Source organism: Myxocyprinus asiaticus, chromosome 38 (genome assembly GCF_019703515.2).
Source record: "Myxocyprinus asiaticus isolate MX2 ecotype Aquarium Trade chromosome 38, UBuf_Myxa_2, whole genome shotgun sequence".
NCBI lineage: Eukaryota > Metazoa > Chordata > Actinopteri > Cypriniformes > Catostomidae > Myxocyprinus > Myxocyprinus asiaticus.
In genome coordinates, this window is record NC_059381.1 from 35,288,384 (window position 1) to 35,502,994 (window position 214,611).

The window sequence follows — 214,611 nt, forward strand, 5'->3', positions numbered from 1 at the left end:
ACAAATATATAAATATCTTTAATGAAATTCTAAGACTGTGCAAATGAATAAGAAAGAATTCAATTACCAAATTAAGGTAAGGTACAGTAGATGCTATCTAAAGCAAACCCTTCTCTGCTGTGCTCAAAGTTTAGTGAGCCCTGTGATCACCATGAGGACATCGTGTTTACTTTCAGGTAAATCACACTCCCATTAGACATTATATTTACCCCTATTGTGTTCATTTTTATTAAAAATACACAACTCTTCGACAGCAAACAGCCATGGTCTGTCTTTGCTTACATGGGATGGATATTGGGGAGAAGAGTGAAATTGGCAAAAGGGAGATTCAAAGTCAGATCACCTGCACTGAGAGTCAACTGCTCCCTTACAAAAATCGAGAGTTCATGGCAAATTTGATGTAAACTTGCCGCAAACTCGCCACTGATTATATTCACATGCAAATGAGCTTTGAAGCAAACATGCAGCAAATTGTTAATTCTTGCCAAAGGTTTACCACTACCAATTAAGAGCTGCAAACTTCTGGTAAACATTTTCAGCAAATCCCAAGCTCATTTGCATGTGAACATAATGAGTGAACTTTAGATTTTTGGTAAGGGCTGTACTAATGTTGTCACGCCAGTTCTGAGAAATGTTTATGTCATATTTATATACTTTCTCTATGCTTTTCATTCAGCGATTATATAATAAGTAATACATATTTTAGTTTTGACAGGTGTCATCGGACTATTGGCGTGCATATATATTTACACTTACTGCAAATAATTATTTGGTTAAAAACTAATCCTATTGTTTACAAAAATGGTGGCAGAAAGCCGATAGCCTGTTGTGTTAGATTTGACAGATTAGACGATTAAACGAAAGTACAACACAAAACCATCATAAATACACAAATATTCTTGGCTATACAATTATTATAATGATATGAGTAAATAACATATCTGTAATAATGTTCACTTTATATGTTTGCTGCAAAGCAGTGGGTTGAAATTATTTTCTCAGTCCAGTCAGCTCTGTTGGTGGCTTGGAGTCACAGCCATCTACGAGAACCCTTGAAATAATTTTTCAACAACGGAATCAGAGAAAAGTTAACTGTTTTCAGACGGTTTTTGCCACCACTTCCGTGTGTGACGTAAGCAGTGACGTTGTCAAAGGATTAGTCTGTACTGAACCAGTGGTAGGGGGCCCTCTGCAGCCACTTATGTTGCTTATTAGGCAGGACTGGTGTCTTGGCAATTTTTGACTCCCCATGATGGTTATGGTTAAGGGTAGGTGTAGGTGTGGCCCTTAAGGAAAGGGACCAATGATTCCCTACAATGTTTAGGGGTGGACTTTAAGGATAGAGACCAATCAGGTAGCTGGGAGTAAAAACTTGGCGGGGAGTGTTTTGGCACAACACCGGCACTGCAGATCATAAATATTTCTGGGTTGTCTTGATTGCACAGCCCTCTTCAGGTCATGCCAGAGAATATCAGTTGGGTTAAGGTCAGGACTCTGAAGACACTATTTTTTTTTAAACACGTTTGTTTACTTGTGTGCTTTGTGTCATTGTCTTGTTGCATTACCCAACCTCTCTTAAGCTTGATGCCACAGACTGCTGCCCTGACAATCTCCTGTAAAATGTCTTTAAACACTTTTGAATTAATTGTTTTCTCAATTACTGCAAGGCGTCCAGGCCCTGAGGAAGTAAAGCAGTCCCAAACCATGATGCTCCCTCCACCATTCTTCACAGCTGGGATGAGGTTTTCCCAGAAATGTTGTGGAACATCCAGGTGGACTTGAGTACACTTGTGTTTTTTTTTGTTGGACAGCAGTGGTTTCCTTCGCTATGTCCTTCCATAAACACCATACTTGTTCAGTTTTTTTCTGATAGTGGACACATGAACAAATACTTTCACAGTTTGTAAAGTTTTCTGGAGATCTTTTACTCGCACCTCTTTTTGCATTGACCGTTGTTCTCTTGTGATCTTCGCAAGACAGCCACTCCTAGGCAGAGTAGCAACAGTCCTGAAATTTCTCCATTTGTAGACAATTGTCTTAATATTAAACAAGTGGCTGCTGGCAATGATGAAGACGATGAAATGAAGAACCCAAGTGCAATTTATTTACAAAAGTGAAATCCAATAAACCCTAACTATAAACATGAATGAAACATAAACATAAACATGAGCTCGACTTAAACTCGACTTAAACTCGACTTAAACTCGACTTAAACTCGACTTAAACTCGACTTAAACTGAAGACGTTACCAAACACAATACCTGACAAACAACAATGGAAAACATCAGGGCTTAAATACTTGGATATGGGAGAACATAAACCAATGAACAATCAGAACTCTAAACAAAATAATCAAACAATGAACCAATGAAAACAAGACACATGAACATGGAGGGAAAACAGTACATCACATGACCAGGAACACATGACATGAAACAGGAACTAAACTTTTCCAAAATAAAAGACATGAAAAACATGAATCAACAAAATACACATGACAACTATGGATTTAGAACACCCAGGTGTTTTTTCTAGCTTTGTGCATCTCTATAATGTGTCTTCTAAGGTCCTGTGAAAGTTTATGAGATCGAGGCATGGTTCCAACTTACAAATCTTTCTTGAGAAAAAAAAAAATTGTCAGTAAGCAGACTTTGTATAAACCACACATCCCATCTCATCTCCTTAATTGAAACACCTCACTACAATTAGCTTTTGGAGAAGTCCTTAAGAGGTTCACTTACTTTTTCCAGCCTGAACTGTGAATGATTATTCAATGTCTTCAGTAAAAATGTGAAACGAACAACTGTTTGTGTGATATTATTAGTTTAGTCAGATTGTGTTTGTCTATTTTGTGACTTAGATGAAGATCAGACCACATTTTATGAGTAGCCTAATCGGTGCAGAAATCCAGGAAATTCCAAAGGGTTGACAAACTTTTTCTTGCAACTGTAGTTACTATGAAATCACATAAAATCATATAAAAGACATTTCTGATCCTCAAACTGTCATTCTACCCTGTCATTTCGCATTTCCAGGGTGACCAAATATAATCTAAGTGGTAATGACCGTATTGGGGACAGAGATAGAAACAAGGATCTCCCTGATCTTAACACTTTTATAAATATATTATTTAAGGTTAAAAAGTTAAGCTGTAAAGTCTAAGGAGGGGGACAAGCCCAAAACAGAGAAACTGTGGCACATGTAACATTTTGAAAGAACGATACACTCTTCAGTTTTCACTATTGATCCTCCAATGTTGTTTGAATCTGAACTATGTACAAAATTATAAAGCAACAAAAAGACAGTACAAAAATAGATTTATGAAAGGTTATTTTCATATTTCATCTCGCAATGTTGTTCAGGGACTCGCTGACATCATTATTCTAATATCTCCCTCTAGCGGCGTGGGAAGGAACTGCTCTTTTTTCCCACATTCGCTCAGCAATCAGGAAACATGGCGACACGAGTCCTTCAGAGACTGGTCAGCGGCCTGACACAGCACGCCAGAAATGCGCTTCCACCGAACCAGCACCTGCGGTTCGCGATCAGGTCAGATGACATTTTGACAGAACAAACTGTCTCAATACATTATCATCACGTGTCCTACTGCTTGGCGCGAACTCATTTGTTTACCTTCACGACCAGTCACTGATTTACACGTTATTTGTAGCTAGCGGGCTAAGTACAGCTCTTAATTTTTAATTCGTGCTATATAAAGTACACCCCTTTGGCATTTTATTTCAATGTTTTCCCATTTAGAATAAATGGAGTTTGTCTTGATTGCATTTCTTTGTGTAGTCTCAGGGAAATTGCATAGACACATCTCACAGTGCAGCTTTAAAACTTTATGGAATTTTTTGCAGAAAGTTGCAGCAGTGTGAATGTCAATTTTTATTTGTATAGTACTTTTCACAACACACATAGTTTCAGAGCATCTTTACAGGAAATCATGGATTAAAAAAAAATGAAACTGTAATATCTTTAATGTCTTACAGTAATCATTGTGTAGTTTGATTAAATATGATTATTAAATGTGTATAAAAATAAATAATTCAATAATAATTGTATTTAGAACCCATGTGAGCAAGCCGAATGCGACTGTGGCCATATGATGTTGGTTAATGGAGAAAAATAACCTTGGGAGAAACCAGGCTCACTGTGGGGGCCAGTTACCCTCTGGCTAATCAGCATGAATATAATGCCAATAGCAGTTATTTATGTCCAGTGCAGGTCATGGTTTTAAAATTGTAAATTAAGCGTTAAGGTCCAGTGTTTTAAAAAGAAAAATAAAAGATTTTCATATGAACTTTAAGATGAATGACTAATGTCTTTGTAGTCCATCCTGGATCAGCTGCAGAAGTTTACATAGATTCATTGTCCTTTGTCAGTTGGCTGATTAAGGCTTTTGTTGGCAGTTAATTGGTAGTCTATGTATTCCATTTCAAGAGTGTAGTCCATCAATAGACAAAGGTGATGCAGACAGAGATCAATGAGGTGCATCGCAGTTCAACCGGCAGGTCATTTCGGTGAGGTTCGTTGAGGTCCATCCTAAGTCCAAGGTTCAGGCAGTGGCATATGAAGTATCCCATGTCTTACAGTTGGAGTTGGCATTAGTTCATCATCTGAAGTCAAAAAACTGAAGCGATGTCTGGCTAGCACTGGCTGTAGTTTGTCGTCATCTCTCAGCGACATATAGCAGTGGAGTCCGACACCAAGCAGGAACGGAGCTGGAGCTGGATCTGGATCTGGCAGGCTCTGGTAACCTCGGGATATGAATCCCGGAAACAAATAGAATAATATTAGCGTAGATGCCATAACATTTTATGCAAAGTTATAGATCATGATAGATGCTTCTGTTTCCGGCAGACCTAACTAAAGCAGCCAAGAGTTGATGGATAAATTAGCTGTATGCCTGGCTAAATAGATGAGTCTTTAATCTAGACTTAAACTGAGTGAGTGTGTCTGCATCCCGAACAGTGTTAGGGAGACTATTCCATAGCTTAGGAGCCAAGTATGAAAAGGATCTATCCCCTTTTGTGGATTTTTATATTCTTGGAATTAACAAGCCAGAATTTTGTGATTGTAATGAACATCACATATATAGCATTTAGAAGGTCACTTAAGTACTGTGGAGCTAGACCATTCAAAGCGTTGTGTGTGGTTAACAGAATTTTTAAATTAATATTAAATTTAACAGTCACAACACAAATTTAAATTAAACACCTTGGATTGTTGTGGTTATTTTCTATGAGTTTGCAAAAATATGCTGATCTGGCAGCTTTTAAAGGCTGTCTGTAGCTACAGACACTATCCTTCCATGCACCGCGAAATACCTCTAATTTTGTATTCTCCCACTTGCGCTCCATTTTCCGCGCTGCTATTTTGAGAGCATGAGTGTGATCATTGTACCATGGTGCAAGGCTTTATTCTTTCATTTTCTTTAATCGAAGGGGGGCGACACTGTCAAGAGTGCTAGAGATGACTGTATTTATTTTTTCTGTTATTTCATCAAGTTCTTCTAGACTTTTTGGCTTACTGAATATGTGAGACAATTCTGGAAGATTATTAGTGAAACTGTCTTTAGTGGTTGAAAGAATAGTTATACCTGAACGATAGCATGGTGTAGATTGAGTGACATTAGCTGATCGCAGCAAACAAGAGATGAGGTAATAATCTGAGATGTCATTGCTCTGTGGTAGAATTTCTATAGTATCAACATCAACTCCATATGACAGAATTAAATCTAGCATGTGATTATGGCGATGAGTTAGTCCTGTCACATTTTGTCTGACTTCAAGAGAGTTGAGAATATCGATAAATGCTAATCCCAATGTGTCATTTTCATTATCTATTTGAATGTTGAAGTCACCATCAATTAAATCTCTATCTACATTAACTACTAGATTAGATAGAACATTTGCAAATTCACCATGAAAACCAGAGTATGGCCCGGGTGATCTATATACTGTAGCAAGGGTAAAAGATGACAGAGATTTTTGTATTTATATCTAATGGTGTCATATTAAGCATTATTAGTTCAAAAGACTTAAACTTATATCCTGTCCTCTGAGTAACACCAAAAACGGCACTGTAAATTGTAGCAACACCTCCTCCTCGATCCTTCAGACGAGGCTCATTTTTATAACAATAACCTGAGACAGTAGATTAATTTATACTAATATATTAATCCAGTTTAAGCCAGGTTTCAGTCAAACAGAGCGCATCCAAACTATGATCTGTAATAATTTCATATACAATTAGTGCTTTGGTAGAAAGAGATCTAATGTTTAGTAGCCCTACCTTTATATGATGTTTATCTTACATTTTTTATTTATTTATTTTTTTTTTCAAGTTTGACCTTAATCAGATTTTTTTCTAAATGATTTGGTGAGAGTTTTGTGTTTGGTAGTTCGGGGAACAGACACAGACTCTATATGATATCTGGGTGATACAGTCCCTATGTTTTGTAGTTTATGTGACCTTTGTGATGTCTCAAGGCAGCTAGCAGATATTTGGATTAACCAGTTTGTCTGCTTCCTGACCTGTGCCCCAGTTAGTCAAATACTATCACTATTAAGACTATGAGCCCATTTACTAGAGAGGAGAGTGGCACCTTCCCTGGAGGGATGGAGTCCGTCTCTGTTTAGCAGGTCAGGTCTACCCCAAAAACTCTTCCAATTGTCTATAATCCTATGCTATTCTCCAGACACCACTCAGACATCCACCCATTCAGTAACACTAATCTACTATAAACCTCGTCACCACGACAAGTAGGGAGGGGCCCCAAGCATATTACAGTGTCTGACATCATTTTTGCAAGTTTACACACCTCTTTAACATTATCTCTAATGATCTCTGACTGGCAAAGCCATACATCATTAGTGCTGACATGCATAACAATTTTAGAAAATCTACGTTTAGCATTAGCCAGCACTTGTAAATTTGATCTAATGTCAGATGCCCGAGCCCCCGAAATGCATTTAAAAATGTTGTCTGGAGTCTCTATTTCCACATTCTTTAAAATAGAATCACCAATTATTAAGGCTCTTTCAATTTGATTATCAGTGGGGGCATCACTGAGCGGGGAGAATCGATTGGAAACCCTAACAGGAACAGGAGAGTGGTGTCGCTTTGCTGAGCGAGTATGCCGCCGAGATGTCACCCAATCGCCCTGCTGCGGGGTTTCTTCAGCCGGAACCAAAGTGTGTGTGTTGCTCGCTGTTCTACCCGCATCCGAAACAGGATCTACTGGCTTCTCTTTCTCACCTACCTCCACTAGTGTTCAGATCCGTGCCTCTAGCTCATTAACCTTCTCCGTCAGCCTGACTAATTCCATACATTTATCACATGTAAATCCCTCACTGCCGACGGAAGAAGCTGTAGTAAACATGAGGCATGTAGAACGGTTTGCTCATTAAATGTGATCAACTTGTGTCCACACTCAACAACGTCACCCCATTAAAACTGCAATATTTGGGGTCTAGGTAGCTCAGCGAGTAAAGACGCTGACTACAAACCCCTGGAGTCACGAGTTAGAATCCAGGGCGTGCTGAGTGACTCCAGCCAGGTCTCCTAAGCAACCAAATTGGCCCGGTTGCTAGGGAGGGTAGAGTCACATGGGGTAACCTCCTCGTGGTCGCTATAATGTGGTTCTCGCTCTCGGTGGGGTGTGTGGTGAGTTGTGCGTGGATGCCGCGGAGAATAGCGTGAAGCCTACACACGTTCTATGTCTCCGCGGTAACGCGCTCGACAAGCCATATGATAAGATGCTCTGATTGACGTCTCAGACGTGGAGGCAACTGAGATTTGTCCTCCGCCACCCGGATTGAAGCAAGTCACAATGCCACCAAGAGGACCTAGAGCGCATTGGGAATTGGGCATTCCAAATTAGGGAGAAAAAGGGGAGAAAAAAAAAACTATATATGAATAAATGATGCAGCTAAAATTGTGTGGGTGTGTTGGTATGGATGTCAGAGTGTGTTTTGTATGTGTGTATTGAGAAGTGTGTGTGTGTGTGTGTGTGTTAGGGGTGAAACGGTTCTTGGTAAAAAAAAAAACGAACCGTACAGTTCGCCACCCACGATTCGGGAAGCATTAGCACCGCGGTTCACCTGAAGTTTATTGATGCATCTGGAGCACAAGGTTTTGTGAAGAAAATAAAGTGTCAAATAGACACGCACAGTTACAACCTCTGCTAATGCACCTGAATGGATCTGTAGATGGATACGCTCCACCTGTGTTTCACGTGGGTCATCTTGATGACATCACTGTTCTGCAAGCATTGTGTGTTGTTCAAAATGGCAAGTGGCGAAAACGAGCCCCTGACTGAGAAGCCCCATGCGTTATTCAAGTCTCCTGTCTGGAAACATTTTCTTTTTGCAGTCAATTACAACAGCAATGGTCATAAAACCTTTACAAAACAGGCACTGTTTGCAGACATTGCTCGACACGAGTGCTGTATACTGGTAATACATTGACATATGGTCATTTACGGCGAAATCACTGGGGAAAGATAGCTCACGCCGTGCACACACACCCTTTCGTTTTTAAGCAAGCACTCAATGCTGATTCGGACAGGCATAAAACAGTAACTTAAGCGATTGAACTTAAGCGGTATTAAGTTAAAATGTTGATTTATTAATCAGAGAAAAGGGTGTTTTAGTTAAAGACCCAGTGAAAATTAACCTGGTTTTACTGTAGTAACATTGTAACAACCATGGCTGCTGTCACCATGGTTTTCTTTGCAGAAATCATGGTTTTGATACAATTAACCATGGTTTTACAACAGTAATACAGCAGTTTCCATATAGTAACCATGATTATACTATATATTGTAAACATGACAGTAGCCATGTTGATTTTGTGGTTACTATGTTTTTATAGTTAAACTATGGTTACTGTAAAACAACAATTTTTATTCAGGGCAAACCTGTTGAAGTGTTTGTTACCAAATAGAGTATTCTTACTTTGGATTTGGCAGTAATATTTTTTTTCCTTCTGTACATTGAAAATACTGAACCGTACCGAAACCATGACCCTAAAACCGTGATACAAATTGAACCGTGAGAAATTTGAACCGTTACACACTTAGTGTGTGTGTAAAAAACAACTGTGGCATTATTTAAACAAACTGGCAGTGAAATATATATATATAATATATAAGTCATTGAAAGTAGAAAATAATATTAATATATCATATTTTTATGGCAGTTTTTTGACGTGGACATTTTTGTCCTCTAAGGACCTCTGAGTAACTTTTTTAAATTGACGCACAAGGGTTAAGATGAATCACTTATGATGTATTATTCCTCTTGTAAGTTGCTTTGGATAAAATCATCTGCCAATTGAATAAATGTAATGTAAATATTATATCTTTGACAATTTTTAATTAAATAATAATAATAAAAACAGTATAAACAACAAACTATGTGCTTAAATTATATATATTATATATATATATATATATATATATATATATATATATATATATATATATATATATATATACTACAGTTTAATAGTAAAGAAAGTTTAAACCAACAGAGACTAATAGGGTAGCTTGTAGTGTATTATGCAGCGGTCGACCGATAGTGGATTTTGTCGATATCGATAACTAAGGTGGTGGAAAAGGCCGATTACCGATTATTCTCCTGATAGTAAAAAAAAAACAACAACAACAAAAAAAGTAGTCTTCCCTTACTATGACAGGTACAGATATAGAGGCTACAAGAGTCCAAAATTAGTAAAATTCCAGATGCAGTTTCTTTTTCAACCAAAATCCCAGTAATGACAAGAAAAAAATCAAGATTATAACATGGGACTTTTACCTATAAACAAGACCGAAACACACCAGGACTCTTATTTTGAAATGGCGAACACTAGGCTCCTTTACTATGATCTATATTTAAGTATTTACCACATAAAGCCTATTATAGCCTATACATTCACCAGGTTATGGTTTTTGTATGTGTGTGTGTGTGTATATGTGTGTGTGTATATATATATATATATATATATATATATATATATATATATATATATATATATATATATATATATAATTTAACCAGGTGAAGTTTAATGGGAAATAAGGTTTATTATTATTTACAAGATATGAAGTTGGAGACACGATATATGTGCTAATGGGGCACATTTCCATATAGTCTGTTTTTTTTTTTTTTTTTTTTTGCATTTCCACATTATTATCTAATCAAAATATGCATTGAAGTGAAGATAAAAATAAAGAATAACATTGTCAATGATAAAAGGTTTAGAGACAGCAAATCCCTACAAGGTGTCAGTTTTATTTCACCTCTAGAGGCCGCTGTTTTACTATAGAACCAAGCCGTTGTAACTGACAGAGGAACACAGAGGAATAATAATAATAATTAAAAAAAATATTGGCATAGATTTTTTCCAATAACCGATAGTTACAAAAAGCAACTATTGGTACTGATTCATTGGTTAAACCGATATATCAATCTACCTCTAGTATTACGTTTCACATGACTCTAGTTAAACTGACACACCAACACTGAAATAGAAAGGTGTATTGTTGGTTATATAGCTATTATGCTCTGGAATAATAGTTATGATGTGTTTAATTTATTGGACATTTATTGCTCTTTGTTTCATTAGGAGTGCATTTACAAACAAAAGTCGTGAAGACAGCTGGATCAAGTCTCTTTTTGTACGAAAAGTGGATCCCAGAAAAGACGCCCACTCTCACCTGCTTGCTAAGAAAGAAGACAACAACCTCTACAAAATTCAGTGTATGTTTTTGATCCCACATTCTTAAATCTTTTTAGATTTAGAGAGATTACATTGCTGAATTCGATTTTTTTTCTTGGAAATTCAGATTAAGGGGGATTATGTGTAGATTTTTTCCCTCAGCCAGAAGAATCACAGCCTGTTGCCATCTGAACGACCCATAACTTGCCTTTCTTTTACAGTTCACAATGTCAAGCCAGAGTGCCTTGATGATTATAACAAACTCTGGTAAGATTATGTTGAGATGACATAAAATAGTGTGTATTCGTGCATAGAGAAATTATTTATAAATTCAACCTTGAATGTAAACTGGTGTGTTTAATTAAATAACTAAATATTACGGCTGTCAATCCATTACAGTTTTTAATCAAATTATTTACATGACCTCCCAATTAAATAATAGAAATGATCGCATATTATTATTTGTTGAAGAGGCCTTCAAAGAAAGGTAATTCAATATAAACAATACATAATTCAAATAATTATAAATATTCAGTGCATTCAGAAAGTATTCAGACTCCTTATCTATTTTAAATCTACACTCCATACCCCATAATGACAAAGCAAAAACCTGATTTTTGATAACTTTGCAAATTTATTAAAAAAGAAAAAAAACTGAAATATCACATTGAGATAAGTATTCAGACCCTTTGCTATGACACTTGAAATGCAGCTCAGGTGCACCCCATTTCTCTGGATTATCTTTGAGATGTTTCTACACTTTGATTGGAGTCCACTTGTGGATAATTCAATTGATTGGACATGATTTGGAAAGGCATACATCTGTCTATGTAAGGTGTCACAGCTGAAAATGCATATCAGAGCAAAAACCAAGCCATGAGGTCAAAGGAACTGCCTGCAGACCTCAGAGACAGGATTGTGTTGAGACAGATCTGTGCAAGGCTACAAAAACATTTCGGCTGCATTGAAGGTTCCCAAGAGCACAGTGGCCTTGATAATGCTTAAATGGAAGAACTTTGGAACAACCAGGACTCTTCCTATAGATGGCCGCCCGGCCAAACTGAGCAATCGGGAGAGAAGGGCCTTGGTAAGAGAGGTGACCAAGAACCAAGTGGTCACTCTGTTTGAGCTCCAGAGATCATGTGTGGAGATAAATAGTATTGATTATAAAATATTATTATTTCATATTTTATGATTCTCTCTATTAAGCTCCCAAAGGAAAAGTTCTTCAATAATGTCAGATCCACCTTTTCACTCATAACAGTGTGAAAGCGCCCTCTGTCTGCTTGTATGAATGTAACACATCATTAAAAAGTGTTTCGCCGCTGTTCAAACGCTACTCAGACTGCATTATTGATAAATGTTTTCCATCTGAAAGGACTAAATTTAAATGAAACAAATTAATCTCTTCAGTAATCCAAATACTTTTTGAAAGTAACTGTATTCTGATTACTTCTAGTGGAATACAGTTACTTATATTTTGTATTTTATATACGTAACACTGCTACATGTATTCCGTTACTGCCCAACCCTGCGTATGGGTCAGGAGGCATGATTAATTGTTTTTATTTTTTTACACGCTGTTATATATTATTAATCACACTAAATTAAAACATTAAATGAACAGCCCTACCAAATATATTTTGTTAATGTTACAGAATAAAGATATAATTGTACAGATAAAATATTACAGAAATAACTAAATGTCATCATTTACCAACTAATATCATTCCAAAACTGGATGACTTTATTTCTTCCGTGGAACACAAAAGGAAATTTGAATGTCCAGGCTGCTCTTTTCCTACAAAATAGATTGGTGACTCCAACTTTCAAGCTCCAAAAAAGAAAAAAAAGCACCATAATTTGTTCATAATAATAGTTCATACATAGTTCAAGTCTTCCAAAGCCAATTTTTTTGCAGACCAATTCAAAACCATATAGGTTTTACTGTTGTATTTACTATTAGTATTAATTAATTAATTTCTATGCTGACTGTAGCATCTGCACATTTCTATCTAAAATTCTATTCATGATTAAAAAGCCTTATTGTTTTGTGTTGTTAATTGGGTCTAAAATGACATCTGTGTTTGCACATACAGTGAGGATGTACTGCCATCAATACATGCTGATCCTAACTACCCCTGTGAGCTAGTGGGTACCTGGAACACATGGTATGGAGAACAGGATCAGGCAGGTGAGGAGAGACCCTATACTCACCACTTATTCATGTTCTGTTATTTGATACACTGCGCCTGCCCGGATAATTCTAACATGGTGATGAATTATGAGCTCATTTAAATTAGGGATGGTTATCTAGGGTTTTTATAATTTTTTAGCAGTTTGAATTTACTTGAGATGCAACTCCATGTAAAGACTTTTGGCATGCTTACAATCTGAAAGTCAGCTCTAGCAGAACGCCAAAACCAGCGCTCTAGATTGCGAGGAAATCACTCGCATATGCGACAAAATTTCACACTATGCGACTAAAATATGTCTGTTATAAGCCTCTGGGTAGTTAATGTTCAGATTTTACTCGTCAGTGATTGAGTTGTGTGGCGATAAAGAACTTTAGCACAGCCATCTTTTTACTGAATAAACTGGTGATTAAGAAGCTGGATTCAGCCTCGTCTTTTACTGTGTGTTGTGTTTCATGTGTGCACACTCTGAAGGAAATTGTCCTTATTTGGCTGCAGTGGTGTCGTGATTGTGCTGTCATCATTGGTTTAATTGAGCCGTGATATGCCATAGTTACGTTTACATTGCATTTAACAACGTCAACTCTTATTTTGCTTAAACTTTTCCCGGACTGTTTTTACAAGCATGGCTACAGACCAGTAACACACCTGTTGGATGTCTGTTAAGAAGGTAAAAGTGTTGCAAAACTCGAGAGCTTGTAGATTTGAATTTGAGAACTTGTACAGTAAATATTTGTACATGTAAGTCGATACACATTATGCAAGTAAAAGTTTCCTTTTGGCTCGTTCCGTGTATTGGGTGTCCAAAGACGAGATCCACACACTCTATTTTCATTTCATGTCGGTGATCAAAAAGTAAAAAATAAACAAATTCTAATCACACACTGCACGGATGAGGGAAAACCCACCGTGCAACTTCTCACTCGTTAATGTGCGCTGTGCTAATTCAACTGCCGGTTCTCTTAAAGAGACAGTACCATTTTAGTGCCTGTTATACATATCAATGTAAACTCAATGTAATTTGTACAAGTGCACATAAACAAACATTTAACAAAATGTAGTAATGTAGTAAGTGTAATAAATGTGTAAATATAAATATTTAAAGGGCCAATCATACATTATGAAATATTTTAACTTCAACAAAAATCTTGAAGCTATGCAGGGCTTTTTACAAAACCTAATGTTTATACATGGTAATTTTGATTATAATTTAATCAAAAGGGGGCCTGGATAGCTCAGCGAGTAAACATGCTGACTACGCTGGAGTCGCGAATCCAGGGCGTGCTGAGTGACTCAGCCAGGTCTCCTAAGCAACCAAATTGGCCTGGTTGCAAGGGAGGTTAGAGTCACATGGGGTAACCTCCTCATGGACGCTATAATGCGGTCCGTTCTCGGTAGGGCGAGTGGCGAGTTGTGCGTGGATACCGCGGAGAATAGCGTGAAGCCTCCACACGCGCTATGTCTCCACGGTAACGCACTCAACAAGCCACGTGATAAGATGCGCGGATTGACGGTCTCAGATGCGGAGGCAACCCGGATTGAAGCGAGTCTACGCCACCACGAGGACTTAGAGCGCATTGGGAATTGGGCATTCCAAATTGCGGAGAAAAGGGTAGAGAAATTTCTTTTTACATTATTATTTCCATCCATCTTCTATAGCTGCTTGTCCTATGCAATGCAAATTTTTTAAACTGTGACAGAGCTTTCATGATTTCTATAAATGCAATTTTTTTGACATCTTGTAAATGTGAAATTTTTACTTTTTAAAAAAGCTTAAATGTGATTAAAATGTTAAAAAGCAAAATATGAAGTAAAATGTACAATCTCGCATACTATATTGCATAAATTAATTTATATGAATACTATTTATATGTGAAGATGCCCCCATCTCCATTTGCTTACATCATTTTCAGTTTTCAGTTGCATTACGTTTACCATGTCGTCCAAAATCTGCAGAGTAAAAACAAAGGTTTACTAGCCAAAGGCGATTCATTCTGCATAGAGGGTTGCAAAACACTCTCCAAGAAGTTTTGTCTCTAAATTCATCCCCAAAAAAGCAGACTTCAAATCATGTGCTGTGAGCAATGTTGCTATTATTGACCCTTCCCTAAACCCCACCTTGAAAGTGTGTTTTACCGATCCTGTCTTAGCAACGGTTGCCGCCCGCCATTTCTCATTTCTTCATTTTATCAATGAGATTGTTTGGGAGTAATGTGTGTGGAATTTTATCAAAGTTATCCAAAAACATTTTTGTAAATGTTGTTGCTGGGTCACTTGAAATAGTGTTTTTGTTTTATACTGTTTTAATCTTGTAATAAATCTTGAGAAGAGCATGCTATGGTTAAACTATGTGTCAGTCCAATCTTTTGCCTGGATTCTGATTCACAGTCTCCACAGTTTTCAATTACATTACTGTGAAATTTAACAATTTCTTTTACAAAAAATGTCAGATAAATATGTTTTACAATGTCACTCTTCATTCCAGCCCACGTAAGAATATTATCCATTCAGCTTATGAGAATATTTTGCAAAAAGTCTTTTGCCACAGTCGCCCATTCTTTCCTATTGGAAGTTCTGCAAAGCTAGTCAGAGGGAACAGGGGTAACCAAAGAGGACAGTGCTTAGCCAAGGGTCAATTATTCATGATTGTTTTTGTTTTTTTGTTTGAGGACTATGATTGTGAGGACTAGTTTTAATGTCTCTGTGTGTGTCTGTCCATTAGTACATCTTTGGAGATATCGAGGAGGATACCCAGCCCTGACTGATGTCATGAACAAACTCAAGAAGAATAAGGTGGGTTCATGAGTGTATCTGCACCAGCTGCATGATACGAATGGCTTAGACTCTAATAGGATGAGCTGAGGGAACTAGGGACTTAGGCTTGGAGTAAAGATCAGTTTGGATGGATGTCCTGTACCTAATAATCTTTGACAAAAATGCTTCGGGACATGGACACCTGTTTCACAATTTTGTGATGTGAGGGGTTATTGTTACAACCAGAAGAGGAGACAAGAATGTAGCAGCTTTCATGGCCTGATCATACCATCACAAGCGCAACAAGCTGTTTAGCATTCATTTTATGACACTCCGACATGCAAACAATGCAAAGGAGAATGGAATTCTAGAGCAAAACAGTGCCAGCACACTTTTTTAGCCGCCTTGGTTACAGAAGTATTTTTCCCATTCATTTCGTCCATAGGGTATTTAACAATTATTTTATAAAGACTTCTAAACCATGAACCAAACCAACCAGCTCTAAGATGAAATTACAAGACTGTTTTAAGCTTTTTAAGAGCCAATGAATTGCTCATCCTATGAAGCATTTCAAATGATGTAATGGAATTATAAATGACAAAGTACAAATATACAGGTACTATATGAAACTACAGTATTGACTTATAAGTATATTAGCAATACAGTTGAGCAAAATATTCAAATATATGCAAATATATAAGTAGTTTGAGAGTGTTTGATTACGTCATTCACTATGCTGAGCACTGCCGCAAATTCCTTTTCCATGGTAACAGCAACTTCTCTGATTGGTGGATCTCTCCTTAGGATTATGGGTAGTGTAGTTCTTCACCGGGAGGCGAAGTTGAAATCACACTGACTTGTGGCTTCTACAGAAATATATCATCGCTTAACAATCTCGGAGCTCATAATAGGTCTTAGGGTTGCTAAGGAATAATCAATCTTCGATTATTTACCATTATTTGCCAATAAATTAGTTGATCAAGAAAAATTTAATCGATCAAGAGTTTTTTTTTAATAATAATAATTTAACTAAAACCAAGCACATGCAGGCAGTTTTCTTAGCAGTTCATGGTAAATTCAATGATAGTGATAATGTATAGGCATGTCCTGATAATTTGTTTTTTTGAGTATGAGTACCAATACTTCTGATAGTCACCGATACCGAGTCCGATACCTGTTTGTTTGTTTTATTTTTTCTGAACTCCATATCAACAGTTTATACCATCAAAATGTTTAAATAAATGAATTCAGTAAAAATTTAATCTAATAAAAATATAACAATTAATTTTCAACATAATATTGTATTATTTTTCATCAAATGAAGTGCTTATATACAGAACCTCACAGCACAATCTAAAATACAGCATTGGAGGTATATTTTGTCAAATAAAGTGCTGCATAACAGAGCATCAACAATGTGAGATACTGCTTAAATATGATACAAGTACTATTGATTTATTATTATTATTATTAGTAGTAGTTGTAGTAGTAGTAATACAGTACAATAGTGATATATTTCTGTCATACTTTTTTCCTTTAAATGTAGGAGCTTTCATTTTCAAGTGTTTCTGTGTTATGACGTGGCTCAAAGTGATTTTTAAACGGCAAAAGGCTGCTATTTAATTAAATAAGTATGAAGTCTGTATGTGCCTCATGCTACAAAGTGAATTTACGCTCTGCTCGCTGTCATCTGCTACAAACAGAGAGCTCGATGCTCATTGCAGTGTTTCCCCTGTATGAACCAAGGAGAGCTTTTGTATGTGCGTATTGTATTTTTGGAGGTTCAAGCTGTACACCACTTACATTTTATTATTGTTATTAGGGTTGTCGATTAAACATATTAATTCAGTACGATTTATTATATAAAATATAACATGCTAAAAAATTAATGGAATTAATCCCTGGACTATAATAAGGAATATTCCTACTAGATGTAGACCGATATATCGGTTTTACTGATATCTTATCGGTTGCTTTTTGCAACTATCAGTTATCTGAAAAAATATATGTTGATCATTGCCACAAAAAAAAAAAAAAATTATTCTATGATCCTCTGTGGTCGGCGCTGGAGGATTCTACAGTTAGAATGGCTTGGTTCTACAGTATAATGCAGTAAATTTGCCATCATATCCATATTTTTATCCTCACTTCAATGCATATTTTGTTGTTTTGATTAGATAATGTTCTAAACTATATTAAAATGTCTCCAACTTCATATCTTGTGAATAATAATAATAATAAAATTCCTCATTAAACCTTATCTTGTGAAGTTATCGGTTTCGGAAAAATCTACTGGGCGACTAATAATTCCTAACATTGGAGCAACTCAAGCTTGAAGTACTACCTGTTTTCAGCTGGGGGCAGTAAGCGCAAATACAAGATATTTGACAGTGGGATTTCTGTCTGGGAATGATGGACATTGATGACTGCTGATGTGTCTGTTCAGGAGTTTTTGGAGTACAGAGATAAGCGTGGTAAGATGTTGCTGTCCCGTCGAAACCAACTACTGCTAGAATTCAGCTTCTGGAACGAGCCAGTGCCCAGAGAAGGGCCAAACATATACGAGCTGAGGTCCTATCAACTCAGGGTGTGTATTGACTCATGTTAAAGAGTATTCATTGAACAAAGACTGTGGAATGCCACGGGTTTATCATTTTGTTCCACGGCATGAGTAATATTATTGGATGTTAAAGGAATATTTCACCCAAAAATGATAATTCCCCTCATCTGTTTTTAGATATACTGTATGTACTATGGTATTAACTGTACAAAAATCTCTACCGGTTGACACATTTCTACTGAGCATATATACTGCTATATTGGCCAGAATTAGGGCTATTGGATTTTATTTGACTGATTGTAAAAAAATTTCCCCCTCCTTAGCCTGGAACCATGATCGAATGGGGAAATTACTGGTGAGACACATTTTTTATTTTAGTTTGAAATAAATTGAATGTTCCTTGTTTCATACTGTACTGACATGGTGGCATATTTTTAGGCTACACATATGAAGTGATGTTTTCATATCCTCTTACAGATTGTAGTTGCTGAATTATGAGAAAGCATGGTAACACAATTTCACGCTCTAAAATATATAAACCAAATATGGGAGAGTAAAGGCGATGAATATACAACCAAATTTGGTCTTTTATGCCTGGCTTAATTTGACTGCTGCATCAAACACTTCACATATCAAAGAATCTGCATGTCTCTTTTTAAATGTTGATTGGATACGTCTTGCATATTTTTACAATTGGAAATTTGATAAGATTGAATGAAAAAACAAATATATAGCATATCGTAATTTAGAAGTATGAATGAAACTGGCCTCTTCCACGCAAGAGTTGATATTCAGTATTAATGTACATGGAGAATTGAGAACGGGAATTCAAATTAGATCTAGAACTGGCAGAGAGCTGAAGTTTCACGTTGTGCTCGCAGGGCTCGAGCCATTGAGTTCCGCCAGCAGAACCAGGAAGCTGTAGGAGGATTCTTCTCTCAGATTGGAGACCTGTACATGGTGCATCACCTCTGGGGTGGGTAAACTTATGTGTACAGTGCTGTGAAAAAGTATTTTTCCCCATCCTGATTTCTTCAGTTTTTGTGTATATCTCAAACACAATCTAACATAAAACAAAGGCAATCTGAGTAAACACAAAATACAGTTTTTAAATGATAATGGTATTTATTGAAGCAAAAAAGTTATCCAATAAACCAGCTAGGCTTGTGTGAAAAAGTATTTGTATATTAAAAAAGTATATTAGTTACTAAATCCCCAAATCTATGAAACTGCATTCATAATTCAGCTGGACTAGACACACCCAGGCCTGATCACTGCCAGCCCTGTTCAATCAAATCAACACCTAAATAAAACTTTTTCAGCAGCATGAAGTTGGCTAAAAGGTTTCACCCAGAAGCACACTATGCCAAGGTTGAAAGAAATTCCAGAAATGATGAGGAAAAAGGTGATTGAACTACATCAGTCTGGGAAGGGTTACAAAGCTATTTCAAAGGCTCTGGGACTCCAAAGAGCCACAGTGAGAGCCATTATCTCCAAATAGAGAAAACCTGGTACAGTAGTGAACCTTCCCAGAAGTGGCCGACCTTCCAAAATTCTTCCAAGAGCACAGCGACGACTCATCCAGGAAGTCACAAAAAATCAAAGGACAACATCTAAGGAACTGCCTCTCTCTCAATAAAGGTCACTGTTCATGACTCCGTTATCAGAAAGACACTGGCCAAAAATACCATCCATGGAAGAGTGGTGAGGCAAAAACCACTGCTAACCCAGAAGAACATTAAGGCTCATCTGAATTTTTGCCAAAACACACCTTGATGATCCTCAAACCTTTTGGAAGAATGTTCTGTGGACTGATGAGTCTAAAGTGGAAGCATTTGGTTGCAGTTGTTGCTGCTAAAAGTGGCACAACTTGCTGTTAAGTTTAAGGGGGAAGCTAGTTTTTCACATGGGTGAAATAGCTGTTGGATAACATTTTTGCTTCAAAAAAAAAATTAAAAAAATAAAAGTATATATATATATATATATATATATATATATATATATATATATATATATATATATATATATATATATTTGAAAACTGTATTTTGTGTTTTCTCAGGAGGCCTTAATTTTGTTATCTCGTTTGAAGATCTAAAACAATTCAGTATGACAGATACACAAAAATAGAAGAAATCAAATACTTTTTCACATCACTGTATATGACTTGCATATGATTCCACTACACCTGTTATTTACATTTTTTTGGCATCAATTTTTGGGCTTTTTTGTGCTTTATCATGGAGCGACATTATGGAAGTAATGTATGTAGTCATGACATCAGAGACCCTTTCATGACAACATATGATCACAACGTTTTTGAATTAGAATTGCATTAGAAACAAAGAATATGTTGTAGCTAAGCAATATTTGTAAGGTTTCTACCTTACCTATGCTGTTTTACAAACATTGGACTTTCAAAAGACAGATTGCGATCAAACATAACACTCAAGTGATTAACTGTAGATGGCATAACAAAACATCCATCGAGAGAGAAATTCTATTATAGCATCTTATGTTTAGAGGTTTTTGGTCCAATAAATGATGCTTCTCTTTTGTCAGAATTTAGTAGAAGGAAATAACTAGCCATCTAGTCTTTGATATCATTGATACTAGGGCTGCATGATATCAAGGAGATATGCGATAAGTAGTGGGATAATGCGATGGCATAATCCTATGATGACAAAACATTGGAAAACTACCCATTCAAACGGAGCGGGGCGCAACGCTTTCCGACTTATAGCACAAAAAAAAAAAAAAACATGAATGAACATCAGAGGGTATGTTGAAAGCTACAATACAACTTACTAAAATGTGTCAACTTTCATGTAGTTGCCAAATCTGTAAATGTTGAAATGACATGAAGAAAATGAATCTGGAATATCTTGTGCTTTTCTCCTGCTTTGGGTCTGTGCCTATAAACTGCACACACACCAAGATCGCACGCGCATTCTATTTTTGACATTCTGCATCTCCATAAACGTTACTTTTTAAAGTGTTATCTCAAGCCCTTGCAAAATGTATATTTTGATAAATGTGATATATATCGTGCAGCCCTAATTGATACACTCTGCTAACTTGGACAATTGGAACATTTAATCAGGTTTTGAGGAAATATAAAACTAAGTATCTTCATAATAAGAGTGAAATCTAATTCCTTGGTTCTTGATAATTTCTGTATTTCCATCGAACTATTTTTATGCAAATGTAAAATTTGCACTTAAGATAACCTTATTGGGAACACTTGATATGTGCATAATCTCTCAAAATTCGCTTAAAAGTTTGTGCACTAGGCAGAGATGGATTTTCTAAGAGATTCACTTAAGGTGATGGAAGCAGTTTATTTGCAAAACGATGTCATGATTTGACTAATTGTCAAAATAGGTCCGAACTTGGCACACAATTCTTCGAACATAGCCCATGACATTCGTAAGTGTTTAACCCACTGCTGTTCGTTAAAGTAGGTACTCACAATCCACCAAAACAGTTTTGAGCTTGGGTGCTCTCAGCTTTTCCAGCCCTCGTTATATGGAATATTACACTCATTCTTTTTTTAGACAAATTCTTAGAAATGCACTTAAAAAATATTAAACATTTGATGGAAACCCATCTAATGTCTCCCAAGGGAAGCATATAAAAGGAGAAAAGCAGAGAACCTAATACTGAGCCTTGTGGTACTCCATACGTAACTTGTGCTTGATCTGACATTTCCTTGTTTACACAAACAAAGGGGTAGCGGTCAGATAAATAGGACCTAAACTATGCTAATGGCTGTCTGCAAATGCCAGCATTATTCTCAAGCCTAATTATTCTCCAAGAGAATGTCATGATCTATGCTGTCGAAGGCATCACTAAGAGAGATGCAGCCATGGTCACATGATAAAAGCAAGTCATTGGTAACTCTGAGGATTTAAATGGCAATTTGTCTCGCCTGACCACTTGTGATCAAATTACTTGAGATGGATATATACAGAACCATAATAAAAGAATGATTCTAACCATTTGGACTACTTCCTCCTCTCAGCATACAAAGACCTGCTGTCTAGAGAGGAAACCAGAAACGCAGCATGGCAGCATGATGGGTGGGATGAGGCTGTGTATTACACAGGTGAGTCTTACTTTTTAAAATGTGAAGTCTAAACGATTATGTGTATGAAGGCTAATAAAATCATGTTTTGTTTTCAGTTCCTCTGATTCAGCATATGGAGTCGAGAATAATGATTCCAATGAAGACCTCTCCTCTGAAGTAACCTGTCAGAAACCAGCTACACCTCTTAAACTGATAGTTCACACAAAAATTACAATTCTGTAATAATTTACTCACACTCATATTGTTCTAAACCGGTGAAAGGAGTCCCCATTCACTTTCATTATATGACAGAATGACCAGGATATTCTTAAGAAATTCACCTTTTTTATTCCACTGAATCATACGGGTTTGTAAAGAAATTAGGATGATTATGTTTTCAGAATTTTCTATTTTTGTGTGAACTATTCCTGAAACGTACATTTGGAGATCCAACGAACTGTCTGTCAGAGTTTGAACTACCATGGGATTCTGATCAATCTGAAATTTTCAATGGCTTATCCACACCCATTTCCATGTTTAGTTTTTTCCCCTGATAATGCACTTATTAATGATGTTTGGTTTAAACATTCAAACAAGTGGTTATTGCCCCTTTAGGATTAATAAAGTTGTATGAAATGAAGTAAACTGTCTAGAAATGAAAAGAGATAATGGTTTGTTTCCAGATAGTAAGAGAAACCCTGTGTTTTTTTTTTTTTCCCTTTTATACAAGATGATTTTTGTTTGCCATTTTCCATACAGTGTCAGCAAGGTTATACCATGACAAATCACTGCAGTTTTCTTTAAATTCTAATCAGTGCTAACATGGCAAGCTTTGTTGGTGAAGGACACAATGATTGAATGGTATATTGTTAATTTCACTTAAACATTAAGTCTTTCTGAACTGTTACTGAACTTCATTGTGAAACTTGATTGATTTACAATATTATTGAACATCCTCAGAAATGAGTGTGCGTGTGGTTTTTAAGGATGTTTTAAACTTGAGTAACAATCAACATATATTAATGACACATTTCATTTAGCTAAAAGCTTTGAATCGTACTTTACGGAGAATTTCAAACCTCGCTGAACTACTCACCAATACTGTGAGCTCTCAGTACTCAAGATATAAGTAGTTCCGAAGTGTGTTATGTAATTTAACACCTATTACTTTGCTAATTTAGTTGTAGTGAAATGTAATTCCTATTCCAACCTACTTTGATGTGTTTGTAAAACAGTTACATGCAAAAGTCTTAGTTTAGATTTCAGGTTCTGTATTTCTTTATTTTCACTCTTTTAATTAGGACAAATTAAGATTTGTGGTCTTAGCTTTAAAATTCTCATTTATATGACAGGAGTTGGTGTATATTAATAAACTATAATTCTCTGATATCATAATAGACACACAGATATGGTTTCTAGGACATTTCAATGTGGTTGCAGAGGTTTTCTGAGATGTTCTCAGCGCGCCGCTATGCAATTTCTAGGTGTTTTTTTAGGGAGATGGGGTGGTTACCAGGGTGTTGCTATGCGGTTGCTTAGGTGTTCTGGCTGATTGCAAGGTGGATGCTTATTGGCCCAAGTCGAATTATGAGGCCACCCCTCTTCAATGTCCCTGATAGTCTTTATGATATTCTGATGTCTAAATATGGCTCGGATCCCTTCTTTAATGCAAGTCGATGAGATTTTGCACCCATTTTATCATCAGCCAGTTGGTCAGTCAGATCTTTTAGAAAAGTACAGCCCCAATGCCTTAGCAAGCACCATAAATTATTACATTATTGTACACTTCTAACCATGGAATCACAATAATTATAATAATACTAAATAATAAAATATTTAAAGGTGCACTCGTTACTAAAAAGTTCCTCATTAAAAAGGTTCTACTCCTAAAGAAATGAATTGTAATTTTGAAACATGTATAAAATCATGACCACTCATGTGAGACGAAGTCCTTTATATAAGTATAATATAACAGATTCATAATAATAATATTAATTATAATATATTTTTATTAAAATAATATATTACAACGAATTCAAAATATACAGAGAAAAAAATCTAAAATTGTTTTTTTTTTTACACGCATTTCAAGGCGTGGCTGGCCAAAGACAGACGTTCTAACGAGCCAATCAATCAACTCTATTTAAAACGTCATGTGTCTTCCTACCAATCAATGCGCGCCAGGGGCGGGGCAGAGACAGCGCATGCTGGATGTTTCTGGAAACGGTGCGTATGGGAGCTTCTCTTCCGTTAACCGCGTGAAACCCTGCTCCTCGCTTCAGCAGAATGTCCGCGGTAAAAGCGCTCAACCCGAAAGCAGAGGTCGCCCGGGCTCATGCGGCCCTGGCTGTGAACATCAGTGCCGCCCGCGGACTTCAGGATGTGCTCAAAAGTAACCTGGGACCAAAAGGAACCATGAAAATGTGAGTTTGTCGTGAAGCGGCGCGTGACTCAGATGCGCTTTTGTTAGCGCACGCGCGTCACTCAGTGATTCAGCTCGAGCTAAGCTGCTAACCGGCTAAGAGCCCAAATAAACACGTGCTCCGACGGTTATGCACAATTTCTATGTTATTGCGGAAAAACAAAAACATGTTTTGTAGAGGTTGGAAAAGCCCTGTTAAAAGCACAGTGTGGGACTCAGACTGGTATTAATATAACCTACACATTGTCTACATGCTTGTCATGTAGTTATTTAGCTGTTAGCTCAACATGATACTTAATATAATAAAGAATACATATTCATCCATGTCACGTATGATTAGCATGAATGGAGCTGTTTGTCCATGATGTAATGGAAATGCATTTAATATCAGTTTGCAGTCACGCTTCGGTGTGTCTTGAAGTGTCCAGTTAGACCCACTCATTTTAATTAGGCAAGGCTTATGTGGCGTTTCTGTGGGTGGGCTGAATTTTTTTTAGTATTTGTACACAGCCCAGGCTCTGTAAATGGGACAAAAACAAAGTGGATCGGAACGATCCACACAACACTACTCCAGCCAATCAGCAATAGGGGGTGGTTCTTGCGTGTGCACAGGTTGGGGGGTGGGGGCACAGCGAGAGGGAAATTCATTAGAAAAGCAAAGGCAAATCTGGCTGATGCGAACTTTATAAACTCCAAGGAGGACAAATGGCTGAGAAACAGACCAAGAGAAAAAGGTCAGACAAATATAAACTAAAAAAGAAGGATTATGATAAGTCGAGGGCTAGGAGCCGCGTCAACATCCGCGAGGCTTTTCAGTGGTGGAAAGACCTCTGATAGGTAAAAGGAATGATTTTTCGTGTATGAATTTGGGGGGCGGAGCTTCCAGAGGAGCACTGAAGGGAGGGGTGTGTTTGTTTTTTGCAGTTGAGTTCGAATATCAACAGTGAGGAATCGCTGAGTGGACCTTTAAGTGACATGCAGTTCTTTTGTCTGTTCGTTTTAATCGTTTGGTGTGTCTCATATTGCTAAGTCAACTTAAGTATATAATGATGCTCTTTTTAATTGAGTGGATGTATAAAGTCAGTGCAGAACAGACAATGGCGATGTCATGCTTTGTTTAATACTTGTTTGGGTTTTATTAGATAAGATGGTTTGATCAAATTGTGTTATTTCCTTCCACAGGCTTGTGTCAGGTGCAGGAGACATCAAACTCACCAAAGATGGAAATGTTCTGCTGCATGAGATGGTAAGAGCTTTGCTTCCTTCTGGTGAGCACTTGAGGACCTGCGCAAACTCATTGTGGACATTTCAACGCATTATATATTTGTTTGGTTGCAAATATTGTAAATTAAATTACTAATTCACCTTATAGTAAAAAGTCGTCATTCAGTAATTATCATATCGTCCCAACCCTGTTTTTATATCCATAAAAGACAAAAGATGTTTTCAAGCTTCTGTTACTGAAGAAAAGTGTTTATACTTTCAAGGTCCAAAAACAAAAAAAAGCACAAAAAAATTAGTTTTATAACAATGTGTAATAAAAGCAGTCCATATTGACCCATGTTCAATATTCGACTTCTGAAGCCAGACAATAGCTTTGTGTGAGGAGTTGTCTTGTTGAAGAACGATGGGTGTGACGTCATTTAAAACAAAATCTGGCAAAAACTAAGGTGTTTTTGAGTTTGTTTCGTTGGTTCGTAACATCTCGCCAGCGCAAACTTTCAGGAAACTTTCCAGCTGCTAAGCATCTTCTTACTGCCATTGGTCCACGTCATGGGTAGGTGTGACCTGTAGATTCACCAACTTTGAGCCTGACAGCTAATTCCCATTCAGTCAGTACACATCAGTCAACATGAACAAACTGGCATGCGGAGTTAATTGTGCCTTGAATATAAAAGGTAAATATTATAAATTACACATTGTCTACTGCATATATATATATATATATATATATATATATATATATATATATATATATATATATATATATATATATATATATATATTACTTTTAATCATCATTGAGTGGTTAATACTTACCCAGCGGTGTGGCCAGGTTCTGAATGTTTGCAAACAGTATACCTTTGCTCAGCGGTTTCAAACTTCTTTTTTACCTCTGAATGAAGAACTTCTTATCTGTAAGTGTGCTGCTAATGCACTATGAACTAACAATGAACAATTGTATTTTTATTAACTAACATTATGATTAATAAATGCTGTAAAACTATATTGTTTATTGTTCGTTCATGATACCTAATGCATTAACTAATGTTAAAGAAATGAAACCTTTTTATTAAGTGTTACCAAAATTACATTAATTGTGAATTTCTAACATTTATTTGTATTGAACAGTTATTAATAGTTATGTTTTCAATATTAAAAGGTCATTGTGACATACTGGCAACTAAAAACCATGAGAGCATCACACACAGCAGAGATACTTTCAAAAATTAGAAAAATATATCCATTTGTGACATGGAGGGTGTGGCCGGCCTGTAAGGATGGATGCCTGGTACTGAATTACCCCAATCAGCCGGGAGAGAGAGAGAGAGAGAGAGAGAGAGAGAGAGAGAGAGAGAGATATGCATGCATGCATGCATGCAGCCGATGAACGTGTGCATTCTGCATTGGGCTGGGAAGGTCAACAGTGTGAGCAACACATGGAGCTGAGTGTGTGCTGAAAATTGAAACTGTGTCTAATTAAAGTCTTCCGTGAACTGTTCACCCGGCTCCCGCTTCCTACTCTGTTGTATGGCAGATTTATGCCTGAGTAAAGTGTTACCAAAAATTCTGTCATCATTACTTGCCTAAATGTTGTTCTAAACCTGTCTGACTTTCTGTCTTCCATGGAACTCGAAAGGAGATGTTAGGGAGAATGTTAGTTTCAGTCTCAATTCACTTTTAATTTATGAAGAAAAAAAAGATGCAGTGACAGTGAATAGTGACTGAGACAAACATTCTGCCAAAAATCTAATTTTGTGTTCCTCAGAAGAGGGAAATTCATACAGGTTTGAGGGTGAGTAATGATTTACCATTTTTCTACACTGTGTTCTTAATCCCTATTAAGTGTAAAAGATGACAGGCTTTTCTTTCTTTTTTTCTTTGTTGCATCTTTTGTTTTTGTCTCTGGACAAGTAACTTTTTACTAGTAACATGTGAATGACCAATTTACTTGTCTGAAGGACAAGCACATGACAATGCTTAATGTCGAGCCCTGTAACATAATCAGTGGACCTCAGGAAAGATAATAAAATGATAAAAATGATCATTTCATGACCCCTGTAATGTGTTGCTGCGTCAGGTGCGTTGACAGAGTGCTTGTGCTGTTTGATGTGCTTGAGAGATGTTTCTGTCAGTGCATAACTTACATTTTTTACTGTTTTCTGTTTAAAATGTTATAAATTCAAAATCAGGCATGTATTTCCATTTCACAAGTTAATAATTAATCACACTAATTTAACACGTTAAGTGGACAGCCCTAATTAGAATCCATTAGTTTTAGGTCTGTATGGGTTAAACACTCCTAGTTTGAGTGCTCTCAAACTTCAAGAATCTTTTTTACTTGACCTGTTTCAGCAAATCCAGCATCCTACCGCTTCATTGATTGCCAAGGTGGCCACAGCCCAGGATGATATCACAGGAGATGGCACGACATCAAATGTGCTCATCATCGGAGAGCTTCTCAAGCAGGCAGATCTCTATGTCTCTGAGGTTTGCACATACTTCCCATATTTACACATTTACTTGAACGTTTCGTGGTGCTTTTCTTGAGTCAGTAATCATGTTCCTTTGTAAACCTGTTCGTCCCCTGAAGGGTCTTCACCCCAGAGTAATCGCAGAGGGCTTCGAGGCTGCTAAGGACAAAGCTCTTGAGGTGCTGGAGGAGGTAAAGGTCACTAAGGAGATGGACCGAGAGACGCTCATCAATGTAGCTAGAACCTCACTCAGAACCAAGGTCCACAATGAGTTGGCTGATTTACTCACAGAGGTGAGAGATGCTGTGACTACGAGTACAGACTTTGAGTAGATTTAAGGCTTACTTTGTGCTTTCTTTATGAATATTAAAAATGACTTAATTTTACTTGAATTCTGCTCAAAGTCACTGCTGCCTTTGGTAAACTGTTAAAAATGTTATGAATTTTTGTTATTCTTAAATAGTTGGCACAGTATTACAAATTTTTTTTTTAAATTAATATTTATGGTTTAAATGATAAAGAAACCAACATAACAGTAATTAGTGCTGTCAGTCAATTAAAATATTAAATCACGATTAATTGCATGATTTTTCATAGTTAATCGTGAATAATCACAGATTTTGAAAGTGCTGAAATTTGACTATAGCCTGTATGCTTTTCCTGTCAAAATGCTTCTAGATCCTCCTTAGAAAAGAAAACAATATGTAACAATGTTGTGTTAACATTTTCCAAACAAAGCATTCTATTGTATAAAGACAGAAATTTACTAAAATAGCACCAATTCTAGTAACATTAAAAGTTGCACAATGTCTTAAGTGGGAGGTTGAGTAAATAAAAGACCTAGTTTGAGTTTTCATTGCAATGGGCATTAAACCTTTTAAACTCATCCTCCACAATATTAATAGTGGCATCCATTTTGCTACAGTAATTGTGAAGCTGCATTTGCATGATTTGCCACTTAACTCCAAATTAAAAAGTGCTTGTAGAAAACATCTCGGTTTGATTTTACTAGGGTTAATTAATAAATGAATACTTAATTTGAATTGTCCGGTATGTATTTAGGATACATATGTTCGTGATTTAAAATAGCCTTAGCAAGACTTTAGTCTGCCGTAGGGATGTAATGGTATGAAATGATCACGACACAATAACCTTCACAAAAAATAATGCAGTATTACGGTATCATGGTTAGTGGTCAGCCGATATATCGCAGAGGCCAATAAATCGGCTGATATTCTGACTTTAATTATCGCATTGGCCGATAAATTTTCTCATTTGGCTGATTTGTTTCTTGAGGGTGCTGAGAATCGGCTGCTTGCATGTGAAGCAACTGAGACATGTAAACGACCAGTAATGGTTCGTTGTGTTACTATAATAATAGACTGGTGTACAACAGTCTCATTTAAACGGTCCGCATATCAGAGCCTCGGCAGACACGTTTGAGCTCAATGTTAAGTGCTCACCTGTTTCATTCTCCCTCTCTCTCCTCAACAGTTCCCTGTAACTTTTAACTGTCTTGTCTAATGATAAAAAGGCAAATATCAATCAAACTTATATCATATACCCTCTGCAAATATGCAGATGTCTCATTTAAACAGATGTAATAAACCAACCTCACACAACTTCAGCAGATCCTTAATCCTGTGGAATGCTCATAAATCTTCCTCTGAAGCACGTATTGTAACAGTCTCTCCTCAACAGTTCCCTGTAACTTTTCTAATGATAAAAGGCAAATATAAATAAAACTTGTATTATATACAGTTTGCAAATATGCAGATATCTCGTTTACACAGATTCACAAACCTCAAGAAAATCCAGCGTTTTCTTCCCATTGAGCACTCATCTAATATATTCCTCTGAAGCGCGTTTTCCATCAGCCAGAATCAAAAACTTCAGGATCAAACTTTCCTCTCATTCACAAATCATGACGGTTCGTCTGTGATGATTCAAGTAGGTGATCCAGGCCATTTAAACTGTCAGGAGATTGAGGTTTCAGGCTGCATCCGAAACCAGGAAAATGCTGCCTCCGGAGGCTGTATACGGAGGTACGATGAAAATAAGGTGCTTTTCAAACTGTTCAGAGACCAGTTTCCTTAAGAGTACCATTCATTCAAAACAGCTGTCATTTAAGCTATTAACTGATTAGGCAGCAAGGTAGCAAGTCAGCTGTCTACGTTTTCAGATGCAGGCCAAGATAAAAGCGCTTCACGTGTGCTATAAGCCATTTAAAAAAACCATATCCGTCGACCACTAATCACGGTATTAAGGCGCAGTTCACGCGTGGGGCTTTAAAATGAAGTGAGTGTTGAGTGAAATGGATGTCACAAGTTAGAGATTTATTTGATCAAGTTTATATGATTCTGTGTAAATGTAGCTGATTCTCACTTAATTTAACTGATATTTACAATGGAAACTTTCATTCCTTTAGATTTTTTTTTTTTCTTTTTTCTAAAATCTAATTTAATACCGGGAATTATAAATCTCAACGGTTTACAAAGTCTCTTTGTAAAACCGTGGTATAACAAGAAACAATGACACAGTTACATCCCTAGTCTGCCATTTTCTTTTAATTTTCTTAAAAATTTTTTATTTTAAAAGTAATTTCCAGCACAGAATTCTATTAAACACAAAGAATTTGAGATGTGCTGGAAATGACAATGTGGTGGGAATTTTCGTGGCTTTCAGTAAAAAAAACAAAGCAGAAATAACAATCTCTTGTGATGCATTTAAATATGCTGTTGGACATTTGTCAAACACACAAAAAAAAATTAGTGAATGTGAAAAAAAAAATTGAATGAGACAACTTTTTAGAGTAACTTATATCTGATTTCTCTGAGGAAAATATGTATTGAATATGATTAATAATACTTATAATGGGCATCTTTTCCAAGTCTATACAGATTTTTATTTTTTAAGTGTAACACTTTTACATATTTTTTTTTCTTCAGGCTGTGGTGGATGCTGTTCTGACCATCAGGAAACCCAATGAGCCCATTGACCTGTACATGGTGGAGATCATGGAGATGAAACACAAAACTGACAGTGATACACAGTAAGACTTAACAACTCAAAAAATGAAAATTGTCCTAATATAGTCACCCTCATGATGTTTCAAACTGAATGACTTAATTTCTTCTGTGGAACACAAAAGGAGATGCTAGGCAGAAAGTTAAGGACTGATAGACTTGGTTACCATGTACTTTCATTGCATATTTTTTCCATACATTGAAAGGGAATGGTTAACATTCTGCCTAAAATCAAAAGAAATAGCCATATGTGTTTGGAGCAACAAGAGGGTGATTAAATGACTATTTTCATTTTTAGGTGAACCACCCATGCTGCCAAATGATAGCAGGAAAGAATGTGTTGTTTTTATTATGGCAATATATGTTTTAGCCTTGTTTGTGTTTCATGTTTAGACTGATCAGTGGTCTGGTGTTGGATCATGGTGCCAGACATCCCGACATGAAGAAGAGGGTAGAGGACGCGTTCATTCTCACCTGCAACGTCTCCCTTGAATATGAGAAAACGTATGCTTTAAAAGACGTTCTTTCAGATTTACAGTTTATTACTGGATATTTCTCCCCTCAAAACATCTATAAATAATGATCAATGTGTTATCATGCTAAACGTCTTTTCTCACAGAGAGGTAAACTCTGGGTTCTTCTACAAGAGTGCGAATGAGAGAGACAAGCTGGTGAATGCTGAGAGGAAGTTTATTGAAGATCGGGTGATGAAGATCATTGAGCTGAAGAACAAAGTTTGTGCAGATAACAAGAAGAGCTTTGTGGTCATCAATCAGAAGGTAATGGACATTTAATATTTTGGAATTTTTATTTATTTATTTGGAATCAAGTCTAATTTGTTTAATCCAAACCTAATTTATCAGATTTCCATGGAACTAAAGCACAGGTTTTCATTTTATTTTTAGGATTTATAGCCTTTATTTTTTTTTAATAGGACAGTTAAGGGAGACAGAAAATTAGGGGAGAGAGGGGGCGGGTTTGGAACGGGACATGACCTGGCTGTACTCAAACCTGGGTCTGCTTGAGGCAATGGCTCTTATATGCAATAAGCACTACCCACTGCACACAGTCTTTTAAGGTTGAAAAATGTTAGTGATCAATGAAAATCAGTCACACTGCCCTGTACGCACAGTGAACACCCATGGGTGCTTGTGTAGCTCTCATTGGCTGATTTAACTGTGCTATAGTAATGCGTGGTCTGTTACCTCTGTATTAGAAGAATTCTCTCCCTTCTACATGTATTCATCAGACCAGCACAGTCTCTATGCTCTAACCCTAAACTTACACTATCTGTCTGCTGCAGCACTGATTTAATCTGATTGATCTTTGAAAGGGTATTGATCCATTCTCTCTGGATGCTTTGGCCAAAGAGGGCATTGTGGCACTGCGCAGAGCAAAGAGGAGGAACATGGAGAGGTGAGGGATATTATCAATATCAGACATAAAAACATCTCTTCAACTGGCATGGCTGAATTCTGTTTTACTCTGTCTCTAGTAAATTCAGTCAGACACCATGCAAGATCAGCACCTGCTCTCAGTTCAGTTAATGATGGGATCAGTCCATTCCTATTGCTTATAATGAGAGTTGGCACATTGTAAAAAAAAAAAAAAAAGGCCATTGTGGCTGCTTAAAAGGGTCATATCAGAAAAATAAATGTTTGTGATCTTTTGAAATTAAAGTTCTTTTTACTATGAAAACAGTTACTTTCAGAACTCAAAACCTCCTCCCTTGTCCGGAAAGTTCATCATGAGAAACTAACGATTTTTTGGATCCTTCATGATTGTTGCTCGTCAGACTGAACAATATTATCCCAGTGAGTTCTTGGGCAAAAACCATGGCACACTGTGCGATATTACGTCAGACTGTACGATACACATAATTGTCAAGACTTTGGTTCCAATTGACAGCATTGACTGGGTGTTATATCTCATCTAGATGTCATAGGAGCGGTCACTGCACTACTGCAATGCAAAATTTCTGACACTGCCAGGCTGAGATTCATCGCTTCAGCTGTCTGTAAACTCAACGACAAGAACAATTATTTACAATCCCCAAAATTTGTCTCTGATGGAAGAATCATGGCCATAATCTACGGATGCTTTCACACTAGCACTTTTGGTGCGCACCTGTGTTCGAATGACGTCAAAGTTCGGTTCGTTTGGGTGGTGTGAATGTTGTTTTCCGAACTCGGGTGTGCACCCGCGAACCGACCAGTCAGAACAGGAGGAGAACTTTGTCAATAATTTATCCACAATTCATGTAAGCCAAACTTTATACCACTTAATGTAAAATTGTACAGGATTTGCCCTTAGGAAATTTTACCATTGTTCTTCCATGTTTGTAATATTAAGGCCATAACCACAGGTAAGACCATTGATGGCTCCTCATTACAGTGGATAGGTCAATGTAGATGGTCTTTCTAAAAAATAAACAATAGTGTTTATGAAAACTTACAGCCTAAACACATTTAGAAACTTTACAACTTTCACAGTTGTTATAAAAATAGTCTAATAGATTCACCCTGATTCATAATACCAGTAAGTGTTACTACAGTAAAAATGTGCTAAATTTTAGTAAGGGTGATTATGTGTAGACTGAAAAGTCTTGTAATTTATGTTGGTATATGCCACAATGTTGTTTCCCCTTACCGTTGTCAGTGCTGTTTATGTTGAGGCTGTCTAGCCATTTGAAATGTTTGACTTCCTTTGACGTGGTATGCAGTATGTAACATTTCTAATGGGTTTCATAAGTTTTGTGATCCGCGCCGCAATATCAAGGGAACCGTGGTTGAATCTAACATGTGATCAGCTCTGCACCATCCTATCTCCAGAGCATGCCTAATGATAAAGCATAGCTAATGAGGGATTTTCCGGTTGACATGCTCGCTCCAGAGATAGCTCGGATCAGTTCAGTTGCACGAGTGGGTCTGCGATGTCATGCCAAAACCAAGCTTTAATCTCACCAAGCAAAATACGCACCTGAGTTATATAAAATGTAATTTGCTTTGGCGGTCCAACATTCACAACATTTTCAGTGCAGGAAAAACATAACCTGCCAAAGTGGCTAGTAAAAGAGACCGAGTGACCCGGCACTGCCGATTTCTACCCGCATTTGACAGCAGGCCGGGTTTTTAAAAGCCCTGCTGCCCAGTCACGGTGAGGTAGGGAGGAACTAGGAAAGATTCAATTTTTCCTAAACACCAGAAGAACTTATAAGTGTGGTCTGTCAAACCTTATACTGTTTCTGGCCAGCTGAAGTTTATTTTTAACAAGATTCCTAACAATTTTAGTCTGATCTGAACAGTTTATGGCACTTTTCAGTGCACATGTTAGTGCAAGAAACCTTGACTAACATTTTACTCAGGGAAAAAAAAAACATTAAACTTTGACACCTTTTAAATGTGATTTTATTTTTAACTGAACCCTTTTTTAAATAGTTAAAATAGTCTCTCAATTCTGTCTGAACTCTTAATCTTCCAATTAGACTGACTCTGGCCTGCGGTGGTGTAGCCATGAACTCTGTGGACGACCTTACGCCTGAGTGTCTGGGACACGCTGGGCTCGTATATGAGCACACACTGGTGAGCACTGTGGTTTTATTTCCTACACAAGGAAATATATTCTGTAACGTCTGAGTATGATGCTCACTTATGTTTGCTAGGGAGAGGAGAAATACACGTTCGTTGAGAAGTGTGGAAACCCTCGTTCAGTGACGCTGCTGGTGAAAGGGCCCAACAAGCACACCCTCATGCAGATCAAAGACGCGGTTAGAGACGGACTCCGAGCAGTCAAAAATGCCATTGAAGATGGTAGGTGGAAAGAAGCCTCACCCACTTTTTTTGTTTTGTTTTTTTTGGCAAGATTTCAAGTAGCCTATAATTGAAGTGGGATCACTCCTTAATACTCCTTTTGGTAATGCCATCTACAGATCACAAGAGGGTGATATAGGCTCATGCTTGAATGCCTCTCATTGTCTCTTCTCTGTTTAGGTTCTGTTGTGGCCGGGGCTGGTGCGTTCGAGGTGGCTGTGGCTGATGCTCTGGTCAAACACAAGCCCAAAGTGAAAGGCCGATCCCAGCTGGGTGTGCAGGCATTTGCTGACGCCCTCCTTATCATCCCTAAGGTACTGGCAAAAACAAAACTAAAATCTCATCTTCAAAAATAATGTAGAATATAGAGCAACAAGGTTCTGACATGGAATTCCAGAATTGTGGTTTTAAACAAATTCTCTGTTTGTAAAGGTTTTGGCTCAGAATTCAGGCTACGACCCGCAAGAGACACTTGTGAAGCTGCAGAGTGAATACAAAGAGTCTGGACAGCTGGTGGGAGTGGACCTGAGCACAGGCATGTGCCCTTCCCACACATATACACACTCATATTGGCCTGACATTATAGAAAAAATGGAATGTTGAAAAGCCAAAAAATATCAAGAAATACTTCTATTAAATGTTGTCAAATGCAGTCAACCGCACAGTTCTGACAACACATTCTATATATTAATGCACTATGTTGCTTGGAAAACATTAAACAGTCCAAAAACCAGCAAATTAGGGATGTGTGCAACAACTAATTTCACTGACATTTAAAATTTGTAATCGACTAGTCTAAATGTAACACATTCGGAAAACAAAATATATGATCCATTTGAAATACTTGATTTATTATTCCAACAGCCAAATCCGATACTAAATGCCTTCTAAACAGAATTCACCAAGATGTACCCAACATATTCACAGTCAGCACATTGTTGAAAATAATTAACAGCTAAGCAAAGTCTACTGAAGAAAATTAAATGTGCTGAAAGCTGTGAATATTTTGGGATGAGCATCATGATCAGGATAGGATAGCTGTTTGGTTAAAGTTAATAAGTTACCATTTAAAGCTGGGATTGAAAAAATAGGCCTATGAGAAACCTAGAGACTTTTATGGAATGAAATGCCTACCTCTCTACCATGGAAGAGAACATAATGGTTAACTTGGATCATGTGAGTCTTCTAAGCCAATTATATAATGTCCCTGTCAATGACATCAGCGTGTTATGAGAGTAAATCACTGTTTGTGGATACAGTGTTTCCCACAGGATTTTGTGAGACTGGTGGGTGGACCTCAGATCCTCTGGGGCGGTCCGGTGGCATGGTCCACCGTAAGAAAATGTTGTACATTTTAAAGTTAAATGCGTCAATCTGGTGCACTTTGAGATCAAAATTAAGAGACTAGATCAGTGTGCTCTTCTAAACAATTTTGTGCTCTAGTAGTAATTTAATCATAAACACATTGGTTGTATAGATATGAATGGTGATGACATGGCAAAAAAGTCACACCCACAAAACATAAACGAGACGGAGTTTAACGCAGTTCACAAATGGTCAAAACACAACATTGACTAGAGCATACATTTGAGCCAGGGCTCCACTTTAAGCATTGTCATGTAAAGTAAATTGGTCATTCTCTTGTCCGGAGATAAAGTTACATGCTCAAGTAACATGTCAAAGTTTATGTTGTATCTTTTTCTAAAATTATGACCGATGCACAACCTAATAGTGAACCTATACAATCAACTCAATTCTCTGCGACAGAAATGTAAACTGCTCTGGGTAGGGGAGGAGACTATTGTCACATGATAATTATTTTATGTTACATATGGTAGTCAAATAAAGGAAAACCTCCACCATCATTTACAGCAGGGGTGATCATAGTTTATGGAATGAGATCTACTTTTTCATCATGTTATTGCAGCAACATCTACCATGTACAATAAAGGATACACATTATCACAATACCAAAATTTCAGTAGACTTACAGGGAGTGAGAGATGCTTTGCCGAAGCAACGGTGCAAAACTCAATGCTATAGATCTTTTTATGTAATTATGAGAAGTGTAAAAATATTTTCAGTTCATTATGAAACTGTGGAGGGACAAATTAGACTGGTGGGCCACTACAGTCTAGGTAATTAATGGGGAAACACTGTTGGATACCACACAAATGAATGCAGAGCCGTAAACTGACACCTACCTGTCCAAAAGCAATCCATGATAAAAATCCGATCAAAATTTTATCATAGTAAACTCCAAGCAAAGTTCATTCCAAAAGGATTGTTTAGTGTAAAATGTGTAAAGATTAGCAGGAAGGCAGCCAATTCATTAACTGCGGGGTTGTTTTCTCACAAATGCAGTTTCACTGTACTGAAGCATCCTTTCATTGACATCTATTCAAAAAGAAGTTAAATGCACCTGTGGCTGGAACAGAAGTTGCAGAGAGTCGGAAATAGATACTTTTTTCTTACCTCAAAAACACTATTACAATAAGGCATTACAACTTACCAGCCGGTAGAGCTTGGGTAAGCATCCCACCTTCCCGAACCACCACCACTGAAGTGTATATATTCCCATACTTTTCTCATCTTGCGAGAGGACATTTTTCTGCATGCCGCAAGTGAAAGGGGGAGACGTCCTGGTGTAAAATGAAACTTTATAAACATCTGCTGTAGATATGTGCTTTCTTAACTGTATTATTTATTATATTTAAAAAGTAACGTTAACATGACAGAAATTTGAGCATAGCCTAAGACAAAGCAAAATGTATTAAAATATTTTTAACCAACTAGTATTTCCACTGGCAACTATTTGCAGCAGTAACAGTTTAATCGACTAGTCTCGCACATCCATACAGCAAATTCACTACTTCACTGTTTACTCCAAATATTACTCCTAAACAGCAAAATAACAAACATAAAAAAATAATTTTCTGTGACCAATTTTTGTGGAGTTGGGAAGAGAGAATTGTTTATTTTTCAGAGCAAATTACTCTTATGAGCTGGTTCTTTTGAATCTACTGAGTGAAACACAGCGTGTCGAGTGTACAGCGATTCCTGAATGAATGACTCGTGCCAAATCTTTTGATTCTACACCACAAAACAACTAAGGACGTAAATCATCCTGTTCTTTTTAGTGAATAAAAAATATATGGAACTACGAGTCATTCGTTTCATCATGTCTGACTTGAACCAATAATTCAGAGTCATTTCTGGAAGGTTTTAGATATGATGGTGTGTAGTTAGATCCACATTGCGTTTTTGTTGTAATTAGTGGTATTTTACTATATATATATATATATATATGGATTGATAAACTGTCTTAAAATAAAGTCTGTAAAAATACCATTTGCAAGAATCTGTTCTGTTCAAATCTGCTATCTATTTTTTTATAATATCCAAAAATAATTGCATTTCTTATTTCCAATTTGAACTTATTTCAGAAGTACTAAAAGAATTGTTAATGAACCTTTAAGGAACTGGAATTGTTTAGAGGGATCAGATTTCTTTAATTCTTTGCAATCCCATCCCTATTTTTGAGGAATAATGTGAACAGATTGTTGAATTAGTGTTTTGATTCTATGAAATATTTTGGGAATGAATCAAGCTTCCAAACGATTGCTTTTTTGCCACTGACATTTGTGAAATGTATGTTCCTTTTTGTTTAATTTGCAGGTGAACCAATGGTAGCCGGCGAGGCCGGTGTATGGGATAACTACAGTGTGAAGAAGCAGCTCCTTCACTCATGGTGAGAGATTCAAGTAAATATCACTGCCAAAAAAGAACAGCATGGCTGAATTCTGTGTTACTCTGTCTATAGTAAATGCAGTCAGACACCATGCAACATCAGCACTCACTCTGCTTCTGAATAGTGATGATACTGTCTCATCAAACATGCAAGAGTGAGCACATTCAGTTAATTAAAATTCAGCACCTGGTTCAACAGGACATTTATATTTCTAGCGTCTAGAGTCAGTAGTAGTATACTACAGGTACTCGTACTATTTCTGGAGTATGTATACTATGCACTCTATGTAGGGGATACATTGAAGACATGCTACATTTGCCAGTATATAACCAGATATAATTTGTATTTTTATAATGGGTGTTATTTGTTTAATATTGAAAGTATGGGTCTGGGACAAGGCTAAAACAGTAAAATATGTACATGAAAGACGAGGCATGGTAAAAAGTTTCTAATTCAGTTTGAATGAACCCCTGGGACATGAAAAACCCATTGTATTTAAAAAGTATGCAAGTATTCCATTTCAAATAGTCTCAGTATTGGCTCAGGGTTCAACCTTCAACCAAGTAAAAAAAACCTCTTTTCCATCTGAACAGCACTGTAATTGCCAGTAACATTCTTCTGGTTGATGAGATCATGAGGGCTGGCATGTCTTCACTCAAAGGGTAAATGTAGTCCAGCATCAAGACACCCAACAGGATGAAGAGGGCTGAGAGCGAGCACCAGACGCTTGGATCTCTGCGATCAATGACATCCTGCCCGCCAGGACTCAGACTGCGAGCCTAAGCTATTGTCATCACCTGTGTCTGCTCATTCTACATGTTCAACTAATAATGTCCACTTGTTATGACCTAGGAAATGTCACTCCCCTCCAGTCAGTTGGTTTATATATGAGATTGTGTTAAAGCAGCACTGAATTGCAATACTTTTCATTTGTACCCATTAAAATGTTTTTGGTTCAGTTTTTTGTGTGAACTGCAAAAGAATCATTAAAAAAAACAGAATAAAGAACGCACAATGAACGCAAAAGGAAATACAAACTCAAGCAAGGTACAATACAGATTAAGATGTTTAAAAAAAAAAGAAAATGTAGAGGATAAAGGAATATTTGGGGTTCAACACAAGATCAATCGACAGCATTTGTGGTATCTTGTTGATTACCGAAAATACCCCCCCCCAAACATTTTTTTGATTCGGGTACAATGGTGCTAGAGGCACACCTTAAGGAAAAAGTAGCTTTTTTTTTCTGGTTTCAAAATGTATCAAGATTGAACAAAAATGATTTATTTGTATTGAATATTGATGGAGCAACGTAATCTGTGAAAATAAATAACAGATTTAGATTAAAATTCAGGAGGGCCTTTTGCCCCACCCTTGGGGTGAAAGGCCCCCTTGGGGTTTATAGTGATATTGTGTAAATATAGGGGCAATAGTTAAAATGCTAAATTTGTAAACAGGGCTGTGATATTTCATTGCACCTATTTGAGTGATATCTGACAAGTAAAGGGGACCTTTTGTTGTTTGGAATTTCATATATATACAGTTGTGCTCAAAAGTTTGCATACCCTTGGAGAATTGGTAATATATGTACCATTTTTAAAGAAAACATGAGTGAACAGGCAAAACACATTTCTTTTATTTCTTATGGGATTCATATTCAACTGTAGGTTATAACAGAATGGCACAATCATAAAACAAAACATGGCAACAAAGAAAAAAATGAAATGATCCCTGTTCAGAAGTCTTCATACCCTTAGTTCTTAATACTGTGTATTGTCCCCTTTAGCATCAATGACAGCGTGCAGTCTTTTGTAATAGTTGTCTATGAGGCCCCAAATTCTTGCAGGTGGTATAGCTGCCCATTCATCTTGACAAAATGCCTCCAGGTCATGCAAAGTTTTTGGTCGTCTTGCATGAACAATGTTTGAAATCTCCCCAGAGTGGCTCGATGATACTAAGGTCAGGAGACTGTGATGGCCACTCCAGAACCTTCACCTTTTTCTGCTGTAACCACTGGAGGGTCAACTTGGCCTTGTGCTTAGGGTCATTGTCGTGCTGGAAAGTCCAAGAGCGTCCCATGCGCAGCTTTCGTGCAGAAGAATGCAAATTGTCTGCCAGTATTTTCTGATAACATGCTGCATTCATCTTGCCATCAATTTTCACAAGATTCCCCGTGTCTTTAGAGCTGAAAAATTTGGGACGATATGGGTTGGACATGTTTTCTTTAGTGTTGGCTCAAGTAAGCAAGGGAGTAATATTGATTAATAAACATCTACAATTCAAATGTCTCAAGCAGATTAAAGATAAATTAGGAAGAGTGATTATTGTTTTAGCTGAAATTCAAGGGCAAAGGTTGATTTTGGCTAATATTTACGCACCTAACGCTGATGATCAGGGTTTTTTTTATAGATCTTGAAGGGATGTTGTAAACCGCTGGCACCCCTCATGATATAATACTGGGAGGAAACTTTAATCTTTTGATGGACTCAATCCTTGATCATAGTGAAGCAAAAGTGTGTAAGCCCCCTAGAGCAACACTGACGCTTCACAGGATGTGTAAAAATCCTGGTCTTACAGATATTTGGAGACTTTTGAACCTATCTGGTAGGGACTATACATTTTTTTCATCAGTCCATAAGATTTATTCTAGAATAGATTTTTTTTTTTAATATCCAAATCCCTCATTTCATCTGCTCAATTGGAAACATTTCAGTCTCAGATCACACCCTGGTGAGTTTAAAGGTGATGCCACATATGGAGAAAAATAAATCATATAGTTGGCGCCTTAATGTATCCCTTTTGCAAAATCCTGATTTCCAACAAATGTTAAAGACTGAAATCAGTGTTTATATGGAGACCAACTGGTCCTCAGTATCCTCTGTGGGCATGGATTGGGAGGCACTTAAGGCTGTTCTTAGGGGTCAGATCATACAGTATGCCTTATTCATCAAAAAATCCAAAGCACGAGATCTTGTGGAGTTGGAAGAGAATATTAAAAGTACAGAGGCAGAGCTGAAGCACCATATGTCATCTGATGGCCTCAGAGAATTGACTCGATTGAAATACAGATATAATACTATTTTGTCGCAGAAAGTGGAGTTTTGGCTATTCAGGGCAAGACAGTCATATTTTGAGTCAGGGGACAAAGCAGGAAAACTTTTGGCAAGATATATAAAACAGAGAGTGTCTCTTTCTATCATTCCCTCAGTGAAATCTGCTGGTGGTGAAATATTTAATTTGGCCATTGATATTAATAATGCTTTTAAAGAATTTAAAGAATAATACAGGCTAATCGATTAAGTAAAGTTATGACATCACTTATACTTATAGATCAGGTGGGGTTTATTCGGGGCCGCAACTCTTCTGATATCATTAGGCGTTTCATCAATATCATATGGTCAGTAGCGAATGATCAATCCCCGATCGCTGCCATTTCACTTGACGCAGAAAAGGCGTTTGATATGGTAGAATGGGATTATCTTTTTAAGATTCTGGAAATATACGGGCTCGGGAGTACATTTATTGGTTGGATTAAGTTACTTTATAGACACCCTGTAGCAGCGGTACAAACAAATGGATTAATTTCAGATTATTTTACTCTGGATAGGGGCACTCGGCAGGATTGCCCTCTTTCCCCATTATTGTTCTGTCTTGCCCTGGAACCATTAGCAGCCGCGATAAGAAAGGAGGATGATTTTCCAGGGGTGACAGCGGGAGGTGTGGCGCATAAGCTTCTGCTTTACACAGATGATATTTTATTATTTGTCTCTGAACCTACTAGATCTATGCCTTGCCTCCACAGAATTATAAATTCCTTTTCCAAGTTCTCAGGATACAGAGTTAATTGGTCTAAATCCGAAGCTTTGGCTCTGACAGCGTACTGCCCAGTAACGGCTTTCCAGCCGGGCGCCTTCCAGTTGCCCAAACAGGGCATTAAGTATTTGGGGATTTTATTCCCAGCAAATTTGTCTGACATATTTCATTAATTTTGACCCTTTAATAAAAAGTTTTTTTTAATTAATTAAATTTTTTTTAATGTTCTTTATTTATCACACATTATACATATACAGTGAAATTCTTCTTCTTCACATATCCCAGCTAGGCTGGGGTCAGAGTGCAGGGTCAGCCATGATACGGCACCCCTGGAGCAGATAGGGTCAAGGGCCTTGCTCAAGGGCCCAACAGTGGCATCTTGGTGGTGCTGGGGCTTGAACCCCTGACCTTCTGATCAGTGACCCAGAGCCTTAACTGCTGAGCCACTACCCCCCTTTTTGAGTGATGTGGACAGGTGGGCTTCATTACATTTATCGATGATTGGGAAGGTTAATGTTATTAAAATGAATTGTATTCCAAAATTCAACTACCTGCTTCAGTCTCTCCCTGTAGATGTCCCCCTCTCTTATTTCAAGCAATTTGATAGCATAGCGAAGTCCTTTATTTGGAATGGTAAGCACCCCAGATTAAATTTCAATAAGTTACATAGGCCAATTGACAATGGTGGGCTAGGCCTACCCAAGATTTTGTTTTATTATTATGCGTTCGGTCTTAGACATTTGGCTCATTGGTCGCTTCCACCTGAGAGAGCCCCTCCCTGGTTTTGTATTGAAAAGGAAGTTCTTGCCCCTATTTCACCACTGCAAAGCCTTTCGATCAAACTAGCCGGAGAGGTTAAGTTGCACCCCATTATTTTGCATTTGCACTCGATATTGACAAAAGTGTCCAGAGTGTTTAATTTGGATATTTATTTAAACGCAGCCTCGAGCATATGGCTGAACCCTAAACTATGTGTTAATAAGTCCCCTTTTTTGGTCAGATTGGATTGTGAGGGGGGTTAATGCACTTGGTGACCTATATGAGGGTGGAGTATTGAGACCTTTTGAAAATTTGGTTCAACATTTTGGCATTCCCAGATCTCAGTTTTATAAGTATTTACAGCTTCGCCACCTACTCTGCACTATTTTTTTTTGTGTGTACGTGTTTTGTGTGTGTGTGTGTGTGTGTGTGTGTGTGTGTGTGTGTTTTTTAAAATATTTATGGCCACTGGGGTGTGTTTGTGTCGGGTGGGGGTGTTCGGGGGGAGGGGTTTAATTATACATAATTTAATTTTCTGTGATGTTCATTTAATTTGTTGAATGGAATCAATAAAAATTGTTAATATATAAAAAAAAAAAAAAAAAAAAGAAGTGGAAAATTCAGGCATCTCTTGATACCAAGCCAAGGTCAGGTAGACCAAGAAGGAGGGTGTGAGCTCTAAAGACACGGGGAATCTTGTGAAAACTGATGGCAAGATGAATGCAGCATGCTATCAGAAAATACTGGCAGACAATTTGCATTCTTCTGCACGTCCCATGTGCAGCCTTCGCTCTTGGATTTTCCAGCATGACAATGACCCTAAGCACAAGGCCAAGTTGACCCTCCAGTGGTTACAGCAGAAAAAGGTGAAGGTTCTGGAGTGGCCATCACAGTCTCCTGACCTTAGTATCATCAAGCCACTCTGGGGAGATCTCAAACGTGTGGTTCATGCAAGACAACCAAAGACTTTACATGACCTGGAGGCATTTTGTCAAGATGAATGGGCATCTATACCACCTGCAAGAATTTGGGGCCTCATAGACAACTATTACAAAAGACTGCACGCTGTCATTGACGCTAAAGGGGACAATACACAGTATTAAGAACTAAGGGTATGCAGACTTTTGAACAGGGATCATTTCATTTTTTTCTTTGTTGCCATGTTTTGTTTTATGATTGTGCCATTCTGTTATAACCTACAGTTGAATATGAATCCCATAAGAAATTAAAGAAATGTGTTTTGCCTGCTCACTCATGTTTTCTTTAAAAATGGTGCATATATTACCAATTCTCCAAGGGTATGCAAACTTTAAAAGTTTGAAACTTCTGATTCATCAGTGAAAATTATTCCAAAGGAAAAAGAAAAAAAAGGTACTTAATGTAATGGCTTTTTCCACCTCGAAAATGACTGTCATTTTGTGATGACATCACCAAGCCCTCTTATTTTTCCAACTCTCCTCCAACCTCAAAGGGACCACTTTTTACTTTTTCTGATGGATACAATAATAAGTGCGTCACATTACAGAAGTAAAATGAGTTGCAAATGCTTTTTCATGAGATCAGGGTTCCACGGTCATAAAAAAACCTGGAAATATCAGGGAATATAGTTACAATAAACAGTCATTATACTTTTTTCTAGTTATTCTCATCTTTAAAATATTTTATTGGCTAGAAATCATTTTTACGATCTGTAAAACATCAGGAACATCATGGAAATGCATTGGTCGAAAGTTGAAATTCAATAGGCTTTCGACAGATTTTCGTGAAAGCAAAAACAACGTATGCAGGAAATGAAATGTTATAGTTGATGTTTATTACTGCATTAGTTCAAAACAACAGGTGCAATTTCAATATTGCTTTTTAAAGGTTTCTAGTGTTAGATTACACAAAATTCAGGCAATGTTTGTGCACTTTGAGAGTCCTGCTATGAACAACTGAAATTTATTCCATGCTTCATTCAATCATTACAACTTCTACACCTACCACTTCCATATCAATACAGTTCTACTTTCAGTAAAATCCATCTGAAAAGTACTTGTTTTTAAAAATAAGCCCAACATCAACCAAGTCTTTCCTTTCTAGAAATTAAAGCAGAAGTATATATCTTTTTCAGTATTAAAATACGTTCTTCTATTCCAGCTTAAAGGTGCACTCAGTAATTTTTTCCTCATTAAAAAAGTTTAACTCCTAAAGACATGAATTGTAATTTTACAATATATGTAGGAAATCATGAGCACTCACATTAAAATGAAGACTCCAGTCATATCAGTAACCTTATAAAAGCTGTTTTATTCTATATGGAGAGGGTCCACACATGGGGGCTGCCATGTTAGAATCACATGACCAGCTGAATACTACTCGCTTAATCTCAGTAACCGTCCTGTTATTTGACACTTTCACTCACTGATTAAAGTAATCATGGCTGACTGTGAAAACTACATTTCTACAATGACATCTGAAACTGAAAACTATTGATTTTAAAGCCTATTGTACAAAGGGACATCAGTTTGTTCCTGGGAGGCAGCATATGCCCTAACCCTGCCCTCACCCTAATCCTAATCATATGGAGCCTGTAAGGCTGAGTACCCTGCCAGGAACAAACTGAGGCATCTTTGTCCCATCGCAGATTTTACAGCCTCCAAGCTGCTAGGTGTCAGTGTATGTCCATGATGACACAAAGACAAAAGTTACTGAGTGCACCTTTAATATGCAGAGACAACTCTAAGTGAGCCATTCATAGGTTATTTTCTCAAAAACTGTAAATACTGTGTCTCTGTGGTGCTATATAAATTCCTGTTTGTTTTGAGCAACCCACTTAGATCCTACCCAACAACGTTACTCAACCAATGGCGTGAGTTGGGGGCAGGACTAACTGACTGTTTGAACAACTGCAGGCGAGGGGCATACTTGGAAAACTGTTTGAAAACACTGCTTATTTTTGCAATTTGTGGCGCTAGTGTTGCAGAAATTACATACTTCAGTTTTAAAGTCTTTCCCACATCAATTACAGTTGCTTTAAAATGATAATAATGCCATATTGCAAACATTTCAGTCATTAAGCATGAAATCAAGCTGCATTGTTTGGGAAACATTATTATTTAAAGGATGTGACGACCACTGCTGAGCTTGTGATTTTTCTTCTCCCCGGTGTTTGTGGGCTGGTGCTTCGTTTTGAGTTGATGAGCCCTGCCCATTAAGCCCGGATTCACCTGTGCGGAGGGCGGTGAGGGCTTTTAAAAAACCGGCTCTCCTCATTCCAGGAGGGTCTCTCCCCGATCCAGACTTACATTGCTTGGCTTTATTCTTGTTTTGTCATTCTTTCATTTCCTGTACATATAAGCTATTCATCCTCTTGAATCCCCTAAATTTGTATGGCACATTTTGATATGTACTAGAAAATAAATTTCTATGACTTTGGTTTTATAACACACAAATTACACTCGTTCAAATGTTATTAGATATCACACTAGCAAACGGTTCACTCCATAAACTCAACATTCATCATACAGCATAGTGAGAATGACGTTCTTACAACATTCTGGCGCAATATTTAAGATTTACTCAACATTCGATCTAAACAGCAGGTGACACTGAGATATCCAATTAGTTAAAAAGGCAAAGAGGATAGTTCACCCAAAAAATAGTCATGCAGTTTTGGAACAACATGAGGGTGAGTAAATGATTACAGAATTGTAATTTTTGGGTGAACTATTCCTTAAAGTCTTAAAAGCTAGAAAAACAAAACAATCCTGAAATAATTCAAACCAAAAGAAATCAACCACTGTTGCTCCAGCTATGCAGCAGAGCAAAGTTTTCACATTTTCATTCAACAGCCGCTGATCAGTAGATTCATTAGCAGTAAATGAATCCAGACTGTCCCTTTTTTCACACTTCTGATGGACCCAAACTGACCAGAACAAATTCTTCTGAGGGATCCAGATCTCTATTCCACAACATTTGGTTCCTCCAGACCCAGTTGGATCTAGCAGCACTGTGTAGTTTTGGCATGAGTCCTGTGCTTTAAGCTTCTAAAACAGTCTGACTTGTTTCTTCAGCTCATTTCGTTTCCACAGTGGCAACCGGTCAAAATCTGCCACAGTCATTCCAAAGACGTGATAGAACTCTTGTTGGGACAGATGTCTCTGCGTTCACACAAAAACACAGCCAATGAATTACTAGCAAATAAAAAGTTACCATAATCAAATCGTGCTGCTATATTAGAGCACAACCACTGAATTTTTGCTTAATTATTTTACAATGATCTTAAATCTACTGTGTCATTTCTGCCACTTGTGGCACCAAACAGAATTGCAAATATAGCTGCAAGCAGCAATTACAGGGCCAAGCACACCAAAGGCAAACATTTAGATTGAATATAGAATTCCGGTGATGATTTTAAGCAGAGTGATGAAAAAATAAATGAGTTTCATGACTTATAATGTAATACAAGTGCTTATAACTATTTACCAATAGGTGGCACTGTCACCAAATTGATATGGTATTGTCAGGGCTTGGTCACAATGCCACATATGAAGTTTCATGTCAATATGCCAAAGCCTTCATGAGATAGACTGGCACCTTGCCATATTATTATTCGTTTATTCATTACATGAGAATGGTAAGGTCTATCAAAAAGCTTTTCACAACTTTTTGTCATGAGTGTCAATAGAAGATACATGGCAAATTTTGAGCAAATTGGCTGTATGACCTAGGAGGAGTTTGAAAAAGTAGGTTTTAAAGGAAATTCCAAATGGCGGACAGTAAATATGGCCAACCATGACAAATTGGGTATCACTGGACTGCGTATGCCCCAAGGAATCTAAAGCAACTAGTCTCATAATTGTAGGCCAAACTATTCAGAAGTTAAAAGCAAAAAAATAAAAAATAAATTCTTGACCACTAGGTGGTGCTGTGCCAAAACGTCATGCTTGTGATGACATATACCAAGTTTCGTGTCAGAATGCTAAAGTGTTGCCATGATACAGCCTCATGTCCATTTTGGGATGTTCACTTTCGAATTCGTTGATGCGGTATACGAAAATGGTTTATTCTATCATCATGAATTCCATAATTTTTGTCATGAGTGTCTCTAGATGATACATGCAAAATTTTGAGTGAATCGGACATACGGTCTACGAAGAGTTAAAAAAAGCTTGATTTTCGGACAATTCAAAATGGTGGAAAATCTAGTGGGCAGAGCTTAAAAACCAATAAGAGGAAAAAAGAATTTTGTTTCTAGGACTTACGGTTCAAAAGTTATCGGCCGAAACGTATTTTACATTTTTAACGCTTGGTGGCGCTAGAGGGTTTGAGTTAGAGTCCCCAAATTTTGTGTGGGGGCTAATCATACACACCCCTATCAGTGTGCCAATTTCCACCATTTTCCTACATATGGTTCTATGGGCTGCTACAGATTTCAAGAATGGAAGCAGAATAAGAAAACTAACATATACGCCCCTTCAGTTTTTGGCCCCTAAAAATAATGTCTGTATCCGGAATAGCACTACAATACTACTAGAACTACTGTCGAGAGTAAATAGTGAGCCAAGAAAGAGTTGTTAAAATAACAACTCTTTCTTGGCTCACTATTTAAACAGACTTTGCTGAATTAAATATGCACATAATGAGGTAATTTGTCAAAAACATATACTACTTTTTGAAAAGTTTATTTGAAAAGTTGTTGCATAATGTCTGCTGCTTCATATACCATTTAAAAAACAGTAGACAGTATCATATGTAGAATATTTGAAGGAAGGACTACAAATACATGGGTTTAAATACATGTTGCATGTCACATCTGTCTTTCAGAGCACGCGCACAATGCCGAGGACAACTGAGGTTTGACTACCGTGAATACATGATGGACAAAGCCGAGCTACAATCGCATTATCTAGGTCTGTTAGTCTGTCTTTGCAAAAATCAGATTGGTACAATTTTAGTCAGAATAAAGCATTTACATGACATTTAAAAAAATAAAAAATAATAATTTATTAGACAAATTATCTGACTGAAATTGAACTTTTAAAGTGCATGTAAATATACTGAGTTTACATGCATTTTGTTGGGCTGGTTGGAAAGCTCAAACAAACAGAGCAATGTTCTGATAGAGCTACAGTGTTTACACTATTCAGGAGAACTAATATATGAATGGCTTGCTTTTTGTTGTATATACATATTAAACTTGGATAGGAAAATATATTTTCAAACAAAAAAATACATCACCATTTTTCATTTCATATCCTTTAATGAGCAATTTTATTACCAACAAAAATAAGTTATAGTATTTATATAGGAAAAAGATCATATCTAATAAATTAAAGCACTTTGCTCACCTCTAATCTTGCTCTGTCCACATCATGTGGGAGCTGACTGCGTCCTCTAACAGTTACTATCAGAGCCTTGTAGGGGTATATCTGCAATAAACATGAGAGTAGACTGATGGATTCATTACATATTTAAATATCATCAGATATACTGTAAAAATCAGGGGGACTTTAGGATAACAGTTAAGACAAATGTAGGACTAAATTTCACAGTTAACACCAATTCCCCTTTGAAAGGCTGTAACAAGGCTGAATCAATGTCAGAGAAACTGGGTCCTTGGATTTCAGCACAAATTTCTCTCTTAGAACAAGTCATTTGTAAAGATCCTCACCTTGTAGTCTGGAAAAACAAAGAAATAGAAATAAGAATTCACTTTCTTTATATCAATCCAGAGATGTCATATTTTCATACAGTAGCTCACAGAGAAACTCACCTCTGGAAGTCATGTTGACTGAATTGCTGCTGTCATAGTGAAAATAGTCTGCACTGTGGGGCTGAAAAGAAACAATATTAAAGGGATAGTTCACCCAAAAATGAAAATTCTCTCATCATTTACCAGACATTTACCATGCCATCCCAGATGTGTGTGACTTTCTTTCTTCTGTTGAACACAAACAAAGATTTGTAGAAGAATATCTCAGCTCTGTAGTTCCTCAAAATGCAAGTGAATGGGTATCAAAATGTTGAAGGTCCAAAAAGAAAAAAAGGCAGCATAAGTCTCCAGTGGTTAAATCTTCAGATCAATATTTAAGACAAAACAGATCAACATTTAAGTCCATTTTAAATATAAATTATCCTCCCTGCTCAGTAGGTGGCAATATGCAAGAAGAATGCAAATCGCCAAAAACAAAGGAAGAAGAATTTGAAAGTGAAAGTAGAGATTTACAGTAAAAAAGGACTTAAATATTGATGATGTTGTTTCTCACCCACACCTATCATATTGCTTCTGAAGACATGGATTTAACCACTGGAGTCTTATGGATTACTTTTAAGCTGCCTTGATGTCCTTTTGCACCTTCAAAGTTTTGTTACCCATTCACTTGCATTTTATGGACCTACTAAAAATCTTTGTGTTCAGCAGAAGAAAGAGAGTCATACACATCTGGATGGCATGGGAGTGAGTAAATGATAAGGGAATTTTCGTTTTTGGGTGAACTATCCCTTTGAAGCCTAAAAATGTTCCAGGTTAAATAAAGCATTCGGCATGCTATTGATTACCACAGAGAATAACTGTGTCCCTCAGTTTGTATGAACACTTGGAGGTCTATGGGGCAAGACATTACACTAGTATAAATGTTAAAATACATACTGCATACACACATTACGCACTTTAATGAGACTAGTGTGATAAAATTGCTCACTAACCTTGTCTGTACAGTTATATTAAATCTTTCAACTCCTGTCATGAGTATGTAAAGCCAGCAAACACTGTAACTTTCACACAATAGATGCATGGCTACCGAAAGATACTGTTTACAAGGGGAAAAGTCCTAACACAGGCATACAAAAAATAAAAATAAAATACAAGCTTCACATTTCTGCTTATAAACCCTGTGGTACACTTGCCCCATAGTCTTCCATTGTAAGTGCAACGCAACTTACTAAAATGGTTGCAAATGAGACAAAATAATAATAATAATAATAATAGTGACAAGAATTAAAAATGTTGTCTAGACAAAATCTAGACACTTTGTGTGCGTTCATATCCAGTTTCTTCAGATATCATCTTGTGAGTTATTAAATCTTTTGAACAAATGCCATCGTGTCCTCTGCGGGCCGCCAAAACAGCGCCGACCTGCCAAGGCATGGACTCTACAAGACCCCTGATGGTGTCCTGTGGTATCTGGCACCAAAACATTAGCAGCAGATCCTTCAAGTCCTGTAAGTTGCGAAGTGAAGCCGCAGTGGATCGGACCTGTTGGTCCAGCACATCCCACAGATGCTCAATCGGATTGAGATATGGGGAATTTGGAGGCCAGGGCAACACCTTGAACACTTCATCATGTTCCTCAAACCATTCCCGAACAATGTGTGCAGTGTGGCAGGGCGCATTATCCTGCTGAAAGAGGCCACTGCCATCAGAGCATACCATTGCCATGAAGGGGTGTACCTGGTCCACAACGATGTTTAGGTAGGTGATGCGTGTCAAACTGACATCCACATGAATGGCCGGACCCAGGGTTTCCCAGCAGAACATTGCCCAGAGCATCACACTCCCTCCACCGGCTTGTCATCTTCCCACAGTGCATCCTGGTGCCATCACTTAAATGGCGCATACGTACACGGCCATCCATGTGAAGTAAAAGAAAATGGGACTCATCGGACCAGGCGACCTTCTTCCACTGCTCCAAGGTCCAGTTCCAATGCTTGCATGTCCATTGTAGGTGCTTTCGATAATGGACAGGGGTCATCATGGGGACTCTGACCGGTCTGTGGCTACGTAGCCCCATACGCAGCAGGGTGCGATGCACTGTGTGTTTTGACACATTCCTTCCATAACCATCATTAAAAGTTTCTGTTACTTGTGCCACAGTACACCTTCTGTCGATTAAGACCAGACGGGATAGCCTTCGTTGCCCTTGTACGTCGATGAGCCTTGGGCGCCCAACAACCTGTCGCTGGTATGTGGTTTGTCCCTCCTCGGATTACTGTCGGTAGATACTCACCACTGCTGACCGGGAGCACCCCACAAGCCTTGTCGTTTCAGAGAAGATCTGACCCAGTTGTCTGGCCATAACAATTTGGCTCTTGTCAAAGTCGCTCAGGTCTTTACTCCTGCACATTTCTCCTGCATTCAACACGTTGACTACGAGAACAGATTATTTGCTTACCATCTAATCTACCCAGACCTTGACATGTGGCCTTGTTAGGAGATAATCAACGTTATTTGCTTCACCTGTGAGTTGGCTCATCTGTGTTTACGTATACATTATATAATATATGTGTATGTATTTATATAGCCTACATTATATTGTTAACACTATCAGCACATTATTCGGTTAACAGCTGTTTTTCTTTTCTTTAGCTTTTTCTATCTTGTTTTTATTCTTTTTATTTTTTGCCATGAGCATTTAAAGAATCTTTTTGATTCAACAAGCCCAGAGAAACAGTCCACAAATTTATCTGCAGGCCTGGCCTCCACCCACTCTTTCTATCTCAGATCTCTTACCCTGTTCAGGCAGTTTCTGCTGTACCCCGGCAACGATGCTGACTTAGAGATGAAGGAATCTGGGAGAGAACACACACACTCAAATGAGAACACTAAACACCCACTCCATCTGACCAAACACCTCAAGAGTGGGAAGATCTGAACACACAAACACACACATCACACCTTGGATTTACACAGGGCAAAGAGAAGAAACCATTCACCACACACATGGATAATGCCTTGGAAGATGGTGAAATGAGAGATAAAACAGTTTGGGTGAATGTTTATCCAAATATTGTATCAACTGCACACAATCAGTGATGCCTAAATCCTGCATGCACACTCACCATGCCAAAGCACTTTTTGAACAGTATTTTGGACCCTGAAAGCAGTAACTTTAAACGCAATTGAAATCAGGATTATGCACCAGAAATGAACTGAAAATGCCTTTTAAATTTCAGTTCAGTTCTAAATTTAAATTGAGGAAGCAAAAAGGACACTTAATTATTAAAGCAAAAGTAGAATCAAAATGAAATTCAAAGAAACTCATAACTACTGTAAGTGCAGTTTGTAATTTTTTTCAGTATGAATTACACATAAACATGTTATCATATACACATAAGAGGTGTTTCCAGAAGAATAACACAATATTAATAATCAGTTTAGGAATTTCCTCTAAATGTACAAATTTTTTATTATATTTAATAAATTAACATTAATTTGATTAGAATTATAGAATCAATGGACTATGGAAATTTCTGATACACATTTATAATGAGTACACTTGTGTGGTTGCATCTCAATATTTTACATGACATATTTTAATAGATTAATATTTTGATTTAAACTTTAAACAATATGGAGGATATTTTATGGTGCTGTATGTTGTGTTTTGTTGATGTTTTTCATTAAAATGACTCTCTATTCAATAAAACATGACAGTAAGTCTATGAGTCACTCACCGCTTTCAGCACTATACTGGGATCTGGGAGCTACAGGAAGAAACAGAGAGAAAGAGAGAGTAAATAAAGTTTGCTGAGACACATATAAGACCATAAAGCTCATCTATGATCTGAAGTGTGAAACAATAGACTGTGTCATTGATGTATGGCCAAAAAGCACAAACTCGTTCAGTGTTGTCAGACTGTCAGTTTCTTTTCAGACAGAGCAATGAGAGTATGTATAAAACATGCCTTCCTCTATCTCTCATGAATAAAACAGCACAGGCACTAAAACTGAGGGAAGCTGATGAAAGGAGAAAATGAAGAGGAGTTGTACATGTGTAAACACACAGGGCTTTATTCTGATTTATTTTATTCTATTCTGTGCTATTCTACTCTTCTGCACTTTGTTCTATTTTATTCTATTCTGTTACGCTATGTTCTATTTATTCTATTCTGCTCTATTCTAGTTCATTCTATTCTCCACTATTATTCTGTATTCTGCTCTTTTCTATTGTATTGTATTCTGTTCTATTTAATTCTATTCTGCTCCATTCTGTTCTATTTTATTCTATTTTGCTCTTTTCCAGTGTTTTCTATTCTCCGCTATCATTCCCAGAGGCATGAGGACCGCAGATGTGACCAGGGCAATAAATTGCAATGTCCGTACTGTGAGACGCCTAAGACAGCACTTCAGAGAGACAGGAACGACAGCTGATCGTCCTCGCAGTGGCAGACCACGTGTAACAACACCTGCACAGGATCAGTATTCTGTTCTCCTTTACTATGCTGTGTTCTCTATTCAATTGTATTCTAATCAGAATCAGAATGAGCTTTATTGCCAAGTATGCTTACACATACAAGGATTTTGTCTTGGTGACAGAAGCTTCCAGTGTACAACAAAACAAAAACAATACAAAATAAATAATAAAAAATAAAAAATAAAAATAATTATACACATACGTACAGACACACACATACATACATATATACACACATACACATGGGTAGTGCAAATCTAATACAATCTGTTATGTACAGTGCAAATGCTTTTTTGTTTTGTTTTTTTCTCAGAGGAATGAAATGGCAGAAGAGGTCGGATGTGTTGGATAAATATAAAAAAGACTAAACTGTGTATTGCACATAGTTATTGCTCAATGGCTCAATGAGATGGATAGCCTGAGGGAAAAACTGTTCCTGTGCCTGACGGTTCTGGTGCTCAGAGCTCTGAAGCGTCGGCCAGAAGGCAACAGTTCAGAAAGGTAGTGGGCAGGGTGAGTGGGGTCCAACGTGATTTTTCCAGCCTTTTTCCTCACTCTGCAGTGTATAGTTCTTGGGGGGGGGGGGGGGGGTGGAGGACAGGGGGCAACCAATAATCCTCTCAGCAGTCCGAACTGTCCTTTGTAGTCTTCTGATATCCGATTTCATAGCTACATCAAACCAGACAGTTATTGAAGTGCAGAGGACAGACTCAATGCCTGCTGAGTAGAACTGTATCAGCAGCGCCTGTGGCAGGTTGAATTTCCTCAGCTGGCGAAGGAAGTACAACCTCTGCTGGGCCTTTTTCACAATGGAGTCAATGTGGGTCTCCCACTTCAGATCCTGTGAGATGGTAGTGCCCAGGAACCTGAATGACTCCACTGCTGCCACAGTGCTGTTTAGAATGGTCAGGGGGGACAGTGTTGGGGTGTTTCTCCTAAAGTCCACAATGATCTCCACCGTTTTGAGCGTGTTCAGCTCAAGGTTGTTTTGACTGCACCAGACAGACAGCTGTTCAACCTCCCTTCTGTATGCAGACTCATCGTCATCTCGGATGAGGCCGATGAAAGTGGTGTCATCTGCAAACTTCAGGAGCTTGACAGAGAGGTCCTTGTAGATGCAGTCATTGGTGTAGAGGGAGAAGAGTAGTGGGGAGAGCACACATCCCTGGGGGGCACCAGTGCTGATTGTACAGGTGCTGGAAGTGAGTTTCTCCTGTCTCACAAGCTGCTGCCTGTCCGTCAGAAAGCTGGTAATCCACTGACAGATAGACGTGGAAACAGAGAGTTGGTGTAATTTATTCTGGAATATAGCTGGGATGATGGTGTTGAAAGCCGAACTGAAGTCCACAAACAGGGTCCTTGCATATGTCCCTGGTCTGTCAAGATGTTGCAGGATATGATGCAATCCCATGTTGACTGCATCATCCACAGACCTGTTTGCTCGATAAGCAAATTGAAGAGGATCTAGAAAGGGTCCAGTAATGTTCTTCAGGTGGGCCAACACCAGTCTCTCAAATGATTTCATGACCACAGACGTCAGGGCGACAGGTTTGTAGTCATTAATTCCTGTGATTTTTGGTTTCTTTGGGACAGGAATAATGATTGAGCGTTTGAAGCAGCATGGGACTTCACACTGCTCCAGTGATCTATTGAAGATCTGTGTGAAGATGGGGGCCAGCTGGTTAGCACAGGATCGAAGACACGCTGGTGAGACGCCATCTGGGCCTGAAGTCTTCCTTGTCTTTTGTTTCTGAAAGACGCGGCTCACATCATCTTCACAGATCTTAAGTGCAGGTTGAGTAGCAGGAGGGGGGAGGAGGGGGTTGCAGGAGGTGTTGGTGTTTGTGTGAAGTGAAGGTCAGAGTGGGTGTGGGGGGTGAAATTGGGCCTTTCAAATCTACAGTAGAACACATTCAGGTCGTCAGCCAGTTGTTGGTTCCCTACAGGGTTGGGGGTAGGAGTCCTGTAATTTGTGAGTTGTTTCATGCCACTCCACACTGATGCAGGGTCGTTAGCTGAAAACTTGTTTTTCAGCTTCTCAGAGTATCTTCTTTTAGCCACTCTGATTTTCTTGTTCAGTGTGTTCCTGACCTGATTGTACAAGACTTTATCTCCACCCCTGTGAGCATCCTCTTTGGCCTGATGAAGCTGCCTGTGCTCTGCTGTAAACCACGGTTTGTCATTGTTGAACTTTAAATAAGTCCTAGTAGGAATGCACATACCCTCACAGAAACTGATATATGATGTAACAGTATCTGTGAGCACATCCAGGTCTGTGGCTGCAGCCTCAAAAACACTCCAGTCCGTGCAATCGAAGCAGGCTTGTAGTTCCCGCTCTGCTTCATCTGCTCTATTCTATCTCTCCATTGTTGTATTTTATTATTTTCTGGTCTATTCTATTGTTTTCTAATCTTCTCTTCTCTATTTCATTCTATTCTGCTCCATTGTTGTATTTTAGTCTGTTTTGCCCTATTTTAGTGTATTCTACTCTCTACTATTATACTGTATTTTGCTCTATTCTAGTTTATTCTATCCTACACTTTTATACTGTATTCTGCTCTATTCTATTGTATTCTAATCTGCTATTTTCTATTCTGCTCTATTTTATGGTATTCTAACCTGTTTTTTTTTTCTATTTTTCTCTACTGTTCTATTCTATTCTACTTTATTCAGTTCTGATTTGATCTATTCTACTTTTCTTTTTTCTATTTCATTCTATTCTGTTCCACAGTTCTATTGTATTATTTCCTGCTCTATTGTAGTTTATTCTATCCTCCACTATAAGATTCAGTATTCTGCTCTTTTCTAATGTATTCTAATCTGATCTATTCCATTTTCTTCTACTGTTAATTTCTATTCTGTTCTATTTTATTCTATTCTGCTTCACTCTGTTCTTTTTTATTCTATTCTGCTCTATTCTATTTTTTTCTACAGTTCTATTCTAACCTGCTCTATTCTATACTTCTCTCTATTGTTTTATTTTATTATATTCTGCTCTATTCTATTGTATTAAAATCTTCTTTATTGAATTTTATTCTGCTCCGCTGTTCTATTTATTCTGTTCTTCTCTTTTCCAGTGTTTTCTATTCTCCAATATTATACTCTATTCTGCTCTATTCTATTGTATTCTAGTCTGCTCTGTTTTATCTGCTCTATTCTATTCTTATATACTCTGTTCTTTTTTTATTCTATTCTCCACATCTGTTCTATTTTATTTTATTCTTCTCTGTTCTAATTTATTATATTCTCCACTATTATATTCTGCTCTGTTGTACTCTAATCTGCTCTATTCTATTTCCCTCGAATATTCTATTACTTTCTGTTCTATTTTATTCCATTCTTCTCCACTCTGTTATACTATATTGTAATCTACTCCATTTTATTCTATTCTGGTCCATGGTTCTATTTGATTTTGTTCTTTTTTAATTTATTCTATCCTCCACAAATTTATTCTGGTCTGTTCTATTGTATTCTAATCTGCTCTATTAAGTTTTTTCTCTACAGTTCTATTCTGTTTTATTTTATTCTATTCTGATCTGCTCTATTCTACTTTTCTGTACGTTGTTCTATTTTATTCTATTCTTCTCAATTCTATTTGATTCTATTCTGCACCTCTATTCTATTTTTTTGATTCTGCTCTATTCTAATTTACTACATTCTGCTTTGTTATTTTGTTTTCTAATCTGCTCTATTCTATTTTTTCCTTTACTGTTCTACTTTATCTACTCTGTTCTACTTAATCTTTTCTGCTATATTCTATTCTTTCCTACCATTTTATTTCTATTCTATTCTACAGTAATTTAGTAATGGCACAGGTATAATCAAATCCTTTTATAATGTCAGCTGTTATAATAGAAATTCTTCTCCAAACCTCAAGAGCACAGATTTCAAACACATGAGCTGCCTGCAGAGGGTTTATTGGGGTTGAGCAGCTGATAAACTGCTCTGATCAGCACAGGTCAGCTGGTCAACTACAAGTTAGATGACATTCTCTCCCCTGCTGGCTTTCAGCAGACTTTCATTACGAAGCAAAGGTTGTGTGACTGTGTGTGTATAGGAAACTCCTCGTGAACTCTTTGGCAACTATGAGGCAACATTTGGAAACCATAATGACATACTTATGCTTCTCTATTCTTCAAATTATAATCCCATTGGTATTATCCATGTCCTATCAACAGTATGACAGTAAAATACAGCAACCACACACAACAAGCAGATTATTCACTTCAAGTAATAATTTCCAATGAGTCTTTCACATGCTTGTGATAAACAAGCATGTAATGAGCACATTCACACATGATGAGTAACAATCGGTCACAAAACAAAAGTTCTGTCTATGTGGGTGTTTCATGCCAGAATAGCCTGCAATATGGACCAGACTTTATGCAAATAGTCTGGCTACATGAGATGAAACAGTAAACATTGTAGACAGGGATACCCGTCCACCCCCTAAGAAGCTCAGCTTGAGCTGAGGGAACCTCACTGTAACTAATATAGTCACAGGAGGCAAACAGTGTTATTGTGAGACATCTTCATTACTTACCAGTGTCTCACACACACACACACACACCCTTTCGTAACAGTGTGGTGTTCTACAGCCCAGATACCCACAAACACACACAAATGTGAACACTGTCTCGTCACACACTTTTGTATCAAAATGGCACAGCATTGATGTCTTAAAATAAACAAGTAAGCACCTCTATGCAAACAAACTGCAGGATAACTAGTTCAAATAGTTTCTTTGATTTGCATTGCCCAATATGGCAACAACAATGATTCTCTTAAAGTCAACATGAAATGGTGCTCACAACCCATTTTTCTTTCATAATGTGATATCTGACAAAGGATGTTCAACGAGTAAGAAATGTAGGGGGGGACTTGATTTTATCGATCAGGAATTGATTAATGGTCTATTTATGACAGAGGGCTTGGTAATGTAAGCCAAAAGCTAAACTGTTTCAGAGGCAAAGAAAGTTATTACAGTCTGATGTACATGAATATTGTTTTTTCTTTACGAATAGTGTGAACTGATGAATCGTGCACAATTAGACCTATAACATGTCTTTTAGTCAAGAGGGTTAAATATGATTTTACATTAACTTTCAATGCTAAAGAGTACTTAAAGATGCTATTTCCTGTTTTTAACGATGCAACAAAAAATATGATTAAAAATTAATGAAGTACTAAAGCAATGCAAAAGAAAAAGCTCTTGGGAGTTGAATAGCTTAAAGGTATAGTTCACCCAAAAATGAAAATTCTCTCATCATTTACTCACCCTCATGCCATCCCAGATGTGTATGACTTTCTTTCTTCTGCTGAACACAAGTGAGGATTTTAGAAGAATATTTCAGCTCTGAAGGTCCTCACAATGCGAATGGTGACAAGAACTTTGAAGCTCCAAAAATCACATAAAAGCAGCATAAAAGTGATCCATACGACTCCAGTGGTTAAATCCATATCTTCAAAAGTGATATGATAGGTACGGGTGAGAAACAATCAATATTTAAGTCCTTTTTTATTATAAATCTCCACTGTTACTTTCAATTTCAAAATGTGAAGGAATGTGAAAGTGAAAGTGGATATTTATTATTTGTAGGGCTGTCAATGTGCTAACGTGTTAATTCAGTGCGATTAATTATATAAAAATAACACGTTAAAAAAATGTACGCAATTAATCATGTCCCCGGACTGTAATAAGGAATATTCCTACCATCAAAGCAGTTCAACCTTGAAGTACCACCTTTTTTCTCCAGGGGGCAGTAAGTAAAACTCCAGCTGTATTGGCAACGTGCAGCTTGCACAGAGAACAACACAGCACACTTACCAACAGCAGACAGCACAACATGAGGACGCATTCTTGCATTCAACACTTGATGGGGCGCAAATCCAAATGCAGGGATCTGAAGACGTGTTTTTCTACGTTTCAAACTATGTTTAACTTGACATAGCGACCTAAAAACAGTATGTTTATGATGCGATGCAACCAAAGTGAGACGCTCCAAAAGCATCCGTCTGATGCAGGTGTATGTGTGTGTGTGTGTGTGTGTAATTATTTAAATATAACTATTTATAATTATTTCATCATTATATATTAAATTATTGTTATTTGAGTGGCCTTCTCGGCAAATATTTATATATGCGATTAATTGCGATTAATTGGCACACCATGTAATTAATCTGATTAAATATTTTAATCGATTGACAGCCCTAATTATTTGTTTATACCAATATTCTTCTAAAAATCTTCATTTGTGTTCTGCAGAAGAAAGTCATACACATCTGGGATGGCATGAGGGTGAGTAAATGATGAGTGTAAACACTGAGAAGATGCAATACATAAATAAATAAATAAATAAACACTGGCCAGTTATGATGCGCTCCCATTTAAGTTATTTTTAGGTAAATAATATTATTTCTAATAGTCTTTGTCTTCTATGCACTGGTGAAATAATGAAATGAATTCATGTTAAATCCATATTCTGAGTTCAAATATTCATGATAAAACAAAAGCTACTGTATGTACTCACAGCCATTGACTGTGTTGCTGTAGCCCACGTTATGCAGTGTCTCTTTACTGCCATTATGAGAGTTGCGGGCACTGCCCCAGGGGTCGTTGTCATAGGAACCAGACCTGGCCTTCATCTCCTCCTTTAGGATCATCCTCCCAATCCCACCCTGGATCTGAGACAGGAAGAGAAGACAAACAGGAATATATGCATAAATGTTTGTAAAACATGACAAAAAAATAAAACACATATTGCAGTTATCCTCAGGGCTTATAGTACTTGATGCAAAATCAGAGCAATATTGTTATCTATCTGTTATCCATCCATCCATCCATCTATCTTTTTAGACAAAAAAGATTCTTCAAAGATGACAGAATGTCTTTGGGTGAACTATCCTTTTCTTTAGGCAATGTCACCATATAAATTGTCTTACTCTGTTAATGCTCTGATTCCATACATCTTCATCTCCACCTGAAGAAAATCTCCGTGCTCTTGTAACTATAAAACAGAAAAACTCATATAATACATAATTTGGAGTGAAACTGAGCATCACCTGGCGAGCCATAAAGATTAAACTCAAGCAGACAAAGCTGAGCTGTTAATCATTTTCTGAAATACCTTTTGGAGAGGCAGTGTACTGGTAATAGTCAGACTCAGGATTCTGATAGTGGTCTGGAGAATACGACGAGAAAGGAGAAGACAATATATCCTCACTCGTTTTGCTCTTTGTGGCTTCATTTTCATTGTTGTCTGTGGGGAAGAATGATACATTAGCTACTTAGAGCTGCAGGCCGCAGAATGGCTGGAGTTGGTGTGAGTCATTTTCTCGAGTGAAGGCCATTCTGAGAGAGACTTAAGTGTAAAAAAATGAGAGGGAGAGAACAAATGAGTTGAAATGAGGATAGAGAGACTGGGAAAGATACACGTGAGCATGAGGCAGAGACAGAACATCACTCACAATAACAAGAGGATAGACTGGAAAGAGCGAGAGAGAGTCTTTGATTTTGTAAACATATATAACTTACTATGTTAGTGTGTTGGTTAGGGTGAGTATGATAGTGTTCGCATGTTGACAAAGTGCATAAAAATTCATAAAAAGCACAAAAATCTACAGTTTATTGCTTCCAAATTAACTTGAATTTAATCTTTCCCACTGGTATCGCTTTGTTTTAAAAAATGGTGGGGACAAGGGCCTGGGTAGCTCAGCGTGTATTGACACTGACTACCACCCCTGGAGTCGCAAGTTCAAATCCAGGGTGTGCTGGGTGACTCCAGCCAGGTCTCCGAAGCAACCAAAATGGCCCGGTTGCTAGGGAGGGTAGAGTCACATGTGGTAACCTCCTCGTGATCATGATTAGTGGTTCTTGCATGGATCGCGGAGAGTAGCATGAGCCTCCACATGCGAAGTCTCCGCGGTGTCATGCACAACGAGCCACGTGACAAGATGCGCGGATTGACTGTCTCAGAAGCGGAGGTAACTGAAACTTGTCCTCCACCACCCGGATTGAGGCGAGTAACCGCAGTACCACGAGGACCTACTAAGTAGTGGGAATTGGGCATTCCAAATTGGGAGAAAAGGTGATAAAAATAATAATAATAATAATAAGTGGTGGGGACAATTTGGGGTTGGGGCTGGGGTGACATATCACGAAGTGGCGAAAATCATAGTGATTAATTAGGTTTTGCAGAACCGTCGCAAGTAAGGGTGGGGGGGTAGTTTTGGGTGAGGAATCTGTTGGAAAACAGTGACTATTTTTGCAATTCTGTTTCATGACTCATTAATTTTTTTGTTTTAGCATGATGGATGACAATTGAATAGGCAGTTCTTCTCTGTTGTCCAGGACACATTAGCATGCATTATGCTGCCTTCACGTGCTTTTTGGAATTATCAAGAGATACAGTAATTTTGATACCCGAGTTGGGAGGAGACAAAGTTTCAACATGGCAGAGGAGAGTACAGTTTCTGTAGTGAATGAAAAGTCTATTAATTTAGCTAAATGCTGCTACCTTGTTATCGCTTGCATTTTCAGTCACATACAGTGGAAAGAAAAAGTATATGAGCCCTTTGGAATTAGCTGGTTTTCTGCATTAATTGGTCATAAAATGTGATCTCATCTTCATCAAAGTCACAAGTATAGACAAACACAATGTAATTAAGATAACAACACAAACAGTTATAATCTTTCATGTCTTTATTGAACACATCCCATTAAACATTCACAGTGCTGTGGTAAAGTAAGTGAACCCTCGGATTTAATAACTGGTCGATGCTCCTTTGGCAGCAATAACCTCAACCAAGCGTTTCCGGTAGCTGCGGATTAGACCTGCACAACGTTCAGAAGTAATTTTGGACCAATCTTCCTTACAGAACTGCTTCAGCTCAGCCATATTCTTAGGATGTCTGGTGTGAATGGCTCTCTTGAGGTCATTCTACAGCATCTCTATAGGATTAAGGTCTGGGCTCTGACTGGACCACTCCAACAGGTGGATTTTCTTTTTTTGAAGCCATTCTGTAGTGGATTTACTTCGATGTTTAGGGTTATTGTCCTGCTGAATCACCCAACTTCTACTGAGCTTCAACTGGCGCACAGGCATCCTGACATTATCCTGTAGGATATCTTGATAAACTTGGGAATTCATTTGTCCCTCGATGATAGCAAGCAGTCCAGGCTCTAGCCTAGGGGTTCACATACTTTTTCCAACAGACACTGTGAATGTTTAATTGATGTATTCAATATGTACAAGAACAATACAATAATTTGCCCCGAAGCAGCAAAGCAGCCCCAAATCAAGATGCTCCCTCCACCGTACTTCACCGCTGGGATGTTTTCAAGTTGATATGCGGTGCCCTTTTTACTCCATATGTAGTGCTGCGTGTTCTTCCCAAAAAATTCAACCTTAGTTCCATCAGTCCACAAAACATTTTCCCAGTAGTGTTGTGGAGTGTCAAATGGTCTTTGGCAAACTTCAGGCACACAGCAATATTTTTGTTGGAAAGCAGCAGCTTCCTTTGTGGTGTCCTGTCATGGATGCCATGCCTGTTTAATGTTTTCTGTATAGTAGATTATTAGTTGTCACTCTAGAGTCTTTTTTACCTCATTAAACAATCTGCTGTGTGCCTTTGAGTCATCTTGGCTGGTCGGCCACTTCTAGGAAGAGTAGCCACAGTACTAAATCATCTCCATTTATAGACAATTTGTCTAACTGTGGACAGATGAATATCTAAGCCCTTCTAAATAACTTTGTAACCATTTCCAGCTTGATGCAAAGCAACAATTTTTGGTTGTAGGTCTTCTGAGATCTCTTTTTTTACGAGGCATGGTCCACATCAGAAGATGCTTCTTGTGAACAACAAACTCAAAATGTTTGAGTGCTTTTATACATCAAAGTAGCTCTAACCCACATTTTTTTTTTTTTTTTTTTTGTATTCCTGTAATTTATGTTTCATAATTCCTGTGACCTTGTTTTTTCTGTGATATTATCTACCTAGTATGTATCCCATTGTAAAGAGACCACGGGGTTAAGCAGGGTGGGAGAGGGAGGGAGGGTTGGGATATTTAATTGTCATGTGTATTCATGTTTACATTCTGGCTTGTTTATTCTTATTTAATAAAAATAAATAAATAAAAAAAGTAATAATTACGTTTCAAAAACCGTAATCAATTACTTTACTGATGTGTAAGCCTAGTAATTGTACTTAAAGGTAATTAAATTAATTGGAAGTCAGTAACTGTAATTTGATTGCAAGAATTCAAACTTTAATGTGTTACACTACTTTCTGACCTAAAAGTAATCAGATTACTTTAACTATTGACGTTGCAATCAGATTACACCCAATACTGCCTTAGTATCAGTAACCATTTGATGCATATTGTAATTTGTTTGTACAAATAGATGAGGAGTTATCAATTAGATAAATCAAATTCAATCAGAATGTCGCAATTTCTGACACAGTAGCTACATTTTATCACTTTTTTTCCAATTGCCTGAAGTTAAATTTGATCAACTTTGTTGAGTCGCTGGACGTGCCCACATCGTGTCACCAACAGCACTGTCACTCATGTTATCAGAAATCAATAACTCTCAATGAAAATAAACGACTTCCTGTTGCTTTTCATTGTCAATGTGAACACCACCTTTGATTTTTACACTACAAATGTGATGTGGTCACATGCGTTTCTGACTTCCTCAGAATGTAGTTTGAGTAATCAGATTTAAAAATGCATTGGACCCCTTTTGCATGGTTATATAGTTAGATAAGTTAAGAAAGGTGATGAAAGTGAGATACTTACAGTGAGGATGGATCACCAAGGAACAGAACAGCAGGACAGGAGAGGGGAGAAACAGATTAGAGATGAGCAGTGAGAGAGGGAACTTTACAAGGGATGGTTCACCCAAAAAATTAACATTCTGCCACTATTTACTCACCTTCATGGTGTCCCAAACCCATTTGACTTTCTCTCTTCCATTTAACACAAAAGTAGAAATTTTGAAGAATGTTATAAGTATCATAAAAGTAGTCCATAAGACTTGTGTGCTATATTTCAAGTCATGCAATAGCTTTATGTAAGCAATAGACTGAAATTCAATAGATCATCCCCTCCAGTTAGCTGTGATCTTGAGAATCGCAGCAATAGCTGAATCACATCAGTGAGTCAGAACTTGAAATCATGAAAACATCATTCGGACTGGTTTTGTGAACTGGATCAAACAATTCACTGAAAAGATCTGACTCAACAGAATGATTCGGTTACAAATCAGATATTGCTTTTCTCGTGAGCTCTCATGAATGTGAAGAGCTAGTGCGGATGTCAAGATTTTTAGTGATAAACTACTAAAATATTTTGCGTCCTTTTGAACCTTGAAAGCTCCAATGACTGCTCATTGTAATTGCATGGATAAAAATGACCCGTACATTCTTCAAAATGTCTGCTTTTGTGTAACACGGAAGAAATAAAGTCATACAGGTTTGGAATGACATGAGGGTGAGTAAATGATGAAAGAGTTTAAATCTACACTCAGTAAGCACTTTATTAGGAAAACCTTTACATCTTAGTCATGCGATTATCTAATCAGCCAATCGTGTGGCAGCAGTGCAATGCATAAAATCATTCAGATTTGGGTCAGGAGCTTCAGTTAATGTTCACATCAACCATCAGAATGGGGAAAACAATTTTATCTCAGTGATTTCAACTGTGACATGATTGTTGGTGCAGACAGAAACGCCTTGTTGATGAGAGAGGTCAACGGAGAATAGCCAAACTGGTTTAAGCTAACAGAAAGGCTAAGGTAACATCTCCGGTTACACATGTAACCTCGGTTCCCTGAGATGAAGGGAAGAGACATTGCTGTAAGTAGTATGGGGAAATTCTTTCCTCGACGACCTAGTTGAAGCCCTTGTACAATAACGCCAATCTTCTGATTGGCAATGGTGATTTGAACTCTGCCCCTTTAGGCACGCAGTCAGCCTATATAAGCGGGCACTCAATCACCATTACTTCAGATTTTTCTGACTGAGAGACAGAGGGCATTACTCTTTCCTCAATTCACTGAAGTAGTAGAGTGGCTAGCTTTTGCAATGTCTCATTCCCTTTATCTCAGGGAACCGAGGTTACATGTGTAACCATAGACATTCCCTTTCGATTCAGTTCACTCGACATTGCTGTAAGCAGTATGGGGAACAGAATCCCATCCCGCCTCACTACATGACATCACACCCCCAGGGGAAAACACTTATGAGGATATGTATAGTGAGTCACAGGCCTACAGGCCGATGACATTTAAAACATGCCTTAAGTGTATATACAGTATTTATATATATATATATATACATACATACTGTATATATGAGTAACCCATGTGGTAAATACCAGATGGGAATAAGTATAGTCTGGATACCTACGTATATGAGTATATAGGTACACACAGTGTAATTTTAACCTTTCCGCAACCATGGTTGGAGAACAGGTTTTATTTTGATGGGGAGTGCTTGTGACTTAGAGGGGAATTATAACACAGTTTAGATATAGTGGCTTTATAGAATATAACTGGTAGCCTACCCGTAACAGAGGGTTTGGCTTATCTGCTGAATAAATAAGCGCTCCAGAGAGAGAGGACTTATGAAGAGATGGATGCCATGTCTAGGTTGTAAAACCTGGCAAACATGTTTTGTGAAGACCATCCTGCTGCTAAGCATATGTCTTGTAAGGACACCCCGTTTGTCCATACCTCTAGTTGAATGCGCTTTGACCCCAATAGGGCAATTCGCGCCTTGTGATTTGTATGCGGGGGCGATGGCATCTACAATCCAGTGAGAGAAGTCGCGGAGTCGACTTAAGTGGCGATTTTATGTACACCACTACTGTTGTGTTGTCCGAATAAATCAGAGCGTGGTGATTCACAATGTCAGAATGAAAATCCCTCAAGACTAGAAAGACAGCCAGTAGTCCTAGGCAGTTGATGTGCCAGAGAAGAGGTCCCTCCTGTTGGAGGAGTGGTATTTCCCATGAAAATCCCTCAAGGCTAGAAAGACAGCCAGTAGTTATAGGCAGTTGATGTGCAATGCTCACCTCGCACCTGTTGCATCCTTTAGGTCTACTGATGCAAATCAGTCCTGTTGATGGATGTGCAATAGGATTTGTTTTCTGGGTTAACATTTTGAATGGGCACTGCGCAAGCGCACGATTCAAGTGTCTCAGATCTAAAATGGGCCGAAGCCTGCCACCTTTCTTTGGAGTAAGAAAATAGCAGCTTTAAGCCCCGCTGTGGGTGTTGATTGTGACTTTCTGGGTGGCCGGCATACGAACTGAATCGTATAGCCGTGTTCCATTGTTCTCAACACCAAATTTAACATGCCCGTGAGAGCTTGCCACACGTCTGAGCAGCGGGACAGAGGGCTCACTGTAGGGGACAGAACGCCACTTACCAGAGGGAAGTGGTTGGCTATGGTGTGTCTGGTGATAGACTGATACACCCATTAGGACTCGTGCACAGCGAGACAGCAGGCTTATTGTTTCACTCGTTACAGGACACAGAGCGCAACCTGCATTCGAACGGGAGAGCCCCCTCAGCGCTTCAAAATGTGTGGGGTGTAATAGACTGACACGACCGTGATGGCTCACCACGCATCTGCGCAGCGAGACAGCGGGCTCGCTACAGGAGACATAGCGCCGCTTATCACAGGAGAGCAGTTGATATAGTGTGTGTGTTAAATGTTTATGTGAACACCATACACAGAAACACATTTGTGTGCTATCCCGGCGACCTACGGTGGGGAATGTGCAGCGTGTAAATAAGTGCCTCTCGAACAGACACAATCGCACAAAAACAACATATGCGAGACCTCCCAGCAAACACCAGTGGGGAGGAGAGTGAACAGTGAACTTTTCTGCTCATGTGAGAATATAGCTTATGTGGACACAATCTCACAGAAACCACATATGCATAATCTCCCAGTGAACTCAAGCGGGGGAGGGAAAATGAACGGCGCGTAAATGTGTGTGTGTCTCGAGCAAGTGCAGCTGATGCAACAAGCGCTTTCTCTATTGAGTAATAACATTGCATATGTGAACACAAAACACACAGAACCACATTTGTCCATCATCCAGGCGTACTCGGCGGGGATGAGCAGCATGTGATGTGCATCTTGAGCCGAGAGCACATTTCTATTTCTTGTGAGAACATTCTATACTCGAACATAACACACAGAAACCGTTCGGGCCATGTTTCTTTGTGTGACTTCACTGATGGCTCGGCTTTCTTTGGCGGAGCCGAGGCAGCGGGGGTGGGGTTCTCTGCTCTGACCCAAAGTAGAGCGGTGAGTCATGGACTGAGTCACTGGTGACTTTTTTGTGACCCACAGCACCTTCCTGAGGCAACCACGAAATTTCGTGTCACATCCATGAAACCCCCAGATCATCACCAATCCCCTACCTGGTTGTCTAATGGTTAGACGGAGACCTGGAGAGGCCTTCAAGCCACAGTGTCTCGCACCCACTGTGAAATTTGGTGGAGGATCGGTGATAATCTTGGGGTGCTTCAGCAAGGCTGGAATCGGGCAGATTTGTCTTTGTGAAGGACGCATGAATCAAGCCACGTACAAGGTTATCCTGGAAGAAAACTGGCTTCCTTCTGCTGGGAGAAATGTTTCAGTACTTTATAGAATCATTTTTTTTTTCATTTTACTCAAACACATACCTATAACTAGTAAATCCAGAGAAACTGATAATTTTGCAGTGAAAGGACACAATGCCCCTGCCGGAACGCTGCAAGGATGGAGGTAAGTGCTCGCTAAGGCGCTGCGTAGTCAAAGCGACGAGCATCTGAAGCGAAGACCCATTCATCGAGAGAGTTTTTCAATGGCAATGTGGCAAAAACTTCACCGGAACACACAGGGGAGCAGTAATCCTTCTCGCTGCAGGCACAAGAACACAGGCAATGAGTCGTCCTGTTTGCGTCTCGCAGAGAAGAGTCGCCACTGAAAGTGTATCTTGACGGCGAAGCGGAGAAGATTTCCTAGACAAAGTCTAATGTTCTTAGTCATGAAGGAAGAAAAATCTGAAGTAATGGTGATTGAGTGCCCGCTTATATAGGCTGACTGCGTGACTAAAGGGGCAGAGCTCAAATCACCATTGCCAATCAGAAGATTGGTGTTATTGTACAAGGGTTTCAACTAGGTCATTGAGGAAAGTATTTCCCCATACTGTGCACAGCAATGTTGAGTGAACTGAATTAAAAGGGAACTCTGATAACCACTGTACAATTGTAGTGAGCAGAATAGCATCTCAGAATGCACAACACGTCGAATCTTGAGGTGGATGGGCTACAATAGCAGAAAATCACGTCAGGCAGTTTATTAGGACCATAGTGTTCCTAATAAAGTTCTTATTGAGTGTATGCATGAACTATTCATTTAAATGTGATTGTAAAAGAGCACAGTAAGGAAAAGCTGCTTTTAACAGGGCATTTTAACAGGTGAAGGCATATAAGTGGACTATTGTCTGCCATCAGAAGAGCTGTGTTAAATATGAGGTATTTAGCTCCTATGGCGTCATGGCATAAGGATCATCTGAGAACAGATCAGTTCGGAGCCCCTTAGAGGGCAGGTAGGGAATTTTTGCACTCCCTCACAATAAATGTACCATGGTTTTACTATAGTAATATTGCAGACTGTAGTAGCCATGTTTTGCTTTTTTTAGTAAAGCCATTGCTTTACTATAGTAGTATTGTAATAACCATGACTGTAGAAACCATGGTTAATCTTGTGGTTACTATGGTTTTATTACAAATACCATGGTTCATGGGTTCACGTGTTCATGTAATCTATGAATGAAGAGAAGGTAAACATATGTGGCTCGCTGTCCATAATGGAGGACTTGAGCTCGAGACTCGACCCGAGGTACTCCCGAGGACTTCCTTGTCTGATTTAGTGGTAACTAGCCATGAACATGGAATTGGGGTGACGGAGGGATGCCGGAAGAACTGTCACCGGATAGAGGTCAGCAGCGGTTTATATATGCTTACTCCAGTGTTGATTAGTTGGATTAAATGAACATACTTCTCCCAAACTTTTGTAAAGAACTCTTAATATAATGTCCATAATGGAGGGCTCGAGCTCGAGACCCCAAAACTGCAGAATATGTCGATTGCTACTCTGGATAATGATCGGGACAGCGAGCCGGGAATATGTTTTAAAGAGATACAGTGGATTGTGCCTACTGGTTTCTTATAAGAAAGTGACCCCGGTCAAAAGTATACGGAAGTATTTAATGATGGAGTGCTTGTAGTGGCCTTTAGTGCTGTGCTGCGCTTCGATAGATGTTTGAAGGTGGCAGATGTGTTTGTGAGTACACATGCTTACGGTATACCTCCAGATGTGGACAGTTCGAAACAGAGGGCTTGTGCTGCAATCCAAACGGGAGCTTGTGGTGCAAATGGGAGAGGGTTCTTGCTCACAGCATTCGAACGAGCAAGCCCAGCAAGCAATCGAACGGGGGACCCAACCTGCATTAGAATGGGAGAGCCCCCTCAGCGCTTCGAAAGTGAGAGCCCAAGATACAAATAAACGTTAGCTCACACAAACTTCGAACGGGAGAGCCCTCGCTGCGATTCGGATGGGAGACCCCACAGCTGGATCGTAAAAGCCCAGACATCACTCGAACGGGAAGCCCTTGGCCGAAGTCTGGAAGCTCACAGCATTTGAACAGGAGAGCAAGCACAGCGCTCGAATGACAGAATTGAAAGCTTTCTAGAGGCCCTGGAAATGAGCAGAACCTCAAGCTATGACAGACTGCTGAATTTACATTGCTAATATTTACTAATGAAGTGATTTATTTGTTCATGTATGACTAAACGCTTATGAACGTATGCATTTTATAGATCTGCGTACATGCATACCCATTAACGAACGTACAAGCAACATGCACATGAACGCCTATACGCACGTGCCCTTTCATTGGACGAGAGTGCAAGATTATTGGATAGGATGACAGAACTGGTGATTCCTTTAAGGGCGAATTAGTCAATTAGAATTTTGTGAGCTCTTCAGAAACAGTTCTGAAGAAAAGTGTAACTGTGGAAAGCGTCTGAAAACCAACATCCGAGAGATTTAATTTGCTGCTCGGGTAGAACTTTATGTGGCGGTGGTTGCTGCTCTGATGCGGAATGAATGACTGGAATAGCAGATCGACCATGATGCCAAATGGAGGATTGGGGAATAGCAATTGGAGATAGTACAGAAGAAAATGTAAGCATTGTAGAAGCAATGCCGATAGCACAGGTACATCGTCCAGACATTCATTTGATGTGTTTATATCTATTTACGCATTTCAATAAGTATGTCTCAGAAGTCAATAAGACATTCAGCAGATGTCCCTAAGATGTCCGTGATATAGAATGTTTACAAATCTGATCTTTAATATGTTTAACATATGCCAATTAGACTGATGCTTCCAGACGAAAAGGTCTATAACAAAAATCTTGGAGATGTATGTAGCCTATGCAATCTTGAGTGGCGGTTACTGGCGCATGGAAATGAGCTCTCGCAGGAGCTGTTGCGTTGGAGGAATCTGCGACACCTGGGCAGGGAGGTCACCCCCCCTTTCCCCCTACCACAGGGAAGGGAGAGGACCCCGTAATGCCCGTGCCTGACCACCCCGGGCAAGAATGGACCCGCTCTGCTCTTGGCAGGCAGGCCCGCCTCGCCCTGAACTTGACCTTAAGCCATGTCCAGACGCAAGTAATTAGAATGGGAGGGTTAACTGCGAAACGAATACGTTGAATCCTCAAGCAAGGTACCGCACAGCGTTCGACAGGAGAGCCTGTGCTTTTCGCATGAAAATAATTGATTCTGGATTTCGAACACAAGCTCACTCAGCGCTGTGAACGGGCTGAATCCTCAAGCACAAGAACACAGAGCGTTCAAATGGGAGAGCCCCTGTTTCACGTAAAAATGATTAATGCCGTATATTAAACAAGCCCACATTGTGATAAGAACGGGCAGAATCCTCGAGCACAGGACCGCACGGTGTATGACGCCGTATCAGAGCTCACTCTGCGATATGCACAGGCTGAATCGTCAAGCACAGTGTTCGACGGGAGAGCGTATACTACTGTATATTCGATATATGAAAATGATTGATGCTGAGAAGCCGGATTATGGTGATGGATTGATTTCACCTGTGTGAAACTTGCGTCCTGGTCTGCGGGAGAGAAAGTCATACAACGTTTATAATTTTACATTTGAGTAAAGTTTGCAGAAAGCGCTTGCTTCATGGTTATCAGAGCTACGTGGCAAGGTGATCGCAAATGCTGTGAGGAGGCGAGACACATTGCGGAATGAAGTTGAGATGCAGAGCAAGACATGTCACTTGAGGAGATGAACTCGGCTTGCGTCTGCTCGCACAGAAGCTGTATGCAGCTGTAGGTAGCTGTAGCCTAGTCAGATCGGATACTGCTAAGGCAGTGAGATCACGCTAAAAGGTCACTCTGGTTTGGAGAGATATTTGTAATTTAGAGTAGCGGTTGTTTGAAAGGAAGTTTGCTTGATGAGTGATTGGCCATGCATTCCGAATGGAATAAATCACCCTCCGAAGGGCATTTTGAAGGGAGAACAATCATGATAGCCATGTTGAAATAACTTTGAACAGAAATAAAAAAAAAGGCTTAAAAGGTGAGTTCCGAAAGCCCCACACCGTTTAGCCTCACAGTGGATTGAAAAGTCTTTGAAGGAAATAGGGCATAGGGATGATCGCTTCTGAATGGAACGCACCCTAAAATGGGCTGCGAGGTAATCAGGGCTGAGAGGAATTAAACGCCTGAGCGGAAGAACCGGTTTGAAACTGGAGTGTGTTGGCATAAGTTTTAAATCAATGATCCCTTGCCTCACATTAAAGCTGCGATAGAGCTCAAGTTACATAAAGCCGGAGCAGCGTCCAATTGCGGAGGCACTGCTCTGGGTGGAAGTTAAGATGAGAGGACCTGTATACAGCCATATTGAGCAGTACTATAAGGTAGAAAGCGAAGCAGTGGCCGCTTGCAGAGGCAGCTTTAACGCCGGGGTCTGCTTCTTTGAGGAAAGATTAGAAAGAAAGAAAGACATGGCAGAAACAACAGTTAAAGTGGCAGCCGCAGTTGCCACAAAAATAAGAAAATAGTGAGCTGCTGTGGCAGCTTTGTTAAAAACGTGAGCTTATCTGATGAGGGCAAATGCTTCATGCTTAGTATGTCATCTGTCGAATGGATCTGACATGGGTAAGTGGGCGGGGCCAAATGCTGGAAGAACTGTCGCCGGATAGAGGTAAGCGGCGGTTTATATACGCTTACTCCAGTGTTGATTGGTTGGATTCAATGAACACGCTCCCCCTGTACTTTTGTTAAAACTCCATTTAAAATATGGTTACTGTTTTAAAACCATAGTTAATTTTCATAAGGGTTAACCATGATTTAACTTTATTTATGATAGTTGAACTAGCTGAACTGGTATTTGTAGTATAACCATAGTAACCATAGTTTACGTTTTCCTGTATTATTACTATGGTTTTACTACAAATACCATAGTTCGAGTTGATCACTGCATAAGTAGCTGATGCTATGGGAACCTCCTCCCAAGAGTGATGATTTCTATTAGCAGATAGTAGTTTCACTGTGAACTCAAGATGCTTTGCTCTTGGCTTGCTTTTGTTGTAAAATCCGAAGCCGACTCCCTCTCCTCCCGCTTTACTCCTGCAGCTCCCGAAGGGTCCGCACAAAGGAGGCGCACAAGGACATGATATAGAGCTCAGAGTTTGAGGAGGATTTTTCGCAGGCTTGAGCTTTGCATCTCTCCTCCCTCTAAAGCAGCTTCGCCTGTCCAGTACAGCCATCGCCATCATGATAGGATTACGTTTGCCAGAGAATATGATGAGGGGGATGCTATATATTGCTGACATTTATCCCTGTCAGGCATCTAGCTGAGATTGATCGCGTTCATTGCGAGCATGACACTCGAAACGCTCTTGGCTTGCTTTCTGTGAAAGCTGACATCGGTCCCCTCTCCTTTCTATATTTATCGAGGAGCACAGAGTATTTGAGGATTATTTGTTGCCGGCTTGAACCTTGCATCTCTCCTCTTCTCTATCTCAAGCAGCTTTGCCTGTTCAGTGCGGTGTTGACGATTTGCGGCTCACTCCAGCATGATGCTATCGTTTTTTGTTTGGCAATGATGTCAGGATGAATAGTGTTCACAGTGTTGGAGTGCCTTTGAGTTTCTCCACCGGTGCAGTTATTTCCAGAGCTGCATGAGCAGCTTATTATGACTTGACGTTCTCCCTTTTCAGTGAGAGTTAAGGTCACTGGCGCTGCCGGCTCTGCGGTGCTTGTTAAATGGGCCACCAAGGTCTATGCCCAGGAAATCGCTAGGTCAATGTATCTGTGGAATGACACCTCTGGCTAAATTTGTCAGGTATTCATTTCTCGCTTTACCCACCGTTGTGAGCTAGGAACAAGAGCGAAACCTGTCCTTTGGAGCACAGGATGGTTTTGCCCTGTTTTTACTACTGTTGACGGCATCCCAAGAGAGAAGCCCTCTTGATTTCCCCTGCTGTTGCGAGTTGGGAACGAGTTTGTGGCATGACGCTGGTCACTTCATTGCCTGACTTGCTGTTGTTACTGACGTCCCACAAGATTGCCATGCAAGTATGTGAATAGGTAGCACGGCACAATGGTATACATTTTCCATAGTGTCAGCAAGTGGCGCAGCATGGAAGTGACCGACTTGAAAGGGAATGTTCTGGTTACAACTTTAACCTTGGCTCCCTGAAAGGAGGGAACAAGATGCAGAGTTCGCTGCACTACTGATTTCTCGCTGATCGAGAGATGCACTCTCTTCCCTTCAGTTGAAAAATCCTGATGAAATGGCACTGTGCTCCTCTTTATATGCCCACAGTGAAGCAAGCATCAGGGGTGGAGTGTCAAGTGCGATCTGCCAATAGACTGGGGTGTTTTATAGGGCTCCCAAGATCGTCACTCCTGGGAGTAGTTTCCCATAACTTCAGCTACTGACACAGCATCTCGTTCCCTCCTTTAAGAGAACCAAGGTTACAGTCGTAACCAGTACATTACTATGTATAACCATGGTAAATTTGTGGTTAATGTGGTTTTACTAAATATAGTTAAACTATGGTCACTGTAGTAAAACCATTGTTAATTAATTGCGAGGGAACCCAAAATAATTGCAAGGGAACGCAAAACTACTGAGATGGGATGCAAAACATATTGTGAGGGAACACAAAACTATTTCAGTAAAAAATAATCCTCCCTGTCCTCTAAGGGCATCCAAAGATCTGGGATGGATGACCAAAGTAAAAAGACATTTGTTTGCAAGTCACTATTTCCTACTCTAGTAGATTTAGGGTATTGTGCATCCACCACAACTCAATTTATATGATACAAAATAAACAAATGAAATAGATCACCTAGGCTGTTAGATTCCTATTATCCTAGAATTCATTACAAGAGTTCTTTTTGGAAAGGTTCAAAAGGGGAAAATAACAGCAAAACCGTGGAAACACACAACAACACACACAGATCATGCAGTATTCTCAAATTTGAGCACAACTAATTAGAAATGACCCTTTTATAGCAAGTAATAGCTCTGTTACAAAACCGAGTGAGTTGTCTAGACAGTATTTTAAATGCATCATACACACACTCCTGACATGAAAAACAAAACAAAACCACATACTACACAACAGCCAAAGATGTCGGCTTGACACTTATGTACATAAACCAACAGCAGCAATGTAGATGGAATGCAAGTATGTGTCTTATGTGAATGGCCCCTATAGGCAGCATTGCCTGTATCTTTCATGGAAAAACAAGAGATGGCGGAAAAAAAAGGTTGATTATAAATTCACTTAAAGGGGTCATGTCATGAGATGTCATGTCAACTCAAAACTTTCTCCCCAATGCCAAAAAAAAAAAAAAAAAGCATTTATTGAAACCAATCTGCAAAAATGCCTCATCTTCTACTTCCGTGATTCCCTACATCACATGGGGGCTCATTAATTCATGGCCACCTCTACAGCAAGACATCAAAACCTACTTTAACATTATTGCATCCTTCTCCCTGTCCACTGGTGTTCAGTCGAGAAGCTGAAGAGAAGAGAGTAAGGACAGATACAGTAGGCCTAGTGGCCTACTATTCCAGAACATAATTTATAAGGAGACTTACACAGGACACTTTCTTTTGCCCATCTGTACTATTTTGAATTATTTTTGTATATAAACATGCAATCGACAGACGTCTTTGACCGTTATCATTCGTCTCACTTCACTTTTAAAAGGCGCTGTGTCATGCTCTAACTTTTAAAAGGAGACCTCTAGTCTGTTTCATTCAGCTGAGCTGCGTCTTGTTATTTTGAGTATAAAAGCATCCTGGACACGTTCATACATCCGTCTGTGCTATTTGTAATTGGTGGTCTATGTAAACATGCACTAGATGGACGTCTTTGATAATTTTGATGCATTTCTGGCAATGTGTAATGTGTTTTAAAAGTGGAACAAGTTCAACTTCTAAAAATGTGACTGCCCAGTGCTGGTCCTCCTATATGCAAACTACGCAAGTTGCATAGGGCCCCCGATCTGCCAGAGGACCCCATGCTGTCAAAGATGTTTAAAGAAGCCCAGGTAATGCAGAACTTAGAAGTAGACATGGCATAATTTTGAAGCGAAGCTAACCATCCATCAGGAGCACTAAAAAAAAGAAAAACGCGCCAGGAATGTGAAACGAGAGAGCATGAAGATATGTAATCTTTATAAGGCAATTTCTTATTTTATCTTTACATTATCATTGCAAAGCTCTTACTCCAGGTGTCCAGCTTCTATATTACACTGCCACATCAAAAGTAATTTCTTAATTTGTGTCAGGAGTACACATCAAAGCATGCAAAATCAAAATGCAACATTTTTTTTTAGAATGTGATGAAGCACATACCTGTTAAATCATGCAAGCTCTGCTGAATGTCATGTCAATGCTTCAATAAACAATATCTATTAGAAATGTTATTCCAGTGTTTGCACATTTAGAGAAATATAGATGGATTTTCAAGCTAGGTGGTGCTAGAGCGTTATTTTGGTAAGCATTTAGCTGTCAATTAAAATATGATTCATTTCATTGTTCATTTGTCTTACTGCCATTTTAATATGTTTCTATCTGTATTTCAGCCTGTATTAATTTACACTTGCTCATTATGTTTGATATGTTTTATGTTTAAGTTCTTATAGTTTATAAAATGTCTGCTATGCAAGCTGATATCATTTCTTTGCACTGTGTTAGGCCATTTTAAATGTAAAATCATATTTTTATCTGGCCTCTGGAACAATTCTCAAGTTTATTAGTATGACCAGCAGCACCAGCACAGACCCCAGTAATGTACATCCAGCAAGTGCCCTGCCAACTGATCCTGCAGACTGGCCTTATGTTCCTTTTCTATTTATTTATAGAAATTTGGCACCTTAGATACCGTTGGCTTATTGTTAATATAATTACTGTATGTTGTTTTACTTAGAAAATTATAAGGGGTGGGTTGAAAACACTACTGGACCCGACCACAAAACCGTAAGTAACCAGTTTTATTCATAAATGTCTCATCTGATGATGACTGTTTAATATTTATGGTTTAGTGTGTGGTAGGGCTTAAACAGTTTGATACATTCAGATGCTTTTTGTTTTACTGACTTTGTCGCTATTGTTATTTTGTGTTGGATGTGCATTGTGCAAAACCTGAAATATAGTTTTTGTTGTTGTGGAGCGGATTCATTCTGTTCTCTGAATAAGTTTCAAACATATATGGCTGCATTCGAGGGGTTGTACAATGTTAGCCAATCATAACAGTGTGCCCTTTACATTAAAGGAGAAGAAAGACAAAAACTGAGCGTTTCAGTCTGAGGGCTAGAGGTAGGGTTCAAAATGATTTTTTTTGGTGCTAAAAAACTAAAATTAGAAATAAATGCATGACATGACCCCTTTAAAATATCTCAATCTAATTACAAAAGGTTTATTTCACCCAATATTTGTGTGTTCTATGTACAGTGGGGTTCAAAAGTCTGAATCAAAAGTTCAACTGAAAAATGTACATACATTTCAGAATTGCTTAGTATTTGCTATTTCCTCCTTTTGCTGTAATGACAGCATCAAACATCAAATGGAAATGGAACATGAGTTTACATTGAAAAAAACAAAAACAAAAAAACAGCAGCGTCCTAATTTAAGTCCTCCACATGTAGCTGCCTATGTAGGCAGTATGCAGAAGGGCAGCTCACTAGGCTTTGGAACAGAGATACTATCAAGACTTCAATTTAGCAAATAAGATTGTCTACTCCGTATTACCATTAGATATGATACTTTCACTGCCATGTTGAAACTTTATTGTATGCTAAACAAATGTTACTAAATACACAACATTTGCTTTCCAATCATTGTAGTACATTTACATTTGTTAAGTAATACTGAGTTAAATGAGTTGGATTAAACAAACAAACTGGGGATTGAGGTTTGGTGGACAGAAACTATTGACTATTTAAACATCTCAATCTGCCTCATCTCATTCTGAGTGAAGTACCATGTCTCTTATAGATGGGTGCTTTTCTGTAGATGTTGGACTCCCCAGAAGCTGAAGTTAGAGAGAGAAACAGAGAAAGAGTGATGTAATACAGAGACAAGGGAATAACAGAAGGAATGAAGTGAACCTGAGGGCAAAAAGAACAAAGGGTTACTACTACAAAACATATATGATTTGGTGTTGCAGTGTCTTCTTGTTCTTGATATAGAGCAAAAAATGGTATTAAGTAGGGGTTGCACCAAGGACTTGACTAGTTGATTAGTTCTGCGTTAGTTGATGTATTGAGTCTATTTGTGTTGACTAGTTGTGGATCAATTGACTTCAGTTGCACATGTTCTCTATGAAGACAGCAGAAGGTAAATTCCTCAGTCCACAAACTGAGCTCCAGTGTGTTTGTGTGCGAATATACTAGAACAATATGCAAAAATATCTTACATTTCACCCTCGGAGTGCTTTACGTTCACAACAGATAGATCTTACACTAAATATGGAAATAGTAGGTTGAAATTTTCTGAGCTAAACTCAGTCTGTGCTTACCGAAATTCGAAACACTGCCCCAAGTGGCCGATTCGGGAAGTGTTTTTCAACGCAAGGTCATGTGTGTTTCAGTTTCTGGGCGAAATGCCCACAGAGGGTTGCCAAAAGCGAGTTGTAAAGCGACTTGTTTTTAGCCGTAAATAATGTGATACAATGAAGAGGAATGGATATTTTATTAACTCTTCCCACAAACCCAAACCTAAACCTAACCGTCAGTTGAGTAAAAACTTAATCTTCGATGGAAAATGGAACCTCCGAATCGCTCTCATCACTGATTATGCAAATAGGACAAGGACAAGGTAAACACATCCGATCTGATGCAAAAATGTTTGATGAGAGATGGCGCTTGTCCATAACTCAGCGTAATGGGTCCAATGGAAGGATACTGTAACATCCGGAAGCAACATGCCAACTTCCCGTGTGATCTTGTTGTTCACAAAGCATGTTATGAGTGAACTGTGCTGCATGCGCTGTGAACATTTGAAATGTTCATTTAAAGTCTTCAAATAGAAACCCAAATTTTTGCCCTGAAACTAATGAACTGTAAGACATGACTGTTTTCTGGCTGTTCATTACAACACAAGCCTCATGAATTTGAAAACAGAAATGGAAATAGAGAGCAAGAGTGAAAGACAGCAAAGACCAGAGGCCTACAGAACACATCAACAATCAACAACAAATATATAAACAATTTTCTAATAATGTTCTATGTTGCAATAAAGCATTTACTGTACATTAAATTGCTTCAGTTGTTCGTAGATAAGCTGGTTTCACTGGAGCACACTACGAGAGTTTTTTCAATGAAACCCTCCTCCTCCCCAGCATCACCTGTCTAAATGTGCAGCAGCAACATGTCCTACATGCTCAACGCAGGATGTTTGTGTCTTTGTACTTGCTCTGTAGCAGCAGCGTAAGCAGATATCATCCGCCAAGACCAAACCAAAAGATTTGTTATATCCATTAAAGCACCTTACATTTATTTAAAGTTCCTGTTTCATTATTAAGTCATAAACATTGTATAATGTTTTACATATCAGAAGTTCATATACCTTCATATGAAAATATGAATGAAAATTTTATGACAATTCTTATTATTTGAACGCACTAATGATCTGTAATTTTTCCTTAATTTAGCTTCTCAAGCAAATGTATCTGGTTTAAATAATTTTTCAGTGTTTTTACCTGAAAACAAGACAAAAATACTTAAATACTAAAAATACTGTTGGTAAAAACCAACAGGGAGAGATTCCCTTACACAAAAGTACTGTGGCATTACCAATGTAAAGTGATGGTATCAGATTATCAGACTTTGATACATATCATGGTACTGAATGATTAAAAAAAAAAATGTATACAATGATATTGACCATGGTACTTTTTGTAAGTGTTTGACAAGGTGACATGCAACTCAGCTTATTTACAAGGAGCTTGTTTTCTTGTCAAATGATAGAAAGAGGGTAAGAGGTATAGAGATAAACAGTATGCATGAAAAGAAGAGCAGCGCCCTACCTGGCACATGAAAATGCTTGGGTGCTTGATTGATGGTGGGCATGCTGGACCTGGCATCAAGCTGACTGTAATAGGGTGAATTTCTGCCACTCAAAGTGCCTGCAGTCAGCCCAAGACCAATCACAGCGACACAAAGTAGAAGGTTAGAAAAGATCCCGCCTGATTAAATTAAATATAAGCCCCTCCTACAACTGTTCGTCAGTCAGTGACTGTAAACAAAATTAAACCTAGGCCCCTTTCTTCAAACATTGTTGAACAAGTACAGGATAAAAATGATGTGGACCACATTCTCTTTTCATGCTAAACCCTATCTAGATAATTTGGTTCTTTTTGTCTAGAGAAACTGACAAAAAAAAAAAAAAAAAAAGAAGAAAAAAAATATATAAATTAAAATACATTTAAGTCATCATAATTGAAGGCCCTTCCAAAAATGTACCACTTGCAGAGAACCAAAACCACAAAAAACAAAAACAAAAAAAAAACAAACCTACACCTTTGGTATTTGCGGTCAAAACTGAATGATCATTGAAAATAAATGGGCTTTTTTTTTTTTTTTCTGTCAAATACAATCAATAATTCAGCCACAATGCAGAAAGAAATAGACAAAAATTACAGGGTGAGACTCTAAAACATCCTCAGTGCAAAACATACAGTAGTGGCCAAAAATATTGGCACTCTTGGTAAATATGATCAAAGAAGGCTGTGAAAAAAAAATGCATTGTTTATCCTTTTGATCTTTCATTCAAAAAATTCACAAAAATCTAACCTTTAATTGAAGTAAAACAATTGAAAGAGGACAAATATCTCATTATTAAATAAATATGTCTCTCCAAAACACGTTGGTCACAATTACTGGCACCCCTAGAAATTCTTATGAGTAACATATATCTATATTGCCATTCATATTTTACATTGTTTAGTACACCTGGGTGACTAGGAACATGAAATTGTTCAGCCATGACTTCCTGTTTCACAGGGGTATAAATATGAGGTAACACACAGGCCAAATTCCCTTAATCATCAGTCACAGTGGGTTAGACTTAAGAATATAGTTCTGATGTGCGGAAAAAGGTTGTTGAACTTCACAAAATGGGAAAAGCCAAAGAATTGAAAATGCCCATTTCCACCATCATGGCAATAATTAACACGTTCCAATCAACTGGAGATCTTAAGAATCTGGAAAAGGGCGTGTGTCTATATTGTCTCCACGCACACTGAGGAGGATGGTTCAAGTAGCCAAAGAATCTCCAAGGATCACAGCTGGAGAACTGCAGAAATTAGTTGGGTCTTGGGGTCAGAAAGTCTAAAAAAAATAAAAATAAAATCAGACATCACCTACATCACCACAAGTTGTTTGGGAGGGTTTCAAGAAAAAAGCCTTTGCTCTCATCCAACAACAAACTCAAGTGTCTTCAGTTTGCCAGACACTACTGGAACTTAAAATATGACTGGGTTTTGTGGTTAGATGAAACACCAGAGATGGGTTTGGCGTACACAGAGATGATGAAGTACCCAATGCCCACGGTTAAATGTGGTGCTGGATCTTGAATGCTGTGGGGCTGTTTTTCTGCCAGAGGTACTGATATCTTGTTCGGACACATGGCATCATGGACTCTATCAAATACCACCAGATAAAAATTCAAAACCTGACTGCCTCTGCCAGAAAGCTTACAATGGGCCCTGGTTGGATCTTCCAGCAGGACAATGATCCAAAACAAACAAACAAACAACACAAAAATGGTTCACTGACCACAAAATCAAGGTTCTGCCATGGCCATCCCAGTCCTCTGACATGAACCCCATAGAACATTTGTGGGGTGAACTGAAGAGGTGAGTCCACCAGCATAGACCTCTGAATTTGAATTGTAGAGATTCTGTATGGAGGAATGGTCTCAGATCCCTTGCCAAGTGTTCTCCAACCTCATTAGACATTATAAAAGAAGACTCAGAGCTGTTATCTTGGCAAAGGGAGGTTGCAAAAAGTATTGAATAAAAGGGTGCCAATAATTATGGTCAATGCGTTTTGGAGAAAAATATTTATTTAATAATGAGATATTTCCCCTTTTTCAATTGTTTTACTTTAATTAAATGTTAGATTTTTGTGAATATTTTGATGAAAGATCAAAAGGCTAAACAATGCAGATTTTTTCTCACAGCCTTCTTTGCGCATATTTACCAAGGGTGCCAATATTTTTGGCCACTACTGTACACACCCACTCAAACACACTTATACACACACAAGAATGAACTGGTGAGACTTTAACACAACACTTTTTCTTTTCTTTTTTTTACATTTATCAAATAAAAACAATAAATCAGCAATGCTAAACACACACTCCGAAATGAAGGGTTGAGATGATAACACTCAATGCAGAACACACACACACACACACACACACACACACACGCACGCAAACATTTGCAAAATAAACTTTTACTATAGAAAGTTTGAAATTGCAAAATATTTACACTGATTCTTCTGTTTTAAACTCTAATTGAATTTTCAGAATTTTGCAGTTCATTTCTGTTTCTTGATGTTCATTTTCTTGACATTATTATGTATTTACTTTGAGTTATTACATTTTTATGTTTGAAATAAATTATTGGTAGAAAAATGCTTATTCTGTATTCTCTTTGTAACACCATGGTCAGGTTTGATGACAAGCATAATGTCATTAACTGCAAAAACTGACACTTCAAATCCATTGTAAAATGCTAAACTTCCACACAAAACCTACCCCTACTCTACCAACCGAGTTGAACAACAGAAAATGAAAACAACACAATTAAAATTATGTACAAAATATGGTAGTTGTATTATGTATTATGACAGGATTTATTTGCTTCTTTTTATGGAGTTTTGACAGACATGCTAAAAAATCTGCAATGTCATTTACAATTGACAACTCTGTGCAAAATACATCAAAAACTCAGTTTATACCCCAGTCACAATTGTAACCGGTGGGATTAAATGGGTTAATGACAGTGTAGATTACCTGCAGGGTTCCAGCAATGCCTCCTACTTCTGCATTGGCTAGTGCATTATCAAACAGAGACACTATGACAGAACCTTGGAGACAGCAGCAGCGTTTCCGTTAGCCAGTAATCAGTACCGCCGCTCCCTATACGCATATTACACAGTCTGCGTAGGGCACCAACTCCCTAAGGGGGCACCAGAAATTCCACCGGCTGCCCTTACTCACACATTATATGTTATTCAAGGACCCGGTAGCAGTCGCGGAACACAGACGATCGCCTCGCGCACACGCTTTCACTTCGCAGTCACACCTCGCAACTTTCGTAACGCGCCTCACAGTGCAAGGCTGGTGTTCAAATGTTAGCTGTCTTGCCACTGCAACCATGTTACAAAGTTAAGAGCTCTCTCTGTGCTTTGCGGGCATGTTCTACTACTGTGCTGCATTGATAAAATGCTTGGCGCAGGTATCAGCATAATGTCTCCCACCATCTGTTTCCCGACGGTCAATGCATGTGACATTAGCGCCGTTTGCGTGAATTGACTCAAATTTATGTCACATTTTCATATTTTCTTCATGTTTAAACTTATAGAAGTGTAGGTTCTGAATTTTAAAAATGTTTTCCCAAAAATGTGCTTATTTGTATATGCAAATTAATGGTAAAATTGAGAAATGTACATGTAAAAAGATAAAAATAGCATAAAATCCCAAAAGAAATGCATAATTTTAACAAAAATGGTATCATTATCATCATCATAAAAAAAATTATAAAATAAAAAAAACTTCCGGTCAATGATGTCCACGAATACCAAAGGAAGGTGCCATTTTTTAATACCATAGGAGGGTTAAGAGAATACTTTAACTTGCTTTTAGCACCACACAGTGGACATTTTACCTCGGAACTGCCACAATGCATATATTTTACAAATATGTCACCACAGTCACATAATTTAATGAGACCAGGCTGACCTAAAGTCAGTGCAAACAGTCTGCATTGCAATTAATTGAAAATCAACAAAAAATTCAACAGTTCAATCCAGCTAACTCAGTAATCCACGTACAAAGAACGGTAGTGGAGTGATGTGGAGTGAAGCTGTGCAGTCCCAGTAAAGTATGACATATCACGGTGGTCTGCTGCATCCTCCACAAACTAGTGGTCTGAACGGGGCCGCAATATCGAATTTGCCAATGCCAATTGAGTTCAACATAATTTTTTGTACATGTTGTTACCTGATTTGCATAATTCCTTTTGTGAATTGGGTGTTAAAACAATGCAGACAGCGCATGCAAATAAACAATGTAATCAGTGGGCGCAATTCATTCTTAGTGAATTCCTACCATTTTCCTATAGAAAAAAGATACGACTTTCAGTTTCAGATGTCATTGTAGAAATGTAGTATTCACAGTCAGTCATGGTTACTTTAATCAATGAGTGAAAGTGTCAAATAATAGGATGGTTACTGAGATTAAGAGAGTAGTATTCAGCTGGTCATGTGACTCTAACATGGCAGCCCCCATGTGTGGACCCTCTCCATGTAGAATAAAACAGCTTTTATAAGGTTACTGATATGACTGGAGTCTTCATATTAATGTGAATGCTCATGATTTCCTACATATATTGTAAAATTACAACTCATGTCTTTAGGGGTTAAACTTTTTTAATGAGGAAAAAAATGACTGAGTGCACCTTTAAAGTGAAGGAGAAGTTTATGTGGTTTCTTGCAGGATTTAGTCTATTTACCCTGACATTTTCTGTTGGAAAACTCTGTATTGTTTGTTCTTTACAGAAATAAACAGACGAACCTTGCACTGCAGTACTGGATCCTGGCTGTGCTGTCAATGTGTGTGTGTGTGTGTACTCACCGGAGCGACAGTACAGCTTAGGGGAGCGGGGGACAGTAGGAGACACGCCCTGTTGGCTGAAGGTGGGAAATTCGATGTAGCCAGGGCTAGATGAGCGGCGGTGCCTGAGATCCACACTGTCATAGATATCCTACAACACAAAACCAAGACAGGAGTCAAGCATACTCGCTGCCACACAACAAAACAACAACACCTCACACAACTGTGAATGCAGAATGGAGAATAAAGCCAGAAACATACGCGGTTACATTTCTTGTGTTACGGTGTTGGTAAAAAACCCCTCAAGTGGGCGATAGAGTTACCTTCAAAAGTCTGTGCCATTAAACTGGATGTGTTATTATTCAGGTAATTTGCCATTAATATATTGACTTTATCTTACTTGCTCAGCAATACTCTCTTCAAACTGTTGCTCTGCCATGACAATAGTGGACTTGAAAGAGAAAACTCACCGTAAAAGCGAACATTTCACACTAATGACTAGAGCACCCCTTGTGGCAATGTTGAGAATGCAACGCGTACTTGCACTGTTATGAATTGCTGTCTGATACATTTTGGAATGCAGCGATGTTTCTGCCTTGAAATTAGAGAGTTGCAGCGGAGGGCAAGATTTTCAATTAATAACCACCTAAATAGTGCTCTATTCCTCACACACAGCTATCATAAGGCTTCAGCACACTTGGAATATAGTGCACAAGTTGGACAGACTAATTTATGGTACTTTTGTGGTGTTTCTGTCATTTTTGGAACTAGGAACTGTCATTGTATGGAAAGGGCTGCATGAAGATTCCTCAGAAATTCTCCTTCTGTGTTCCACTGAGAAAGTTACAGCAAACGGATTTGGTACGACATGAGGGTGAGTAAATAATGACAGAATTTAAATTTTGGAAAAAGGAATAGCTGAACTATTCCCTTAACTCGAAAATATGAAAATAATCAGGGCTTCAAACTATTTCCATTGCCGCATGCTGCAAAAAAATATTGATTTTAACAGCAATTTGGGAGAATAGGTATATTTGGCGTTTTACAAAAAAAAAAAAAAAAAAAAACTTTACCTGAGAATATGGAGAAAGATTTCCCAGAAACTGCATGAGAAGGGGAGCAGAGCAAAAAATGAGAGAAAAGTGAATGGAAATGAGGCAGGCACAGATTCATTTCACACTTCATTACTCTATTTGTTCAGGATAATGCTGCGAGATATCACAGAAATGCAGGAAGAGAGCATACAATGTGTTTTATTGAGGATATTTACAGTTACAATGAATAAAAGAATTTATATTAGAATCAGTTTCTGTCCTTTACACTATATGGACAGCTAATCTGTTTACTAAAAATCCCTGTCAAATTTCCTAACATAGCCTATATACTGTATAAATGCTGTACACCTCCATGCATTGCACTATTTGCACAGATAAGCTACAAAAGACCCAAAACAGAATCTAAGTGGCTTCATCAGTACAAAAATAAACAAACAAAAAAAATCACAATTGCTACATTAATGGCGCATTTTTCTTAGGGGGCTTTCACACTGGGCATGTTTGCTGCGGTCCGATTCCGAGTGCGATTGTTCCTGGTGCCCCCCGCAGCTTTGGTCTGGTTTCACACTCACTTGATTCTATCGAACTCCGGTCCATTTGTGTTCATCTTCCGTCATCACAAACACGCATGGAGAACACAACGCGACTCATCATACTTTTTGTTTTTTTGTTATTTTGGTGCCATTATGCACAGCAGAGTGAACGGCAACTACGTTGTGCTCTTCATGGTGTAACTCATCAGATGTCCAGGGGAAGGCGGCTTGCTGCTGCTCGCAAACGGCGTTTTTTGAGGAGACAGCTGATTGCAAGGAATTCATTTGCAACTTTGTTTACACTGAACACTTACGCACGCTCGTGTCCAAGGTGAAGTTATTGCCACTGTCATCTCCTATTATTCCCTATATTTATAACCTATAATAGTATTTATATATAGTATTTATAAGATAGATAGATGGACAGTATTTATAGTGTTGATTGTACTTGTATGTCATTGTGGTGTCATGACTTTTTTGGGACTTTCAGGAATGAAAAACGCATGTGCAGGTTATGTTACTTCCTGAAGGAGTGTGCACCCGAGTCCGAGTTACTTTCACATTCACGTGAATCGCGCTACAGTTCCAATGCAACTGAACTCAGGCCACCTCCTACAGGTAGTCTCAGGTTCGGTACCATGGTGCGCTCCCCTGGTCCGCATGACAGCTTTCACATTACCAATTTTTCATGCGAACCGTGCTCTGTTTCGAACTAAACTGCCAGTGTGAAAGCACCCTTAAAGGAATATTCTGGGTTTAATTAAAGTTAAGCTGTATCGATAGCATCTGTGGTATGTTGTTTACTGTTTGTAAAAACAAAATCACTTCAATAATTGAATTCTACAGCAAAAGTGTACTGGAGGGTTTAACAGCAGAAATGTGCAGTTTATATTTTTATTAAAGCACTTATGGTATAAGAATTGTTCTGAACAAAAATGTGTTATTTGTTGTCTAAATCATCCTTTTAGCAGTAATGTTTCAGCAGTAAATTAATCAGTCTTTTTTGTAAAAAATATTTCATTTTTTTATTTTTTTTATTTTATTAAATCATACAATAACAATGAAATGCAAAACATATATATATAAAATCAATATTTAAACCCCACTACCCACCTCCCCCTCCCCAAACCCGCCCCCCCAACCCTGTGGTCAAACATAAGTAAATATATAAAACAAATAAAATAAATATATATATATATATATATATATATATATATATATATATATATATATATATATATATATATATAAATTTAAATCTTCCTCCCATAATCTTTTGAGGGAATTTAAAGCTCCGTCCCCCAGACTCTGAATTAGCAGGGAGTAATACACTGATGCCCCATGACTTTTTCCAAAAGCAGTAATCACCACTCCCAGAGTATCTGCTGCTCTAGGGGGGTGCGTGCCACTCCCAAAAACAGTGCAGAGTAAGTGGCGCAGCTGTAAATACTTATAAAATTGAGATCTGGGAATCCCACAATTTTTAACCAAATTTTCAAAAGGTCTCAATAATCCACTCTCATATAGGTCACCGAGTGTATTAACCCCCATCACAATCCAATCAGACCAACAGAAAGGGGACTTATTAATGCATAGTTTAGGGTTCTGCCATATGCTCGAGGCTACGTTTAAATAAATATCTGAATTAAACACTCTGGACACTTTTGTCCATATCGAGTGTAAATGCAAAATAACGGGGTGTGACTTAACTTCTCCGATTAATTTGATCGAAAGGCTATGCCTCGTGAGATAGGGGCAAGAGCTTCATTTTCAATACAAAACCAGGGAGGGGCTCTTTCAGGTGGAAGCGACCAATGAGCCAAATGTCTGAGACTGAATGCATAATAATAAAACAAAATCTTTTGGGGTTGGGGCACCCTATAAAAAGAAGGAAGGTTATTTATTTTCTTAAACGTAAGAAATATGATCTAGTGTTTCTTCAAGAAACGCATCTTTCCCCGCAGGAAGCTGAAAAATTTGGGAAGATATGGGGTGGACATGTCTTTAGTGCTGACTCAAGTAAGAGCAAGGGAGTCATTATATTGATTAATAAACATCTACAATTCAAATGTCTCAAACAGTTTAATGATAAATTAGGAAGAGTCATTATTGTTTTAGCAGAAATTCAGGGGCAAAGTCTGATTTTGGCTAATAGTTACACACCTAATGCTGATGATCAAGGCTTTTTTATAGATCTTGAAGGGATGTTGCAAACCGCTGGCACCCCTCATGATATAATTTTGGGAGGAGACTTTAATCTTTTGATGGACTCAGTCCTTGATCATAGTGAAGCAAAAGTGTGTAAGCCCCCTAGAGCAACACTGACGCTTCACAGGATGTGTAAAAATCTTGGTCTTACAGATATTTGGAGACTTCTGAACCAATCTGGTAGAGACTATAATTTTTTTTCATCAGTCCATAAGATTTATTCTTGAATAGATTTTTTTTTTTTTAAATCCAAACCCCTCATTTCATCTGTGGTTGATTGCTCAAGTGGAAACATTTTAGTCTCAGATCATGCCCTGGTGAGTTTAGAGAATGCCACATATAGAGAAAAATAAATCATATTGTTGGCACCTTAATGTATCCCTTTTGCAAAATCCTGATTTCCAACAAATGTTAAAGACTGAAATCAGTGTTTATATGGAGACCAACTGGTCCTCAGTATCCTCTGTGGGCGTGGCTTGGGAGGCACTTAAGGCGGTTCTTAGGGGTCGGATCATACAGTACGCCTCATTCATCAAAAAATCCAAAGCACGAGATCTCGTGGAGTTGGAAGGAAATATTAAAAGTGCAGAGGCAGAGCTGAAGCGCCGTATGTCAGCTGAGAATTGACCCGACTGAAATATAGATATGATACTATTTTGTCGCAGAAAGTGGAGTTTTGGTTATTCAGGGCAAGACAGTCATACTTTGAGTCGGGGGACAAAGCAGGGAAGCTTTGGCAAGATATATAAAGCAGAGAGGGTCTCTTTCTATCATTCCCTCAGTGAAATCTGCTGGTGGTGAAATTTTTACCATTGAGCACCATTTTTACCATTTTTACCACTCAGCCATTGATATTAATAATACTTTTAAAGAATTCTATCTTGATCTTTATAGTTCCACATCTTCGTCTACAGATGAAGACATTAGAAACTTTGTGGAACCATTAGATCTTCCTAAACTGAAGATTGGCCAACCGATTAAGTAAAGTTATGACATCTCTTACACATATAGATCAGGTGGGGTTTACTTGGGGCCGCAGCTCTTCTGATAACATTAGGCGTTAGGTAGGCCTGACCCACCTTTGTCAATCGGCCTATGTAACTTATTGAAGTTTAACCTGGCACGCATACCATTCCAAATGAAGGACTTCGCTATGCTATCAAATTGCTTGAAATAAGAGAGGGGGACATCTATAGGGAGAGACTGTAACAGGTAGTTTTTTGGAATACAATTCATTTTAATTACATTAACCTTCCCAATCATCAATAAGTGTAATGAAGCCCACCTGTCCAAATAAATACTTTGCAGCCATCCTTGGTGTTTATTCTCAGTCTGGCCGGAAACATAGATCAAAAGTGATCTTCCACTGATGTAAGAGTTTCTTGCATTCCTTAAACCGATCGCATTTCTCTCTTGTCGAGTTTGCAAAGTCCAGGAACAAGAAACTATTGTAATTCTTCCAAGAAAGCTTTCCTTTGCTCCTCGCCTGGCGCAACACGAGATCTTTATCGGATGATCTCAAAAATTTGGCCAGAATCTGTCGGGGCCTTTCTCCCTCAGCAGATCTGTGAACTGGGACTCTGTGAGCTTGCTTGATTTCCAGCTTGTGGCCTGTTATATCGAGCAGACTCGGGAAAAGCTCGTCTAGGAATTTCACCATATCTCTGCCCTCCTCATGCTCAGGAATTCCAACAATTCAAATGTTATTCCTGCAGCTTCTATTCTCAAGATCTTCAAGCTTTTCAAGAACACGTTCCAAATCAACTTTGGTCACGGGTGGATTAGTGGCTAATTCCCTCTCCGATGACTCCAAATAATTGATTCGTTTTTCAACATCTGTCACTCTTGTGACTAGCTCAGAGAATTTTTTTCCATCGTCGTAATCGATCGACGTATTACAGTGAGATCTTCCAAGTCCGCAAGTACTTTCGTCAACATCACCGACATGTTGGACAGTTGATGCTGGATTCTTTCTCCCGCCGCGCCATCCAAATCAAGTCGCCGGTCCACAGGCCTGTCTGGGCTTTCATCTTGAACCCGTAAGTGTCTTTTAATGTCTCCAGAGCCCGAGGATTTTGACTTCTTTGCCATGTTTACCTCAAACAGTAAATGTGTAACTGGGTGTATCGTATTTCACCGGAATATATCATGAAAATAATAAAAAAAAATTGCAAAGTGCACAGAGCTGTCTCTCACACGTCTGCCCTTCGCATGGCGTCACGTGGCTCCTCTTTGTAAAAAATCTTTGAAAAAAGTGAATGAATGGTTCTTATTCTCATTTGCTGTTAAGGAGCATATTGGTTTGACCCACTGAACGAATACACCCCTGCACTGAACCAATCGCTGATTTGAGTCTGAATGAGATGAGACATCTCATTCGTGAACAAATGTAATTTACTGATACTCTTGTTTGCGAACAAAATTAATGAATAAGTCATCTTGTTTGTGAACAAGGATCAGCTGACCAACTGAACGAGAGGAGAAGGCATGTCGTTTGTTCAGTATGGCAATCTCATTCAAAAAGAAAAGGGCCAGTTGAATTATGATTAAAAGTGACTGATGACTACACTTTACAATGATATACTATACTGATGTTATTGAAACTAAAAATAATTTTTTATGCTAGTATTGTTCTGTTTTTTTTTTCATAGCTTGATAAACCATTTTCAGCTGTTTAAAAAAAATAATAGATATGCTTTGATGTAATTTGTGGGAAAATGCTTATGATGCTTAAACACGCTTAAGTTAAAGAATTGAAGATACACAAATTTTAATAAAGGACAATTAGATTTGTTACTGACATGAATGACTCAGTGCTTTTGGTTCAATGAAATGACTCATTCAAAACTGGTAAATGACACTCATTTGTCGCCACCTACTATTGCAAAGGTGTAATTTGCAGAAATGGTCACTAAACGAATCAGTGAATGAATATGAACAAATCATATTCAAAAGATTTGAGTCACTGGGAAGTTTCAAAATCCCCAACACTAGTGGGACCAAGGGCGCATTAATGCACGGGCTTACACGGGCTGAAGCCCAGGGGCCCATAGCTCCCAGGCAGGCCCCATTCACAGTGTCTGTCACCCTATTCTTTCAGTCATATCAGTAAACTTATAAAAGCTGTTTTATTCTACATGGGACAGGAGCGCCTCATGGGGACAGCCATGTTAGCGTCACATGATCAGCCACATACTACTTGCTTAATCACAGTAACTGCCCTGTTATTGGACACTTGCATTCATGGATTAAATGAATCCTGGTTTATTTTGCATAGTGAATTTCTACAATGGCATCTGAAATTGAAAACTACTGTGTTTGAATGATGCAGCATCCAGGCCACTAAGTGTCAGTGTAAGCCAATGTAAGCCACTTCAACATATTTAAAAAAATGACTGAGTGCACCTTTAATTATACTGAAACCATGTTAGCATGCATATTGTTTGTGTCCAGTTACCATACTGTAAAAATTAATGAGGGGAAAGTAGGAAGCTGGGACCGGGTTGACAGAGCACATAGACATTTATTGTCGAAGACTTTTCAGCGTTCCACAATAAGACTTTTCAGCCGTACATTCAACATATGCGCTGCTTTTCAGCACCCGCACTTCTGACACGCAGACCCACACAAACAGCTTCCTGTGTCTCTCTCTCCCGTCTGCCACTGTCTCTTCTCCTTAAGTACTCCCGCCACTCTCGCTGGAATGCGAGACCGGTGTGGCACGCAGGTGCATGTCATTCACCACTTATCTTCCCGGCCTCGCTATGCCCAGAAGCCACTCGGCTCCGCCTTGCTCCCCACACATTTATGAAACAGCGGGGGCGTGGTTGAGCGTTCATCCGGAGAGAAAGCGGTTAGGGTACACACCTGAGCGCTATGATGACTAACACCTGATTCTGATTGCAGTAAGCAGTGGGGAGAGCGATAAAAGGAGAAACCATGGCAGAGACGCAGAGAGAGAGAGACACAGCAGAGTTTAGTTGTGCTTGTGACCCTGAGTTAAGGCTGAAAAGCCACCTTTGAAAAACTGATAATAAAGAACTGAGTTTGAGTTCAACATACCTGATTCCCACTTCCTCTTTCTCACAATGCCAGAACATATTACAGAATATTTTAACGTTTAAGGATTGGCCCCATTCACTTCCATTGTAAGTGCCTCACTGTAACCCTTTTTTTAAGCAAAAAATATTCCTTTAAACACATATTTGAAATATATATTTTCACTGATATAAAAAAGTCACACACTTGTACATACATGCAACGTATATTTCAAAATATTGTAAAAATGGGCGTTTTCATATATGTAACATATTTTCCCAAATACAAGTGGAATGAATATGTTGTATACATACTGAATATGTACTGTATATATATGCTTAAATATCTGAACTATATATATATATATATATATATATATATATATATATATATATAAACTCAGCAAAAAAAGAAACGTCCTTTTTTCAGGACACTGTACTTTAAAGATAATTTTGTAAAAATCCAAATAACTTTACAGATCTTTATTGTAAAGGGTTTAAACAATGTTTTCCATGCTTGTTCAATGAACCATAAACAATTAATGAACATGCACCTGTGGAACGGTCGTTAAGACACTAACAGCTCACAGACGGTAGGAAATTAAGGTCACAGTTATAAAAACTTAGGACACTAAAGAGACCTTTCTACTGACTCTGAAAAACACCAAAAGAAAGATGCCCAGGGTCCCTGCTCATGTGTGTGAACGTGCTTTAGGCATGCAGCATGGAGACATGAGGACTGCAGATGTGACCAGGGCAATAAATTGCAATGTCCGTACTGTGAGACGCCTAAGACAGCACTACAGGCAGACAGGAAGGACAGCTGATCATCCTCACAGTGGCAGACCATGTGTAACAACACCTGCACAGGATCGGTACATCCGAATATCACACCTGCGGGACAGGTACAGGATGGCAACAACAACTGCCCGATTTACACCAGGAACGCACAATCCCTCCATCAGTGCTCAGACTGTCCGCAATAGGCTGAGAGAGGCTGAACTGAGGGCTTGTAGGCCTGTTCTAAGGCAGGTCCTTACCAGACATCACCGGCAACAACGTCGGCTATGGGCACAAACCCACCTTCGCTGGACCAGACAGGACTGGCAAAAAGTGATCTTCACTGACGAGTCGCGGTTTTGTCTCACCAGGGGTGATGGTTGGACTCTCGTTTATCGTCGAAAGAATGAGCCTGTACTCTGGAGCGGGATCGATTTGGAGGTGGAGGGTCCGTCATAATCTGGGGCGGTGTGTCACAGCATCATCGGACTGAGCTTGTTGTCATTGCAGGCAATCTCAACGCTGTACGTTACAGGGAAGACATCCTCCTCCCTCATGTGGTACCCTTCCTGCAGGCTCATCCTGACATCACCCTCCAGCATGACAATGCCACCAGCCATACTGCTCGTTCTGTGCATGATTTCCTGCAAGACAGGAATGTCAGTGTTCTGCCATGGCCAGCGAAGAGCCTGGTTCTCAATCCCATTAAGCACATCTGGGACCTGTTGGATTGGAGGGTGAGGGCTAGGGCCATTTCCCCCAGAAATGTCCGGGAACTTGCAAGTGCCATGGTGGAAGAGTGGGATAACATCTCACAGCAAGAACTGGCAAATCTGGTGCAGTCCATGAGGAGGAGATGCACTGCAGTACTTAATGCAGCTGGTGTACATATGTTAAGTTTGCTGAAAATAAAAGCAGTTGAAAGCAAGAGGACATTTCTTTTTTTGCTGAGTTTATGTTCATGTATGGCCGTATATGAGATTTCTGTATGGGCGTGGTTGCAGAAACAATATTTTCCAATCAAACTAATCCAATATTAACCAGTCAGATTACAATAGATAAAATTCAAGTCCAGTCCTACATGATTTCTTCCTGAATAATTAGTTTCACTCTGAAATATGTCACATTATAAAAGTTTAATGTGTTGGAAATATTGTTTCATGTTGCCTTCCATCAACCTTACAAAACACAAATTCAAGCCGAAAGCTAGAAGCACACATGGATTCTATAAAAAAAAATAAAAAATAAAACAGACAAAACTGCATGCATGAGGAGACACCGTGTTAGCAGTAGTACCTTGCCATAGCTGTAGCGCTCTAGCCTGTCATCAGACGAGTATGTGTGATCTGTCTCGTAGGGAATGAGATCAGGCCGCTGTGCGTCATATATAGACTTAATCTTAGGCAGTGCCGCCAGATCCTTATAATGAAGGATATCATTCTGCAGTTTAGCCTGCGGAGAGGACACAGAACAGTATGCAACAGAAGAGAGGTGAAACACACAAAGAGACAGAACCTGCGGGGATAGACAGAGATCTAGTGCTGCTGCAGACTGCATAGATAACACACACACACGACATTACTCAAAGTTTAAATAAAACATACTCACTCAGCTTCAAATGACTGACACATTGCAATTGCTCTGCCCTATTTCTTGGTCATTAATCAAATGTGCAGATTTGTGACATTGCCCATGTTAACTCCTTTGTATGAAAGGCCGGGTTTCCTTGCTTCCATTGAAGCACACAAGATATTCATTCTCAAATCATGCTGGATAACATGAATCATCAGGTTTTGAACAAACTTGTGGAGTCCCTGCATGAGTTATTAAAGCAAAAGGGACACATATCAAAAACTAAGAAATTGTCAAATTCATAGTTATGTTTTTTTTTTTGTTCTTGACAATATTCCATCATATATGAAAGTACCTTGACGTCACACCGCAGACAACCGCGCTTCCGGGATTTTTTGAGCAGCAGATTTCAATTGTGGATTTGGGCAGTGCTGCAGTTTTAATAATCTTTTAAGCATTATGAATGTAATAATGTTTGTTTAAAAGTTATTATAAATGTGGAAATTTAAAGAAGCCCAAATCTCCAATAATCTTTCAGAAACAGGGTGTTTAATCCCCACAAACAGTACTTTTTGGGCATTTTCAGGTCAATTTTAGTGAAGCCCCCATTGAACTTAGTTCTTTTCTATGGTGCCAAAAGATCCCGGAAGTGCCGCCACCTAGTGTTTGTTTCTAAACAGTAACTTCATCTACTGAGCGAGTACATAAAAATCTGTGTTCAAAACAGTGTTCTTGCCTTACCCTGATTCACTACCCTAAGCCTACAACAATATTTTGAGCTGTCGGTTAGATTTGGTGGGAAATTGCAGGCCGTCATTCGTCCTTGTGTGTTTACGTCATGTCCGTAAGCACAGAAGAGAAGGACCTGCTACTGTGTGGCCCCTTTGTGGCGTCTGGGGAAGCTACAGCAGTCACCAGATGGATGTTTAGCTGTTTAACTGTTTGTCAAAGTTGTTTGCTTGCTATAATGCTTGGATAATTTTTCAGGAAGGGTTTCTGAAGATTAAATTGGTTGTCATGCTTTAATAAATCGAACATTACATATAAATGTGTTTAATGTTTGGTAAGTGTTCATAACGTGGGTGCTCAGTATGCTGATAGCAATCGACTGGTCGATCGCAAGACAACCACTGGTTGATCTCGTTAACAGGTCAAAAGGGAAAGGGAGTAGAGAGAGAAACTACACAAATAACAAGAATCTTAGAAATCAAATTTTTTCCCTAATTTCTGCTCGTGCAGAATTCCAAAATGTAGGATGGCAGGGGAAGACTCATTCATATTTATGAGGAAAGTTCTACCTGATTGGATAGAGCTAGGTTCAGGGGTAGGTCAGGGTTGGGTTATAGTTTCTCTGACTAATAAGTCATTGCAGGTATTGTCATGAATATACATGACTTTTCCCTCACCATTCTAACCAACCCCTGACTGACAGGCGGCTTCTTTTTGTGTGCATGCTAATGTGTGCTCATGGTAAAGGCTTGGGTAAACTGTTTTTCTGCATTCCAGGCCGTCTTGCACATGGTCGAGCACTCAGCCTTTAAAAGTATATTGTTTTGACCACGAGCGAATACGAACACATTCAACACCTATGCTTTGTGATACTCTTCTAGTACAGTCAACGACAGGTGCATGCGCCGACAATGCGCACAGACAAGGACTGTCCGCGTGTCGAGAAAACTGGGCCACGCGCAGACAGTCTGCGCATACTGTGCGTGTTCCGATCAGCAACGCGGACAACCGAAGTATACTTTGACCTTAATGAAGATACGCACCTGAGTGATGGTCAAATACACTTAAAAATGCCAGTCTAGGTGAGGTATTAATAGAAACACAGTCAGTTCTTCTAAAGTAAATGTAAACACAGAAGAAAAAAGGGGATTTGTATCAAAATATTGGATCTGTGCATTAGGAAATAGACACTATGTCGTTAATATTAATCAAACAATTATAACGAAAAGAATACGAGAAAATCACAATGCTATTTGCTGGATAGCTTTATTAGCTTTAAAAAGTATTAATGTACTGTATTATAATCATGCAGTAAAGACCTGTGATCTATGTAGTTATATGACGCATTTCATTAGGCCTACTTTTTTTTTTTTACATTTCTGAATGTTTACTTGAATACAGCTGTTAGAACTTGAAACTATAACCTAATTAACATATTAGTTATTAGTTTTGGTGTGGAGTATAGTCAAATTTCACTGATATTGGTACTGACTACTGACATTTTGGTAACGTGACAACACTGCCTAAAATGTATATTTAAATTGTGCATGGGAGATCTTGCTATAATAGCGTTTTCAAAAAGTGTACAGTAGGTTTTCTGGTAATGTTCCCCAACATTCACAAATTCGGAGTTTTGCATATTGTGAGTGTATAAATATGTACTGATTTGGATTTGAAGCAAAGTTTTCCTTTACTTATATACATATTAATTTGTTTAGCGTGTAACCATGTCTTTATCTAAAGAGATAAGAAATCAGTGTATTATTGTAAAAAAATTAAAATTGTCTTATGTTCTTCTTAACGACATTCTAATTTATTGAGATGCACCTGTATGTATGTATGTATATATATATATATATATATATATATATATATATATATATATATATATATATATATATATATATATATATATATTTACAGATTAGAAGTTGGGTAGTTCACTCAGCTAAATACTTTCCTAGTATAACATGCTCTCCAGTAGAAGAAATACTGTGCACTACCAACTCAAATAAAGGTCTCATATCTAAAATATATGGTGTTTTAAGAGATGCATTAAGAAGTGATTACTTGCAAAGAAAGATAATTTGGGAAAATATGATACATTGTGAATATACAGGAACTGAATGGAAAAGAATTTGAACAGATTCTCATAAACTTCTTGTTAGTACTAAACATAAATTATTACAACATAATATAATACATTTGACATATTTTACTCCTTATAAAATGTCACTAATTACAGCTAATATATACTCAAATTGCCCATGATGTCACATGGATAATGCAGAAATATATCATATGTTTTGGAAATGTAAAAAAATTTAAATATTTTGGAAATATATATTTGCAAAATTGTCTTCGGTTTTAAAGAAAAAAATACCAATAGATCCTAGAATTGCATTATTAGGAGACGTAATTTTAGTAGATGATTCTGATTTGGAAAAAAAGAAGACGGTTTTACTATTTACGACTGCAGAAATGTACATAAAAAAATGGAAAGTGACAAAAGATCCTTCAAATAAACAATGGTGGAATGAGCTATTGTCATACAGTCAACCTGAAAAAAATTATCTATAAAGTAAGAAGACAACCTGAGAAATATGAACAAATATGGAAGCCAATATTAAGTAAAATATGTCTGGATGATGTTAGTATATAAACTGATATGAAAATTCTTACATGGTGTGTTCTGTTCTTGTAATGCTATGTATATGTAATGCTATTTGATGTGTGTGAATTTGTATATATAATTATTATTATTATTATTATTATTTTTTTTTGCTCAGTACATTGCATCTGCAAGGGAAAGGAATGGGTTTTTTCTGCATGTAATAATAATAATAATAATAATAATAATAAAAAATAACATTTGTTTTTTTTACAAATGTTATTTAATTGACTACAAATATATCAATGTAAAAATAGCATATCATGACTCTGGCTTTGTAGGTGAATATCTCAGAGATATACTGTATCTCCAATATGGTGATCAAGTAACCTCAAACCATGAGAGTCATCTGTGCAGAAAAGCAGTGCTAAAACACAACTGACGAAAGAAACAATACAATGTTACTCCGCAAGTTACGTGCAATTTTAGGTTTCAACCACAGATGATAGAGAGCCCGAAGGTTCCATAGTGCGCTTTCATGTGTTGATAATATAATTTTTTATTTTTTATTCAATTACCAAAATGCAAATAAGAAGCCTTTTCTGTTCACATTTAGGTATTTAGATTTTTGAAAGTCTTTAAATGTCACCTGCTCTAATCAAAACAATAAACTCCTTGGAAGAGGAAACTTCCATTCTACTCATACATTTCAACTAATTATAAACAGTTCTGGACAGTTTAAAGTGTCCAAATGACTGAATGACAGCAGTACTCACACATATCACTCTACTGGGAGAGCCGATACTGGAACCAGGTGGAGAGATAGAGGCTTCTGAGGTACGTCTGAGCTGCAGGAGTACACACACACACACACATACACACACACACATTATTAGAAAATGGCATAGGATTTAAAGACAATTTGATGTGTTTTTTGGGAGAACCTGATCAGCTAAAGGAAAACGGACTACATCCCTCCGGGGAAGGTGCCGCTCCCCTCTCTAGTAATTTGGCTCATAGTCCTATTAGTGATAGTGTTAGACTAACCAAGGCCCAGGTCAGGAAGCAGACAGACTGGCTAAACCGACCATCTACTAGCTGCCTTGAGACGTCACACAGGTCACATAAACTACAACACACAGAGACTGTATTACCTAGATAGAGACTAGAAAATGACAGAAAAAATTAAGATAAACATCTAATAAAGTTTGAGCTACTAAATCTCTTTAGTATTAGATCTCTACTACTGTTGCTCTCATGCAAGGAGCTCTAAAGCTTGCGTGCAGACTCATAAACGTGCGCAGGAGATCATTGGTCAGCGAACATTTTCACTAAATAATACATTAGATTTCGGTTTGTTTCTAACCAAACCTTATCGTATGCTTTCATAACAATCATGAGTCTCATGGAATAATTTATTAGATTTCTGAATTATACTTTTGTGTTCTTGTCACCATAAACTGCCATTCTATGACATCACTGAGCACAAATTTTTTTCACAATTAAAAATAAAGGGGGGCCTGGGTAGCTCAGCGAGTATTGACACTGACTACCACCCCTGGAGTCACGAGTTCGAATCCAGGGTGTGCTGAGTGAATCCAGCCAGGTCTCCTAAGCAAACAAATTGGCCCGGTTGCTAGGGAGGGCAGAGCCACATGGGGTAACCTCCTCGTGGTCACGATTAGTGGTTCTCGCTCTTAATAGGGCATGTGGTAAGTTGTGCGTGGATCGCGGAGAGTAGCATGAGCCTCCACATGCTGGGAGTCTCCGCGGTGTCATGCACAACGAGCCATGTGATAAGATGTGTGGATTGACTGTCTCAGAAGCGGAGGCAACTGAGACTTGTCCTCCACCACCCGGATTGAGGTAACCGCGCCACCACGAGGACCTACTAAGTAGTGGGAATTGGGCATTCCAAATTGGGAGAAAAGAGGATAAAAAAAAAAAAAATAAAAAAAAAAGTCCAATAGGGTGAGTAAACAAAGACTGAATTTTCATTTTTTGTGTTGTGAAAAGCACTATACAAATAAAATGACTTGACACACACACACACACACACACACACACACACACACACAGTTCAATGATTAGGCAATTCTTGTTCTGCAGAGGCAAATTTGTCCCAATTTGAAAAAATAATTACAGTTCTTACAGTTAGTAATGCAAGATTCTCAATACTGAGCACTGTTTGGGCAAAAATTATCTCTACCTGCCACATCATTTAATAACAGCCTCTTTGCAAAACTTTATTACATTGTGACAAATTCATTAAACAATCTACTCTGAAATGTGGCAGTTAAACTGTTACGATTAGGTTAAACTGTCATCAGACTGAAATGATCAGGGATCTTGTTAAAAATAAAGTGTTGTGAAACTGTACATATCTGTCAGTCAAAAAGACTGGTGTTTTGATGCAAGTCTAAACACCTACTCTGAGTTTGCGCTCCATTTTTGCCGCCTGCTTACACATGGGGTGCCAGACCTCCGAACCTGGAAGACAACAAAGCAGTATGAGCAAAATTCAGAATTTAAGAATGCTTCCTTTCAATTCATGAGATTGAACTTGAATTGAATTGGCCACACAACACAGGATGTTGAACAGGAATTTGAATTGTAACGACGAGAAGAGAAATTTACTGAACTGCAATTAAAAGAAATGCAACACAGTCACAACAAAGAAAGCAAATTAATTAGTCCAAACAGTGTTGGGAAGTAGTTAACAAAAAGTAGCAACGCTACTTACTTAACTAAATTTTTCATTAGCGTGCCAGTAGTTCAGCTATTTTCACAGCTTTTCCCGTATAAGTGACATTTTCCAATGATTAGCAGTGTATAGTCACAAAACGCTACATTTTTCACATTAAATTCTGAACTCAGCAATGGAGCCAAGGGAATAAACAAACACACTCACTTAAACCGTCCTCTCTCTCTCTCTGTAGCGCTGGGAAAACCACTTTTTGTGGTTTTAAGTGAATCGGTTCTTTCGGACAGTTCATGTAAATAAACCATTCAAAATAAACGACTTGCTTATATTTCGTGTAGGGATCTCTGATTCATTTTAGTGAGTCGGTTCTTTCAGATGGTTCATGTAAATGAACTAGTTCACATAAATGATTCACTGATTCACGTGAGCCCCTTATAGGGAACAGCCTTATAGGGACTTTGCCGTCTTGTTTTCACTATATTTTGATTCAGTTATATAAAATAGGGTGTTTTCTAGGTTATATCATATGTATATTAAGTATAATTTTATGTTCAATATAAAGTTGTCGACCTATTGTTTAACCCTTATGAAAATTAAAGCTGCACTACCTAAGATTTCTTCGTTTACAGTGAACAAAAATCCATTACTGAATGAGTACATTAAAAATCTGTGTTCAAAATCATGTCCTTGTCTTAGCCTGATTCAGCTTTTTTATTTTGAGCTGTCGGGTTGGATTTGGTTGGATGTGTTTTCTCATAGGGTTGTTGAAGTTTTATTGGTTGTTATGTTTTAATGAATCGAACATTACTTAGGGGATATTGTGTTTACCGGTCACAATGTATTATTTTTTGGCGGGGGGGGGGGGGGGGTTCTCCCCATTTCTCCCCAATTTGGCATGTCCAATTCCCAATGCGCTCTAAGTCCTCGTGGTGGCATAGTGACTCACCTCAATCTGGGTGGCGGAGGACAAATCTCGGTTGCCTCAGCGTCTGAGACCGTCAATCCGCACATCTTATCACGTGGCTTGTTGAGCACGTATTCTCCGTGGCATTCACGCACGCCCCACCGAGAGCGAGAACCACATATTATAGCGACCACGAGGAGGTTAACCCAAAGTGACTCTACCCTCCCTAGCAACCGGGCCAATTGGTTGCTTAGGAAGCCTAACTGGAGTCACTCAGCACACCCTGGATTCGAACTTGCAACTCCAGGTGTGGTAGTCAGCATCTTTACTTGCTGAGCTACCCAGGCCCCCCAGTCACAATGTTTTTAATAGGCTACTAAGTTACTGTAACATGTTTAATAATATTCATGACTTCTGAGTATTTTATAACATTGCTGCAATTTTTAGATACCCCAAGTGTGTGTGCGCTGCTGCTTTATTTCTTTTGTCGCAGAAATGCACAAGCTGTTGTCACTGTCCATTCCCCTTTCATCAGATAGTATGTTTAAACAGAGTGGACAATTTAAAAATGCATCTAAATGCCACTATAGGCACAAGGTGGATCCCCATAAATGTATGCTCATCTCAATTTGTTTATAATGTACCAATTTTATAGCACAGTAATGCATATATTAATTTCATTTGCTTAGCATGTAACCATTTCTCTTTTATAACTTTATTTCCAAAGAAACGTTTTAGGAAACTGTTTATTATTGTAACTGTTATATTGCATATTTCTGCATATTATTTCCATGTTTAATAAAGTATATATCATTTCCTTCATTATCGAATCCTCGTTTTGTGTTTTTATATAGCAGTCTTACAGTTTGCAATGCACAGACCTACTATTGTAGTATTACGGTTGCATTGTCCACTGAGGCTATAGATTGTAATATAAAAAATAATGTGTCTTTATCTGAACTAATATGTCAGCCATGTCACAATTTTCACCACTTAAATTGATATGTGTAGTACAATATAAATATTAATGTGTAGTGGATAAAACACTTGAACAATCTTATTAAAATATGTAATTAAGAATTTTGTTATAAGTGTGATGATCACTTGCAAAGCAGGTTATCTCAAAACATGAGCAGTGCCAAAACACAACTCACGTAAAATGTTCCTCTGCAAGTTGCTAGCAATTTATGTTTCATCCACAGATGTCACTAGAGAGTCTAAAGTTCCGAAGTGCAGCTTTAACCATGGTTTTGCTATAGTAACATTGTAGTAACCATGACTGTAGTAACCAAGTCTTTTTGTGGAAACCATGGTTCTACTATAGTAATACTGTAGTAACTGTGTTTTTCTGGCCAGAAACATGATTTTACTACAGCAATACTATCATATCCATATTGTAACCATGGTTTTACTATAGCAATATTGTAGTTACCATGACTTTAGTAACCGAGGTTCATTCTGTGGTTACTATGGTTTTTACTAATACCATGATTAAATGCCATGATTAAACGATGGTTAATGTAGTAAAATCATGGTTAATGTTCAAAGGAGAATGTCACCCTAAGTGAATACATACAGTGGCAACCTTTGGAAATAGCTGGTTTTCTGCATTAATTGGTCATAAAATGTGATCTCATCTTCATCACAAGTATAGACAGACAGCTGCTTAACATAGAAAAGATAAGTATAGTGGATTTTCTTTTTTTGAAGCATTCTGTAGTGGATTTACTTCTATGTTTAGGGAAATTATTAAATAGTTTCATCCAATTTTTATATAGCTAAAATGTTTCAAAATAGCTTCCCCAACATTCCAACACAATCTTTGGGACAAAACATAATTAATCACATCATAAATTATAATTATTATGCCCATTTATCCCTGATATGAAGAATAATTATTTTTCTAATTTAATTTTTGAATTTTACATACCATATTTCTCTAAATTCTGTTTAGTTCAATACTGTTAAAACAATTAACACAGCCATCAAAACAGAATAATGCTATACAGCACATTTTTTTAAATACATTTTTATATCTAAATACTGACCTCAAAATTTTATCTATTAAAATAAAAGTTAATTTCTTTAATATAATAAACTATTTATACAAATTAAATACAGATTTCTGTATGTAACATTTCAGACATTGATTATTAAAATCATTGAATGTTTCTGAAAATACCCCATATGCTGTAAGATAACATAACTACGCTCACAGCAGTTACATGTATTTCTTTCCATTTTAACTATACTTTCTTAAATTCACATTTTAATTACAATTGTACATTCCCAGATAACACACATACATCACAGAGATGTCTGTTTTAAATATTTTCATCTGGAAATCATCACAATCTAATTAACATCTGCTAAACATCAGAAAAAGATCATCAGATTTACACTAGATTTACAAAAATCCAAAATTATCAACATCTCAAAGACATCTGCTGAATGTCTTATTGACATCCGAGAAATACTTATTGACTTACTATATGTCTTGTTGACGTACTGCAGATGAGCAAACATGTAAAAAAATACATCTTCCAGATGTAGACACACACATCAAATAGATGTCTGGGTGATGTATGTGTGCTATTCAGCAGTTAAACTGGAATTTAAAGGTATTCTTAATTCAGTTCTAAATGGCACACAACCCTGGGACAGTAAACTTTAAACTCGCAAAGTAAACTTTAAAATTATTTAAAGTAAATCAAGGGCCCTAAAGAGACAGCAACTCTCCCCCAGCATGCTGTATCCTCCTCAGTATTCATAACTCACTCTGCCTGATCAAAGAAATGGGTCTGTGGATGAGCACTTCCAAACAACTCCCACTTATCAACACTGAGTCACAGAGGGCCATATATCAGAGCAGAGCTGCGGTGATCTATCACTCTATATATACACATAAATAAACAAGTCACACTTTAAGGTGCCTAACAAAATCAAGATAAAAGAATAAAGAGAGACTGGACTTTACATAACAGCGTTATACCAGGGAATATTGGCAACTGCTTAATCTGATTTCCTGCATCTCTATTGCACTGTCTGATGGTTTGACTCTAGGTATCAAATTCTGCTAGCATTGTGCATGAAGCTTGTAATATACAGCTCCTGCCATCTGTTCAAATCCTTCTGGGCTATGTGACTATAATATACAACTAATATCAATCCTATCAATGTCAAAAAAAGTTCAACTCAGCAAATCTTCAAAGTAATATGCTTCCCAAATACATTAATATGCAGCTGTAGATCACCAAGCCATCATCATTCAACGGAGAACTTCCATCAAGCTGCAACCTATCTCGTGGATTTTCAGAAAAGTAGCAACCGAGGAGTTGTGTTTATACACATGATTTTAGTGTGATAAAATCACTTACCAACATTTTCTGAGTAAAGTTACACCCAATTTAGCAACTTCATTGTCATGACAACGTAACGCTGTAAACCCTAAAAACAATGATTTAAACAACTTTACAGCTGAAATAATACACGTTTTAACAGAAGAATTCACGTATGTGCTTTTATAAAACTATAAGTTTCACCATTTCTGCCTTTATACAGTACCCTCCAAAAATTGGCCCCATTCACTTCCATTGTAAAAATTACATCCAAACATTAGATCGTCGCAATCAGTCACATGACAGGATTGTTCAAATTAAATACAAGAGCCAATCGCATTTGAGTGATCAGTTGAATATACGGCATCAGTGATATTTCAGAAGTGCAGGCAAAAAGTCCCCCCAGTGACATTCGGTCATGAGAGTGTGTAGGTATGACAGTAATTTATTAGTAGAGTCCAGGGTCAATGACTTTGATGACTTGTAACTCGACTCAACCTAATCAAAGAAGACTTGCGACTCAACATAGACTTTGACAACAATGACTTGCGACTTGACTTGGACTCGAGTGCTCTGATTTGGAAAGACTTTATATATTCTAAAACCAAAGATCAGAGCTGTACATTTAAAAATGTGCAGCAAATCAACGATTCATTTCCCCAATAAGCATTTTGTTTGATTTTTTTAAATCTGCATTTCCACATTCCACATTCAACCAATCAGAGAACCAATCAACTTCCACGAGAGTAGGACCAAGTTTGAAGATTGCATTCAAGGATGACACAGCCAAAATGATACCAAAGGTAATTTTTGGATATAAAGAAAACAATATCAAAGGCAACAAAAGCATTGCAACATGTAGAACCTGTGGTTTAAAAATGACAAATGCTTCATCAACAACGTCCAATTTTGTGAGGCATCTGAAAACCCACAGACAGAGTAAGTTGAGATTGTTAACTGTTACACATCAGCTATGGTTAGTAGCGTTCAACTTATTGTGTTAGCTGGGTTAGCTAGCTAGCTTTGGTTCCACATAGCTAAGTGGACTGCAACTACAGTTTTGGCGTGAATTATTCTGCATGCCTCATTGCTGAAACCAGCTAAAAGATGCACTGTGGACCAACGGTTGCGACCCGTCCTGTAAAATACAGGATCATCCCGTATTTAAAGACGAAATGATGCATGCCATATCGAATCAATACGGGATGCGATTTGTCCCGTATTTAAGCTGGTCAGATGGTGTCATGGCTAAATCATTCCAGATCGTTAATTTAACATTAAGCAGGAAATTTTGCCGATGGTGGGTAAGAGACCGTCTGAAAAGCCCACACATTGTGCTAAAATGTGCTAATACTATGGAGGATGTAATTACTATAGTATTTAATCCTCAGACACTAATTTGGGCAAAGAGCACTAATGACTTGTTTAAGACTTGATGCTTAAGCAAGAGGACATAAGACTTGACTTGGGACTTGCCTGTCTTGACTTGGGACTTGACTTGAGACTTGAATGCAAAGACCTGAGACTTACTTGTGACTTGCAAATCAATGACTTGGTCCCCCTTCTGGTAGACTCATAGGAGATGCTATTGATACGTCTTTAATACAAGGAGGCTTGAATAAATTTAGGCCCTAATTGACTATTTTAAAATGTTTACATCAGATGACATGCATTTTACAGTCTGCAAATCTGGCTGAACTCAGCTCAGCATCTACTCACCTGCCAGGTACATCTCCTCCCCTTCACTGAACATCACGTGACAGCGTGCACAGCAAGCGCAGGTGGGGTGGTAGTGCTTTCCTCCAGCCTAAAGAAGAGAAAACCAAAATAAGTTGCATCCAAAATAAGTACGTACTGCATCTAATGAAAGACATACTTCTCGGCTGGTAAAACAGTACGTCTTTTAAGTATGCAGGCGAATAGTTTGAATACATTACAGACATACTTTATACAGGAACATGGGCATGTCCCGTGACCTGAATTGCTGTATTTTCAACAACCGGCAAAATAATCTACTGTGGTTTTGTTAAACAAGCACAATTAACAACTTTCTTGGTATATATAACACTTACAGTTGAAAAGAACTGCCCAACTCTCAGTTCTCCACCATCTTTTGAAATGAAGTTTTGAGTCTCTTCAAGCTCCCAAAGCATTATGGTATAGAACAGTGTCTAGTGGATGCAAACTTAAGAACCTTGCCAGAAATAGTAGGACATCCGGGTATTTTTCGTGTATTATTTTATGAATACTAAGGATTTGGACATACTACCAGAGACTATTTATCAGAGATGGGCCACTTCTATTAAAATGAATGGGAAAAGTTGGAACGGTCAACGAATGTAAAAAGGAAGCCCTGCCTTACAGGTAAAAGAGCCAATCACCTTTTAGATACAGACATCACCTGTCAATCAACTCGAGAACGCAAATGCGCATTAGCTATACAAGCCGGGACAATTGTGTTTTTAGCGTAAGTAGACTTGTATGCTGCTTGTTTACATAGAAAAATAGCTGCGCGATAGCGTTCCAGCCAGTGGACTGACTTGTTAAAAAGACTTTGATACTACTCCACTGGCATACTGTTTTTGGCATTCTATAAAGTAGGAAATTTTGCATATTCAGACACAGCTTAAGACTTTGAAGCAGACTCCAAAATCTGCTGAAAGGAAGACAAATCTAATTGAAAAATGTTTCAAGTCAAATCAGGCTAGCAGAACTAATTAGTCCCTCGTTTTGATTGCATTTTATAGTAATTACACAGCCTACCAGCAAAATACATCACATACAGAGTTTAAGTCATTAACAAAATACCCCAAATGTTTTGAGAGCTAGCATCATCTGTTCACAGATGCCACTTGGTTTGATATTTTGTTATCAATGACATTCAGGCATTTTTAAGTGTGACTTAAGACTTTTTGTATGTGATATATGAAATATATTATATATGTATCATGATATCACATACATATTGAATAAATGGCTTATCGATTAATGAGGGACAAGTAGAAATGTTTTTTTGTGGAAAGCAACATTATGCCACAAATGCTGTTGATTGAGCCTGTATTGAAACCTGATATTCCTTTAATGATAGCAAAAGTAATGCATGAAATTTCTCAAATTAAAAATGTACACAATATTTAATCAACATTTTTTTTTTTTTTTTTTTATACTCAAATCAATTGACAAGGTTGTTGGTAGATTTTGGAACTCACACATTTCTGTTAATCTATATAAGCCAAATATCTGTCAAAATATCCGCAGATAAATCGGCCTGGCTATCTGTCACTAATTCTGTAATCTGAGAAATTAGTCATACAGGTGATGTATGAGGGCTATCTGTACTTTATCATCTACAGTTATTGATTGTGCCACATAACATTATTTAAACCACTGAAAGAACAGAGAGAGAGAGAAAGAGAGAGAGAGAGAGAGAGAAAGAGAAAGAGAGAGAGTGAGCAGGCAGAGGAGATTAATGTTTTAGAACAGATCATGATTCAGTTTCTGGTTTGAGGGTTTGTTCAAAATGTAACACTCACTGATTGCATCAGCAGCCCATAAGAACATACCAAAATATCTAATAAAAGATAAATAAGCAGTGTGCAATTACTCAAGCAGAAACCATGGTTTTACTATAGTAATATTGCAGTAACCATGATTGCAATAAAAATTGTGTTTTGGTGGAAACCATGGTTTTACTATAGTAACATTGTAGTAACCATGATTGTAATAAGCATTGTGTTTTGGCAAAAACCATAATTTTACTATAGTAACACTGTAGTAACCATGATTGTAATAAGCATTGTGTCTTGGCAAAAAACATAATTTTACTATAGTAACACTGTAATAACCATGATTGTAATAAGCATTGTGTTTTTGCAGAAACCATGGTTTTACTATAGTAACATTGTAGTAACCATGATTGTAATAAGCATTGTGTTTTGGCAAAAACCATAATTTTACTATAGTAACACTGTAGTAACCATGATTGTAATAAGCATTGTGTTTTGGCAGAAACCATGGTTTTACTATAGTAACACTGTATTAACCATGATTGTAATATGCATAGTGTTTTAGCAGGAGCCATAATTTTACTATAGTAACACTGTAGTAATCATGATTGTAATAAGCATTGTGTTTTGGTAAAAATCATGGTTTTACTATAGTAACACTGTAGTAACCATGATTGTAATGAAAATTGTGTTTTGGCAAAAACCATGGCTTTACTATAGTAACACTGTTGTAACCATGATTGTAATAATCATTGTGTTTTGGCAAAAAACATAATTTTACTATAGTAACACTGTAATAACCATGATTGTAATAAGCATTGTGTTTTTGCAGAAACCATGGTTTTACTATATTAACACTGTAGTAACCATGATTGTAATAAGCATTGTGTTTTGGCAACAAAAATAATTTTACTATAGTAATGCTGTAATAACCATGATTGTAATAACCATTATGTTTTAGCAGAAACCATGGTTTTACTATAGTAATATTGTAGTAACCATGATTGTAATAACTATTGTGTTTTGGCGAAAACCATGGTTTTACTATAGTAACAATGTAGTAACCATGATTATAATAACCATTGTGGTTTTGCGCTCTTTTGCCAAGGTATAAAATTATTTATCCAGTTTGTATTTGACAGAGACTTACCTCCAACACTCTTCCACTGATGTACCTGCTACACTTCTCACACCTGATGCCAAACTGGTTATGGTAATCCGATTCGCAGTATGGGATCCCATCCCTGCCAGACAGATATGATTAGCGAATCAACACATCTTTACCTCGGTTATGTCAGTATTTTAGGATAGGCGGTATGACCAAAACCTTATCATTGACCTCACAAGATTTCAATGTCATTAATGAGAGTTTTGATTGGCTAGACACTCAAGGATGTAGAAGTATGGGACATGAAGTGTAACGTGTGAGCAGACAGCACAGTAGAGTCGTACTTGCTAATGTATTCTCCGGTCAGGACCATCCCACAGGTTTGACATTTGAAGCAGCTGACGTGCCACTGTTTCTCCAATGCCAGGAGAGACTGACCGTGTTTTATCTCTTCATTACACCCCGCACAGTCTGATAGATATAGATAGATAAAGAAAGGATGTAAAACATTAAATCGACAAACAAGATTGAAATCTGTGATGGAGAGAGGAAAATTGGAGGATAACTGGGGCCTTAGCATGTTAGCCAAACTCCATCCAGTAATCACATCTCAAATATTGTACATATTCACACAGCATGGGGGGATGATAAAGCGTTCAACTCGTAGTGCACTGCGTTTTGCTGCATTTTCAGTGTGAACACACTACTTGCACCTTGAGACTTCAGATTTTGGCCAGTAGGTGACAGATAGAAAACTATGTGATTTATTGAGAGACTAAATGGAGATTCACACATGAAGAGCGTTATTGACAAATGCTTAGTTGAAAAATACCCAAAGTAAATTGAGATGGATTTGATAGAGTGTTTTAAGGTCTAAGACTGGAGGCTAGGCACGTGTAGGCAACAGTACAAAAAGGCGAAAGCAAGTGTGTGTGTAAGTGGGGCAGCAGGGAGAGTTCTGGCAGATGATGATACATGACTATATAGGGGTTCTGGGTGGGAAAAGGTCGCCTCTTCATTTGTTCTCTTTTAGGTGCCTGTGTTGTTGCCCATCTCTGCTGCTCTCCCTACAGACTTGATCCTTTTTTTCAAATCCAGACACCATTTGTTACACACATGGATGAAACGCAAAACCTATCAAGAACATGTCCAAGTCATATTTCACCCGAACATCAAAAGAGATAAATATGAAATTATATTCTGCTTAAAGAAAAGCCTATTTTAGGACCATTAATATTTTTGGGAATAAGAAATTATTTTCATGACAACTAAGCACTTTTTATAACCCTCAAAAATCATATTCATTGTAATTATCATATATTTTGTACTGTAATAATGTAAAAAACAGCAAGTATTACAGCAAGGACAATCACCATTGAGAAGAATGTGAATTAAAAACTAACTTTAAAGTAAAACATCTATACACATTACAGTAAAGAGTATCTGGAGGCAAATGTGCTTAAAAATATGCTTTGTCATGAAAATAATGTCAAAATAAAAAATAAAAAAAGTATATTTTTTAATAGTCCTAAAAAAGCTTAATTTTCTTGATATATATATATATATTTTATATTCATAAATATAGAATTGGACATGACAACTAGAGGGCCACAGGGAGGCTGCAGAGTAATTGCTTTGAAGGTAAAATTTTCTCAAGCTCTATTAATGTCATGCATGAAAAGCAGGAATCTAACAGGTCAGAAATTATGAGTGAGATTGACACTTTCACTTCAAAAGTACTACAAACATTAAATTACATTTAAAAGATTATTTAGATCACTTCCCATTAGTTTTGGACTTATACACCTACAGTAGTCCAGTTACGTGAATGAGTGTAAAATACGTTAGACTCAATTGTAAGTCAAGTCTCTTGGGGTCTTCAGGTGAGGATTTTGTATGACACACAGAGCTGCTGCCTATGTAGAGCATATCAAATTAATCACTTATTTGGCTCCATTTCAATTAGGATGCTCCCTTAGAATAAACAGTATACAGCAAGGCAGCTCACGAGGTTTTGGAACAGAGCCATTTTTTCATATGTAGAATAAGGGTAGTGTGCTTTAAATGTAAGTTAAAGCAAGAGTTCAGTAGGGCAGACTTACAGCTCGGCCCATGGATCTTCACTGGCTCGTTGCTGTTCCCAAGTGTGTGTGAACACTGCTGACACACACACTTCTTCCCACAGAAGGTCACCCTGTCTCCAATGGGAAATGGCTTCCTATGACACAGAGAGACAGAGCATGTCAGGCCACACACACACACACACACACACACACACAGCAGTCCATACTAATGAAGCTGCATATACAGCGATGTACTTATGCCCAGTTCAGTCAAAGCATATGTAGTCATGAAAAGTAACAGGCCTGCTAACCAGTACAATCATATTGCTGGTTACTGATATTAAGTATGCTTTGCGTACTTTCATGATGGTTTTGTCATGGCTACAGTGGCGAAGCAACATTAACCGGCTAAACAGCCTATTATAGACTTTTTAGCAAAAGATGCACAGGAAAACTATTATGCAACGCAAAACTATGGAAGCCGGATCCTGCCTCAGAATAAAAAAGAAATAAAAAAAAGGTAATTTTTTACTTTTTATCTGACAATTGCAACTATTTTTCATAATTGTGAGTTTATATTTAACAATTGCAATAAAAAAGTCGCAGTAAAGAGAAATAAAGTCGCAATGGACCCTTTTTTACATATCCGGGCTTGGTATGCGGAAGTAAACAACAGCAGAGTAAACTTGTATAGTGGTGAATAAGAGACCACAGCAAATAAAATGTAGCTTTCCTGTTTGTTTCTACAGCAAAAAGAAAAAAACACTACTAACCTTTCACAGCTTTCCAAAAGAGGAAAAAAATAGAGAGTGTTGAATAACAGCAGTCACATGAGAGAAAGAGACACATTTTCTGTCACTCCCTCGCATCGCAGGTGTGGTAACTCATTTTTTTAAACTTATTCCAGGGTAATATAATACAAAGTATAATGTTATAAATTTACACTAAATAAATAAAAATAGCAAATAGAAAAATCTTTATAGATAAAAGATCTAAACTCGCAATTACAAGAAATAAAACTGCAATTGTAAAAAAGAAAATGCATAATGTAGTCACAATTTTGAGATACAAAGTCACAATTACGAGAAATAAAATGGCAACTGCAAGTCATAAATTCGCAATTACTAGAAATAAAACTGCAATTGTAAGATATAAAGTCACAATTGCAAGAAATAAAATCGCAAGTGCTAGGTATAGTTGCAGTTCTGAGATATAAAGTCCCAACAGTGAGAAAAAATTTCAAATGCGAGATATAGTCGCAGTTCTGAGATAAACAAATCACAATTGTGAGAAATACATTTGCAAATGCAAGATATTGTTGCAATTCTGACATATAAAGTCACAATTACGACACAAAATAAGTCACACTGCAAATCATCTGTCCTGATCCTTGACTTGTCGGCTGCTTTTGACACAGTGAACCACCAGATTCTCCTGTCCACTCTCTCTTACCTGGGCATCACAAGAACTTCACTTGGATGGTTTGAGTCATATCTTACAGGCAGATCTTTCAAGGTCACCTGGAAAGAAGAGGAGTCCAAGTCACACCTGCTGACCACTGGTGCTCCTCAAGGATCAGTGCTTGGACCCCTCCTCTTCTCAATCTACACTACATCACTCGGACCTATCATTAAGGCACATGGTTTTTCCTACCACTGCTACACAAACAAACTATGGAATTTGTAATGAAAAACAATATCATGCAGAAACTATAAAAAACAAAAGTGCCATAAAAGTGACTTATTTTCCCCAATATACAATAATTAATATAATTCTAATAATAGTAACATTTATTATAAATATTTCTGCCAGAACACCATAGTTTCTACAGTTAGTGTTACTAACTGCAATGTCTAGTAATAAGAACGGTGACGTGTGGATTGAAAAGCTTTTAATTACCATTGTAAATGACACAATGTTCCTATACAAGACTATAGGTGCATTAATACAGAACAGTGATTAAAACTGAATGGACCTAGTATGCCACACAAAATATGGCATCAGCTTTCTAATGACACTCAGATTGAGCTTGTAGTCCACCCAGAGGCCGAGAAATTCGATGAAACAACGAGGGTGGTGCATGAACTGAAAATTACACTGATTGTCTATGGACGTGCACATCTTTGAGGGCTAAAATGCATTAGAGCGCCACCAACATTTCAGATCTGTATTTTGATTGAATGTGATAGAGAAAAAAAATCTTTTTTCTATTGCTTGCTGCCATCTAGTGGAATGAAATAAGATTTTTCAAAGTGCGGTAGAGTTAACAGAACCAGAATTACATGTTTACAGTTAGGACAAAAAAAAACAAAACAAAAAAAAAAAAATCTGTTTATCATAAGATTTTAAACACATACATTATTATTTATGAATAATTGGAGTATTTTTTTTATTTGGGGGGATTTCCGAAAAAATGAGACCAATTCTTTGCAATTAGTCCACAGTATATGTGAATGGTGAGCTTTTAAATTTGAGTGTGACAAATTGCGGGCGGCAGCCCAAAAATGCACCAGAGTTTGACGTTTAGCTACAGGGCATTCAAAAAGTATTCAGACCCCTTCATTTTTTCACATTTTGTTATGCTGCAGCCTGATGCTAAAATGCTTAAAAAATAAATAAATAAATAAATAAAATTCACATCAATCTACAATGCATACACCATAATGACAAAGCAAAAAACAGATTTTTGATAACTTTGCCAATTTATTAAAAAGAAAAAACTGAAATATCACATTGACATAAGTATTCAGGCCCTTAACTCAGTACTTAGTTGAAGCACCTTTGGCAGCGATTACAGACTCAAGTCTTTTTGGATATGATTCGACAAGCTTGGCACACATGGATTTGGGGATTTTCTGCCATTCTTCTCTGCAGATCCTCTCAAGCTCTGTCAGGTTGAATGGGGACCATCGGTGGACAGCCATTTTCAGGCCTCTCCAGAGATGTTCGATTGGGTTCAAGTCCGGGCTCTGGCTGGGTCACTCAAGGACATTAACAGAGTTGTCCCTATGCCACTCTTTTGTTGTCTTGGTTGCGTGCTTAGGGTCACTGACCAGGTTTTCATTAAAGATATCTCTGTATATTGCTGCGTTCAGCTTTCCTTCAACCCTGACCAGTCCCCCAGTCCCTGCCGCTGAAAAACACACCCTATTTCCTCCAGACATGACGCTTGAAATTGAGGCCAAACAGTTCAATCTTCATTTCATCAGACCAGAGAATCTTGTTTCTCACAGTCTGAGAGTCCTTTAGGTGCTTTTTCATGTGTCTTGCACTGAGGAGAGGCTTCCATCTGGCCACTCTGCGATAAAGCCCAGATCGATGGAGTGTTGCAGTGATTGTTGTCCTTCTGCAAGTTTCTCCCATCTTCACACATGATCTCTGGAGCTCAACCAGAGTGAACATCAGGTTCTTGGTCACCTCTCTTACCAAGGCCCTTCTCCCCTGATTGCTCAGTTTCAAACTTCTTCCATTTAAGAATTATGGAGGCCACTGTGCTCTTGGGAACCTTCAATGCAGCCGAAATGTTTCTGTAGCCTTGCACAGATCTGTGTCTCAACACAATCCTGTCTCTGAGCTCTGCAGGCAGTTCCTTTGACCTCATGGCTTGGTTTTTGCTCTGATATGTATTTTCAGCTGTGAGACCTTATATAGATAGGTGTGTGCCATTCCAAATCATGTCCAATCAACTGAATTTGCCACAAAAGGACTCCAATCAAAGTGTAGAAACATCTCAAAGATGATCCAGAGAAATGGGATGCAACTGAGCTGCATTTCAAGTGTCATAGCAAAGGGTTTGAATATTTACAGTATGTCAATGTGATATTTCAGTTTTTTTCTGTTTAATAAATTCGCAAAGTTATCAAAAATCTGGTTTTTGCTTTGTTATTAAGGGGTATGGAGTGTAGATTGATGTGATTTAAAAAAAGTATTTTAGCATAAGGCTGCAACATAACAAAATGTGAAAAATTAAGGGGTCTGAATACTTTCTGAATGCACTGTATGTTTTGATCGGAAGTGAAGGAAACCGGGACTTATCAAAGGCATCTTTCGCTATCCAACAAGATGAGGCAAGATGATTTAAATTGTAATATAACAAACCTCATCTAACATTGCTGCGCTGCTCAGCACACAACCGCTAGAAGGCGCCACTCGCTCACACTTCGCTGACTGAAGCGGTAAATGCAGACGATTTATAAAGCATACTTTTGCAGTTTAGTAATCACGATTTCAATCTTATATCGCATATTAATATCTGCAGGTTTCAAAGCATTTTGGATGGTTTTCCCTCATCATGTAAGTGATGTCTTCAAAAAACTCATGTCCATTTTCCAATTATTTGCATAGCTTTATTTGGGAGCCTTTAAAACATATGACCCCTTTAAAACATAAAAAAATGCAATATGTAGCATATCGTAACTTAAGCATCATGATCCATTATCACTGGATACCTGCAAATTCCCACCCCTAGTGATTATGTTTACTGTAGCTTAGTTTACACATTTAAACCAACACTAGTGGTGGAGTAACACTTCTAGTATTATGTATATACAGTATGTGACCGTATCATCACCTCACAATGCATCTGCTGGATTATTGAGATCCCATGTAAACTGAGCTGTACTCTAGTGACATTAGGAACACAGCCCTGGGCTCTACACTGCCCTATTTCATTTAAATAACATGTTAATACATGACACTGTTTTCCTGTATTTCTTATAAAAGGTGAGAACGGTCGACTTACTCTCTGTCAAAATACCTCACTGGTGTGACTGTGACCTTAAAACATGATCTAACTGAAAGTCGGCATGTTGTTTCCGAGAGTTCCAGTACAATAGGATTCGCCACATTATGCTGACTCCCCGACAAGCGCATTTTCTATGAGAAATTTTTTGTATCGGCTCCAATATATTTACCTTCCTCTGTGGCATAGCCGGAAGTGCGTTGCATCAGTAGTGTGGGAGACCTGGGTTCTGATCTCATGTTAAAAGCAGGAAGTAATTGAATTTGCATAATCAATGACTAGCGTGATTCGGAGGTTGTGTTTTTCCCTCTAATATTACATTTTTTCTCCACTAATTGTCAGGTTTAGGTTTGGGGGTTGGGTTGGGGGGAACAGTTTATAAAAAATATGCATTCCTCTTCACTATATTACAGCCTGTACATCTGAAAACAACTTGCTAGATGACTCGGAAGAACTAATAAAAGGTACAGTACGCGGGTCTTTAGTTTGCATGGAAATTCAAGTTTGCAGCAATAAAATATAATGGTAAAATTGCTAAGAAATGTCAGGTTATTCCAGCTGGGTGGATTATTTATATAACTAAAATTTTTCCCAGAGTTTTCCTGAGGCTCTGAGCCCCTGAGTCCTGGTAACATACTTTTCGGTGTTGACTTTGAATCTTAATGTAGTTCTGGTGGTGTGGACAAAATTCTTTGTACCTGCAGATGCTGCAGACAAAGCATTTGGGATGGTAGGTACGTCCCAGCGCAGACACCACCTCTCCTGTGATGAAGTCCCCACAGCTGTCACACTTGGTGCCGTACAGGCGCTGGTAGTCCTCCGTACAGATGTATTCACCTCTCTTCTGGAAGAATCCAGATCGAGCCAGATCACAGCCGCACACTGCAGACACAAGCAAACAGAAAACGGCCTTATGACTTGAGGGTACAGATCCATCAACATGTGCTTATGATCAAAGTCCACACAAAAGTTATTGTCTTTTTCTCAGTATGAGAAGCTAACACATGAGGAACAGTGTCATGTCTGCCCCATTTGTGTCCCCATGACTTACTTATTATATAATTAACAGGTCTAATAACTTTTTTTGATAGATATAGATATTTCATTTATACAGCATTAATGTGAATAATGTGTTATGGTGCAAAGAAAATTGATAGCTGAGGTAGATAAAAGACATTTTTGCACTGACTTTCAACCATGTAACATTCAATACCAAAACTAACTGTAAAAGGGTTGACACAAAACATGTTTTGTAAAGGCTCAACAATGGCACAAAGAAGATTATAAAAGTGCATGACAAGTAGTCATTTTATGATGTAATCCCGATCATAGATTTGTCCAATGAATGACAGGGATTGAACAGGCTGTTACATTGCACCATCAATTGAATTGCTGTCACATGGCTTCTCCTACAATATTCAAACACAGATTATTTTTTTGTTGTTCAAATAACAATTTGCTGCCCACTCATTTACTGCAAACACTGAAATACACCAGAAAAAGTAAGGTCAGACACAAGATGGTGTTCAGTAGATTTGACTTGACTTGTTATCATTTACTCATCCTGGTGTAGTTTTTTTGTTTTTTTAAGAATATGCCGGCCCATCTTTTCAGTATTATAAATAGTGAATGGGGAATAGATCTGACAAGCTTTGTGCAAAAAATCCATTGTGCAAAAATGCAAAAAAAGAAGCATGTAGTCCATTTCCGAGCTTCTGCAGAGGGGAAGATTATCACTGAATAACAACTTAAATTTTAGTCTGTTCTTCACACAAAGCTACCATATGTCTTCAAACGACTTGGAATGTAAACTCATATGGACCACTTTTATTATAATTTTATGTTTATGTATAATAAACAGTTTTTATGTCAGTTTAAAGACCGAAAACCCTGGCTTGCATTAACTTCCAGTATATATGGAAAAGAATAGGGCTGGGTAAAAATATAGATTTTCTGATGCATCGCAATCTTCAATGAATCAATGATAGAACAGTCAACTCTACACAATGTGCCTGAAACTACAGAAAGCCAAAAGGGTCAATATAGATGTTTTTCTTTTAATTCAAGTTTTAGTGTTAAAAGCACACAATTTCTGATCTTTGAGTGTATCTCAAGTGGAGACAAAAGTTAGTGGGAAAGATTCAACAGCAACAACGTTGCCTAGGTCAAAGCTTTCATCTAAAAACACTGAAACACTTGTAACCCTTACTGCTTACTGATAGTCCATTGCCTATTTCAAAACTGAGGTGCAAGATATTATCTTTTGAACAGCAAGAATATTCTAAAAGAGCAGAATATTTTAAAACAGCAGAGTTCCACAGAGTCACACAAGAAACAGTTGTGTCAAGTTTTATGTCAAGTTTCATGCAGTGGACTCCACTGCATCAGCAGCAACAGTAGAGCGATGGGCTTTGTTCCATATTGCTGCACATTTATCAGATGAGCTATTGTGTACCCTGTGGGCAGGACCATTAGAGATGGTATCCACTAGATCCTTTGAAGCAATTAAGTGTGAGTGCACCATTGCTGAGATAGTAAGAAATAATAAAATTTTTTTAAAAACATATCTAGTTCATTCAATGAACCTGAAATCGACAGAAATGACATTGATTGGTGAAAGCTAACAGCTCTAAACTCTGACCAACTTGATCAAACGGGAAGTCGGCATGCTGTTTCCGAAAGTTCCAGTACCCTAGGATCGGCAACAGTATGCGACTAACTGACATGTCCTATCTCCCATCGGACATATTTGGAATGGCTCAACAACAATTACTTTCCCCCGTGGCATGACTGGTGGCGAGTTGCGTCAGTTCAATCCCCATTCAAGCGAGGAAGTAATAACATTTGTATAAACAATCACAAGTGTGATAAGGAGGTTGCATTTTTATCCCCAACATTGCATTTTGTCTCTACTAATGGTTTGGGTTAAATTTGGGTTTTAGTTGGGGGATAGATTAAATAAAATAAGCATTTCTCTTCACTGTTTTACACCCTGTTCAGCTGAAAACAATTCTTTTTACAACTGGCTTCTGGCGACCTCTCCTGGATATTAATGGATGTCACGCTTGTTTATATGCTCTAAAACACTTACTGCTTTAGCCTCTGGGGGCAGTGTTTTCAAATTCAGTCAACGTATACCGATTTCGGCTAAAGAAAAATCAGCACACACTTGCCAATTTTTATGTGAGATCAGGCTGACTCTGACATGCTTACTTTTAACCCTTGTAATAGTCAATTACCTATTCCTTAGCTGAGGTACATATCTTACTGTTGTAACGTAAAAGGAGCACATGCTAAGAATGTTCATCTGTGAGACTATTGCGCTTCGGGGTAAGAAAATGATGATATTGATATGAAAATGATCAATAAATGATTAACACTTTATTGCCATTGCCTTGTTAATATATAATCATGTAATCTATAAAACAGTAACTGTAGTCCAGTTACGAGTATTTCAAAGTGTAATTTAATCCAATTACAAGTATTTGATTTTTGTACTCTGATTACGTAATACATATTACATGTAATCTGTTACTACCCAGCACTGTCTATAATGTGCCACTATTCTTAAAGAAACAGTACAGTTTTAGCACTTGTTCTACAAATCAATGTAAATAATTGTACATAGTACAAATTATATATGGAATTTCAAGACATTATATTTATTAATGGATTAGTAAAAAAAAAAAAGAAGCTAAAATGCGACTAAACTGGTGAAAAACTAATGATAAAATTTAATTTGTAAAATTAATATTTTCATAATGTACCTAGTTAGAAAGTCCCCTGTATAACTAACAGGATTAGCTGACATAGAATTTCTTTCATATTTAAGCAAAATGGACATTACTGAAATATACCTATATGATTCGACTCCTGCCTATATCAAATCGAATCAAAATCGGAAACAGAAATGAATAAGGAAATCCTAGAAATTCAGGATATTCTTCAAAAATTCTTCTTTTTTTATGAAAATCATATGGATTTTGAACAACATAAGGGTGAGTAAAATATGACAGAAGTGTCATTTTTGGGAGTAAAATCTCTTTAAATGTATGTAAAAGTGCCTTCCACCAAACAATAATAGTATCTGTCCCTCTCTTTCTCTATTCGTTTTCTGTTTTCCCCACTGGATGTGTAACGTGATTCCCTGAGCTGCCTCTCGCATCACACCGACCGGCAGTTGCATGCTGTAACATGTACACGCCCCTCAGGATTCCAAGCAACATGCCAGAGCTGTGCGCTTTCTGCCCAACACAGATTACTGCAGTCAGAGGACGACAAGGGCAGGTGTGCATGTGTGTGTTTAAACTATGTACTGTTTGTGTTCTTGTCATGTGCTGTGATTGTGTTTACTGTATAGTGAGTGTTATTCTGCTGTGGAGGTCAAGCCAGAGGACTTCACTTGGCTCTGTAATTGATGTAATGACACCATGGCCACAACATCCGAGCTATGCAACAAGCTATAAATATGTAATATGTAATAAATGTTATCTATATTTCTATCATCCATCCATCCATCCATCCATCTATCTATCTGCTCTGAAATGAAAAAATATGACATCAAAATTATTTATTTCAATCAGAGGAACCATCATTTAAACCAAACAGCCATTGCTCAGCTACAAATCCAGTGTGTGTGGTCAATGACAGTAATAATGTCTATATAATACAGTGTTCTGTGATGCAGGTGCACTTGCTTTCATGTTGCACATTCTCAGTCAGTAAGAGCCAGTAAGATGAATTGCTGGCTCCGCTGGCCCATTCACAAGAGAGAAAAGACTCGCAAGTGACATCTGCACGACTTACAGTTTACTCTCTTGCTCTTTATGCGGCCTCATGCATAATTCAACAGCTCCATAAATAAAGTGTGTGTGTGTGTGTGTGTGTGTGTGTGTGTGTCCGGACTGGTGTTGTCTGTAGCAGACCTATGTGGAATACATAGAGTATGGAGGACATACAGCAGCAGTGTGTTTGTGTGTGTGTGTGTGTGTATGTGTCTGTTGGGAAAGGAGGAGGTAGATTATGTATTTATCTACAGCCAACAGACACAATTTCAATTCACCATAGCAGGACAATATTGCCCACCCTCCTGTTTTTTATTAATGACATCCAATGCAATTACTTTTATCTTCTGGTTGTGTGTGTGTGTGTGTGTGTGTGTTTTGCACAGGCTTTAGGATAGAGATGAATGGTTGGCTGTCTTTTCTCCCTCTTTGTCAAGTCATTTATTCCTGTGTTTAAGAATGTACTTTGCTATCTATCCAATACTAAATGACAGCAACAAAACAGGAGTTCTGTGGACCAGGTTTAATGCGTAAATGTCTGTATTTTAGCGGAGGCTTATATGCTAAAGTCTTCAGGGTGAACTCGTAAAACAGTAGCACCACTGTTGTCATTGGAAAATGATGTTATTCAATGAAGAGAAATGCACTCTACCCCCTAACTGCAACCCTATACCTAACCATCACTGGAGTAAGTGCAACACGCTATCAGTCGTGCCACAGGAAAAGGCAAACAAATTTACATTGATGCAAAAATGTCTGATGGGAGATGGCGCTTGTCAGTAACATGGCAGAATGGCATTGATGTACTCGATTTACAACTTGCTTTTGGTGCCCCTCTGTGGACATTTCACACCGAAACTGGAGCTCACACGTGCCCATTCGTTCAAAAAGCACTTCCTGCTTCGGCCACTGGGGGCAGTGCTTAGGCTGTGCCTGTTCATTTAGTAAATATTTTGGCTAAGTTACTTGTGCTAAAGCTCCATTCAACAAATTTGACCATGTTTAAACCCATTCCGAACAATTCTGTATGTTTCCCCTTAAATCAAACCATAAAATGCAAAAAAGAAAATCTGCAGATTCTGTCAATGGTAAAAACATTTATTTTGGACATTCTATCATGGTAACACCATCTGATACCATCACTTCAATTTAAAGGGCAAGCAAACCCCAGACATCTTAATCTAAATGAATTAAATGGGAAAATGCCATTTCTCTTTATCTTTGAAGCAGTGCTATAAAATAAAAGTACTCCAAGGCTCTATTCTCATTGCCCAATCAAAGTACTTAACTGCTTCAGTTAGGAGGATAGTGACTAGCGCAGATCAAAATTGCCTTAAAAAAGTCTTATGTTCAATTCTGTCCCACAATAATTTTACATCACCACAACAACAAGCTTATTGGTACGTTTACTGTATGATGGGATGACAATTGAGGTCAGGCCAAATGAAACTCCCTTGACAGTTATAGATTAACACAAAGGGTCTGGATGGTATAAATGCAGCATCCAGAAAAATAGGGGTAGTTTGAGGGTCCCACTCGTAGCATATGCTGGTGTAGGGCTAAAAATAATCAATACAATTTCATTAGTAAGACAGTGAGGACTCTGCTAGAAAGTGAGGTGTATTATCAGAGAGAGAGAAATAGGAGAATAACTCTTAAAGAAATCTATGTTGTAAATGTATATTGCATCTAGGGCTGTTTATTAATTACACATCCACATTTATTACATGATGTCAATTAACTGATCTAATTAATTGCAATTAGTTGTATTTATCAATATTTGCTGTGAATGCAACTCCTTCCATTCATCTTCTTTGCCTTGTAAAACACTGTTACTATTTCTATCACAATCAACAAACCCCCATAGGTTCATAACACCCCATTCCCCAGTTGAGAAACACTAGGTTAGGCTCATTTAGTTAGCTGACCAGCACACATACACAAACAAACACTGTATTATTCGACTCCTGTATGCTGGATTTAAATATTTAAATTCGAGCCTGACCTTTCGCATCTAGGCGTAACAAATGTCATTGAGCACATGAGCCCCAAGGATAAGTTTTGCCACAGCATGACAACTTCCCATGGGATGAAGTCTGGAGAGACAAGTCCTCCTTTTACATAAGAGCGTTTAAGAGGGGAGGCTGGTTGAGCATGCTTTAATGGACGGGCTTGGACATGAAACTCGACACAAGGCCATTTAGGAGTGGAGGAGAAACACTGAAGGACTGTTAGAAGGAGAGATGTTAAGGAGATGTTTGTAAACCCTTATTGTTGTGATTGGCTGGATTATTTGAACAAGCAATTTATGAACATTTTTGTTAATAACATTTAAATGTGCTATTTGTCAGAGACTAACAAATATCAAACTGTTATTTGATTTTTATGTTATCTAATGTTTAATGAAAGGAGTTCTAATTGTTAATAAAATTACTCTTAAAATTAGATTTTCATCAAAACAGGCAATAGCAGTGCGTTCACGTCATGACGGAATTACCGTAATTATGAGGTTCTGACTTTTAAAACCATTCAAATCTTCACAGAAGATGACATTTTCAAAGTTTCAGCTACTTTTAACTTGGAATAGCATTCTAAAAATGCGTTCATTAAAAATATTCCCCTCCACTGTAGCTCTCAAATCACATATTTACATTTTTTAATATGTTGCGATGAGCTACGCCAACTTCAACGACTTGCATTCTGGCCTGTTTGTCACACAAAGCTATCATATGGCTTCAGAACTCTTGGAATATAGCGCATGAGTCATATGGATTGCTTTTGTGATTATTTTATGGTGCTTTTTGGAGCTTGGCATCCACTGGTCACTACATGCTTTTATCATATGAAAAAGAGCTGCCAGGATATTCTTCAAAGTTTCTCCTTTTGTGGTGCACAGAAAAAATGGTTTGGAGCAATGGGGGTGAACGTTTACAAAACTGTCATTTTTGGGTGAACTAACTCTTTAGACAGCCTAAAGCAGTTTTTATTATAGTATTTTATCACTTTTTAAATAAAATGCATTTACTTGAATTATCATTCACTTCATTAATCAGAGTCTGTTAATAATTAAATTCAACAGTCAATAAGCTGTGAGCCTCTTGGCTCACTTGCTGCAGTAGATCTTCACTCAGTCTTGACTTTAAATCCCACTTAAAGACTAAAGTCAAAAATCTATATTTTGTGTGATATCATTAGTACGAATGAACCCTTTTGTATGATCACAGTGTATAAGATCTGCAATTCAGGGATATAGATGTGAGCAGTTTATTTTTTCACAAGACAAACACACACATTTGACAGTTAAGCTTGAACAAGACTGTTCTTCCTTCTAAGGCACACAAACAACAACAAAAAAAAATCGATAAAACACTTTTTGGTTGTCAAAAGATAGTGGAACATGTCCATAGTTAATGTAAAAAGTGAAGTTAGTTCTGAAAAAAGCATAATTTATTTGCAGATGCCATATGGCTTAATATTTTGTTATCTAATGTAATGACATTCAGATATTTTTACATATGACTTATGTGACTAAATACTTTTGGGTGCCACTGTATATTCAAATATAGATATTTCAAAGTTGACAGTAACTGTAGGTACTGTATGTGTGTGTGTTGGCTGACAGTGAAACGGAGGTTATAGAATATTAATCCTCTTTGGCTGGTGGCTTGCTGAGCGGTAAGCAAAAGATAATCTGTCTCTACATCCCAGCACTGCAAGATGGATGGCCAGCCTTCACCAGATACACACACTCTTATCTCTTATATGTCTGGGTCACTCATAAGAAACAGTGGGCATCATTACCATGACAACAGATTTCCCAACACTATTTCCACTAGGGATGTCATTAAATATTGATATATCGATTATTGATCAGCACGTTATTTTATCAATATATTTTTGAGGCACCGATATATTAAAATCAATCGACATTTAAATTAGAAGCCTAATTTGTGTGCTTTCAATTAACTGCGAGTTGCATTCCATTTAATCTATTCTGATGTAATAGCTTTGGGGGACCACAAGGGGGCGACATAACATATACTGAAGCTGATTAGGGCATGGACAAGTGACAGATATCACACACATTACAAGCTGATGGCAGTTCAAAGTTACTGAGGAACTTTAAAATTACTTATTATTATTATTATGAAGTTTATCTTATCAAGAATTAACAAAGTGACGCTGATAAGTTTGCAGGTTAGTGTATGAAACTGGTGTAACCGCACAAACTGAACAATTAGAAATGGCAGCGTTTATTTCCCTGTATGAAGCATCGAAAATGTCTTTCATTCAAGCTGTAAAACCACAAAAAGACATACTTGTTACTGAAAATACATTGTGCAGGCTCTACGAAAGATACATGTTCACAATATATCATCCAGTTATGACTAGTAAATAATCTATGTCCTTTGATAATGATTTGGGTTGAATTTAATGAGAAACTATGCGAGTTACGCTGCGTGGCGCTGCAGAATTTTTAACAGCCTCTGGAGACGGTGAGCCCCACGGTGTGTGCATACATACCTTCGTAGAAAATAATTGTTTCTAATTTTAGAACATGGCATGTCATCCGCCAGATTCGGCCAGTGCGCAACCCACTTTAATTAACACTGCCGCTCACAATTTACCAAAGTTGTGTTGAGAAATATGTTTGAAAAGACAAAGACTATTCTACAACGGGCAGCCCTATTTATATCTGAACAAAATCCCGACATACACTGATGAGCCAAAACATTATGACTGCCTAATATGCTGTTGGTCCTCATGTTTCACAAATCATTCCCGAACAATGTGTGCAGTGTGGCAGGGCACATTATCCTGCTGAAAGAAGCCACTGCCATCAGGGCATACCATTGCCATGAAGGGGTGTACCTGGTCTGCAACAATGTTTAGGTAGGTGGCACATGTCAAACTGACGTCCACATGAATGGCTGGACCCAGGGTTTCCCAGCAGAACATTGCCCAGAGCAACACACTCCCTCCACCGGCTTGTCATCTTCCCACAGTGCATCCTGGTGCCATCACTTCCCATGGTAAACAGCCGTCCACGTGCTGTAAAAGAAAGAGGGACTCATCGGACCAGATGACCTTCTTCCACTGCTCCAAGGTCACTGTTGTGACACATTCCTCCAGTAACCATCATTAAAATATTCAGTGACTTGTGCCACAGTAGACCTTCTGTTGGTTTGGACCAGATGGGATAACCTTCATTGCCTTCGTGCATCGATGAGCCTTGGGCGCCCAACACCCTGCCGCCGGTTTGTGGTTTGTCGCTCCTCGGACCACTGTTGGTAGGTACTCACCACTGCTGACCGGGAGCACTTCACAAGCCTTGCCGTTTCAGAAATGCTCTGACTCAGTCATCTGGACATAACAATTTGTCCCTTGTCAAAGTCGCTCAGGTCTTGACTCCTGCACATTTCTCCTGCATTTAACACGTCGACTACTAGAACTGATTGTTCACTTACCATCTAATCTACACAGACCTTGACATGTGCCCTAATTGGAGATGATCAACATTATTCGCTTCACCTGTGAGTGGTCATAATGTTTTGGCACAACAGTGCATATCAGTAATCATCAGGAAAATCTTCAGATTATCAATATGTGACAACAGCATTGATCCCAAGCCTAATATCCAAACCTGCTATTCTGATGCCACCTCTCTAAATGCAACGATACTTGAACAAAAATGGTTATCTCTTAAGGCTGAGCAGACACTAGAGCGGAAACGCAAGCCTATTAAAAATTTTTGTCTTTCGCTGCGTACCAAAGAGGAAATTTGACCAATTTTATCACAGATTGACTTCAACTGGCTCAATACAAAGAATACAAACTTCAAAAATGGTTTGCAACAACATAGTCTCAACTCGTAATAATTTGTACGAGGTGGCGAAATTATCATACAACTTCCTATCAACAAACAGAATTTCAAATCGACACAATACAGGCATCAAATTTTAAAAGTTTTTAATACCTGTCCTTCATATGCACTGCTTTTAATTGTAATAATGCAAACAAATCACAGCTTTCTGTGACCTTGTAAAAACCATGCAAATGTGTTAGAATAGGGTCCAAGCGCAGTGTCGGCTATGTTTAAAAGTAATCTGGTTCCCGTGAGGAGTCCACCTGCTGAGGTCACACACAAGCTTGACCCGAGCATGCTGGTACATGAGTCTGTGGGGTTTACAGTATGTGTGATCTCTACAGTATTTACACTTTTAGAAAAAGACCGACAGAGCAAACCCAGTTAAAGCCAAGCTTAACTACTGTCCCGACACTTCCTGTCAAATACATCAACGCTTTACAGAGCTTTGCATTTTAATAAGAATAAAGCTCAATTATAACATGTAACATACTAAATCTTTTGTGATCTTTCGATCTTTGATGATTTTTTAACTAAGTCAGTTGGTTTGCTCAGACATTAAATCGAAGCCCTAACCTGGCCCTAAAGATGACCCTGTGACCCTATAAGCACTAGGGGAGTGATGTATGACCAAACTATATCATGGTATAAGTAATTTTATATCATGGCAATAGTAGTACAGTATACATCGATCACCAATGCGATTATTTAATAAGCCAATCATGTGACAGCAGTGCAGTACATAAATCATGCAGATACAGGTCAGGAGCTTCAGTTAATATTCACATTAACCATCAGAATGGGAAAAAATGTGATCTCAGTGATTTAGACCGTGGCATGATTGTTGGTGCCAGACGGGCACGTGAAGAATATCATCTCAGAATGCTGTTCTGAGATGCGGGTTGGCGCTGTTTTGGCAGCACGAGAGGGACCTATACAATATTAGGCAGGTGGTTTTAATGTTGTGGCTGATCGGTGTATCACAATACAGTTAATTTTGCTTAAAATTCAACAAATGTATGTTTTTATAACCATGTGTTAAAGCCAGTGTTTGTGTAATTCAGTGAACTAAAGATTTAAGCAAAAGCTTCTTCATTTTATTCGATTATTTTCTTTTATTTTGGAACTGCAGTCATAAGTCAGTGCTATTTCAACTGCAATCCTGAAAAGAAATCCACTAACCAAAGAAGTTGCTGTTACCGTGGAAATGGAGACCGAGGGAAAACTTGCAAACCTTTCTCCCTACTCTCATGCTACTTATACATGTATATATCTGCATATTTTCAATAAACATAACATAATGTTTTTATACGTACTTATAATATGAGATAGTACAATCGTAAGATATCTTAGGACTTGAGAAAAGGTCAAAAGTTTATTCCCATAGAGACCAGTTAATCAACAAACAGAATACAAAATACAGACATCAAATATTAGCTACCCTTCTATCCAACACTTTATTTTAAGAAAGGTTAGTTTTGGGTTTAAGTTTGGGGTTTGAGTTAGGGGTTAAACTTTGTGAGGGAAAATTTAAAAAAATACTCTTTCAAAACCCCAAAATGTATCTTTCTTCCATGGTAGACAACAATGATTTTCCTATCAAAATCATGGTTAGGTATAAGAGTTTGGGTAAAGGGTTAAACTTATAATCAATGACTGCACAGTTGTGCTCAAAAGTTTGCATACCCTGGCAGAAATTGTGACATTTTGGCACTGATTTTGAAAATATGACTGATCATGCAAAAAAACAGTCTTTTATTTAAGGATAGTGATCATATGAAGCCATTTATCATCACATAGTTGTTTGGCTCCTTTTTAAATCATAATGATAACAGAAATCACCCAAATGGCCCTGATCAAAAGTTTACATACCCCTGAATGTTTGGCCTTGTTACAGACACACAAGGTGACACACACAGGTTTAAATGGCAGTTAAAGGTTAATTTCCCACACCTGTGGCTTTTTAAATTGCAATTAGTGTCGGTATATAAATAGTCAATGAGATTGTTAGCTCTCACGTGGATGCACTGAGCAGGCTAGATACTGAGCCATGTTTGGACCACTCAACATGTTTGGCACACATGTGACAATGATAATCAGTAATCAGAATTTATAATGTATAATTTTATTTTAACATGGTTGGCAGTGATTGGATGATGCTGGACAATACTTTGAGAATTAATTATGCTAATATTAGATTTAATGTCTGTAACGTCTCAAAAACATGAATAACCAACACTCCTGGAAACATAATAAACAATTTAATAAAATCATCTGACATTCTATAGCTTGGTATTATTTTAAAATTTTACAACTTAGTCCCACTGTCCACATTTGTGGACGTACACAGATGAGCCAAATCATTGTGACCACCTGCCTAATATGCTGTTGGTCCTCCGTGTGTCGTCAAAACAGCACCGATCCACCAAGGTATGGACTCTACAAGATCCCTGAAGGTGTCCTGTTGTATCTGGCACCAAGACATTAGCAGCAGATCATTAGCATTAGCAGTTGTGAGGTGGAGTTGCGTGGATCAGACTTTCAGGCGACCAGGACTTTCAGCAGTGGACCAGGCAACCTTCTTCCACTGCTCCAAGGTCCAGTTCCGACGCTCGCATGCCCATTGTAGGTGCTTTCAACGGTGGACAGGGGTCATCATGGGCACTCTGACCCATACGCAACAGGGTGAAATGCACTGTGTGTTGTGACACATTCCTCACGTAAACATCATTAACATTTTAAGTGACTTGTGTCACAGTAGAGTTGTGTCAGTTCGGACCAGACAGGATAGCCTTCTTGCCCTTCTTGCATCGATGAGCCTTGGGCGCCCAACACCCTGTCGCCGGTTTGTGGTTTGTCCCTCCTCGGACCACTGTTGGTAGGTACTCACCACTGCTGACCGGAAGCACCCCACAAGCCTTGCCGTTTCAGAGATGCTCTGATCCAGTCGTCTGGACATAACAATTTGGCCCTTGTCAAAGTTGCTCAGGTCTTTACTCCTGCATTCAACATGTTGACTATGAGTACGGATTGTTCGCTTACCATATAATCTACCCAGACCTTGACATGTGACCTTGTTATGAGATGATCAATGTTATTCACTTCACCTGTGAGTGGTCATAATGTTTTGGCTCATCAGTGTACATTTTTAGTAGAACTAATTGATCTAAAAAAAACAATGTAGGTGCAACTAGTTACAAATCAAAAAGGGGAATGGAAAATGCACATAGCGGACACACTCGGGTCTCAGGAAGTTAAAACAGTACTAAGAATTGTGCCTAAGATAGTGGCCCTGGACAGCCAAAAAAAATTTTTTTTTTGTGATGTATACTATTTTTAATACATTAGCCATATACTGTCTACAAACTGATGACCCCAGTTTTAAACCAAAAGCCGGTTTGTTAAGATTTAGAAATGGAAAAGCTTAATTATGGGGAAGAAAACTGTCTTTCTTCATTGATTACAGTTTTGCTATTTTGGCAAAAAAGTAGTGTTCATTAAAAGTGAAGACTGATAGAAATGTGGGTTTCCCTATTCATTGTATTAAAGCCTTTTACATTAGCGTTTACAAATATTTTCGTCCATCCTCGCTGTTTTTACGATTGTTGCCCTATGTAAACAAGCTCAAGGTGGACTCCTTTAACAGTTGCACAGCGTCTCACGCAGGAGCCCCCTGAAAAATAAAGTCCTGTACTTAGAGTTGGAATGTCCCTTATTTGGCTGGTAGAAAGTTGGCAACCCTATCTCTGCCTCTAGTTAGTTGTACATGAATATCAATAGCATCATACGTAAAACCCAAATGCAGAACAGGAAACCACTGGGATTTATATATTTGACTTAAACACACAACAGAAAGAGCAAGAAATAGGAACATGGTTGAGATACTAGCTAACAAACCTCTATGGAATACTTAGTTGCTCTCTTGCTTAAAAAGCAAGAACAGTCATGCTGAAAGTGCAGGCGGGTGGAGGTAGCGCTGGCCTGTCAACTCTACTTTCAGTAACACACACAAACACACACACATTACAAACCACCCATTTGTGACGAAACTAAATGGATACAGTTCCACAGTAGATGTTCTGCGTTATGTCCTTACGGATGCCTACCCTTCAATCTTAGTGTGATGGAAAAGAGATGAATCTGATTTTAAAGCTTACAGTATATCTTTCATAGACGCAATTCCATAATCTCCTAAAATGGTTGCCCTGACAGAGAAAGGAGAAATTGACAGAAATAGGAGAAAAAAAGAGAGAGAAAGAAAGTGTGTAAGAGAAAACAATATGTAGATGATTTTTGAGTGAACTATCCCTTTAAAGATATTACTCACTAAAAATCTTACCCTCTGCTTAAGCTCTTACATCAAATATGGCACCTACCTGTATGTTGCAGGTTGGACATCAAACATCACTGGTTATCGTGTGTCTTGTGACCAAATGTCACTGACGGCAAACTTGATACAACACATCTAAAGGTAGAGTTGGGACATTTTTTTAATTACCTTTTTTTTAAATTACCGGAACCATATGGAACCGCTACTGATCTACACTGTGAAACACACAGCACATCCAGTGTAGTCCGATTCCTAAACGAATGATTCTTATGAGCTGGTTCTTTTTAGTGACTCAAAGACATACAGCTTGTCCAGTGTAGTCTGATTCCCGAAACAAATGACTCTTATGACCCAGTTTTTTTTAATCTACAGCACAAAACACACAGCGCTACCAGTCTGATTCACTAACAAATTACTGTTATGACCCAGTTCTTTTTAATCTACATTGAAAAACATACAGCAATACCAGTGAAGTCTGATTCATTAACAAATTACTTTAATGAGCTGGTTCTTTTGAATCTACAGTGCGATCAGTGTATTTCAAATCCCAACCAAATTACTCTTATGAACCGGATCTTTTAAATATACAGTGTGAAACTTGCAACTCTTCCAGTGTAGTCTGATTCAAGAACAAATGAATCTTATGAGCCGGTTCTTTTTAGTGAATCAAAAACATACAGCATGACCAGTGTAGTCCGATTCCCAAACAAATGACTCTTATGAGCCGGTTCTTTTTAGTGAATCAAAAACATACAGAGTGACCAGTGTAGTCCGATTCCCAAACAAATGTCTCTTATGAGCCGGTTCTTTTAAATCTACAGTGTGAAACACACAACACTTCCAGTGCAGTCTGATTCATGAACAAATGACTCTTATGAGCCGGTTCTTTTTAGTGAATCAAAAACATACAATGCGACCAGTGCAGTCTGATTCATGAACAAATGACTCTTATGAGCCGGTTCTTTTGAATCTACAACGGGAAACATGCAGCGTGTCCAGAGTAGTCCGAAACCTGAACGAATGACTCTACTGAGCTAATTCTTTTTCATCAAAAACACTTATGCATCAGTCGAAGCGGTAACTGAATTACTCAAAGATATCTGTCTAATGCATGTTTACACAGAAAAACTAAAAACAGCACAGATGGAAGCAAAAATGTATTCAGTGTGGTTGGCCCCTAATGGCACCATACTTGATTTGAGAGTTACAGGGGAGGGCTGTTCCTCAAACAAAGCTATCTTATGACTTCAGAAGACTTGGAATATAGCACATGAATCACATGGACTAATTTTATGGTGCTTTTATTGTGTTTTTTGTCCTTTTTTGTGCTTGACAGATGTGGTTACTATGACCTGCATTGTATGAGCTGCAAGATCTAATATTGTATTCCTCTGAAAATAACAGATTCTTCATTTTTTTGGTGAAACATTCCTTTATATCTTCATTTTGTGACCAACAGTGTCCAAGCAAGAAGGACAGAAAGAAAGAGCATGGTGAGAACGGTGGCATCTCACCTCCTACAGTAAATCTTTCTCTTCCCACAAAGGCCTGTAGAAACAAACTGTGCTGCAGGTGTTTGTAATTGAATTGTGTGTAGACTAGAAAATCACTCAATAAATGCCAAACCTTACAGTGCAGCCTGCACTTCTCAGTATCTCAGTGGCACTCTGAGACCCAGTCTGACGAGAAACCCACATCAGAATGGCACACACTAGTCAAATGACCATTATCATGGTGGGATTACTCCCACAGTGTCAACATTCTAATCCTGCATGGATTATTTACTGAGGTCTCTAATCTGGAATGAATGCTGAATGTTTTTCACAGTTGAGTTCTGAATGCACTATTTTCTAATTTATAATAGACAATAAAAATTGTATGCCCATTTCTATCCTTTTGTGTCAGGCTCCATTTTATTTTTCTATCAAGATGGATTGAGTAATATTGATTGATTGGCCTATTGTAATCCATATTTTATGAATTTAAATTTGCCCATCACAGCAGTGGATATTATAATGGGAAAAAAAACAAGGCAAAACTGAAGGTCATTCTGGTGTTGGAAGTACAATTTTATGTCACCGTCATATATGTCTTAGTACAAGTAAAAAAAAAAAAATATTATAAACTCACAATTTTTAAATAAGCTAATCATATTAGATCACAATTACAGGAAATTCAAAAAAAATTAAAATGCTGTTATTATTTATTCACCCTCTTGTCATTCCAATACCCTATTACTTTTTTCTTTTGTTAAACACAAAACGTCCTGGTTACTTTCGTAACCTCCATTCCCTGATGGAGGGAACGAGATGTTGTGTCAATGTAGTGACACTAGGGGTCACTCTTGGGAGCCCCGAACACCTCTGCTTTTTGAAAAAAGGCCAATGGGAATTGGCGAGTGAAATTTGCATGCCACTCCCCCAGACATACGTGTATAAAAGGAGCTGGTATGCAACCACTCATTCAGGTTTTGTGCTGAGGAGCCAAGACAAGGTCCTGGCCATTTCAGCGGCTAGTTCAGTGTTGTGGCAAGAGGGACACAATGTCTCGTTCCCTCCATCAGTGAACGGAGGTTACGAAAGTAACCAGGACGTTTCCTATCTGTCACTCACTCGACGTTGTGTTGATGTAGTGACACTAGGGGTCCCTATACAAAACGCCACAACTAGCTGAACTCTGTTACGTGGACTGGCAGTGCGAGATGGGCAGACCGCTGTGTGCCTCGAAGCCAGCGCACCAGGCCGTCACGTAACCTCCCCCAACGCTCTTGTGAGCGTCGAACGGTCCTTCGGGAACAAGTCAACTTCCCAACAAATAGGAACAGGCTAGCCCAGCCGTGGCCACTTTTCCTCTTTTTTTCTCCCCAAAAAGAGTGGAATTTGTTAACCGACTGGGGGCCATAAATGTCTACTTCGGGGGGGTGTCACTCCCAAGGGGAAGACACCGCGGAGACCACACCCTGCCGGGGGGGACATGGTCTTACCGAGTCTTGTCGGAAGAATGTCATGTGGAGAAGTCACATGGTAGGTCCTACCTGAGGGGGGAGGAGTTTCTACAAACATGGTGACCGGGGGCAGAGGGGCCTCTGCCAAAGGAAGACGCAGTTTACTGACAGGGAAATGATTTAGCAGAAGATGTATCACATAGGGTTACCTATAGTGAACTAGCGCATTTGGAGCACCTACCCCAGTACAGGGCTTAGTTAGCACATGTACTGGGCCGGCAGCAAGTTTCACCACAATCTCGTCAAAGCTTTGAATTGCCATTATGTATGACATGTGCAATAAAAATAAACTTGCCTTGCCTTGTACAGGCACTCTGGGCATAAAGCTAGTGCAAAGAAGTGTAATCGTGCTTCTCATGACTAAATGATGAACGAATGATAATTTTTGGGTGAATTATTCCTTAAAATTTTGGGCACATTTTTATGCCTTCATAGAGTTGGAAAATACGCAAGTCGCATGGACCACTTTCATGATACTTCAGCTGCCTTTTTGAAGCTAGCATTAAAATTGACTTTGTATTGAAAAGAGTGACCAGGACACTCTTCAAAAATTCTCCTTTTGGCTTCTGCAGAAGAGAAAAGTTATACAGGTTTGACATCAGACTGGTCTCACTGGAAATTCGGAGTAGGTTGTAATATTATTTTTTTTTACTCTAAAAGTGGTCTGTACTTACCAAAATTTGAATGACTGCCCCCAGTGGCCAAAGCAGGAAGTGTTTATAATATAAGGGCACATGTGAGCACCAGTTTCTAGGTGAGATCCCCACAGAGGGATGCCAAATGCGAGTTGTAAAGCGAGCTGTAAATTATGTAATACAGTTGAATGGACTGTATATTTTATTAACCATATGCCCTAAACCAAATCCCAACCCTAAACCTAACCATCAGTTAATGCGTTCAACATGCCTTGTGATAAGATGTGCGGATTGACGGTCTCAGACGCGGAGGAAAATGAGATTCGTCCTCCGCCACCCGGATTGAGTCACTATGCCCCCACGAGGACCTAGAGCGCATTGTGAATTGTGAATTCCAAATTGGGGAGAAAAAAAAAAAAAGGTTGAGGTTTGGGGGAATTAATTGAAGTTAATAAAATATGCATTCCTATTCACTGTATTAGATCATTTACAGCTAAAAACAACTCACTTTTGGCATTTCACCTGGAAAATGGAGCTCACAGGTGCCCTTGCGCTCAAAGACACTTCCAGCTTCAGCCACTGGGGGCAGTGCTTTTAATTTCGGTAAGCACAGACCGAGTTTAGCTCAAGAAATGTCAACCTACTGTTTCTGAATTCACAGCGAGACCCGCCCCGGTAGGAAAGCTCCGCAAAAAACGCTCGCGAGTACACGCGCAAATACGCTGTTGTCAGCGCTCTTAGAGTGGTTCACGTTAGAGGTCCGCCGGGTTGGGTCAGTTTTTCAAGTAGGACTTTGGGTTTGGGTTTTTAGTTTGTGAAAAAATATACAGGACTTCCGAACTTGTTTCGCCTATGAGTTAGGGGCCGGTCACACCGAACGTGTTTCTGCGTGTGTCTGCTCTGTTTTTCCATTGTTTTCCTATATAAACACGTGCTGGACGAACATCCTTGACTGCTGCACCGTGTCTCGCTGTTTCTTCAGTGTCTCACGCAGGACCGGCACATTTTTAGACACTGTGTCAAGTTAAAAATAACGTCAATTCTCAAAAACGCATGTCGAGACACCTGCGTTCTGTTTCATTCGTTGTGCTGCGTCTAGAATGTTTTTAGCGCAGGTGTCACACATATTTAACTTTCTGAACAAGTTCATGTTGCAAAGAGGTAACTGTTACAATGTTTAACATTATTCCAGATTATTCTGCACCAATTTCAGCGCTTGATAAACGGCAATGCTTTTTCCCTTCTACTATAGTGAGCTGAGGGGCTGCCATGCCTTATATGATTATTGTTACAGTTACGAATGTTGCCTACAATGCTTACATAAAATACAGCCTTTTGCAACATGATGAACAATACACTGCAGCATTAGAATATAAGCTCCAGGTGAAAGTAAATAAGACTTACTTTAAATTAAGAAATATATTACTACTGTATACAACAAATCCTCAAAGTAATAATAATAATACTGTATCATCCTGTATTATAATGACAAACTGGAAAACAATGAATAATTGTTGGGTTATAATAATAATAAATAACAAATAAATTCCAAAATGTTAATGAGTGAAGTAGTAGGTTTTGCACACCCTGTTCATTTAAAATAAAAAAAGTGTTTTGTAAAAATATATATAGGTAAATATTCCTTTTTTATCACTGTATTGTCGAACAAACTGGAAAACATGCATTAATACCTTGAACTAGAATTTTATTTCATAAACATTATGAATGTACTTCAACGGCTGACAGGATGAATTTAAATGTATGATTTAAAATCAATTTTATGTAATTTTTTAAGCAAATTTTCGAAATGGGGCCCCAGGTTGGTCGGTTGCTTGGGGCCTCAGAAATCGTAAACCTGCCCCTGCTGAGTGCTGACATGTCAAAAGTGCATGATGCAAAATGTAAACGTTTTCTGAATAAATAAGCATCTCTACCCTTATTTCTTGCTTCATTTATTTGCCTGCTGTCATTAACTGTGAAGTGAATAATGTTTATGTTTCAAAAACGACTCACATTCAGTACTTTAATAAGAATATTCCAGGTTCTAATGTTGTCAAATGTACCGGTACTTCGGTACCAAGTCGATACTAAAATAAAAAGATGTAACTATACCAGTGTTTCTGCAGTACCGGTAGTACTAAGCACAGACTCTATCCAGTACCAGCGTGCAGTATGACTGATACACCACTGCATTAAAATGCTCACAGGCTTATTTCAGCATGTGTTCTGTTACTCCTTTTACACTGAAATGCACAACTAATCAAATTAAAATCGTGATATGTCCTAGTGTGATTATTAAACTGCGAAATGCTGCACTCTTAGTCTGTATGAGCTGCATGAGCTTTAAATGAATGTGTGAAGCAGACCGCTCACACACCAAGAACTCATGACACTGAGAATAATTTGTGTTGTGGGAGATAAAATAAACCCCCAGAGCACTAATCCACTGTGAAGCACATGTAGACTATATATTTATATAATTTAATCACAGCATTTGCGCTTTAACGATGACACTGGGCTACGTCGTGAAGAAAGTGAAGCTTCCGTCAAACCACACGTCAAAATAAAAGCACGATTCAAAATAAAAGCTAGACACCTGAAATTGAAGAAATTGAAACAGAAATATATTATAATAATACATTTAATATTCATTGTAGTAATATTAATAATAATAAATAATAATTATAATTAAGCAATATATCACAAAAAAAGTGCTATTGTACTGAATACAATTTTGTTAAAATGCATTTGTGTGTTGAAAAGTAATTTTTCTATTTTTTACTTGTGAACATTTTTAAGAAATTGATTAGACACAATTTGGATGATGAAATTAAATTAAACTTTAAAACATGGAATTCTAGAAAAAATTTTTAAAAAAAGGGAAAAAAGGATTTGAGAAAAAATAAAACAGATTTCATAGGGCGCTACTTAAAAAAACTTAAGCTATGCATACTTCATTGAGAAAAGCTTTAAAAAAAACATGCATTTCTTTTATTATTTATATTGAAATGTAACTTTTTAAATATGCTAAACAGGTGTGTTCAATAGCACATTACAATATTAGCATATTTTTGCTGAGGTATCAAAATTGGTATTGAAAACCGTGAAATTTCACTGGTATCAGTAATGACTACAGAAAATGTGGTACTGTGAAAACACTAGCAGGTTCAGTACAAGTTAAGCTCAATCGACAGCATTTGTGGCATAATGTTGAGATTACCACAACAAATAATTTCGACTCGCCCCTCCTTTTCTTTAAAAAAAGCAAAAATGGAGGTTACAGTGAGGCATTTACAATAGAAGTGAATGGGACCAGTTTTTGGAGGGTTTAAAGGCAGAAATGTGAAGCTTTGTAAAAGCAGTTACATTAATTCTTCTTTTAAAACTCATGTATTATTTGAGCTGTAAAGCTGTTTTAATTGTCGTTTTTTTGGTTATTTTAGGGTATAAGGGTTTACTGCATTATGTTGTCATGGTAATGAAGTTGTAAAATTGGCTAAAAGGTTAGTAAGTGATTTTATCACTCTAAAATCATATTAACACACATATTGTTCACATCTTGTGACTATACTTTTGAAACTTTTGAATGTTTACGGATTGGCCCTATTCACTTCCATTGTAAGTGCCTCACTGGAACCCAGATTTGTGCTTTTTTTAAAGAAAAGGAGGGACGAGTCGAAATTCATTTTTGTGGTAATCAACATTAAGCCACAAATGCTGTCGATTGAGCTTAACTTGTACTGAACCCGGAATATTCCTTTAATCCATTATAACACACATATCCAGCCCTTGTTTACAACTGATGACTCTGCTGGATCCTCCAGCTGGTGGATCTCCCTCGGCTCTGAGCAGCGTCTTCAGCACCTGCTCTGCATTTATGGAGGGCTCTGTGTCACTGAACTGCTCACACAATCTGCTGACTCTGTTTGGATCTCTGAGTGCTGACTCAAAACATCTTACACGACAGTCTTTTACCACACACTCAGTTATTCAGCAGCCTGATCTGGTCAACAAGACTCATGAGGGTTTGACGGAAGAAGAGCACAGGCAGTGACATTCCATTCTTGGGGTTAAAGGTTTAGAACAAACCCTAACCAGAATGTAACCAGAATGAGAAATACCAATATGGTACTACCCTGCAAACACTGTCTCATGCCAGTGGTGTACTTTGAAATGTATTATATAGACTAGCAGTATAGAGTCCGAACTTCTCCTGAAGAATTGCTCTTCTAAAGATACTTCATTGATTTAGATGACCTGAAAGGTACACACGTACCATCAGCTCGCTGTGAAAATGTCGGCCAACCAGAAAATGACTTATTAAACATACTAAATAATGTCTTAATGAAAATATAAAATGCAAAAAGGTTTCTGTGTGGATTAGGTTTAGGGGTAGGGGATAGAACACAGTATTAGCTTGGAATAAAAACAACAGAAGTCAATGGAAAACAAATGTGTGTGTGTGTGTGTGTGTGTGTGTGTGTGTGCATGTGTGTGATGCACTCCACCTACACATGAACTCAGGCCTCACATGACAGAGACAAATAGGCTTAATTTATCTGAAGCAACCAGAACTTGGAAATGAGTGGGAGACACAGAAAGACCTTTGCTATAGTCTTATGCGCGTGTATGTGTGTATGTGTGTGTAAGTTATTAGGTGAGCTACTGTTTTGGGTGAGTTAAATAGATACGTTGTGTGGACAGAAAGAACATCAGGGTCCCTGCAGGTCAGTGGCAGCTGTCTGTCTGAACACCATATGCTTATTTATGTACAGGCATTCAGGATGAAAGACAAATAGAGAAATAAGACAAAGAGAGAAAGCCCACCTATCTCTGGGCCCCAAGCCATAGAAAGACTCCTATTGGTCGACAATTACAGGCAGTAACCCCCATGCCAGTGATCTGCCCCTTTACCATGGTTGCCGCGGAAACAGCTCACATAATAAAAAAGCACCACGTGAGCCCGTGGCGGTTTGGCGACAGACAAAGCAAAGTGCCCGTGAAATAGTAAATGAGATCAAACCCGTTATGAAACATGATGATTGCATTTCAGTTATGGGGGAAATCATATACGGTCTTTAACCTATTACTGACATTTAGTGACATTAAAGGGATAGTTCACCCCAAAATGAAAATTTTGTTGTCATTTACTCACCCTCAAGTTGTTCCAAACCATGACTTTCTTTCTTCCGTTGAACACAAAAGGAAACATTGGGCAGAATATCAAAAAAGCAACAGTAAACAGCCATATTGTGCGCTATATTCCGAGTGTTCCGAAGTCATTTGTTAGTTCTGTGTGAGGAACAGACTGAAAATGTAATCTTTATTCACTGATAATCTTCATCTCTGTCGCAGCTCTTAAATCTCAATCCAAATATTTCGCATCAAGACACGTCATGCCAGGTTTGATGTCATGATGTCAAATGTTATTGCATCTCGTGTCTCGTCATTGATGTCAAATCTGGTGCACTGGATCTTGACACACAATATTTGAATTGGATGAGATTTGAGAGCTACGTGGGAGGGGCTTTTCAGAGAATAATTTAAATTTCAGTCTGTTCCTCACACAAAGCTATTAAATAGTTACAAAACTTGGAATGTACACTGTAAAAATGTTTTTAATAAAACATTTTTTTAAACGTATTTAAATAACAAAATATTAATAACTGTATTCCACTACAGTTACAATTTAAATCATTGGTAATCAGAATACAGTTACATTCAAAAAGTATTTTTATTACTGAAGAGATTACTTTGCATTTTATTGTCACTTATTTGTTTAATATTTAGTCTATTCAGTTTATCCATTTATCAATATAAATGATGCAATCCGAGGAGCGTTTGAACAGCAGTGAAAATGATGTGTTACATTCATACAAGTTCATACTGTTGTAAGTGAAAAGGTGGATATGATGTCATTAAGGAACTTTCTCTTGGGAGCTTAAAGGTGCTGTAAGTGATTTTTTTCATGGAAGGGTATGCAAAAATTTTTCCTACACCCTGAAAGATATTACTGAAATAAGTGTTGTAAGATATCTCACCTGTCTCTGTGACAGCTCTAGATTCTGTAAACAACAAACAAAAATGTGTCCGCGGATCACGGACAATGACGCTTTTGACCTGTCAATCATTTTGTGTGTTCTCATTGTATTGTAGTTGCAGCAAATTATTGAGACTTACTGCCATTTTTAAGCCATGTTGTTCATAAAAGTTGTCAGTTGAGGGCGCTATTTTGCAACTGTTGTTTTTAACAACCGTTTCTGGATTCCAACCGTTTAATGATGTCGGTCTCAATAAAGATAATTTGTTATTTTTGGAGTGCGGGGTTTTGGAAAGAGGGGGCGTGGCTAATTCAACGGCTCAGTCTCGTGGAAGTAGAACGGCTAAAATCGCTTACAGCACCTTTAATAGAGTGCAACAGTCTGGTTCCGGAAGTAAAAATCCTATTAATTTATCCCATAGATTAATTGATTTTCAACGATAACTAAGACAGACCTACCGTGAGCTACGAGGTTGTTCATCGATTGTATATGCTTCTGTTGAAGCCATCCATCTGTCTTATCTCAACTTCATTGTTTAAAAATTGTGTCTGATAGTGTAATTCATGGTAAACAACTACATTACCTATGGTACAGTGGAGAAAGATCCACCAATCAGAGAACCGCGGCCAAAAAAACCCACGAAAAGTGCCTCAGAGCGACCGCGCGCTCCCATGACACACTGTGAATGATGTAACCCATCTCCCTCCACCCTTAAACTACTTATATATATATATTGCAATAAATGTAAAATATATTGTTTCTATACTTATAATAAACAACTTAAAATCAATAGTTTTATATATTCTCATCGTTTTTTATTAAATGAGATACAGTTATTCGCAGTGCTTCATGGGATTGTTGTTTGTGCCCTCATGAAAGACGGTAAGTACACAGACTTGTACCTTTGTCTTTATGTCAGATTTTCAAGTACATTTTTTGCCTCAAAACAAAGTTTGTGATGTTGTGATTCACCTTGGAGCTGGTTGGTTTGGTTCATGGCTGACAAATCTTTTATGAAGGATTTTATAAAAAGTCTATGGAAGAAATTAATGGGGAAAATACTTCCGGAACCCAGTGGGTGGGCACTGTTGTGCTCTCTAGAGGAGCTACATAATGTTTCTGCAGCTTTACAAAAAACAGTTTGAAACGCTTTGACAGATGAAACATAAATCCAATAAATACACGATTACATGCCATGTCCATGTTTTTTATGTGATTAGCGTATTTTTACAAGAAATGATAACCAATGTAGCCTTTAACACCAGTCCCCATTATGAAAAAGAACACTGTAGACAATCTTTAAAACATCTTTTTTTCATAAAAATAAGAAGAAAGACAGTCATACACATCTGGGATGGCATGAGGGTGTGTAAATGATGTGAGAATTTTAATTTTTTGGATGAACTATCACTTAAAAGCAGATGCTGATTCTTACATTGGCAGGTGAAGCACCTGACGTGGAAGTGGACGTTTTGCACTCGCACCACCTCTCCTTTACAGACATCTCTGCAGCGCATGCAGTGGATGGGCGCCTGGCCATAGCTGCCACTTCCTCTGCTGTAAGCGGAGTGTTGATAGGGCCCTGCCAAAGAGACATGTACAGCATTAGCAAAATAGTCACAAGCACATAAACTTTCACATATGAAACAGCATTATTGTGAGTGTGATATTGTTTTTATACAACAGTTCAACAAAAATTACGTTGAATAACTTAGGATTCAGACAAAAATTGGCCAGTTAGTTCATACATTTCTTCTCCGCCAGACTGTTCCAAAAAGAGCCAAAGCATCAAACACAACTCTTTGCACTGTTCTCATACTGTGGTTTCCAACTAGTGGTGAACGAATCCATTAAGGGAGCACTCAGTAACTTTTGTCTTTGTGTTATCTTGGACTTACACTGACACCTTGGATGCAGCATCATGTAAAATCAATAGTTCTCAGTTTCATATGCCATTGTAGAAATGTAGTATTCACAGTCAGTCATGATTACTTTAATCAATGAGTGAAAATGTCAAATGACAGGACGGTTACTGAGATTAAGAGAGTAGTATTCAGCTGGTCATGTGATTCTAACATGGTAGCCCCCATGTGTGGACCCTCTCCATGTAGAATAAAACAGCTTTTATAAGGTTACTGATATGACTGGAGTCTTCATTTTAATGTGAGTGCTCATGATTTCCAACATATATTGTAAAATTACAACTCATGTCTATAGGGGTTAAACTTTTTTTAATGAGAAAACAATTACTGAGTGCACCTTCAAGTAAACGAATAATTATCTTTCACTTCCACTGTTTCCAGCCTGGTCTCATAAAAATTACGTGACTGTGGCAACATTTTTGCTAAACGAAATTACGTTCTTCATTACACGGTTAGCTGCAGTTTCCTAGTGAAATGTCCAGCAGGGGGTGCCAAAAGCGAGTTAATTGGTGTCGTAATCAGACGAGGTTTTTAAGGTGAATATTAGATGAATGTTTTAATGAGTAAAGCGTACCTCCCTAACCTAAAACTTTAACCTAAGCCTAACCAATAGTGATTTAAAAAAGCAAATGAGAGGTGAACAAATCAGACATCCTTAACCTACACCAACACCTAAACCTTACCAATAGTGTTTGATGAAATACAACATGAAAAGCACATATGTTGAAGCAACCATGACATTTCATGTCACTTCTATGACACTTTTGACACTTTTGTCACGAGTCCAACACGCTATATGGTAAGCTACAGCTAATCACATTGGAATACGTGTGTAAATGTAAGTGACTCTGTAATACAAGTGTTAAAATGTATAATTTTTCAAATGATGCGTTATAGTAAAGGAGGTGTTTCGAGGGGCCTGGGTAGCTCAGTGAGAAAAGACGCTGACTACCACCCCTGGAGTCGCAAGTTCGAATCCAGGGCGTGCTGAGTGACTCCAGCCAGGTCTCCTAAGCAACCAAATTGGCCCAGTTGCTAGGGAGGGTAGAGTCACATGGGGTAACCTCCTCGTGGTCGCTAGAATGTGGTTCTCACTCTCGGTGGGGCGTGTGGTGAGTTGTGCGTGGATACTGCGGAGAATAGCCTGAAGCCTCCACACGCGCTATGTCTCCATGGTAACGCACTCAACAAGCCACGTGATAAGATGCAGGGGTTGACGCTCTCAGATGCGGAGGCAACTGAGATTCGTCCTCCGCCATCCGGATTGAGGCGAGTCACTAGGACTTAGAGTGCATTGGGAATTGGGCATTCCAAATTGGAAAAAAAAAAAAAAAAAAAGGAGGTGTTTCGATATCATAACGTAGCAGTGTGTGAGTAATAGAGCAAAAATTAGGTGTTTATAAACTCATAATCAGCCATTGTAGTTGTGATTTGTGTAAAGGCAAATTAAACGCACAGTTGTTGTAGATCCTCTGTCATTAGTTTCACCAGGAAACTGCAGCGAAACGTAGAAGTCAGCACGTAAAAGTCAGTTTGCAAAAATTTTGTTATAGTAACATTCGTTCTGAGACAAGGTTGATTGTTTCTGTGGTGAACAACTAGGCGTTTTAAACAAATCATCTGAGTCAATGATGACTCAGTGTCTCACTAAAAGTTTTGGGTAAATTACTCAAAAAAGTAATCCACTACAAATTAACAACCACTACTCTAAAATTGTAATAATTGCTTTACTGATTACTTCATTGAAAAAATAATCGCATTGCTATTTACTTTACTTTTAAGCAGTGGTGGACAGTAACAAAGTATTTTTACTACGATACTTCAGTATATTTTTCAAGTATCTGTACTTTATCAGAGTATTTTCATTTTAAAAAACTTTTTCTCTTACTTCACTACATTCAAAAGCATCTTACATTTTACTCCAGTGCATTTCATTAAAACATACCATTCCTCGCTACTTTGAAGTGAATAATTAAAGAAATACCACGAATGCACTTGTTAGCTAGCAGTAGGCTGATAAATACACTTTTGCTAATGCAAATTAGCTTTCAGGGTAATCTAGGATATAGAGAGAGAGAGCTATAAATGTGTAAAGAGCACTATTAACATAAAAGATGCTCATTTGTTGCCACCTACTGCCATAAACATGCAATCTGCAGAAATGGTGACTGAACAAATCAATGAATGAAATCCAAATGAACGATGAATAAAAATCCCCACCACTATTTGGAAAGTCTCGTTTAATCAGATTCAAGAACCAGAACTAACTGTTATAATGAATAATGACACACAGGATATAACCAGTATGCACTCATTCTGTTCAAATGCCATAAACTCTTATTTGAAAGCATCTTATTTGAAAGCATCTTATTTGAAAGCATCATGTATCACATCACTAGCACACATGGCTTGACAAAACACCAGAGTCTTCACATTGCCGATTAAATTGGACAGTAGGACAGTGATATAAATACAGATGGCAAACCAATACTCTCAAAAAGACAGAAGTGATATAGAAAAACTCTGATATTCAGTTGTTGGAACACTTGTCAGTTCTGTGTGCTTCACATTTAAACTCCTACCATCTGCACTGCCCTTCTGCCAACTGCCAGCTGCACCCTCCATCACATCTGCAACCACAAACAAGCTAAAGAGCCAGTGTTTGGCAAAAGAGATAAAGACTGAAAGCTGGATGAATTCATTTAGACAAGGAGAAATGTGCTGATCAACTGTGACTTCAAGTATGTGTTTTAGTCAGCGTGAAAACCAATGCATTTTAAATATGATTTTTACATTTTCTGAAGTCAGTCTAAATGGTGGTTGCCCATGCAAAACTTGACGCCACAATGCATTTTGCAGAACAAATTATCTGGGATGAGTTACATGCTGAAGATTATTACTTCAAACCTAGCCATAGGCTCCATGTAGTGACCTACGCAGTGGTTTTCATTTAGGGTTCTGCATTGGGGTGTCTACGTCAACTTCAGCAAATATTCACAGCCAAAAATACTACAGTATACAGAGAGAAAAAGCCTTCATTTCCAAAATAATAATACATTTCATAAATAAACAAATGCAATGTAATCTGTGGTTTGAAAAGTATTTTGAGTCCACAAATTACCGCCCGTAAATTACTTCAGAAAACGGAGCGTGGTGCACTTGGGCGTGTTTAGAATTTTCAGATGGAAAAATCACATTTGAATTTGGATTATGAAAACTGGGACAAATAATCATTAATGTTGCGTTGTATCACTGTGATAATAATAATAATAAAAAAAATTGTTTTAAGTTTGTAGTATACTAGTTTCGATGAAACACCAGGGGACCCCCCCAAGTACATTTTTTTGGCCTTAAGGGGGTCCGGGATTGGCCTGTCTCATATGGGTTGGGACGTCCTGTACTTTGGCCAAAATGAACGCGACGGGACGCCCAATGTCCCATATTTAAGCAGTGAAACAGTCAAGGGGGACTTTGACTGGCATTCGACTGCCGAATAAATCAAGGGGGACTCCCCACTTGGCGAATATCCCATATTTACCTACATGAGAAGTGTATTGAAGCGGCCAAACAACAGAGAGGAAGCCCCGGGCCAGCTGTCCCTTATAACTACTTACAGCTGAATACAGATTTATTAACCCTTCACATTCCCAACTTGTCTAAGTCTGGACTATTTTCACTGTTGTGAGCTTTATATTGCATTATTTTTTCACAAAATCTTTTATGGATATAAGTATTGGGGAGCAACAGTGTGCCAACTTTGTTCGGTTTTCTATTGTTATTCAATTAAATAAATGTAGCAGTTTGATTAAAAAAAAGTTACATTTACTTGAGAAGCAAAATGACCATGGTTTCCGCAAAAAAAACATGGTTTTACTAAGGTAATATTGTAGTGACAATGAAAAGTAAGTAAAACCATGGTTTTGCCCGGGAATGCAAATTTCAGAAAAATATTCCTGTCCTTTCCTCTAAGGGGTTCCGTAGATTTCCATGATTTCTTTAGTGAATTAGGCGCTAAAACATCACAGACTGTGCATGCAAATAAACAACACTATCAACAGCTGCAAATGTATTCTCTGTGTATTCCTCCACAATGTTAGGTGTTTGTTTAACCCCTTCAACTCTAGGGGTGCTATATCCTGTTTAAAATGTTAAAGTCCTCGTATACACACTCAAAAAATCATTAAAAAAGTAATTACCCTTACTTAATTTAATTTGAGAAACTTTTCACAAACAATTTATTTTAGCTAATTCTAATTAAGTCAGTTTAATTAATCCAATATAATTGAGTCAATTCAATGTACTTTAGTAACTTTGTTAGGTTCATCAAACTACATTTTCTTATGTAAACATAATTTATTACTCATTACTACATACCAGGCGAGAAAGTGTAAGAACAGTCAAATGGTTGCATTGTCAAATTGATAGCAAGTACTTATGGAGTTAAGCAGTACTTGAACCAAGAATCGTTTAAAGGTGAAAGTCCATTCTCAACCTAAGCACAAACACCAATCTTCACCGCAATGGTAACCCCCAAAATTCCAGCCTATCAGAAACTCTTTTTAAATACCAGTATAATAGAACATTAAACATGGACAAATCTCCTCCTGATCTCATCTTGCTCAAACATGCATAAAATAACTTAATTTCAATATTTGTTCACCCCATACAGTCCTATGCAAAGCATGCTGGGAAATGGAAATCCCCTGCCCAGTTTCATTAATGCTACAAAAAGTATTCATGTAGTCCCAACTCAAATGTATATGATGAAATCAAATTGAGACAAAATGTTCTAGAATTGTGTTACTTTAGTTCTTTTTAGTTCAGTAAAGTGAACAACCAGCAAAAATCTATTTTTTGAGGGCATAAGTCAGGCATATGAGGTATCATTTGAAAGCGTAGAATCCGAACTTTTCAGGAATAACCATCATTTGTGCATTTATGTTACATAAAATAACAAAATATGGCCTCAAAACATTTGCGTTGCAAATTAGCACCCCCTAGAGATAATGGGGTAGACATATTTATATGAAAATAAACGTCTTTCACATAACACCTAAATGGACAAGTCATATATTAAATGAAAGCTCTTATTCTCAGGAATGTGCAATAAAAACACAGTGTGAAAGATTTTCAAAAGAATCACAAAGTGTAATATGATTTCTGTAAGTCATCTAATACAAATGTCTCTGTTTTGCTCTGATAACCGCTTCTGTAAGCCCCAAGTAGCCAAAAACGTTATATCTGCTCTTACCTTGCTTGCTTGGCTGAATAACCCAATATTATATCTTAGATGCCCAGAACAAAATATGCCAACCAGAAGGAAAAGCATGCTAAACAAATCATCAAAAAAATATGTTTTCGACTATTGATGATAAACTGTTATATATTATTGCAAAAGGTTGACCTCAGCTTTCTAATGACACCTAGACTGAGCTTCTAGTCCACTCAGAGGCTGAGATATTCGATAAAACAATGGGGCGGTACTTGAACTGAAAATTAGAATGAATGTCTATGGACGAGCACTAAAATGAGGGCTAAAATGCATTAGAGCACCACCTACATTTCAGATCTGTATATTGTGATGGAATGTGATGGAGAAAAAAAAATCTTTTTTCTAGTGCTAAAATTTGACTTTTCAAAGTGAGGTAGAGTGAACAGAACCAGAATTACATGCTTACAAATTTAGGAAAAAGAAAAGAAAAAAAAAAACATTCTGTTTATTATAAGATTATAAACACATACAATATTATTTATGAATAACTGGAGTTTTGTTTTTTTATTTGGGAGGTTCTCTGAAGAATTAGACCAATTATTTTGCAGTTAGTCCACAGTATGTGTGAATGGTGAGCTTTTAAATTTGAGTGTGAAAAATTGCAGAAGGCAGCCCAAAAATGTGTATTTAAATCCCAAACCCAAAGTATAAACAAAAGTATTAGTGACGCTTGCCTTAATGAACACCACTAAAATCAGCACAGGTCAAAACAGACTTGCAAAAAGTTCTGAAATTGAAGTTTCTATTGAAAAACACAAAACATCCCAAACGAACATTCTCTAAGTATTTTGGAATTGTCCATTATCATAATTTGTTGTGACCAGAATGAACTCACATGCAATGTATTTGTGAATGCTCTTTTGATGTAACACTTCTGTCATCTGGAATTTGGCAGGACGCCATTCCCCCGCTATTGCTTATTCTATTGGTGTTTAAACAATTGCTGGAGAGGGAATGTGGCAGCGTGCCATGCAACACGCTCAAATCCATTGTGTCATAATACCCACCGAATAAGCACACCACATTAACACAAAACACTCGATTATGTGTGACATATGTCCAGATGTGTTATTTGTAAAGCAGGAGAAGGGCTGGGGGTGTCTGAAAATGGTCTGAACACTATTCACTGACTATTTCAAAAGTATAGCCACCAGATGTAAACAATATGCATGTTAACATGATTTTAGTGTGATAAAATTGCTTACTAACCTTTTCTGCGTAAAGTTATATCCAATTTTACAACTTCTTTGACTACTATAAAAACAATGATTTAAACAACTTTACAGTCAAAACAATACACAAGTTTTAGCAGACTTAATGTAAGTGCTTTTCTAAAATTATAAGCTTCACATTTCTGCTTTTAAACCCTCCAAAAATTGGCCCCAATCACTTCCATTGTAAGTGCCTCACTGTAACCTCGATTTTTGCTTTTTTTTTTTTTTTTTTTTTAAAAGAAAAGAAGAGACAAGTCGAAATTAATTTTGTGGTAATCAACATTATGCCAAAATTACTGTCTATTTATCTTAACTTGTATTGATCCCAGAATTTCCTTTTAATTCTGAAGTTGTTTCTCCTAGACAGCAATAAGACTACATGGAGAGCAAATGGAGACATCTGCTTCAGTCCCCTGCTTCTCAGATGTTTCTCCTGAAAAGATCACAGTAATTTTACATGTTTCCACTGGAGTTTTGAAATAGATCTCAACACTGTGCTCAGATTCACCAAGATACCAACATTTCAATATGATTTCAATATGAACTCAAACATATCTTTTCAAATTCTTCCAAGACCAAATGATAAGAGCTATGCTGTCCACATTCATTTTATAGCTCTATATGCTTACTGTATATTAACAATTGTGTCATTTGTGTCTTTTTTTATTTAAGAAAAACATAGAAGACAAAGTTGATACTAAATTCTTATAAGCTTCATCCTTTGAGTAATAAAATGCTCCTCTGTGTTGTTCTCTTCACCGTTCCCTAAGCCTGAGATTGCATCGTTAGCCAAAGATGTTTGCTGCATGAATGGTAAAGTGAACTCCAATGTTCCAGTTCTCTCTTTCATCTTTGTCTCTCACTAGACAGCATTTTCACTGATGCTGATTGTGACATCAGCTTACTAGAAGTCTGTGGTTTTGATGAAAGACAGGAACTGTATACAGAGCTTTGATCAGATCCATGTATTAAGCAAACAGTCTTCTTCAAAGCAAAACACTAGGTAGGACAGTGTGGGGCCTCAACAGGTGTGCAAGAATAAGAATACTGATGGGACACCACATATTCACCTGTGTGAATTAGGCCACATCCACACCAATACATTTTCATCTGAAAATGCGTCTTTTTCTCAAAGTTATGTCCTTCTGTCCACACTGAGACGGCGATTTTGACAGCAAAAACAGAGCTTTTCGAAAACGCGTTCTCAAGTAGATACATTTAAAAATGCTGTATTTTTGTTGTAGTGTAAACGGAGATATCTGAAAATGATAATGTATTTGTTGTCACGTGATGCAGTCATGTGATCCATTCAACCCAAAACAATCAAGATGGCAGCCCATGTTGTAGCGGCATTGTTGTGCCTGCTATCCACTTTAATAGCATTGTTAAAGATAAATGTTACTTTGTATATCCTTCACATTGCATTCCTTCAATGCCGATGGGAAGTTTACTTTGAATTGCTGTCCAGTGACAGAACACGAGGACAATTGTTTTTCCAACGGATTTAAGCGTTTTTTTGTTTTCTCCCCTTTTTCTCCCCAATTTGGCATGCCCAATTCCCAATGTGCTCTAAATCCTCATGGTGGCGTAGTGACTTGCCTCAATCTGGGTGGCATAGGACGAATCTCAGTTGCCTCCGCGTCTGAGACGTCAATCCGTGCATCTTATCATGTGGCTTGTTGAGCGCGTTACCGCGGAGACACACACAACTCACTACGCGCCCACAAAGAGAGTGAACCACATTATAGCGACCATGAGGAGGTTACCCCATGTGACTCTACCCTCCCTAGCAACTGGGCCAATTTGGTTGCTTAGGAGACCTGGCTGGATTCACTCAGCACGCCCTGGATTTGAACTCGCAACTCCAGGGGTGGTAGTCAGCGTCTTTATTCGCTGAGCTACGCAGGCCCCCGGATTTAAGCGTTTTCATATGTTTCAGTGTGGGCGAGAAACTTTTGGAAAACCCTCGAAAATGCCAGTGTGGACAGAGAGCGTTTTGAAAATGGAAACACAGTTTTACAGACGAAACCTATGTACATTTGCATTATCTCGGACTGTTAGTTCGATTTAGCAAAAACCGGATTTCAGTCTGACTAACGTGTTTACATTTTAATTATTTTAGTCTTTGATTCAGACTTTTAAAGTGCATCTAAATGCACTCTTTAACTCAAAGTGGATTTTGAGAACACCGTACTTCTGTAAGGTGATATACCATCATTTCCAGTACACCAATCATTAATTTCATAAGTTTCCTTCATTACAGAAAGAGATAACTGTTCATAAGAAAGAAAAACAATAAGAGATTATTTATAAGAGAAATAGTCAACTGCTCTTAGATGACCATGAGGAGTGATATCGATCAAACTATGGATTTTACAATCACATAACAACAAAGTAAATATAGTGCAGTCCCTTGCAAAGGAAATTGATATTGCTACTTAAAAAACTGTTAGTAAAATATTAATTTGAATCTAGAAGTTGTGGGAGGTTACCAGAGCATTGTTATGCAGTTTTGGAGTGGTTTTTAGCATGTTGCTATGCCGTTTGTCTTTGTGATCTGAATGGTTGCAAGGTGGTCGCTTATTGGTTAAATTTACATGAGTCCACCCTCAAGTCTCTGTGCAGAGGTGATTGCTTTTAGACTACCTGGGAACCACAATTTCTCCTACAATTTCATAAATCCCGCAATGACGAGTTTATATGTACAAATGAAATTATCTATAGAAATGACTTAATACTCTTTGTGGATTTCAATATTTTAGCGAATAAATGTCATATATTACACTAGCGAGTAAAATATCATACATCACTATCACACTGTTCACTTTAAGTCAGTAGACGCCTGGACCACAGAGCACTACCGAAACTCTGCTTCAATGAGATACGTGTACCATTCAAATCAACTGCACCAAAGATTGTTGTTCATTAGATGAGAGGCTCTAAACACATAATTTTGGGTTCTGCCCGGATGCCCTGCATCTCTGGGAGTCATTGGGAGCCTCATGAGAGCTATTTGGGATCTGCATCTGAATGTTTATTGGACATTGGGCTTATAAACAATGTATTTTTGTCCCTGCTGGAAGTCCGGCCTCTCTAAATTATGATTTGGCCAGCTCTCAAATGGGCAGGACAACAATCTGTCAATAACTGAAACTGTGATGTGCATGATTGAAAGTCTATGAAATTAAAAAGCACCGCTGTCTAGTGCAGATTACTTGTAATATGAAGCAACACATTTATTTCAATTTTCATAATCTGACATTTTGTCTACTTTGTTGCAAAACAGTTTTGAGCTTAGTTGTTTTTTTTTTCTCCCATTTTCTCCCCAATTTGGAATGCCCAATTACCAATGAGCTCTAAGTCCTTGTGGTGGTGTAGTGACTCGCCTCAGTCCGGGTAGCAGAGGAGGAATCTCAGCTGCCTCCACGTCTGAGCCTGTCAATCCACACATTTTATCATGTGGCTTGTTGAGTGTGTTACTGCAGAGACCTAGCACATGTGGAGGCTTCACGCTTTTCTCCGTGGCATCCACGCACAACTCACCACGTGCCCCACCGAGAGCAAGAACCAGACACTACAGTGACCACAAGGAGGTTAACCCAACATGACTCTACCCACCCTAGCAACCGGGCCAATTGGTTGCTTAGGAAGTCTGACTGGAGTCACTCAGCACACCCTGGATTCGAACTTGCGACTCCAGGTGTGGTAGTCAGGGTCTTTACTTGCTGAGCTACCCAGGCCCCCAGTTTTGAGCTTAGTTCATTTTTATTACATTTTTTATTTTGTTAAGATATGTAATTCTTTTAATAGTAGTTTTAGCAGTTTGAGCACCAATAACATCAGTCTGTGATGTGCTTCCCCACATTTGAAAAGCACCAGCCGCCACAGTCTCCGTGATATTCTGGTCTCTAAAAAATTGCTTGGGCCCATCCTTAAATGTAAGTCTATGAGGTCAATGTACAACATGATCACACAGAAAGTCAGCATTTTGCTTCCAAATGTTCCATAACCCTGACATCAGCCCATTCTGCCAATTTACTGACAAGTGCCTTCTCCCTGTCACAGTCTTGTCACTCTGTCAGTTTGGGTTTTTGACAGGACCATGGCATTATCGTCCCATGTCTGTCTTGTGTTTCACTGTCTGTCTTTGTGTGAGCGCATGGTTTCAGTTGAATTCTTTGCCGTTCTTTGGTCGGTCTTGTTTCATGTCTGCATCCTGACCCTGCTGTCTGGTTCGGTTTCAGTCACTCATGTTCCATGTCTTGTCCTGTATTGCCATGAGTGCATTGCGCTTGTCATCTTGGTGGCATGCACTCATGTCAGTAATCTATGTGTGTCTCTCACGACCACGGACACGCGTTGGACTCACTTTGCGCTGCACGCGGAGGTCGCGAGCTGTCTTCACGTTGTGCTGAGGTTCAGTCACTTCGGTCTGAGGTTTCGGGTTTGTGTGTGGCCGAACTCTCGCACAGGTGTCCTGTCTTGTTTTTGTCTGTTGCATGCATCACGTGGAGTTTGCCTCGCGAAGTACGCTCAGGTTTCATTTAGTGTGAGAATGCATGGCATCGCTTTGATTGCCGTTACTACACACTCTCTCATCTTGTTTGTCGGTTGGCATGGGCGTATATTGCCTTATTGTCTTGGCGATGTGCGCTCATGCCATTCGAATGTTTTGTTGTCTTGTGAGAGCACATGGCTTTGCTTTGTTTCTGTATCGCCGCGTGTCTCTGTCTTACATCATACCCTGCCTCCTTGTTTGCTTATTATTAGTTAATTTGCCTTACCTGTCCCGTTAACCCATTTGATTTCTCTCCATACTTTAGCCTCCTCGTGTTTGCTGTCCATTGCCAGTTCATCTTGATTCCAGTCTTGTGTTTTCAGTCTTCTCTGTCGGTCCTGGTTCTCCCACCTGGTTCCTGTTTTGGTCCGGTCAGTCCTGTTTCCCCCTTTGGGGTAGTTTATGTTTGTTTTTCCTCCTTGTGGGAGTTTTGGTTTGTGTTTTTGCCCTTGTTGTTATTAAATAAATTCCCTTTTATTTTTCAACTCTGCGTTTGGGTCCTGCCTCTGACGTTTTCTGACAATCCCATCAGACATTTCTTCATCAGTTTAAGTATATTTACCTTTATCTGTGGTGCGGCCGATTATACATTCCGTCAGCAATGTAGGAGACCCAGATTATCATCCTGCGTTTAAACCAGGAAGAAATTGTGTTTGCCTAATCAGTGATGAGCGTGGTTCAGAGGTTCCATTTTCCCTCTAAGATAAAATTTTTACTCCTCTGACATTTAGGTTTAGGGATGTAATTTGGGGGTAAAGTTAATAAATACGCTATTCACTGTATTACATTGTTTAGAGCTTAAAACAACTCACTATACAACTTAGACAAACCATTTTGGCCCGTTTGTTTAAAAAGACTTTTTTTTTAATTATCACATATTCGCACATATACAGTGAAATTCTTCTTTTCACATATCCCAGCTAAGCTGAGGTCAGAGTGCAGGGTCAGCCATGATACAGCACCCCTGGAGCAGATAGGGTCAAGGGCCTTGCTCAAGGGCCCAACAGTGGCATCTTGGCAGTGCTGGGGCTTGAACCCCCAACCTTCTGATCAGTAACCCAGAGCCTTAACTGCTGAGCCACCACCTTCCTGCTTTGGCCACTGGGGGCAGTGCTTTGACTTTTGATAAGCACACACCGAGTTAATTCAAGAACTGTCCTACTTACTGTTTCTGAATTCACAGTGAGATCAGTCTGCAATGCAAGTCTAACGTAAGTCTAAGTCCTCAACAAGTCACATAATTTGAGGTATCATTCATGTCCGTAGCAGAAACGTAAAATAAAAAAAAAACATGCAGAATGAAATTCATGCCGCAGTGTAGGCGAATCCTTAGCATTAAGAGTTTGTTAAAATCCCTAAACCTCAGTATGAGAATTAGTAATAGTGAGGCTAGAGTTAGCAAGCACTATGAAGGGAAAGCTCTCTCCAAATGTTTACTTCTTTCCATGTTCACTGACTAGACTTCTCGAACCAACATCAGGGACACATTCACCCCTGCAGTAAGAGAAGAACAATTAGTGAGGCAGGGCGTCTCTAATAGCATTGCAGAGAATAGGGCAGATTGAAGCTGACAAACTTAATTTCTGGATTTTTTATATGTAATAATGATGCTAGCCTTAGCAAACAACAATAATGAAACATCCTTCTTAGTAAATCTTTCAATTTACAATTCTCTTCGATAATGCCACATTTGATACACTTGTAACAGACTGCCTTGAAGTCTGGCGTCCACACAAACAAGCAACGATTGTGAAATGGTCTGTGAAAAGACAGCAGTAATTTGACACTCTGTAATCGAGGAGGCAGCTAACTATCTTCAGCTCAGTGTAACAACAGGCTTGATTGACATTGTGGAATGCCGTAACATTTCTTTGTGTTGTGCTAAAGCTAATTTCATGCTATCCTTAAGCTGTTTCAAAACAAACAAATAATATGTAACTGTTAAAGAGTTTATTATCATCTGACTGGAGCTCAGTCTGATTACTTGAAGTGGCATTTTGTGGTGTATGTGAGCTGGAGCATTTATTAGACCTGGCATATATTGACTAAAGATACATGAGGTGCTAGCAACCACACAACAGAGAGAAAATGCATGATCATATAATGTGCTGACATGAGCCGAACAGTCATGAAATACAATCACACCACATAAGTAAAACACTGAGGGACCAATTCATTAAAATATGTGCTACTTGTGTGCTGTATTTTAGCACAAAAACCTGCATCTTATTCAGTAACCACTCACAATCAAGTTTAACCACATGCAATTAGTGCTAAAATAGTGTTGTGCCATGAGTATTTAAATTAAGTCTTTGTCATTTTTTTATTGCAAACACGCCTCCTTTCAAAGTAAATTAGGCTCATTATAGAGTGTGCTTCATGAAAATCAGTCCACTCAGCAGCCGTCTTGGGAACGCTTCCGGGAAGTTATTTTCTATGGATAGAGTGGCATAAAATTACAGCTCCTACCTACTTGAATCAGGAAAGACTGAAATCTCCAAAACGGTTGGTCAAATAACATATTTCAAATCAGCAGTAAAATGACAACAATTGTATCATAAATTGTAATAATAGCTCTGTTCAAACTAAAAATCATAACTTTTTAGGCTGGTCCAGCTAATGTGCATGTGCGTTCTCTGGTTAACTGATATTAGGAAGGTGATTGGCTCATTAACCTGTTAGTCAACTCATTTTTATTTGTATAGTGCTTTTCTTTGTTCCTAAACAGCTTTACAGAAAATTGTGCTGTAAAATTATTATCCTTGTCTAGCAGTTTCATAAAAATAAAAATAACCTAATTGAAAATCATTAAATTATGGTCATGTCTAGAAGGTAACCTCCAAGTTACCTGAAGTCTTGCAAGAGCCGCATGTGATGTTCACACAATGTGTTTATTGTGTTTATTTGGAGTTCTACAGAAACCCTACACCTACCCCTACCTCTAAATCTAAACTTAACCATACTCTTACAAAAAAATCTAGAGTTCTGGCAAACTAGCCGCAAAATTGCAACTCATTATTTTCACATGCAAATGAGCTTGTGATTTGCTGCAAACGTTTGCCAGAAGTTTGCAGCTCTTCACTGGTAGTGGTGCACCTGCAGCAAACCTTTGGCAACAATGGGCAATTTTCCACAAAGCTTACGCCCATTTCACATCGCAAGCATGATTGGCGCGTGAGCAGAGTGTATTTTTTTCGCTGGCTAAATGGAAAAATTCTACAGTGAAAGACCATAATTATTAGATGAGACATGTATAGTAGTGAGATGTTTTGTCACATTTGAAATTAATTGTATTATGACATTCCTCTTTCCTGCATTTTTCCTGCCTGCAATTTACTTTCTTTTGAGTGTCTTTGCAGAATGTGCATGTCTTCTCTTAAGGGGAAAAGGTGATTTGGAAAAGAGCGTGGACATTAATTCAGTTTAAATTACATTTGTACAATGCTTTTGTCACATCCTCCAGATTTATCTACATGAGATCCCCTTCTCCTGAGTATTAACTCGAACTTGGACTACAATTCCCAGAATCCCTTTCCTCCCGCCATTCTCACACACACCTGTTTCCCATTCCCTCATCAGCTCCCTGTGTATTTAGTCTCTGCTCTGGCTTCACTTCATTGCGAAGTCTTGCCAATTCATCTAGTTGTTTTGCAGTTCTGAGCATTTTCTATCTTGTTGGCCTGCCTGTTTTGACCATTGTCTGTGCCTTGGATTACCCCTGTTGTCTCTCGATTTGGATTTATTTGCATCATGTGGATTTGCTTATCTGGTTTGACCTCTGCCTGTTTGTCTACTCTCTCTAATAAACTCTGCTCATGGATCTTCCCTCTGTGTCCGATTCTGTCATACATGGGCATCCTGTATCTGCAGTACGTAAATAATCTCAGTACAACAAACTCTTCAGGTTCTGACTAGACTCAATACATGCTTTGAAATAAACAATTATCTACAGTTCTCAACATGTGCAACTTTACAGCTGTGAAGGCGCTAATAGGCTACATAGCTTTTCAGGTCTGCTCAGGTTCTCCCATCGATGGGTAAAGACAACAAATTAACTAAAATGCTTCTATCTGTGATATTTGGCCATCATCCTCAAACTCATAATCATTAACAGATAGGTGAGGAAGAAAAATATTGCCTCGCTATAATTCTGTGATTATTTGCTCTCAAGTTTCTGTCATTTTTAATGCTGCGTTAGTACATAACGATTGTTTACGCTAAACCGGAAGTTCCGCCCACATCGCCCACAAAGCATCATGGGACTCCCCACTCACAGCTGAGTTTGCTTTCACTTGTAAAAACATGCACTTGACAGACCGTGGTAAATTCAGAACTTACCTCATTTGTGTTCAACAATAGACCTTTTTCACACTCAGGGTTTTGGAACACGGAAGTAAACATTTGCAGGGTAAACTTTGACAGCGGTGAATGGGAGTGAATGGGAGATCACAGCAAATATTATTTTCACTTACCCATTTGCTCCAAGAGCAAAAGAAAAAATTCACTATTACGTTTGAATGACTTTCCAGAAGAGGAAAAAAATAGAGAGCGGTGGATTAAGACAGTCAGATGGGAGAAGATGACAAATTTACTGTCACTGTCTCAGCAGCTGTAATCAAAACCCCCTCACAGCTGTGGTAATTCAGTTTTTAAAACTAATTCCATGGTAATATAACACAGCACAATGTTATAAACTGACACTTAATATTTAAAAAAAATGATCATATAAAAAAGTTTGCTGGATTTACGCTGTTAAATAAGGCAGAAATGTGTCATCACAGTCCGTGAAAAAGGTCTATGGATACAAGACTGGTTGTGAAGGTGGAGAAGCACAAAGTGCTCTATTTTTTACCTTTTAGATGCAAATGTGGTCCTCCTCCTCATGTAAATAAGATTTCACGATGATCAAGTTTGTAATATTTATCAATGACCCACTCCTGATAATCATTTAATAAGTTATGGTCTTTATTCAAATAAACTCGCCTCAGTAACAGAAATCACAGTGTTTTTCTATATAGAACCACTGCTGCGATGCTATAGATATGCTTCCAGATTGAAAGCCCTGCTGCAGTTACGCTGTAGTTAAGCTGACGCTATGCTCGTGTCTAGGTTCAGAATCCATCATGGCAGACAAAATTATTCTCAGGCAAAAGTTTTAATCAGGTTTAAATTTTAATCTCTGATTTGTAAAACCATATTTAAAAATTAAGCTGTGTGACTCTTGTGAGACTTTGTTATGCAGACGGTTACCTTCTAGACACAGCTAGAAATCATTTGTCTTTAGGCACCCAGTGAGCAAGACAAAGGTGGCTGTCGCAAGAAACCCAAAAACTCCATGAAATGTTAGATAATGGAAAGAGAAAAAAACCTTGGGAGAAACCAGGCTCAGCTGGGGGAGCCAGTTCCCCTCTGCCTATATAGCATCAATATAATGCCAATATTAGTTATCAATGTGTAATAAAAGTCATGGTTTAATTAAGTAAACTGAGTAGATACTTGATGTGAAATGTTTAATACTACAGGATTTCGATTGAACTGTAAGATTGTTGTTCAATGATTAAGTGTATTCAAAGTCCATCCTGAATTGACTGCGGATGTGGATGTAGATGCAGTATCCTTTATTTAGCTGATAAAGGCTTTAGTTGGTCATTTATTATCTATGTATTTCATTTTAAGAGGAGTGATCAGAGAAGTGTTACTCGCTGTTCGATTGGATTTCAGTTGATAGCAGTATATTCACTGTATAGTCCATCCTAAGACCAAGATGATGCAGGAAGAGGTCAGTAAGGTGTGCCTCCCTGTCCGAATGGAAGCTTGTGGATGTTTATTTTCAGTGAAGTCCATCCTAAGACAGAAGTGCAGACAGTGGCTGGTAAAGTATTCCTTGTATCTTTGTAAGGCGGGACTTCCTTTTCTACACCGTATTGGATGTTTCAATTTCTCCCATTTATTTTAATTGAAGTGGTCCATATCAGGCTAAACAGTCTCTAGCTTCATTCACAAAACTCTGCCCAAAATGCCCACCAAAATAAAAGGAATATTCCAGGTTCAATACAAGTTAATCTCAATCGACAGCATTTGTGGCATATTGTTGATTACCACAAAAATTATTTTAGACTAATTTCTTATTTTCTTTTTTTCACCCAGTTTGGAATGCCCAATTCCCAGTGCGCTTTTAAGTCCTCATGGTCGCGTAGTGATTCGCCTCAATCCGGATGGCGGGGGACAAATCCCAGTTGCCTCCGCATCTGAGACCATCAACTCGCGCATCTTATCACGTGGCTTGTTAAGCGCGTTGCCACGGAGACATAGCGCGTGTGGAGGCTTCGCACCATCCACCGCGGCATCTGCACTCAACTCACCACGCGCCCCACCGAGAACGAACCACATTATAGCGACCACAAGGAGGTTACCCCCATGTGACTCTACCCTCCCTAGCAACCGGGCCAATTTGGTTGCTTAGGAGACCTGGCTAGAGTCACTCAGCACGCGAACTAGCGAACTCCAGGGGTGGTAGCCAGCGTCTTTGTTTCTTATTTTCTTAAAAAAAAAGCACAAATCAAGGTTACAGTGAAACACTTAAAATGGAAGTGAATGGAGCCAATTTTTGGAGAGTTTAAACACAGAAATGTGAAGCATATAATGAAAAAAAAAAATCACTTTCATTAATTCTTCTCTTAAAACTCATGTATTATTTGACCTGTAAAGTTCTTTAAATGGTTGTTTTTTAAAAGGGCTTTCGTGTTTATGGTGTTAGGTCGCCATGCCAACAAAGTTGTAAAACTGGCTATAACTTTTCACAGAAAAGGTTAGCAATTGATTTTATTACACTACAATAATGTTAACATGCATATAGTTTAAAATTTTGTGGCAATACCTTTGAAACAGCGAGTTTTTTTACGTTTACGGATTGGCCCCATTAACTTCCCTTGTAAGTGCCTCACTGTAACACAGATTTTTTTAAAAATATTTATATAATTTATGTTTTATTCAGCATTGTGCCACAAATGCTGTCAATTGAGCTTAACTTGTATTGAACCTGTAATACTCCTTTAACATCACACTATTACCACCCACTGAAAGCAGGAAGTAAATTTTATTTAAAACATAAGTTTTTTATACTTTTTATATTGGTTATGACAGAAGTCATTCATAGAATAATGATCAAATGATGGAAGAGAGTGTTATAACCTGACATATATCTAAAGTGGGCGGTCACTTGCACTCTATTGGGTTTTATTTACTGAAACACATTTAAAATGGGTTGCAACTTTAAACCTTGTTTAAAAATAATCATGGTTACATTTATAGCATCGTTTTTTATCCTGATTTAAATTTAGATTAACTTTATTAACATTAACATCTAGATTTACTTTATCACTTTTTGGACTAAAATAGGGTTGTGGCAGGGTGGAGGGCAGGGCCAGGTCGTGATTCCGCACACCCGGCCCCTAATAAGGCTGATTAAGCCCGAGAGGGATAAAGCCGACCGGAGAGAGAGAGAGTTACAGACAGCTGTCTGACACCTGTTTACGTTTGTGTCTTTTTGGTTACATTTATTATTAAACTATTATTTATATTGTTTAGCCGGTTCTCGCCTCCTCCTTTCCATTGAACTGTGTTACACGGGTGTTATGCACTGGATGCTTGGCATGGAAAGTTGACTCATGTCTGATGGACTGCATTCATCCGGAGATCGCATTTTCATAACAGAGGTATGAAGACCCGTTCTGATTTAGCATGTTTTCAGTTGTTCTGCTGTCACCAATTCTTATATAACTGTCGCTGGTCGTAAAACAGAGACCAGATATCGATGCTGAATCCTTAGACCTTCAAAACATGTATTTGTCAATATTATTAATTTTTGGACAGCAGACTATATAGTAAATGTAAACAAATTTAAGCAAAGTGACATCAAGCCCTCGGGTGGAGATCAAGCCTTCATTTCTGGCCACAATAGCAGCACTGACACGAGGGAAGGCGGTCAATCCAAGACCCATGCCACTTGCATCTTGTTTCATATTATCTGTCCTTTCTTGTTAAATTATGCTGCCATATTTTAAGGCTTGTGACATTGTACATGCTGCTGCAACATTTCCTCAACCTGCTTGATAAGCCCTGTGTACTAACAATTTACAGCTAGGTTCAGAATCCATCATGGCAAAAATTATTTGCAGGCGAAGGTTTTAATCAGGTTTAAATTTTAATATCTGATATGTAAAACCATATTTAAACTTAAACAGTGCAACACAGCTCAAATTAAAATAAAACCTTTAATTAACAAACCCTGGATTAGCTCTAGACTGATTATCTTTTTTTTGTGCAACCCACCCACAGTGGACTAATTACAAAATATTGGTCTAATTTTTCAGAAAACCCCCAAAATAAAAAAAGATTCCAATATTTCATAAATATTTAATGTTGTAGTAATATGCCATTGTACGATGACAATCCATACAACATATGTCTATATGCTATATATCCTGTTTTTGAAAGCCTGTAATTTAGGCTCTGTTTGCTCTGTGTCCCTGCAAAAAGACTTTGTTCATTCTTGGATGGCAGCAAGTACTAGGATAAAGAATGTTTCCTCTATCACCTTCTTTCACAATCTACAGATCTGAAATGTAGGTGGTGCTCTAATGCAGCTAGGCTCTCATGTGCTCGTCCATAGACATTTAGTCTAACCTTCCCACTGTTTTGTAGAATATTACAGCCTCTAAGTAAACTAGAATCTTAATCAGCTTTTTTTTTGTTTGTTTTTTTGTGCTGAAGACCTGAGATACAACGAAGAACATTGCAATATGTTTTTTCTCTGACCAGAAACAATGCAGAGATATAACAGTCTGTCTTGACATACAAATCAATTACAAAATCGTTTATCAGTAAATATGTAACCTAAAAATACACTGAACAGTGACAAGGAGCAATGTGTCTCAGTTTTATGATAAACACACAGGAACAGACTCCTAGAGGCTTCAGTTCTAGCTGCTGTCGACCTTGTCATCTCAGCGTGACGGTGCAATCAGCAGGGAATCGAGTTTAGTAACGGTAGCCAACCAGGATTTACAGGCATTTTTCCCCATCAGTGACAGGGTTAGATATCAGATGATGAGGTCACTATAAATCACATGTCTCATTTACTAGCTCAGTCAAGCAATTTCAAGGCCAATAAGAATGAATCCTACGTAATGTAGAGATACAGTGTATACGAATACAATCTCTCCCTGTATACCTCGGTAAGCAAATAGTGGAACAAGGGTAAAAGCAATCTGAACATGTCTGGCAGACTATGCAACTTTGAATACGAAAGTGCCTAAATAAAAAACCTGTAAATGGGCCATTGACAAATTAGATTTTCAAAGGTGATAAGAATTAGAAATCTTTTTAAAAATCTAGTTTTAAACACTCGTGTCAAGTTCATAGAAATATTATCTTTGTGTCCAATTTGGTTTCATACATTTTTGAAAAATTTATAGCATTTTCTAAAGAGAATTGATTTAATGAATTAAATAATGTAATGCGGCACAATCATCAAGTAAAAGGTATTAAAGTACTTTACTTGCACCTTGGATACATGAGAGTGCACTGTGTAATACTTTATCATTAATTTCAAAAAGTTTTCAAACATTTTTTCAAAGTAAAAAAAAAATATATATTTTTTTTACAAATATCATATTTTTTTTGTGTGTGTAAAGAATATCAAGAAGTTTTCTCAGGATTTCTTTATTTGACCTGAACAAAATGTGCATTTTCATAAAGATTTCAAAATATCAGATTTTTTTTTAAACTTCACACTCAGTATTGATAACACCTGATTCAGCTCATCAGCTCATTGGTAGAGGCTCCATGACCTGAATTGTATTTCCAGTAAGCATACATCCAAATAGTACAGTGTTGAGGTACACCAGTGGCCTGTACCATGAAGCCAGTTTCGGTGGCTAGCCAGCTAAGTTTTAGTTTAGTTTGCCTCAACCCCAGGTTTTAGATACCATGAAAGTTGGTCGGTTTTAGCGGTGTTCTTCTCCATAGTAACTTACGCTACATGGCTGACCTGCTCCGTAGCAGGTTTTGTTCTGAATTACAAATCGCAAACAGATGCTGAACCAATCAGCTGTGAGTAAAATGACACAATCAAACTTCCCCGTGTCTCTTAAAGTGCACTTTACAAATAAAATCGTAGAAATCTACAAAATCGACTCTTCATGATAAATTGTTTATTTGAGAATCTAAATGTAGATTTTCAGCAGATAGTGTTGTTTTTTTTATTTAAAATGTAATTGCTTTTCATTTACCTTCTTTAACCATAGCAAAAAATATCTTTGAAAATATAAACATAATATATTAGGCTATCTATAAAACAGCCAGTAAAATGGATTAATATGATACCTGCAAAAATAATCATTTTTAACATATTAAAAGCTCAAGATTGTTATGGAAAGGGGTGAATGCTACCCAAACCCCTTCTTTCTTTCATGGACTCGAGATGAACATACAGTATTTTACTTGACGTTATAATAATAAAAGCAATAAGCAATATAAGCAGTACACAAAATACGTCTTTTATAAAAAGAACAAATACATCTTATTATTGCATACCAATTTTTTGCATACAGTATTCTAAGTGCTCACTTTAATTAATCAGTAGTAGCCTTGTTTATGCTTTTTATTTTTGCATTTTATTTTTACTAAAGACAATATACAAATTGTACATCAAGAAAGAGAAATACAAATAAAAAAAAAACACGATGTTATCTTGAATAACCATATCAAATAACCATCCACAACATATTTGATAAATAACGTGTAATTCATTCATTTACATGTTATATTTTATTTCTAATAAAGTGGAAAGAAAGTTAAGACATCGCCTCCTTTTTTTAAAATATTAAATGAGATAGGACACCTCGTATTTGAACTGATTTTGTTCAAAAATCAAGAATCTAAAGGAAACAATCTATCTAAATTAATTTATAATATTTAAGCAAATCCCATTTATGTTCACATTCCAGACTTTTATTATTAATGATAAATGTTACTTTCTCCATTTGGTATATTTCTGAAATCGTTTCTCTCCATCTTTGAAATTGTGGGGGTTCTGGTTTAAGTCTGGTTTAAGCCAATTTTTTTTGTAATCTGTTTCAAAACTGCTATTCTGATTACCCTAAATATATTTAGTTCAGTTTTATTTCTTAAGGACAATGGCATTTTACCCAAAGTAATGTTTTCTGGATGTATTTCTATTGTGCAGTTAAATAATAAATGAACCTGTCGAATCACTTCAATCCAATAAGTAGTCATATAGAATTTGACAGTAATGAGCATTTTTTTCTCCACAATTTCTCCACCAATCCCCTTTTACCATGCTGTTGTATTTACTTTGAATAGCAGGTGTTGTAAAAAATCTCATTTGTATCTTCCAAGCAGATTCCCTCCAAACACTGGATTGAGTAGTATGGAATGCATTATATGATATTTCTTCCCAGTCTTGCTGAATAATTTTTATTTTGAATTCATCCTCCCTACATATAATTGTATTCAGAGTGTCCTGTATATCTCTTTCAAGTGCACTCTTTAACATTCCTAACATTTGTATTGGATTAGTTGTATGTATCAGTTATATAATGTATTAATGATACATTTCCTTTTTATTTCTTTAACTTCTGTTAATAAATATCTTCTTACCTGTAAATAATGTAATTTGTATTTTATTTGGAAGCTCATAATTTTTGCTAGGTTTGAAAAGGTATCCATTCCTTTATCAGTGAACATCTGCTGATATCAGACCTCTATCTGCCCAAAACTTCAATATATTATTTAATCTATTTGGCATGAAATCAGAATCTTTAGCAATTTCTTGTAAATTAACTATATCTTTCTTAATTTCACTATTTCTTCTTTTTTTTTTTTTTTCTAACCAAATCCAAAAAATACTATTAACACAAATATAATCTATTGATTTAAATTTGTTGCTTTGTTTGGGTAGGAACAGAGATATACTAATAGGTTCCCCCATTTGATAAATTTCCATCTTCCTCCGTTTCACTTTAGATTCTTCAATATAGGTTGAATTTGGGCAGCTTTATAATCATTTATTAAATTTGGGAATTCTAGTCCTCCGAGCCTTTTTGACAACTTTAAGAATTTTAAGAATAATTTTAGGTTTCCTATTATCCCATGTATATTTACAAAGTAGTTTTATTCCACAAAACGTTTTGATATAAGTCTCTCAGGAGAAGTGAATTGCATTCTCTCACATGATTGGTTGTGCACAAGAGCGTAATCTAATCTTAAAGTCAGGATGGAAGCCTGAGTTGACAGAGAAAGTTGATGAGCTGCATCATGGTACCAATTAAACCTGATTGGACTGGTTTGAATTTGTCAACCTGAAACCAATCCTGAAACCCTGAGTTCATTCAGCGACCTTCATGGTACAGGTCTCAGAAACCAGGATTGAGAAACACTGAGGCATAGTAGCAAGCTATATTCCCTTTCAAGCAAATTAAATTTTTCAGAAAGATATGGCAAAAAAACTATTTGTGAATAAAGCAATGTTTCCATCCCATGTGTTTGAGAGATCAAAATTGTCACCCTTTAGGAAATATCTGCAAAATGAAAATGGACATTGAAAGCTCTTTTTATTGCAACAAATTACTTATGGTGTAGAGCACGCAGACAACATGCTCTAATGAACTTGCGTTCAGCGGCAGATGCCTTATGTCTGGGAGCAAAAGCGTTTTAGGCATCATTTTGATGACAGGATTTGGAATTTCAGAATAACCAGAGCAACATTTGAGATGCTATGTGATGATATTGATGACATACTCTAAGCAAATTATGTATTCACATGGCTTGTTGAGGCAGTCACATTACTTTTTTTAATGCATGTTTGTATTCCTATCGAAATTCTATAGGAATGTATTCGATAAATGTGTTTCCATCGTAGTCTATGTGCATGTCGTCTTATCGAATGTATCCACCTCAAGCGAGCATATAAGTTTTTCATTCGCATCTTGGTTTTTCCATCCAGCATTTTTTATGCAATATTACAAAATTTGCATAAAAATATGTTGATGGAATCCAGGATGTCAGATTTGTGAATGAATTGTTCTTATGAGTCTGTTTGTTTCAATTAATTGGTCAAACGGTTCGTAACCGGTGGACTGCTAATTCTTTCTCATACAGGTGCATCTCAATAAATTAGAATGTCGTGGAAAAGTTCATTTATTTCAGTAATTCAACTCAAATTGTGAAACTTGTGTATTAAATAAATTCAATGCACACAGACTGAAGTAGTTTAAGTCTTTGGTTCTTTTAATTGTGATGATTTTGGCTCACATTTAACAAAAACCCACCAATTCACTATCTCAAAAAATTAGAATATGGTGACATGCCAATCAGCTAATCAACTCAAAACGCCTGCAAATGTTTCCTTCAAAATGGTCTCTAAGTTTGGTTCACTAGGCTACACAATCATGGGGAAGACTGCTGATCTGACAGATGTCCAGAAGACAATCATTGACACCCTTCACAAGGAGGGTAAGCCACAAACATTCATTGCCAAAGAAGCTGGCTGTTCACAGTGTGCTGTATCCAAGCATGTTAACAGAAAGTTGAGTGGAAGGAAAAAGTGTGGAAGAAAAAGATGCACAACCAACCGAGAGAACCGCAGCCTTATGAGGATTGTCAAGCAAAATCGATTCAAGAATTTGGGTGAACTTCACAAGGAATGCACTGAGGCTGGGGTCAAGGCATCAAGAGCCACCACACACAGACGTGTCAAGGAATTTGGCTACAGTTGTCGTATTCCTCTTGTTAAGCCACTCCTGAACCACAGACAACGTCAGAGGCGTCTTACCTGGGCTAAGGAGAAGAAGAACTGGACTGTTGCCCAGTGGTCCAAAGTCCTCTTTTCAGATGAGAGCAAGTTTTGTATTTCATTTGGAAACCAAGGTCCTAGAGTCTGGAGGAAGGGTGGAGAAGCTCATAGCCCAAGTTGCTTGAAGTCCAGTGTTAAGTTTCCACAGTCTGTGATGATTTGGGGTGCAATGTCATCTGCTGGTGTTGGTCCATTGTGTTTTTTGAAAACCAAAGTCACTGCACCCGTTTACCAAGAAATTTTGGAGCACTTCATGCTTCCTTCTGCTGACCAGCTTTTTAAAGATGCTGATTTCATTTCCCAGCAGGATTTGGCACCTGCCCACACTGCCAAAAGCACCAAAAGTTGGTTAAATGACCATGGTGTTGGTGTGCTTGACTGGCCAGCAAACTCACCAGACCTGAACCCCATAGAGAATCTATGGGGTATTGTCAAGAGGAAAATGAGAAACAAGAGACCAAAAATGCAGATGAGCTGAAGGCCACTGTCAAAGAAACCTGGGCTTCCATACCACCTCAGCAGTGCCACAAACTGATCACCTCCATGCCACGCCGAATTGAGGCAGTGATTAAAGCAAAAGGAGCCCCTACCAAGTATTGAGTACATATACAGTAAATGAACATACTTTCCAGAAGGCCAACAATTCACTAAAAATGTTTTTTTATTGGTCTTATGATGTATTCTAATTTTGAGATAATGAATTGGTGGGTTTTTGTTAAATGTGAGCCAAAATCATCACAATTAAAAGAACCAAAGACTTAAACTACTTCAGTCTGTGTGCATTGAATTTATTTAATACACAAGTTTCACAATTTGAGTTGAATTACTGAAATAAATGAACTTTTCCACGACATTCTAATTTGAGATGCACCTGTATGTGCTGGTACTGATACATATCCTGTTAGAGAAAACTAAACAACATTGGATCAAATTTGAGATCTTTGTTAAAGACTGTTGCTCTCCCACAGAATAAATGTAGTTTTAACTGTCATGCTCATCTTATTGAGAAGTATTGCATGGATTTAAATAATGTGAAATCCGACTATACATACCCTCATACGTAGAATAATTTGAAACTATCACAAAAATTGTCTTATCCGGATCCATCGCACCTTCCCCCATGTGTAGCTGTCAAAATTAACATATTAACGCATGCGATTAAAGTTTAACGGGTTCGTTTTTCTTAACCGCGATTAACGCACTTACATAAAGCATAAGCCAGCATAAACACTGGTTGGAATTGCGGAACCTTTGTAATGTGTCTACCCGGAGTCATTACACTGAATCGCTGTTCTGTGTGTTTGTGGTGTGTGCAAACCACAAACACACAGAACAACGATTCCGTGTCAATGATCAACTGATGGAGAAAGGAGCTCTTAGTGCTATTTGTTGTACAAGACAAGCCCAGATGGGACTTGTGACAGAAATCAAGCATTTTTCAGCCCATGTAAGGCACATTTGAATGACTTTTAATGGAGTTGAAAAAAGCGCTGGCGTTGACGCCCTGATGCGAATCGTGAATGCGCTTCATGACTGCTGTAGGAAAGCGGATAGCCACAGTCTACCGGCAGATTAATATTGTGGAGGATGAGAGTTTAAGAGATTTAATGCCCATTGCAATGAATATGCAACCTATGGGGAAACTAGTTTTTTCAATTGGTCAAACTCCCACTTAGACTTTGGGAAACATTTAATGTTAATTGAATTGGTTTGAAAAATTGTAATAAAGAATTATTTTTACATATTGTTTTCTTTTGTAAGAAGGAAATAAATTCATTTTGACAGGAAAAGTATTTATAGAGTACAATTTCAGCAATTTCAAAATCTGTGATTAATCGCGATTAACTATGAAAATGTATACGATTAACCACGATTAAACATTTTAATCGAATGACAGCACTACTACATAGCCATTATCTGATCTATCTATCTATCTGTAATGTGTTTAAAAATATTCTTGATCTTTCCTTACTGTGACGGGGCCACCCAGACACTAAAGTGTTGAAATCAAATAAAAAAAATCAAATCAAAATCAAATCACTTTATTGTCACACAGCCATATACACAAGTGCAATGGTGTGTGAAATTCTTGGGTGCAGTTCCGATCAACATAGCAGTCGTGACAGTGATGAGACATATACCAATTTACAATAACAAATTAACACAACACAATTTAAACATCTGTTATACACAATTACACTCAACAATATACAAATAATAACATACACTGTACAGTATACAATACGCACTATATAGATACACATTATTCAATAAAAATTAAAAATAAAAATGTATAAAAAAAGTATATATATATATATATATATTAGAATGTACTGTATTGACATTCAGGCTGTCGGTTGATAGACAGTTGTTAAGAGAGAACATAATATAATAATAATAATAATATAATTTATGACAGTCCGGTGTGAGATATAAGAGTAAGGGTAATAAAGTGCAGTGCTGATGTATTTTGATCATGGGAGATCAAGAGTTCAGAAATCTGATTGCTTGGGGGAAGAAGCTATCATGGAGTCGGCTGGTGCGGGTCCTGATGCTGCGATACCGCCTACCTGATGGTAGCAGTGAGAACAGCCCATGGCTCGGGTGGCTGGAGTCTCTGATCCTCCGAGCTTTTTTCACACACCGCCTTGTATATATTTCCTGGAGGGAGGGAAGCTCACCTCTGATGTGTCTGGCAGTTCGCACCACCCTTTGCAGTGCTTTGCGGTTGTGGGCGGTGCTATTGCCGTACCAGGCGGAGATACAGCCAGTCAGGATGCTCTCCACAGTGCAGGTGTAGAACCGTGTGAGGATGTGGTGGTTCATTCCAAACTTCCTCAGCCGTCTCAGGAAGAAGAGGCGCTGATGAGCCTTCTTCACAACGACTTCAGTGTGGACGGACCATGTGAGTTCCTCAGTGATGTGGACACCCAGGAACTTGAAGCTGCTGACTCTCTCCACTGGTGCTCCATTGATGGTGATGGGACTGTGTTCTCTGTCTTTTCTTCTGAAGTCCACCACAAGCTCCTTTGTCTTACTGACATTGAGGGAGAGGTTGTGCTCCTGACACCAGTGTGTCAGGGTGTGCACCTCCTCTCTGTAGGCTGTTTCATTATTGTCAGTGATCAGACCTACCACCGTCGTGTCATCAGCAAACTTAATGATGGCATTGGAGCTATGTGTTGCCACACAGTCATGTGTGTACAAGGAATACAGTAGTGGGCTGAGAACACAGCCCTGCGGGGCTCCAGTGTTGAGGGTTAGTGATGAGATGTTGCTGCCTATTCTAACCACCTGGCGTCTGCTTGACAGGAAGTCCAGGATCCAGCTGCACAGCGAGCTGTTTAAGCCCAGAGCCCGGAGTTTCTCATCTAGCTTGGAGGGCACTATGGTGTTGAATGCTGAGCTGTAGTCTACAAACAGCATTCTCACATGAATGTTCTTTCTTTCCAGGTGGGAGAGAGCAGTGTGTATTGTAGATGCAATGGCATCATCAGTGGAGCGGTTGTTGCAGTAAGCAAACTGCAGCGGGTCAAGATTGAGTGGCAAGACAGAGCAGATGTAATCTCTGATTAGTCTCTCAAAGCATTTGCTGATGATGGGGGTCAGAGCAACAGGACGCCAGTCATTTAAACAAGTTATTTTTGATTGTTTTGGAACAGGCACAATGGTGGATGTTTTAAAGCATGTGGGGACTACAGACAAAGAGAGGGAAAGGTTGAAAATGTCCGTAAAAACACCAGCCAGCTGGTTCGCGCACGCTCTGATGACGCGGCCCGGAATGGCGTCTGGGCCCGCGGCTTTGCGGATATTCACCCGTCGGAAGGATCGGGTTACATCCGCTACAGAGACGGAGAGTGAACTAACCTCTGTAGCTTCAGCCGCGAGAGCTCTCTTCGCGAGGGCGGTGTTATTTCCCTCGAAACGAGCATAAAAGTATTTAGCTCATCCGGTAGAGAGGCAGCAGTGTTCATGGCGGAGTTTTTATTCCCTTTAAAGTCCGTGATGATGTTAATTCCCTGCCACATGCTTCTAGAGTTGGTGATGTTAAACTGTCCTTCAATCTTGCTCCTGTACTGGCGTTTTGCGGTTCTGATAGTTTTTCAGAGGGCATAACTGGCTTGTTTATGCTCCTCCGCGTTCCCGGAATTAAAAGCGGAGGTCCGCACATTAAGTGCCGCGCGAACATCGCTATTGATCCATGGTTTCTGATTCGGATAGATCCGTATTGTCCTGGTCGGAATCACGTCCTCTACGCACCTTCTGATGAAACACATTACGCTATCAGCGTAAAGCTCGATGTCGTCATCAGAGGTGGACTGGAACATCTCCCAGTCCGTGTGATCAAAACAGTCCTGTAGCGTAGAGTCTGACTGGTCCGACCAGCACTGGATCGTTCTGAGGGTGGGTGCTTCCTGTTTCAATTTCTGCCTGTAAGCGGGCAGAAGCAGAATGGAAGAGTGGTCCGATTTGCCAAATGGTGGGCAGGGGAGGGATTTGTAGCCATCCCGGAACGGAGAGTAGCAATGGTCCAAAACCCGGTCCCCTCGTGTGTTGAAACTAATGTGCTGGTGATATTTTGGTGCGACTGATTTTAAACTGGCTTTATTAAAGTCCCCGGTCACAATGAACGCGGCTTCAGGGTGCGCGGTTTCCTGCTCACTTATTCTCCCATACAGTTCCTTGAGTGCCCGGTCTGTGTCGGCTTGTGGGGGGATGTACACAGCAGTGATATTGACCGCTGTGAATTCCCTCGGTAGCCAGAATGGTCGACACAGAAGCATAAGAAATTCCAGATCAGGAGAACAGAAAGACTTGATAGAATGTACGTTCCTCTGATCACACCAGGATTTGTTGATCATAAAACATACACCACCTCCTCTAGTTTTACCTGAGAGGTCTTTCACTCTGTCCGCTCGGTGCACGGAGAACCCCGCGGGTTCAATGGCTGAGTCTGGAATCTCCGCAGACATCCAACTTTCTGTTAGGCAGATAATGCAGCAGTCCCTCGTCTCTCGTTGGAAAGAGATCCGCGCTTTCAGCTCGCAGAGCTTGTTATCCAGAGACTGAACATTTGCCAGTAGAATAGTGGGTAGCGGGGGTCGATTTGCGCGGCGTCTTACTCTGATGAGAACGCCGGCTCTGTTTCCCCTTTTCCTCCTGCGTTTCCGCGGCCGTGCTGCCCAGACAAAGGGCTCCGCTTGCGTGTTTGTAAACAGCGGGTCGGCATTGAGGAATGTGAAGTCCAAAAGTGTTTGTCTGTCGTAGACAATAAGGCAGACAACATCCAAGACAAAAAACATAAGAATTGTGAACAAAACAAACAAAACATTGCTATGTTGTGTCGGAGCTCGCAACGCAGCAGCCATACTCGGCGCCATCTTGAGTCCAAATCAAGAGTCCAAATCAAATCTATTCCCAGCTGCAGTTAATTGTGCTATCAAAATACCAATAATAACAATAAAAAAACAAAACAAGGTTTGGTCCATTATGCCGGACTTTTAATTATACATGGGGGGGGGGGTGTAGCAGCATGAAGCATTTACCCATGTTTCCAGTGAAGCATTTACCCATGTTTCCATAGATCATGGTGTATATATAATGGGGGGTTGTACTTGCTTGTTTTGATTACTGAGGATCCCCCAGATCTCAAAAGCTCTCACTGTGGATGAAGTCTTCGAAGGGAATAGTGCATAGGGATGATCCCTTCTGAATGGAATGCACCCTTCATGAGTTTAAACTCATTTCGTGAACCTTTTTGGCCGATTCATTAAAAATACCTGGTTCAAAAGAGTCATTTGTCGTGAATCGAACATTATGGCTCACCCTGTTTGTTGTTGCGTGCAGTCGGTTAATCTCAAAAGAACTGGTGACAAGTCATAAAACACACGCTCTAAAGCTGTAATTCAATAACGCACAAAATAATATCTGAAGAAGTCGCATATGAATGCAAAAAAAGTGTTCCAGATCTACTCTGAGGATGACACATTCAGGTTTGCTAGCTCTTCTCTTAGGTGGCTCTTAGTCCAGCTTGGCTGTGCTGTTTCTGTCATTCTCGAGCCATCTGTGCCCAGAACTGGTGCCAGTCTTCAGGGTGTCCCTCTGGAACTGGCAGCGCACCCTGCACTCACTTCTGTCATTATTTTGGCTCCTGAGTGGTGTTGCTAGGGAAGCTGTCCCTGCCCACAAAAACCATGGCAACGTCACACAGATCAATCAGTTACAAATCGGCTAGGCTGATGACTTGGATGAGACTTGGAATTTCTACAAACTTTCTACAAAGATCGCTGTGATCACCCATGAGGTTCTGCTTTCTGTTGTACTCCAGTTCTTCTGAGATGTACGGTTTTCTCTGTCCTGAGGCGAGGCTGTTAATCAAAAAGTCCAGATGGTACTGGGACATGGTGAGTAAAAGTCAACATGAAATCAAATTTGACCTTATTAACTTTTCTAATGCATGTTTCTGGGCTTATTGTGCATGATTCAACACTGCATGTTATTCCAAATAAAGAATGCAGTCTTGTTCTTGCTCTTGCTCTGAAAACACTTGTTATTTTCAGCTGACAACACTTTTTCCCCCTCTTTTTCCTGAAAATATGAAAATTAAAATAATAATGCTGCACAACAGAGCTTCACAGTATAAAAGAATAAAATCTGATTACCTGTGGCACAAGGCTGCTTCGGCTGAATCACAGCCTGCTGATATTCAGTACACTTGTTCTTGTGATATTGCTAATAATATAATAATAATTATTATATAATTATAATATATAATAATAATAATTATAAATAATGCCAGTTATGATAATAATAAAACCATTTATTATTACATTATTGTTATTAGTAGTGCTATGCTATTACTATTACATTTTTCTATACAGTAGTAATATTTGTCTGTCACAATGTCTTTAATGTCACGCATCCAGTTAAACAGATCTTTTTTTTTTTAATGGACCTTTGAGTTTCTCCTGTGTGTTTTAACTGTTAGTTTTAATAAGCTCCACATTCCAAATAAAATGCTAAAATACTTGGAGCTGAAATATTACTGGAGAAGTAATTAATGTAAGTGTTCCCAGCTGCTCAATCACTAAACACAACGCATTGAGCATCACGCACGAACAGTGTGTGTGTGTGTGTTAAGACAGAGAGCAGAGTGGCACCTCTAATTCATTCTGAAGCACGCAGCGCACGCACACTTTAATAAAATGACATCCTTCTGCTTTTTAATGATCACACTTGGCCTTTATTGAGATTAATTGTCAATTTGTCATTGATTTAATCTAAAAAATATCACATCCCATACATTTTGCTAATAGCACTAGAAAAGAGTATGGTACCGAAATTAGTCACAAGATGATATCGTATCGCTAAAAAATATTTGGTAACGCAATATTACGATAGCACCGGTATACCGTGTGAACCCTAATATACTACCAGCCAAACATTTAGACACATCTTCTCATTCTTTATTATTGATATTTTTGACATTTTAGAATAATAACAATGTCATCAAAACTATGAAATAACACTAATAGAAGTATACAGGGCTCCAGACTGCGACTAAAATGGTCGCAAATGCGACAAAAATTCAGTTATTGCGACAATAATTTTAAATCTAGTTTTAGAACACTTTGTGTGCGTTTCTATGCGGTTTCTTCAGATATCTTCTTGCTGGTTGTTGAATTACATCTTTAGATCTTACACCAGTGTGTTTTATGACACTTTTCACCCTTTCTGTTGAGATGAGCTCGCTGCTCGCAACAACAAACGAGCGATTCGTGGACGAATTATTCTTTTGAATCAGGTCTTTTTAATGAATCAGCTGTAAAGATTCAAGATACTCAGGAGCTCAGGTTAGCATCAGAGTCACTTTCTCAGCAATTCATACAGTGAATCAGCCACCAGTGAGTTCACAACTGACTACCAGATTACTGGAATAATGAACCTTTATAACATGCAATCGCTGATTATCTACTTTTGTTGTATGAAAATGTTTACTTTGTAGTGTTTAAATTGTAATACATAAAAAAATATTGTAAGAGTGCATTTTATATTTCCCTTATCTGTTTGTGAGAGGGTTAGGATTTATTTTCTTCGGCTTTCTATCTTGCTTCTGATCAAGTATCGAAATTGTGCAATTCCATCATTTGGATCCTAAATGTTTCAGTTGAGGAGCCAATTTCTCCATAGTAATTTTTTTTAGTCTGGAGCCCTGGTGTAGGAATTATTTAAAGATCAGAAATGTTAAACAAATCAAAACTATCTTACATTTGAGCTTCTTCAAAGTAGACCAACTTCATGATGTGCATCCTGAGATGTATTTAAGGAGTTCCCATATATGCTGGACATTTGTTTAAAATCCAAATTCATACATATGCATAATTTATATTTGTCTGCAAAACTAATTTCAAGTCCTTAAGTAATGAGACGTTAGATCAAAATGTATTAACGATAATGAAAAAACATAAATTCAGGCAAGTGTGTCCAAACTTTTTACTGGTTGTGTATAGATTTAATATAAAAATGCTTTATTAATATTATGAAGACTTCTGTTTTGCTTCAGTAGGTTTGTTGTCCATTTCTGGGACCCTCTCCAAAATTGCCCACGGATGGAATGATGTGGGAAGCAATACATCGGCAAAACAGTCAGACCACCGCAGTTCTTCAAGGGTTCCAGATTTACGGTTACATAACTGCCGTTTTGTACTGTATAAGAAATTGTGTTAGAGAGGGACCTAGTTCAGTATCAGCATCTACAGTTCTGACACGGGTGATCACAACTTACATTTCCCTCACTCCCTTTATGTTATAAATTCAAAAACTGGTGAGAAACATCTCTTTAACTTCAGAATGACTGCTGAGACCCGCTGTACATAGTGAGTGAATCCTTTGCCGCTGACCTTATAATGGTATTTGTCCATATGGCCTACTGTAAATACTGTGACATTAAGAAGCTTTACTGGAAGAGCTTGAGGCAGACTTGATAAAGCCGCATAAACCATCCATATGTCAAGCTTTACGAGACTAGTGAATGTCAATTAGATGATGTACCATGTGATGTCTACACAATGTATTGGATTAACATCTGGATATTAAACTTCTGCGGTAGATGGTTCAGTTGAAAAATTCAGTTCTTGGTCAGACTGGTCTCACTAGCTGGGTTTCCATCCAAAATGTTTCACATTTAAGCGTATTTCTAAAAATTCAACTTAAGAAAATGCGAGTCGTTGCGCGTTTCCATTTACTGCATCATGCGCATTATTATTTTTTTATCATTATTTTAAAGGAGCTCGCCTCGTCATAAGGGGAGATTTATTTGCGAGATTAGAGGAATTATACATCATTTTATTAAATGCTGCCGGGAGACGCCGCGGAATGAATGTAATGAGGGCTGAAATGGCTGTTATGCCGCCGGCCTCCATTTACCTGGTAGCGCCCGGCCTCAAAACTGTTCTGGCTGATTGTGAGGACCAGTTGTGGGTTAAACACTTCTGAATGTCATGGGCTATGTTCAAAGAATTGTGTGCCAAGGTCGGAGCTTTCTCTTGGCTCTCGCACACCAATACCAACCAATGAGCAGATTGCCATCGTGCTTTATGTGCACAAATGGTCAAACCACGTCATCTAGCGCAACCTCTGTCTAGCGCATAAACTATTAAGTACATTTAGACAATTTATGCACATATCAAGCGTTTCCATTCAGGATTCTTATACGCAACTTCAAAATATGCATAAAAATAGTTGGATGGAAACCCAGCAACTGTGAATTTGCAAGCAGTAGATGGACATTTCTTGAGCTAAACTTGGCTTACTGAAATTTGAAGCACTGCCCCCAGAGGCCAAAGTTTTTTGGAACGTATGAACCCCAACCCTAAACCTAACCTGCAGTTGATTAATGAAAATGTAATCTTAGAGGGAAAATGGAACCTTCGAATCGCCCTTGTTACTGATTATGCGAACGCGATTACTTTTCTGGTTTCGACGTGGGACAAGAACACTGCTAATGCAACACACTTTCGGTCGCGCAACAGGAGAAGGTAACGCAGTTGAACTGATGCAAAATGTGTTATGGGGATGGTGCTTGTCAGTAACTAGGCAGAATGGGGCTGATGTCACAGTTCTATGAAAACATAATGTAACTTCCTCCTCAGTCCAAAACAACCATTTATTGAAACTAAGTCTTATACAGAACTTCCTCAAATTTCTGACGTCAGACAGATGAATAGGTTATCACGTGACCATCCACATTTACACGTCAATGATGCTTGTTAGGTAAAAAGAAACTTGGACTGCACAGTCAAGGTGAGGTAATAAAGAGGAAATAGGATAGATACTATTAAACACCACAAGTACTAATGATAACAGTAAAATGAGGCAAAGTTTGTCAAATCATGTACTGTTTCTGGCTGTGTATAGAACCTACCACTCCGCAGATCCTTCTGAAGAATCCCAACATTACAAATAAGTTTATTTTTAACAACACCCTCCTTAACAGTTTTATCTGCACATTTCAGAGGCAATTGTTTTCTGAATCTGTCAAAATGTAATTCAGTCTTTGCAAAGAGGCTGTTATTGAAGTATGGGGAAGTATTGGACCCGACAGCAAACCTGCAGCTTGTGTGTGAGCGCAGAAAAACATTTTAGCTCATTTCGCATGCAAAGGGGTGTTTCTTTAAGGCACAATGGCAAAAAGTTGGACTGTTTAATTCTAAGGGGAGAAAGTAAATAATAAATATAGCTGCAAGCAGCAATGATTAGGGCCAAACCTTACAGGCATTCACTAAGCACAATGCAAAGAGCTCTAGTACAACAGCAGCACAACTCTAAAGGTGTGGCCACATTTACCTTTGCACAGCAAAATTCAGTGGACGTTGAGTGTGTGTAAAACTAGCAAAAAAAAAAAAAAAAAAACGAATTGTCAAGCATCCTCTTTTTAATGCAGCACTTTATACTTTGGCAGAGTGAAGGTAAAAAGAAGCTCGCCGCTAAAATGATATCCTTTTCTATGGTGAATATTCCATGTAGCTTTGTACGAAGCACCGGCCACACAGATGTCACTGACAAACCATGCAATTTTATATTTGTCAACGTGGAGAATTCGCCTGACAAATTTCACCAAACTTGAACACCATGCGAAATCCGCGAGGAGTAATTCTTCATCACCAGAAGTACATTGCGCGGAATTCACAATCATGCACTTTGCCATTAAAATGACTCTATTTCGCCCGTGGAATTTCACAGTGCAAAGGTAAATGTGACCACACCTTAAGACAAGACAGGCAGGGTTTCAACTCCCAATCTTTTGACTGAAGTCCAGTGCTTTAACCACTGCACCACATAATCGACAAGTCTTAATGACACCAAAGAGACAGTCCAAGTTAAGAGTTGCTGAGAAAATTTTGTTACAGCTAAGTGGTTGTGAACTGAAGGATACATTGTGTAGTGAAGTATGGGCTACATTGTAGTAACCCCAACATGAAGACTCAAAGGTCAACAGACAGGGTTGGGAAGGTTACTTTTGAAATGTATTCCACTGCAGATTACAGAATACATGCTGTAAAATGTAATTTGTAACATATTTTATTAGATTACTCAGTAACGTATTCGAAATACTCTGGATTACTTCTTCAGCACTGGTAGATTTTTTTTCACTTGTTTTGACTATAAAAACTCTGCCAGTACAGTAAGACAAAATACACATGTTAAAAATACATTCTCTGAAAAACCTAAATATCTTATGCAGAGTTGTTTCTAAAAAAAGATAAATCAAATTGATCTTGTTTTAAGGATTTTTAGATATTTTTACAGGAAAACAATACAAACATTATTATCAAGAATACGATTTTTGCCCTAATATCAAAGGTCTTACTAGAAAAAAGAAATTATGATCCAAAGTGAATTTTCTTGGTAAATAAATATGATCGTGCCTGGTAACGTGCATGTAAAATGGCTAGAAATAGCATTTTAGCTTAGCAAAAAGCTAACAATTTACACAAGGCTTATTTCTATTTCTTCTGCTCCAAACTTACTTCAAACTTACTTCTCTGTCTGCTCGTATGAATGTAACACATCATAAGAGAGTTTCACCGCTGTTCAAATGCACTTTGGATCGCATCATTTATATGTATAAGTGTTTTCCATCTGAAAGGACTAAATATTAAATGAAACAAAGGACAATAAAATGCAAAGTAATCTCTTCAGTAATCAAAATACTTTTTGATTGTAACTGTATTCTAAATACCAATGATTTAAATTGTAACTGTAGTGGAATACAGTTACTTATATTTTGTATTTTAAATACGTATTCCCATTACATATATTCCGTTACTCCCCAACCCTGTCAACAGAAGTACAGTTTTAAAAACAATCCTTTGCTGGACTCGAACATCCCATTGAACCATAGTCCAGAGCTTTAAACGCTGCACCAATCAATTGACTCTTCTCAATGATGGCAAAGAGACAATCCAAGTTTCCAGTTAACACAAAAAAGCATTGGTTAGCATGCTAACCAATTAGTATGGTATGCTAATGTTGCCTATGGATAGCATGAAAACAAAATAGTCTTAAAAGATAGAATACATGTATTCTATATAGTATTATATACTTTAAGGCTATTTTGTTCTAAATGCTAACTGATTACCATGATAGCATAGCATGTAGTATGCTAAACATGCTAATTTTCATTGGAACTGTAAGTTCTGCTCAGGTACCGAAATTGCTCAGGTACCCTCAGGACATGATGTCAAAGACATATACACATTTTCTTATAAATCTGACAAACAGTTAAAAAAATACTTCACTTTATATTAAAAGTCTAAATGGCAGAAAGGCAATATCACCGATAATTGGAATCGCTGAAATCCTCATGACCCAAGAAATCCATAGACACCAAACACAGGAATATTAGGACAAATGGCTCAGAAGTTATGAGCAAAAGTAGCAGTTTTTGAGATATCACAAAACTTGGCATGTACACTCGGATCATGGACTTAATGAAGCATACCAAATTTTTCCTTCGATAGACCAAAGAGTTTTGTCAGCCTCACTTCCTGTTTCACATCAACATCGATAACTTTGTTTTGCCGTAACTTCCAAATGGTAATGAGAATCAAAATACTGTTGAGTCATTTCTGTGTGGCTCAGTCTGAAGATCAGACAAATTGAATATTCAGGCAAAATGGAAAAAGTTTGTAGGGCATGAAAAGAAAAATGGGTAAATGTCACAATCCAAGATAGTGGCCACTGTAATGGGGGGAGTTTTAATGTAAGGGGTCCATCATAATCATCATGAGCAGAGAAATTTGAAAATAAGAGTTTTGTTTCTAGGCCAAAATGTTTTGTTTCCAGACACCCTAAACTTTGTCAGAGGGTTATTTACTGTATGCCAACCCCTATCATTGTGACAAACAATCAGTTTCCTATGAACGGTCCTATGAGGGCTACCATAGACTCCCATTGCAGGGTAAGAATAATAATAATAAGAAAACTAACAAATACAATAGGGGCTCCGCCTCTTTAGGGCTTGGCCCCTAATTTTTATATATATATATATATATATATATATGTTACGGTGCCTTTTAAATGGCAACATGGGTAAAGAAAGATTATACTGTATACTAGAAAACATTAAATTTTTAGTGATACAGTATCTCTCTCGAAAGATGCAGGATGGAAGCTTTGAACTGAGGTTGATGGAAACATGACGATATGCTGATGCAGCGCTATGTCTAATTAAAGTCCAGGAGCCGAACAGGGGGCAATGTGTATGTTACAAGATCAGAGAGCATTCACATGTACCATAACACTAGAACCAGAGTTATGAAAGCAGGGAATGATAATGAACAACAAAAAATCCTCAGAAAGACCCCTGAGCCCTGTTAGCTCTAAAGTGGCTGCTAATCATGTAAAAACAAATGGAAAAAAGTGAGTAATGAATCAAGACCCAAAGCCTGAGGAAGCTGGGTGTAAAAACCTCCAAGCCACTGTATGGATGAAGGTAATGGGTTTGCAAAAGAAAATGCTTTATACTGTAAGAAGTGTCTGGGTTTTTGAGTTGCAGAAGTAACAATTTGTCTGTCAACAAATTTTCTGTATGCCACTTGAAATGACAAATGCACCATTCAAAGAGTGTGTGCATTTGGGAGTTTGGTGGTGAGTGAGAGACAAGAATCAGTATTCTGTTCAGTCATTTCTGTGAGGCTCAGTCTGAAGATCAGGCAAACAGAATATTCAGGCAACGGTATATATCCTGGAATAGCTTCAGTAGTACGACAAATTATTCTGCATCACACATGTGCACAGATAGACCCCAGGTGGTGCTTAAGCACCTGCCCTTTTGGCCTCTGACTAGGTAAGTGCACTTTTTGCAAGACATTTTTTTATTTCTTTTTCTAATTTTATATTTTAGTTTTAAAATTTGGCCAATGGCATTAATTGTCAAAGGTGTTATACTGCCCGACAACTGCATTTGTGTTCTAATTCTGCATGACAGCACGAGCCCCTGCCCCTCCCTGAGACCATCAATCTGTGCATCTTATCACATGGCTTGTTGTGCATGACACCATGGAGACTCCGCATGTGGAGGCTCATGCTACTCCCGCGATCCACACACAACTTTCCACGTGCCCCACTGAGTGCGAGAACCACATTATAGCGACAACGAGGAGGTTACCCCATGTGACTCTACCCTCCCTAGCAACCAGGCCAATTTGGTTGCTTAGGAGACCTGACTGGAGTCACTCAGCATGCCCTGGATTCAAACTCGTGACTCCAGGGGTGGTAGTCAGCGTCAATACTCGCTGAGCTACCCAGGCCCCTACAGATTTGAAAGTTTAACTGTTCATCACATTTTAATTTTAAAAGCAGCAGAATGATCCTGCTCCCTTCACCTCACCACACAGAATGCACTTAGCCTAATTGTTACAACTGAACATAGGCCTACTCTGTAGTTTGGAGGGTAGATTGGTTGGTTTATTATTTTATTTAGTCAGAGAACAGCCTCTTTCAATTTTGTGTAAAGATTTGTTGATTTTGAATGGTAACTTATTTTATAGACCACTAAAGCATGCACAATGTGGCATTGTTTTCTTTGGTGTTGCCTGTTCTTGTGATAAATGTAGAAATAGCAGTGTTTCCCATTAATTACCTAGACTGTGGTGGCCCGCCACAGTCTAATTTGTCCACAGCAGTTCCATAATGAACTGAAAATATTTTTACACTTCTCATAATAACATAAAAGATCTATAGCGTTGTGTTTTGCGCTGTTGCTTCGGCAAAGCATCTCTCACTCCCAGTCAGCATCTGAGGTTAAGTTCAGCACAGGTAAGCACTTTTGCTTCATTTCTTTGATGGCTCAAATGTATGCTCTAGTCGATGTTGTGTTTTGACCATTTGTGAACTGCGTTAAACTCCGTCTCCTTTATGTTTTGTGGGTGTGACTTTTTTGCCATGTCATCACCATTCATATCTATACAACCAATGTGTTTATGATTAAATTACTACTAGAGCACAAAATTGTTTACAAGAGCACACAGTTCTTCATCGATTTAGCCTCTTAATTTTGATCTCAAAGTGCACCAGATTGACGCATTTAACTTTAAAATGTACAACATTTTCTTGCGGGGGACCATGCTCCCGGACCGCCCCAGAGGGTCCGAGGTCCACCCACCAGTCTCACAAAATCCTGTGGGAAACACTGACAAAAGTGAGTGCTAAAGACCATCGTCCCTGTGTGAATTGAAAATTTTGTAGAAATCTGTTGAGTATTAAACATTTGCATGAGTGTATGGGTATTGAAATAAAAACAAATATGTAAGTAAAAGATGTGCTACTGTGTGTAACTTTATTTTTTATAAATAATTATGAGAGGGGTGCCCTTTTTCTTAGCTTGAGCACCAGCCTCCAAAAATGTCTGTGCACGGCCCTGTTCTGCATGTTATTCCTACAGTATTAGAGAACCATTATAGTCATAATAAAGATGTGCATTAATTTTTCACGCTGTTACAAGTACTCTGTGATATCTGCATTAACAAACATGCAACCAGCAGGATGTAGTAACCTGCACACTTGACTTCTATCTCTCAGCATATTTTTATATCCACTGTTGGATGCGTGGTGGCAAACAGCCAGCACAGATGTTTTGTTTAAACTCCAGCGATTCAAGCCAGAGAGCACAGCATTTCTGCACTCTTAACTTTTACAGTACTTTAATAATGTTAAACCACTGGTCCATCTAATGTGCTACGGTAAACAACACTATGTCTATTAGGGCTGGGTAAAAATATCGATTTTCTGATTAATCTTCATTTGAACAATCCCTGTATCGAATCTTAAATTGATAGAAGACGCAACCCTCTACAATGCAAGTAAATCACTCGCATATGCGACCAAATTTTAGTCATGTGACTAAAAATGTCTGTGATTAGCCACTGGCAGGTAAATTTTCACATTTTACTCACCAGTGATTGAGTAGTACAGTGGCGAAGATGTTCAGCACCAATATGTTTTTGTGGTAGTGAACATAATCCCACAAATGCTGTTGACTGAGATGAATTTGTACTGCATACGGAATATTCCTTTTGAACTTTGAAACTAACATACTAAACCACTGCTAAAGAGAACACATATACTGTATGTGTAATTAATAGTAATAATAATTTCTTACATTTATATAGTGCTTTTCTATGCACTCAAAGCGCTTTACATAGTATAGGGGGAATCTCCTCAACCACCACCAGTGTGCAGCATCCACCTGAATGAAGCGATGGCAGCCATAGTGTGCCAGAACGCCCACCACACACCAGCTATTGGTGGAGAGGAGAGAGTAGAGTTATAGAGCCAATTCAGGGATGGATGACAGATAAGGGCCAATGGGGGGAATTTGGCCAGGACACCGGGGTTACATCCCTACTCTTTACGAGAAATGCCCTGGGATCTTACCACAGAGAGTCAGGACCTCGGTTTAACGTCTCATCCAAAAAACGGTGCTTTTTTACAGTATAGTGTCCCCGTCACTATACTGGGGTATTAGGACCTACACAGACCACAGGGTGAGCACCCCCTGCTGGCCTCCCTAATACCACTTCCAGCAGCAACCTTAGTAATTGGACTTTTGACTCAAAACCTTATAGTTATTGAGATATATCCCTTCTATGTGCGACAGCTAACCCCAGTCCGGACCTTGATTACATTTTTTTAATTTTTAACAGTTCTAAAATTAGAATCTATATACAACTGAATGAAAAACAATCAGCAGTTGAAAACATTTCCTTAGAGTGTCTACATGTATAATTCAGTGAAAACAGTTGGGTAAATTTGGATATATTGTGTTTACTTGTTTACCCAACAGCTATAGCCAAAATATGAACCACTCACTGCTCTTGGCTGGATTAATTTAAAGGCTTTTAAAAGTATTCATGTATAATTGACATGATATAATATATATATAAATATAGGGGCAGTGATTGTTCCATTGGGGCAGTGGTGGCTCAGCGGTTAAGGCTCTGGGTTACTGGTTATATGGTTGGGGATTCAAGCCCCAGCACTGCCAAGATGCCACCACTGGGCCGTTGAGCATGGCCCTTGACCCTATCTGCTCCAGGGGCACCATATCATGGCTGACCCTACACTCTGACCCCAGCTTAGCTGGGATATGTGAAAAAAATAATTTCACTGTATATGTGCACATGTATAATGTGTGATAAATAAATACAATTGAATTAATTAATTAATTAATTAATTATACAGTGAAGACCAGTAATACAAATGCTTTATGGTCACATTCACTACAAATCATTCAGAATTTACCAGAATACTTGATACTGCTGTGAAAAACTTGTGAAAGCAATGTTTTCTTCATTTGTATTTCATTGTTCTGTTGCTTGTAATTTGTTTCTTTGTTCTAATTTTATTACTGACTGTTTACTTGTATTTAATAAGTACTTGAGAACAGGAAACAATTTTTACTTAATCAACAAAATAGTATTAGTTTTTGTAGTGGTATCAAATTGGTTTAGATAATAATTAAATTTAACTGGTATTGGTATTGACAACTGAAATTGTGGTATCGGGCACTGTAAAAATCGTATGTAATTTTAGCGGTGAAAGACTGTAAAAATGCTACAGAAATAAAACGTTGATTGATTAACGAATATTAACTAAAATATACAGTAAATATTTTTTATATATTTTAAAAGACAATACAGTAGTTTTTACAATAAAATGTTGTAAAAATAAATTTTTTAGTAAAAGTATGATTTTCCTGTATAATTAATGGTCAAAATGTACATTATGTTTAACAAGAGAGTACATGTACACCGATACCACTTTTTCTCTTCCGATCCGATTTCGATACCGGAAATCTCGGTATCGGCTGATCCCGATCCAATACCAGTGTTGTTTTTTTGCATAATCAGTTTAGAATCTCTTTACATTATTGTGTGGAACTAATTGGGAGTACTCTTTAATATGTAAAGAAACACAAACCTCTAACTACACATTATTTCAGTATAAATGTATAGCTTATTAAGAAACACTTTATTATTAACTAGTATACTGGATAATGTAGCAACAAAAATAACATTAAATCCAGTCTTCAAGTCTTCAGTAGAAAAGAAACCATTTTTTTTTTTTTTTTTTAAATGTTTCAACTTGCATCTGGACTTTAAAGGATTCAGATCTCTTTTTTGTTCAATTTAGTTGTAAGATATCAGCTCACTTTTCATTCACACAGTTATTTTTTGGAACCCATTCAACTTACTGTTACAAACTGTTATAAATTGTAAACAAATACTAATGATGACAATAATAACAATAATACAATTATTAATATTATTATTTTTGACTTTTAAATACAACAGCAATATATTTAAATCGTGCACTTTTTAAACCTTCATGCTTTTATTTTGACATTCTGAACTCTCCAGGAAGTCCTGTATGTATTCTGTTTGTTAGCAAGTTCACAGTAGTTTAACTCGCTTCTTATTCAAATTCTGGTAAAATGCTCCTCTGGTGCTGTTCTAAATGTATATTATAAGTGAATTGAACTACTGAGCATCTACATCTTAGATGTTGTTCAGGAGTAGCGCTCAAATGTTTCGCAATGCGTGATGGCTAAAATAGTCGCGAGTGTGTGTATAAACAGAGCAGTGGCATTCAGTAACGTGCTGGAGCTCCACGTGCATTTTATATATTTACTTATTAAACACAGCCTTTTGTGATTCACAGAGCTATCGTACATCTTCAAGTGGTTCTGAATAAAATACACGAGTCATATGAACTACTTTAATGGTGTTTTTATGTTTTTTTATATCATTTCTGGAGCTTGACAGTAACGAACATGACTAACACACAGTAGCGGATTTAGATCGGGCTCGTCGGACCGATACCTGATCCATCTAAAAATGACAGTATCGGAGCCGATACCGATCCAGGTATCAGATCGGTGCATCCCTACTTTTTACAATAAATTATTGTTAAAGTTACAGTAAAAAAACAATAATGGGGCATGATGGTGTTTAGTGTTTGTGTGAGTGACACTGAGCATTGTCTCTACATGTTTACTGGTCATTGCTCCTGGAAAGGCCACTACTGATGAACTTCATGTCATCATGTGCTCTCCTGTAATTATTATGGTGATTAACTATATCTTATTAAGTAAAAAGCAGATTTTTACAGTTTTGGAAGATTAATATCAAGTTTATGAGTTTTTTTTACTGTAAATTTAACAGATTGTTTTTTTCAGTGCCATCGTGGTCATGTAAAGTACAGTTTTAAACTATATAATTTACAGGTTGTTCTGTAAAGTTGTTTACATTTTTACTTTATTTTTTACATAATTATTCTGGCAACCACAGCTGCCATTTTTTTTTTTTTTTTTTTTTTTTTTTAAACAACAGGATTTTTTCACAGTGTGAATACAATGTAGGCCTATTTAAATTGTGCATGGTTCTTACTAAAATAACATTATATGAAAAGTGTGTGCACCCCTGCTCAATGTTCTTATTACTTATCACAGAGAGACAGACAGACAGAGAGAGAGACAGGTACAATTCATGACACCCCACCCCGGACTTTCCTCATTTTCAAACACTGGTTACGACCCTGCCAGACTCCCCAAATTGTTACACACAAGTAAACTTCTGTAAATTTACACATATACATACAATGTGAACTACAAAAAGCAGTATTATCAAAAACATTTGTGTCTACTTATTGCTACCTTTACTAGTAAGTCTTTCCCATTTGCACAGCATGAGTGAGGCTCCTGTTCAAATCTGGTATTTATTAGAAAAACAGAATTATAGGCATTCAATTACAACTAAGAGTCAAACTTCAAAGGTTTTACAACAAGGGTTTGTTGCAGTTCAGCAGTATTTCAACTGGACCCTTGTAATTGTAATGTGCTCAACAGATGTACCTGAAGAACATTTGCTGAAGGCAACTGAAAGGGGAACTCAATACTGAAAGGAGAGATGAGACTTGTTGGACAGCTGCCTTTATTCAAACAGCAATACTGTTAATTGACTCTTTAGTCACTTGTTCACCTATCCAGGAAGTATTATACATCTTTAGACATGCACTGATGTAAAATAAAACAGAAAGCTACTACATGATTAACTGGGTGATCTTCATCTGGGATTAGACCCAATGCTTCAGTTGTGAGAAGTTGTCAAAAGGGCCAAATCTTAGTAATTGTAAGATTTGGATTCAAATGTACAAATGCACAAAATCTTATTTTCTCTAGCAGCTGTATTCTGGTTTTAAACATTTAGTTCAAAACAGACTTAAATTAGGATATGTTTGGTGAATTCTATCCTCCAAACTACAATTCCAATATCATATCTTTGTAATAGCTGTGGGATAAGCAAGTGAACAATAAAACCACATTGACATACTTTCAGGCAAAAGTCAACCATATAATGAAGGTAGACTTTAACTGGGAGTTTTTCTTTATGTCAGATTTTTTATAAATAAAATAAAAAAATTTAAAATATCTTTTTTAATTATTTATTATAAATGAATGTATAATTAATTATAAATATAATCATATAAATATAAAGTAATTAAATGTCAAATATTTAATATATTACTGTACATTTTTTTTAAATAACATTTTACATTTTTGCTGTTGCAGGAACCATTTTGTTCTTTATAATTAAATTTAGCTTAAATTTGTTTTTCTTTAATAGTCTATTAAATGGCAGGGTCCCATTTTGACAACTTAAACCATACAGTGTGACAACATGCCCCACTGAGTCAATGTGTGCTCAATTAACTTTATTCCTGCTTGGGTAACAACGGTTAAAATATTCAATATATATATATTTTCCTGTAGTCAATCTTTAATGTATGAAATTGACTTTAAATAAATATCTAGACCATTTTACTACTATATTATCACAGATATCACAAATATAAGAAATATCTAAACTTAGTAAAAAAAAATAAATAAATAATAATAATAATAATCTATTTTCCAGGTGAGTAATGTGTTTACTAACTGCCCACAATATTCTTCACTTTATCAAATTTATATGATGCAAATATCGCTTAAGTAGCCAATAAAGCAGACAGATCTTGATATTGACTTTTCTTCAAATGTGGCCAAACTGATATGAAATTCTTACCGTTCGTGTTCATGATGGAAAAGTGTCCTCGAGCAGCTCACACTCACTCTCTCTTCACCATTTCTTCATTGCATTCTTAATAAATAAAACTGAGAGGACCTCAGGTCCAGGTGAAGGTGTGAAGAATAAACCTCTAGACTTTGAAGGACAGGGTGTATCAGCAGTGCCCACCGCTCTCTTTCTGTCTGGTTAAGGGATTGGAAAACAGTAAATCCGGATTGCACTGGAGGTCCTGCATGAGCTGCTCAATCACAGCCCGCCTGCACAGCATGAATCCCGCAGCGGAGCTCCTGTTCTGTCCCAACTGCACTCTGTCACTCCTCTGAGCGCATGTGTCCACCCGAAGATGCTCACGGGACAAAGACTGTCTTCCTCTCCTCCTCTCTCCCCTCTCCAGAGAAGACCGACACCCACCACGAGTGTAAAAATAATAAGAAACTTCCACCTTCTGGACTTTGTCGGTATTGCAATTTGTAGAGAAACACAAATGTGCTTCTATACTGCTTTAGTTGTCTATTTATCACAGTAGGCTACAGTAAACACACTGACCACAAAACTGAAACGGCTACTATTATTAGTCTGCTAACTAATTGGTTATTTTGCTGTTTCTGTTTCACAGAGTCGAGATGACCGTTTTTTTTTTTTTTTTTTTACAGTGCCTCACCTGAGTATGTATTTATCATGAATCGATGGTCCGAGGTTAGTTACGTTTATATCATTAACTACTTTGAGTTATGACAGCCAACAACTGCACAAGTTTAGCGTGAAATTTATTCATCAGTTCAGGCAATTAGAATCATCATGGCGCTGCCCAGTGGATTACTGTCGGGGACTACATTTTCTGGCGGAAGGATGGCATTTAAAGGTGCACGCAGTAATTTTTTCCTCATTAAAAAAGTTTAACCCCTAAAGACATGAGTTGTAATTTTACAATATATGTAGGAAATCATGAGCACTCACATTAAAATGAAGACTCCAGTCATATCAGTAACCTTATAAAAGCTGTTTTATCCTACATGGAGAGGGTCCACACATGGGGGCTACCATGTTAGAATCACATGACCAGCCGAATACTACTCGCTTAATCTCAGTAACCGTCCTGTTATTTGACACTTTCACTCACTGATTAAAGCAATCATGACTGACTGTGAATATACATTTCTACAATGGCATATGAAACTGAAAACTATTGATTTTAAATTATGCTGCATCCAAACCGCTAGGTGTCAGTGTACCCTGATAGCACACATACATCTCCCAGACATCTATTAGATTTGTGTGATTAGATCTGGAAGATGTCTATTTTACGTTGTTTGCTCATCTTCAATACGTCTATTTGACGTATTGTATCTGTTTCCTCTCAGATGTCCATTAGACATTTAGCAGATGTCTTAGAGACGTTTATGATGTGAAATGTTCATAAATCTGATCTTTTTTAAGCTTTTCAGCAGATGTTTATCAGATTATGATGCTTTCCAGATCAAAGATCTAAAACAGATATCTCAGGGACGTATGTGTGCTATCTGGGTAAGTCCAAGATGGCACAAAGACAAAAGTTACTGAGTGCACCTTTAATGATTTCACTTTAAAAATATATATTTTTGAAAACATTTGTGTTCCAAGTATTTTTATTATTTTATAACCATTTTATAAGAGCAATAAGGTGCTTGGGACTTTGGGAATTGTGAATATAGCTAGGCTATGCTTTGCGTCTTGCCTAACAACGCCCTTTAGCCGTGACAATATTCACAATATTTATAGCCTCTTGTACCTAATTATTTAAAGCTACACCACCCCATGATTATTTATTGTATATTGAATGTATAAATATATGTAATAAATATAACTTAAATTTAAATTTAATGGTTTTTAATTTAATTTTAGCCAATCTAGAATTTCCACAAGCTGAGCCGTTGGATTAGTTATGCCCCCTTTTTCTAAATCCCCGTACTCCAAAGATACCAAATGAGCTTTACTGAGATCAACACAAAGCAGAAGTGGTTGTCAAAAACAACAGCAGCAAAATAGCACCCTCAGCTGACAACTGTTATGAGTAACATGGCATAAAAATGGCATTAAAGTGATAGTTCACCCCAAAATAAAAATTCTCACATCACTTACTCACCCTCATGCCATCCCAGATGTGTATGACTTTCTTTCGTCTGCTGAACACAAACAAAGATTTTTAGAAGAATATCTCAGCTCTGTAGGTCCATACAATGCAAGTGATTGGTAATCAGACCTTTCAAGCTCCAAAAATCACATAAAGACAGCATAAAAGTAATACATATGACTTTTTGCGATCACAATTTTTATTGTATCATCTATTAAAAAGGAACAACAAAACACACACACACACACACACACACACACACACACACACACACACACACACACATATATATATATATATATATATATATATATATATATACACAGAATCAATATTTAACCCTAACTATCTAATCTAATCTAATCTAATCTCTTAAGAGAAGATGAAGTTCTGTCCCCAGGGAGTACAGGGAGTAATACACCGATGCCTCATGACCTTTTCCAAAAGCAGTAATCACCACTCCCAGAGTATCTGCCACTTTAGGGGGGTGTAAACCACTCCCAAAAACAGTACAAAGCAGATGGCGCAGCTGTAAATATTTATAGAACTGAGATCTGGGAATCCCAAAAAGTTGAACCAAATTTTGAGAGGATCTCAACACTCCACTCTCATATAGGTCACCAAGTGTAGTAACCCCCCTCCCAATCCATTCTGACCAGCAAAAAGGGGACTTGTTGATGCATAATTTGGGGTTCAGCCATATGCTCGAGGCAACATTTAAATAAATGTCTGAATTAAACACTCTGGACACCTTTGTCCATACCGAGTTCAAATACGAAATAACGGGATGTAACTTAACTTCTCCGATTAATTTGATAGAAAGGCCTGCAATGGTGAAATAGGGGCAAGAACTTCCTGTTTTATACAGAACCAGGGAGGGGCTCTCTCAGGTGGAAGCGACCAATGAGCCAAATGTCTGAGACCAAATGCATAATAATAAAATAAAATCTTGGGTAGGCCTAGCCTACCTTTGTCAATCGGCCTATGTAACTTATTGAAATGTAATTTGGGACGCTTACCATTCCAAATGAAGGACTTTGCTATGCTATCAAATTGCTTGAAATAAGAGAGGGGGACATCTACAGGGAGAGACTGCAGCAAGTAATTGAATTTTGGAATACAATTCATTTTAATAACATTAACTTTCCCGATCATAGATAAATGCAATGAAGCCCACCTGCCCACATCGCTCGATAAACATTTTATTAAGGGGTCAAAATTAACTCTAACTAAATCAGACAAATTTGCTGGGAATAAAATGCCCAAATACTTAATGCCCTGTTTGGGCCACTGGAAAGCGCCTGGTTGGAAAGCCGTTACTGGGCAGTACGCTGTCAAAGCCAAAGCTTCGGATTTAGACCAATCCACTTTGTATCCTTAGAAAAGGAATTAATAATTCTGTGGAGGCAAGGCATAGATCTAGTAGGGTCAGAGACGAATAATAAAATATAATCTGGGTAAAGCAAAAGCTAATGCACCACACCTCCCGCCACCACCCGTGAAAAATCCTCCTCCTTTCTTATCGCAGCTGCTAATGGTTCCAGGGCAAGACAGAACAATAATGGGGAAAGAGGGCAACCCTGCCGAGTGCCCCTATTCAGAGTAAAATAACCTGAAATTAATCCATTTGATTGTACCGCCACTACAGGGTGTCTATAAAGTAACTTAATCCAACCAATAAATGTACTCCCGAACCCATATATTTCCAAAATCTTAAAAAGATAATCCCATATCTAACGCCTTATCGGCGTCAAGTGAGATGGCAGCGACCGGAGTCTGATCATTCGCCACTGACCACATGATATTGATGAAACGCCTAATGTTGTCAGAAGAGCTGCAGCCCCGAATAAACCCCACCTGATCTATATGTATAAGAGATGTCATAACTTAATCGATTAGCCAAAATTTTTGACAATATTTTTACATCTAGCTCGATCAGGGAAATTGGACTGTAACTCTTACACTCACTTGGATCTTTGTCCTTTTTAAGAATCAGACTGATCCGGGCTTGTGTCATGGTTGGCGGAAGCTTTCCATTCTTTAATGATTCCGTATAAACTTTTAACAAAAGTGGAGCCAGTTCCGCAGCATAAGATCTAAAAAAATTCAGAAGCAAAACCATCTGGCCCTGGAGCTTTGCCTGAAGGCAAGGTCTTAATTACCTCGTCAAGCTCCTCCAAGGTTATCTCAGATTCAAGAGAATTTCTTTGCTCAGTCGTCAATTTAGGGAGTTTTAATGGTTCCACAAATTTTCTAATATCTTCATCAGTAGACGAAGATGTGGAACTATAGAGATCAAGATAGAACTCTTTAAAAGCATTATTAATATAAATGGCTGAGGTAAAAATTTCACCACCAGCAGATTTCACTGAGGGAATGGTAGAAAAAGACTCTCTCTGTTTTATAAATCTTGCCAGAAGCTTCCCTGCATTGTCCCCTGACTCAAAGTATGACTGTCTTGCCCTGAACAACCAAAACTCCACTTTCCGCAACAAAATAGTATTATATCTGTATTTCAATCGGGTCAATTCTCTGAGGCCATCAGACAACATTCGGCGCTTCAGCTCTGCCTCGGCAGTTTTAATATTCTCTTCCAACTCTACGAGTTCTCGTGCTTTGGATTTTTTGATGAATGAGGCATACTGTATGATCCGACCCCTAAGAACTGCCTTAACTGCCTCCCAAGCCACGCCCCCACAGAGGATACTGAGGACCAGTTGGTCTCCATGTAAACATTGATTTCAGTCTTTAGCATTTGTTGGAAATCAGGATTTTGCAAAAGGGATACATTAAAGCGCCAACTATATGATTTCTTTCTCTCTGTATGTGGCAAAATCTCTAAACTCGCCAGGGCATGATCTGACACTAAGATGTTTCCAATTGAGCAGTCAACAACAGATGAAATGAGGGATTTAGATATATATATAAAAAATCTATTCTAGAATAAATCTTATGAACTGAGGAAAAAAATTGATAGTCCCTACCAGATGGGTTAAAAAATAGCCAGATATCTGCAAGACCAAGATTTTTAGACACCCTGTGAAGTGTCACCATTGCTCTATGGGGCTTACACACTTTTGCTTCACTATGATCAAGGATTGAGTCCATCAATAAATTAAAGTCTCCTCCCAATATCATATCATGAGGGGTGCTAGCAGTTTGCAACATCCCTTCAAGATCTAGAAAAAAGCCCTGTTCATCAGCGTTAGGTGCGTAAATATTAGCCAAAATCAACCTTTGCCCCTGAATGTCTGCTAAAACAATAATGTCTCTTCCTATTTTATCTTTAAAATTTGAATTGTAATTTGAAAAGAAATTTGAATTGTAGATGTTTATTTATCAGTATAATGACTCCCCTACTCTTACTTGAGCCAGCACTAAAAAAAACATGCCCACCCCATATCTTCCCAAATTTTTCAGCTTCCTGTGGGGAAAGATGTGTTTCTTGAAGAAAAACTATATCATATTTCTTATGCTTAAGAAAAGGAATAACCTTCCTTCTTTTTATGGGGTGCCCCAACCCATTGACATTCCATGTGGAGAGAGATAATCCACTCATATTAACAATCAACATATCGAAATAATAAAATAAATAAATGGTGTGTCAAAAGCAAAAATATATAGACCACGTTCCCCATAAGTGCAACAATCAAACCCCAAATTTCCCCCCGAACAAAACAAACAGATAAAAGAAAAACGTGTGCATTAACCCCGCGCACGACAGCGCAAACCGGCGTCAATCCCTCTAAACTCAAAGAGTCCATGTCCGCATGCGAGAACCCCGCGACAACTTTGCCATTGGATTGCTCAAGTCCGGTGCTTCTGCACAGGTTTTGTGAGGCAAAATTTCATAACAGAAAATACATTGTAAAACAGACCCCAGCCAACAGGCAGAATAAACACAAAGAACATGTATTCACAGAACTGTCTTGAAGGTGTGTTCCTCCACAAAACAAACTCCAGCTGATATAAATCCGTTCAGTTTCCTCGTACAAACAGACAATTGTTCAGTGAGCCGGCCGTTATGAGTGCAGCAGATGACGTAATCATTCTAATGTCCCTTAAAAATACTCCACAAATCAAATTCCAGCCCACAGGAGGCGTAAGCACAAGGAACGATCAGATTCATTCACAGCTGACCCGAAGGAGTATTATTCAACAAAACAAGCCGCTAGGCGGAGCCAGCACATAAAGAAACAAAACAGACATCCCGGTTCCTCGGAGTCAAATTCACTCGGAGGCCGCATAAAAAAATTACATCATGACTTACTCAGTCCGTCAACTTTATAAAAGACGTCCTTTATGTAAGCATGTAGATATTTTGCGGTCATCCATAGTGTCCATTCTCAATCTGGCCTGGAACTTCAGTGTAAAAGTGAACTTTTGTCAATGCAAAAGTTTTTTGGAGTGTCATGCCACAAAACAAACTCCAGCCGCTAGGCGGAGCCAACGCAAAAAGAAACAAAAAATGGCGCCCAGCTTCCTTAGACAGTCAAGACACTGAACAGTGAGTCGGTCCACTCACATAAGAAATGCCCAATGGTTTACTCACCCATAGTTTGTATGAAGGCCAGTGCCTTTTTGGGGCAAAAAAATACTTTGCTGCCATCCTTGGTGTCTATTCTCAGTTTGGCCGGAAACAACAGTGCAAAAGCGATCTTCCGTTGATGTAAGAGTTTCTTACATTCCTTGAACCGATCGCGTTTACCTCTTGTCGAATTCGCAAAATCTGGGAATAAGAAAATATTGTGATTCTTCCAAGAAAGCTTTCCTTTGCTCCTCGCCTGACGCAACACGAGATCTTTATCGGATCATCTCAGATATTTGGCCAGAATTGATCGGGGCCTGTCTCCCTCAGCAGATCTGCGAGCCGGGACCCTGTGAGCTCGCTCAATTTCCAGCTTATGGCCTGTTTTGTCGAGCAGACTCGGGAAGAGCTCGTCTAGGAATTTCACCATATCTCTGCCCTCTTCATGCTCAGGAATTCCAACAATTTGAATATTGTTCCTTCGATTCCTATTTTCGAGATCTTCCAGTTTATCCAAAATAAATTCCAAGTCTGTTTTGGACGTGGGCGGATTAACGGATAATTCTCTTTCCGATGATTCCAGACAATCGATTCGTTTCTCAACATCTGTCACTCTTGTGACCAACTCAGAGAATTTTGTTTCCATCGCCATTATCGATCGATGTATTACAGCGAGATCCCCCAAGTCAGCAACAGCCTTCGTCAGCATCACCGAGATGTTGGACAGTTGACGCTGGATTTCATCTCCCGACGTGCCTTCCAAATCGAGTCCCCGGCTCGCAGTCCCGTCAGAGGCTTCAGCTTGAACACGTAAGTGTCTTTTAATGTCTCCAGAGTCTGAGGATTTTGACTTCTTTGCCATGTTTACCTCAAAGAGCAAATATGTAACTGGGTGTATTGAATCTCACCGGTTATAACATGAAAATAATAATAAAAAAAAACAGCAAAGTGCGCTGTCATGTGTATTTTGTTGATTCGTGTCTTTTATTTTGAAAAGTTTAGTTCCTGTTTCCCTTGTCATGTGATTCCTGTTTTCCCTCCATGTTCATGTGTCATGTTTTCATTGGTTTATTGTTTAATTAGCTTGTTATCAGTTTTGTTTGTTCATTGGTTTATGTTCTCCCATGACTTGTATTTAAGCCCTAATGTTTGCATTGTCTAGTGGGCAAGTACTGAATGTGAATGGATGTGTTTTGCTCCAAGCCAAGCCAAGCCAAGCCAAGCCAAGCCAAGCCAAGCCAAGCCAAGCCAAGCCAAGCCAAGCCAAGCCAAGCCAAGCCAAGCCAAGCCAAGCCAAGCCATGTTATGTTTATGTCAAGTCAAGTTCATGTTTCACGTTTATAGTTAGGGTTTTGGTTTCACTTTTGTAAATAAACTGCACTTGGGTTCTTCTCATCATCATCGTTTTACCTCAGCTCACACATCTGCTTCTCGCATGGCGTCATGTCTCTCTCCTAATACATATGACTTTAATATATTTAATATATGTCTTCTGAAGTAAATGATGAGAGAATTTTCATTTTTGGGTGAACTATCCCTTTAAGCCTCAATAATTTGCTTAAACTACAATACTAAGAAAACGTGCAAAATGTTTGACAGGCAGAAAGCATCATAGTTTGCCGTTTACAGAGTCTAGAGATGTCATGTCACAGAGACAGGTGAGATATCTCACAACACTTATTTCATTAATATATTCCAGGGAGTAGGAACTTTTTTTGCATAACTTTCAATGAAAAAAAAATTGCTTACAGCACCTTACCAGCAACTTAACTTGCTCTGTTCCATTACAAAAGTGTGTAAGATGTACTGTTGCTGACGTGGTTTTAGTGTGTAATATAGCTGTTTGTGCATGTAAAAGGTCTGAAAAGTTACAAAGCACAAAGTCCACGCAATAGGGAGTTATACTCTCCCACAGACAACACTGCTCCTGAAAAACACGAAACGCCTGGTTTGTAGTCCAGCCATTTCTTCTGTAAAGTATCTACGTCACTGTGTAATACATTTGCATAATGCCCACCTAGGGGCTACTTTGGCCCGCCCACCAGTATGAGTTGGGTTAGTGTTGTCGCCATGTCGAGAAGACGCTATTTTCTTCACTGCGAAAGCAAAACCTCTTTGTTTGGAGTTCCAAAGCCAGAAGAATTTAAGAATCGGAGGTTAAAATTTATTTTTATCACTATTCCTCAGCAGTGCAACCACAACCAATGCTGGATTTTCAAGATGGTTACTCCTGAAGATGGTGCGGATCCCACTTTGTTGGGACAATCTGGCGCTTCAGAATCACAACCTGTAAGTATGTTTGATTATTTGTGGATTATCTGCTACCGAGAGTTCAAATGTAGAGTTTTGTGTTGTAGCTATGGTGTACACCCAGTGGACAGCTGTAGGCCTCTGCTAACCTGCTAGCTAATGTTATTATGTTGAAATAGATTCAGTTGCGGGCCCACATATACCTACAATTGTGTAGAATTATGCAGATTGTTTGTCGTTCTTACTATCGTGAATAGTGGTCAAGTGTGGAGATGGATTTATTTTTACAAACGGTAATTTTACCTCTGCAATCCACGGTAGTGCTCGGCTAACTTACTATGTAACGTTATTGTTTTGGTAAGGGTTTACTATTCAGCTGTGGGCCGGCTTTTACCTAAAACTATGTAACAAAATGGTCTTATATAATTATATAATTACAAGCTGTAATGTTATGGCTGCTATCCACGGTAGTCCATGGCTAACTTGCTCACTAACTGGGAGTAAGCCTCTGTTCTCTGTTCATAGCTTGGGTGAAAAAAGTTCGGCTGTACCCATTCCAGCAAGAGATGACTAACTTAGATGCACTATGTATCTTTTACTTGAAGCTTTGTTAGGTTCAAAATAATCAACAGTGTACTTGTAAGAAAGCTACAAAATTAAAACTTACCACTGTGAAACATCCTACTCAAGTCGTGCTTGCGAAGGTGGTTCGGGTCGATCAGCTTGTTCTTCCAAACTTTTATTATCGGACTCAGGCTCGAACTGGTACGGCAAAAACTGATGCAACTGTTACCGTAGTTACAGTAGCGTTTACAGCTGCTCAGGAAGCCTCGGGAGCTGAAACTCGGTTATGGTAAGGGACGTTACATTTCCAACACACGCTCTAAGCAGTTGACCAATCACAACAGACTGGGCCAGCTGACCAATCAGAGCAGACTGGGCTTTTCAGAAAGGGGGGCTTTAAAGAGACAGGACCTAAATCAGAGCGTTTCAGCCAGAGGGTGAAAAGAGGTGTTGCAGCAATGTACAGTATGAGAAAAATTATGTATTTTTTGAACATGAAAGCATGTAAACCTATTCTAGTAGACCCCCAAAATAAAATTATGAATCTGAAAATTAGCATAATATGGGCTCTTTAAACACACAAACTCCAAAATATAAGAAAGGAATTCGATCTACCAGTCTCATAACCATAAAAAGGGACTTAAATCATCTGTTTTGGAGCATTTGAAGAACTGACTGAAGACGCTCAGATGTAATACAGACAGTCACAGAGTCATAAAGGTACACATCCTACAAATAGGACAGGATGTTCCACAAGTCCTCCAACAACAAAACAGTGAGTTTATTATTTTTGGCTGTGGTACTTTTAAAGTGATGAATTGAAAGATTTTTTTTTAATATTTAAAGCGTGATGACAGCGCTGTGCATTAACGTGTAGTTACTTTCAGTGTGATAAACTTTGTGAAGTTGCGTCTCTATTCATCTTCATTATTTAAAGCATTGCTTGTGTTCAAATTAAACACATTGTACAGTCAATTTATGTTCCTGTTATTATGCCTAGTCCACATATTTATTTGTGAGATGTTGTGGACAAATTAAAGAACAATATTTTTATGGAGTGTGTTGCTGGTTATTTGGTGGGTTGTCTGATAGGCATCTAATATCTTTAATAAACTGTTGCAGAAGAAAAACCTGTGGGATGCTGTAAAGTAGGACTACATGTTGCGTACATCTGTTTACCTAAAATAAACATTTGAAACGACTCCAAGCTCTCCAGTTACATTGAAGTAGGGCCATGGGAAGGTGATTTAAATTGGGGATGCTGTGGTGGGAGGTGCACTTTTGCATGTGCATGAGCACATAGCACCGTCACAGACAAATAGACTTTACTTAAAGGAATAGTTCCCCCAAAAATGAAAATTCTCATAATTTACTCACCCTCATGCCATCCCAGATGTGTATGACTTTCTTTCTTCTGCAGAACAAAAATAAAGGTTTTTAGAAGTATATTTCAGCTCTATAGGTTCTCACAATGCAAGTGAAAGGTGACCAGAACTCAGAAGGTCCAAAAAGGACATGAAGGCAGCATAAAAGTAATCCATAAGACTCCAGTGGTTAAACTCATGCCATGTCTTCTGAAGAGATATGATAGATATGGGTGAGAAACAGATCAATATTTTAATTATTTTGTACTATAAATCTCTACCTTTGACCAGCCCCAACCAGTAGGTGGCGATATGCACAAAGAATGCGAATTGCCAAAAAAAACAAAAGAAGATGACTGTGGAAGTGAAAGTGGAGATTTATGGTTAAAAAATGACTTAAATATTGATTTGTTTCTCACTACACCTATCAAATCACTTCAGAAGACATGGATTAAACCACTGGAGTCGTATGGATTACTTTTATGCTGCCTTTATGGGCTTATGAAGATTCAAATTTCTGGCCATCATTCACTTATATTGTATTAGAGAGCTGAAATATTCTTCTAAAAATATTTGTTTGTGTTCTGCAGAAGAAATAAAGTCATACACATCTGGGATAGAATACTTTAATACAATGTGTAGTGGTTGTCCTCAAAATGGTTTCTGCAAACTTTTTTTTAAATTCCAAGTATAACGTCACCTTGTAATATAACATATGCTACTATAATACTGTAAAATCACTGTTTATGAACGTGAGCAGTAGTGAGATTTATTCTTGACCGTACAACAGGTAACAGGCTACACGAAGCTAATGAACAATTCGCTCTCAAAATCTTTTACTCATTTCTCTCTCACATTTACATTTCTTTGGGTTGAGTTTCATTTTATGCTCTTCTACCCAAGTGTCAAGTCCATTCAGGGTCTTTTGGAGGGTACAAGGTAGCTGGGGTGTCCACATCTGGGCCAGAGTCATATCATCTACATATTTTGAGAGATCTATTCCATCCTGGAGAGCACTGTTGATCAGTGCTAGGAAGACTATAGGCCCTAGTACGGTTCCCTGTGCAACTCCACATGTGGGGTATTCCCAGTCAGAGAGATGCCCCTGGTAGCGCACTTTCTGGCAACGGTCGGTCATGAAGCTGCAGATCTATGGAATGAGGCTCGGTCTCACTCCAAGATCAAGGAGGCACTGTACAGCCACTGTGTGATCTGCAGCATCAAAGACCTTGGCAAAATCCGTTGTAATTAGTGTGCACACTGAGCCCGAAACAGCACAAGCCTTGAACACAAGTCCATCAAACTAACAAATCTGTGTGTTGTGGAACGTTTCTGTCAGCTGCCAAATTGCATAGGATCTAGATTTGGTGTGATGTCTTTCAGAATCCATTGTGCAGCAAACTGTTCGCAAATTTTCAAGAGTTGAGCTGTTAATGAGATCAGCCTGAATTTGTCAATGTTTGGAGGGGAAGATTTTGGTATGGGGACAATAGTAGACTCTTTCCATAGTCTAGGAATGACCCCTTCATCAAACGAACTATTGATGATGTCACAAAGAGGGATACTGATCTCATATGCAAACTCCTTCAGTATTCTTGGGAGAATCATGTCGGGGCCAGGGGATTTGTAGCAATTAATGGAAGACAATCTGCTATACACATCCCACACTAGTAGACAGTGGGAGAGATGGTAAAAAAGGAGGTAAAACTGAACATTCAAAAGTCGGAAGCGACTGGGACACTTTGACAACCTTTGTGTTTATTGCATTAGCAATTGCCACAAAGTCCTGGGAATTAATTCCAGGGACATTAATTCGGTCCGCCTTTTTCACAGTTTTGCACATTGATTTAATTCTGTTGTGCCAAGCTCTAGAATTCACTTTTTCCATGCCTTCCACTTTGGATTTGTAAAAGTGTTTTTTAGCCTTATGTATTTCCTTTTGGACCTTGTTTCTGTAGGACTTCACCAGGGCACTTGATTTTCTAGTCTTAAAGGCTTTTTGTCTCTGGTGGATTAAGTGCTTTTTGTTTGTCCGAAGGATAGATTTTCACTGTCCTCATAGGGGACATCTATCAATTTTAGGCAGGATAGTATTGTAAAAGGTGTTGGCTTTTTCATTGGTGCTGGTTGCTTCATTCACCTCTTGCCATGGATGAGTGGTAATCCACCTGCCAAACTCGCTCAAGCCAGGCTCCCTTATGGGTTGTACTACCTGTTTAGTGCACTGAGGAGGTCTTAATTGTGCTTTAGGGCTCCAAAGGACACAGTTATGGTCACTTGAACTAACGGGAGGGAGAATCTCAGGTTTCAAATACACTGATTTTATATTAGTGATCATCATGACAAGAATGGCTTCACCTCTGGTGTTGTTCTGAACCACCTGACAGAGTTTGTTATCTAGGAAGATATCATGGACTCTGAGGTGGTTGAAGTCTCCAATGTCTTGGTACTTAGTACAAAGTCAGATGAGACTATTAGATGTTCAATGAGTTCATCCTGGTGTGGTGATTGAGGCGGTGAATACACCACACACACAGCAATAGCAGATATGTGCCGTGGGAGTCTCAGGGGTCTCACTTTCACCCATATACATTCTAGATTATCTGGAACACTGACACAGGTTAAGGGATATGATGGAACACAGTCTTTGATATACAGTGCAACATCTCCACCATGAGGTGGTTCTGCATTTGGAAAACAAGGTGTAGCCATCATATACTGTATATAGCATATCAGTGTAATGTTAAATGGTACTGACAACTGTTAATATTAAACTGGTTTATTATAAGCTGCTGCCAAGCAAACACATTACCACAAGAGGCTCCAATAGTTTCCAATATCATTGAATATGATGCTTGGCATTGAGAAATATTTATAAAAAATGATTACAGTATTCAGTATTGTAAATTATTTCTCAAGACTTCCTCAAGCATGCAGTTTTTAGGAAAACATATATATATTTTTTTTTAAAAAGACAAAGAAAAGAACAACCATTTCTCGACACCAGCTGCAGCACCCCAACTTCCCACGGCCTTGCATTGAAGCACAATATTATGCGCCTGAGATGCAGATAAGCGGTGTTGCCCTATGTTGGAGCGTCTCTTTTCATTATGAAGTTCCCCCGGGGTAAAAAGCACATTTGATTTTATTTTCTCCCAAAACACTAAATAGCAAAAACTACCACCAGACTTTCCTTATCAGCTGATGATTATGCTCCTATATACAGATGAGCTCTTCATGATATCTTTTAGTCTTGATAATTAATGAAGCATTAAATCTTTCCAAACTCCAAGCAAACACTTGTTGATATAAAATAATATATCCAATTAATCACGCAGTGCATCTACATGTACAGACTGATCAATTAATAAAAGAATGGAGGGCACCATTCCAGCAAACAGATCAACTCACTATATGTGAAGAGCAACTCCATCCTCCACTTCTTCAATGAGCGCAAATATACAGCAAGTCCTTCAGTCTTTCTCTTCTGATCCTTTAATAATTGTTTTTTTTATATTTGGCTAAATTTCACTTTCTTCATCTGTCGTGTTAACCACAACCAGGCTTGACGATGTAGGCCTACTGATGTGATCCTGAAAGCTTGGCTTGAAAGTTCACCTCAGATAATTATTGTTTATTAATGTGGAAGGAGGCAAACATAATTTCACCTTATTCGGCCACATTTTAGGTGGAAACAATTGACATAGCGTCATTTGAAATAACTTTTTTATTATTATTGTTCAGTTTACAAAGCAGAGCCTTGTCTTGAGCTGTCATCCTCTTTGGCAGGGGCGATTCTAGACCATTTTGACTGGGGGTGCCAGGGTGGGGTGTGCTTGTAGGGGTCAACTGTATTATACCTTAAATGTCCCCTGTACACACCTGAGACTTTTGCCCTAGTGGCCACCAGAGGTCACTAGGAGTTTAAGAGTCTTTTAGTTTGAAGTTTTGTGTTTACCTTCTTGTGTCTCCCTTCCTAACGTTTCGTCAGACGTTACACAGGAAAAAGTCACAAGAGCTGGATCTAAATGCGGGTAAAAAGAGTTTTAAGAAATGAAGTAAACAAAGTACAAAATATTGGGGTAAACACAGGAACAAAAGAAACTGGTCATACTACATACTACTACCATACTACATACATACCCCCCCCCCAATGGGCGGCTCCTGAAGCCCAAGGGAGGCAGGGCCAAGATGGAGCCAGAGACCAAGGATACCAGAGCAGAACAGGTGGAAGGTCAGGGGGACCAGGGAGACCAGAGTAGGTCGGGTGGATGGCCGAGAGACCAAGGAGACCAGTGCAGATCAGGCAGGTAGCCATAAGACCAGGGAGACCAGAGCAGATCAGGTGGATGGCCAGGAGACCAAGGAGGCCAGAGCAGATCGGGTGGACGGCCGAGAGACCAAGGAGACCAGTGCAAATCAGGCAGACTGCCAGGAGACCAAGGAGACCAGTGCAGATCGGGTGGACGGCCATGAGACCAGGGAGACCAGAGCAGATGAGGTGGATGGCCAAGAGACCAAGGAGACCAAAGCAGATCAGGTGGACGGCCAGGAGACCAAGGAGACCAGAGCAGATCAGGTGGACAGCCAGGAGACCAAGGAGACCAGAGCAGATCAGTTGGACGGCCAGGAGACCAAGGAGACCAGAGCAGATCAGGTGGACGGCCAGGAGACCAAGGAGACCAGAGCAGATCAGGCGAACGGTCAGGATACCCAGAAGACCAGAGCAGATCAGGCGGATGGCCAGGAGACTCAGAAGACCAGAGCAGATCAGGCGGATGATGATTTTTATTTTTAAATATATAAACAAACAGGCTCATGACAAATGTTTCAGTAAGTCGGTACACCCTAACATTCTGGTTTTATGTTGCCATGCTGTTCTTTAGAATGATTAATGCAGTAAAATTCTTTGGTAAAATGAATGACAGGCTACATCAGTATTTTAGGTTAGAATCAGTAGGCTATAATCAGCATGTACAGGTCTTATAAATAGTCACCATTTCTTTTAAAAATGTGCTTAAAAATTCTTAAAAGAATCTTAAATTCATTAGTTTATTTTAAATGGTCCAGTGTAACAGGTAAATTGTTAAATGCATGTACCTATCTCAATTACTATGAGTTTAAACAAGTTGCATCATAATTATAAGTGACCAATAAGTTGGCTTTAATGTGTTTTTTTAATCATAATTATGTCTATGAGCAATCCTCAGTGAGTGTGGTTGATGTGTGCCTCTTATTAGAGAATGCTGTTGCTAATATTAAGCTCAATTCTCCATTATTGAGCACATGTGTGCCTCTCCCTTGTGACTTGTGCGCTGCGCATTAAGTATTTGATTGATCAATAGTGTTCATAAAGAGGACATTGTATTTGTTAGCTTCCCTGTAAACGTATTAGTGCTTCTCTTGCGTTTTGTTTGCAAGAGCACTTGTAAGGGACCATCTGAAAATTCCTCCCACAGCACTAAAACGTCAGAGGTGTTTTCATTCTTTCATTAATTCAATTGAAGTGTAAGTTATGCATACAATTTACAATCTTTAGAATGTGTAAATGTTTTTTTTAAAAGAGTTAAAAAGAGACAAATACATGGGGCACAAAATTTAGTTTTGCATACCTGCTTGGAAATGTGTAGTTGTGCCCCTGTTACAATTTGTTTGGTCTACTTATTATGATATGGGGTCACTGAACTCTCAGTGGGATGGAAAATGAGAATACCATGCTTACCATTCTACCACTCCAATTTAGGATCTCTTTTTTAGCCTACTGACACGGAGGCACTGCACCTGCTCCACTGGCATTTATGCAGCAGCTTTCAAACTCGCCTGGGCTATCGCGTATGATAGAAAATAAATTAAATACACATTTTTGCATTAGCCTATATATACATATGTATTATGCACACTTGAAGTTAAATCGGTCAAAACAAATGTTAATTTTATATCATTTTTTAAATATATTTTTTTAGCCGTCCTTGCTACCTGTGACAGACCACCAAAATAATACAAAACTTTACTACTGTTATTATAGGACTGCCTGCTGTTAACCTACTGTGAATGTCTCCAAGCAGCGAGAAACGGTTCAAGTTCAAATACAGAAAGACTCCAGTAAACCAAGTAAAATCACAAATGTACAGCAGTGCATATATATGAGTTTCTGGACACATTTTATTTTGTGATTTGATTAACTTGACCAAACAAACAAAGGGATTCGACTGTTAATATGAGTGAAGTGTCAAAAGTTAGCTTAACTGTTAAGCAAGATGTTACTGATCCTCCATACTTCAGGGGTGATAGAGAAGAGAACATTTCTGTTGATGAGTGGATGGAGACAGTAAAAGTGTACTTAAGAAAGTGAGAAGTGCCTTTAAAAGACCAAGCTGATGAAGTACTGACAAAGTTGCAGGGCAGAGCACGTGATGTAGTGAAGGTGGGACTGAGGAGTAACCCACTGATTAACCTCAGTGAGGGTCCAAAAACAGTTTTTGACCTGCTCAAACAACAATGTAGTGACACTGTGTATTCATGCATGCCTTTGGCAGATTTCTATGCAACTTTGCCCTTATGAAATGAGAAGCCATTCGACTACTGGATTAGGCAGCACAAAGCTATTGATATTGCTGAGGAAGGCCTGAAAAGACAGGGAAAAACTCTTGATGACCCTTTTCCTGAAGTTTCTGTAATGTTCATTTGAAACTGTATTGATCCAGAGCTTGCTCTTATATTCAAGTGTAAGCCATTGGATGAATGTACTGCAGCTGATGTGCAGGTTAGACTGGATGAGTATCAGAGGGAGAATAAGCTCCAACAATGCTAGTCTAATGCACATATGAGTGGCATTACATGTCATGCTCAGTCCACAGAGATTTGTGAATGAACAAAGATTCTTTTGGAACGAGTTTTGGAACAAGGTTCTTGTCAGCACGCGACACGATCATACAGACCTCAGCAGAAAGTAAGGGGTGGTGGAACTAAACAAAATGTAGCATGTCAAGTATGTGGCGATGTGAATCATGATACTGTTTCACACTGTCGTATAAACCGTCTGTGCTTTAATTGTCATTCCTCAGGCCACAGAACATCAGCTTGTTCTGCTGGGACTGCCCAGAAAGCACATGTCCAGCAAAGCAGTGCTGGCTCTAGTCAGCTGGAAAACTAGATGGCCAACATGAGGAGGGGACTAGTGGAGGGCCATATGTAATGTCCCCTAGTTGTGATGATACTGATGTGGCATCTGTTTATTCAGTTTTGTTACACTGTTGCTGACAAGGCGAGAGTGATTTTTCAGAATGTGCAGAGACTTTACACAGATGATGATCTGTTCTTTACTGACGCTTTAGCACAGGATGTTGTATTGCATCAAGGCATGCTTGACAGCGGGTCTATGGCCTGTATCATGAGTACACAAGGCCTGTGAAAACTCATAGAAGCAAAGGTACTTACCCCAGATGATGTGTCTCCAACAATGCTCACACTGATTGGTTGTGGTGGTCTAAAAACAAGCCCACTGAGAGTGTGTGATCTACAGATAAAAGTGTTTGATTTCTGTTTCTCTGTGCCTGCTCTAATTGTTAATTGACAGAGTGCAGACCTAATTTTAGGAAGTAATGTCATTAAACATCTCATTCATGACATGAGCATATCAGGAGACTTCTGGGGGAAAGTATCAGTCTCAGAAGGCAGTGATTCTCATACAGGAGCTTTGATTCAACTTTTGTGCAATGTCGAATCGTGGAAAGGGACAGATCTGCCTACTAAAGTTGGGACTGTAAAACTGAAACATGCTGTAACTGGAGCCCATGAAAGAACATATAGTGTGGGAAAAACTAGTTAGTGACAAAAGTCTATCCACTGGCAGTACAGTTGTTGTGGAGCCCAGCACAGCACGCAATGTATTTGTAGGCAGGGTAGTTGTGTCTTTATGGGAGATTGGCTGTACACCGGTCAAAGTTATTAACCCATCGAACAAGCCTGTCTGTCTCAAACGCAACTGCAAGTTAGCTGACGTGTACACTTGCATGGCTCTAGAAGACTTTGATATTAACTGTCTTGACATGTCTTTTCAACAGACGGCTGATTTGTAGTGTAATGTAGTGAAGACTGATAACCTGACTGAATGCAGCAGTGAGCAGTGCGTGACTGTGAGACCAGACTCCATGTCACATGGGTTGACTAGCTCAGCTCTGTCTAACTTGGGACTTCAGGATATCGACATAAGCTCAAACTCTTTGATTCCTTACTGGAGAGGGAATTTGGTTGAACTGTTGACTAAGTATGAGTCTATATTTTCATGTCACAGACTGGACTGTGGTAAATCCAAAGGCTTTGTTCATAGAATCTGCCTGAGTAATACTAAAACTTTCAGACATCCTTACAGGAGACTGTCACCTTTACACTATGAGAAGCTGCGTGAGGCCTTGGATGACATGGAGGAGCGTGACATAATCAGAAAGTCAACGAGTGATCATGTATCGCCTCTGGTGTTAATCTGGTAGAGGAATGGTGATCTGAGGCTGTGCACAGACTTCCGCTGGCTGAATGCACGCATCATCAAGGATGCACATCCTCTCCCACATCAAGTGGATGCACGTGCAGCCCTTGGTGGTAGCGCCTTCTTTTCCACAATGGACTTAACATCAGGTTATTGTGACGTGGAAGTACATGATACAAGATGACAAGAGATTCACTGCATTTACTTCGCCGTTTGGACTCTATGAATATAAAAGTCTTCTGCAGGGTCTGTGCAATAGCCCTGCAACCTTCATGAGGATGATGATGAGCATATTTGGCGATCAGAACTTCATGTGCATGCTGTGCTATCTTGACGACATCCTTGTTTTCGCTCCTGACGAACAGCTTGCTCTGGAATGACTTGAGATGGTGTTCCAAAGACTCCAAGCTCACAATCAAAAGCTGTCTCAAAAGAAGTGTAATTTCATGAAACCCTTTGTTAAGTTCCTCAGGCACACTGTGAGTAGTGAAGGCGTAGCTACAGATCCTGCAAAGGTCAGGGCTATTGCTGACATCACAGAACAGGATCTTATGGAAGATGGTACTGACATTCCATAACAAGCAAAAATAAGGTCGTTTTTGGGCATGGTGGTTTTCTACCAGCAGTACATTTTAGGCTGTTCTCGCATTGGTAAGCCCCTCTTTTTATTGACATCAGGCGTGAGGAGTCCAAGGCATAGCAAAGGCCAGAAACGGGTGACTGCAGAAAGAAAACTTACCTCTTCAGACTAAACTCCAGAGTGTAGAGATGCCTTTAGTGTTCTGAAACAGGCCTTGCTTGAGAGGGTCGTTTTGGCACACCCAGACTTCAGTAAGCCATTCTTGCTGTCTGTTGACTCCTCTGGCAATGGGCTTGGGGTGGGGCTTTCTCAAGTAGCAGAGGATGGAGAGGTCGCTCGCCCTATAGACTTTGCTAGCAAGTTGTTAAATTATGCCCAATCAATATCCAGTGCATAGGTTGTTTTTTGCTCTAAAATGGGCAGTTTGCGACAAATTTAGACACTGGCTCAGAGGTCAGCAGTTCACAGTGTGGACAGACAACAACCCATTGACCTACATTCTTACAAAGCCCAAGTTGGATGCTTGTGAACAAAGATGGGTGGCAAAGCTTGCACCATATCATTTTGACATCAAATTCATTCCTGGGCCTAAGAATGTAGTCGCAGATACCCTCAGCCACGAACTGTTTGTGAGACCCAGTGTGTTCCACTGACTTACCAGGGTGCCCTATGGTGCTCTTTTGGAAAAGTCGAAAGCAGTGAACTTAGAGTATGTCCAAGATGTGTTCCACTGGTCCTGTCACCCTCTCGAGAAACAAGCACAAGACAAGCCCTGTTCTGATATTGAGGTGAATCATGCAGCTTTTTCTAGAAATTCTTTTGTCTCTCAGGAGGAAGTTTCCACCATTCTGAGCAGCAGTAGACAACAAGAAAATCATGTTCAACCATATATTTACCTGCTTCCACAGTTAAACTGAGTCAATGATTCCATCTCAGTTGTTGGATGTTCCAGTGCTGTCAAGGCAGGAGCTGATGGTGTTACATGCAGACCCTTGTCTGAGCAGAGTACTTTCTTTCATGGAGCGCAAATGTCGGCCTTCTAGGAGAGAGCGGACCAAGGAATCACCTAGTGTCCTTCGTTTTCGAAGACACTGGGGCAAACTATCAGTGAGAATGGGCTTATTGTATCGTGTCTCCAAAAATGCCATCAAAAAGAAGAAGACCTTTCAGTTTGTTGTGCCTGCTGCCCCTTGAGATAAAGTGCTTAAGGGAGTGCACGACAAAGCTGGACACCAGGGTCAGCACAGAACACTCTACCTCACCAGACATCGGTTCTACTGGCAAGGGATGGAAAAGGATGTGAGGGAGTATGTGCGATGCTGCAGAAGGTGTGTTGTCAGTAAATCACCAGAGGCAAGAGCTCCGCTTGAGAGTATCAAAACGTCAAGACCTCTTGAGCTGGTTTTTGTGGATTTCTGGCCTGCTGAAGACTCATCAAACAAGTCTCTGGATGTACTGGTCGTAACAAACCATTTTACCAAGCTGGCACAGGCTTACCTTTGTCCTAACCAGTCTGCAAAGGTGGTTGCAAAGCAGCTATGGGACAACTTCTTCTGCATCTACGGCTTTCCAGAGCGAGTGCATTCTGATCAGGGAGCCAATTTTGAAAGCAGCCTGATTTCTGAGATGCTTCAGCTTGCAGGAGTTCAAAAGTCCCATACAACACCTTACCACCCGATGGGTAATGGGAATGTTGAGAGATTCAACCACACGCTGGGCAACATGATTCGTGCCTTACCACCAAAAGCAAAGCACAGATGGCCACAAATGTTAAAGTCTCTTACTTTCTGTTATAATGCAACAATTCATGAGACAACCAGTTCCCTATCTGTCACTCATTCGAAGTTGTGTCGATGTAGTGACACTAGGGGTCACTCTTGGGAGCCCGAGACACCTCTGGTCTTTGATAAAAGGCCAATGAAAATTGGCGAGTGGTATTTGCATGCCACTCCCCCGGACATACGGGTATAAAAGGAGCTGGTATGCAACCACTCAATTCAGATTTTCTCTTCAGAGCCGAACGGTCATGCTCACTGAGCTGAATTCCCACGACTGTTCATTCACCTCTGCTGGATCTGACAGGGCATTTCAGCGGCTTCTCCCTCCTCTGCACTGGTGCACTGCAGAGAACGCCCCTGGGCGCTTCGGCAGAAATAAGAGTATATTTCTCTAAAAGAGTATATTTCTCTAAAAGAGCGGCACACACGGAATGTCTTTTTAAAGACACGTCTTTTTAAAGATGCCTTTACTTTGTGTGTTATTCCTGGTTGCGCTCGTTATCTCTCGCCTTCTGACGGTCACGATCACTTTCTTTCATGTCTGGGCACTGCTCACGCAGAGACAGCTTTCGTGGATGGGTCATGTACTCATTGCGAGAACATGTCCATGGCAACGATGCGGTCGTGGCTTACCTTCATAAGAAAGCAAGTCACCCCAGAGGCTCCCCGCCTCGGTCCTTCTATCCACGGGTATGAGGCCAGCGCGGCTAGCACTGGGGGCGATTTGGGGACCCCAATGGGACCGCCTCTGCCGGGTATCCCCCGCAGACCTCCCATTCCCCAGCACACTCGTCTGCCCCAATCGGGCTTCCGGATGAGTCCACCGGCTCGTCTCACGGCGAGTTCGACCTCTTATTCGGAGCCTGCGAAAGTGATGAGCTCTCGAGCGTAGCATCGGAGAGCTGGCTCGTCCAGTCGGACGCAGAAGCCTCAGCTGGGCTCCTCCCTTCGGGTGCGGTTGCCCGGTCACAGGCTGACACGGAGATGACGACATGCTTTCTCGGGCAGCCGCGCGCATCGGGCTAGAGTGGGACCCTCCGCTCTCCCCTGAACCCTCGTGGCTCGATGATTGGTACCTGGGCTCGCGGCGCCGCTCAAAGCCACGCCCCACTCCCGTTCCTTTCTTCCCTGAAGTGCATGAAGAGCTGACAAGGTCGTGGAGGCACTTTTTACTCCCCAGTCCCGATCTTTCAGCTTCCCCGCCCTCCCTACCCTCGATGGTGGGGCGGCCAAGGGCTATTCGGCAATCCCCCCGGTGGATAAAGGCGCTCACGGTGCACCTATGCCCGCAGAGCGCCGCCACCTGGCACGGGTGCCCAAAGCTCTCATCCAAGGCCTGTAGGTTTACGTCATCTCTGACGGCCAAGGCCTACGGTGCCGCTGGACAAGCCGCCTCCGCCCTGCATGCCATGTCTCTCCTGCAAGTCCGCCAAGGCGATAAAGGAACTGCACGAGGGTAGATCAGCCCTGGGATTGATGCAGGGACTGCACTCGGTGACCGACCTCACTCTCCGAGCGACTAAGGTTATGGCGCGGTCTCTCAGGCGGACGATATCCACATTAGTGGTCCAGGAGCGCCACCTTTGGCTCAACCTGGTCAAGATGGGTGAGGCCGACAAGACACGGTTCCTTGCTGCCCCCATCTCCCAGGCTGGCCTATTCGGCGACACCGTCGAGGACTTTGCCCAGCAGTTCTCGACGATG

General features: G+C 38.4%; 3 protein-coding genes and 2 non-coding genes across 10 annotated transcripts; 4 read left to right on the forward strand and 1 right to left on the reverse strand.

Moving 5' to 3' along the window:
- The first annotated feature begins 3,432 nt into the window (after positions 1–3,432).
- On the forward strand, positions 3,433–23,682 carry LOC127429050 (protein NipSnap homolog 2-like). Its single transcript, XM_051677800.1, has 10 exons — positions 3,433–3,549; positions 10,639–10,772; positions 10,953–10,998; positions 12,831–12,925; positions 15,649–15,719; positions 18,127–18,267; positions 18,564–18,595; positions 19,122–19,216; positions 22,265–22,348; positions 22,426–23,682. The coding sequence occupies exons 1-10, from the start codon at positions 3,455–3,457 to the stop codon at positions 22,488–22,490; spliced, it is 858 nt and encodes a 285-aa protein (XP_051533760.1). The 5' UTR covers positions 3,433–3,454; the 3' UTR covers positions 22,491–23,682.
- An 852-nt stretch (positions 23,683–24,534) lies between these two features.
- Positions 24,535–39,970, forward strand: LOC127428961 (T-complex protein 1 subunit zeta). Its single transcript, XM_051677657.1, has 14 exons — positions 24,535–24,732; positions 25,914–25,977; positions 28,308–28,442; positions 28,546–28,719; positions 31,375–31,478; positions 31,846–31,956; positions 32,072–32,231; positions 32,786–32,868; positions 34,937–35,033; positions 35,114–35,261; positions 35,442–35,575; positions 35,694–35,796; positions 38,940–39,012; positions 39,606–39,970. The coding sequence occupies exons 1-14, from the start codon at positions 24,596–24,598 to the stop codon at positions 39,676–39,678; spliced, it is 1,596 nt and encodes a 531-aa protein (XP_051533617.1). The 5' UTR covers positions 24,535–24,595; the 3' UTR covers positions 39,679–39,970.
- On the forward strand, positions 32,915–33,048 carry LOC127429425 (small nucleolar RNA SNORA15). The gene has a single exon (XR_007895287.1). It is a non-coding gene; the product is annotated as a small nucleolar RNA SNORA15 (small nucleolar RNA).
- Positions 39,052–39,176, forward strand: LOC127429424 (small nucleolar RNA SNORA15). Its single transcript, XR_007895286.1, has one exon. It is a non-coding gene; the product is annotated as a small nucleolar RNA SNORA15 (small nucleolar RNA).
- Positions 39,971–45,372: 5,402 nt separating the features above from the next.
- On the reverse strand, positions 45,373–191,624 carry LOC127429130 (actin-binding LIM protein 3-like). Of its 6 annotated transcripts, none has more exons than XM_051677967.1 (21): positions 191,246–191,624; positions 144,213–144,359; positions 118,816–118,999; positions 113,416–113,531; positions 111,658–111,784; positions 111,356–111,449; positions 108,419–108,506; positions 102,185–102,243; positions 100,530–100,601; positions 96,138–96,293; positions 87,302–87,331; positions 86,250–86,379; positions 81,412–81,510; positions 79,366–79,416; positions 61,886–61,999; positions 61,701–61,765; positions 61,289–61,442; positions 54,019–54,048; positions 53,075–53,133; positions 49,914–50,399; positions 45,373–47,723 (listed from the first exon to the last, which is right to left on the reverse strand). In XM_051677967.1, exons 1-20 carry the CDS (start codon positions 191,256–191,258, stop codon positions 50,289–50,291), a joined length of 1,899 nt encoding a protein of 632 aa, XP_051533927.1. In that variant the 5' UTR covers positions 191,259–191,624; the 3' UTR covers positions 45,373–47,723; positions 49,914–50,288. The 6 variants fall into 6 exon arrangements, with proteins under 6 accessions (XP_051533927.1, XP_051533926.1, XP_051533928.1 ...); XM_051677966.1 differs by having other exon boundaries at positions 61,886–62,017; XM_051677968.1 differs by lacking the exon at positions 87,302–87,331.
- Between the last annotated feature and the right edge of the window lie 22,987 nt (positions 191,625–214,611).

What these genes read in the sequence shown, in the direction of transcription:
- LOC127429130 (XM_051677966.1), bottom strand. An exon ending in AGCGCTACAGCTATGGCAAG is followed by an intron (nt 87,332 to 96,137) that starts GTACTACTGCTA and finishes CTTCTCATGCAG; the next exon opens with TTTCTGGGAAATCTTTCTCC. An exon ending in ACCCATCTATAAGAGACATG is followed by an intron (nt 62,018 to 79,365) that starts GTACTTCACTCA and finishes TCTTCCCCACAG; the next exon opens with ACAACAATGAAAATGAAGCC.
- LOC127429050 (XM_051677800.1), top strand. Translation starts at nt 3,455, where the DNA reads ATGGCGACACGAGTCCTTCAGAGACTGGTCAGCGGCCTGACACAGCAC. An exon ending in CAACCTCTACAAAATTCAGT is followed by an intron (nt 10,773 to 10,952) that starts GTATGTTTTTGA and finishes TTTCTTTTACAG; the next exon opens with TTCACAATGTCAAGCCAGAG. An exon ending in CATGGTGCATCACCTCTGGG is followed by an intron (nt 19,217 to 22,264) that starts GTGGGTAAACTT and finishes TCCTCCTCTCAG; the next exon opens with CATACAAAGACCTGCTGTCT.
- LOC127428961 (XM_051677657.1), top strand. Translation starts at nt 24,596, where the DNA reads ATGTCCGCGGTAAAAGCGCTCAACCCGAAAGCAGAGGTCGCCCGGGCT. An exon ending in AAGAGGAGGAACATGGAGAG is followed by an intron (nt 32,869 to 34,936) that starts GTGAGGGATATT and finishes TCTTCCAATTAG; the next exon opens with ACTGACTCTGGCCTGCGGTG. An exon ending in AAGCAGCTCCTTCACTCATG is followed by an intron (nt 39,013 to 39,605) that starts GTGAGAGATTCA and finishes CCATCTGAACAG; the next exon opens with CACTGTAATTGCCAGTAACA.